General features: G+C 33.7%; 5 protein-coding genes and 49 non-coding genes across 54 annotated transcripts; 51 read left to right on the top strand and 3 right to left on the bottom strand.

Moving 5' to 3' along the window:
* Positions 1-38,855: 38,855 nt before the first annotated feature.
* On the bottom strand, positions 38,856-45,222 carry LOC137410473 (uncharacterized). The gene is made up of 8 exons (XM_068095890.1): positions 45,156-45,222; positions 44,008-44,045; positions 43,717-43,887; positions 42,699-42,810; positions 42,282-42,369; positions 40,648-40,742; positions 40,150-40,277; positions 38,856-39,286 (listed from the first exon to the last, which is right to left on the bottom strand). Exons 1-8 carry the CDS (start codon positions 45,184-45,186, stop codon positions 39,068-39,070), a joined length of 882 nt encoding a protein of 293 aa, XP_067951991.1. The 5' UTR covers positions 45,187-45,222; the 3' UTR covers positions 38,856-39,067.
* Positions 45,223-55,546: 10,324 nt separating this feature from the next.
* Positions 55,547-56,329, bottom strand: LOC137388577 (uncharacterized). Its single transcript, XM_068075059.1, has one exon. It carries the CDS (start codon positions 56,327-56,329, stop codon positions 55,547-55,549), a length of 783 nt encoding a protein of 260 aa, XP_067931160.1.
* An 11,507-nt stretch (positions 56,330-67,836) lies between these two features.
* On the top strand, positions 67,837-72,666 carry LOC137404373 (uncharacterized). Its single transcript, XM_068090572.1, has 8 exons — positions 67,837-67,899; positions 69,034-69,071; positions 69,179-69,349; positions 70,165-70,276; positions 70,600-70,693; positions 70,823-70,917; positions 71,286-71,413; positions 72,234-72,666. Exons 1-8 carry the CDS (start codon positions 67,869-67,871, stop codon positions 72,450-72,452), a joined length of 888 nt encoding a protein of 295 aa, XP_067946673.1. The 5' UTR covers positions 67,837-67,868; the 3' UTR covers positions 72,453-72,666.
* A 42,975-nt stretch (positions 72,667-115,641) lies between these two features.
* On the top strand, positions 115,642-121,967 carry LOC137404382 (uncharacterized). Its single transcript, XM_068090582.1, has 8 exons — positions 115,642-115,703; positions 116,656-116,693; positions 116,804-116,974; positions 117,904-118,015; positions 118,339-118,432; positions 118,562-118,656; positions 119,020-119,147; positions 121,498-121,967. Exons 1-8 carry the CDS (start codon positions 115,673-115,675, stop codon positions 121,687-121,689), a joined length of 861 nt encoding a protein of 286 aa, XP_067946683.1. The 5' UTR covers positions 115,642-115,672; the 3' UTR covers positions 121,690-121,967.
* Positions 121,968-157,317: 35,350 nt separating this feature from the next.
* On the top strand, positions 157,318-157,389 carry Trnap-agg (transfer RNA proline (anticodon AGG)). Its single transcript has one exon. It is a non-coding gene; the product is annotated as a tRNA-Pro (tRNA).
* A 2,533-nt stretch (positions 157,390-159,922) lies between these two features.
* Positions 159,923-159,994, top strand: Trnap-cgg (transfer RNA proline (anticodon CGG)). The gene has a single exon. It is a non-coding gene; the product is annotated as a tRNA-Pro (tRNA).
* Positions 159,995-160,323: 329 nt separating this feature from the next.
* Trnap-cgg (transfer RNA proline (anticodon CGG)) lies at positions 160,324-160,395 on the top strand. The gene has a single exon. It is a non-coding gene; the product is annotated as a tRNA-Pro (tRNA).
* Positions 160,396-161,878: 1,483 nt separating this feature from the next.
* LOC137388542 (piggyBac transposable element-derived protein 4-like) lies at positions 161,879-163,258 on the bottom strand. The gene has a single exon (XM_068075029.1). The coding sequence runs from the start codon at positions 163,256-163,258 to the stop codon at positions 161,879-161,881; it is 1,380 nt and encodes a 459-aa protein (XP_067931130.1).
* A 1,562-nt stretch (positions 163,259-164,820) lies between these two features.
* Positions 164,821-164,892, top strand: Trnap-agg (transfer RNA proline (anticodon AGG)). Its single transcript has one exon. It is a non-coding gene; the product is annotated as a tRNA-Pro (tRNA).
* A 1,282-nt stretch (positions 164,893-166,174) lies between these two features.
* Positions 166,175-166,246, top strand: Trnap-ugg (transfer RNA proline (anticodon UGG)). The gene has a single exon. It is a non-coding gene; the product is annotated as a tRNA-Pro (tRNA).
* A 507-nt stretch (positions 166,247-166,753) lies between these two features.
* Positions 166,754-166,825, top strand: Trnap-agg (transfer RNA proline (anticodon AGG)). The gene has a single exon. It is a non-coding gene; the product is annotated as a tRNA-Pro (tRNA).
* Positions 166,826-181,131: 14,306 nt separating this feature from the next.
* Trnap-ugg (transfer RNA proline (anticodon UGG)) lies at positions 181,132-181,203 on the top strand. Its single transcript has one exon. It is a non-coding gene; the product is annotated as a tRNA-Pro (tRNA).
* A 32,864-nt stretch (positions 181,204-214,067) lies between these two features.
* Trnap-ugg (transfer RNA proline (anticodon UGG)) lies at positions 214,068-214,139 on the top strand. The gene has a single exon. It is a non-coding gene; the product is annotated as a tRNA-Pro (tRNA).
* A 507-nt stretch (positions 214,140-214,646) lies between these two features.
* Positions 214,647-214,718, top strand: Trnap-agg (transfer RNA proline (anticodon AGG)). The gene has a single exon. It is a non-coding gene; the product is annotated as a tRNA-Pro (tRNA).
* Positions 214,719-215,046: 328 nt separating this feature from the next.
* Positions 215,047-215,118, top strand: Trnap-agg (transfer RNA proline (anticodon AGG)). Its single transcript has one exon. It is a non-coding gene; the product is annotated as a tRNA-Pro (tRNA).
* Positions 215,119-217,604: 2,486 nt separating this feature from the next.
* Positions 217,605-217,676, top strand: Trnap-ugg (transfer RNA proline (anticodon UGG)). Its single transcript has one exon. It is a non-coding gene; the product is annotated as a tRNA-Pro (tRNA).
* Positions 217,677-226,833: 9,157 nt separating this feature from the next.
* On the top strand, positions 226,834-226,905 carry Trnap-agg (transfer RNA proline (anticodon AGG)). Its single transcript has one exon. It is a non-coding gene; the product is annotated as a tRNA-Pro (tRNA).
* A 329-nt stretch (positions 226,906-227,234) lies between these two features.
* On the top strand, positions 227,235-227,306 carry Trnap-ugg (transfer RNA proline (anticodon UGG)). The gene has a single exon. It is a non-coding gene; the product is annotated as a tRNA-Pro (tRNA).
* A 329-nt stretch (positions 227,307-227,635) lies between these two features.
* Positions 227,636-227,707, top strand: Trnap-ugg (transfer RNA proline (anticodon UGG)). Its single transcript has one exon. It is a non-coding gene; the product is annotated as a tRNA-Pro (tRNA).
* Positions 227,708-228,035: 328 nt separating this feature from the next.
* Positions 228,036-228,107, top strand: Trnap-ugg (transfer RNA proline (anticodon UGG)). The gene has a single exon. It is a non-coding gene; the product is annotated as a tRNA-Pro (tRNA).
* Positions 228,108-228,436: 329 nt separating this feature from the next.
* Positions 228,437-228,508, top strand: Trnap-agg (transfer RNA proline (anticodon AGG)). Its single transcript has one exon. It is a non-coding gene; the product is annotated as a tRNA-Pro (tRNA).
* Positions 228,509-228,838: 330 nt separating this feature from the next.
* Positions 228,839-228,910, top strand: Trnap-ugg (transfer RNA proline (anticodon UGG)). The gene has a single exon. It is a non-coding gene; the product is annotated as a tRNA-Pro (tRNA).
* Positions 228,911-229,641: 731 nt separating this feature from the next.
* Trnap-ugg (transfer RNA proline (anticodon UGG)) lies at positions 229,642-229,713 on the top strand. The gene has a single exon. It is a non-coding gene; the product is annotated as a tRNA-Pro (tRNA).
* A 4,143-nt stretch (positions 229,714-233,856) lies between these two features.
* On the top strand, positions 233,857-233,928 carry Trnap-ugg (transfer RNA proline (anticodon UGG)). The gene has a single exon. It is a non-coding gene; the product is annotated as a tRNA-Pro (tRNA).
* A 1,133-nt stretch (positions 233,929-235,061) lies between these two features.
* Positions 235,062-235,133, top strand: Trnap-ugg (transfer RNA proline (anticodon UGG)). The gene has a single exon. It is a non-coding gene; the product is annotated as a tRNA-Pro (tRNA).
* A 327-nt stretch (positions 235,134-235,460) lies between these two features.
* Trnap-ugg (transfer RNA proline (anticodon UGG)) lies at positions 235,461-235,532 on the top strand. Its single transcript has one exon. It is a non-coding gene; the product is annotated as a tRNA-Pro (tRNA).
* Positions 235,533-240,766: 5,234 nt separating this feature from the next.
* Positions 240,767-240,838, top strand: Trnap-ugg (transfer RNA proline (anticodon UGG)). The gene has a single exon. It is a non-coding gene; the product is annotated as a tRNA-Pro (tRNA).
* A 1,936-nt stretch (positions 240,839-242,774) lies between these two features.
* Positions 242,775-242,846, top strand: Trnap-ugg (transfer RNA proline (anticodon UGG)). Its single transcript has one exon. It is a non-coding gene; the product is annotated as a tRNA-Pro (tRNA).
* Positions 242,847-245,582: 2,736 nt separating this feature from the next.
* On the top strand, positions 245,583-245,654 carry Trnap-ugg (transfer RNA proline (anticodon UGG)). Its single transcript has one exon. It is a non-coding gene; the product is annotated as a tRNA-Pro (tRNA).
* A 5,615-nt stretch (positions 245,655-251,269) lies between these two features.
* Trnap-ugg (transfer RNA proline (anticodon UGG)) lies at positions 251,270-251,341 on the top strand. Its single transcript has one exon. It is a non-coding gene; the product is annotated as a tRNA-Pro (tRNA).
* A 1,132-nt stretch (positions 251,342-252,473) lies between these two features.
* Trnap-ugg (transfer RNA proline (anticodon UGG)) lies at positions 252,474-252,545 on the top strand. The gene has a single exon. It is a non-coding gene; the product is annotated as a tRNA-Pro (tRNA).
* Positions 252,546-253,676: 1,131 nt separating this feature from the next.
* Trnap-ugg (transfer RNA proline (anticodon UGG)) lies at positions 253,677-253,748 on the top strand. Its single transcript has one exon. It is a non-coding gene; the product is annotated as a tRNA-Pro (tRNA).
* Positions 253,749-254,077: 329 nt separating this feature from the next.
* Trnap-agg (transfer RNA proline (anticodon AGG)) lies at positions 254,078-254,149 on the top strand. Its single transcript has one exon. It is a non-coding gene; the product is annotated as a tRNA-Pro (tRNA).
* Positions 254,150-255,280: 1,131 nt separating this feature from the next.
* Trnap-ugg (transfer RNA proline (anticodon UGG)) lies at positions 255,281-255,352 on the top strand. The gene has a single exon. It is a non-coding gene; the product is annotated as a tRNA-Pro (tRNA).
* Positions 255,353-255,680: 328 nt separating this feature from the next.
* On the top strand, positions 255,681-255,752 carry Trnap-ugg (transfer RNA proline (anticodon UGG)). The gene has a single exon. It is a non-coding gene; the product is annotated as a tRNA-Pro (tRNA).
* Positions 255,753-256,082: 330 nt separating this feature from the next.
* Trnap-ugg (transfer RNA proline (anticodon UGG)) lies at positions 256,083-256,155 on the top strand. The gene has a single exon. It is a non-coding gene; the product is annotated as a tRNA-Pro (tRNA).
* A 1,131-nt stretch (positions 256,156-257,286) lies between these two features.
* Trnap-ugg (transfer RNA proline (anticodon UGG)) lies at positions 257,287-257,358 on the top strand. The gene has a single exon. It is a non-coding gene; the product is annotated as a tRNA-Pro (tRNA).
* Positions 257,359-258,490: 1,132 nt separating this feature from the next.
* On the top strand, positions 258,491-258,562 carry Trnap-ugg (transfer RNA proline (anticodon UGG)). Its single transcript has one exon. It is a non-coding gene; the product is annotated as a tRNA-Pro (tRNA).
* Positions 258,563-260,096: 1,534 nt separating this feature from the next.
* Trnap-ugg (transfer RNA proline (anticodon UGG)) lies at positions 260,097-260,168 on the top strand. The gene has a single exon. It is a non-coding gene; the product is annotated as a tRNA-Pro (tRNA).
* A 1,935-nt stretch (positions 260,169-262,103) lies between these two features.
* Positions 262,104-262,175, top strand: Trnap-ugg (transfer RNA proline (anticodon UGG)). The gene has a single exon. It is a non-coding gene; the product is annotated as a tRNA-Pro (tRNA).
* A 330-nt stretch (positions 262,176-262,505) lies between these two features.
* Positions 262,506-262,577, top strand: Trnap-ugg (transfer RNA proline (anticodon UGG)). Its single transcript has one exon. It is a non-coding gene; the product is annotated as a tRNA-Pro (tRNA).
* A 731-nt stretch (positions 262,578-263,308) lies between these two features.
* Trnap-ugg (transfer RNA proline (anticodon UGG)) lies at positions 263,309-263,380 on the top strand. The gene has a single exon. It is a non-coding gene; the product is annotated as a tRNA-Pro (tRNA).
* A 729-nt stretch (positions 263,381-264,109) lies between these two features.
* Trnap-ugg (transfer RNA proline (anticodon UGG)) lies at positions 264,110-264,181 on the top strand. The gene has a single exon. It is a non-coding gene; the product is annotated as a tRNA-Pro (tRNA).
* Positions 264,182-264,509: 328 nt separating this feature from the next.
* Positions 264,510-264,581, top strand: Trnap-ugg (transfer RNA proline (anticodon UGG)). The gene has a single exon. It is a non-coding gene; the product is annotated as a tRNA-Pro (tRNA).
* Positions 264,582-264,911: 330 nt separating this feature from the next.
* On the top strand, positions 264,912-264,983 carry Trnap-ugg (transfer RNA proline (anticodon UGG)). Its single transcript has one exon. It is a non-coding gene; the product is annotated as a tRNA-Pro (tRNA).
* Positions 264,984-265,712: 729 nt separating this feature from the next.
* On the top strand, positions 265,713-265,784 carry Trnap-ugg (transfer RNA proline (anticodon UGG)). The gene has a single exon. It is a non-coding gene; the product is annotated as a tRNA-Pro (tRNA).
* Positions 265,785-266,917: 1,133 nt separating this feature from the next.
* On the top strand, positions 266,918-266,989 carry Trnap-ugg (transfer RNA proline (anticodon UGG)). The gene has a single exon. It is a non-coding gene; the product is annotated as a tRNA-Pro (tRNA).
* Positions 266,990-267,719: 730 nt separating this feature from the next.
* On the top strand, positions 267,720-267,791 carry Trnap-ugg (transfer RNA proline (anticodon UGG)). Its single transcript has one exon. It is a non-coding gene; the product is annotated as a tRNA-Pro (tRNA).
* A 329-nt stretch (positions 267,792-268,120) lies between these two features.
* On the top strand, positions 268,121-268,192 carry Trnap-ugg (transfer RNA proline (anticodon UGG)). The gene has a single exon. It is a non-coding gene; the product is annotated as a tRNA-Pro (tRNA).
* Positions 268,193-268,922: 730 nt separating this feature from the next.
* Positions 268,923-268,994, top strand: Trnap-ugg (transfer RNA proline (anticodon UGG)). The gene has a single exon. It is a non-coding gene; the product is annotated as a tRNA-Pro (tRNA).
* A 4,344-nt stretch (positions 268,995-273,338) lies between these two features.
* Positions 273,339-273,410, top strand: Trnap-ugg (transfer RNA proline (anticodon UGG)). The gene has a single exon. It is a non-coding gene; the product is annotated as a tRNA-Pro (tRNA).
* A 2,345-nt stretch (positions 273,411-275,755) lies between these two features.
* Positions 275,756-275,827, top strand: Trnap-agg (transfer RNA proline (anticodon AGG)). The gene has a single exon. It is a non-coding gene; the product is annotated as a tRNA-Pro (tRNA).
* Positions 275,828-276,157: 330 nt separating this feature from the next.
* On the top strand, positions 276,158-276,229 carry Trnap-ugg (transfer RNA proline (anticodon UGG)). The gene has a single exon. It is a non-coding gene; the product is annotated as a tRNA-Pro (tRNA).
* A 731-nt stretch (positions 276,230-276,960) lies between these two features.
* Positions 276,961-277,032, top strand: Trnap-agg (transfer RNA proline (anticodon AGG)). Its single transcript has one exon. It is a non-coding gene; the product is annotated as a tRNA-Pro (tRNA).
* Positions 277,033-288,358: the final 11,326 nt, after the last annotated feature.

The following is a 288,358-nucleotide window of genomic DNA, read 5'->3' as shown; positions in this document are numbered from 1 at the left end:
GTAGAGATCATGCCAAGTAAAGGCCTGCAAACCCCTTTACAATACTTATGTAAAGTTCAAACAAAGTTCAAACAAATAACTCGAAAGTTATTCGAGTTACGAACAACGGTACATACGTTCGTATGTATCGTTGTTCGTAACTCGAATGTTCGTAAGTAGGAAACCGTCTGTAGTAATAATTGCCAATATTAATATTTATATTGTGTAGTATTTTATTACACTGTTACCACTGAAACAATAGAGGGTTTTAGGTTTTAGCTAAAGAACCAAAGAATATCATTTCATTGTTCATTATCCATTGTTATCGAGAAGACTTGAAGTATCTATGCTGTTTTTAATACTGATCATTTCTGCATTGTCTCAAAACAGGTTAGTTAGAACTTCAGTTAAATAAGATATGTGTCTGTTAGATATAATTTAAGAAATTCTGATAACTGCTGGTATAATCCTTGCTCTAATCTGATCTAAAATCCTTGTTTTTCGTACTTCTCTATCTTCTCATCTTGTTTCTTTACCATCTTTGTGTCTCTTGAATTTTGATACAATTCCATATCAATATATATCATCAGTATTATTATATGCAATTAATTTAGGTTTGTAAACATGTTTTAATGTTTTGAAGATAAAAAATAGTTCAACGAAATAAATTATAGATGGTAACATTAGTCATAGTTCTGAGCATTGAGAGGATCAACAGGCTTTATTTTGCCAAAACAAGCTAAAATATGAATGGCTACATACATGTTTGTATGTACTGTCATGAATAATGAACAAAGTGTAGCACTACAAGCAAGAATTTTATTGAAGCACACTGTGCTTCAATCAAAATGTTTACGTATAAATAAAAGAATCTCATTGCTGCCAGATTACAAGATGCCTTCTCAAATTACATTGTAGTTACTAGAACTGGTATTTTACTAAAGCTTAAATTTGAAAATCAAATTGATGTAGTCAACAGAAGCATCAATTAATTTAAAGTCAACCACCAATGTGCAAATAAAACAGCCAAAATTTTTATTCATAAACATTATTTAATATTAACTTAGATCTTTGCTCATGAAACTGGAAAGAATGTTTAAGGGAGAGTATCACACATCCTACCTTCTATCTGAATAAAACCATGATAAAACTTGTTCTCGCAGTTGACTAACACTATCGGTTTTTATGAAAATAAGATGGATACTATTGTTAGTTACTGAAGACAGCGACGGTTTCCACATTGAGGCCTAGGTGTTATTTGTGGAGTAGAACGAGGGGTTGTTTGTCTTGTAGTGGTAGTTGGAGGTCGCCGAGTAGTCGTTGTTGGAGAAACAACTCCAGCATCACTGGCCTCTATTTGAGTGATCATTTCTGGTACAGCTGCTGATATGGAGGCCACCTACATTATAAGTAATAAAACTGAACAAAAGCTAAAAACTACTGCTAAATTGTAACAATGTTTTTGACATCACAAGTGGTAATTACATAAGACGAGTTACAGTAAAACCTCTGATTGAACACCACCCCTGTTAGAATTCTACTTCTATTTCACCACCACTACGATGGTGAAATAGAAAAAAGGGTTGAAGAAGGGTTGAAAAATAGAGCCCCACCCGTTAATTGAATGCCACCTTCAATTAAACCACGACCACGACTTTGAAATTGATGTTTATAAACCCAAAATAGCAAGTGATGAGTAGAAAGGTGCCCGCCAAATCATACTAAAAATGAATCAGTTACATCAATAACAATTAATTCTTTTGTTGTGCAACTCCAAAGCTCTTTGTTTTTTTTTGTTAAAATTATGAAAGCAACACCATAAAAATAATTAATAACTGTAACAAGCTAATAGTGGTTAATCAATGCTTAAAGCGGTCTTAATACTTTAATGAATGTGAAAAAATGGTTTACATCTACAATGGCATATGAATGACTAGTTTTACGCTAAAAGTTGTGAATAATGCGCCTGTGGCTAAAAGTTTATTTGTGCGAAACGTAGCGCGTAAAAGTTTTGATCTGTTGAAAGAATTGTTTAAATGCTCGACTATTTTTGCCATACAGAAGAAGAGTTAATATTAGATGACATTTTTTTCCATCGAAAGAAACAATCAGAACGCAACAGGTCAAGCAAACAATGCTAATATTTTTGTTTTAAAGAGTTAATATTTTTGTTTTAAAAAGGTTAATTTTTGTTTTTGAATATTTTAAGTTATGATTTGTTTATGTCACTTATTCATGAATATATATTATTTATATCATTTGATAGGTTATTGTTATATAACTTTTAAATTTGCAGATTTATAGGATATTATTTGATAGCATGATTGCGGTAATCTAAACTCAACTTACAATAGATCAACACTCTGTAACTCTTGTTGCATTGCCTATGAAAAGCCAGTTTTTGTTTCAAACTGTGAAAAACATATCAATAAGTGCAATGAGCTTTATGTGATTTTGGTAAATAGACTTATAAATGAAATATGCCTTCAAATTTTAAATGAAAAACACCTCAAAGTTTCAACAATTTGAAACACAGGCTATACAATTATTGCAGGGTGATTGAAAGCAATAGATATTGACTGGTAGACACATGTATCAGCTGTCATCTGCATATTTATGTAAAGATCTACGACAAATTGAAGGTAAGTTAGAAAATTTCTTGCATTCAAAGGGTTAAAATCACACCGCCCGAAGGAGAAGGCAAAATATAGGCAACATTCAAATCACCTGAAAAAGGGTTAAAGTTTCCTTCTCAACACTGACGAGGGATTTGAAAAATACAACACCAGCCTCTATTTGACCGCCGCTGTAGAGGAAAGGTTGAAAAACCTTTCCTCTATAGCGGCTCTATAGCGGAAAAAACACCGTGCCGTGCAAATAAAGGTTTTACAGCAGTCTTTCAAAAGCACAAATTATTTGATTGTCTACAAATTACTTAAAATTTTCCTATTCACCTTCCTGTTATGCCTTTGTAAGTCAAGATAAAGTGTGACAGTAAATGTAACAAGATATTCCCTATATTTACCTGTTCAGCATTTCGTCCACCACTTTGACTGCAGTCAAACATACAGGTTTCTTTGTAGGGCTGCTGGAGATGAGTACAAGCTGGTTCACAGACTGAAACAGCTCGCTTCTTTCTTCCCATTCCAGACACTAAAGATATTAGGTAAAATATTTATTCAAGGAATCACTAAAATATATAGGGCCATTGTAGAATAGGTCAATCATTATAATTGAAAAAGAATTACTGATGTGAAAATCTTTGGTCATTAGGAAAGCTGATATTTATGAAGTTTACAAACATATCCTTTAGCTGATTATCTTTTATCAGCACTGCCACTTATTGAGCTAATCTTCAAAGTTGGTATGTACTTGTACTACATAAAAGGAATATTCAATTAAACATTCTCAACACTTTCCCTTCTTAATATTTCATCTTCACTGTATATTTCCTAGATGTAATGAACAATTTTCACTCAGAGATCTAAATATTTAATTTAGCTATAAGAGTGAGTACACTTTATTATTCTTTAGTAGGTATTAAAGTATTATTGATATAACAACAAAATTGCTATTCCACATCATGCGATGTATTGGCGTTTAGAGAACTGTTAGATGTCTAAGCCATATTTGACGCATTTTACAAGGCAAAGTAAAACATTACAAATGAATCTACATGTTTTACGATACTAAAATATAGTTTTTGCCCACTTTTATTTGCTTCTGAAATAGGTAAAGCCAGCCTTACACATAATTTCTATTTTAGTACCCACTTCTACATACTTACTAGTCAGGTAGTCATTAGGACATCCTTCAACCATCAGTCCACACGAATCATCCAAAATACAGTTTCCTGTCCTCACCATAATAACATAAGTTGTCCTAAAATACAACAATGAGTTTCTACGTGTAGAATATTCCATGCATCACCTAACACAGCTTGGGTAATAATATTAACTATATCTTTATATAAACAATAATCATGGATACTCACCATATCTTTCTTATGTCAAACACAGTCAAGGAGTTGAAGTCTATTATTCTCACTGTGTTTGAATTTACTGTGTTTATCCATATCAAACCTACAAAATAAAATGATGCATACAGAAGCTGGAACATGATTTAAAATATTTGATTTAAAAAAAGTTTTAAATATGGTTAAATATTAGGTAGATTTAAAATTTTTAAACAATTAGAAACATAGAATGAATCAGTTTTCTTAAATCATTCTGCTATCCAATAGCATACACTGTTGTTGCTCATCATGACCAATCAAGTGACATTGTTGAGAGAGTGCTTTAGCAAAATTAACTTCCTTTGGTGTAATACCTTTTTAGCAACTCACATCTTATATTTCAGTTTTTAAAATTTGTTATATCATCATGAACCATTGCAGAAAAGCACATTTTAATTGTGATATAAACTAGCAGGAAGAAAAGAACTTACCGTGTGAAGATACAGATGTTGCTCCTGGTGCCAGAGTAAGTTGAGTGGAGAGAGAAGATGCATCAGTGATGTATCTCACTTTATTATTGTGACTCTTGAATGTTAGATGTATCTACAGATAAATTAACAGTACTCTAATAATAACAGAGTAAGAACCTCTAATGAAATGTTGATTGTAGCCAACAATTACTAGTTATTGTCAGTTGTTGACCATAACAAAAAGTCAATGTGAGTTAGTAGTCACGTGGTGCTTGACGGTAGCTCAGAAGAGTTCATGGGCATGCGCCACCGGACGAGCGGCATCGGCCATGTTGTCATTGTGGGTCAGAGCTCCGTTTGCGTAGCTAGTGACTCTTGTGCTCTTCGAGTGGCGTCACAGCTCGAGGATCTTTAACGTCTGTCTGAGTCTTGGTGACTCGTAAGTAAATTATCTTGGAGTAGTCTGGCACTACGGTGTTTTCTGGGAAAACGTGCAGGTGGAGTAGGAGTGACATAAGGGGAGGTTTGGAGTGTCACCGTTGGCAGTCTGGTACTGCGTAATGCTGGTACTGGTACTGGTACTGCTTAGAAGCTTACAGTCAATGCTTTAAGTTAACATTTTTTCTTCTCTCGGTTTTTTCCTATTTACTGGTTACCACCACAAATGGTATACCCTGGTATAAAATATATTGTGACCATTTTCTAAGAGATTTGGCACAGAAGCAATAGTGACTGGATGACCTTCTTGACACCACCAATGGTCGTTCTGTGATTCAAACCACTGAACTATTGACTGGTGTAGCGCACTAACCCCTACACCACAGGTGCTCTCCTGCATAAAGTTAACATTTACTGCTGAAAATTTGGATAAACTATTTTTAAATGATATCATGATTAAATATAATAAGAGCTTGAAACAGTTTCATTGTATATAGTAAATTGGTAGCTTTTAAGTCGGCACAAATCGGTAACCTGACAACATGAATGTTGAGACCATTAAAGGTGTCATAGAAAGCCTAATGATTTTAATACAAATACAAATCGAACAAAAATAAACAGAACATTTTAACTATGCGAAACAAAGGAAATGTAGAATTTTCTATCTGTTTCTGAAATTCTCCAAACTTTAAAAAGTGAATAAAAACAATTCAATAAGCTTGCTTGTTATAGTACGTATATTCATGAAACTACTTTCAGCCAATTAGAATATTCACATTTTTACTTACCTCGTCTACATAGAACCTAGAGGTGTGGGCAACAAGATCAAAGTATCTGTTATTAAGGTATGTTCTCCATCCATCAGCCGCACAGGTGGTGATACCAGGTGTGTTATATACTCTCATGTGAGGATCTCCATAGACCATAAGTGTTGATCTTGGCCAACAGAATGGAGCCGGCTAAAAGCAAACATTTACTGCCCAAAACAAACACCATGATTGGTTGAGTGTTGATTAAAAGTAGATTATCAGTTTGAATGTTTACTGATTACAAACTGCACCGCCCTTTTACTAAGTTAGACAAATTTTAGACCTAATTGCAAAAATATACGTAAATACCAAGTTTAAACTAAAAAAACACACTTTTCAAACTTGATGCATTTTCTAAAACAACACTAAAGTAGTCCAAAGCTTGAAAACAGTTGTAAACCATGAGTAATTAAAAAAACATTGTAACTATAAGACACTTAAATTAAGACTCCAACGGTTATTAAAGAAGTTCACAGTGACAGCATTTAAAGAACTGTCTGATTTAGCCATTTGTTTTAGAGTTCCTAAAAGGTCTTCCAAGTAAATAAGAAATAAATAAAATCATACATAGTCAAACTACCCTGTAGTACTTACCTGGCCTGTCACGGTGACTCCTCTAAAAGTTATAAGAACTACAAACATACAATCAACACAATATAATAAAAGTTTCACTTTTTTGTTTAAATATTCCTTATAGCGTTTTACATAGTCATAATCCTATCTAATCCGAAGCTACATATATATAACATAAAACTGGTGGCAGTTCTAGCAAGCTACAAGGTGATATATAATTTAGGGTGCAATTAAATAAATTAAAGAAAACACACAAAACATATAGTAAAGTCTACGAGTTTACTTGGATATTTTGAATTTAATGGAATGTAGAGGAGTAAAAGTTTTAGCTTTCTATGTTAGCATGTATGCTTTTACTACTTTAAATTAAATCTGGTATTGAGTGTTATTGAATTATAAAAATTTATTTTGAATATATGAAAAAGTGACAAATTAAATGGTACTTTTGTTGCAAATAGAGACGGGGAAACAATAAATAAATTCAGCTGCAACACTTAAGTTAAAACATTATAAAATAAATAACTATTAAATCAATCAGTGTAATTTTTAATAATAATTATTTGCTCTAAACTTTTTATTCGTTTCAAACATTTGAAGATAATAATTATTATTATCTTCAAATGTTTAAAATGAATCAAAAGTTTAGAGCAAAATATTCAATATAAAACATGCAACCAGCAAACTGTTATTAAGTACTCTGATATCCAAAATTAACTTTTTGTAACATATTTTCATTGAAATGCTACACGAGTAGAAATATTACAACAGGGCCTAAAATATTTTCTTATCCATCACTATTTTAAAATACTGCTGATTTCCTTGTACAATTATTATTATTGACGCTGAGTTTGCATAGCAGACTTAACTAATGCATAAAGTAAAGTAGAAACAGCAACACTCAAAACAATAAATGTATTAAAAGCAAAAACTGTTATATATCTTCCAGTACTTATACAAAAAAATCATACAGTAATCACTTTTATATTCATAAGTTTAAATAAATCTATCAATATAATCAAAAATAAACTTAAAAAATATTTGACAGCAACATCGATTTATGAGCAAAACCTATTTAATCCTTACCAGCAAGCAGAACTTGTATAGAAAACATTTTATTGAGTTTTTTTGTCCAAAATAGTCTGTTCTATCATTAAAGGTGAAGCGTGGGAGAGACAGAGTATCTTCTGTTTTATATAGTCTGTAGAGTTTAGTTTAAGGAAGTCATTTATCATGATTAATCTCTCCTAGCTTTATTACTGTAGCAGTTTGTAGCACTTGGTGAACATACCTTTTATGTATCAGTCATTATATATCATTTTACATTATATATAATATATATATAACGCATGTATACTACATTATATATGTATTGTAAAAATTGAAAACAGTTTGTATTGCCACAAAAACTCAGACCAAGTACTTGAAAAAATATGTTGTCTAGTTACTATTTTAGCAAATTATTGCTATTATACAATCTATATTCTATAGCAATTAATAAAAATAAAGCAGAGATAAAACAATTGTTTAGCATTATAAAAACTAAAGCAAACTTGTGCATCATAAAAAGGCCCTTCCTTTATATGATGACACAACACAATCAATTATTGAACGGTCACTGCAGCAGCATATATGGTGCTTTTTGAAAGGTATGTTGGTAAAATTGTTTTAATATGACATGCTGTCTAAGGCAATAGGTTTTACTCCTATATCTACCATGTGTTATCATTATGTCTATTATTCATCTAAAGATTTATAAGAATGAGATTTTGTACACTAAATGTGTTAATCATGATGATAACTGCAGAGCTGGATTCATGTAATAAAGTTGAACAAGCTGTTAAGCTAATTGAACACATGTGCCAAAGATAACAAATAATTGATCACTCAGGCTAGGGGAATACAAACAAACATGAACATATATTTGTAATGTAAAGAACAACTGCCTTTTTAAGATCATCAAAAGTTTTAATGGATTTTTTAAAACTTAAAATACACATTAAAACTTTATGTATTTTGGGGAGTGCACAAAACTGGATAAGTAATCACATTTTTCAGGTTTAATAAAATATTGGTCGGTGAGCTTTTTGTAAGTGATGGAATTTTAGTTATTTTAAATTACCTAAGATTTAACAGAACATGTAGTTTGCCATAGACTAAAGTTGGTTGTTACATTCTATTTCCTCAGGCATTAAAACTATTGAAAAATTTAAAAGAACAAAGACTAGCAACTACCACAATATATCAATATAATGCTTTAACTCATCTCGTTCAATGAACTACAGAATGTTGATGAACAGTTTTTTATATACTGACTGACTTATTATCTCACGCTAATAAACTACATCTTCAACTTAACATCAATCACCTTATAAAATCTTAGCGAATTTAGTATTAACATACAAACCAACCAAGTTTGCAGAGTCAGGCAAGACAGATAATTTTAGAATCAAATTTAAACTTGAATGTTAAGACAAACAATATAATTATACATTTAATTTATTGTAGAACAAATTTGAAGTTAAATGTGCTGGAGGTTAGAGTGCTAAGCAGCCATGTATAACCTTTTGTCTATCAAAGATTATGAAAACCTCTTTGAATTAGTGTGATTATTATTTCTTAGAGCTTTAAAAATGCCACCACAAACAATACGCTGTGGTTGGACAGAAAAAGTTTTAAGTTACTGTCAAAAAATCAACAGTCAACATGTTTATTTAACCTATGTTATTTTTGCTATCATTCATTTTTAAAACATAGACCACAACTTCACCAAAAATTCTTCTTTACCGAGTAATTAGTTGCTACTCTTGAAGCTCTGAGCAGGCAATCAGAATTTTCTGCTCAGCCTGCATCAGCACTACTTCAACATTGTAAACAATAATAATATGTTACAGATAATCATACCATGCCAGGTTAATGTGGAGAACCTTTCAAAGCTTTGACCAACCATATTTAGAATTTTAGTTGAGAGATTTTTAAATGCAGTCAAAAATTAATCAAAAATGAAGAGAACTAGCTGAGGGTAGGAGTATAGTGGCGGTTTAAGATGTTATAGAATACAATGAGTAGACGATAATAAAAGCATAATCAAATAATCCAGTCGTTTTTCATTTTTATAAACCTATCATTACTGCTATTTATTACTGCTACTACTGCTGCTAGTAGTAGTAGTAGTAGTAGTAATAGCACTACTACTATTACTACTGTTACTATTACTATCATTATTCCTATTGCTATTGCTACTACTACTACTACTACTACTACTACTACTACTACTACTACTACTACTACTACTACTACTACTACTACTACTACTACTACTACTGCTACTGTTACTATTACTATTATTATTACTAATTTTCATGACTTGATAACTGAAGTAAGGTCAAGTCTAAAAAACTATATTTTACAAACACTAGAATAAATTAACCTAAGTCTAAATAGCTTTCACTTTTTCTACAGTTATACCTGTTTATATATCTGTTATTTACAATGATTACAGTAAAAAGTGATTTGATACTGATACGATTAAGACAAATTGAAAAAAAACTATGAATATGTTGAATTAATAATAATAAGATTGACCACATAGAAGTGTGTGTATAATATTTTGTGTTTATACATACACAAAATATTTAGGCTATAAAAATTTATATGTCAACAGTTAGTGAAGAAACTGAGAGAACCTTGGTTTCTCACGTTATTTATTCCTTTTTGCTAAGATGTCTAGCATGAAAAAACATGCATAATCTTACTTATGACAAGGATATTGACACCACCAGACACGGCAAACTTGTAGTATAAGGAATTACTACCTTAATTCGCTTCATCTCTAGATCCTGGAGTAAATCCTTTTCCTTACACGACCATCAGATAAATTGAAAATATTTATTGATTATCATATTATTACGCCTGTTTAGATATAACATCCCTGTATAGCCATTCATATTGGTATACTTTTCTTGACATAAATTCTTGTTTGATAAGTTTGATTTTAATTGAGTTATTTACTGCTCCACCAGCAGGATATACATGACTATTCATAATCCTCTTATAGTGTCAGCATATTTATTGCTGTGACAGAATAAATGCTGATCGCTGATAAACTGTGTGTGTGGTTTCATTATTTGCTTGCAAACAAACTTTCAAACCAAAATATCAGATCGACAACGTGCAATTACTAAACAACCAAAAAAGTTGCCATGACCATTTGTAAATGTATCAATTATGTACAAAACTTAGATAACTTTGTGATTTTTGCAGCCCACTAAAATATTATGTTCAAAGATTACACTTTAATCCCAAGTGATGTCAGGCTCTCTTTCAGGCGTTTTACATAGCACTAGATTTGTATGAGTCTAATTGCATTAATTTCTTTCTCAAGATACAGTATACTATGGTACAAGGGATCAAATTTGGTTCAATTTAGTCAAAGGAAAATATATTGAAGAAAAGTTTGCTAATAAATAAAATAACAGGGTGCAAGTAGGATGAGTGTCTAGCCTCTGACCTCATCTACTCTGTCAAGTAGACACATGATATTTAGTTGATTAAACAAAATCGCCATTAGGCTAGAGGAAGACAATGTTGGGCAACCCACTATCCCAAACTCATAAGGTATGTTAAACTGATCTATAAATTTAGTTCAGCACTAAATTTATATTAATTATATATGTTATGTATTATAATTAACAACACTGCCATGTGTGAAACATAGTTTTAGAAAAGAGGCTTAAGAGGTGAAAGCAAAAACTGTAGAGACAAACTTTGCTGGCTTTTTAAAGTAGAAACAACTAAAAAAGATTGACCCAGAAGCAAAAACTTGTTTTTTGAAAAAGCATTCAAAAACTGTCATTGAAAGATTATGGAGATATTATAGTTCAGTTTTAATTGTTTAATAACAAAAATAATAAAAGTTTGAATATTTTGAAAGTTACCCGAAAAACCTATGGGTTATGTGTAATAGTTGGAGTAGTTCTATAGTGAAAGAGTATTAGCCATTGCTTATATCTATATTAAAAACGAAACTGCTTGACTTTTTCTATTTAGCTGTGCACTTGCACTTGCACATGTCTATTTGTTGCTTACATAAAACAAAATGGTCTCCAAACCATGGAGCAGGATTACATAAATCAGATTTAAATGTCTGAATGCCTTTAGTATTGAACTCGTTTTGGTCTTAACTTAGGACTTCCTTATATATGCCTAGCTGAATACCCAGCACTGCTCTGGTATTATAGAGTTTTTGCAGAGAAAATTAACTTTTAAAACACACATAGCCTACAATATTTACAATTTTGATATCTAAGTAAAAGTGTTTATATTTATATTTGATTGTTTGTGAACATATGTCATTGCCACACCATCCAAGAGGTAGAATAATGGTGCATTATCCAATTATAGGGAAGCCAATTTCCCAGTAGTGTCCTATATCCAATAGTAGTTTAAACATGGAAGGAGGCGTTCTTTCACCTACTTTCTAGCAATGTGGCGGCTATACCTGAAGATGTGACTGCCAGTGCGACTTGGCGGTTAGATTTGATTTTAGCAAGCAACATATTGAGCATAAAGTTTTATCTGGTTCACCAGGAGCGTCCAAGAAAACAATTTCTTCACGTTCACCTTCTAAACCTCTTAAAACTTTTTTCATAAACTGAAGTTTTATCAAACGTTAGGTTTGGTTCTGTGATGCTAACAAACCTCTCTAAATTTGGTATGTCATAATTAAGTAACTGTGTCTGTAGAACTAGGTCATGGCTCTGTATGCCGATGTGACTCCAAGTTCCTCTTGTCTCTTACTGGAAAATTTTTTGTGACTTTATCACCTAACAAAATCAAAGCTTTATTGAAAATTTTGTTTGTAAATTCTAAAGAGATCTGCAGTTGAAGTTGATTCAATTACCCTCGTACAACTTAACTCATGCTGTTTATATGATTTAGCCATAACTGTTTAGGATCCAATAGATTGCAGTTAATAAGAATAACAGCAAAGATGTTACACAACTGAGAAAGGGAATTAGAAACTGCAGTTTTTCTGAAAAGTGTTGTGCCACTGTCTGTCATCCTCTTATAGTCCTAGTTTGAGACATGCCTTCTTCAAGGTTGAGCAAATGATTCCGTCGACAATTTGAAGCTATTGAAACGACATAAAAATATATTAGCGGTTGTATTGGCTAATCGTCAAGGCCATGACTGATCTAATAAAAGTAGCCGACGTCAAGGCAACTGACGCTACACCTGAGCCAAGCTCCGCCTCGGCAGACGTCGACTTACTTGCTGCTTATATAGATCCTAATATAGTTTACAGTTTGACTGGTGCATGAAAGTTGATTGTTGACATTTTAACCATTTTTCATCTTGCAAAACTTCAAAATTTTATTCTATTTTCAAGTCACAATTTTTTTAATTCATTTGGTATATGTTATACTGGTACTAAGTATTAGTCTATTAGTTACTAGTAATTGTAGAGCTGGAAGTTTTAAAATAATTTTTACAAGACACAACTACAATACCAAAAACTCATATTTTGACCTAAGGCAGCTGAACACTTTGAACAGGTAAAAAACCTAAATAACTTAAAGCTCCCTATTTTTCAACTAAAATTACTTTAAAATTGCTGCGGTATTCAAAAAACTTTAAAGAGACAAGTAGTATCTACATTTATATGCTTCAACTAACCTTTTAACATTTCTAAATGTTCTTAGGGTTGTTAGTCAATTTTTTCAAACAATAAAGTCACTCTTTAAATGATTTTTAAACTTTCTTTGTTCTTATGCTTTGCAATTTGCCTTAACAAAATTTAGCTATAATCTAAATAGTCTTCTTTTAATTGAAAAATTGTACTTGCAACTTATTTTAATCATTGAAGTTTATGCAGAGTTATATTTTTGTTAGTATAATAAATCCATTTTGCTTGTAGATAAAAAATATAATTTATCTCTTTTAATAAACAATTACTTATTTAACCTGATCAGCTGTCACTTATTTATGAATGTCACTCTACAAAGTACGTACAAACTCTTTATAAGATTTTTTAGCAAACATCTTGAGTTGAACTGAAACAAAATGTAGCTAGTATGTCATATATTGTTCATAAGTGCCCAAACTTACTGTACATATTTACTTGTCTATAAGTCAAACTTGCTGTACATATTTACTAGTCTATAAGTAATATATATTATTTATATGTGTATACTTGCTGTACATATTTACTAGTCTATAAGTCATATAATGTTTATACATGTATACGTTCTGTACATATTTACTTGTCTATAAGTCATATACTGCTCATATGTGTTAAATTACTATGTGTATTTACTTGCAAATAAGTCACATGTTGTTCATATGAATTTGCTTGCTATATGTACATATTTTCTTATTTGTAAGTCGTTTATTTTTTTATATGTATTAACTTACTATATGCATTTACTTGCCTATAAGTCACCTGTAACAGTTGGTTATGTGTATTTACACGCTGAATGTATTTACTTACCTGTACGTTATGAATTATTTATATGTAGTTACTTGCTAAATATTTTTACTTACATGGAAGTCATATGTAGTTCGCGTGTATTTACTTGCTCGATGCACTTGTTTACCTATAAGCCATATGTTGTTCATAGTCAGTTAGAGTTGTCTATTCATTTCTTAGTTTTCTCAGCAAGGATTGACAACTTTTCACGGAAAACCTAAGACTAATGTGGTCTTCTATATTCAATGCAAGCTTACACAGACGGTCCTGCCAGAGCCCTCTAGCAATATATTAGCTTTACCAACTAAGCTTGCACTGAAGCTATTAAGCTGACCTAACCTTAAGATATACCACTTATCTAACAAACCATAACAAGCAATAACAAAATGAGTTCCAGTAAATAGACAAACAACTCAGAACAGTCACCAGGTGCCTACCATTGTACAGCTGTGTGAAATAAGTCACTCGTTTGTTTGGACAAGATTTTCACAAAATTTGTTTGCATTTTAGTCTGTCAAATAAAGTGGTTGCCAAAGAACATCGCCGTATGTTATATCTTTGCTGCCACTTATAACACATCAATATTCTGTACCATTTAAGAAACAACTACTTTTATAATATATAGGTCATTTATTCTCTTTGCTAGCTTGATCTTGCAGTATATAACTCTAAAGTTTTATCATAATGTTTCTATCGGCAGCTTTAGTTTTACATTTTTTCTAATCTTTAAACTATTTTCATAAATTATATTTACACCTTTGTCTTCCATGAAATACAGTAAATCTGAGTTTGGATCATGGCTATATATAATTTAAAAAAAACAGTAACTTCCAGAACTCAATTACTCATTCATTCATGCTGAGACAGACATTCTCAACAATTATGAAAGCAGTTAATATCTTATACAGATGGGGTGATAAATGTGCTATTTTTGTGGACAAGTATGGTGTGGTCTCAGCAGACTGCAGCCATCTATGTGTTGTACAAATCTTTTGGTCAGTATGTGATTAATTTAAAGCCATCAAACTCATAATCAATTTAATCAATAATTCAGCATGCGTGAAGCAAACAAGATATTTTATGTTCATATTTAAAGGTTTTGTAGATTTACATTGATGCAATTGGGCAGCGACTGTAGCTATAGAGTTCCTCCTTAGAAACAGTGGTTGGAGGTTGCCGAGTAGTCATTTTGGAAGCAACTCTAGCATCACTAGTCTCTATTTGAGCAATGATTTCTGGTACAGTTGCTGATATGGACGCCACCTGTATTATAAATGAAGAAAATAAAATACACACCAGTGGCTGCTGTTGATCTGCAATGTTGATCAATATTTCTTCATAAGCTGTTACGCAGTGCATAACTTTTGAGTCTTTTTGTATGTAAACAAAACCTTCATGCAGATTGTAAAGCAAACTAGCAACTGACTGTGTTTAGATTCCGAATAACCACTTTTGTAATTACTAAGCCTCCATACAGCGATGGTGTGACAACTCCTGAGTGCACCAGTGTTAACAAAAAGATCATGTTTCCATAGGGCGCTATAGTAAAGCAAAGGTTGTGCAATTAGATTAGAGCGTTTTAACAACAATAATTTTTGAAGCAACAAAAATAATACTTATGCACATGTACAGGTGCGACGCTTTTGGTCACTGAGGCCTTTTTAAGTCTCAAATTTTTTTCCAAACAGCAGCAGAATGAGAGCAACACGGCTGTTTCTATGATGTCGTTGCTGCGCAATAAAAAAGTTTGTAGCTATGCTATCATTGTAGAGGAACTTAGTAATAAACATGTGTTTTATTTAGAGTCATATGTGTGTTTAGGAGTAGTGGCTTGTGTAATACATTGCGTAATGAAACAAGCATAAACATAACAACTTGTCTTTGCACACACTTTATGTTTATATAGATCAATTTTTTGTTTGCAGAATCAATGTTATCATTTTTATAAGCACTCAAATTTACTAAGTCAATCTCGAGTAATTTTACAAACACATTTCATCTGCTCAAGTCTTTGAATTGTTTTGTCTGTAATTTTTGCTTATTTATCTACGATTGTCTACTGTATTTTACTTACACGTATTAATCATTGCTTTGTTTTTTAATGTTTATTGAAGAAAACATCACTATGTTCTCACACTTACCGGCTGAACACCTATAATGATGTGTATAGGCACAAATAACCAATGTTAAATTTTTTTTTAAAAATCATTTGAGCAACACTTTCAAAATTTAGTGTAAAAGGTTTGTAAACTGGAAAATTGCAATAGAACCTAGAACTGTATTTTTATGAACCAAACTATTTTTTTAAAGTTGTTCAGCTAAAAATTACTTTTCACCTGTTTATTGCACCCTGGCATCATCTATGTTTAAAATTATGTCTATTAGCTGATTATAAAATACATATTTTATGGCTACTAATATGCATGGAGAATGTAAAGATATTACACTCGACCAAAAATTTCTGTACTGCAGTAAACAATATGGGCCTATTTTATTAAATATGGTAACAAAAAAAAGTATTTGCTAAGTTCACCTGTTCAACATTTTGTCTACCAATTTGACCAGGTCTCACTCTGCTTTGTTTTAGGCTTAAAATATGTGGAAATGCGATTACAAGCTCTTAAAAGCTCAAAAACAAACAGCTAATTGCAACCATCACGAAAATGGCTGTAGGCTGGAATCCCTCTCTAAAATGGCTCAAATGCGATGTAGTTAAACACGATGCACTTCTGTTTACACTTTCATGCAACCTCAATCGTCAAAATATTTTTACAAATAAGCTTCACACATTCAATAAAACCATGTACAGTCAAACATGGATAACTCGAACTTCACAGGACCGAGCGAAAGTGTTCGAATTATCAGAGCGTTCAAGTTATCAGAGCACTGTCACAAGTCCATGTATTTACTTATTTATTAATAGATACATGTACATATACATGTACAAACTATAATATAAATCAAAAGCACAAATAGCTTGTTTCAAATTAAATGCTTCTAATGTAAAGTTTAAAACATTTTTATCAAAAAGTATAGAGATTTTTTTATCACTTGAGATTGGTTTGTTGTTTGAGGTGATGTTATTGCCAGGACGTTTTTTAGATTGACATTGGCAAAACTTGATCGTTGTTGAAATGCTCAAAAGAAAAGACATCTTTTTCTTTTGAGCATTTTACCCACGATCAATTTTGCCGATTTTTCTTGAAGTTTATGCAAAGATTACCTCACTTTACCTCGCTTCCGAAGGGCGCTCGCTAAGCGAATGTTTGGTATAAATAAAATTTCACCAAACCTTTAGAAAAGTCGTTGACAAAAATATTTTGCCGATGGTGGTAATAACGACGCTTATGAATTACGAAAAGTTGAGGTTTACCTCTATGGCTTGGAATAAAGTGATTTTCTAAAGCGATAACAACCGTTTCGGTAGCCGTTGGGAAAAAACAGTTCGAGTTAACAGTGTTGAGTTCGAGTTATCTATAGCAATTTATCATTACGTGGGAACGGACCAAAGAAACCGTTCGAATTAACCATGTGTTTGAGCTATCCGTGGGTGAGTTAACCATGTTTCACTGTACATATGTATATTGTTCTTATGCGTCTATTTCATCATCATTGTAATGATCTCACTTTGGGCACTGATATTTCAAAACCTAGCCTGAAAGCTAATTCAATTTTTTAACCTAACTCAAGGAGGTGCATATCATCTTCTGATAAACATCAGGAGAATTTTGGTCATGACTTTTGGTTAATTTTTAATTTTGCTAAAGTATACTAATTTTGCTTTTAGATTGATCAAATTGATTTTTAAGTTTTTTTTCTGTTATTTTAAGTATAATCAGCTCTAATTTTGAAACAATAAAATATTTAGAAAAAAGGTTTTTTTCTGTGGTAGTATAATTTTTGATGATGTACAAAAATAAAGTGAATAAGAATACGAGTAACCTTTAAAACATAAACCTTTGCTATGCCTAATATTGTTGCAAGTTATGTTCTGCTTTGTGGGTTTGATATATGAATGAACACAGTAAATTGAAACACAGGGAAAATAATAGACTTCAATTCTTTGACTGTGTTTGACATAAAAAAGATATGGTGAGTACCTCATGACTATAAAGATATAGTAAATATTATCACTCAAGCTGTGTTAGGTGACACATGGAATATTCTAGAAACTCATTTTTCTATTTTAAGACAACCTATGTTATTATGGTGAGGGCAGGAAACCATAATAACGTAGGTTATTAAGGGGTATTAGGTTGTATTTTGAATGATTCGTGAGGACTGATGGTTGAAGAATGTCCAAGTGACTACCTAACCAGTAAGTATGTAGAAAAGGTTGAGCAGACTATGAATCATAAAATGATTTTATCTAAGATGGTCAACCAGCCACTCACTAATATTACTTGTATTAGTAGTGACAGTCTCACAAGTTTAGCAGGTTAGTTGGTTTTAAATCGGTCGCTACACAAAGCCTTGATAGCAGGTAGCATTAGTACCTATACAAAAAAATTGATCATGGATTGCAGCGTTAGCAGATCCACCCAAATTTTTGGCACAATAAAATTAAGATATTGAGTTATCATTTTACTAAAACAATGAACCAGTTCATTTTCTTTTTACTCAAAATTTGCAGCATAATATCCCGGTTTTAAATTTTTTTTGGCTTAGAATGGATGAAAAAGATTTTATAAGCCACGATCCAAGATTTTTGCTAGTGATTTCGTCAACATCAGGACAGATTGGACTTTGATTTATGGTGGCCAATCATCCGCTCGCTGATATTATTTTCTTAGTGATGGCAATCTCGTAATTTAAATAGTTCCGTTGCTTTTAAATTTATGCCTAAGTTTTAATGCATACAGTAAAGTCAGGAACATCTGACAATGTAGTATTATATGAAGACATCACTTGTATATTATAATAAACAGATATTGATAACCAAATATTACAAATTATTAAACATTGTTCAGAAAAGTTTATTAAATTAACATGTTCGGTTTTAAACATTGATCAAATTTTTGCACTTTAGTTAGCTGCAACAATAATTCATCAAAAAGATTGAGAAACTGCTAAAATAAACTTTTTGTGATACATGTTGATACCAAATAACTGCAATGTAAACTTTGTTGCACGTCAAACTTTAAGTTGACACAACAACCAGAGGTGAAATAATAAGCAGAAAGATGAAGCACATTTTATATAGCCAGGAGATGTTGGTTTAAGGAAGCCATCAATCAAGATTAAGAGTTCCTGAATGTTATTTGATAGCAGAGAAATCCTGTAACATTTATCATGCACCACATGATGACAAAAATATTAGAATCACAATATTTGTTTGAAGTGTATTTTTACAGAGAGGTGTATTGGCAGACAACAGATTGATACAAAATTTAACAGAAAACAAAAAAGTGAAACCTGTTTACAAACGAAATATCAAAAGCATTCATTTTGCATTATATAGCCTATACCATGTGTTTTTAAGATTTTTAAATTTTTTTCAAAAGCACATCTTTTAACATAACATTAGCTGTCTACTTTTTACACTCCTTGTCTTACTTTTCAACTTATTTTCAACTAGCAGGAGACTGCTCAAAACATACAAATATTTTGCATGGAATTAGCGAGGATGCTTTATCATGCTTGCATTTTCACAATTTTCAGAATCTGGCTAGCTGGAAGCCCTCAGTTTTTCAGCCCGCGTAACAACAAACAGCTATGTCTTTATAAGCTTTGAATGCTAGGGTTTGCTGGTAAAATTGTTACTTTCTAGTCACATGTAGCCAATGAGCTAACTAAAGATTTCATTAGCAACAAGATGGAAAAAACCGAGCAAGCCTATTGCAGAATTCCTATTTTTATAGTTGTGGTTATATTATGAAGGTTACTAGTACACTTGCAAATCTTATGAACTGTGAGAGATTGTCATGAGTCATCAGTATGATAACCCCTTGAAGTGGTATGGTTAATGAGTGCTGTAGTGGTGGCATACTTACGTTTGAATCTGATGCCCTAGGTTTGTTTCCTGTGCGAAGCAATCTTTTTTCTTAACTACCTTAGCTTTGCTTTAGACAAACAGGACTCCTAGGATAGTTAAGATTATATACTGTATCATACTGTATCATATTACACAATATTATATTATGAAGCTAAAGTTAAAGCTTATGTTAAGCAGCTAAATTAATAAATCAATGAACGAGACTTCGAATTCAAAATGCTCTAACTTGAATGTGTTAATGCTTTCTTTCTGTAAAGTCAAGGGCGTAGCTTTTCAATAAGCCTGTTTATTAACACAAGTTTAACCAACATTGTAATTAATTTAACGAGAGCCTTACATACACACTGACAGGCTACTGTCAGATGGTGTAAATTCACCTTGAAATTTATATCTTTTTTATGTCAGTTCGATTTAAATTGGACCAACTCAATTGTCTCACTACCCGTTTATACGAATACAACTCGCTACTTGTCTGTGAGCCAAGTACAGTCAAACATGGATAACTCGAACTTCAAGGGACCGAGCAAAAGTGTTCGAATTATCAGAGCATTCAAGTTATCAGAGCACTGTCACAAGTCCATATATTTACTTATTTATTAGTAGATACATGTACATATACAAACTATAATATAAATCAAAAGCACAAATGGCTTGTTTCAAATTAAATGCTTCTAATGTAAAGTTTAAAACGTTTTCATCAAAAAGTATAGAGATTTTTCTATCACTTGAGATTGGTTTGTTGTTTGAGGTGATGTTATTGCCAGGACGTTTTTCAGATTGACATTGGCAAAACTTGATCGTTGTTGAAATGCTCAAAAGAAAAGACATTTTTTTCTTTTGGGGTTTTACCCACGATCAATTTTGCAGTTTTTTCTTGAAGTTTATGCAGATTACCTTACTTTACCTGGGATTCGTTAAGAGCAACACTCCGAGGCAGTTCAATTAGAAGTTTTACGAGGTTTTACGATACATTCTATATCACTCACGCTTTTTTAATAGATACTTATTGAATGTACACACGTATTCTGTGTTTAGGTCAAACGATGAATAGTTTTTTGTAGCTCAGACAACGTATACGTTTAATTACAAAATTTTTTAAGACGTTTTAAACATTCAACATTCTGACGTTGATTCAACACGGAATCAACGTCGGAAAACTATTCATCACGGGTTAGCCGAGTCACGCACGCAAGGATTTTCGCCACGCACATACAAAACAACATGCGATTTTTGTTTTGTATGTGCGTGGCGAAAATTCTTGCGCGCGTGACCCGGCTAGCCCGTGCTATTCATCGTATCGTAGTATAAATCAAATTTCACCAAACTTTTAGAAAAGTCGTTGACAAAAATATTTTGCCGATGGTGGTAATAACGACGCTTATGAATTACAAAAAGATGAAGTTTACCTCTATGGCTTTGAATAAAGTGATTTTCTAAAGCGAAAACAACCGTTTCGGTAGCCGTTGGGCAAAAAAACAGTTCGAATTAACAGTGTTGAGTTCGAGTTATCTATAGCAATTTATCATTACGTGGGAACGGACCAAAGGAAATGTTCGAATTAACCATGTGTTCGAGCTATCCGTGGACGAGTTATCCATGTTTGACTGTATATCGAATTTTATGTTTGTAAAACTGGAAGTTTCCCTGAAATATGAAAGTTTTTAGTGAATTTTATCAAATCAATTTTTTCCTTTAGATTATCTGCCTAAATTCCTGGAGTAGCTAATACTTTGAAAATTACTTTCACTTTTATCTCAAAATTCATATTTATCAGCTGGAAACAAGTTTACTACTACGACATTGCTAACTAATTGATATCTCCCTCCCTGAATTCTTATCCCAGAGTCTGTTTTTAGCTTTTGGTCAATTTTTATGACTGACAATTTTGCTAGTAAATGAGCACATTAATCAATCCATGCGGCTAATTGATTTTACTGATCTAAGCATGATTGCAGACATGATATGGTTAATTGTGAATGGTGGCTCATTTTGCAGGAGAAAATGGAAGAGCACTTAATCTGAGCTGATGGTTGTCACAACCAGTCAATTGTTTGTACTTTGTACAAATTCTAAGTGAAGTTTGATCAATATTTTTTAAAAATTTTTAATCAGCTGAAAACGATGTTTTTTTTAAAGATTTATCAGTTGAAGATTTTTTACAACCTCTGTTCAGTTTCTGGCTAGTGTATCTAGAGTTTTAGGAAAGTTGGATGCTTTTTGTCATGTTGCATAACAATTTTACTGTTAAATGAAGTTTCAAACTACATGTATGTAAGCTTATCTTTGTTTCGACTGTAATTGGCTGCCCAAAGTTCTCTCAGTAACACTCAAGATAGAACAACTTTCAACTTGCAGTCTGCTGTGCTGACAGTCAAGATTATAACAGCTCAAACCAGCATGCTTCAGGTTATTTAGATAATGAACCATATCTAATTCACTTGTGTGCTCTGCTAGAAAGCCCACCTTTTCCTCCATGTTTATAAATGTAATTATAAAAAGCATAATGAATCAAACAAAAGCTTGCAGAATTTATTGGGTGCACAACTACAAATGAGCAGTATTTCAATTTTTTTTAAATCGAAAAATGAAAAATATCTTGTTTCTATTGTTACGGCATAACAAAAACTTTATCAAAAATATATCAGCAAAAAAATATTTGCATAGAATATTTCACTTCTTGTAATTGTACGAAATCTTTTTGCAAAGTTTTCTGTGAACCACTATAGATAGCTAAAAAGGTTGTTTTTTACTATAAAATCTGCTCAACATTTCTGGTATTAAATAGTAATTTTTAAAATAGTTGGTAGATTTTTGGCTATTACAACAGCACAGACCAACTAAATCATGAAAGATTTAAACACACCTGTAAAGATTGTGTATTATCATGCTCATTTCCCAGATTTAATAATATAAGGAGTTTTCTTCCTCTTGTTCATCAATCGCTTCATCATTTCTAATACAATGTACCCTCAGGATACGATTACCCTGATACAGAATTTTTTCACCTACGAAGTTGAACATGGTGGGGGTTTCACCTCACCATACAAATTTTATTTCAATACGAATTCAAGAAGATATTTACCTGAGTTCACTTTTGGCAGTTGGTGTGCTTATTACGTATGTCAAAATAACAAAGACGCCAACGCTGTTCGCCGAAAACATTTTCACAACGTTTGGAAAAGACACAATGATCGATTTTCCTCAGGTCAGCATTTTACGTGGGAAATTTTGCAAAAAGCACATCAGCAAAAGCAAATATTAATTTTTTGCGTTATACTCATGTTTACTATAAACTTTTATTTAGCATACGTATATAATTACAAGTATTTATGCACGGGGACACTACATGAATACTACAGTAAGTATACACGGAATCAGCATTCAAGAGAAACAACAATTTGGTGGCGAGGGAATAGAAGAGACTGAAAAACCATAATTGGCAGAAATCAAAGAAGCCATAAGTTGGTATGAAAACCTTTACTACATTCATTGAAAATAAACATTCAGAAAAGGTTCTCACAGGCCGTGTTATGGACCTTGTTAATGAAAGGCGCATGACCTATTTTAGAGAAATTTTCAGGAGTCGTCAGAAACAAACTTTTATTGGATAGATTCTTTTCAAAACAAGTGTCGGAGAGCACAGATAATAACAGTGCATCTAACAAAAAAGCTAGAAATGAAAGCTCATCTGAAGAAGTGCTATTAGCTTAAGTTGAAAAGAAATTTACCTTCAAGTGTTTAATTTTCTGGTGCGGACTGGTACATAAAAACAATACTGTACAATGCATGTATAACATATATCATTATTTATCCTCTTTGCAGGTCATGTTTTTCATGTTTGATTCATTTCATTTTATGTTTTATTTTCTTTCTTGTTTAATCATGTTTTATTTATTTTACTGCCATTTTACGTTTTATTTTCTTTCATGTGTAATCATGTTTTTGCAGACTGGCCTGTTTTATACTACATAAATAAAAACCAAAGTATGTATGGAACTCATATATAACTAGCTACTCAAGATAGTTGAACCATCCACATTACTTTCCAAAACTTGCTAAAGCCCTGCTCTTTAGAGTATAAACACGTACAAACTTCTTTATGTATGGTTACATTGATTCTTGTGCACATTTCATACAAGACAAACTACAAACTCTCTGGATCTTTTTATAAGCGTTGGCTAGCTAGCAATTGTCTGCATTGCACCAGCAATTACAGTGCACCAGCGAGCATCACCCTCAATAAGTGATGAAGTAGACCATGTTCTATATTACACCAAGTTAGCTTGTTTTCTTTGAGCACTCTCTGCACCAACAGGAAAGCTGTGTTTCCCTGGCCTTTTCTGCCTTTCAAGATCCAAAAATGTAAACTTTTACTTAGGAAACCAGTAAAATAGTTGGAACTGCAATTCCTTCGACAGGGCTAAACAACTTCTTTCCGCTTGCTAAAAGAATTCTACTTCATTACGTATTAAATTTATTCTTAAGTGTACAGTAACATAATTAGCATTGATACGTTTTGCCTCCCCTCTGCTCTACTCGCTACATGCACCAGCTCGAGTCACGTTACTCCAAAGGTATGTACGTACTGTATAGTAAATAAAATTTCGTTTTTCTTTTCGATGGCCTTTAAATGGTCAAGCGAGTGAGAGGTCGCTTCTGAGAACTGCATCGCTTGACCTTTTTTGTTGAATTAGGTCAAAAAAGTTTTAACCAGACAAGCTACAAGTTATAGTGAAAGCGAAGACAGAAACTGATTAGGGATAAAACTTTGTTGATTAAAAGTTAAAATTCAGTAAAATAGTTAAAAATACATACTAAACTTAGCTTCAAGTGTGTATTTAATAAGCTAAACTTATTTGAAGTGAATTCAAAGTATGATATATGTATGTACGTCTTGAAGGTAAGAACTCCTTTCTGTACGTACTGCATTTGGTACACACACATTATAATGACGCATTTTATTGCAGATCATAACCACTAAATACAATAAATGCAATACAGGTACTGCAGTAAATAATTATAGTTACTAAAGATAACATACTATTTTGTTACTAATTTTCAACATATACAACGTTTTTATAAAAATTTGATGATTTTTATCAGAGGATGTTTGCATGGTATAATTACATTGGCTAATTTACTCCTACATATGATTTTTAGCTGTACGATGCTTGCTCTTGAACGATCAACATCGTATCCTGAGGGTGCACTGTACACAGCGATGTTGAGTTGTGTTGCGTGAAACGTGCACCACTTTACAGTTTGCTAGGCCTTCGGCGTTGTAATCGCGTGATTGGTGGTTGTGAATGGCTCATACTTGTTAGCCGGTATGTGATTTCAGAGCAGATCGTTGACCTGTGATCTCAGCTTTAGCAGGCTTGCTCAGTCAAAATGAACCAGTCTGATGTACTTGCAGCTGATCATGTATTTAGTTACTAAAATAATTCTTGATACACAAAGTTTCAAAGTCATTTCTAAGAGGCAAAAGCTACTATTTATGAACACTATATTATATCTTTCATCTGTATGTTCTTGTTCTTTCACTTGCCTGGTTGTACTGTGCAAACCTGGTGATGTCGCTCTTCATTCGACTAGTTTTTACCTTCTGTAGTGATTACTCCCATTTGTTTTTAGACTTCATGATGGTAATTGAAGGTTCAAAGACATTGAAGTTGATTACAATCACACATCAGTAAAGTCACAACCTCTCTAAAGTTCAAAGTCCTAGCAATGTTCCCACATTGCTAAAAATACCTTGGAAAATTTTGCAAACTAGAGGGCAAACTAATGTTTGTTTGAAGACTTAAATTAGCCCTTCAGTGCTTCATCAAATGCAATGTTCTGTTGTACAGGCTTCATGCCATAAAATGACATAGCAAAGCAACTTTTCAACTTTTTAAGTGTGATCAACTAGCATGACTTTGGAAGTTCAACTTTGTTTTGCGAGTTGCTTCATAGTTTTTTTTCTGGCACGTCTTTCTGACATACTTACACACATACTTACTCATGACCTATTATTATAAATGCATTGAAGTTGAGGGAAAAGGTGACTAAGCAGGAATGTTATAGATGATCTAGGTGAACTAGCAGAAGTTTTATACTACTGCAAAAATTACCCTCTCTCTGTTTCCAAGGGTGAACAACTTAACATTATTTGTCCTAGTTTGTGATGAGTTGAGAATGAATCCTTAAAAGTTGACTTGCAACACAATTCACATTCCAGTTATTTTGTATCAAAAGATTTATCATGTCTTACTCTGCTGTGTTGTAGGTGCAAAATATGTGGAAATGTGATTACAAGCTCCTAAAAGCTCCTAAAAGCTAAAAAACAAATAGTTAATCGCCGTCATTACGAAACCGCCATACATTGGAATCAGTTTATTTCTCTGACGCAATCAATTTATTTGGTTATTCTTTTGACACGTGATGTTCTCACGTGAATTAAAACGCCAATAAAAGGCTCAGTATAAAACTTCTCGTAGCGCTAGTTTATGATAGACACTGCGGGGTTTTACTGAAAAGCCCTTATCAAATATAGATGCTCGCTACTTTACAGTTTTGCTTCGGCTTGATCTAATCGTTTAGCTGTAATCTGATCATGTGACTCATACTTCCTGCAAAACAGCGCGAATAATTTCTCCAGCATTTTTTGACCATCACAGGTGACTAACAGACTCGTCATGTTTATCAAAAGATGATATGCACTCCTTCAAGCTAAGGTTAAAAAATTAAACTAATTTTTACAGTGGGTTTTGAGATATCCATGCTTAAAATGACAGCATTACAATCGTCATGAAACAGACGCTTAAGGACAATAGACATGGTTTTATTGAACACACAAAGTATATTTGTAAAAATATTTCGACGAATGAGGTTGCATAAAAGTGTAAACAGAAGCCATCTTGTTCAATTACATGCGTTTGAGTCGTTTTTGAAAGGGATTCTAATCTACGTGTTCTAATCTAGTTTTGTGATGGCTGCGATTAACTGTTCGTTTTTGAGCTTTTAAGAGCTTGTAATCACATTTTCACATATTTTGCACCTACAACACAGCAGAGTAATACATGGTGAATCTTTTGATACCAAATAACTGTAATGTGAATTTTGTTGCAAGTCAACCTTTAAAATCTATGAGCTTCATGAGCCTCATGAGCTTCCTGTCTGAGGCACACATCTTTAGAGAATTAAAGCCAAATAATAAAAATATGATATTTGACCTTAAAACTCTGATGGCAGTCAGACAATTGCTGCATCACCTATTGCTGTTCTCTGTTTCCAATAAAACTGAGATAAAGTAGAAATCTAAAGGAAATAGAAAGATAACTATGTTCAGTGTCTGTAGGTTGCTGCGGGTTTTTGTCAAATTCTTATTGGATATATCATGGTGAGGTAGGCGAAACTCTGAGTTCTTTCTAATATGATTGGTTGACCGCATAGGAAGTTTCCTCTTGAGTGATTTGCTGTAGCAAGTGAAATCTCTTCTCTTCTATTGGACTATTGTCACATCAAGTCACTGCGTGTGCTTCTCTAGGTGTCTTATTTCACAACTATGTGAAATTGGATATTCCTGCAGGATTTTTATTGCTGAATGATACTGAGCCCTAACTTTTCCTGGGTAGTTCATTACAGAATCCCACTCAGGAGTACATTTCCGTGAGTGGTTTGTTATTGCATTCGACAGTTGTGTGACCCTAAGTGGGTGGTTTATTGCCACATCTTGCATTGGTATATCTTTCGGCGGGCGATTTTCTGTGGCACTCAATTTTTGTGCTGTTCTCGCTCCCTCCTCTCTCTCAGGTTTGCTGCTCTAGACTGGTGTGTGCCTGTCATTTTAAAAACTGGTTTGGCGCAATTAATTAATTTGCGCATATTTGGCCATCAAATTTCATCTTAATTGACTGCAAGAGTCTGATCATCTTTTTGTCTCTCATAGCATGACCTTCGGCTGTCAAGGTTGTATCAATGCTTGAAATGAGTTTTGTCTCTCAAAACAATGTTGTGCGAATCATATCGTTCCACCTCTGCAATTTCGATCCTCCAAGTCTTTGAAAGATTTTTTGACTCTTGTTGTGCCTATAAACATTAATCAAGATATAATATTTAGTAATTTTATGTTTGAGAAGATTTTGATGCCTTCTGGCATAGAAGCCTTTTCATTGGTTCTGCTGCCTAATAATAAATTTGATTTTTTACTACTGTTCGTGACCGTCACTGATGCCAACAGAACTAGAAGTGATAGTATATTTTTCTTATTCAGCAACAACATTTTATTATTTCAACAACAACAGAATAGCAGCTTCCCCTGTTTGCAACTCTCAGTGCATAGATGAGCATTACTATTTGCTTATATGGATTAGGTTTACTATGTGTGTATAGATTAGCTTTTCTATGTCTATGGATAGATTAGCTTTTCAATGTCAAGCTTACTTTGTCTATGTCTATGTTAATTTTCCAGATAGCACGCCAAAGCTTAAAAAGGCTACGCACACATTTACATGTATATAAGCTAGACATTTTTGCTTCAATATTTTCATGGCTTCTTAACCACTGTTATAAACAGCTATATATGAATGCAAGGGAAATCTATATATTATTATGATTGTGTGTTTGTACATTGTGTGTCACGCTCTCCAGCCACAAAATTGAAATAAAAATATCTCCATAATTAAGGTTTGAGTTTTCAGCATTCAGTTTTATAAAACTGGCACCCCCTCACAGAGCTATTTGAATTCCTGGTAATGCATGGGAATATAACTGTGCATAGACTTTAAAATTTTTAAAAATGCTTGTAGATTTGCATAATTCTTAGCGAGTTCTTTGAATTCATAGCATATAAACATGCTATTGTTAGTAAGCATTCTCCATTCATTATTCTGAATACAGACAAATAAAGGGAAGCGATGACAAGAAGCAGCCAGAGAACTACAAAGAAGATGATGGGAACAGCTCAGAGCGAAAGAAAAACAAGCGCAACAGAAATAGAGAACAAATGCAAAGAATGAGCCATCAAACCAACCGTTTAATGATTCTAGTAAAGAATTTAGACAGGCAAGTAAAAATAAATCAAATGAATAATTCAGATATTGAATTTTAAAGCACTCAAAAAGAGTCCGAACTCGAGCTAGACTAAATGCTATGAAAAAGAGATTTCATAACCATAAGGAAAAAGAGCTGATGCAAACGTGGATTGATACAATAGATGAAGAAAACAAGCATACCTAAACATCAACAGCCATTAAATGAGAGTTTGGAAAATTGAAATTATTGATAAAGAACTATTGATGAACTTTGAAAATAGGAAAATCGAATTACAAAAAATACAGAAATACAGAGAAATAATGCAGGTGATGTTCAATATATTAATCATGGTAGATTTTATGTTAGGTCAATGAATCTTAATTGTGAAAACTGCCAGGCTCTCCAATTTCAAAGATACCCTCTGAATTGCTGTCATAATAGAAAAGTTTTACTTGAACCCTTACCAAGAATATCCTGTCATTCTAATTGATTCAACTTGATTTTTAACTGTATTTTAATGTCCTGTGTGGATTATGGAAGGAAAGCAAACACATAAAAATAAACATGATGAAAAGGCAAAGCAAACAGGGCAGTGAAGTAAACATGGCGGCGAAGTGAGACCGACGGTGAAGTAAACACGACGGTGAAGTAAACACAACGGTGAAGTAAACACGACGGTGAAGTAAACACGACGGTGAAATAAACACGACGGTGAAGTAAACACGACGGTGAAATAAACACGAAGGTGAAGTAAACACGACGGAGAAGTAAAAATGGCGATGAAGTGAAAATGACGACAAAGTAAACGTCAGAAAATTAAAAGTAGGCAAAGTGTGCATGAGTTTCTTTCAGCTTTTCTAATGACTGACCATAAGCTAACACAAACTGTCAACTGCATGTGTTGAAGAAAAAAGACAAGTTCAGCAAATCACCTGACATCAGATGGTAGTTAGAAGAAATCACATTACTGAAGCAGAACAAACAGAGAGGTCGATCTAATAACTCTTAATTCAAACATGCATGACTTACAGAGGAGATAGTCTGCAATGAAAATATCACGTGATACAATTTACATGTAGATAGTTATTATATGCAATGTGTGCCAAACTCGAGGTTCTTTCCTATATCCTCTTAGGGTCAAACAACTGTGTGCCGTAATAACTAACTACCCACAGAACTGTCCTTCTAAACGAGATTCTGTAGAGAAGCACCCAGAAAGAGGTTGGGTTCAGTATCAAGCAGCAATAAAAAAATACTAACAAGTACAGCTTTACATAATTCTGTAATAAAAGACCTAGAGAGAGCCACACAATGACATGATGGTCCAATAACCCGCCCACAGATGATCAACTTTCATCTTTATTGGCTGCAGGAATCTAATCATTTTGTTTCTCGATGCATGACCACCAACTTTCATCTTTATTGGCTGCAGAAATCTGATCATCTTGTTTCTCAATGCATGACTTCTGGCTGTTAATGTTGCATTAATGATGGGACTGGATTTCGCCTCTTAAGTCGAAGCTGCACGGATCAATTTCGTTAGGCAGCTGCACTGCGCATCCTCCAAGGCTTTGAAATGTCTTTCAGCTCTGCTTGTAGCTGTTAACATTAATCACGATGTAATATTCATTATATTCAGTAGAGTTTGAAATAAAATCTATGCTCCTGCCATAGAAGCCTTTTTATTGGTTCTTTTGTCTAATAATAAATTTGATCTGTTACTACTGTTCATGACCCTTACAAATGCCAACAGAGCTAGATGTTGTAAAGTATTATTTCTAGTCTTCCTTCAAATACAACAGAGTAGCAGCTTTCATGATTTGCAACTATCAATGCATATTAAGCAGCACTATTGATTTTTTAGATTAGCTTTACTTTGCCTATGTGTGATTAGATTTACTAAATTTATATATTTTTTACATTCACAGATCTACTGCTCTGTTACAATGTACATATCATATACGTACATATATATGATATATATATATATATATATGATATATATACACATATACACATATATATATATCATATATATATATATGTATATATATATACATACATTATATATAAGATATATATATATATATATATATACATATATATATATATATAAGATAACGAACTGAAAATCATCATCATTAAAAGTAGTACGAAAATACTATGTTAACCTTAGTAAACTATAGGTACATTTAACGACTTTAGTGCTAGCTGTACAACCCGGTGTTGCCCGGGTTAAAAACTAGTCTTTGAACTGAAAGTTGATTTTGATTTAACATATATAACAACATTTGCCATTCTAACTTTCAAACTACATTTTTTACGAAAATTTTTTTGTGTAGTCGAACTAATTTAAGAGAAAATAAAAACAACTAAAGGCTTTTAAACTTGTAGCTTTAAAACTTAATATCATGAGGAAAATATTTTGAGTAGGTCAAATAAAATAAGAAAATAATAATGCGACTATAAAAAGGTTTAGATGTAAATGTGAAATAATTAGCAAGTAAAAGCTAAATTAAGGTGGCTTTGTTACGATTACAATAAAAGATGATTTGGTAATGACATAAAAATACGAACTGAGAAAACAAAATAAAATATTGAATATGTTGAATTATTAATAACAATTCGTTGAATAGAAGTGTGTGTATAACAAAGCTTACTGTTCCTGCAGAACCTATCCATCAAAACCTTGAATATGATGATATTCGTACCACTCGATACTGATACAAATGTAAAAATGAGACATTGGACTTTCTTTGTCTGACCAAGCGAAAATATAATGTTGAAGCTATTCCCACTCGAGATATTTTAATTGTCCGTGTGAGAAGAATTGGCCTTAACCCCAGATATAGTACATGTAATTAAACCTTATGAAAAATATTTCTTAACAGGGGTGTCGTAACAAGTGGCTGCATTGGTAAAGTAATCAGCGTGCGCTATAACTATAGTCGAAGTGACAGATATACTTTGAGAAATATATATAGATACTAGCTGTGCTACCCGGCGTTGCCCGGGTAATAAAAAAGTCATTGGACAGACAGTTTGATATGTATTTAATATATACAACAACATTTGCCATTCTAACTTTCAAACTACATATCATAAGAAAAGTGTTCTGTGTAGTCTAAATAAATTAATAGATTAATTAATTAATTTCAAACTTTGTCAAACAACCGTAACTTTAAAACTTTATATCATGGGAAAATTATTTTGTGCAGAACAGGTTCTTTTCTTTGGATGCATTAGACAATGTGTAACTTCTGAGAATACATGTACTTAACAGATTAATAAAAATATGACAGAATATGGTAGTACTTTGTAGTTGAAGTTTATTAGAACAATGTTTGTCAAAAATGGTTGAATGAAAAATTAATACTAATAATAAAAATTGGAAACTAAGTAATAGGATAGGAAAACAGTAATAGGAAAATGAATAATGTTTAAACTTCAAACACGACATTATACTCCAATTATATTTAAAAAATGCAAGCTGATATAAAAAAGATATTGCAACAAATTTTAAAGCCTTATATTATAAACTTCAAAAATTATACAAAGTTTATAAATGTAATAAAAGTATGTAAATCTATCTATCTATCTCTATATACATTTCTCAAAGTATGTAAATTTGTGTAAATATAAGAGAGTGAGGAATAACTGATACTTGTAATCTTACACGATAAGTTTTACAGTAAATCTCACGGATAATCTAACAAATAATTTTACAGTAATCTTCCAAATGTTTGTTGTAAAATATGAAATTTATAACATATAGTTAGGTTTAAAATGAAAGATGTAAAACCTAATACAGAAAGTGAGCACTGATAAGAACATACAAGCAAATATGTTTTAATTTGAACTAAAAGAAATAATGTAAAAAGATTGTTTAAAAGAACAAAATATTTATTCCTATTTAATGAATGTGGAGTGAAAGGTAGTAAATCAGAATCCAAAAAACATACTGTAGCTGGAAAAAAGTATTCTGAGCAGCTGGAATAAATAAGTAGAGAACTAAATAAAGATGTGAAATAAATAGCAAGTATGTTAACTATAAAACATATTATTTGGTAATGATACAATTAATACAAAGTGCAAAAACAAACTTTGTTATGACCAAATAAAAAGCGCTACAACAGTCGCCAAATATTTATTTCAAGAGAGAAATGTTTGTTGATACGGTTTGGCGAAAATCATCGTGTTTTATGGTGGTGTAATGACCTGTGGGCTCATAGTATCAATAAATACTTCATTTACCTGACATTTTATCATTAAATGATTTTATGTTTGTAAAAAAGTTTTACCGTAACGAATAGCGCTGAACTCGCTATTGCGAGCAACTGAATCTCTTAATGACATATTTAATCAGTACACAAATCGCCAAATTTTAAGTTCGTAGATAAATTATTGTCAATATCGTAGGGCTGAACAAATTAGCCCTAACTAAATAATGATGAAGAAGCATCGGGCTGCATACACTTAAGTCCAAAAATATTTCTTCCTTGCAGCTTCGTAACGTGTGGTCGCTTTGCTAAAATAATTAGCGTGTGGTTACGATATATCAAATACGATAACGCCATAGATCGAAATTTTCTAACCGGGTGTTTTTAAGGTGTGGGCGCAATGCTAAAATAATTGCTATAGCTAAAAGAATGCTATAATTGCTATAAATACTTTGAGAAATGTATATATATAAGATTTATGTATATCATATATATGACACATATATATGTATATCATATATATGACACATATATATGTATATCATATACATATATAAGATAGCAAAGTTTAAAAACACCTTTTGCACAAAGTCTTTAACAAATACACACTTGAAATCTGCTACTTTTAGATGCCGAATATGAAGAGCATAATAAATGCCCAGACCAGTAAAAAGGCCCAAGAAAAACAACACAAACCAAACAGAAAATGCAATTGCAGACATTAAACAAATGCTCACTAGATAATCAATGCATCACCAAAAATAATTTACCCAGCTGAAGTAACAAATAAAAATTATATGCAAACAGAATCATAAATTTGATTATGTGCAACAGAATTAAAATCTAGATACAATAACCTCAAAGCTTCGTTTAATCAGAAAAGTAAACGAAATCTGGCAACTCAGCGAAGACTTATAGAATTTGAACGATGACAACAAAAAATTAGAGATAAATTGGAAAATCAAAAGACTTGCCCAATCTATAACAAAGCAAAATGCTGTGATTTATGCATATTAGAAACATATTAGATAATATTCAAACCAGAACTTGCAACACTAAACAAAAAGATGAATTGACATCAGCATGCAGACATGCGCAAAGGTATATTTTTAAAACTTTCATAAGCATCTCCCCTCCGCAGTGACATTTACCAAAGCCATCAGTCACAGTCTGACGAGCAAAAAGCTACTGTAGCTGCCTATCTACCACCAGAAAGTTTTAGTCAAAAATCCCCTAATTTTACATATATTTTGTAAAACCGCTAATTGAATGCCACCTTTATTTGAACGCCACCTCCAGTTGATCGCCACCCTGAGAAAAGATTTAAAAAATGAAGTATCACTATCTAAATGAATGCCACCTTTATTTGGCTGCCACCCTGACATTTTTTGGATTTTTGTGAGCCCATAATATCAATTGATCAGTCGAAGAGTGTCTACAAAATTGTATTGATAATGAATCATTTACATCGATAGCAATTAATTTTTTTGTTATCCAATTCCAAAGATTTTCTTCTTTGGTGTTAAAACTTTGAAAGCAACACCATAAAAGTAGTTGATAACTGCCTCAGGTTAATAGTAGTTCCTTGTCCAACGCAGTCTTGATACTTGGAGGTACAAGTACATATATAAAAAATGGTTTAAATTCACGATGGTAGATGAATGACTAGTTTTAAGGTGAAGGTTGCGTTTAGTGAGCAAAACTTTTATGCATTGCATTTGTGCTAAATGCATTGTGCAAAAGTATTGTTTTGTCAGAAAATTGTTTGGACGACAATATTAACTAGTTCAGCAGTGCAGAAGAAAAGTTGAGGTCAGAAGACATTGTGGAAGTTATTGAACAGCCAGAAGAAGCTCAGTCCATAGAAAGCAACAACCAGAACACAGCTATATGAGCAAATGATGCAAATATTTTTGTTTTGAAAACATAAATTTTTGTTTCTGCATGTATTATAAGTATGGTTCATTTATGTCACTTGTTCATGAATATAAGTTTGTAGCATTTGGTAGATAATCGTTTTGTAACTTATAAATTTGCAGATTTATAGCATATTATTTAATAGTGTCCTTGCGGTTATTTTAACATTTTAATATAATACTATCATATTAATATATACAGTACATGAATACACTTGACCTACAAGTCAAATTTAAAATAAATACCTGTTTCTTACAGTGGCCCAAAAGCCATAATAATGTCTAGCGACAATGTCTAACTTATGTATATCTGTGTCTAGCTTACAAATACATGAACATAGTAAAGTTATTTTATATCCAGAAAGTAAAGCTAGTCTATATTTCACTGTAAAGCTAATCTATAAATAAACATAAAATAGTTGATCTATACAAAGACAGTAAAAATAATATATACATAGTAAAGTTAATCTATACATAGACATAGTAAATCTTATCTATACATATACATAGTAAATCTTATCTATACATAGTCATAGTAAATCTAATCTATACATAGACATAGTAAAGCTAATCTATACATAGCCATAGTAAATATTATCTATACATAGACATAGTAAATCTTATCTATACATAGACATAGTAAATCTAATCTATACATAGACATAGTAAAGCTAATCTATACATAGACATAGTAAATCTTATCTATACATAGACATAGTAAATCTTATCTATACATAGACATAGTAAAGTTAATCTATACATAGACATAGTAAATCTTATCTATACATAGACATAGTAAATCTAATCTATACATAGACATAGTAAATCTGATCTACACATAGACATAGTAAATCTTATCTATACATAGACATAGTAAATCTTATCTATACATAGACATAGTAAATCTTATCTATACATAGACATAGTAAATCTTATCTATACATAGACATAGTAAATCTTATCTATACATAGACATAGTAAAGTTAATCTATACATAGACATAGTAAATCTAATCTATACATAGAAATAGTAAATCTGATCTATACATAGACATAGTAAATCTTATCTATACATAGACATAGTAAATCTTATCTATACATAGACATAGTAAATCTTATCTATACATAGCAAATCTTATCTATACATAGACATAGTAAATCTTATCTATACATAGACATAGTAAAGCTAATCTATAAACAGACATAGTAAAGCTAATCTATAAATACACACAATTAAATAAATTTATAGTACAATCATCTACGGTGCTTTACAATGATTACGAAATTTTAATTACTGCATACTTGAATTGATAAAAACTTATAAATGTTGAAGACTATTAAATGAACAAGATGGTTTTCAGCATAAAAAGATCGTGTCTTGCTAGTTGACAGCATCAGGGTTTCTGTTTAGCCTTAAGGGACCTAAAAATTAATAGTCAAGGATGTAAGATACCAAAAATTCTGGCATACGAGTCAATGCGGCGTATAAACTGAGGTCCCTAAGTTTGAGTTTGTAACCCTGATTTCGACATGTACCTGCCGTAAAAGTCAACCCTCTTCTCTGGCTCACATTGTTTGATTGTATTAGTTCAGACCTCATCAGAAGAGTACGATGCCTAGCTGAAGAAATGGCATTTAAAAACACTATCAGCAAAAATGGCCATGTCTTTTTGATGCCGTGGAGCATACAGCACTCAACCAAGGAACGAGAGAAGACAATTCGGTAAAGGCCTGTCTTCTCTCTTGTTCTGCGAATAACATTGCTACAACTTCAGATTGACTCACTAGCCAATAGAATTGAAACTGCCATTTCTGACAGTACGAACCTTAACACAAAAGCAATGCCGCAAGACAGATTTATGTCAGGAATCAAGATGTACAAGAAAAAGAAGGAATGGATGATAGTGGATGTCAAATGTGGATTGCCACATGAACAAATTTCTGCTAAAAAGGTAATAGAACTATAGTATAAGCCAACGGAGAACTTAATGAAATGTTTTCTAGCATTTCTGAAAAATAAAAATGTTACTATAAACGTAGTGTCATATAAAACAAAAATAGGTGCAAATAAGACTGGTTCTTGAGTCAATTATAAGTTAATATATTATCATAACTTTGTGTTATATTTATCAAACTTTAACAGACATGCCAAGCTATTATCCAATTGCTGAGAATGATTTTTGAGCAAAGAGGGAAACAGATAATTTAATCCATCATTTTAATGATTCTCCCTTAGCATAACTGAAAACTAATTGAGCATATCAGTTGACGACAAGGAAGAATTGCTTATAGCAACTCCTAAATGATGTTGTATTTGGGTTCAAATTCAAGGAAGTTGAAAATGGATGATCACTAATTATAAGATTATGTGTTGATGTGTTTGTCTTCACAGCCTTAGCAAAGAATGTCCTGGTGTACATACACATTTCACTTTTCCATGAATCTATTAGAAGGTTACACACATTACTAATAGTGTCGTAAGAAAAGAGTATTGTTCGTTAAAAAGCTAGAGTATTTTTGAATAACAAACTTAAAGTAATCAAAATTGTAACCAATAGAAAACTCTCACTATTCAGCTCTTTGCTTGTAATTATCTCCACTTTGCAAACAAATGTTGTCAGGATTTCTATAAAAAATCTACTCCGACACTATATGAGCCTGTTGTTTAGTAAAAATAAAATACCTGAGATAAAATAAGCTCATTAAACGTGCAGCTGAGGTTTGTAGACTTTGTAGCAGTTGATATAATATTAATAACATGAGTTTTCCTTTTGGGTTCAATTTTATGTTAAAGCTGCCATATGGTGGATCAAGTATTCTTAGCAAAAATATGTTCTTTTTTCCTTGAAAGGCAATGATAGACACTTCAAGTATTTACGGCAACCATTACAGCAAATGCATTGTCGAAAAAAAGTGTAAGAGACTAGATTTAAAAATTAATGATATATATCTCTATACATAAATATACATAATAATATATAACATAGCAAATAATCTTAAATATTATAAAATGTATGTTATCTAATATGATATATATTTATTATGATATTCTGTATTATATTATACATTATTATATATTTATATATATAAATATTTCCTAAAATATATTATATAATATATATTATATGATATAGTATAAGAAATTACTATATGCAAATTTTATATATTTTATAAATATGAAGTGGAACAACGTAAACGTTATATCTTTACTTGCATTGAGAAAAAAGAGGGTGGAAGTCAGTTAGACAATAGAGTGAGCCATAGAAATGCAATGTGAATCTAACTCCAATTTATACTAAATATAGTTTAAAGTTAGTTTAGTTATATATTTTTATTATTTTAATGTATGTCTTTAGCTTTCAATTTTCACTTGGAAAATGGCAAACTTTACAAAGGTTTTGGGAGTCATATGATGAAAATTTCCTTGTTTATCAGTACAAATATATACTCAAATCTTGTGTTGTCAGCATAAAAACCTGTAAGTTGAGGTGATTGTCTGTTGAGGCTTGACTATAAATTACAACTTTCAGATGACTACATATGACCAAATATTTTTCTGCTATACTTTGTACTACATAGATATATTTCACTATAAAACTCTATACTTTTTTTAACACCTCAACAAATTCAACAGCAATTCACATAATGTGGCAAGCGTAGGAGTGTTGCAGCGAACTAGAAAAACATTTTACTAAACCGCACCCTAACTATTAAAGTTTCTCATGCGATGTGATACAAAATGATGATCATCCATTCTAAACTTTGATGGCTGTGATTGTTGTAACTCAGACAGATCAGAATATTTTCTATTTTTCTGCTATTAAAAGCTCAGTAATGAGGTTTACTAAAAACTGTGTAAAAGATGATAGTTTGTCGAATATAAGGTACAAAAGTATATCTTTTGAAACATTCTAGGTTTCCTCATTACCTCTCACAGGAGGCCTTCTTTGTTTTTTTTTGAACTGGTATAATTGAAATTTAGCCTTCCTAAAATGAGTACACATATTCTGCAGTGGCTATTACTTTATTACATGCTGATGTACTTGATGATGCAAGATACAGTGTCATAAACATACATGTAGATGTTTTGCTAGACTTCAAGAATTTCAAGTACAGTAGACATTAGAAGGAATACTTATTCAATTTTCACAAAACGCAGACAAGTTATTCCTTTGAACACAATACTAGAGAACTTAGTATTATTTCTAATACAGTTAATCATAGCATTTAGGAGCTTTCAATCGCTCGAGATCTTCGAGCTGTACGAGGTGGTCGAGCTGTACGAGGTCGTCGAGTTGTACGTGGTTGTCGAGTACGCCGAGTACGCCTAGTTGGACGGGTAGGAGGATTTCGAGTTGGTCTACCAGTAGTAGTACTGACGACCTCGGAGTCAGTCGCCTCAATTCGTGTCATCAGTTCTGGTACGGCTCCTGATATTTCAGCAATCTAAAAGTATGCATCGGAAAAATGTATTTAGCCATAATGGTTGATTAACATACTCTAAATGACAGTTGAATTTTGACTGAGTTACTAGTATGACTTCTCTTGAGAAGTGTAGAGTGTACGCGTAAGCAAACTTTTCTTACAGATAACAGTGATTATGAATTACATAAACAGTGGTTGAAAAAACTCTATAAAAAAACTTTTAAATGTATCTTTACAAAAATTCTACACCAAAACAGGAAAACTAAAACTTAGTTTTACCATAAATAGTAAAGAAAACATGTTTTAAGTAAAGTTATATCTGTTTGTTTTTTTACCTTAACGCTGGTAATATAATTCTTAATTTTAAACTCAAAAGTTTTTCTGTCTTTGTAAATTTTATGCTGTTTTATTTTAAAAACTTCATTAATTTTCTTGGTTTCAGTTTTGTATAACAGACAAAGACTAAAAAGTTCAAATTAATTAGTATATACATGCATTTGCTCAAATGTGTCTACTGCATTTTTTAGAAAATTAAAGCATATCGAGTTGCAACTAGCCTCCAGTAAAAAGATGTTCAAGTTGAATCTAGACAAGCAATACTCTTATTAAAATAGTCAGTAGTGGATTGCCTATAATCAGGTAAAGAATTTAGTATATGGATCAAATCTAGCTTTATACATCTATAAAGTTTTAAGTTTGTATCAATTTATAGATTAACTTAATACTGCAATGTTGCATAACTGATTTTTATTATGAAAGTGAAGAAGTAGGTAAAAGAGTTTAACAATGAACTTTACAGTATCAACTTGGTAATATTCTGTCTTTTATGCTCACTCATCAGCCTAAACCTTTACAAAAAGTTTAAGTAGAGGCATTTTGCTTACCTGTTGGCTATTTTGTCCGCCATCTTCCTCACAGTCAAATAGGCAGGTGTCTCGATATGGTTGCGGCACTCCTTCACAGGCTGAGTCACAAGCTCCCACCTGTCGTTTCTTTCTACCGTTTCCTGGCACTGAAACAAATCAGTAAGTCGTATAATAAGTAATTTTTTTTATGGTGGAGTAGAATATAGCATTGAATGTCTTGTTAGCGTTTTCCATTGTTGAATACAAAAATTAATTCTGACTTTGGTAAAAGTTCACTATTGGAGAAGCTACAAAAAATCTAAAACTGTTTTATAGTAGAGTTTATTTTCAATCTAAAACAATAAAATACGAACTTCAGTTCGGTAACAGAAGCATGCAGTCAAAAGGCTAAAAAATTGTAATCTGTTGGACTTTATTTAATTTACGCTAAACAACTACCAAATAGCTTGCTGAGATATACTGTAGAGTCAAATTAAGCTTAGTTTATCAAGTAGTTGTTACACCTTAATAACTTACTTGACAAGTAGTCACTTGGGCACCCATCGATGAGTAGTCCACAAGAATCATCCAGAATGCAATGTCCAGTCCTTACCGCAATCAGGTAAGTTGTCCTGCAATAAGAATTTAATCACTCTATAGTGGGGGTCCTCCCATGTTTTGTGACGATTCTGACGACCCGACGACAGGGATATTTAAAAAGTGACAGACGAGACGACCATTTACCAATGTAGGTGACGAGGATTGCGTAAATAGGTTTACTAAAGGTACGGCTGCACGTAACGAATTTTTCGTTGGTTCGGAGTTCTGGCCGAAATCACGAAAAACGCAGAATTAATCGGTCAAAATTCGCAGAATTATTTGAGCTATGCATGCCCACCGAGTTCGTCGACGAAACGCTTTTAACAGATTAAACTATTAGCGAGCACGATTCTAGCAGCTTTAGCAATTAGTATAGTCCAAGACATGTACCGTGACACACAATAAAAATACGAGGCATTTCAACATAGAACACACGATGTAACTGTCTAAGTCGCGCTATTATTAGTTAGCAAACACGACTTTAGCAAATTTTAAGATATACGTAGTCCGAAAACATAATGCGACACACAAGAAAATTATTACAGAAAGTTATCATAGTAAATACGATGCAACTGACTTGTTTGTGCTAGAGATGTCGACATTCTCTACCACAAAACTTTTGCTGCTAAAAAGGAAATATAATTAAAAAATAAACAAATTGTAGCTATAGTGTCCAAACAATAAATACATTCAATAACGCAATTTAAGCAATTGCATCGTGTGTACTATGTTGATTTGCACTTATACTTTTACTATTGTGTGTCATTATACGTCTCTTTGACTATACTAATTGCAAAAGCTGCTGAGATCGTGCTCGTTAGCGCGATTCTAGCAGCGCAGAATAATTCTGCGTGTTTCAATCATTTCGTGATTTTGGTTAGAACCAACGGAAATTTTGTTACGTGTTGCCGTACCGTTACTAACTTGTTTGTTACTAACTAATTTGTTCATAAATCACCACGGTCAACCGAAACTTCACTAGTTTTGGTTTGAACCATCTGGCCCAGCATTTATAGACTGCCAAATAATTAAAGCAATGAAATGCCACGACATTGACAGCAAATCCGTTTCCAAGTCTGTGACTGACAGTGATTATTAAAGGCAATCTCGGTCTATTTTCCGTACAAGAAATATAGCTCTAAAAACCTAAGACGGCTGTCACTCTTCGCGGAGTAATCAGCAACGCTCCCAAACATCACTAATATGTTTGTGAAGGTCGCTGGTTGAGCCATGCTTTTGGTTAGCAGAAGTTCAAACCTAGCGAGTTTCAGATTTTTAACGCAACCCAGTGCCACCAGTATAGATATTTGTATAAAAATAACGAATGTGAAGAAAGAGGTTGTTTTGGTTACCAATTTGTAAAAGGTGACAGTGATTTTAAAAGTGACGACAGTGATTTTAAAAGTGACGACAGTGATTTTAAAAGTGACTATTCTGACGACAGCTTTGTGTGGTAGGACCCCCTATAGTAGGTAATAAGTTAATAAGAAGTTCCTATAAATCATTTTATTGTTGCTCCAAACTTTTAGCCTGATGACTTACTGATGAGTAAAAAGCGTACAAATACTTACCTTATTTTTCTAATATAGAAAACCGTGAGAGAGTTGAAATCGATTATTCGTACAGTATTTATCCACACTGGCAAAATATTTATCAGACCTACAAATGTAAGTGAAAAATAAACATATCAAGTGATGTAAACAAATTTGCAGTACAAGTATCACTAGCAAGACCTATATTAATCGTGTAATACTTTGAGCCTATATCTCTCTCTGAGTTTGTATCGAGTGTGTTGAAAGTCCTAGAACTCATTTCTTTACAACGGTTGATTTAGAACAAAGACCAATGAATAATCTTCCATCTCTTTAAAGAAATGCAAAAAAATTACGTAGGCTGATTTGTGGCACTTGTCTGACTTTGCTTTGGACCAAACCAACTTATTGTCTTTTCATAATTGGTTATGGGACCATTATTATGTTTAAACTTACCATGTGTGTTCACAGGAGCATTTGAAGGCTCCAAAGTAAGTTGGGTAGCAATAGACCCAGTTCCGGTAATATATCTCACCCTGTTGTTGTGGCTGAAAAATGTTAGCTCTATCTGCAAACATAAATACACACATACAGTAGATGTGGTAAAACTTAACAAGATGGAAGTATGTTTTTTTATGTTCATAGATAAGCCACTAATTTCCTTTTTATTGGTTACATACTTGCATAGTTGTAAAGAGTTATGCTCGAAAGTTTTTTAATTTAGAAAATAACCACTACATTTGCCTTTGGGAGTTTCAAATTTTTAACTGCAATATTTTAGAGGGTGTGTTGCGCAAATAAATATTTCCTAACTTTGTATTCAAATTAATAAACATCTATTGATATAAAGTATGATTATACTTTATACCAACTCAAAATATAAAATTGTTTCCCTGGCAGACAATGAAAATGCTCATGAAACAAAATAATAAACCTCATAAGAGTCGCTAGCAGTTCAATTAATACAGCGGTTTCTTGGTTGCAATACACTGAGTTGGTTTGGAGGGAAGAAAGACAGTTACCTTAATAAAAACTTACCAACATCCAGTTCATTGTTCACAATTTATTGTTACAAAAAGTAGATTTAATTTGTGCCCTTATCATTTTTGTAAAGCCATTAAAACTTCTTTATTAATAATTAATTTTCCAGACTTATCTTTATGCCCAAAAAGCCATGTATTTTTAGCAATTTTTTGCTAACAGATCAATGCTAATTAAACAGTATTGGAAAAGTTGATGCACTGATTTACCAAATTCCTATAATTAATTAGTTTGTTTTACTACAAAAAAATTGTGTTATTGCATGACCATAATTTATTTTTTATAAAGAAGATAAAAAATCAGCCAAACTGAATTTTGACAACAATTTTGCTGTAAATAGCAATCATGCTAATGATAAAATTTAATCTCACAAGTTCTCTAGGTATGGTCTCTGGTGAATGAATAAAAGATAATTGTGAGTACTTATACTTACCTCATCTACGTAAAACGACGAAGTATGGGCAACGAGATCAAAGTATCTGTTATGAAGGTATGTTCTCCATCCATCAGCTGCACATGTGGTGATACCGGATGTGCCATACACTCTCATATGAGGATCTCCATAAACAACTAGAGTGTGTCTTGGCCAGCACCATGGAGCAGGCTTAGATAAAACAAGGGAGAATATTTTTTAATGTTATAATTGATATTATTAACTAGGAATTTATATGAAGTGGAAGTTTTGGCCGACGTTAGACAATATTAAGTAATTTGTAAAACAAACCTGTGAGCTCACTGCTATTATTCCAAAGGAAAGGAACACTAAAAAATAATAATAACAGATCAATTTAGCCTGAGCATGAACAACAGCTTTGTCAATACGTGTAGATACAAATCGTCTTTATTCATCAGAAGACTTGTTTTAGTTTATGTTTTTTAAGTTTATAAGAAATTTTTATGGAAGTTCACTTCTGTGGTGCTTATACTGAAATGTTTTTGCATAGAAATCTATATACATATAAATCTCAACGTTTGTTGGTCTTTTGTTGGCCTGTCTGTCAGTTATGGTGATAAAGTTTGAGGAATGACAACCTCCTCCGTACTAGATTTGAGCTTTGAATCTCTGGTTCTGTATACAGGCATTAATCCAATACACCACACTGTTCAACTGACTATACTATTGAATATACTGTGCGCATACTTATTAAACCTGTCGATCTTCCATAGCTTCACTCTTAACACTTCAGCTAGTAATATGCGTAAAGCCATACTAGCAAAAAATTATGTGTTCAGATGTGAAAAACTTCTTAAGCTCATATTGCCACTAAGTTTATTGCAATCAGTATATTGCTGTAGTAGGCATTGCTGCCGGTAAAGTATAAATTACACAGAAATAAACACAATGCAAAAAAATAAACAAATACCTTCATTTAAAAGTTAGAGCGGTTCATGTTCTACATGTTGATTAAAATTAAGTTTTTGTGCAAAAAACTTTCCTATTACCCGTACAAAGCCGGGCAATAAAAACCGTATAGTTCATAGATAATCAAATAAACTGATTCATTTGATAATCAAATATACAATATTTACAATGTTTTCATCTTTATTAAAAATCTAAAATTATAACACTGCCCTTTAGTAAGCCTAATCGTATATAACTTTGTTTAGGATTTTCTATAGTGATACACTTGCAGTAATTGTTTTACAAAAACAAATAGAAGAATATCAACCTCCAACAACTATAGTAACATCAAACTCATAGATAGAACAAGTTAGCAAAAGTTATAATTTTCTGAAGGTAGCTTTATAACAAAGAGTAGCACCACCAAGCTGCGCTAGAGCTTCAATTTTAAAGCTGTATTGATAAAAGTATTCATAAACTGACTTAAGGTATCAGATTTAACTATGATTTATAAAATGTTCCATTCTTACCAGTGAGTAGAGCAACTCTAGAGAGTGACATCTTCAGTTATAAAGTCTGTTATAGAACTAGACTTCAAGTGTGAAGGTGTACAATTTTCTTCTTCTTTTATAGCAGAATAGAGACTATAAATAAAGATTAGGTTTACTCAGCCAATCACAAGCCAGGACTATGCAATATGTTTTAAAATTGGTCAACCGTAAAAATTATTATTAGGATTTCTAACAAACTGTAATTGTCAAACTCACAGCACCCGTTTTATATGCTCATTGTTTTTCGAAAGGATACAGTAGATTTAATAATGTGTAATAAAGTGTAATATTACAATGTGTGTTGATATTTAGCATAACTACAAGCATTGAAAAGAATTGTAGCAAACTTAACTAATTCAGCAAATGATCTGTAGTTGTCAACTTGGTCTACATTAGATTAAATAGGAACATGATAGACTGCTGAAAACAAGAGCTTGAATGAAAGTTATTAAAATGTAGTAATCCTGAAATATGTTTAAAATGGATTATAGCAAAGTATTGCATGTTTTCCAGTATTTAAAATGTGTCCTGCCAAATGAATGTATTAAAACGAATGACATGCAGAATATAGCAAGGTGTTATGTATAAAGAGACAGTATGTACATAATATAACAAGGTGACATGTATTGGGACAGATCGTGTACAGAATACTACAAAGTTTTGTATATAAAGCGAATTATGTAATATATAACATAACATATATTATTAAGACAGACTATGTGTAGAATATAATAAGGTGTTATGTATTAAGGTAGACTATGTACAGAATATAATAAGGTGTTATGTATGAAGGTAGATTATGTATAGAATATAACAAAGTGATGCGAATTTAATAATTTATCAACGCTTGTCTACAATTGTAGCACTATAGTTTTGTAGCATGTTTATTATATAATGAGAGGCAAGGAGTTACACTCTTACTGATCTGTGTAAAACAAGTCAATAGTCTTAAATAATAATAAGAATTTATTAACAAAATTGTAGCACTGAAGTATATATATTTCCTTTAAATAAAGGAAATCCACATTATTTGTATAAATTGTAGGTTTTCTAACTTTATCATTGCGGAGAACTAAAATTCTGACAATTTATTTTGCAGATGTTCAAAGGTATTGCAAAACATGTTATTGTATCCATCACACTCTGACTTGTTGTACTGGAGTATTTACTTTTAATAAAGCGTCAACTTCTTTAACCTTAACATACATATTTCTTCTGTCATGTTATACTGAGAGAAATGTTAGCTATTTGAGTGCACTGCAAGGTATGGCTTCTCTAAATCATAACTGTCGGGTTTAATTACAATAATAACAATAAACTGTTTTTTGATTTTTCTAACACTAGCGCTGTACAGGCACCATGGTTAGCTAGTCAAGCACTAATCACTCTTCAGTATTCGCTGGATTTGAGCAACATTTTAACAATTTTTTTAGACTTTGAATGCATTAGAGAAGTAACCATGAAAACAGCTCATTGATGTTTTAAAAAAGGATATTATCTCTTTTGATTGAGTTTTTCAGCGTGTAAATCATTAGTCATTCAAAAACTTGCAGTCTTCAAAAATTCTCAATAACTTTTGCATCAGTGAAAAGGCAAACAATCATTAATGTTTTTATTTCAAATAAAGCTACACAGAAATTTGTTGTCCTTTTTTCAACATCCATGTTTTATTTCTGTTTATGGGACAGTTTTTAGAAATCACAAGTGAAACTTTAAAAAATTAAAATAATCGGTTTTTGTGTGAAAAAAGAAGTAATAGTTTTGCGTTTTTAATAACGATTCAAATTCTTAAACATATCTCATGAATAAGCTTTAACAATGGTAACAAATATAGCTGGGATGGTTTTGTTACTTTACTGCACCAATGATTGTGTGAAGCCTTTTTCCAGCAACCCTATAGTTCAGTTTTCCAATAAGTTTCATTTGACCCAATCACCTAGATTTAATTATTAAGCTCTGTCGTTAATTTTTTAGTAAACATGCTAGTCATACAAGTCCTGTGAAATAAAGCATAAACAGCGCTACACCGAATAATAAAAATTTCATATATTCTCTTTTTGAACACATTTCTAAAGATTTGCAATCAGCAAATATGCACGTATGTTATGTTCGAATAAAGTGTTGCCTTTAAGTCTGGGCAGAGTTTTGCTGAAAGCTATGTAGCACTCGTAATTAAGAAATGAAGTGCTTGTGAAATATTGTGATAAAACATAATTTTCAACTAGCAGGCGTTTGATAGGCCAAGATGTCAGCCAACTACTGATCATTTTCTAGAATGGACAAGGAAATAAGTTTCACTTTATCAGTCGGTTGATAATCTTGAAATATGTAAAGTATGGCAAGATATCACATGTCTTAGCTATCCCCAGGTTGCTTAGAAACCTGTCAATAATGTCTTCACATATCATTAATATCATGTAAGATGGCAAGGTGACCAGCTCATAATCAGTGACTCTCAAGATAAATATGCATTCACTCATTTATTGGCCTAAATCCCTGCTCTTGTGTAGAGTAGAGTTCCTTTTGCTAAATCTGTTAAAGTTTGTAGCTAAAGAAGTTTTTTTGATTTTATGACCACAATTCTTACTAGAAAGACACAACAGCTAAAACTGACTTTTGTCATCTAGTTTTGTTGGAGCTCAGCCTAACTTTTATATCAGCTATAAAGGTTCTTGGTACAATTGCATGCCATCAGCCACAGCAAAAGATCACTTGGCTTATTGTTCCACAACACATTTTAAACCTTACGGTAACACTTTGCACTTACAAGGTTGAACACAAAATTAATATTCCACCAGGCTAAATTTTTAAACAACAACACATTTAAAATTTAGTGATCATAACACAAACAAAATAGTTTTTTATAGCTGTCCGAAGTTAGGAAAGACTTAACATTTTTTTAACTTTGCACAGTCTGTTTTGCCAAGGTCGCTATTTAAATATTTATAAACCTATTTCAAATTGTTATTACTTTACACTAGCTAATACTAATTTTATGCATTTGTATATAAGATTATACAGTAATTAGGCAGTAATATTGGATTTTTCAGAAATTAAAAAAATATATTAGCAATTTTTGCTGACTTCCTGTAATTAAATTACTTTTTTAACAGATATGTACAAAACTGAAGTGAGCAGATCAATTATTCAAATTATTTGGTATGTTATTAATATGTTTGTTTAACATGTTGTGTTTGCTCTTATTATTGTTATTATAGCTGTTCTTATCTAAATGTTATTATTGCAGTTGTTTGTATAGTAGTAATTCACCTTAGTACTACATACTAGCGATTATGACAGTAGAATGTATGCTATTATGAGCATGAAACTCTAGTTTACATGCCATCAGTCAATCAGCCAATCAGAGGTAAAAAATGTTAAAAGGCTTATTCATATTTTTGTTTCGTTTATTTTTTGTTGTTGTATTTGTTTGAAAATTACTAGAATAAGAGAATAAAAACTACATATTAAATTTGTGCTTTTTAACCAGACAGTGTCAAGTATGTTTGTTTCTAACTATAAAAACATTTACCAAATATGTCTGGCTTATCTGTCTGTTGACATATATAGAGGTATATCATAGCTTAGTGTTAGCTTTATTAAACTCTAACATACATTTCAATTAGGTGAGAACGGATAGGCTAAGCCATTGTCCAATGACTGAGCATCATTTCTGAACAAACAAGGAAGCAAATTTTACTTAATCTACCAATGCAGTAAATCTCTTTTAGCGTAAAAGCATATAAACTGATGATATTTGGTGGTAACGAGGAAGGGTTGCTTAGCAACCTCAAAAGAATGTTATAAGAGTGTTGGATATTTTAAGGCAGTTGGCAAATAGATGATCATAACTTACAAGATCATGTGACAGTGCATCTAAGTCAGTTACAAGGCTATCCACACAGTTTACTAATAGTATTAAACATAAGGATAAGCTGACTGTTCAAAGGTTTAGCAAATCTTTATGCAAGAAAAGAAAGTAGGGAATATTATAAACATACATTTCAGTTGGTCCGCAGTAACTTTTAACTCTTCATTAAAATTCGAATTTTTAACGAATATATCTATAATTATATATAAATCTCAGTGTCTATTTGTAATCTGTCAGTGGTTTGTTCAGTTAAAGTGGGTTAATCATAGCATGCAAAATGCACATCACACTAGAGTTGAACTTGCAACCTCTCATTCTACAGACAGGCTCACTAAACCACTACACTAAGCTGTCCTTATCCATCCTTATCCCGATGACAGGGAACAAACTAAGTATGTATTTTTATCATTTATTAATATTAACTTTTGCAGTTGCTATTTTTTAGAATTTTATTTTAGAGTTTGGTTCGGCTAGTATATATAACTTTTAAAACTTTTATTCAAAAATTATTAAACTGTTATTCAGGGAAAGTCAGTTAGAGCACTATCAAAGGTAATAAAGATAATGAAGAACACGATTGAGTAGTAATTTTGTAGATTTTAGTAGATTTAGTAATGTTTAGTTTGTAGACTGATTATTGATTCCATGAAGGTCAGCTCATTACAAATATGGAAGGTCCCTTGAAAAGGATAAAATGCCAAATTGTCAAAAAGTCAAAAGGGCAAATTGTATCTGTAAATTGAGCTGTTCGTGAAATTTGTTCATCTTGTTTGAAAATGCAACTAAACTTATATTCTGCCAACCAGGACTGTAGGCTAATTAGTACTTTTAAAACTAGCCCTTGTAACCACAACATAGCTACAGCATGCAGTTGAATTTACCTCCATATATCAATTTTACATGCTGAGAGATTTGGTTTATTTATGCAATTAGCATCCTGGTATTTCAATAATTGGATACTCTTGTTTTGACTTACTCAAGCAGGATAAATTAACTATGTGACGCAAAATGTAAAACCGAATTAGGATCTATGTCAATGAACAATATCATAATTTTCCGATAATAATTGTAAATTTGTTGTTGATTTACTGGATTCGCTACTACAGTCTTAGAGAGTTAACCAAAGATACAACATCGGCTATTACAGACAGAACGCAGAGAGTGTTGAATCTCACAAGAATTTCAGTCTTCTGATGAAGTCGTTGACCCTTCCTAATTAAAACTGCATTTTAGGATTTTATTGTCAAATTTTAGATGTATGCTTTATAAATAATAATACAGATAAAAAGATTTGATATTTTTATGAATAGTGACACCGTAATACTTCAAAAGCAAAGTTAAGAAAATAGCATGAAGCCCTTAAGAGGGAACAGTGCTAAACCTGTTCATGGTGTATTATCAAGCCAAATCATATCAGAAACTGAAAAAAACCTAAATGTAAGTATATCTTAGTCAATAGTAGTCTCGAATATTTAAAGTCACCCAAGTCGCCAATATTTAAAGGCACCAAAAAAGCAATAGCAGGAAGTTAACATTAAAATACTTCAAAAAATCAAAAATCAATCTTTAAATTCTGTTGTCTTTAAAGTTTTAGGTTATTGTAAATACATTCAACCACAGCTTTGGTTTGTACAAGTAGGAAGTGATGTCATCATACTCTCAGCTGTAAGCTATTCTATGAGTAAGCATGTTATAGTATTAGTACATATTTTCTAGTCAGCTATCGTGACAACATTTTTCCTAATTTCTAAATTATACTTTGGCGCCTATTCAACAAAGATTTAGATATTTTGGTAAAGATTTCACAAAGTGACTTTGGCTTAATTTAGACTTTATATAACTTTTAATTTACATTCTGAATGTGCACTGCTTAAACAGCTCCACAAGAACTCAGATAGAGTCATGCTGCTAACCTAACCTCTGTGTATTTACTCTAATAGCATGCTCTGGTATCTCTTCAAAGTATCTTAATAACTTACAGGATATCAGTAGTTGTCTATCCTTACTCTGACTACTTAAATGGTACCGACAGGTCACTCATGATAGCTTCAAGGTCTGTTTTAGTAAATTCCAGTCCCTTTAGATTTGAGTCTATGCTTCATGTTGTTTTGGATTAACTTGTTTCTTCCAAGATAAACGATTCAGTGTTGGAAGTTCAAAAAGATTATGATTTAACAGTATTTTATTGCGGCACAAAAATGAAAAAAATTTTGGATAGAACTGCACATAAAAATAAATTTCAAAAAATATGATATTTTTAAATGGTTATAAATAAAGCAATTAATAATTTTCTATAAAATAATGAAAACTGACTCTTTTTGCTTAAGCTATGCCAAATATATTTTTTAGTTTATATAATAATATAATCATAATATTATTATAGTATTTTCCATTTTTAATAATGTTGATATAAGCTTCATTTTTTGACAACTGGGATTGTTAACTAGGTTATGACACTGGTAAAGGATAAACCATCATCTCTTCACTAATCTCTGTAACATTTAATCACCGAATTTAAGAATTCCTTTCAAAAGATTAGCCAAGAATAAAGTACCTGAAATGAAGAGATATGAAATAAATAAACTTTTTTATCTTTTTAATAGCAATTAAGGCACTGATATTCTACAAATATGTACGCCTATACACAGCAAAAGTTTATTGGCTGTTGATTAGACCAATCAGGTTCACTTTTGTGAGCTACTAGCTTTTGAATACCAAATAAAATGTCTTTTCAAGTGACATGCCAGTGACACATATTGGCTATTTGTAACTTTTCATGTGGTGCATCCTTTTGATAACAGCTTTCTGGTTTAGTAGGTATTTTTTACAGTAAGAAAAATTACAAAGGTAATTTTAATGTATACATTTATACGTTAATTATCATTAGAAGTGCACAGGGAGCTTCTTGACTGTTTGCTGTGCTAGACTAGACTAATTTATTTCACTGAAAGATTTTGTCACAAACAAGTCAACAATGAATCAGACGACACACAATAAGATAAACAATATTATAGATTGCCACACTGAAAGCATAACAAGGAAACATTTCTGCACTAGCTTGTAAAAACTGTTGATTCACATAATGTGTTGCATCAGCTGACATACAGGTGTGATGATCATGAATAATCAGAGAATACAAACATTGGTACATTACATCCCTTACCAATTTTACAGGCATTAAGTCCTGTTGTGACATAAATCAGAGAGCTACATTTGTGTAAGCAGTTATTTGAAAAACATCCATTAAACAAAGCTAATTTGTAACACACAGTGTAAAATATATATATATAATCAGAATAAAATGAGACTAGCTATAAAGTATCCTAGGGCTGATAAGATTTCAGCTTCAAATTCCACAAGGTCCTACTGTAATCTGTTTAATGTACCCTAATATCCCCATATCTCTCTGGTGGGTGACGTGGTCGGGTAGAGTCATGATTAGGAGCCAGTGGAATAGAACAGTCAGCCCTGTTGGCCCCCTTTAAGGTACTTTGGTTACCAGGGCCCAGTTGAACTGCGTCAGGCAAAACTTTGACAAAAGTGGAGTTTCTACGTGTTTGTTTCCCACTCTCATCCCTAACAATTATTTCAGACCCTTCTTTAGCCACAACTGTTTTGGGGTTTGATTCAAAATTACCATCTAGCTTTCCCCCTTTCTCTTTTCTCATTAAAACCTGATCTCCGATCTCAATATCCTTACTGGATAAACGCTTATCTACATTTTCTTTGTTTACATGCTTAGCTCTTGCATCAAAATCAGCTGCTTTCTCAAACACAGTTGGATCAGTTTCACCGCACAAACCAGGAAGTTTAGTTCTCATTTCACGGCCACCAAACAGAAGGCTAAATGGTGCCACACCTGTGCTGCTGTGCGGTGTTGATCTGTATGCCATGAGAAAATCCCTCAAAGCCTTGCCTAAATTTTCCTTTTTACCATGTGCAATTTTCAAGGATTTGAGAATCGTACGATTTACCCTTTCTACCTCTCCATTTGCCTGAGGCCACAATGGGGTAGTTGATATCCACTTTATATTACAAGCCTGTAAATAACCCTGGAACTCTGCTGATATAAACTGAGGACCATTATCCGTTCTCAGAGTCTCACAGTACCCAAACCTAGCAAACACGGTGTCTAGAAACTCAATAATCTTTGCAGACTTGGTAGAGCCTAGAAATGCACATTCAAAATATCGAGAGTAATAGTCAACAAGCACCATAATTGACCTACCATCTGGTAAAGGACCTAAAATGTCAGCACTCAAGTATGACCATGGTTTATCCGGAAACTTTGTCATTGTCACCTGCTGAGGTGGATCTGGCTGAGATACTGTCATACACTCAATGCATTTCCTACAATAGCTCTCTGCCATTCTGTCAATACCTGGCCACCACACTTTGGTTCGTAGCCTCTGCTTGGTTTTTACAATACCCTGATGACCTTCATGAGCGAGTTCCACAGCCTTATCTCTCAAACTTCTGGGTATAACAATCCTCTTATCTCTCAGTACAACACCCTGAACCTCACTAAGCTCAATAGACACACTTTTGAACGAGGAAGGACAACTCCCAAAATCATTGCTATAAATGGCCTGTTTCAAGAGCTTGATTTCCTCACACTGATTAGACTGGTCAACTATTTCCTCCCATGTCATAGCTTTCGGAACAGAGTCACGAGCTGTGTATTCCATATAACTCTCACTTGTAACATTGCTAATAAATGGAGAATCACCAACCCAATTCACCATCCTAGACAATGGATCTGCTATGTTTGATTTGCCACTCTGATACACTACATTGAACCTGAATGACTGCAACCTCAATGCCCATCGCTCTATCCTAGGTACTGGCTTAGAACAAGGATTGTTGAGAATAAACTGCAAAGCCTTGTGATCAGTTATCAGCTCAAACTCTGTGCCCAACAAATATAGCCTGAAATGTTCACACGCCCACACCAATGAGAGTGCCTCACGCTCAGTTTGGCTGTAACGCTTCTCGATATCAGAAGGTGATCTATGACCATAAGCAATCACCTGGTTAACCCCATGCTGTGTCTGTACAAGCACTGCCCCTAAAGCAAATGGAGATGCATCAGCAATTAATTTCGTCTTAGCATTAGCATCATAATGCGCCAGTGTCTCTGCATTGCTCATCAAGTGTTTGATCTTATCAAACGCTTTCCTTTGCTCACTTGCCCATCGAAACACAACATTCTTATGCATCAATCTCCGGATAGGCTCTGATACAGTTGCAAGATCAGGGAGAAAGCGGCCCACAAAGTTCACCAGACCCATGAAACTTCTACACTCAGTCGCATTCTGTGGAGCTTTGAAATTAACTACTGCTTCTACTTTCTCAGGATCTGCCGATATACCTTTATCTGAGACAATAAAACCTAGAAACTTGACCTTGCTACAACGGAATTGGCATTTCTTCGCGTTCAAGGTTATACCAACGTCTCTGAGTCGCTCAAGCAAAGCCTTCAACCTTATATCATGTTCCTCTACCGAACTAGCTTGTAAGAAGATATCATCAGCCATGTTTTGTACACCCTCTAGACCTGACAAAACCTGCTGGATGATATACTGAAAACATTCCGGGCTAGCATTGACTCCCATTGTCAAACGCTTGTAACGATACAGGCCAAATGGAGTGGAGAAAGTGGTAATATCCCTTGATTCTTTCTCCAATTCTACCTGATTAAATCCCTGATTCATATCTAAACGAGAGAAAACCTTCCCTCCCTCTAAATTAGCAAGCCTTTCTTTGATTGTGGGAATGGGGTGGCGTTCACGAGTAATTGCCTTATTTGCCCTTCGGATGTCAACCGTTACCCTAATGTCACCATTGTCTTTAGGTACACACACCAGGGGACTGCTCCACCGGGACGGGACACCCACAACCTGCTCTATGACATCCTCACCCACCATAGCATCTAATTTCCTACGTAACCCCTCCCTGACTCCAAAAGGAGTTCTCCTAAGAGGTTGAGCTACTGGCTCTACTGTAGGGTCTATGTGGAATTTGACCTGATATCCTACCAGCTTACCCAAACCTTGGAAAACTGTCGGAAAACTTTTAATTATGCCATCAGAATTGCCAGGCAAAATGTTACACAAAACATTATCACTATATGACACTAAAGACAGACTAACAGCTGTTTCATGTGATAACAAGCATTTAGCCACACCATTGTAAACATAGAAAATAGCACGTGCCGTTTTATGACCACATTGAACAATAGCACTGAATGACCCACACAAATCTAATTTTCTCTTGCTGCCATAGCCAAAAAGATTGTCATCATCATTGACAGCTTGCAGTGAGATGCTATGCTTGGACTTCAGCTTATTATAAGTGTCAACACCAATAATATTGCTGCAGGCTCCAGTATCAAGAATGAATGGAATTCTCTCACCCATAATGTTGATGTAGCATCTAGGCATCTTACTTCTAATGTGCTGAATGGCATACATATCGCTATCGCTTGACTCGGGGTGGTTTACTGCAGACATGGTAGTAGACCTTTTGGGTTTTCCATTACAGAATTTAGATCCCGCAAAGTGTCCTTTTTGTGGCATGTGTTACAGTTACAGTGCAGGGCTGGACAATCTGTACTGCTGCTAAGATGTTTCTCGCTCATACACCGGAAACATGCTTTCTTCTTAACAGTAGAACTAGGAGTAGGCGATTTCTTACCATGCCTCCTTTGCTTCCTTACAGCTGAGACATCGACTGCAGGTAGGGTGGTGACACTCATCGAGTCTAATTTCTCCTCCATCTCCACTTGTCGAGCTATGGCTACCACTTCGGAAAGGTCTGCTTGTCTGTCAGCTGGCATTGCTGAAATTCTGTCCCGAACTGTCTTACTATTGACACCTATCCGGAACTGTTCTAGCAGATTTTCTTCCAAATTAGCCTGAAACTCACACGTTCGAGCTTGAGATCGTAGTTTCAGCACAAACTCTGAAACTGACTCTGATGGACTTCTTTTCACCTCTCTGAATTTCGCCCGCTCCATCATCTTGTTCGTTGTTGCTCCATAATGCCTTCGCAGCAGCTCAATTAAATCCTCTGCATCCACTTCTTTTGGCTTCCTTGGTGCAGTTAGGCAGGCCAGCGTTTCATATTGCTCTTCTGACAGTCCCATGATGAGCACATGTTTTTTCTTGTCCGGTTTGGTTCCATGAAACGCATAATAACTGTCCAATTTTTCCAAATACGTCTCCACCTTCCCACCAAACACCGGAACCGCTGACGCTGTGGTTGCACCTGTTGCTGCCATTTTTTTTTACCAGTCTAGCGTAGAAACTTTTTCCTTCGTCGCCAATTTAATGTATACATTTATACGTTAATTATCATTAGAAGTGCACAGGGAGCTTCTTGACTGTTTGCTGTGCTAGACTAGACTAATTTATTTCACTGAAAGATTTTGTCACAAACAAGTCAGCAATGAATCAGACGACACACAATAAGATAAACAATATTATAGATTGCCACACTGAAAGCATAACAAGGAAACATTTCTGCACTAGCTTGTAAAAACTGTTGATTCACATAATGTGTTGCATCAGCTGACATACAGGGGTGATGATCATGAATAATCAGAGAATACAAACATTGGTACATTACAGTAATGACTTTCAACAAATTATGATAGAAACTTGTTTTGGCTAGAAACTGAAGACTATAGAATTAAATTGATGGACAAGTAATCAAAAATTGGTTTCTTACACTAACAAAACTACAAATGTACTGTTTACATATAACTCGAGGTTACCCTTACTTATCACTGCTTTTCTGTCTTTACAAAGGTGTTCCTGTCCATAGTATGCAAGCGAAGGCTACATGTACATGTATGTAATAATAAACACTGTTGTCTATATACACAGGTATGAATAGCTTATTTTACAACTACAGTCTGATTATGATAGTCTTTGTTTTCTACTGGCAAAACTTTGGCACAGCTCTAGTGGTTAGATTGAGGCCTCCCTTGCCAGGCTTTGCTATATGAGAGGGTGCAGTGAATCTACTTTTACTGAAACACTACTACTAACTATTAGACTTTTAATTAGGTACTATCTGACACTAGAGCTACCAATTTTAACTTAAGATGTTTATGAACCTAGTTACTGTAAAACCTCTAATTGAACACCACCTCTATTTTAACTCTGATTTTAACGCTGCCTTCATTTGAACGCCACACTGACGATTTTTGATCTTCATGAACCCATAATATCGATTGATAAGTAGAAAAGTGTCCACAAAATTGTATTAATAGTGAATCGCTTACATCAATAACAATCAACTTTTTCGTTGTCCAACTCCGAAGCTTTTAGCTTTTTTTTGTTAAAACTTTGATAGCAACACCATAGAAATAATTAATAGCCATCTCAGGCCAATAGTAGTTCCTTGTTTAACGCGGTTTTGATACTTCGAAGTATATGTATGTTAGTTATTCGAGTGCACAGAGAAGTACGGCTTCTCTAAGTCATAACTGTCAGATTTAATTACAATAATTAAATAAACTGTGCTTTGATCTTTCTAACACTAGCGCTGTACAAGCACCATGATTAGCCAGTCAAGCACCAATCATTCTTCAGTATTTGCAGGATTTGGGAAACATTTTAACAATTTTTATAGACTTTGAATGCATTATAGAAGTAGCCGAGGAAATGGCTCATTGATGTCTTAAAAAATGATATTATTTTTTTGATGGAGTTCTTTCAGCATGTAAATTATTAGTCTTTCAAAAGCTTGCATAGCTTTCAAAAGTTCTGAATAACTTTTGCAACAGTGAGAAGGCGAACAATCCTTCTTTTTTTAAATTTCAGATAAATTAAGTTGTCTATATCCAAGTCTTCCTGAATTGTATGTATTATTTGCTGTTTGTACATACACGTCCTGTGAACTAAAGCATTATGATAGACAGCACTACACCAAATAATAGACATTGGTTAGAAATAATTTTAATCAGCAAATATCTATGAAGTTCTTTAAATAAAGTGCTGTCGTTAGATTTGTGCACAGTTTTGTTGAAAGCTATCCTGCATACTCGTAATTTGGAAATAAAGTGCAAATTCATTATGCCAAACATATTGTAATTTGCAATTAGCAAACAACCGATAGGCTAAAATTTCAGCCAATTACTGACTAATGTTTTGAGTGGATAAAGAAATATGTTTCACTTCATTCATAGATTGTTTATCTTTTGACGAATGTAAAGTATAGTAAACTATCACATACATATGTCTAAGCTATGACCACGTCGCCTAGCAACCTGTTAATAATGTCTTCACATATCATTAATATCATGCAAAATGGCAAGGTGACAAGCTCATAACCAGTGACTCTCAAGACAAATATGTATTCACTCATTTATACTAGCCTAAATCCGTGCTCATGTGCAAAGTTCCTTTTGCTAAATCTGCTAAGCAGACAAAGTTTGTAGCTAAAGCAGTTACAAATTTATGACCATAATCCTTGAGAAGAAAAACCAATAAATTAGAAACTGACTTTCGCTACCCATTTTTCTTGGAGCTCAATCTAACTTTTATATCGACTGCATATTGCAATCGCATGCCATCAGCCATAACAAAAATAACGTGGCTTATTATTACAAGACAATTACACTTCCCATTTTAGGCTAACACTTTCTACATACTCGGCTGACAGAACGCTGAACATTTCACCAAAACCAATTTTAAATGAACAAAACAGTTAGAATTTGGTGATGATAACACAAACAAGTTAACTCTATTTTTATAGCTGTCGCAATTTAAGAAACACTCTAAAATTTTTAAGTTTTCTAAATCTGTTTGGCCAAGATCACTATTTAAATATTTTTACCCCCATTTCCAGCTTTTATTACTTTACACTGGCTAATACTAAATTTATACGCATGTTTTTGCTGAAACTCTGTAGGCTTGAAAATTTCTCTATTTCTTGCACCTCAATGACTCCTTTAACTCTTTCTTTAATGTAGTTAGTATCTTTTTATGGTGTTTTATGGCCAGTTTAGTGTTTTAAACCACAGTTTGTATCTAGAAACTTCTGACTTCATGCCCGCCGATAGGTTCAGGATGTACCCAATGAAATATCTATATACTTGACATACATATGGTCACTCATAAGATACCTGTATTATTATTGTTGTTGATTATTAACAGTCCTGACGCAGAGAAGCTAAAAGGAAAAAGATACAAATCAGACAAATTAAATTCATGTGGTGTGACTGCTTTTTTACAACAATGGTGTTAACTATTTGTGTCATATTTTAAAATCAAGAAAATGTCAGCTTAGAGGTGGAACGAGACAGGTTTTTAAGTTTGAGACGAGACTCGAGACAGTGTCTTGTAAAAATTCGAGGCTCAAGACAGTAAAATAATGAGCATTTGGGGATGATTTCACTACACAAGGACTAGCGCACTTGATATATAAAATTGATAAACCTCTGAAAGTATATCAGCATTTTTTGATTACTTGCAGTAATTAAATTACATTTTAATAGACATGTACAAAACTTAAGTGAGCAGATCAATTATTCAAATATGTTGGTATGTTGTTAATATTTTTGTTTAATATGTTGTGTTTGTTCTTATTAATGTTATTATAGTTGTTCTTATCTATGTGGTTATTTTGTTGTTATTACAGTGGTCTCTAGTAGCATTCACCTTAGTACTATATATACCAGTGATTATGACAGTAAAATGCATGCTATTATGAGCATGAGACTCTAGTTTACGTGTCATCAGCCAATGAGCCAATCAGAGATATTGAATGCTTATTCATATTTTTGTTTTGTTAATTTTTTTGTTGTATTTGTTTGAAAATTAGTAAAATAAAGGAATAAAAACTAGATATTAAATTTGTGTTTATTATCTAGGCAGTGTCGAGTATGTTTGTTTCTAACTATTATACATTTACTAATAATGTCATACTTATCTGTCTGTTGACATATATAGAAGTTTATCGTAACTTGATGTTAGCATTATTAAACTCTAACATACATTTCAGTTAGGTGAAATCGGATAGGCTAAGCCATTGTCCAATAACTGAGCATCATTTTTGAACAAACAAGGAAGCTAATATTACTAATCTACATTACCAATGCAATAAATCTTTTTTATCGTAAAAGCATATAAACTGTTGATATCGGGTGGTAACGAGGAAGGGTTGCTTAGCAGCCGCAAAAAAATGTCATAACGGTGTTAGATATTTTAAGACAGTTGACAAATAGATGATCATAACTTACAGGATTGTGTAGGACTGCATCCAAGTCAGTTACAAGGCTATCCACACAGTTTACTAATAGCATTAAACATAAGGACGAGCTGACTGTTCAAACGTTTAGCAAATCTTTATGTAAGAAAAGAGGGTAGGGAATATTATAACAAACAGATACACTTCAACATATGACTCATTGTCTGCAGTAATTCATAATTCTGCATTAAAATGTGATTTTTAACAAATCTTTACGCATCAATGCATTTGTATAAATAGATCTCAGTGTCTCTCTGTGATCCCTCAGTTGCTTATTCAGTTATAGTTAAATCTAAAAATGAGAAATATACATCACACTAGAGTTGAACTCACCACCTCTAAGTTTACACACAGGCTCACTAAACCACTACACTAAGCTGTCCTTATTTATCCTTATCACGATTGCAGGAAACAAACTAAGTATGTATTTTTTATCATTTATTAATATTAATTTTGCAGCTGCTATTTTTTAGATTTTTATTTTAAAGTTTTGTTCGGCTAGTGTATATAACTTTTAAAACCTTGAAAACTTTTACTCAAAAATTATTAAACTGTTATTCAGGGAAAGTCAGTTAGAGCACTATCAAAGGTAATAAAGATAATGAAGGACATGTTTGAGATGTAAATTTGTAGATTTTAGTAAATTTAGTAGATTTTAGTTTATAGACTTATTGTTAATTCCATGAAAGTTAGCTCATTACAGAAATGGAAGGTCACTGGAAAAGGATAAAATAATGTCAAAAAGTCAAAAGGGCAAATTGTGTCTGTAAATTGAGCTGTTCGTGAAATTTGTTCATCTTGTTTGAAAATGCAACTAAACTTATATACTGCAAACAGGGAATGTAATTAGCACTTTTAAAACTAGTTTGTTTGAAAAGTAACCAATTACTCCAGCAGGATAAATTAACTATGTGAAGCAAAATGTAAAACCAAATCAGGAACTATGTCAATGAACGATATCATAATTTTCCTATAATAGTTGTAAACTTTCTGTTGATTTACTGGGCTTACTACTAAAGTTTTAGAAAATTAAACAAGGATACAACACCACCTATCATAAACAAAACACAGAGAATGTTGAATCTCACAAGAATTTCACAGTTTTTTGTGAGTTTTGCATTTTCTAATATTGTTGTTGAAAGCTTTGCTTTTTGACAACTGGGATTGTTTACTAGGTTATGGCACTGTAGGATAAACCATTACTTCGTCACTATTATCTGCAACATTTTTTGAATTCCTTTAAAAATATTAGCCAAGAATAAAGTACCTGGAATGAAGATATATGAAATAAATTGATTTTTTTATTTCCTTAATAGCAATTAAGAAACTGATATTCTACAAATATTTAAGTCCGATATGCAGTAGAAGTTTATTGGCTGTTGATTAGACCAATCAGGTTCGCTTTTGTGAGCAGCTTGCTTCTGAATGTGAAGTAAAATATTGTTGCAAGTATCATGCTAAGGACATATATTGGCTATATGTGTTTTTGCGAGGTGCATCATTTTGATAAACAGCTTTCTGGTTTAGTGGGTATTTCTTACGGTAAGAAAAGTTACAAAGGTCATGACTTTCAACAAATTATGCTAGAACCTTGTTTTAGCTAGAAACTGAAGACTATATAATTAAACTGTTGGACGAAGTAATCGAAAGTTGGTTACTTACACTTACAAAAATACATATGTACTGCTAGCATATAGCTCAAGGTTACCCTTACATAACTCTACTCTTCTGTCTTTACAAAGGTGTTTCTTTTCATAGTGTGCAAGTGAAGGCTATATGTACATGTATATAATAAGAAACACTGTTGTCAATGAACACAGGTATACATAGTTCAACTTACATCTACAGTCTTAGTATGATTGTCTTGTTCTTCTGCTGGCAAGACTCTGGCAGAGCTCTAGTGGTTAGAATGAGGCATCTCTTGCCCAGATTTGCTATTGGAGAGGGTGCATGGGAGATAGCTTCAGAAATATAAGAATTTGAATGCCATTGTTTTTTTATTTGAGCAAAAACAAACCATACTAATTACAGTGCTTGTTTGCAGTATATAAGTTTAGTTGAATTTTTTAAAAAGATGAAAAAATTACATGAACAGTTCATTTCAACGATACAATTTCTTCTTTCAACTTTTCGACAAATTTAAATGTTTTAACCTTTTCAAGTGACCTTTCATGTCTGTAATAAGTTGGCTTTTACAGAATTAACAATCAAACTGAAAACTAAATTCTACTAAATCTATTAAAATCTACAGAGTTAAAACTCAAACTACTACCAACAGACGGTTGATAATGTTCTTTATTATCTTCATTTATATTTAATAGTGTTATTTATGCTATCAGACATGAACTGAATATCACAGAATAATAGTTTCATAATTTTTGAGTAAAAGTTTTAATGGCTTTAAAAATAAATTTGTCAGAGTTCACACTTTAACGCAGAATTAAAAATAACTGCAGATAAAGAACTGAATGCTGCAAGGTATCTATAATTTTGTTACAATGTTCCCTACTCTCATTTTAACAAAAAGATTAGCTAGACCTTTGAACTAATAATTCATCTTTATTTTATGTTATTAGTAAAATGTGTGAATAGCCTTTTAACAAGCCCAGCAAAAAGTGGAATGCACATATTAATTAATACATGTACATCTAGAACATTCTTTGCTCAGACACAGATGCAGTGCCACATAATCCTGTAAGTTATGATTATCCATTCTACTGTCCATTATCCATTGGGACATTTAAGGTTGCTAAGCAACGCTTCCTTGTTGTCAACAGATATGTTCGGCTTATTTTCTTTTTTCGCTAAAAGACATCTATTACTTTTTGTAGATTAAGTAGCATTTGCTTCCTTGTTTGCTCAAAGAAAATGCTCAGTGATTGGCTGATGGCAAAGCCTATCCGATCGTAGATAATGGAAAGTTATGTCAGAGTTTAATACAGCTAACACTGGTGTAGGATATATCTCTGTATACCTAAAGGACACGTAGGCTAGACATATTTAGTAAATGTTTTGTATAGATGTGTAAATGTGTAGATGTGTAGATGTGTAGATGCGTATATGTGTAGATGTGTAGATGTTCATAATGCTCATAATATCATACATTTTACTGTCATAATCACTAGTATGTAGTACTAAGGTGAATACTACTACAAACAATTGTAATAACAACATATAGATAAGAGCAACTATAATTACAATAATAAGAACAAATATAGTAACAACAATATATCAACTAATTCAAATAGTTAATGAGCTCTTTTCAGTTCCGTACCTGTCTACTAGAAAGGGAATTGAATTATTGCAAGTCAGCAAAAACGCTGATATCTTTTTTAGTATTTCTAAAAGATCCAATACTACTGTCTCATAGCTAAATGCTGAATGTTAGGTGTTCTTGTAAAATAAAATCTATTTATAGATAAGCTTCAATTGACTGACACTGAAGTTTAATTTTTACACAGAATCATTTTTCACAGCAAATGATTTGTCATAACTGCATTAATGCAACTAATTTTTATTTCATTTTTTATTATATTTTTATATTTATATTATTATATTTTATTTTTATTTTATTATTTAATAATTCTTACACAGTCCATACCTTGGTGGCATTAGTTGCTAATAAAAATAATGCTTATTTTAGCAAAATGACGCTTGAGTGTTCAGACGTATGTATAAGTGAATGCTACTGTATATTAAAATTTATAGGTTCTTAGGCTCTACTCTTATGACATATTATATTTGTGTCTTTTTTATGGCTTTGATAATGTGTTTCAACGTTTCTGGTAATTTAGAACTTTGCAATGTGAGCCTAATTCATTTCAAAAGCAAGTTGTATTGTGATTTATTTGTATGATGAAGCAGTTTTTTCATTGAATGTAATATAAGGACGCATAAACCATTTACTAAATGCTTATTATCAAGTCCATATTCTAAACAAAAATTGTGCAGATAGAAAAAATAAGCAATACCGTACATACAATATGAGTAGTGAGAGTGTGTGCAAGAAATAATCATGTTTTATTATATCTACTAAATGCTTCAATAGAACTAAGCACAAATCTAATGACAGCACTTTATCTAAAAAACTTCATAGATATTTGCTAATTAAAATTCTTTCTAATTTAATTTCTATTATTTGGTGTAGTGCTGTCTATGCTTCAGTTCACAGGACTTGTATGTATAAACAGCAAATAATACATACAATTCAGTAAGACTTAGATATAGACAACTTCCTCAGTATATCATAAGAGCAAAACTTCAATTGCTCTTCAACAGAGCAAGAGCATTGCAACTGATAGACATAACTCTCATGAGATTTTGTTTTATGATTTTCATTAACATAAAATCTAAAAAATTATCTTTAAAGGCAGGGGTTTTTGTGCCCTGCAACAGAGTAGTATATGTGCTACCTCAGCACTCAATGAGCAGCGCATTTGAAAATCCTGACATCACATGACATTAAACAGAGCAAATGATTACTCTCTAAATGTTGCAAAATAATAGTTTAACTTTATTGCATCCAACATGATCTGGATTTATTACATAACAAATAAAATCGCTAATAAGGTGATGCCCTACATGAGACAAGCTGCCTTACACCTGGGCTCATAGTAGTACATGCTCCTTCTGTTTATTTGCCCAGTTTTACTCAGTGCAATGCATAGTGCAAAACGTATGAACATCTGGGAGCCAGTTGATGACAATGTATGATGCAGAGTGGTATATTTCTGCTATCGCCTTCGGCCTGTGAGCCATTTGCGGCCTATTAAAATTACCTATTAGCTCTCCGCAATGATAAAATTCAAAGCTTACAATTTATACAGATAATGTAGATTTCCTTTATTTGAAGGAGAAATACACTTCAGTGCTACAATTTTTTTTAGATCCTAAACATTTATTTAAAAATATTGACTTGTTTTACACAGATCAGTAAGAGTGTAAGTCCTTGTCTCTTACTGTATGATAAACATGCTACAAAATTAGTACTACAATTGGAGACAAGTGTTGACAAATTATTAAATTCGCATGACTTTGTCATATTCCGTACATTGTGTATCTTAATACACAGCACCTTATTGTATTCTGTACATAGTCTGTCTTAATATATAACACCTTCTTACATTCTAAATACATAATCTACCTTTATACACAACACTTTGCTCTATTCTGCATGTCATTTGTTTTAATACATTCATTTGGCAGCAAACTTCTCAAATCCTGGAAAACATGCAATACCTTCTTATAATCCATTTCAAACATTTTGCATGATTGCTGAAACTTACCATTTTCATTCAAGCTCTTGTTTTCAGCAGTCTATCGTCTTTCTATTTAATTCAATGTAGACTGAGTTGACAACTACAGATAACATGCTGAAATAGTTAAGTTTGCTACAATTTTGCTCAATATTTGTAGTTATGCTAAAGATCTACAGACATTAAAATATTTTAGCAATTTGGCACAAATTCTACGTGTAAAAGTTTGCTCGCTAAGCGTAACCTTTGTACCATCGTATATGTAAACCATTTTTATATACATGTGCTTCAAAATATCAAGACCGTGTTAAATAAGGAACGACTATTAGCCTGAGACGGTTATTCATTATTTAGAAAATTATATAAGAAATTTATTTATTATCATTTATAATAAAACTTGCGTTAGAAATTCAACAAGAATATGATTCACCAGTATTTTTATTGTAACACAAAAATGAAAAACATTTTGGATAGAACTGCACATAAGAAATAAATTTCAAAAAAATAAAAGAATGTTAAATGGTTATAAATAGAGCAATTGATAATTCTCTATTAAATAATGAAAACTGACTATTTTTGCTTAAGCTATGCCAAACAGATTTTTTAATTCATATAATAATATAATCATAATATTATTATAGTATTTTGCATTTTTAATAATGTTGATATAAGCTTCATTTGTTGACAACTGGGATTGTTAACTAGGTTATGACACTGGTGAAGGATAAACCATCATCTCTTCACTAATCTTTGTAATATTTAATCACCGAATTTAAGAATTCCATTAAAAGATTAGCCAAGAATAAAGTACCTGGAATGAAGAGATGTGAAGTAAATAAATTTTTTGATCTTCTTAATAGCAATTAAGAAACTGATATTCTACAAATACATACGCCTATACACAGTAAGAGTTTATTGGCTGTTGATTAGACCAATCAGGTTCGCTTTTGTGAGCTACTAGTTTTTGAATACCAAATAAAATGTCTTTGCAAGTCACATGCCAGTGACACATATTGGCTATTTGTAACTTTTTATGTGATGCATCCGTTGGATAAACAGATTTCTGATTTAGTGGGCTATTTCTTCTATTAAGAATAAGGGCGAAGATAATGACTTTCCACAAATTTTGCTAGAAGCTTGTTTTAGCTAGAAGCTGAAGGCTATATAATGAAATTGGTGAACAAACTAATCGAAAATTGGTTACTTACACTTACAAAAATACATATGTACTGCTAACACACAACTCGAGGTTATTCTTACATATCTCTACTCTTCTGTCTTTACAAAGGCATTCCTTTTCATAGTATGCCAGTGAAGGCTACATGTATATGTATGTAATAATAAACACTGTTGTCTATATACACAGGTTTGGATAGTTTAATTTACAACTACAGTCTGATTATGATAGTCTTGTTCTTGTACTGGCAAGACTCTGGCAGAGCTCTAGTGGTTAGAATGAGGCCTCCCTTGACAAGCTTTGCTATATGAGAGGGTGCAGTGAATCTATTTTTACTGAAAAACTACTACATGTAGTGTTACTAAGTACATACCACTTTGCTATATATTGCACATAGTGTCTCTTAATACATAACACCTTATTATATTCTGAGCATAGTCTGTCTTATTATATAACACGTCGTTATATTCTATACATAATCCACCTTTATAGATAACACTTTGCTATATTCTATACATAATCTACCTTTATACATAACACCTTGCTATATTCTGCATGTCGTTTATTTTAAGTCATTTATCTAGCAGCATACTTTCAATTCCTGGAAAACATGTAATACTATGGTATAGTTTGTTTCAAACGTTTTTCATGCCTACTACATTTTCAAAATTTTGCTTGATTACTGCACTTTAGCACTTTTCATTCGAGCTCCTGTGTTCAGCAGTCTATTGTGTTTCTATTTAATTCAATGTAGACCAAGTTGATAACTACAGATCATTTGTTAAATTACTTAAGTTTACTACAAGTCTGCTCAATGTTTGTAGTTACGCTAAAAATGTACAGACATTAAAATATTACACTATCTTTGAAACACAAAATCTACTGCATCTGTTTGGAAAACAATGAGAATATAAAACGGATGCTGTGAGTTTGACATTTATAGTTGATCACAAATCCTAATAATAATTTTTACGGTTGACCAATTTTAAAACGTATTGCATAGCCCTGGCATGTGATTGGCTAAGTAAACCTAATCTTTATTTATAGTCTCTTTACTGCTATAAAAGGAGAAGAAAACTGTACACCTTCACACTTGAAGTCTAGTTCTATAACAGACTTTATAACTGAAGATGTCACTCTCTAGAGTTGCCCTACTTACTGGTAAGAATTAAACTTTTTATAAATCATAGGTAATTCTAATACCTTAAACCAGCTTATGAATACTTTTATCAACACAGTTTTAAAATTGAAGCTCTAGTGCAGCATCATGGTGGTCTTACTCTTTGTCATAAAGTTACCTTCAGAAAATTATTATTTTTGCTAACCTGTTCTATCTATGAGTTTGATGTTACTATTGTTGTTGGAGGTTGATACTCTTCTATTTGTTTTTGTAAAATAATTACTGCAAGTGTATTACTATAGAAAAAGCTATTCAAAGTTATATATGATTAGGTTTATTTAAGTACACTGTTATAATTTTAGATTTTTAATAAAATTGAAAACATTGTCAACAATTTATATCTGACTATCAAATAAGTCAGTTTATTTGATTATCAATAAACTATACGATTTTATTGCCTGAATTAGTACGGGTAATGATAAAGGTTTTTGCACAAATACCTAATTTTAATCAAAATGTAGAACATTAATTGCTCCAACTTTTAAACGAAGGTATTTGTTTATTTCTGTGTATTGAGTATATTTCTGTGTAATACATACTGTACCCGCAGCAATGCCTACTACAGCACTATTATACTGATTGCAATAGTCTTACTGGCAATATGAGCTTATGCATTTTCTTTTGCGTATGAACACATAACTTTTGCTAGTATGGCTTTACGCATATTGGAAGCTGATGTGTTTGGAGTGAAGCTATAAAAGATTGACAGTTTTAATACACTAAGTATAAGCACATTTTATTTTATAGTATAGCCAATTGAACAGCTAGTGTATTGAATAAATGCCTGTATACATAACTGGAGGTTCAAAGCTCTAATCTAGTGCGCAGCAGGTTTTCAATCCTCAAACTTCATCACCATAACTGACAGACAGACAGACAGACTGACAGACAGGCCAATAAAATACCAACAAATGTTGAGATTTATATATATAGAATTTTATGCAAAAATGATTCAGTATAAGCACTACAGACGTAAACTTACATAAAAATAAAATGAACGTTAAGCATTAAATTAAAAAGCTCTTCTGATGAATAAAGACGGTTTGTATCTACGCATATTGCTGAAGCTGTTGTTGGTTCTCAGGCTAAACTGATCAGTTATTATTTCCTTTTAGTGCTCCTTTCCATTGGAATAGTGGCAGTGAGCTCACAGGTTTGTTTTACATATTTAATATCGGCTAAAACCTCCACTTCATATAAATTCTTAGTTAATAATATCAATTATAACATTAAAAAATATTCTACTTTGTTTTATGTAAGCCTGCTCCGTGGTGCTGGCCAAGACACACTCTAGTTGTTTATGGAGATCCTCATATGAGAGTGTATGGCACATCTGGTATAACCACCTGTGCAGCTGATGGATGGAGAACATACCTTCATAACAGATACTTTGATCTCGTTGCCCATACTTCATCGTTTTACGTAGATGAGGTAAGTATAAGTACTCACAATTATCTTTTATTTATTCATCACAGACCATACCTAGAGAACTTGCGAAATTAAATTTTATCATTAGCATGATTGCTATTTACAGCAAAGTTGTTGTCAAAGTTTGGCTTGTCTAATTTTTTATCTATTTTATAAAACAATAAATTATGGTCATGCAATAACACAATTCTTTTGTAGTAAAGCAAACTTAATTAATCGTAGGTATTTGGTTAATCAGTGTATCAAGTTTTCAAATCCTGTTGAATTAGCATTAATATTGATTAATATGAAAACTGAACTGGATGTTGGTAAATTTTTATTCAGGTAACTGTCTTTCTTCCCTCCAAACCAACTCAGTCTATTGAAACCAAGAAATCGCTGTATTAATTAAATTGCTAGTGACTCTGATGTGGTTTATTATTCTGTATTATGAGCATTTTTTCATTGTTTGTCAGGAAAATAATTTTATATTTTGAATTGGTATAAAGTATTGTCATACTTTATACCAATAGATGTGTATTAATTTGAATACAAAGTTAGGAAATATTTAATTGCGACTATCATCTGTTATATTTATCTAAAACACAACAAACCCTGTAAAATATGTGGGCTAAAGCTTTGACACTCTTGAAGGCATATGTAGTAATTTTTTTTCAAAATTAAAAAGATATCGAGCATATCTCTTTACAATTATGCAAGTATTTAACCAATAGAAATTAAATTAGTGGCTTATCTATGAACAATAAAAAACCATGCATGCATTATTTCAAGTTTCACGTGTACCTTGTATTCTTGTATGTGTGTATTTATGTTTGCAGATAGAGTTAACATTTTTCAGCAACAACAACAGGGTGAGATATATTACTGGAACTGGGTCTATTGCTACCCAACTTACTTTGGAGCCTTCAAATGCTTTTGTGAACACACATGGTAAGTTTAAACATATGGTCCCATAACTAGTTATACAAAAACAGGTTGGTTTCGTCTAAAACAAGGTCAGATGAGGGCCACAAACCAGCCTACGTAATTTTCTTGCATTTCTTTAAAGAGATAGAAGATTATTTCATTGGTATTTTTTCTAAATGGACCGTTGTAAAGAAGTGAACTTTACGGCTTTCAACATACTTAATACAAATTCAGAGTGAAAGGGAGACTTAGAGTATTATATGAATAGTAGATGTCCTGCTGGTAACACTAGCGCTTGAAATCTGTTTCAATCCTATGATGTGTTTATTTTTCACTTACATTTGTAGGGCTGATATTTATTTCTTCTGTGCCCTGGTGGCCAAACACTGTGCGAATAATCGATTTCAACTCTTTGACTGTTTTCTATATCAGAAAAATATGGTGAGTATTTGTACATTTTTGGTCATCATTAAATCAGCAAGCTAAAATTTTAGAGCAACAATAAAATGATTTATAAGAACTTCTTATTAACTTATTACCTACTATAAAGTGATTAGATACTCATTGTAGGACAACTTACCTGATTGCGGTAAGGACTGGACATTGCATTCTGGATGATTCTTGTGGACTACTCATTGATGGGTGCCCAAGTGACTACTTGTCAAGTAAGTTATTAAGGTGTAACGACTACTTGATAAACTAGGCTTACATGTAATTTGACTCTATATCTCAGCAATTTATTTGGTAGTTTTACAGTGTAAATTAAATAAAGGCAAAAGATTACAATTTTCAGCCTTTTGACTGCTTCTGTTACCAAATTGAAGTTTGTATTTTATTGTTTTAGATTGAAAATGAACTCTATTATAAAACAGTGTTAGATTTTTTGTAGCCCTTCTGGTAGTAAACTTTTATCAAAGTCAGAATTAATTTTTGTATTTAATAATGGAAAAAAACGCTAACAAGACATTCAATGCTATATTCTACTGTACCATAAAACAAATTGTTTATTATATGACTTACTGATTTGTTTCAGTGCCAGGAAACGGTAGAAAGAAACGACAGGTGGGGGCTTGTGACTCAGCCTGTGAACGAGTGCCACAAACATATCGAGACACCTGCCTATTTGACTGTGAGGAAGATGGCGGGCAGAATAGCCAACAGGTAAACGAAATGCCTCTACTTAAAAAACTTTTTTTGTAAAGGTTTAAGCTAATGAGTGAGCATAAAAGACAGAAATTGCTAAGTTGATACTGTAAAGTTCATTGTTAAACTCTTTTACCTACTTCTTCACTTTCATAATAAAAATCAGTTATGTAACATTACAATATTGAGTTGAGTTAATCTATAAATTGATACAAACTTAAAACTTTATAGATTTGTAAAGCCAGATTTGATCCACATACTGAGTTCTTTAACTAATTATAAGTAATCAAACTACTGACTATTTTACTAAGAATATTGCTTGTCTAGATTCAACTTGAACATCTGTCTATTAGAGGCTAGTTGCTACAAGATAAGCTTTAATTTTCTAAAAAATTAGTATGAACATTTGTTGCTGTTGTTTCTCATTCAAAACTGAAGCTAACAAATATGAATGAAGTTTTTAAATTAAAACAGCATAAGATTTACAGAAACAGAAGGGCTTTTGAATTCAAAATTATGACTTATATTTCTTACATTAAGGGCAAAAAACAAACAGTTATAACCTTACTGAGAACATGTTTTGTCCATTCCTTTTGGTCAAACTAAGTTTTAATTTTTCCATTTAGTGTGGCATTTGTGCAGGAGTACGTACATTTTAAAGTTTTTTTAATTACTGTCTATGTAATTTATAATCAGTGTTATCTGTAAAAATGTTTGCTTACTTGTACACTCTACACTTCTCTTATCATATTAGTAGCTCAGTCAAAATTCAACTGTCATCTAGAGCTTGTTAATCAATCATTATGGCTAAATACATCCTTCTGATGCATACTTTTAGATTGCTGACATATCAGGAGCCGTACCAGAACTGATGACACGAATTGAGGCGACTGACTCCGAGGTCGTTAGTACTACTACTGGTAGACCAACTCGAACTCCTCCTACTCGTCCAACCAGACGTACTCGGCGTACTCGACAACCACGTACAACTCGACGACCTCGTACAGTTCGACCACCTCGTACAGCTCGAAGATCTCGAGCAATTGAAAGCTCCTAAATACTACGATAAACTGTATTAGGAATAATACTAAGTTTTCTAGTATTGTGTTCAAAGTAATAACTTGTCTGTGTTTTTTGAAAACTGAATAAGTATTCCTCCTAATGCCTACTGTACCTGAAATTCTTGAAGCATTGTGAAACATCTATGTTTGTCACACTGTATCTTGTATCTAAGTACATCAGCATGTAATAAAATATTTGCCTCTGCAGAATATATGTATTCATTTTAGGAAAGCTAAATTTCAATTACACCAGTTCAAAGAAAAAACACATAAGAAATCTCGTGAGTGGTAACAAAAACACTTAGAATGTTTCTGTTATGTCTTATTCCCCAAGGTCAGCTAGCTAGCGGAAATGACCTACTTACGCAATTGTTGTTTTTTGCTTAGAGTGTCTCATTCTCCTAATATGGCATGGCTTGCCATCTTCTTGCATGCTGTCAGTTTATTAAATAGATTGTAAGAGACAAGCCAACCTCTCGTTTCTACGCAACCTAAGGATTTATCAGTGGTCTTAGAAGTGGGATATGTCTATCAAAAAAACTCTTAATTAAATAAATACTCAAGTGGACAATGGAAGATACGGTTAAGGCAATGATGGATGCTATGCAGTAGCAGCAGGTTCTGTTCCAGAAACAAATGCTAGAGCTGATAGAGAAATCGGAAACAAGAACATTGCAAGGTACGAATTCCACTCCAACTATTCCGAAGTTTGACATGTTTGACAAGGAGACTGAGAAATGGCAAATTTATTTGGAGCGTTTTAACCAACACCTTGCTGTTTGCAATGTTACTGATGCTAAACAAAAGCGAGCCTGTTTGCTGTCTTGGGTAGGCGCACCGATGATGAACCTAATGATGAACCTGTTCGGCTCAGAAGATATAACGACAAAGTCTTTTACTGAGCTAACACAGAAACTAACCAACCACTATAAGGATAGTGTTTATATACAAGCAGCACGGTATGAGTTCTATCAGTGTAAAATGAAAAAGTACTAAAAGTATGCTGATTGGGCTGCAGAGTTACAGAGCTTAGCACGCCACTGTAATTTTACTTGCAAAAATAATGGCTGTGGTCAGAGCTATGTAGATGATCTGATTAGAGACGTCATAATCCAAGAAACACCCTATGCTGATGTAAGACGCCAGTGCTTACTGGACAACAACCCTACTCTTGATGATGTGCTTGCTAAAGCCGTAACATCTATCAAAACTACGGAAACAGATGAGTGCTGAAAGATGAGTTCAATGAACCACCTCCAGATTCGGTTAACAGAATGTCTGACACATATGAACAGAGAACCAGACGAGCCCAAAGCGCTCAAAGTAGTAACCAAAGAAACTATAATTCTAACTCGCTGACCGAGTTGTTTTATCAAACACGATCGCAAAGATTGCCCTTGTAAAGAACTCGTTTGTAGAATCTGCAACAAAAAAGGGCATATCTCGCCTGTTTGCAAATCGAAGGGTGGGCAATTTACAAAGGCTGAGGTCCAAAACTCAAACCTAGCTAAAGAATCAGTGTGCACAGTTAGGCATAGCCGTGACACTGCAAGACATGCCCAGCAGAAAACAAAGGTAGACATAATTGAATAAGTTGGAAAACAAATCTGGGTAAATCTTTAGGTTAATGGAATCGACGCCAAGTTTCAATGGGACACTGGAGCTACATGTTCCATGATGGGCTTGGAAGGATATAAACAACTCAGCTCACCGTAACTGGCGGAAACAAAAACTTCTATCAGTGGGTATGGGGCCTGCAGACTTCAAGTCAAAGGAGAATGCTATGTAAATGTTGGAGTTGGATACCAAGTAAAACAAAACCTGCGTTTGTTAGTAGTCGATACACCTGTAGGATCTAACCTATTTGGCTTAGACTGGAGTGATCTTTTCGACTTGTCACAAATGGGCTTGTCAGCGGTGTTAGAAAATGTAAACACAATTCAAAGCGACCCAGTTGAGGGTTTGGCAGGTAAAGTCAGTGCACTGGCAACAAAATATCCAGAAGTGTTCAACAAAAGATTGGGATGCTGTAAAAAACTGAAAGCTTCAATACACCTCAAAGAAAAAACACAACCTGTTTTTTTCAAGCCAAAAGAAGTACCATTTTTCCAATGGGAGGCTGTGAAACTGGAAATTGAGCGTTTAGTCAAAGCAGGAGTGTTGGAACATATTGATTTCAGCGACTATGCGGCACCAATTGTGGCCGTATCAAAACCTAATGGAAAAGTGAGAATTTGTGGGGACTTTAAGATGCTAAACAAACAGATATCTGTTGACCAGCACCTTTTGCCAAAATTAGATGAGCTTATGGAAAATCGATCTTGCCGATGCCTATTTACAGATAGAGTTAGACGAACAAGCTAAGCAACTTTGCGTCATCAATACACCTTTAGGGCTTTTTCGTTATAATAGAATGTGCTTTGGGGTTGCATGCAGTCCCGCCCAGTTTTAAAGATGCATGGACACAGTGACTAGTGATTTACCGGGTGTTGCTGCATACCTGGATGACCTCATAGTAACTGGCAGCACCAGTGAAGAACACTAGAGCAATCTAGACAAACTGTTAAAAAGACTCCAAGAGTATGGCTTCTGTATCCAGCAGTCAAAATGTCAGTTCTTCAAAACCTCTGTGGACTATCTGGGCCACCACATTGACAAAAATGGTAAAACACCATCTAATGAAGCTATAGCTGCTCTCGAGCGTTTACCAAGACCTCAGAATGTCCATGAAGTTAAGGCGTTCCTGGGAAAAATCAACTACTATGGCAGGTTCATAGGAAGCCTCGCAGACAAAGCAGCTCCACTCAATAGACTGCTTTGCAAAAATGTTACTTTCCAGTGGACACCACAGTGTGAGAAATCATTTCAACAGCTAAAGCAAGATGTTATTCACACTACCCAGCTGACTCATTTTGACTCTAGCAAACTCGTAATTTTATCCACAGATGCATCACAGTATGGCATCGGCGCAGTACTGCTACAAGAAGAAAACTGCGTAGAAAGGCCAATAGCTCATGCTTCAAAAACGTTAAACGCACCACAACGCAATTACTCACAGATTGAAAAGGAAGGGATGAGCATTATCTATGGTGTGAGCAAATTCAGACAATACTTATTTGGTTGTAAATTCACCCTTGTCACAGACCTTGAGCCTTTAGTTGCCATATTTTCCCCTGACAAACACATCCCATTGCTCACCGTTCAAAGACTCCAGAGATGGGCACTGAGTCTCATGGTCTACCAATATGATATTCGATATAAACCAACTCAACAACACGGCAATGCCGACGGCCTTTCTCGCTTACCCCAAGGCCCAGACATTGTTTTTGATTCACAAGAAGCTCGTGATAATGAGGAAATATCGCATATGATTCAAGAGGATTTGGTGGCTTCACCACTTGATGCTACCTTAATCCTGCACGAAATGACAAAAGATGCTGACCTTGAATTAGTCAGAGGCTGGATCACGCAGGGTAACTGGCCAAAAAAACTGCCAGGAGACCTTTTGCATCTATTCCCCTATCTGAGAATGAAAGGTTCTTTATTTATGCATAAAGGAATACTGTTGGTACAACGAGACGCACACACCAGAGTTACTGTAGTTATTCCCAGAAATACCATTCCTCAGGTCCTTGATACACTGCACACATCCCATTGGGGAATCGTTAGAATGAAGCAGCTTGCTCGTCGCTATGTGTGGTGGCCTTCTATTGGCAAGGACATTGAGCACATGGTTAGAACCTGTGAACCATGCCGACTCTCAGCTAATGAACCACAACAAACATACTCTGCATGGCCAGTATCTCAGAAACCATGGGAAAGAATTCACCTTGATTTTGCTGGCCCCTTCAAAGACAAAAGTGGCTACTGTGTGTTGACTCATACTCTAAATATCCATATGTAGCTATTATGGATGTAGGAAGTACTACATCGTCCCACAATATTGCTATGCTGCGCCATATTTTTATAACAGAAGGACTTCCCGAATCTATAGTAACGAACAATGGCAGACAGTTCGTATCAGATGAGTTTGAGGAGTTTTGTAAAAAGCTCAGCATACACCATCTCACATCGGCACCGTTTCATCCAGCTTCCAACGGTGAAGCAGAAAAATTTGTGCAGTCACTAAAAAGAAGCATTGAAAAGACTTGTGCGGGAGGAAAATCGCCAAAGATTGCCCTTCAAAAGTTTCTAAGCACCTACAGATGTATGCCACACCCAGGGCTAAACTGGAAGTCACCGGCTGAAATACTTCATGGTAGGCAACCTCGCAATATGCTCTCATTGCTCGGACCATCCCTACTAAACAAATCACCCAACCAAGCTCTGACGACTAGCACCAAGTACGAAGTTGACTCATTGGTCTATGCCCGAAACTACAGAGGAGGACCAAAATGGCTACAAGGCAAAGTAACAGCAAAAATTGGTGGTGTAATGTATGAGGTCCAGACAGATAGAGGGATTTGGCGACGCCATATCAATCAACTGCAACCAAGAGTGTATGTTGTTGACAACAATATTCCGATACCTCAGAATCTACCAGCTGCTGTTCCTGAGCCACAACAACCCGTTTTGGCATCCAACTCACCTAGATACCCACGGCGTAACCATCGTAAACCTGATTACTATGACGCAACAAACTATTAACTTAACTCACCTTGTATTAATCTTGATAGCCGGTGGGGCTAACCAGTCACAACGTTCGAGCTCGTGCTCAAGACACTATGTTCGCTTGTTACTCAAAATACAACTTTCAATAATTACATGCTGGAGACATTGCTTAAATTTAGCATTTTGTATTTTGTGCGAGAGGAGTGTTATGTTTTATTCCCCAAGGTCAGCTAGCTAGCAGAAATGCCCTTGCGCAATAATTGTTTCTTGTTTAGAGCGACTCATTATCCTAATATGGCATGGCTTGCTATCTTCTTGCATGTTGTCAGTTTATTAAATAGATTGTAAGAGACAAGTCAACCTCTCGTTTCTACGTAACCTAAGGATTTATCAGTTTCAAAAAAAGTACTTTTGTACCTTATATTCAACAGACTATCATCTTTTACACAGTTTTTAGTAAACTTCAATACTGAGCTTTCAATAGCGAAAAAATAAAAAATATTATGATCTGTCAGAGTTACAACAATCACAGCCATCAAAGTTTAGATTGGCTGATCATCATATTGTATCACATCACATGAGAAACTTTAATAATTAGGGTGCGGGTTAGTAAAATGTTTTTCTAGTTCATTGCAACACTCATAATCTCTCTACAGTATGTAAACTGCTGTTGAATTTGTTGAGGTGGTTAAAAAAAGTATAAAGATTTATAGTGAAGTATATCTATGTGATACAAAGTATAGAAGAAAAAACCTTTGGTCTTATGTAGTCATCTGTAAGTTGTAGTTTACGGTCAAGTCCCAACTGACAATCACCTCAAATCACAGGTTTTTATGCTGACAACACAAAATTTTAGTATATAATGTATTTGTACTGATAAACAAGAAAGTTTTTATCATATGACTCCCAAAATTTTTTAAAGTTCGCTATTTTAAAAGTGAAAGTTAAAAGCTAAAGACATACATTAAAATAATAAAAATATATAGTTAAATAAACTTTTGATTGCATCTAGTATAAATTAGAGTTAGTTCCATTGTACATTTCTATGGCTCACTCTATTGCCTAACTGGCTTCTACCCTCTTGTCTCTCAAGGCAAGTAAAGATATAACATTCACCTTCTTCCACTTCATATTTATAAAATATACATAATTTGCATATAATAACTTTATACTATATCATATATTACATAATTATATAATATATTTTATGAAATATATATATAAATATATATGACAATGTATAATATAATAAAGAATATCATAATCAATATATATCATGTTAGATAACATAAATTATATAATATTTAAGATTACTTGCTATGTTATATATTATTATGCATATTTTTATATGGAGATATACATCATGAATTTTTAAATCTAGTTTTTTTTGTTTTTCTTCTACAATGCATTTGTTGTAGTGGTAACTGTAAATACTTGAAGCACTGTTATTGCCTTTTAAGGAAAACAGAACATATTTTTATAAGAATACTTGATCCACCATATGACAGCTTTAACATAAAAATTGAATCCAAAATGAAAACTCATATTATTAATATTATATCAACCGTTACAAAATCTACAAACCTCAGCTGCACTTTTAATGAGCTTATTTTATCTCAGGTATATTATTTTTACTAAACTGGCTCATAGAGTGTCGGAGTAGGATTTTTTATAGAAATGTTGATAACATTTGTTTACAGAGTTGAGATAATTACAAGCAAAGAGCTGAGAAGTGAATCTATTGATTGTAATTTGAGCGAATTTTGTATTGAAAATCATTTTAATCTGAAAATTGTAATCTATTGATTATTGTGATCTATTGATTACAATTATTTGATTCCAAGAATTTAAGATCTGTAGCCGGATTTCCGACAGGCTTTGAGAAATATATATATAGATAGTGTCATAAGAGAAGACCATTGTTTATTAAAAAGCTAGAGTATTTTCGAATTATAAACTTAGTGAAATGAAAATTGTAATCTATTGATTACAATTTTCAATTTGTAATTACAAATTACAATTACAATTGTAATTAAAATTACAATTGTAATTTGTAATTACAAATTGAAAATTGTAATCAATAGATTACAATTTTCATTTCACTAAGTTTATAATTCGAAAATACTCTAGCTTTTTAATAAACAATGGTCTTCTCTTATGGCACTATCTATATATATATTTCTCAAAGCCTGTCGGAAATCCGGCTACAGATCTTAAATTACAATTGTAATTTGTAATTACAATCTATTGATTACAATTACAATTTTCGTTTCACTAAGTTTATAATTCGAAAATACTCTAGCTTTTTAGTAAACAATGGTCTTCTCTTATGACACTATCTATATACATGTATATATTTCTCAAAGCCTGTCGGAAATTCGGCTACAGGTCTTAAATTCTTGGAATAAATATTCCGTACCGAAGAAGATTTGATCTCGTACCAAGCCGTTCACAAGTCTTACGCCTAACCCACTAGACTATCAAAAGTTGAATTGATTGCTGACCAATATCAGTCGTTATATCATAGCAATGCCTAACTGCTTTACGTGCAACGCGGGTCATAGCATAACGTCACGAGAAGCTGTTCGCTCACATTATTAAACTAGCTAATAGCAAAACTCTCACTACTTCTCATTATTTATAAGACAAAAATCTTTTCTCATGATATGTAGTTTGAAAGTTAGAATGACAAATGTTGTAATATGTTAAATACAAATCAATTTTCTGTCCAAATACTCTTCTATTACACGGACAATGCCAGGTAGCACAGCTAGCTTTTAATATGTGTAACCTTCTAATAGATTCATGGAAAAGTGAAATGCTATGTACACCAGGACATTCTTTGCTAAGGCTGTGAAGACAAACACATCAACACATCAACGCATAATCTTATAATTAATGATCATCCATTCTTAAATTTCTTGAAGTTTTAACCCAAATACAGCATCAATTAAGATTTTCTAAGCTATTCTTCCCTGTCGCCAACTGATATGCTCATATGGTTTTCAGTTATGCTAAGGGAGATTCATTAAATTGATGGATTGAAATATCTGTTTCCCTCTTGCTCAAAAATCCTTCTCAGCAATTGGATAATAGCTTGGCATGTCTGATGTCTGCTAATAGAAAATTCTGTTAAATTTGGTAAAGATAACACCAAGTTATGATAATATAATAAATTATAATTGACTCATCAACCAGTCTTATTTGCACCTACTTTGGTTTTAAATAACACTACGTTTATAGTAACATTTTATTTTTCAAAAGTGCTAGAAAACATTTCATGAAGTTTTTCGTTGACTTATACTAGGTCTATTACCCTTTTAGCAGAAATTGATTCGTGTGGCAACATATAGAGATATACCCAAAGACATAGTAAAGCTAATCTATGCGTATACATAGTAACTGCAGAGCTAACTAGGAAAGAAACTAGAAAGGAAAACAGAGAGGTAAGTAGAGAGTTGAATAGAGAGGTAAACGGACAGGCAAATGGAAGTGTGCAATGCGATCAATGAATTTCCCAATATACAGTGCAGCTATTGAACACATTAAATTTATTTATACTGTACAATGTTGAACAATAAAAATTATTGTATCAGTTTTTTAAACTTTATCTATGAGGTTAAGTTTAGAAGTTTTAATAAGTCTTCATCATATTACTTATTAAATGTAATATATAAATGCAAAACATTCTTTAATTTTTGTGCTTAAATTAAATGAAAAACGCCTCATTACAAATAACTTAAAAGTGGCTTAGAGTTCCATGATAAGCACTTATAGAAATATCCTGAAGTTTTGGTGTTTTACTGATAATTAACTTTGTCTTGAACACTGCTTCAAAGCTAATTTATGAACCCAACTAATTATTATATTATCAACAGTGAAAACAGAACCAATAAACATTTTCAAGCTTAATTCTGCTACAACGATTACAAAGCTTCTATTCTCTCTGGACAGTCAAGTGCGTTCATATATTTCTATGCATCCGCATCACAAGATTTTCAAACAGTAACATTCAGCGAAACGTGCACAAAACTTATTACTGGATGTCCTAAATATAAGCGCTACAATTTTTATGCCATGGTCAGTAGTAACCATCGACTCAAATGGAGGCTATTCTCTTTTGAAATTAGCAAATTTTGATACATTGATTTACAGGTTCACGCAACCATAAATGGGAGTTGTCAATTCTGTATATTTTTATGTACTACCGTAAACTCCAGCCTAGAAGTCAAAAATTTGACAACTTTCAAGCTTAAAAATTATTTCTTCACTTATACGGCTGTAACATGACACAAATTCAACCAAAGTTCAAATTAAAAAACCATTGCAAATCAAAGTTACATGATGACATATAGTGATTTATTTATAAATTAGTAAAATACTAGTAATCCTGTTCAACATGAGAAACATAAAACACAAATTCCAATCTTCGCCGTTAAAATTTTCATCTTAATTAATTTCTTTTGAAATAATTTTTTTCCGACTTCAACGCTTTTTTCCTAATACGTGCTTCCAGCCACACACTTCAAAAATTCACTTGCCATTCACTTTCATCCATTTTTTCTTTTACTTTTACATCTTGATTCCTGACATAACTCTGTCTTGCGGCATTGCTTTTGTGTTAAGGTTTGTATTGTCAGAAATGGCAGTTTCGTTTCTATTGGCTAGTGAGTCAATATGAAAATGTTGCATTGTTTTTCGTGGAACGAAAGAAGACTGGCTTTTACCAGAACTTTCTTCTCTTGTTCCTTAGTTGAGTGTTGTATGCCCCACAACATCAGATTAACTTTACTATGTTTATATGTACAAATTAGCTTTACCAGGTCTCATACTTGCCAAGTAGTTGAGAAAAAAAAGTGGGAGATTGACGGTAAATGTAGTAGTTGAATCTGAAGCCTAGATTTTTTTGTGAAGGTCTTTTTTTTCATTGGTACCTACATAAAAGACCCTTCTATGATTTTATTCAATGTTTAGTTCCTCTACTACAAATGTGAGGTCATGGTCATTTGCCAATGATATGTCACATCTCCATGTGTAATCTTTGTTTATTGATGAAAAACTAGTGCAAATCATTAGACATCAATGTTGCTAACTCTACATAGCCCACGTTTTATGGCAAAATTACGGTTTAATAGCGCTCTGTTTCATTGTATTTGTATTGTATGATGATGTAAGCTCACAACTAGTAAACAAAGGGGAAACGACAAGTAAAAAAATTAAACCACTACTTTTATTGGAAAAGCTGGAGGAAAACGGGAGATTTTGTGAAAAAGGGAAACTGACTTAAAAAAACTGGAGAGTCCTGGCCAAACCGGGAGACTTGGCATGTTTATTTATAGATAAGCTTTACTATGTCTATGTATAGATTAGCTTTACAGTAAAATATACACTAGCTTTACTATGTCTGGATATAGAATAACTTTACTCTGTCTATGCATCTATAAACTAGACACAGATATACATAAGCTAGACATTGTTGCTAGAAATCATCATGGATTTGAGCCACTGTAAGAAACAGGTATTTATTTTATATATGAGTTGTAGGTCAAGTGTACATATATGTATGAACTAATATGATAGTATGTTAGTATGTTGCATGTCATGCTATCCAGATACAAGTTTAAGTCAAAACATTTTCAATAAGCAAAATTTAAGTTTCAAGATTTTGCAAATGAGCACTCAACCACAGAGCTATTCAAATATTTTGTTATGGCTGGGAATAACTATGCATATGCTAAAGAATCCTTAAATACGCTTAAAATGATGCACAATTTTTAGCAAATTCTTGGCATTTTTATAACATAAACATTTTATGGTTAGCATGCATCCTCAATTTATTAGCCTGAACATAGACAAACAAAAAAGACGACAAATGGAGGCAGCCGGAGAACACCAAAGGAGACAGGAACAGCTCGGAGTGAATAAAAAACAAGCCAGAAGAAAAACGAACAGACAATTAGACGTAATAACTCTCAATTCAAACATGTATAAGTCGAAGACAAGATAGTTTACATTAAAAATATCGTATGAGACAATTTGCAAGTGTGAAACACATGATGAAAAGAAAACACAAAGAAAAGTAAACACGAGAAAAAATGAACATGAGAGAAAGTAGATACGAAGAAAAATTAACATGTAGAAAAGCATAGCAGAAATTAAAAATGGAGAAAAAAGACAACACAGGTTTCTCTTGGCTTTGTTAATGGTCAATCGAAGACTAACTTGAGCCGTCAATTGTCTATCTTTAACAGTGCTAAACACTCTCCAAGAACCATTCAAAAATTCCATAACCAAGGAATTTTTACAGATTCAAATAGTTATCACATAATGCAAATAAGGATCAAGAAAGTATTTTAGCCTGAAAACTTTCTCCTTGGAAATATGGATGTGAAGGGAGTGAAATTGAATTTTTTGTCATATACTTTGTTGACTGATTTGAAGCCTTTCCTTGAGTGATTTGCTGGAACAGGTTAATTTACTTGTCCTTGTGGGTGGACTATTGTAGAAATACGGCATTGTGTGCCTCTCTCTAGTTCGCTTATTGCTGAAGTTCGTGGAGGTGGACATCTCTACAGGGTTTGTATTGCTGCATGATACTGACAATTACCTTTTTCTGGATGGTTAATTACAGAATCACTTTCAGGAATATATTTTCATGGGTGGTTTGTTAGTACATTATGCAGTTTTGGGACTTTCTGGTTCTGCTTTATTATTATATCACACATCTGCATGCCTTTTTGCGACACCCCATTTTTTATACTTCTCTCTCTTAAGAGTGTGCTTCTCTATAGTGGTGTGTGGGAGTCATTTTAAACTCCGGTTTGGCTCTATTGACTTGCGTGCTGTTTGGTCATTGAATTTCATCTTTATTGGCTGCATAAGTCTGACCAATTTTTGGTTTTTCATAGCATGGCATCGGTAATCAAGGTTTAATTGGTTTTCAGAATACTTTTTTTTTTAAATAATTGCTGCACGGATCACATGTTCTACAGCAGTAATTTGTTTTTGTAACATGGCTATCGACTTTCATTTTTATTGACTGTAGAAGTCGGATCATCTTCTTGTTTCTTGAAGCAGAACATGTGGATGTCTACAATGCATCAATTGCTTCATTGCTGTCACAATATGTTACAGCTGCATTGTGCATCTTCTAAGTTTTTAAAATGTCTTTCACCTCTGCTAGTGGCTGTAAGCATTAATCCCAGTACAATATTCAGTAATCTTAAATTTAAGATGAAATTCATGCACCTGCCATAGAAGCCTTTTTATTGGTTCTCTTGCATAATAATAAATTTGATCTGTTACAACTGTTCTTGACTCTTACTATTGCCAACAAGACTAAAAACGATAAAATATTATTCCTAATCTGCCTTCAACAACAATAGAATAGCAGCTTTCATGGCTTGCAACAGTCAGTCTATGGATGAGTTTCACTACTTCAAAATTACAATTAACTCACAAGTTTTAAAACTGATGACGCCAGATTTGAGCATACATTCAGACAAAAAAACAACGAAACTTCCAACATATAACCCCACCATTTTTATAAATTTTACCATTTCCCAAGTAAATTTAAACGCTACAATTATACATTAAAATAATAAAAATTATATATAGTTGAAGTAAATGTGACTTTAAAGTGCATGTAGTATAAATTAGTGCTAGTCCATTGTACATTTCTATTGCTCACTCTTTTACCTAACCGGCTTCTACCCTCTTGTCTCTCAGGTCGAGTACAATTATAACCTCCACTTTATATACAGTATATACTAGTTGGATGCCTGGCATCGCCCTGGTATTAAATATCAGCTTATAAACAATAAGAATTAATGAGAGTTGCCGTCCACTTGCTATTAGCCTGGCACATTGCCAATAAATAATTTGAGTAAGCTTACTAATGAAAGCTATCGCTTTTGATATTATGCCATCACAAATACTACTGCTCTCTGTCGCGACAGAGAGCAGTAGTATTTGCTCTCATATAGCGACATATATCGCCTATTGGAATCCATCAAGCTCATGTAGCTGAATTAGTAAGGCATTGGAATGGTGAGGCGGTGAGTCTGAGATCAAATCTTCTGCAAAACGGTGTCTTCCTTCCAAGATATTACAGCTGAACAAACACAGACACATACACAAACTTTGAAAATATAGATATAAGATATAAATATATTATATTTATTTGGTATATTTATATAAGTTTTAATGTTTGTTTTTTGTTTATCTTTTGTTTTCTGTCATCACTGTGTCTAGCAGTAGTGATTAAAATCTAGCAATGCAAAATCTGCATCACTATAGAGTTGAACTTGTGATGGTTGCAAATGCAAGTATAAAAACACACACCTAACCAAAAAGCTACGCCATTCTTATCAATCCCATTGCTCCTACCATATACTTTACATCCTTTCTGCAATTTCACATACCAAATGTGCCCTTGTTATAATTAATTAATATTGCCTTTTGCGTTGTTATTTTTGAATTTTTTTCAAAGCTAACTTTTTGCTATTACTTTCTTTTTAATTGAAATTTTCCAATGTGCCGTTTCAGTTTCAAATACGCCATTACACAATGTGAAAGCTAAATGTTTTTCACACAGACAATTGTTTCATTTAGGGTAAGAATTGCCTCTACATTCTCTCTCAACTTGGTCAGACAAAATATCACACAATGAAAGTCTGATATCTCATTTTTAACTTTAGACCAACGTCGAAAGGTACCAACCAGAATCATCCATCAAAACTGAATAAAACAACTAGTCTGTGGGCAAATTATTAGACGAGTAAAATTTGGTGACATCTCAATTCCCGATTCTATGAAAACATCTAATGCTTTTTCATCTGAATGTTCACAAGAACAAACACCACAAGCTAAATCCTATTAGAAACTGAAAGAAAACCTAAATTTAGGTATATCTTAGTCAATAGCAATCACCAATATTTAAAGGCATTAAAGTCACCAATATTTAAAGGCACCAAAAAGAGCAAGAGCAACAAGTTAACATCATAATACTTCAAAAAATTAAAAATCAATCACTAAATTCTGTTGTCTTTAAAGCTACAGGTTATTATGAATAGTCAACCACAGCTTTGGTTTGCACTAGTAGGAAGTGATGTCATCATACTCTAAGCTCTCAGCTATTCTATGAGTGAACATGTTATAATATTTGTACAAACTTTCTAGTCAGCTATCATAATAAATTCTTTCTATTTGCTAAATTATACTTTGGTGCCTAATTCAGTTGCTATGATCAACAGAGGTTTAAATACATTGCTAAAGATTTCACAAGTTGCCATTGGCTTTGGCTTAAGTTAGACTTTATCTAACTTTCAATTGACATTCTGAATGTGTACTGCTTAAACAACTCCACAAAAACTCAGCTAGAGTCATGCTGACAATTTAAGCTCTGAATAATTACTACGCTGGCACGCTCTAGTATCTCTTCAAAGTATCTTAATAGCTTGCAGGATATCAGCAGTTGTCTATCCTTACTCTGGCTATTTAAATGGTACCAACAGCTCAGTTGTGATGGCTTCAAGGTTTGTGTTAGTAAATTCTCATCTTCTTAGATTCCAGTCTTTACTTTGTGTTATTTTGAATTAACTTATTTCCTGCAAAATAAATAATTCAGTGTTAGAAATTCAACCAGAATATTTTTTACCAATATTTTTATTGTAACACAAACGTTAAATACATTTCGGATAAAGCTACGCTTAAAATGAATTTATAGATTATAAATAGAGCTAAAACAATAAATAATATAATTCTTTATAAAATACTGAATACTGACTACTTGTGGTTAAGCAATGTCAAACAGTTTTTTAACTCATATATTAATATAATCATATTAGTATAATATTTTGCATTTTCAATGATGTTTGTGAAAGCTTTGCTTTTTGACAACCGGGAATGTTTGCTAGGTTAAGGCGCTGTAGAATAAACCATTATCTCTTCACCAGCCTATGTAACATTTTATCACCCACTTTAAGAATTCCTTTAAAAATATTAGACAAGAATATAATAGTACCTTTAACAAAAATATGCAAAATAAATTTTTTTTAATTGCAATTAATAAATTAATATTCTACAAATATGTAAGCCTATACACAGTAAATGTTTATCGGCTGTTGATTAGACCAATCACGTTCGCTTTTGTGAGCTACTTGTTTCTAAATGTTAAATACAATGCATTTGCAAGTGACATGCTGGTGACACATATTGGCTATATGTGTTTTTATGTGGTGCATCCTTTAGATAAACAGCTTTCTGATTTAGTGGGTTATTTCTTACAGTAAGAATAAGTGCAAAGGTAGTGACTTTCAACAAATTATGTTTAGCTAGAAGCCGAAAACTATAAAATTAAATTAATGGATGAACAAATCAAAAATTGGTTTCTTACACTTACAAAACTACATAATTACTGTTTACATTTAACTCTAGGTTATTCTTACATATCTCTACACTTCTGTCTTTACAAAGGTGTTCCTTTTCATAGCATGTAAGTGAAGGCTACATGTACATGTATGTAATAATAAACACTGTTGTCTATATACACAGATATGGATAGTTTAATTTACAACTACAGTCTGATTATGATAGTCTTGTTCTTCTACTGGCAAGACTCTGGCAGAGCTCTAGTGGTTAGATTGAGGCCTGCCTTGCCAAGCTTTGCTATATGAGAAGGTGCAGTGAGTCTCCGTTTACAGAAACACTACAATGGTTACGTTTAACAAGCAAAACTTTTATGCTGTATATTTGGGAAAAATTCCAAAAATATTTTAATGTGTGTAGATCTTTAGAATAACTACAAACACTGAGCAGACTTGTAGCAAACTTAACTAATTCAGCAAATGATCTGTAGTTGTAAACTTGGTCTACATTAAATTAAATAGAAACACAATAGACTGCTGAACAAAGGAGATTGAATGAAAATTACTAAACTGCAGTAATCATGAAAAATGTTTGAAACAAACTATAGCAAGATAATGCGCGTTTTCCAGGATTTGAAAAGTGTATTGCTAAATAGATTTAGTAAAACGAATGACATGCAGAATATAGCAAGGTGTTATGTATTAAGGTCGATTATGTATAGAATATAGCAAGGTGTTATGTATTAAGGTCGATTATGTATAGAATATAGCAAGGTGTTATGTATTAAGGTCGATTATGTATAGAATATAACCAGGGGCCATATGTTGGAACAGATTGTGTACATAATAAAACAAATTCTTATATATAAAGGTAGACTATGTACAGTCAAACATGGATAACTCGTCCACGGATAGCTCGAACACATGGTTAATTCGAACATTTCCTTTGGTCCGTTCCCACTTAATGATAAATTGCTATAGATAACTCGAACTCAACACTATTAATTCGAACTGTTTTTTTGCCCAACGGCTACCGAAACGGTTGTTATCGCTTTAGAAAATCACTTTATTCAAAGCCATAGAGGTAAACTTCATCTTTTCGTAATTCATAGGCGTCGTTATTACCACCATCGGCAAAATATTTTTGTCAACGACTTTTCTAAAAGTTTGGTGAAATTTGATTTATACTGCGATACAATGAATAGCACGGGCTAGCCGGGTCACGCGCGCAAGGATTTTCGCCACGCACATACAAAACAAAAATCGCATGTTGTTTTGTATGTGCGTGGCGAAAGTCCTTGAGTGCGTGACCCGGCTAGCCCGTGATGAATAGTTTTCCGACGTTGATTCCGTGTTGAATCAACGTCGGAATGTTGAATGTTTAAAACGTCTTAAAAAATGTTGTAATTAAACGTATACGTTGTCTGAGCTACAAAAAACTATTCATCGTTTGACCTAAACACAGAATACGTGTGTACATTCAATAAGTATCTATTAAAAAAGCGTGAGTGATATAAAATGTACCGTAAAACCTCGTAAAACTTCTAATTGAACTGCCTCGAAGTGTTGCTCTTAACGAATCCCAAGTAAAGTAAGGTAATCTGCATAAACTTCAAGAAAAAACGGCAAAATTGATCGTGGGTAAAACCCCAAAAGAAAAAAATGTCTTTTCTTTTGAGCATTTCAACAACGATCAAGTTTTGCCAATGTCAATCTGAAAAACGTCCTGGCAATAACATCACCTCAAACAACAAACCAATCTCAAGTGATAAAAAAATCTCTATACTTTTTCATGAAAACGTTTTAAACTTTACATTACAAGCATTTAATTTGAAACAAGCCATTTGTGCTTTTGATTTATATTATAGTTTGTATATGTACATGTATCTAATAATAAATAAGTAAATATATGGACTTGTGACAGTGCTCTGATAACTTGAACGCTCTGATAATTCGAACACTTTTGCTCGGTCCCTTGAAGTTCGAGTTATCCATGTTTGACTGTATATATAGAACTTAGAAAGTGTTCTATATTAAGACAGACTATCTACAGAATGTAATAAGGTGTTATGTGTTAAGACACAAGATGTATGGTATATAACAAAGTGATGCAAGTTTAATAATTTATCAGGGTTTGTCTACAATTGTAGCGCTATAGTTTTGTAGCATGTTTATTATATAATGAGAGGCAAGGAGTTACACTATTACTGATCTGTGTAAAACAAGTGAATAGTCTTGAATAAATGTTTAAGATCTATTCATGAAATTATATCATCGAAGTATATTTCTCCTTCAAATAAATGAAACTCACATTCTTTGTATAAATTTTAAGTTTTGTAATACCATCAATGCCGAGAACTAAAAATTCTGGCAATTCATTTCGCAAATTTTTAAAGGTATGTTAAAATATGTTATTGCATCCATTACACCCTTACTTGCTGTACGGGTGTTTTAATTTTTCTAACCATAAGCAAACATATTTCTCTTGTTTTATTGGTCATGTTATAATGAGAGAAATGTTATTTATTTGACTGTCCAGCATAACTGTCAGGTTTAATTACAATAATAACAATAAACTGTGCTTTGATCTTTCTAACACTAGCGCTGTACAGGCACCATGATTAGCCAGTCAAGCACCAATCATTCTTCAGTATTTGCAGGATTTGGAAAACATTTTAACATCTTTTATAAACTTTGAATGCATTATAGAAGTAACCATGGAAATGGCTCATTGATGTTTTAAAAAGGATATTATGTTTTTGATCGAGCTTTTTCAGCGTGTAAATCATTAGTCATTCGAAACTTGCAAAGTCTTCGAAAGTTGTGAACAGTTTTTGAAACAGTGAAAAGGTGAATCATTCATCTTTTTAATTTAGATAAAGCTGCACATAGATTCGTTGTTCTTTGCATGTTGTTCGCTACTTTCAAGTACTTTCAACATCAATGTTTTATGTCTGTTCATAAAACAGTTTTTAGAAATTACAAATGAAAACTAAGATTGTGTGAAAGAAAAATTAATAACTTTTCGTTTTTAAATAATGATTTAATTTCCAAAACATAACTCTGAGCTTTTACAGTTGTAACAAATATAGCTGGGCTGGTTTTGTTAGTTTACTGCACTAATGACTGTGTGTAGCCTTTTTCCAGCAAAACCTATAATTTAGTTTAATAATAATAAATAATAAATAAATAATAGTAAATCATAATAAATAACAATAATAAATAATAGATGGTTTTGTTACCTTACTGCACTAATGACTGTGTGTAGCCCTTTTCCAGCAAACCTATAATTCAGTTTTTCAATAAAGTTTCTTTTGACCAACGCAATAACTTAGTTTTAATCAAAATGGTTTTACAAAAAGAAAAAATGAGTTATCAGCTCAGTTGTTAATTTTTTAGTACACATACTAAGTAGACATCTATTTTGTAAATATAACATTATTTTATCAAAAAAGTGCGTTGTTCACAATATTTCCTGTGTTTTAGCTGCTATTACCCTTCATTACTAAAATGCTCCATGTTTTAGACTATTTATGAAGTAGAGTTTTATAAATCATTCAGCCAAAGTTTTGCTTCATGAGAATAATTAATTGTTAAAAGTAGTTGTTTGTTGAGTGAAAGAAAACTCTTAGTCTAGTTTTTTAAAAGAACAAATGAACTAAAATGGTGAACATAACTAAAATCTAGAAATTCCCCTGTCATACAGCCCACGACCAAAGTGATAATGAAAAAAAGAAAGGGTACTGCTGATTGTTGAAAAAGTAGTTGTCAGCAGGAATTGACAGAGTATATTGTAAATGAGTGTTGTTCGAGATGATACAAAATAGATTTGAGGGAGCACAACTCCAAAAAGGTGCAACTAACAATTTATTTTGGAGGTAAAGTTGGGTTGAAACCAGGTATATGAGTAATTGGTCAATTGTTGATATTACAGTTGTATTCGGTAGTGTAATATAAATAATAAATCTACTATATAAACGGCAATCGTTGTCTGTCTATCTGTCTATCTGTCTGTCCGCTTTATAGAGTACCGTACTTTTTAGACTATTAGCCGCTACTTTTTTCTAATGGTTTGTGAGCCATGTGGCTTATATAAGGGCGCGGCTATTCTGTGGTTTTTTTCTTTCACCGCTAGGGCGCATTAACAGGAATCTCCAATTAGTACACGCCTCCATACATAACCTACTATTCATCGTAAGGATGGATGATAAATGAGCCTGGGCATGGCTCTCATGGGGGATTGGGAGAAAGCCTGGGACACATAGCAACACGCGGGAAAGACAACTCTAAAAGTCGACTTCTGAAGTCGCTAATATCACAATCGTTATTTCCGAAGGAGTATCATGTGACGGTCTTATTTATGATCTACGCCAGTATTATGTATTATTTTTAATCTGAATTGGCAGCAAACAAACGCTGGTTAGTAAGTATGAAGTGTTGGTTGCATAATAAATCAACCACGAGAGTTATATTATTTCATATGCTCAATTCATTATGCTTTGATTTAATTATAATAAAAAATTAAATTGATTTAATAAAAAAAATTCACAATAACAATACAAACATAGCAAATGAATAGCAATAGAACAACAAAAATGAATCGCACGCTGCTAGTAAAGAAAAGTTTATCTAGTAAAAAGTTATCTCAGTTTTATTTTACTCGCGAGTATTATGATTACTCACAACAGTTATTATGAACAACTTGGACCTACCACTGCAAAACGGTGCCATGTGACAGCAAATACTCTTTTCGAAGCCAGTAGGAAGAACTATAAATTGGTCAAAACCTGCGTTAATATGTTGTAAAGCTTGAAACTGTTCTGGTCACAGTGTGACTATGCCTAGCTTTGATAGTAATTTTTGAATCGCTCCATTTTTTATCAGTATAGGAAATGAAACTGCTAACGTGAAAACACAAGAGAATAGTAACCTATGGTTCTTATCGTTTTATTATCAAACGGGGTGTTACGTAACCACCCAGCCTATCAAAAATATAAGGCTTTTTACTAGATCAAGTCACGTGACTGTGACAATAGGCTTTTAAACGCGCCACATCTAATACATCGTGAGATCTGAATCTAACGACACGCTTCCATTAGTATCAGTCTGAGCGTCATATGTAACATATGTCGTGTGTTTTGCAGAAGTTATCTTACCTTTTTTTCGCTATGTATCCCAGGCTCTCTCTCCCAATCCCCCACGAGAGCCATGCCCAGGCTAGACGATAAATACTGATATGCTAATAATATTGTATCTTTTGGAGTTGTCTTCTCGATATGTCAAGTTGTCGATAACTCCCGAATATGAGTAGTATACAGTGAAACTCGGATAACTCAAACTTTAAGGGACCGAGCAGAAGTGTTCGAGTTATTAGAGCGTTCAAGCTATCAGGACAGTCATAAGTGCACGTATTTATCAGTAGATATGTGTACATATACCAACTATATATAAATCAAAAGCATAGATTGCTTGTTGCAAGTTAAAGGGTCTCTCGTGTGAAGTTTTAAATATTTTTAATCAGAAAGTATAGATATTTTTCTATCACTCGAGATTTGTTTGCTGTTTTAGGTGATGTGACTGCCAGGAAGTTTTCAGACTAAAATTGGCAAAACTTGATCGCGGTTAAAACGCTCAGAAAAAATACATACGTATTTTTCTACCGAACGTTTTAACCAAGATCAATTTTGCAATAAGTCAGTTATTACAAAACTGCTTTACTATTAAAAACCCATTATCAATTTTGCCGATTTTACTTTAAATTAATCCGAATTTTACCTCGATTTTTGTGCTTTCAGAGGGTTATCACGGATGTTTGGTAAAATTTGATTTTTGCAAACCTTTAGAAAAGTCGTTAATGAAAATATTTTGCCGATGTTGGTAATAACGAAGCCTAAAAACTACTAAAAGTTGATGTTTATCTCTATGGCTTGGAATAAAGTGATATTCTAAAGCGATAGTAACAACCGTCTCGGTAGCCGTTTGGCAAAAAACTGTTCGAGTTAACGAAGTTTCGGTCGAGTTATCTAAAGCCATTTATCATTGCGTGGGAACAGACCAAACAAATACGTTGAGTTAACCTTGTTTTCGAGTTATCCGAGGGCGAGTTATCTGAGTTTCACTGTATATAGATTATAGAGCGGTCTTTTTTTTTCGATTTGGTCATACAAAGCAAACTTAATTAATATGAGTAAGTAGTAAAATTAAAATAGTAGTAAATATTAGTAGTGAATTAAATAAAATTTAATACTCATTAAACAAATTAATGAGTAGTAAATCTACTATATAAACGGCAATCGCTGTCTGTTTGCGTGCGTGTGTGATTGAGTGTCCGCCTTATAGAGTATCATACTTTTCGGGCTATTAGCCGCTACTAGGTATCGAGGGCGCATTAACGGGAATCTGCGGTTACTACACGCCTCTATACATACCCTACAGGATGAAAATAATCATTGGTTATAAAAATTCACGATTTCACGAGCAGTCAATTCCGCGAATTATTAAATTCCATAAATAATTAGTTCTATTTTTAATCACAAGGGAGAATAACTACTGCATCAAATTAAAAACTTGCTGCTAGGCTAGTTTTTAGTATAAATACTAAACGTAGTTGAGTTCCAAAACATTTTTAAAATCATTGCCTGGGCTTTGAGCTAACACCATTGCCAATGCATCACATTTCTTTACAAAATTATTCAAGGTTGTCACAAGATATGCAGAATGGCGTCATCGCAAAAATAGCCGCTAGGCAAAAGTACTAAACGTAGCCGAGTTCCAAAACTTCTTTAAAATCATCGCCGGGGTTCGAGTTTTATTGCCATTGCATCAAACTTTACAAAATTATTCAAGGTTTTCACAAGTTATTCGGCATGGCTTCGTCATCGCAAAAAAACTCTCCTAGTCTTTTTACATTGAAATCAACTCCATCAACCTCTAATACCGAAGTCAAGGACGATCATGATTTTGATCTGGACATTATGGTATGTATTTGATTTGCAGTGCAGGTACGTTTTTCCATAATTAACTGCATTAGTTAATTCTTTTGTTTAAAAACTGATTGCTTTCATTAAATACTTCAGCTATTGTTTTTTTACTTCCTTAACACTTATTAATATTTTTTCTTTTTTGTGTTTACTGCAGATTGAGAATAAAACAACATACTCCAATTACGAAAACAAGAGACAAGTAGTAATATTCATCAAGGCAGGAATATTGGCAGGAAAGCAACCAGTCAACCTAGACCCCTTCATTGACAACAACTCCTTGATATCGCTGCAGCAAACATGATTAAATTATATATTTTATTTTATGTATAGATGTATTACATTTTATTACAAACTTGAGTGTACAAATAAAATATTTCAAATACAAATAAAATTTTTACAAACGATGAATGGAGTAAATATAAACAGTTTAGTCTATATGGCGGTTGTCTAGAGCAATAAAATTAAACTGATACTCTTGATAAGTGAATACTAGCGTGTAATGGTGCTCTCTGACTAGTTATTTTGGTAATAGCAGCTCTATATCGCTGTCACTGTCTTGGGTAGATGTTAAAGGCGATTCTCTCGCTACTACATGGCTGGTAAAGAAGTTATCCTCAGAACTCTCTTCGTGGCTTACTATTGCAAAGTTCTGCCGGTTGACCAAAGATTTGTGCTCGTAAAGGCGTTTTTGTTCCTTTTTTTAAACAGATATATTCTCCTCGTAAGTAGCTGCGGTCACTTCTACCTCAATTTCCAGACCTCCCTGAATGATTGGTGATCTTCTAAGAATGACATATACCACCCTTGCAGTCATTGTGCTTGCGTGTATGATGAAAAATCTCTCTCTCACACTGCAACAAATAATGAAGCGGTAGGGAAGGAAAAAATAAATATTGTGTTTTACCGAAGAACCAAAGTAAAATTCAACTAATTTAGTAAATGGTTTTGAAAAAACTCATTACTTACCATAAATTTAATTGTTGGTTCATCAAAGGCCTCCAAATCTATGAATATTTGTAAAAACCTCTGAACGCAGCAAAAAATTTATAGCTTAGCACGATCCACCCGTAGCTGTAAGCTAAATAGAAAACGAAACACGCAATGCGCGCATGCGTAGGGTTAACTCTATTGGTAGACGTAATAGAGTTAACATTGTCACTACCATAAAATTCTTAAAGATCACTGGTTATGTTATCAACGAATAATAAAATTCAGTTACTAGCAATTGCTGGGAAAGTCACAAAAATTTGTCTACGGTAGTCGACCATAGAAAACGCATAAATGAGTCTACTTCGGTGAAAGGCTTGAAAAAGTTGGATTTGCCACTGTTTGTGATAGTAAACATGTTCATTTCCTTCTGAGTTACTTTTGCTTTTTTCCAGCTACGAGTGCTACAGAACTACAGCTACTACAGAACTTGCACGGGTACTGCTACTGCGTGTTACCTACTAAGTTTCTACATCGAAAAGGTTAGTACTTTTTATTCAATGTTGTATTGCCTATGAATTGCCACACCTCAACTACTTAATAACGTTGGATTTGCCACTGTTCATGATAGTTGGACAAGTTCATTTCCTTCAGCAGCTGAGTTACTAATTTTTTTTCCAGCTACGAGTAGGCCTACTGTAACTTACTACTACATAACTTGCACGAGTACTCTGAGGGTTGCGCTAAGCGATGGTGAAAAAAAAGAGAGCAGCCGGTATCGACTTACTGTCACCCTGCTTTAGCCATGACCAGCTATACATCGCCTGCTCAAAAGTAGGCACAAGCTGAAAACTGTTTGTTCATACACCCGACAGAAAAACAAAAAATGTTGTTTATCCGCAAGTGTTGCGTCGAACTAACATTGTGTTATTGTTATGTCATGCTATGTTCTTCATGTTCTGCTATACCACATGCAGCATTTTCTAAAATATCTTTCAGTGTATATATATTTTCATGCATTCGTTTTCCTTATTGTATTTCATAAAAAGGCTATCGTGTTGGCGTTATGTTTTATTATTGTAAGGTGTTAATGCTGTATCTGCCTTGACATCATACTGGCTGTGCTGTTATACATATAAATTTTATCGGCACAACCTCATTACTGTTTGTATATACCATGTCAAAACACAGACTATAGATGAAAAACTGGTGAGCTATAATTAGTGTGTTTTAAGCATGTAGTCTCCATTTAACAAATGCTGGCGATAGCAAAATATTTTGTATAATTTTTAGAAAATGCAAAACTTTTCAATACTGCCAGTTTGAAGCACTTCAGTTTGCCTAGCAATGTCAATTTCATTATCAGTTCTCTGTACACAAATAGGGCAACGCTGATTTGAGTGGTTTGAGACTGATGCATTGTAGACTAGCTGTAAAACATATTGCAGATTTCCATTGTTCTCCCCAACATTATTGACATATATGACTGCATATGTGTATGCATAGTGTGATCGGGGCAACAAATTTCAGTAGACTGCATATTTGGAGTTGTTTTACAGTACGAAAGACAACTCTCAATAAACCTCTTGCTGTACATGAATCTTTTCCCGTGGACGGGTAATGCAGCTAGCGGTTTGGGGCCGTTGCGTCACTCGGGGATGCGCGGGAGACCTTTTTCGCCCAAGTGCAGCGAGAGTATCTAGGCGCGGTTTTCCGGATGAATGAGTGGGCGAGTGCGAGACGATTGATTGCGAAGCGATTGAGTGCTAGGCGATTGATTGCGCGGCGATGGATTGCGAGGCGGGTGCGGGCCTATAGATTGCGAGGCGGTGCGGGCCGATTGATTGCGCGTGCGAAGCGATTGATTGCGAAGCGAGTGCAAGAGCGCGATTGTCAACTGCAAGGCGAGTAAAGACTGGTCAGCTAAGGCGGGGGCTCGGCGGCAGAAGTGCTCGATTGTCAACTGCAAATATAGACGAAAATGGACGGACACATGAATCTAGACGCATGAATCTAAAATATTTACTAGATTTTACACACATCTAGCTGTAAAACACATTGCAGTTTTCCATTATTCTCCCCAACATTATTGACATGTAATATGTGTATGCATATTCAGGGGAACAATTTCAGTAGACAATTTACATAATAATACATCAGGGCAACAATTTCAGACTGCATATTTAGAGTTGTATGAAAGACAACTCTCAATAAACCTTATGCTGTGCGTGAATCTGTTCCTGTAGGCGGGTAATGCAGCTAGTAGATATATAAAGGTGAAAAAGTTTTATTTTAGAGGTGAAGTGTAAGTATAGAAAGATGTTAGACATGTTGGGAATGGAAAGTATATGGAGAATGTAAAGTTGTATATAAAGTAATAGAAATGGAATAATGGTATACGATATAGAATAATGTTGTAAATAGATTTATATGTAGGCCCTATATAAGTATATGTAAAGTATTTTGTATACGAACTAATAACAAAGGAAATATATAATAATAGAAATATAGAAAAGGAGACATATAAAGTGTTTAGAAAAATTTCATATAGAAAATAATAGAAATAGTTTTGTTAGATAAGTGCAGTGTTCTGTTAAAGGTTGCGCAGTCTAGTCTCCTCTCTTTTACGTTGTAGGATTTGGTCATTGATAGCTAATCGAGTGATGCGCTCCCTAGCGAAGTTGTTAACAAGTAAGTCATTAATCTTTTGAACTCGAGAGAGGGAAGAGTATAGTTCATATTGAAAAAAGTTTGTTTCCTGTTACAACGGTAAAATATTGAGAGTTGGTTTGTGTGAGCCGATGAATAGTAACTTTAAGATCTTGAAATTGGATTTTACTGAAGGTATGCAAATTTTTCAGTTTCCCTAATAATAGGAAAAGGTATCATTCAGTAAAATCTAATCTCAAGATCTTAAAGTTACTATTCTCAATATTTTACCGCTGTAACAGGAAACAAACTTTTTCCAATATGAACTATACTCTTTCGAGAAGAGAGAGCAACAAACGATATTCCAGTGGTAATTTCAGCCACAGACTGGTGAAATGTGCACGCTTTTCTCATTAAATGCGCATGGCTTTATGGTTCTACTATCTGTCGCATGGCTTTATGGTTCTATATACTATCTGTCGATGGCTTTATGGTTCTACTATCTGTTGATGGCTTTATGGGCGCTTTATTGGCTGGTCTTAATTTTGATTAAAAAGGCTTGTCAGGTTTTAATGGCGGTTTTAGGCCAAATTAATCTTTTTAGTTATGTATAATCCGATCATATGGGTAAGTTTTAGGATATTGTCAGCACTTTTCAAAGATTTGGTAATATATTTAAATAGGTTTATATGGGTGTTGTATCATTATTATACTTGAACGACTCCATAGTAAAATGGTTAAATTTTTTGATTGGATTTCGGTACAAGGGTTTGGGTATGGCCGTCGGTGGATAATTTTTAGGAATTGTGTGCACATATGCATTTATCATAAAGCTCACAAACACTCGCCTCGCTCGTATTTTGTCGTGGTACAAGAAATCTATTCAAATTCAAAGAATATGTACACAATGACTCGATATCAAATTACAAATGATCTCCATTACACAAAATGTACAAACCATTTGGTTTCCTCTCTATAGTACACAAATGGCTCACAAGCAGAAAGCCATAGCAGAAATATACTGCTCTGCATCATAAATTGTCATTAACTGGCTGCTAGAGGTTCATACTCTGCACTAAGCATTGCGCTATGAGTAAAACTGGGCAAATAGGCCGAAGGAGTATGTACTACGATGAGCCTAAGTGTTAGGGGGCTTGTCTCATGTAGGGCATCACCTTATTAGAACATGTAGTTTTATTTATTACACAACAAACATGCTGCCATGTTAAATATAATAACTTTAATCTTTTATTTTGCAACATTTAGGGAATCATTAGCTCATTGAACTGTTGAATGTCATATAATGACAGGATTTTTAAATTCGCTGCCCAATAAGTGCTAAGGCAGCAGGTACACTGCTCTGTTGCAGGACACAAAAACCTCTGCCTTTAAAGATAACCCTTTGAAATTTATGTTAATGAAAACCATAAAAAATATCTCATTAGAGTTATGGCTATCAGTTTTAATGCTCTTGCTTTGTTGAAGAGCAATTGAAGTTTTGTTCTAGTGATATACTGAGGAAGTTGTCTATATCCAAGTCTTACTGAATTGTATGTATTATTTGCTGTTTATACATCTAATTTCTGTGAACTGAAGCATAGACAGCACTACACCAAATGATAAAAATTTAATTAAAAAGAATTTTAATCAACAAATATCTATGAAATTCTTTAAAGTGCTGTAGTTAGGCTTGTGCACAGTTTTGTTGAAGGATATTTAGCATACTCGTAATTAAGAAATGAAGTGCAAACTTATTATGCAAAAACATACTGTAATTTTCAATTGGCAGGCAACTGATAGGCTAAAGTTTCAACCAATTACTGACTAATGTTTTGAGTGGACAAGAAAATAGTTTTCGCTTCAGCCATAGATGTTGTTTCTTTTGAAGTATGTAAGATATAGTAAAATACCACATATGTCTAAGCTATGGCAATGCTGCCTAGCAACCTGTCAATAATGTTTTCACATATCATTAATATCATGCAAGATGGCAAGGTGACAAGCTCATAACCAGTGACTCTTAAGACAAATATGCATTCACTCATTTATTGGCCTGCTCATGTGTAAAGTTTCTTTCGCTAAATCTGTTTAGCAGTCAAAGTTTGTAGCTAAATCAGTTATGCAATTATGACCACAATTCTTGCAAAGAAAGACAAGGCAACTAGAAACTGACTTTTGTCATCTAATTTTCTTGGAGCTCCGTCTAACTTTTATATCTACTGCATATTGCAACTGCATTCCACCAGCCATAACAAATATAACGTGGCTTATTATTACAAGACACTTACATTTCACATCTTAAGCTAACACTTTCTACTTACATGGCTGACCAAAAAGCTGAATATCCCACCAGGTCATATTTTGAGTGAACAAAACAGTTACAATTTGGAGATGATAACACAAACGAGTTAACTCTATTTTTATAGCCGTCGTAGTTTAGAAAATACTCAAAAAATTTTGAGTTTACTAAGTCTGTTTGGCCAAGATCACTAATTAATTGTTTTTAAACCCATTTTCAACTTCTATTACTTTACACTAGCTAATACTAAGTCTATACGAATTTTTTTGTTGGAACTCTAGAGGTCTAAATATTGTTCCAATTCTTGCGTCTCATTGACTCATTAACTCTTTTTTGATTCTGTCTAAAACGTGTACGGCAACAGGTGCTTTCAAGTTTCTAATAACACTGTGGTGAACACTTTATGAAACTCCAAGTCATGCGATAGATAACTACAAGCATATAAAAACTGCTGCTATGGTTATAAAATCTAATCAATGATTTATATGAAAGTTAGTATACCCATCAAGATCACCTAAATGAGTTCATTAAAAGCACCTATCAGGATCCACAAGTGTTTTTTTATGGCCAGTTTAGCGTTTTAAACCACAGTCAGTATCTGGAAACTTATGACTTCATGCTCACTGATTGGTTAACAATGTAGCCAATGATATATTCATCTACTTGACATACATATGATACAAAATATAAGTACTTGTATTCTTTATTTTTTATTATTAGCAGTTTTGTCACAGGAAGGCTATAAGGAAAAAAAGTATTACTCAGAAAAATTAAATCTATGCTGTGTGACTGCTTTGTTCAATGACAAAGTAGTTGACTATTTATGTCATGTTTTGAAATCAAGAAAACGTCAGATTACTTTTGATTGGTTTTCAAGAAACATTCATCTAGTGCTCAAATGACAGAAGCAATACCAAAACTCTAAAGTACATGTAAGTGATGTATATGATTATAAGAATATTCAAACACCAAAAATTCCTCGCTTGTCTCATTTTAATGAACAGATTTTTTTGGCTGACAATATTCTATTTCAAGCTTCACCTTCTTCCATACTCTCGAATATTGTTTTTATGTAGCAGGTTAATAAAATATGATTATTTCTTGCACACACTTTTACTACTCTTATTGCATGTACAGTATTGCTTACTATTTCTATTTACATAATTTTTGTTTAGGATATGGACTTGATAATAAGCGTTTGGTAGATTTTTTATGTGTTCTTATATTAATTTCAATAAAAAAAAACTGTTTCATAATACAAATAAATCGCAATACAAATTTGCTCTACGATTGAATTAAGTTTACATTGCAAAGTTCTAAATTACCAGAAAGGTTGAAACATCCCTTCAAAGTCATAAATAGACAAGATTATAAAATGTCATAAGAGTAAAGCCTAAGAACTTATACATTTTGATATAGCACCAAGCTTTCACTTATTTATACATCTGAACACACAAGCATCATTTTACCAAAATTAGCTTCATTTTCATTAACAAATGCTGTCACTATGATAAAAAGGGTGTAAGAATTCTTTAAATCTAATAATTAAATACAGTTATGACAAAAAAATTGCTGTGAAATATAATACTTTGTAAAAGTTTAATTTTATGGCCAGTCAATTGAAGTTTATCTATCAAAAGATTTTTATTTTACAAGAGCAACTAATATTAAACTATAAGACAGTACTGCTGGCTCTCTCAGAAATGCTAAAAAGATATCATCATTTTCTGCTAACTTGCAATAATTCAATTCCCTTTCTAATAGACATGTACAAAACTGAAGTGAGCTCATCAACTATTCAAACTAGTTGATATGTTGTTGTTAATATGTTAGTTCTTATTGTTATTATAGTTGCTCTTATCTTTATGTTGTTATTATCTTGTTGTTATTACATTTGTTTGTAGTAATATTCACCTTAGTACTATATACTAGTGACTAAAAACAGTGGACTGTATGCTATTATGAGCATGGAACTCTAGTTTAAAAGTTTCAATCAGCCAATTGGAAACAAAGACTGCCTATTCATGCCTTTTTTTGTTTATTTCTTTGTTGTATCTGTCTGAAATAATTTTTTCTAAAATAAAAGGGTAAAAACTAGATATTAAATTTGTGCTTTTTATCCAGGCAGTGTTGAATATCTTTGCTTCTATCTATAAAAAAAATCATTTACCAATAATGTCTGGCATATGTGTCTGTTACATATATAGAGGTATATCACAGCTTGATATTAGCTTTATTAAACTCTAACATACATTTCAATTAGGTGAGATTGGATAGGCTAAGCCATTATCCAATAACTGAGCATCATTTTTGAACAAAAAAGGAAGCAAATGTTACTTAATTTTTCAATGCAGTAAATCTCTTTCAGCATAAAAGAAAATAAACTGATGATATCGAGTGGTAACGAGGAAGGGGTTGCTTAGCAACCTCAAAATAATGCCTAACTAATCTTTATGTAAAAAAGATAGTAGGAAACATTCTAACAAATAGATAAATTGCAGATGCAGCTCTTTATCCACAGTTAATTTTAATTCTACATTAAAATATAAACTCTGAGAAATCTTTTTTTAAAACCATTAAAACTTTCACTCAACAATTATGAAACTATTATTTTGTGATATTCAGTTTATGTTTAATAGCATAAATAACGCTATCAAAGATAATGAAGATAGTAAACAACATTATTAAGGGTTTGTTGGTAGTTGGTAGTTTGAGTTATAACTTTGTAAATTTTAGTGAATTTAGAATTTAGTGTTTAGTTTGATTTTTAATTCTGCGAAAGCCAGCTTATTACAGGCATAGAAGGTCACTTGAAAAGGTTGAAACATTAAAATTGTCAAAAAGTTGAAAGAAAAAATTGTATCAGTAAAATGAACTGTTTATGTAATTTTTTCATCTAGTTTGAAAATGCAACTAAACTTATATACAGCAAATAAGAACTGTAATTAGTATAGTTTGTTGTTGTTCAAAGCGACAAACAATTAATATTCAAATGTCTATACTTTTGAAACTAGCCCTTGTAACCACAACATGGCCACAGCACTCCGTTGAATTTACCTCTATATATCCATTTTGACATGCGGAGAAATTTAGTTTCTTTATGCAATTAGCATTCTGATATTTCAATAATTGATTACTCTTGTGTAAAATTACTCAAGCAGGATAAATTAACTATGTGAGGCAAAATGTAAAATCGAATCAGGAACTATGTCAATGAACAATATCATAATTTTCCGATAATAATTGTAAACTTCTTGTTGATTTACTGGACTCGCTACTACAGTCTTAGAAAGTTAAACATGGATAACACATCAGCAATCACAGAAAGAACACAGAGAGTGTTGAATCTCACAAGAATTTCATAGTTTTCTGGGGAATTTTGTATTTTCTAATAATGTTGGTGAAAGCTTTGCTCTTCTGAGATTGTTGACTGAGATTGTTTACTAGGTTATGACACTGTAGGATAAACCATTATCGCTTCACCTATCGTTGTAACATTTATTACCCAATATATATATATATATATATATATATATATATATATATATATATATATATATATATATATATATATATATATATAGTTTCTGATTCGATTTTACATTATATTTATATATATATATAGATACGTTTATTAGAATTTAAATATTAATGCAGAGTTAAAAATTACTGCAGACAATGAGTCAAATGTTGAAATGTATCTGTTTGTTGCAATATTCTCTACTCTTTTTTGTATATAAAAATTTGCTAAACTTTTGACAGTTACTTCATTTTATCTTAACGCTAATAATAAACTGTGTCAATAGTCTTGTAACTAAACTTGATGCAGTTCCACATAATCTTATAAGTTATGATCATCAATTTGTCAACTTTTTTATAATATCTAACACTATTATGACATTCTTTTGAGGTTGCTAAGCAACCCTTCCTCGTTACCACCAGATATCATCAGTTTATTTGCTTTTAGGCTGAAGAAAATTTACTGCATTGGTGGATTAAGTAACATCTGCTTCCTGGTTTGTTCAAAAATGATGCTCAGTTATTGGACAATGGCTTAGCCTATCCGATCTCACCTAATTTAAATGTGTGTTATAGTTTAATAAAGCTAACACTAAGCTATGATATACCTCTATATATGTAACAGACACATAAGCCAGACATTATTAGTAAATGTTTTTATAGATGCAAGCGAACATAATCGACAATGCCTAGATAAAAAACACAAATTTAATATCTATTTTTTATTCTTTTATTCTACTAATTTTCAAACAACTACAGCAAACAAATTAACAAAACAAAGATATATATATAAGCAGTTTTTGTCTCTGATTGGCTGATGGCGCTTAACCTAGGGTTTCATGCTCATAATAGTACTGAGGTAAATAAAACTTTAAACGCCTGTAATAAAAACAAGATAAGAACAACATTTAGATAATAAAAACTATAATAAGAATAGTAAGAACTAACATATAAACAACAACATATCAACTAGTTTAAATAATGGATGAGCTCACTTCAGTTCCATACATGTCTATTAGAAAAGAAATTGAGTTACTGTAAGTCAGCAGAAAACGCTAATACCTTGTTTAGTATTTTTGAGAGATCCTATATTACTGTCTTAACCCTTTTGCTACTGAGCGCTTGCGGCCAGGAAGCTAAATGCTAGCTGCTCTTGTAAAATAAAAATCTATTTATAGATTAATCTCAATTGACTGACCATGAAGTTTAATTTTTACAAAGAATTATATTCCACAGCAAGTTCTTTTGTCATAACTACATTACTGCAATTAACTGATTCGATTTAAAGAATTCTTACACCCTACCTTGGTGGCAACATTTTGTAATTAAAACAATGCTCATTTTACTGAAGTGATGCTTGCGTGTTCAGATGTATGAATAAGTGATAGCTTGGTGCTGTATTAAAATTTATAGGTTCTTAGGCTCTACTCTTATGACATATTATTTTTTTTTACTTTGAATTTGTACTTCAAGATTTTTGGTAATTTAGAACTTTGTAACTTGTCAACGTAATTAATTCCTAGATCAAGTTTGTATTGCGATTTATTTATATTATGAAGCAGTTTTTCATTGAAATTAATATAAGAACGCATAAAAAATCTACCAAAAGCTCATTCTTAAGTCCACATTCTAAGCAGAAATTGTGCAGATGGAAAGAGTAAGCAATACTGTACATGGAATATGAGTCGTAAAAATGTGTGCAAAAACTAATCACATTTTATGAAATTACTACATAAAACTAACAATATTCAAGTGTATGGAAGAAGGTGAAGCTTGGAATAGATTATTTTCTGTCAAAAGAATCTGTTCATTAAAATGAGGCAAGCGAGCAATTTTTTGGTGCTTGAATATTCTTATAATCATATACATCACTTACTTTACAGTTTTGGTATTGCTTCTGTCATTTGGGCACTAGATGAATGTTTCTTGAAAACCAATCAAAAGTAATCTGACGTGTTTTTGATTTTAAAATATGACATAAATAGTAAACTACTTTGTCATTGAACAAAGCAGTCACACAGCATAAAGTTAATTTGACTGAGTAATACCTTTTTCTTTTTAGCCTTCCTGTGACAAAACTGTTAATACTCAAACAAAATAATAATACAGGTCTTTTTTGTATCATATGTATGTCAAGTAGATGAATATATCATTGGGTAAATTTTTAACCAATCAGTGAGCATGAAGTCAGAAGTTTCTAGATACTGGCTGTGGTTTAAAACATGAAGATAACCATATAAACATCTGTAAATCCTGATACGAATGTTTGGTGTAAATGTTTCTACTGAACTCATTTAGGTGATCTTGATGGGTATATTAACTTTCATATAAATAATTGACTGGATTTTATAAATATAATCACAGTTTGTATATGCTTGTAGTTATCTATCACATGACTTGGGGTTTCATAAAGTGTTCACCTCAGTGTTATTAGAAACTTGAAAGCACCTGTTGCCGTACACGTTTTAGACAGGTGCTAACTACATCAAAAAAGAGTTAATGAGTCAATGAGACGCAAGAATTGGAACAATATGTAGGCCTTTAGAGTTTCTACAAAACATTCGTATAGTCTTAGTATTAGCCAGCGTAAAGTAATAGAAGTTGAAAATGGGTTTAAAAATATTTAATTAGTGATCTTGGCCAAACGGACTTAGTAAACTCAAAATTTTTTGAGTATTTTCTAAACTACGACGGCTATAAAAATAGAGTTAACTTGTTTGTGTTATCATCACCAAATTGTAACTGTTTTGTTCACTCAAAATATGACCTGATGGGATATTCAGCTTTTTGGTCAGCCATGTAAGTACAAAGTTTTAGCTTAAGATATGAAATGTAAGTGTCTTGTAATATTAGGCCACGTTATATTTGTTATGGCTGGTGGCATGCAGTTGCAGTTTGCAGTTGATATAAAAGTTAGACGGAGCTCCAAGAAAATTAAATGACGAAAGTCAGTTTCTAGTTGTCTTGTTTTTCTTTGCAAGAATTGTGGTCATAATTGCATAACTGATTTAGCTACAAACTTTGTCTGCTTAACAGGTTTAGCGAAAAGAACTCTACTCTACACATGAGCATGGATTTAAGCCAATAAATGAGTGAATGCATATTTATCTTGAAAGTCACTGATTATGAGCTTGTCACCTTGCCATCTTGCATGATATTAATGATATGTGAAAACATTATTGACAGGTTGCTAGGCAGCGTTGCCGTAGCTTAGACATATGTGATATTTTACTATATCTTACATACTTCAAAAGAAACAACATCTATGGCTGAAGCGAAAACTATTTTCTTGTCCACTCAAAACATTAGTCAGTAATTGGTTGAAATTTTAGCCTATCAGTTGCCTGCCAATTGAAAATTACAGTATGTTCTTGCATAATGAGTTTGCACTTCATTTCTTAATTACGAGTATGCAGGATAGCTTTCAACAAAACTAAGCACAAACCTAACTACAGCACTTTAAAGAACTTCATAGATACTTGCTGATTAAAATTCTTCCTAATCAATGTCTATTTTTTGGTGTAGTGCTGTCTATCATAATGCTTCAGTTCATAGGACTTGTATGTATAAACAGCAAATAATACATACAATTCAGTAAGACTTAGATATAGACAACTTCCTCAGCTTATCATTAGAGCAAAACTTCAATTGTTCTTCAACAAAGCAAGATCATTAAAACTGATAGCCATAACTCTAATGAGATAGTTTTTATGGTTTTCATTAACATAAATTACAAAAGGTCAACTTTTAAGGCAGAGGTTTTTGTGTTCTGCAACAAAGCAGTGTACCTGCTGCCTTAGGACTTATTGAGCAGCGAATTTGAAAATCCCATAGATATATAAACCTATATATAGGTATATATATATATCTATGGAAAATCCTGTCATTATTTGACATTCAAAAGTTCAATGAGCTAATGACTTCCCTATTGTTGCAAAAAATAGATTAAAGTTATTATATTTAACATGGCAGCGCATTTACTGCCTAATAAATAAAATCTCTAATAAGTTGATGCCTTACATGAGACAAGCTCCCTAACACCTGGGCTCATCATAGTACCTGCTCCTTCTGTTCATTTGTCTAGTTTTACTCCTATAGCGCAATACATAGTGCAAAGAGTATGAACCTCTAGTAGCCAGTTGATGACAATTTATAATGCAGAGTGGTATATTTCTGCTATGACTTTCTGCTTGTGAGCCACTTTTTTACAACGGAGAGGAAACCTAATGGTTTGTACATTTTGCGCAATCATCCTTATGTTTAACGCTATTAATAAACTGTGTAGATAGACTTGTAACTGACTTAGATGCACTGTCACATAATCCTGTAAGTTATGATCATCAATTTGTCAACTGTCTTAAAATATCTAACACCGTTATAACATTCTTTTACGGCTGCTAAGCAACCCTTCTTCGTTACCACCAGTTCTCATCAGTTTAAATGCTTTCAAGCTGAAAAAGATTTATTGCATTGGTAGATTAGGTAACATTTGCTTCTTCGTTTGTTCAGAATTGATGCTCAGTTATTGGACAATGGCTTAGCCTAACCGATCTCACCTGATTGAAATGTATGTTAGAGTTTAATAAAGCTAACATCAAGCTATGATATACCTCTATATATGTCAACAGACAGATAAGCCAGACACTATAGGTAAATGTTTTTATAGTTAGAAACAAACATACTTGACACTGCCTGGATAAAAAACACAAATTTAATATCTAGTTTTTATTCTTTTATTCTACTAATTTTCAAACAACTACAGCAAACAAATAAACAAAACAAAGATATATATAAGCAGTTTTTGTTTCTGATTAGCTGATGGCACTTTTAAACTAAAGTTCCATGCTCATGATAGCATACATTCTACTGTTATAGTCACTAGTATGTAGTACTAAGAATATTACTACAAACAACTATAATAACAACAATATAATAACAACATATAAATAAGAACACTATAATTACAATAATAAGAACTAACATACATGTATAAACAACAACATATCAACTAGTTTAAATAGTTGATGAGCTCACTTCAGTTTTGTACATGTCTACTAGAAAGGGAATTGAATTACTGCAAGTCAGCAGAAATTGCGAATATCTTTTTTAGTATTTCTGAGCGAACCAATACTACTGTCTTATAGCTAAATGTTAGCTTATCTTGTAAAATAAAAATCTATTTATAGATTAATCTCAATTGACTGACCATAAAGTTTAATTTTTACCAAGAATTATATTTTACAGCAAGTTCTTTTGTCATAATTGCATTACTGCATTTAACTGTTTTGATTTAAAAAATTCTTACATCTTACCATAGTGACAACATATTTTGCTAAATAAAATGATGTTAATTTATTAAAATGATACTTGCGTGTTCAGAGGTATTAAAAAGTGTACATGTAAGCTTGATGCTATATTAAAATTTACAAGTTATTAGACTCTACTCTTACAATATATTATATTTTTGTTCATTTATGACTTTGAAAGTGTGTCTCAACATTTCTGGTAATTAAGTTCTTTGCAATGCGAGCTTAATTCATTACTAGAGCATGTTTGTATTTTGATTTATTTGTAATATGAAACTGTTTTTTTCATTGAAAGTAACATAAGAACACATAAACCATCTACCAAATGCTCATTATCAAGTCCATATTCTAAACAAAAATTTTGCAAATAGAAAGAATAAGCAATACTGTACAACCAATATGAGTAGTGAAATTGTGTGCAAGAAATAATCATGTTTTATTAACCTGCTACATAAAACTAACAATTTTCAAGTGTATGGAAGAAGGTGAAGCTTGAAATAGATTATCATCTGCTAGAAGAATCTGTTCCTTAAAATGGGCAGAAGAAGAATTTTTGGGCGTTTCAAATATTCTTAAAATCATCAATATCATTTACTTTAGTGGTTTTGTTATCACTTCTGCCATTTGAGCACCAGCAGAATGTTTATTGAAAACTAATCAAGAGTAAGATGACGCAGAGGTGAAACGAGACACGAAACATAAGCTGACATGTTCTTGATTTCAAAATATGACATAAATAGTAAACTCCTTTGTCATTGAACAAAACAGTCACACAGCATAAATTAAATTTGTCTGAGTAATACCTTTTTCCTTTTAACCACCTTGTGTCAAAACTGTTAATAATCAGGCAAAATAATAATGCAGGTATATTTTGTAGCCATATGTATGTCAAGTAGATAAATATATGATTTGGTACATCTTTAACCAATCAGTTAGCAGGAAGTCAGATGTTTCTAGATACTGTGGTTAAAAGCATGAGGCTGGTCATAAAAATACCTGTGTATCCTTTACATAGATGATTTTAATGAACTCATTTAGGTGATCTCGATGGGTATACTAACTTTCATATAAATAATTGATTAGATTTTATAACCATAGCAGCAGTTTTTATATGTTTGTAGTTATCTATCACATGACTTAGAGTTTCATAAAGTGTTCACATCAGTGTTATTAGAGACTTGAAAGCACCTGTTGCTGTAAACATATTAAACATATGCTAACTTAACTTCATCAGAGAAAGAGCTAATGAGACGCAAGAGTTCAAACAATCTTTAGGCTTCTAGAGTTTCAATAGAAACTAAATATAAAATTACAATTGTATATACGTTTAATTTTATATATAAATGCATAAAACTAGTATTAGCTAGTGTAAAGTAATAAAAGTTGAAAATGAGTTTAAAAATATTTAATTAGTGACCATGGCAAAACAGATTTAGCAAACTCAAAAAAATAAAGTGTTTCTTAACTTGGGACAGCTATAAAAAAATTATTTTGGTTGTGTTATCATCCCCATATTGTTAATGTTTTGTTCTTTTAAAATTTAACTTGGTAGAATATTCAGTTTGTGTTCAATCTTATAAGTGAAAAGTGTTACCGTAAGATTGAAATTGTGTTTTGTAACAATAAGCTAAGTGATCTTTTGCTGTGGCTGATGGCATGCAATTGTACCAAAAATCTTTGTAGCCGATATAAAAGTTAGGCTGAGCTCCAATAAAACTAGATAGCAAAAGTCAGTTTCTAGTTGCTTTGTCTTTTTTGCAAGAACTTTGGTCATAAAATCATAACTGCTTTAGCTACAAACTTTAGCAGATTTAGCGAAAGGAACTCTACTCTACACATGAGCACGGATTTAGACCAGTAAATGAGTGAATGCATATTTGTCTTGAGAGTCACTGATTATGAGCTTGTCACCTTGCCATCTTACATGTTATTAATGATATGTGAAGACATTATTGACAGGTTGCTAGGCAGCGTGGCCATAGCTTAGACATGTGGTATTTTACCATATCTTACATATTTCAAGATAATCAGCTGACTGATGAAGTGAAACTTATTTCCTTGTTCATTCTAGACAATGATCAGTAGTGTGCTGACATCTTAGCCTATCAAACACCTGCTAATTGAAAATTATGCTTTGCCGCAATATCTCACAAGCACTTCATTTCTTAATTATGAGTATGCTACATAGCCTTCAGCAGAGTTGTGCATAAACTTAAAGGCAGTACTTTATTCGAACCTTACATAAATGTATATTTGCTGATTACAAATCTTTAGCATGGTGTTCGCAAAGTGCATATATGAAACTTCTATTACTTGGTGTAGCGCTGTCTATGCTTTAGTTTCCAATACTTGTATGTGCAAACAGCAAATAATGCATACAAATCAGCGAGACTTGAATATAGACCACTTCTTCAGATTATCACTAGAGCAAAACTTCAACTGCTCGTCAACAAAGCAAGAGCATAAAAACTGTTGGCTATAGCTCTAATGAGATATATTTTTTATGGGTTTCATTAACATAAATTTCAAAGGGTTATCTTTAAAGGTAGTGATTTTTGTGTCCTGCAGCGGAGCAGTGTACCTGTTGCGTTAGCACTTATTGGGCAGCGAATTTAAAAATCCTGTCATTATATGACATTCAAAAGTTCAATGAGCTAATGAATCACTAAATGTTGCAAAATAATAGATTAAAGTCATTATATTTAACATGGCAGCATGTTTGTTGCATAATAAATAAAATCAATAATAAGGTAATGCCCTACATGAGACCAGCTGCCTAGCATCTGAGCTCATTGTAGTACCTGCTCCTTCTGTTCATTTACCCAATTTTATTAATAGTGCAATGCATAGTGCAAAGAGTATGAACCTCTGGTAGCCAGTTTATGACAATGTATGATGCAGAGTGGTATATTTCTGCTATTGCCTTCGGCCTGTGAGCCATTTACGTCCTATTAAAAAGAAACCAGATGGTTTGTACATTTTGTGTAATGGATATCATCTGTAATTTGATATCGAATCGTTATGTACGTATTCTTCAAATTTGAATAGATTTGATGTTTTCAGTTATGTTCACCATCTTTGTTCATTTGCTCTTTAATAAAACAAAACTAGACTAAGAGTTGTCCTTCAGTCAACAAACAACTACTATTAACAATTAACTATTCTCAATGAAGCAAAACTCTGGCTAAATGGTTTACTAAACTCTACTTCATAAATAGTCTAAAACATGGAGTATTTTAGTAATTGAAGAGTAATAACAGCTAAAATACAGGACATATTGTGAACAACAAACGTCTTTGATAAAATAATGTTATATTTATGAAATAAATGTCTATTTAGTATGTGCACTAAGAAATTAACAACAGAGCCGATAAGTCGTTTTCTCTTTTTGTGAAACCGTTTGGATTAAAACTAAGTCATTGGGTTAGTCAAAAGAAACTTATTGAAAAACTATAGGGTTGCTGGAAAAGGGCTAAACACAGTCATTAGTGCAGTGAAGTAAAAAAAACTAACCTAGCTGTATTTGTTACCATTGTAAAAGGTTATTTATGAGTTATGTTAAAAAATTTGAATCATTATCAAAAACACAAAATTATTAATTTTTCTTTAAAAAAAATTCAAATAATTAGTTTTTTTTTACTTTGTTATTTCTAAGAGCTGTTTCATGAACACATAAAACATGGATGTTAAAGATACTGGAAAAAAGGACAACGAATCTCTGTGTAGCTTTAACTGAAATTAAAAAATCCAATGATCGTTCACCTTTCCACTGTTGTAAAAACATTTCACAATTACTGAAGGCTTTGCAAGTCTTTGAATGACTAAGGATCTGCATCCGGAAAAACTCAATTAAAAAAGATAATATCCTTTTTCAAAACACCAACGAGCCATTTCCATGGTTACCTCTAAAATGCTATCAAAGTCTACAGAAATAGTTAAAATGTTTTCCAAATCCTGAAAATACTGAAGAATGATTGGTGCTTGACTGGCTAATCATGGCGCTTGTACAGCGCTAGTGTTAGAAAGATCGAAACGCAGTTTATTGTTATTATTGTAATTAAATCTGACAGTTAAGATTTAGAGAAGCCATACCTTGCTGTGCACTCAAATAACCGACATTTCTCTCATTATAACATGACCAGTATAACAGAAGAAATATGTATTTTACGATTAGAGAAGTTGAAGCTTTATTGGAAGTAAATACTCCAGTACAGCAAGTCAGAGTTTAATAGATGCAATAACATGTTTTGAAATACTTTTGAACATTGGCGAAATGAATTGCCAGAATTTTTAGTTCTCCGCAATGATAAAACTAGAAATTCCCCTGTCATACAGCCCACGATCAAAGTGATATTGAGAAAAAAAAGGGCACTGATGGTTGAGAAATGCAATATTAGCAGTCAAATGGCACTGCAATGCAATAGGATAATTGCAATCGTAGCTGCAATGGTAGCTGTACTGTACTGGGTGTTATTATGTACAACAAACAGCAATAATGAAAGGAAAAGATTACCCGTTTTTATCTTTTCCCTGCAATAGGAGAAATGCAATATTAGAAGTAAAATGCACTGATATTATTAGAATAACCAATATTTTTAATATAGTAATACAGTAATAATAAAAAACCAATGCACAATTTTGTTTACATTTCAAAATGTCATAGCAACCAATATTAAGAAGTTGGGATATTTATCTAGATTTTTAGAAAATCTATTTAACAAAATTATTTAGAAAAAATAATAACAGTAACATATTGCCCAACATCGGTCACTATATACTTCGATCTTGTAAATTCGAATGATTATTCTTATAATTAAATCTTATAAAATCGAATAATTATTCTTATAATTAAACACTGTAATAGTCTTATAAAAATTGTTAAAAAAATATCAGCGTCATTTCCTTTACTTTCACTGCTTTGGACATCAGTTGGAATACCAAAGTACTCATTATAAATGCCCAAAATGTCAGTTACCTACTTTAAAATCAGCAAAGAAGAAACGATTATTGTTCAGTACTTTTACGTTAATTACAGAAACCTTCAGCAATTGGACAATGCCATAGACTGGTGTAATGTGCACTTTTTTCTCGTGAAATGCAAACAACATAATGGTTTATGTAACATAATGTTTATAATCGGCTTTATGTGCATTCGTTGACCGGTCTAAATTTGATTAAAAATAGCTTGTCAAAGTTTCAATCGCGATTTTAGGCCAAATTAATCTGTCTATTTATGTATAATCCGATCAGATGGGTAAGGTTTAGGAAATTTTCTACAAATCATAAAGACTTGGTAACATATTTAAGTAGGTTTATATGTGTTTTGTATTGTTATTATACTTAAAGGACTCCATTGAAAAATGGTTAAATTTTTTGATGAGATTTCGGTACAAGGGTTTGCGACAGCCGTTGATGAATAATTTTTGTGAGTTGTGTGCACATATGCGTTTATCATAAATCTCCCAAACAATCGCCTCACTCGTGTTTGCTCGTGGGATTAGAAAGCTTACAATTTATACAAAGAATGTGGATTTCCTTTATTTGAAGGAGAAATATACGTCAGTGCTACAATTTGTTAATAGATCCTAAACATTTATTCAAAACTATTGACTTGTTGGAATAAAGTCAATCAGTAGATCAGTAAGAGTGTAACTCCTTGCCTCTATATAATAAACATGCTACAAAGCTAGTGCTATAATTGTAGACAAGTGTCAACAAATTATTAAACTTGCACCATTTTATTATATTCCATACATCGTGTGCCTTAATACATAACACCTTTATTATATTCCTTTTGATACATAACACCTTCTTAAGTTCTATACATAGTCTGTCTTTATGCATAACACCTTGTTATATTATGTACACAATCTGTCCCAATACATGGCACCTTATCATATCCTGTACATAGTGTCTTTTAATACATAGTACACTTGGTCTATTCTGCATGTCATTTGTTTTAATAAATTCATCTAGCAGCATCCTTTTCAAATCCTGGTAAACACGCGATACCTTGCTTATAGTTTGTTTCAAATATTTTGCATGATTACTGCATATTAGCATTTTTTATTCAATTTCCAGTGTTCAGCAGCCTATCGTATTTCTATTTGATTCATTTTGGACCAAGTTGATAACTACAGATCATTTGCTGAAATAGTTAAGATTGCTACAAGTCTGCACAATGTTTGTAGTAATGCTAAAGATCTACAGACATTAAAAATATTACGCTGTTTAGGACACAATGTTTGTAGTAATGCTAAAGATCTACACACATTAAAATATTACACAATCTAGGACACAAAATCTAACGTATCTGTTTAAAAAACAAAAAGCATATCAAACGGGTGCTGTGAGTTTGACATTTATAGTTTGTTAGAAATCCTAATAACAATTTTTACGGTTGACCAATTTTAAAACTTATTGCATAGGCCTGGCATGTGATTGGCTGAGTAAACCTAATCTTTATTTATAGTCTCTTTTCTGCTATAAAAGAAGAAGAAAACTGTACACCTTCACACTTGAAGTCTAGTTCTATAATAGACCTTATAACTGAAGATGTCACTCTCCAGAGTTGCTCTACTCACTGGTAAGAATTAAACTTTTTATAAATCATAGTTAATTCTAATACTTTAAACCAGCTTATGAATACTTCTATCAACACAGTTTTTAAATTGAAGCTCTAGTGCAGCATCATGGCAGTTTTACTCCTTGTCATAGATTACCTTAAGAAAATTATTATTTTTGCTAACCTGTTGTCTCAATGAGTTTGATGTTACTATAGTTGTTGGAGGTTGATACTCTTCTATTTGTTTTTGTAAAATAATTACTGCAAGTGTATCACTATAGAAAATCCTAATCAAAGTTATATATGATTAGGATTATTTAAGTACACTGTTTTAATTTTAGATCTTTAATAAAGATGAAAACATTGTTAACATTGTATATTCGGTTATCAAAGTGTTTATTTCTGTGTAATTTATACAGCGGTCCAGCGGCAGTGCCTACTACAGCACTATACTGATTGCATTAGTCTTACTGGCAACGTAAGCTTAAGCGTTTTATTTTCGCGTCTGAACACATAATTTTTTTCTAGTATGGCTTTACGCATATTATTAGATGAAGTGTGAGGAGTGAAGCTATGAAACATTGACAGGTTTAATAAGTATGCGCACAATTTATTCTATAGTATAGCCAGTTGAACAGCGTGGTGTATTGGATTAATGCCTGTATACAGAACTGGAGGTTCAAAGCTCTAATCTAGTGCTCAGCAGGTTGTCATTCATCAAACTTTATTGCCATAACTACAGACAGGCCAACACAAGACTAGCAAGCGTTGAGATTTATACATATATAGAGTTTTATGCACAAACAACTCAGTATAAGCACCACAGAAGTAAACTTACATAAAAATTTCTTATAAATTTAAAACATTAAATAACAAAGGTCTTCTGATGAATAAAGATGGTTTGTATTTACGCATATTGCCGAAGCTGTTGTTGATTCTCAGGCTAAACTGATCTATTATTGTTTTCTTTTAGTGCTCCTTTCCTTTGGAATAGTGGCAGTGAGCTCACAGGTTTGTTTTACATATTATCTAATATTGTCTAAAACTAATATTTTATATAAATTCTTAGTTAATAATATCAATTATAACATTAAAGAATATTCTACCTTGTTTTATCTAAGCCTGCTCCATGGTGCTGGCCAAGACACACTCTAGTTGTTTATGGCGATCCTCATATGAGAGTGTATGGCACATCTGGTATAACTACCTGTGCAGCTGATGGATGGAGAACATACCTTCATAACAGATACTTTGATCTTGTTGCCCATACTTCGTCGTTTTACGTAGATGAGGTAAGTATAAGTACTCACAATTATCTTTTATTTAGAGAACTTGTGAGATTAAATGTTATCATTAGCATGATTGCTATTTACCGCAAAATTGTTGTCCAAATTTGGCTTGTCTGATTCTGTATCTACTTTATAAAAAGATAAATTAGGCCTATGGTCATGCAATAAAACAATTTGTTTGTAGTAAAATAAACTAATAAATCATAGGACTTTGGTTAATCAGTATACCAACTTTTCAAACACTGTTTAATTAGCATTGATCTGTTAGCAAAAAAACTATGCTAAAAATACATGGCTTTGTGGGCATAAAGGTAAGTCTGTTAAATTAGTTATTAATAAAGAAGTTTTAATGGCTTTACAAAAATGGTTAGGGCACAAATTAACTCCACTTTTTGTATTAATGAATTGGGAAAACTGAACTGGATGTTGGTAAATTTCTATTAAGGTAACTGTCTTTCTTCCCTCCAAACCAACTCAGTATATTGAAACCAAGAAAGTGCTGTATTAATTGAATTGCTAGTGACTATGATGTGGTTTATTATTTTGTTTCATGAGCATTTTTTCAGCGTCTGCCAGGGAAATAATTTTATATTTTGATTTGGTATAAAGTATTGGCATACTTTATACCAATAGATGTATATTAATTTGAATACAAAGTTAGGAAATATTTAATTGCAAGGAGCATCTGTTATATTTATCTACAACGCAACAAACTTTCTAAAATATTGCAGTTAAGAATTTGAAACTTTCAAAGGCATGCGTAGTTGTATTTTTTTAAATTAAAAAACGCTCGAGCATAATTCTTTACAGCTATGCAAGTGTGTAACCACCAGAAAGTAAATTAGTGGCTTATCTATAAACAATAGAAAACCATACTTCCATTTTGTTAAATTTTACCACATCAACTTGTACGTGTGTATTTATGTTTGCAGATAGAGTTAACATTTTTTAGCCACAACAACAGGGTGAGATATATTACCGGAACTGGGTCTATCACTACCCAACTAACTTTGGAGCCTTCAAATGCTCTTGTGAACACACATGGTAAGTTTAAACATATGGTCCCATAACTAGTTATACAAAAACAGGTTGGTTTTGTCCAAATCAAGGTCAGACGAGTGCCACAAATCATCCTACGAATTTTTTTGCATTTTCTTAAAGAGATAGAAGATTATTTCATTGGTATTTTTTTCTAAATGGACCACTGTAAAAAAATGAACTCTCTGACTTTCAACATACTCAATACAAACTCAGAGTGAAAGAGAGACTCAGAGTATTATATGAATAGTAGATGTCCTGCTAGTAACACTAGCACTTGAAGTCTGTTTCAATCACTTGATATGTTTATTTTTCACTTACTTTTGTAGGGCTGATATTTATTTCTCCTGTGCCCTGGTGGCCAAACACAGTGCGAATAATCGATTTCAACTCTCTGACTGTTTTCTATATTAGAAAAATATGGTGAGTATTTGTACCTCTTTGCTCATCATCAAGTCACCAGACTAAAATTCTAGAGCAACAATAAAATGATTTATGCGAATTTCTTATTAACTTATTACCTACTAAAGATTAGTTAAATACCCTTTGCAGGACAACTTACCTGATCGTTGTAAGGACTGGACATTGCATTCTCGACGATTCTTGTGGACTACTCATCGATGGGTGCCCAAATGACTACTTGTCGAGTAAGTTATTAAGGTGTAATAACTACTTTATAAACTACGCTTAATTTGACTCTAGATCTCAGCAAGTTATTTGATAGTTGTTTAGCGTAAATCAAACGAAGTACAAAGGATTACAATTTTTCAGCTTTTTGACTGCTTCTGTTACCAAACTGAAGTTTGTATTTTATTGTTTTAGATTGAAAATGAACTCTGTTATAAAACAGTTTTAGATTTTTTGTAGCCCCTCTGGTAGTAAACTTTTATCAAAGTCAGAATTAATTTTTGTATTTAATAATGGAAAAAACGCTAACAAGACATTCAATGCTATATTCTACTCCACCATAAAACAAATTGTTTATTATACGACTTACTGATTTGTTTCAGTGCCAGGAAACGGTAGAAAGAAACGACAGGTAGGGGCTTGTGACTCGGCCTGTGAACGAGTGCCGCAACCATATCGAGACACCTGCCTATTTGACTGTGAGGAAGATGGCGGACGAAACAACCAACAGGTAAACAAAACTGACTCTACTTAAACTTTTTGTAAAGGTTTAGGCTGATGAGTGAGCAGAAAAGACAGAATATTACTAAGTTGATACTGTAAAGTTCATTGTTAAACTCTTTTACCTACTTCTTTACTTTCACTAGAAATTCCACTGTCATACAGCCCATGACCAAAGAGATGGCCAGAGATATTGGCAAAAAAATAAAGGGTACTGATGGTTGAGAAATGCAATATTAGCAATCAAATGGCTCTGCAGTGCAATAAGATAACTGCAATGGTAGCTGTAATGTACTGGGTGTGGGTGTTATTATATACAACAATAAGCAATAATGAATGCAAAAGATGTTTATATTTTCCCCCTGCAATAGGAGAAATGCAATATTGGCCAATATTAGAAGTAAAATGCACTGATATTCTTAGAATAATCAATTTTATTAATATAGTAATAATAGAAAAACAATACACAATTTTGTTTACATTTCAAAACGTCATAGGTAGCAATATCGAGAAGTTGTGGTATTTATATAGGTTTTTAGAAAATTTATTTAAAAAGTGTTTGGTCATGACAAACAACAACAATGAAAGGAAAATATTACACGTTTATATCTCTCCCTTGCAATAGGAGAAATGCAATGTTGGCCAATATTATAAGTAAAATGCACTGATATTATTAAAATAACAAATATTGTTAATATAGTAATACAGCAATAATAGAAAACCTATGAGCGTTCATGCGTCTCGAAGATTTCTGCAAACTGCAGCAAAATAAAAGCTGTTATAAAAGTGTTATAAAGCTGTAGGCCTAATTTACTGTAATGTATGTAATTCAACAACAATAAAGAAATATGTTTATTATAACTCTGAAATGCAAAATTAGAAGTAAAATGGCAAGCTACTGTGTACTATACACAGTTTGAAAGTTGGTTGCGTTGAATGTAGAATGGTTTTGATAAGCGATCTTTAACAGAAAGCGAATAAGAGCATTCACGCGTATAAAACTGTAGCAAAATAAAAATTGTTCTCGTCATGAAGGGGCGTTGTAGTTCGGCCCTAGCTTGTACAAATAATGAAACCTTCGGTGATTGGACAAAAAACACAGGCTGATAAACTGTGTACCACAATTTCGTACCTGTAAATTGGTCTACGCCTCAAACGGTCTACGTTTATTACAGAAACCTTCAAATAAATTCGATTACAAGTAAAAAATGCCATAGACTGATGAAATGAGCACGGTTTTCTCGTGAAATGCGCACTGCTAAATAGTTCTACAATCGGTCGCACGGCTTTATTCGCGTTTCAATTTTCGGTCTTAACTTTTATTAAACCGAGCTTTTCAAGCTTTTTGTGGCAATTTTCGTTCAAATTAATCTGTCTATTTGTGTATAATCCGATCAGATGGGTAAGTTTTAAGATATTATCATAGGTTTACAAAGACTTGGTAACATATTTAAATAGGTTTAAATGTGTTTTGTATCGTTATTATACTTTAACGACTTTAAATTTCGATGCTTAAATTTTTTGATGAAATTTCTTGACGAGGGTTCGTCTCATTGTTGATGAATAATTTTGTATTTATCACATGCATTTATCATAAAAACTCCCACACTTCCGCTCCGCTCGTGTGGTCGTGGGATAATAAAAATCAGTTATGCAATATTACAATATTGAGGTAATCTATAAATTGATACAAACTTAGAACTTTATAGGTGTGTAAAGCTAGATTTGATCCACATACTGAATTCTTTAACTAATTATAGGTGATCCAGCTACTGACTATTTTACTAAGAATATTGCTTGTCTAGATTCAACTTGAACATCTGTCTATTAGAGGCTAGTTGCTACAAGATAAGCTTTAATTTTCAAAAAGATACAGTAGACACATTTGAGGCAAAGAATAACCAATTAGTATAAACATTTTTTGCTGTTGTTTGTCGTGAAAAAACAGAAATCAACAAAGATGAATAAAGTTTTTAAAATAAAACAGCATAAGATTTACAGAGATAGAAAAGCTTTGACATTTAAAATTATGACTTATATTTCTAGCATTAAGGTCAAAAAACAAACAGTTATAACCTTACTGAGAACATGTTTTCTTTATTATTTATAATAAAACTAAGTTTTAATTTTTCTGATCTGGTGTGGCATTTGTGCAAATGTACCTTTAAAAGTTTTCCACGAGCTTTTTCAATCACTGTCTATGTAATTTATAATCATTGTTATCTGAAAGCAAGGTTTGCTTACTTGTACACTACACTTCTCAAGAAATACCATACTAGTAACAGTCAAAATTCAACTGTCATCTAGAGTATGTTAATCAACCATTATGGCTAAATACATCATCTGATGCATACTTTTAGATTGCTGACATATCAGGAGCCGTACCGGAACTGATGAGACGAATTGAGGAGACTGACTCCGAGGTCGTTAGTACTACTACTGGTAGACCAACTCGAAATCCTCCTACCCGTCTAACCAGGCGTACTCGACGTACTCGACAACCACGTACAACTCGACGACCTCGTACAGTTCGACCACCTCGTAGAACTTGAAGATCTCGAGCAATTGAAAGCTCCTAAATACTACGATCAACTGTATTAGGAATAATACTAAGTTCTCTAGTATTGTGTTCAAAGCAATAACTTGTCTGTGTTTTGCGAAAACTGAGTAACTATTCCTCCTAGTGCCTACTGTACCTGAAATTCTTGAAGCTTTGCAAAACATCTATGTTTATAACACTGTATCTTGTATCATCAAGTACATCAGCATGTAATAAAGTATTTGCCGCTGCAGAATATGTGTACTCATTTTAAAAAGGCTAAATTTCAATTACACCAGTTCAAAGAAAAAACACATCAGACATCCTGCGAGTGGTAACAAAAAAACTTAGAATGTTTCAAAAGAAATACTTTTTTACCTTATATTCAACAGACTATCACTTTTTGCACAGTTTTAGTAAACCTCATTACTGAGCTTTCAACAGCAAAAAAATAGAAAATATTCTGATCTGTCAGAGTTACAACAATCACAGCCATCAAAGTTTAGAATGGATGATCATCACCTTGTATCACATCGCATGAGAAACTTTAATAGGTAGGGTGCGGTTTAGTAAAATGTTTTTCTAATTCACTGCAACACTCCTACACTTTCCACATTATGTGAATTGCTGTTGAATTTGTTGAGGTGTTAAAAAAAGTATAGAGTTTTATAGTGAAATATATCTATGTAATACAAAGTATAGCAGAACAACCTTTGGTCATATGTAGTCATCTGTAAGTTGTAATTTATAGTCAAGCCTCAACAGACAATCACCTCAACTCACAGGTTTTTATGCTGACAACACCAGATTTGAGTATACATGCATATTTGTAATGATAAACAAGAAAATTTTCGTCATATGACTCCCAAAATTTTTCAAAAGTTTGCCACTTTACAAGTGAAAGTTGAAAGCTAAAGACATACATTAAAATAATAAAAATATATAACTAAACTAACTTTAAACTATATTTAGTATAAATTGGAGTTAGTTTCACAGTACATTTCTATGGCTCACTCTATTGTCTAACTAACTTCCACCCTCTTTTCTCTCAAGGCAAGCAAAGATATAACATTTACATTATTTCACTTCATATTTTTAAAATATGTATAATTTGCATACTAGAAATTCCACTGTCATACAGCCCACGACCAAAGTGATAATGGAAAAAAGAAAGGGTACTGTTGGTTGTTGAAAAAGTAGTTCTCAGCAGGAATTGACAGATTATAGTGTAAATGAGACTTGTTTGAGATGATATAAAATAAATTTGAGGGATCACGACTCTAAAAAGGTGCAACTAACAATTTATTTTGGAGGTAAAGTTGGTTGAAACCAGGTATACGAGTAGTTGGTTAATTGTTGATATTACAATATCTGTTATAAGTATACAGTGTCTGTTAAGGGTCGCACAGCCTAGTCTCCTCTCTTTTGCGTTGTAAGATTTGGTCATTGATAGCTAATCGAGTGATGCGCTCCCTAGTGAAGTTGTTAACCAGTAAGTCATTGATGTTTCGAACTCGAGAGAGAGCAACAAACGATATTTCAGCAGTCATTTTGTGGTGGCCTATATTAATGACAGCTTTAGCCATGGTAAGACCTTGACTTTTGTGTATTGTCAAACCCCTTGCTGGATCGAGAGGAATGCCTCGTCATAAAGGGGCATTGTAGTTTGACCCTAGCTCGTACATAAGTTATAAAGAATTTCAGCTAACATTTTAAATAATTCAATGAAACCTTTGGTGATTGGACAAAAATAACATAGGCTGATAAACTGTGTACCACAATTTCGTACCTGTAAAATCAGTCTACGCCTCAAACGGTCTACGTTTATTACAGAAACCTTCAAATAAATTTGATTACAAGTAAACAAGGCCATAGACTGGTGAAATTAGCACAGTTTTCTCGTGAAATGCGCACTGCTAAATAGTTCTACTATCTGTCGCACGGCTTTATTGGCATATCGTAGGCCGGTCTTAACTTTTATTAAACCAAGCTTTTCAAGCGTTTTGTGGCGATTTTCGGCCAAATTAATCTGCCTATTTGTGTATAATCCGATCAGATGGGTAAGTTTTAAGAGACTGTCAACAATTTACAAAGACTTGGTAACATATTTAAATAGGCTTAAATGTGTTTTGTATCGTTATTATACTTTAACGACTTTACAAAACGATCGTTAAATTTGTTGATGAGATTTTGAGACAAGGGTTTGCTCCGTTGTTGATGAAAAATTTTTGTAAGTTGTGTGCACATGCATTTATCATAAAAACTCTCAAACTTCACTCCGCTCATTTGGTCGTGGGATAATAATTTCTCATACTATATCATATAACATATATTATATAATTATACGATATATTTTAGGAAATATATATATATAAATATATAACAATGTATAATATAATAAAGAATATCATAATAAATATATATCATATTATATAACATACATTATACAATATTTAAGATTATTTGCTATGTTATATATTATGATGCATTATAGAGATATATAGAGATATATATCATGAATTTTTAAATCTAGTCTCTTACACTTTTTTTCGACACTGCATTTGCTTTAATGGTAGCCGTAAATACTTGAAGTGTCTATCATTGCCTTTCAAGGAAAACAGAACATATTTTTATAAGAGTACTTGATCCACTATATGACAGCTTTAACGTAAAATTTGAATCTAAAAAGGAAACTTATATTATTTATATTGTATCTTTATATTTTAATTATATATTTATTATGTATATATATCATATATATGTACGTATATGATATGTACACTCTACAGAGCAGTAGATTTGCAAATGTGGACAAATACATAAACTTAGTAAATCTAATCACACATAGACGTACATTAGTAACGCTAATCTAAAAAAGCAATAGTACTGCTTATCTAATGCATTGATAGTTGCAAATCATGAAAGCTGCTATTCTGTTGTATTTGAAAGAAGATTAGGAATAATATTTTATCACATCTAGCTTTGTTGGCATTAGTAAGAGTAACAAACATTTGTAACAGATCAAATTTATTATTAGAGAAGAGAACCAATAAAAAGGCTTCCATAGCAGCATAAATTTTATCTCAAACTTTACTGAATATAATGAATATTATACCGGGATTAATGTTTGTAGCCACAAGAAGAGCTGAAATATGTTTCAAAGCTTTGGAGGATGCGCAGTGCAGGTGTAACAAAATTGATCCGTGCAGCGTTGATTTGAGAGGCAAAATCCATTCTCATAATCAACGCAACATTAACAACCAGAAGTCATGCATTGAGAAACAAGAGGATCAGACTTCGGCATTAAATAAACATGAAAGTTGGTGGCCATGCATTGAGAAACAAGATGATCAGATTTATATAGCCTATAAACATGAAAGTCGCTAGTCAAAAAAGGTCCAAGTTAATGGAGCCAATCCAGTGTTTTGAAGTACAGACACACACCAATATAGAGCGACAAACCCTTTAGAGAGAGCAGCACAAAAATTGGGTGCCACTGAAAATAACCAACAGAAAGGTATACCAATGCAAGATGTGGCAATAAACTACCCACTTAGGATCATACAACTGTGTGACGTACTAACTACCTATCCACAGAAATGTACTTCTGAATGAGATTTTGTAATGAAGCACCCAGAAATAGGTAGGGCTCAGTATCAAGTAGCAATAGAAAATACCAACAAGTACAGCTTCACATAATTCTGCAATAAGTTATCTTGAGAGAGCCACAAAATGACATGGCGCTTCATTAACCCGCCCACAGAGAGAAGTCAATTTGCCTGTTTCAGCAAATTACCCGAGAGAAGGCTTTTATGCAGTCAATCAAACCTACAGCATAGAGCCTAAAGTTTCAGCCACAACACATCAATATTTATCAGGAGAAAATTCTCAGGTTAAAATACTTTCTTGATCCTTAGTTGAATTATGTGAAAACTAGTAGAACATTGTGATACATGTGATAACTACCTAAATTGCATCACATGATATTTTCATTGCAGACAACCTCGTCTCTAAGTCATGGATGTTTGAATTATAAGTTATTAGATCGACCTGTCTGTTTGCTCTTTGTTATTAATGTGATTTCTTCTAACTACCATCTGATGTCTGATGATTTGCTAAACTTGTCTTTCTTCTTTAACACATGCAGTTGACAGTTTGTGTTAGCTTATGGTCAGTCATTAGAAAAGCTGAAAGAAACCTGTGCAGACTTTACCTTCTTTTAATTTTCCGACATGTTTACTTTGTCATCATTTTCACTTCGTCACCATGTTCACTTCATCGTCGCGTTCACTTCACCGTCGTGTTTGCTTTGCCCCTGCATCGTGTCTATTTTTTACGTGTTTGCTTTCCTTTATTTTTTTACACAGGCCGTTAAAATACAGTTAAAAATCAAGTTGAATCAATTAGAATGACCAAATATTATTGGAGAGGGTTCAAGTAAAACTGTTCTATTATGTCAGCAAGTCAGAGAGTTTCTCTGAAATTGGAGGGCCTGGCAGTGTTTTCAATTAAGATTCATTGACCCAATATTAAATCTACCATAATAAATATATTGAACATCACCTGCATTAGTTCTCTGTATTTCTGTATTTTTTGTAATTCGATTTTCCTATTTTCAAAGTTCATCAATAGTTCTTTATCAATAATTTCAATTTCCCAAACTCTCATTTAATGGCTGTTGATGTTAAGGTATGCTTGTTTTCTTCATCTATTGCATCAATCCTCGTTTGCATCCATTCTCTTTCCTTATAGTTATGAAATCTCTTCTTCATAGCATCTAATTTAGCTTGAGTTCGCTCTTTTTTGAATTTTTTAAAATTCAATATCTGAACTGTTCTTTTCATTTATCTTTACTTGCCAGTCTAAATTCTCTACTACAATCATTATACGGTTGGTTTGATGGCTCATTCTTTGCATTTGTTCCCTGTTTATGTTTAGCTTGTTTTTCTTTCGCTCTGAGCTGTTTCCATCATCTTCTTTGTAGTTCTCTGGCTGCCACTTGGCACCGCTTCCCTTTATGCGTCTGTATTCAGAATAATGAATGAAGAATGCTTACTAACAATAGTATGTTTATATGCTATGAATTCAAAGAATTCGCTAAGAATTATGCAAATTGATAAGCATTTTTAAGAATTTTCAAGTCAATACACAGTTATATTTTTATGCATTACCAAGAATTTAAATAGCTCTGTGAGGGAATGCCAGTTTTATAAAACTGAATGCTGAAAATTCAAATCTTAATTTTGGAAATATTTTTATTTAAATTTTGTGGCTGGAGAGTGTGACACACAATGTTCAAACACGCAATCATAATAATATATATATTTCCCTTGCATTCATATATAGCTGTTTATAACAGTAATTAAGAATCCATGAAAATATTAAAGCAAAAATGTCTAGCTTATATACATGTAAATGTGTGCGTAGTATTTTTAAGCTTTGGCATGCTATCTGTAAATTAACATAAACATATTCAAGTTAAGCTTGATATTTTAAAGCTAATCTATCCATAGACATGAAAAGGCTAATCCATACACACACATAGTAAACCTAATCCATATAAGCAAATAGTAATGCTCATCTATGCACTGAGAGTTGCAAACAGTGAAAGCTACTATTCTGTTGTTGTTGAAATAATAAAATGTTGTTGCTGAATAAGAAAAATATTCTATCAATTTTAGTTCTGTTGGCATTAGTGACAGTCATAAACAGTAGTAAATGATCAAATTTATTATTAGGCAAGAGAACCAATGAAAAGGCTTGTATGCCAGCAGGCATCAAACTCTTTTCAAACCTAAAATTACTAAATATTTCACCTTGATTAGTTTTTATAGGCACAAGAGTCAAAAAACTTTTCAGACTTGGAGGATCGACATTGCAGCAATGGAACAATATGATTCGCACAACATTGTTTTGAGAGACAAAATCTATTTCCAACATTGATGCAACCTTGACAGCCAAAGGTCATGCTAAGATAGACGGAGATAATCAGACTCTTGCAGTCAATATAGATGAAAATCGATGGCCAAATATGAGCAAATTAATTGCACCAAACCAGTGTTTAAATGACAAGTACACACCAGTCTAGAGCAGCAAAACCGAGAAAGAGAGAGAGAGAGAAAGAGAGAGAGAGAGAGAGAGAAAGATAGAGAGAGAAAGATAGAGTGAGAGAAAGATAGAGAGAGAAAAAGATAGAGAGAGAGGGAGCGAGAACAGCACAAAAATTGAGTGCCACAGAAAATCGCCTGCCGAAAGCTATACCAATGCAAGATGTGGCAATCAACCACTCACTGAGGGTCACACAACTGTCGAATGCAATAACAAACCACTCACAGAAATGTACTCCTGAGCGGGATTCTGTAATGGACCACCCAGGAAAAGGTAGGGCTCAGTACCATTCAGCAATAAACATCCTGCAGGAAAATCCAACTCCACATTGTTGTGAAATAAGACACCTAGAGATGCACACAATGGTGTGATGCAGCAATAGCCCAATAGAAGAAAAGTGATTTCACTTGTTACAGCAAATCACTTATGAGGAAAATGGATGCAATGCAGTGGACCAAATGCAGTACGTACGGTAAGGGGTTTTTACCTTCAAGACGTATGTATGTATGTACGTACGTATAACATAAACTTTGAATTCACTTCAAATTAATTTAGCTTACTAAGCACACGCTAAAAGCTAAGTTTTATTATGTATTTTAAACTATTTTACTGAAATTCAACATTCAAAACTAAAATTTTATCATTTATCATTTTCTGTCTTCGCTTTTACTATAACTTTTAGTATGTCCAGTTCAAAACTTTTTCAACTTAATTCGACAAAAAAGGCCAAGCAATGCAGTCTTTGAAAGTGACATCTTGCACGCTTGACCATTTAATAGCAATAAAAAAAATGAAATTATATTTACTATAAATTACATACATTTGGAGTATCATTACCTTTGAAGTAACTTGACTTAAGCTGGTACATGTAGCTAGTAGAGCAGAGAGGAGGCAAAAACATATCAATTTAAATTATGTTGCCACTTAAAAATAAATTTAATGAAAACAACCATAAATTTAAATAAAGTGGAATCTTTTAGCCGGCTAAAAATAGTTGTCTATTCCTGTCGAAGAGATTGCAACTCCAATTTTTCTACTGGTCTTAAAAGATGAAGTTTAGCTCTTTACGGTACTGAAAAGCAGAAATGGTCGGAAAGACACAGCTGTTCTGCTGGTGCAGAGAGTGTTCTAAGAAATCAAGCTAACTTAGTGCAATGTAGAAGATAGCCCACTTGATCACTTATTGAGGATGATGTTTACTGGTGCGTTGTAAATGTTGGTGCAATGCAGACAATTGCTAGCTAACTCTTGTGAAAGGATCCATAGAAGGTTGTAGTCTGTCTTGTATTAAATGTGCACAAGAATCAATGTAACCATACATAGAGAAGTTTGTACGTGTTTATACTCTAGAGGGCAGGGCTTTAGCAAGTTTTAGAAGATAATGTGGATGCTTCAGCTATCTTGAGTAGCTAATTATGTATGAGTTACATACATACAATGATTTGTATTTATGTAGCAGAAAACAGGCCTGCTCGCAAAAACATGATTAAACAAGAAATAAAACATAAAATTAAAATAAATTAAGCAAAACTCAATTAAACATGACATAAAATACAGCGTAAAATGAAATTAATAAAACATAAAAAACATGACACACAAAGAGGATAAATGATGATATACATTATATACGCATTGTGCAGTATTGTTTTATGTACCAATCCAAATCAGTAAATTAAACACTTGAAGTTAAACATTCTTTTTAAAAAACCTAATCTAATAGCACTTTTTCAGGTACGTTTTCATCTTTAGCTTTTTTGTTATATTCACTGTTATCATCTGTGCTCTTTGACACTTTTGTTATATTCACTGTTATCATCTGTGCTCTTCGACACTTTTGTTATATTCACTGTTATCATCTGTGCTTTTCGACACTTTTGTTATATTCACTGTTATCATCTGTGCTCTCGACACTTTGGTTATATTCACTGTTATCATCTGTGCTCTTCGACACTTTTGCTATATTCACTGTTATCATCTGTGCTTTTCGACACTTTTGTTATATTAACTGTTATCATCTGTGCTCTTCGGCACTTTGGTAGTATTCACTGTTATTATCTGTTCTCTTCGACACTTTTGTTATATTCACTGTTATCATCTGTGCTCTTCGACACTTTTGTTATATTCACTGTTATCATCTGTGCTCTCGACACTTTGGTTTTGAAAAAAATCTATTCACTAAAGTATGTTTCTGACTACTTCTGAAGTTCTCTCTAAAATAGCTCCTGTGCTTTTCATTAACAATGTACATAACACGGCCTGTGAGAACATTTGCTGAATATTTATTCTCAATGAATGTAGTAAGGTTTTCATACCAACTTATGGCTCCTTTGATTTCTGCTATGTAGGTTTTTCAGTCACTTCTATTCCCTTGCCACCACTAAATGGTTGATCCTCTTGAATGCTGATCCTGTGCATAGTCTCAAACTCCTTCAAGTCGTCATCCCATAAGCTCTTCTTTGTGCTTTAATGGATTTCTTGTTTTTAATAATAGTTGTGATTGTTGATTAGTTGCGGCCATATTCCTTGGCAGTATTAACAATACGGGTGCTTGCTTCTTATTTATTTATGATCTCCAACTTTATTGTCATGAAAATCATTTCTTATTGTTAATTCCATTACATTTGTATCAGTCTCAGATTTCATAGCTAACGAATTAAATATAGATACTTTTAGTTATTTGCGTATGCTGAATAAAACTTAATTTATAGTAAATATGAGTATAGCGCTAAAAATGAATATTTGCTCTCGCCTATGTACTTTTCACAAAATTTTCCACGTGAATTGCTGACCTGAGAGAAATCGGTCATTGCGTCTCTTACAAACGTTGTGAAAACATTTTCGGTGACCCGCATTTCAATGTCTTAGTTATTTCGACATATGTAATAAGCACACCAACTGCCAAATTTAAACTGGGGGGAAAGTTTTCTTAAACTTGTATGGTGAAATAAAAGTTGTATGGTGAGCTGAAAACCTTCGTAGAAGATTATATTGCACCCAGGGGTTACAATGCCCATTGTTACAATTGTTATAAAAAGTTTTTGCCCAACTCTATGAAAAGCAATGCCTTTTCGTCCTCGCCATACTAGGGCAAACTTTTTTCCATCATTCGATATCAACAAAAAGTTATCTCAAAATGAAAATTTGGCAGTCGATGTCGATATGTTGTTCACCGAATTTCTTTCCATAACATTTAAAACAGATGTACAATGCTTGATTTCTTAGTTTAGCATTATTCATTATAAGTTATAGTAAAAATGAGTTCAAAAACAAATTAGTTATAAAATTTTAGCCTATGAAAAATTTAAAGTTTAGTTTAATAAAATACATATTAAAGCTTAGCCCTGAGTATGTATTTAGTAAACTAATATCATTTTAGTTAAATTCAACACTTCTGTTATAAGTCTGTCTCAAAGGTAAGGACTCTCAATAGTACGTACCGCATGTAGTACATTATAATGTTACATTTTCTTGCAGATCATAACCGCTAAATAAACTAGAGTTACTGTCGGGAACTATAATTATTAAGGTTAACATTTTGTTTTGTTACTAATTTTTATATGCACAATACATATATAAAATTTTGATGATTTTACCATTTAAATAATTACTTTGAGTTTTATACCACACCATGCGATATTTTCACTAAAACACTGAAACGAATTAAAATCATATAATTGTTTACCAAATAATGTTTCATTGTAATCGTAGCAAAACAGAGCCATTACTTACTAATTATTTGACTTTTGCATTTAAACACCTTTAAAGTTGTTTTATTTTTTCTCCAAATTGATTAATATCCACAAAACACATTTTTCATAATATGAAATTTAAAAATTACAAATTTTTGAAAAAGTCTGAAAACCTTTGCAGTTGTTTTATGTTTTCTTATAATTTATTTGAACTGTAAAAAACAATCTTCTCGTGATATAAAATTTGAAAATTAAAATGGTAAATGTTGTTATACATCAAATAAAAATAAATTTTCTGTGCAAAGACTTTTTGTTACCCGGGCAACGCCCGGCATTCATCCAGTATATTTATATATGCACTCAAGTTGGTTTAAAACGTTAAAGACAATGCAAACAGTGTCCATGAAGTGAAGAAAAAAAGTCTCTTTTTGTAATAATTCAACTGATTCAAAAACATTAAATGAAAGATTAAACATGACTCTAACTAGTATCAAATAAATTGTCAATATTATTTGCAAAGTGTTTACAGTAAATATGGGCAAGACTTTTTTAATGAACCTATTGCATAAAATTTGGTGAATTTTTCAAAAAATTTTAAACAGTCTAAAATTTAATACAACATCTATATATATATTTCTCAGAGTATGTCTGTCATCTGTCGTCTGTCGTCTGTCTGTCATTCCGGCTGTAGCTATTATTAGAATAACTGTAGCTGACGCAACGTCATGGCCTACCACCATTAGAAGCCTAGCGCCTATTAACTAGCTTACTGGAATTACTAGCTTACTAGCTTACTTAGTTTATAAGCTGATTTTTAACACTCGAGCAACACAGGCAGGCACAGCTAGTCTTATCTATCTAAAGCTTTAAAAACTTTTAAAAACGGCTTATTGGTCCATGATATATTGATATTTTTGTGATGTCTCATCGGGATGCAAATGCATGTATCTAAAGGGCAACATGATGGTCATAAGACACTAATGAACTCGGCAGTAAACATAATGTGGCACCTTATGTTTACTGACTTGCAGAAATATAGTAGACTATTTTGGTGTTTTGAATACTTTATCTCTAAGTTTGTCTCTTCTCCTCAGTTCTATTGTCCTATTGTAATAATAATTACAACACCACTGACTGCTGTTTTTGGCTCATTCTTCATGTTTTTTAGGGAGTTTTTGGTAACCTTTGTGTTTTTTTAATTTAGATGGTATTTTTCTTAAAGGCCTATTCAAAATAGCATATATGTTAGTTGAACTGGTAGCATATCATACCAGGTATTCTGCATAGCTATTATAGTACTTTATTTCTAAATCAATATAAGTAAAACGTTGTTGTTTAGTTGATGTAAGAAATATAAAAATTATCACTCTATCCCTAATTAAATTGAAAGAGATTTAATTCAAATAAAATGGCATCAATAACCAGATGCTGCAGTCAAAAATCTATCTATATTTAATGAATAATATTAAAATTGTTTACTATTTTCACTAACTAATTATTAGTGACTCTTTTTGTGACTGGTTAAAATGTTGATAACTAACATTTGAAACAATAATAATGAATATTTTATAGAATATGGGCAATAAATAGTTACAAACAGTAGTTTTAATCTGAGCCTAGATGATATTTTAACGTAGTGTCAGAGTATTTATATTAATTATTAATAATATAAAATATATTAATTATATCAATAATGCAACTAATAGTATTAGTACTATTATTTCATATTTATAAATATTAGAATAATTATTATTTAGATAGTAAATATAAATGGTAAGTTAAAATCAAATAAACCATGAACATAATGTAATACATCATATATTAAAAACAGGAAATCCTAATAGATATTTAAAATAAAAACATTGTAATTTTAAAAGTGATATAATAATTACATTAATATAGACAAAAATGAAATTAATTGGTGTTGTTTTAATGTTTGCTTTATCGTTATTTACTTTTTTACTATTTTCTATCTATGGTTATTTAACAAGAGAATAACCATTAATAAGAATATTTCAAAAGTACATTTACGTAATTACTAGTGTAATACAAGTAATACTAGTCTACAGCACATTATACAAAAAGTTAATTTTAGGTTAAAATTTCCTACCAGTCTAGGATGTTAATTCCCATCGCAAGTCGCTAATGGAAATGTAATTAAACTAAAAAGTAACGATGGTGGCGATCGTCCCTGCTCATACTCTCATTAGTACTACTACATTTAAAAAAGCGTAAAGCCAGTCAATGGTATTAAAACCATTAGATCATATCATAAAGATCTCTTCTACAATTTTCTGCCAATTCTATTTTGCAAATAAAGCGTATAAGTTTGTTTTTCATGTTTGAAGTTGAAGACAGGGATAATCTTTAATTAGCGCTGATGGCATGATAATCATAGTTGAACTAGAGTGTCATATTCACTAACATAATAACAATAATATTAATATAGAATTATTAAAAATGGCTAGAAGTGTCAACTTTTTTGTTTTACCAAAGGTTTGTCTGGATGGAATTGTGAGGTAATTATAACAATCTTCACAAGCCAGCTTATCACAACTGTGACAAATTTTAATGACCAATGGGAGGCTGTTTTGCAGGAGTTAATGACGGTAAAACTAGTGCTGAAAAATTAAAATGTTTGAGAATTATATTTAAACAGCAACAAAGTTTGTTTCATTTTTATTTGAGAACATCTTGGAATGTATATTTCATCTTCATCCAAAAAGCAAAAATGATAAAGCTGAAAGATACTTCTGGATGCATTACCGTTGCGACTTCAACGCCTAACAACAAATTTATTTTAGTTTCATCTCAAGTTAATATTCTTTATATTGTAAAGTTTACAATAGAAATAGCTGTGCTGCCCGGTGTTGCCCGGGTAATAAAAAATTGTTTGAACCGAAAATTGTTTTGTATTTAACATATAACAACATTTTCCATTCTAACTTTCAAACTACATATCATGAGAAAAGTGTTTTGTATAATTGAAATAAATTAAGATAGAAAATAAAAACAATTGTAAAAAATTTTAAATACCGCCAAACAACTGTAACTTTCAAATTTCATATCATGAAAAAAAAATTTGTGCAGGACAACTAAATTAAAAATAAATAAAACAACTGTAAAGGTTTTCAAACGACTATAAATTTAAAATTTCATAACTTGAAAGAAGTGTTTCGTTGAAATAAATTAGAGAAAGAAAAATAAAAATGTAAAGGTGTTTAAATTTACATGTAAATGTGGAATTATTAGCAAGTAATGGTTAAATATAGTCTGTTTTGCCATGATTACAATCAAAAATTATTTGGTATACAATTATATGATTTCAGTTCGTTTCAGTGTTGGCATGCAAAAATTGGCATGTAGGCTAATATCGTAGGCTATAGACATACATAGATTGGTATAGAAACCCATAGTCATTAACAGTCATTAGTCTAATGCAATCAACTCCTGGTAAAAATCATCATCATTAAAAATAGTACCAAAATACTATGTTAACCTTAATAACCTTAGGTACCTACAATGACTTTAGAGCATTTTGTGGTCATGATTTGCGGTCAAAAATAAAATAACATTACAATGTACTACGTGGAGAGTTTTTACCTTTGAGACAGATGTGTAACATAAACGTTGAATCTAACCTAAATTAATTTAGTTTACTAAACACATACTTGAAAGAAGTTTTAGTACGTATTTCACTAAACCTTAAACTTTTAACATGAATTTTTTTACTGCGAAACGTTTTTATTTTAACGGATACCGAATATACCATATAGCGGATACGAATAACTCGCCATGGCAAGTTCAGGGACATGTATTTTTTAATAACGTATATAGTCAGTACACAAATCGCCAGTTTTTAAGTTCGAGACAAATTATTGTCAATATCGTGGGGCAGAATAAATTAGCCCTAACAAAAAAAACGAAGAAGCAGCGTGTCGCGTAAACTTAGGTCTCAAAATAATTCTTAACAGAGGCATTGTAACGCCTTGGAGCAAAGCTAAAATAATTAGCATGCCCATGGGATATACGGTATATCAAAACATTTTTGATCACTATGCCGTTTTAGCTTAGCTGTGGAGTGCCCGGATAAGAAACTTGTCGATGCATTTGTCGTGAGTTCAAATTCATTGAAACCCAGAATTTTAATATCAAGATTTCAATAGCTATAGCTGGACATTCGAAAACAGACTTTGAGAAATATGTATTATAATAGGCCTATAGATAAAATGCAAAGATTATGAAAATAAAGAGCTTTGTTATAAAATTGCATGGTAAAGTATATTTTCAGTCATATCTTAGTAAAAGGTTCTAAAATCTGGTTGTTTTCAAAATCTTATCCATGTACTGAAAACAAAAAATAGAGTGTCTCACATACACTTTGTTATAAGAATTGCATGCATGATAATATCTGACAGTAGTGCAACATGAGAACGCGACTCCTACACATTACTTGCTTATTGAACCTCCATGCCTAATGTTTTGCATGGACAAAAAGAGTTTGGTCAGTTTGCAAGTTTACAACCAGAATTAAAAACTGAAGCCATAGACTAGTGTATCTTTTTATCTTACTTTACTACAGAATATACTAAAGCTAGCTGATCGTTATTGTATATCAAATAATCCTTGAATATCTGATAGAACATGTTTCCATGTAAATGAACTGCTTAAAATCTAAAATTTCAAGAGGAGTCATGTAATAAAGATGTAGCCGACACTAAAAAAGATTACTTAGTCTATTTTTGCTCTCAAAGTACTTGGCAGAATCTGTACACAAAAAAGCTCTTTCCACTTTTATTCCACATTTTCCTAATTTCTTAAAAGATAAAACTGGTGAACTTTTTTTTAAAAAGTGGTGGTACAATTTCATCAACAAAATAGATTCAAGATAAAATAGTAAAAACTAAATAAAAAATATTTAATTTTGAATTTTATTATTATTATTTGTATTGTTAGGTTTGTTTTAAAACCTAACTACATGTATGTAATGGAACTTGTAGAGAAAATTAATAAAGACATTTTCAGTAATTACATTTGCCACCCATCCTCAAACTAAAATAAAAATCTTACAGTGAGCTCACCTCTTTACAGTAGTTAGGTGATCTTTGAAATTATCTTCTCCTACCATCTTGCTAAACCTATGTTAAACCTGTGTAATGCCATCTTATAGCCAACTTTTATTATTAGCCCTGTTCAGTTACTTTGATATTCTGTAAAGTTTTATTCTGGCAAAATTACATGTAGGGGAGTTAACAGTAACTATCTTGTAAAAGTTGTAGTAAGATAAGGGTTTGTGTTTAAAGGTCCGAATACCGAAGTGCAGAATAGGACAAACGTACTACACATTCACCTAGTGAGATCAACGCACTGAAATTTTTGTTCATCATCTGCAGCAAAAAGTAATTCATTTAGGTGAATTAAAAGCGCAGAGTTGAATGGTTTTTTTAATGCATGCACCAACCGTCTATAAATTGGGAAAATAGGCTTGTATTTTCATTGCATCTTATTGCACACATCAGATCACCAAAATGCAATGACATGTAGTTAAAATTTGGCCACTATCGCATACTTCACGCTTGTGTGTCTTGGCTGAGTTTATCATACATAGTTGTAACAGCTTCTATTTGGACCAGTAAGCAAAATTGTCTAACAAATTAATATTATTACTAGTTTTGGACTTTCGACCCTACCTCTAGATTTTAGAGGAAACTCTGTCTTGAAACTGAGCATTTCTTGAAACACAACCTACATAGGTTATGCTCTAATTTTGCATGCCTTGCCCTTGATTCATTGCTTACATCCACATCTTGATTCTGCTAGCTGTTAAGGCTTTTAAGGCTTTAAGAACTTTCATGAAGATACACGGCAGAAAGTCACAATGGATTTCTTATGTATATTAGTTGGCTAGAACTGAGCCTATTTTTATGTACATGTAGCCTAACAGCATGTTGGAGCAAAGGCTTGCTTATAGCTAGAAGAGATAAGGTCAAACAGTAAACTTGTATGAGTATTTTCTAATAGGCTTTGAAGCAGAAAGTTTCAAATACAGTTTGAAACATCAGTCTAAAACAATGACGTTAGGTTGGTTTCTGGTGAAAGAATGATTTTAACAAAACTGCTAAAAATGAAGTTGTGTTCCCTCTGAGAGCACACAACAATAAAGTTGTTTATAGTTTCCTTAAAAGCTCTCAAAACCAAGGTACAACTCACTGATGTTGTTTGTTTGGCTATCAGCATAATATGAAGGAATTCTAAGTAAAATTGCTCAGAAATCAAAGACACTTTTATAACAATTTTCTAATCAAGGCACTTCTATCTCTACATTTAATTGATAAGTTACTTGGGGAGCCCTATTTGTGAGTTCTGTGCGTGAACTATATTTTATGAGAGGCTGTCAATCAAATAACCTTCTAACAGATAGACCTTAGGCTATAAAGATATTTTAATACAAACACCAGCTCTTTTGCCAAAAATGAATTTTTTTATCATCCCAACAATCTTGCCATTTGGAAGAAATGTAGTAGTCAGTTTGGGATACACTGTATTGCAGTAAGTTGAAGTTTACTTGTAGATCATCTTAACGCGTTAATGGTTACATCACTGAGGCAACACAGATATGTCAGGTAACATTATAGCTATCAAACTTTCTTGATATTTTGCAGTGCATCCCTACCAATCTGTGCATTGTGCACGACTTTAGAAGTGATGATTGGCATCTGCAAATTGATTGACATAAATTTTCCTTCATAGTAGTAGCTGAGGACTAATATTTCGGGCACACAGTGCATAATGAGAATTATATGCTGCAAACTATTTGCTGATGTAAATACAGATAGGAATTAATATTTTGAACAATGTTATCACAGACCAACATCAATAGAGTGTGGTTCTAATGATATTATAATGTAATACAATGAGTAACAGTCTTAAAATGTTCCCAGTAATCGTTGAATGCTCTGCCAGCTAATTGGTAAGGAACTACCGGTATATTGTTGATCTTTTGGTTACTAACTACATGCAGATTTTTGATCAGTTGGTTACTAACTACATGTAGATTGCTGATCTGTTGGTTGCTAACTACTTGAATATTGTTGATCTGTTGATTACTAACTACTTGTATATTGTTGATCCGTTGGTTACTAACTACTTGTATATTGTTGATCTGTTGGTTGCTAACTACTTGTATATTGTTGATCTGTTTGTTGCTAACTACTGGCATATTGTTGATTTGCTAGTTGCTAATTTCTTATTTTCTAACTATGGTCTGCCCTCGCCATACGATTTTAATCTGTTGCAGGTTTGGCATTGTTTAGCAAAAATGTCGTAAATAGGAGTATAGAAACTCATAATACTAGTATAATGCAAACACCCACTAGTAGAAATCATCAAAATTCTATATAAGTGCTCTACATGTATGAACATATTTTTAAATATTTCACTGAATTTCAACTTTCCCATCACTGAAATTCCATCACTTATCGGTTTCCGGCTCCTTTTCACCATAACTTTTTGCCAACCTCATTAAACCTTCTTTCAGCCTAATTCAACCAGAAAGCCTGAACGATGCTGTTCTCGTAATAAAGCAGATTTTGGTTAGCAGATTAAGAGAAGTTGTTTACTCCCGACCCTTTGTTTGAAGGGATTGCAACTCCAACTTTGCTACTAGTTCTGAAGGAACATATTACATACCACATCGGTCATCATATCTCTTTCAGGCATTGTAGGAAGGTTTTCGACAAACAGAATATTGAGATCTTTGCTTTTTCAACGTAATAAACATACCGACAGCCAAATATGAATATCAAGCAATTTTTTAGTTAAATTCGTGTGACGAAATATTAGTATGGCAATGATAAAAAATAATCGCATTCTAATTTGTAAGGCGGAAGAAAAAAGCGTATAAAAAGGTCATCGTAACCCGACAGTGTACTGTACTTGTTTTCTCAAAATTTATTTTTAATAATTAGTTGATTGGATCTGCTTGTTGGTTGTCCTTTTCTATATTATAATATATCATCGCGGGGGTTTATGCAAGTTGTACGACCCAGTTATACAATGTATGTTTTACTGAAAGATAATTATAAAAGAGTCATCACATGTTATGCAGTATTTAGTTACTATTTATTACATTATCTTTCAATGTATCAAAATATTTTATAAGCATTGATATTAGGTTTAGCTCTCCATACCATCTTTTTAAGCAATATAAAACATGAAGTTACTCGAAATAGAAAGCAAAGTTAAAGTAGGTAAATTATAAAAATATGATAGACAAGCAAATATCATAGACATCTGCGTGTATAGCTCTATAGTCTTCAACTTGTTGTAAAGTGTCTCCTATCATCATGTTTATGACCTTCTCTGACCACGACTTCTTACTTGAACATCAGTAGCATCGATTTCATCAATCATACCAGGGACTGCTGCCGATATGGCTGCCACCTGATATAATTAGATAAAAAACCATTTGTAGTTATTGAAGGAGCAAATGTTACATCATGTACAAGTATTCAAGATGTAACTGTTTTATGGATGACGAACCGCGCATGTGGATACAATCAAACTAGTCCCAGGTGGTCACTTCCATTATGATTAGCAGTTATATTACATTTACACTCTGTGTTAAGATGCAATCATTGCTAGTGTATATACTATACAGTTCTATAAATAAACCTAACTAGTAGGAATGTCTTTGAAATAAATTCTATGATGAACATACAGCATAGCACAGCAATTATCTAAGAATTAAATAACAGCGATCATGTATTCGTAAGTTTGTATCCAATATTCATATTGTATAAAATAAAGTTTTATAATTTGTGTCAAAGCTAACAAGTCAGTGTTTTTTCTGAGCTTATAATAGATGCTTAAATAATTGTAATTGTCATGTAATTAATATCTATGGCGGAATGAATTTATTCCTACTTTTCTAAAGATGCACTCAACAATTGTATTGCTAATTCTTTTAATCTGTTGTTCAAAAAGATAAGATGTAGACTTAAGCTTAGTGGTTTCAAGTCTTCTTGGCATAACATTTTCTTTTTGTTTTTATGACACCAGGTGGCAGTACCTTATTATTTGGTTTATTTTTAGTGATAAATTATGCCTGAATTGACTAAATAGTTGAAAGTTTCTAGAAAGACTCACTTGGTCAGCATTTTCTCCGCCATTCTGCTCACAGTCAAATCGGCAAGTCCGTTGGTAGTCTTCCTCTAAATTATCACATGCTGTGTTGCAGGCATCAATGGAGCGCTTCTTTCTTCCACTTCCACCCACTGCGGAAATATAATGTAAACAAAATATTTACTCTCAAAAGTACTTTACAGCTTGAGAGAAAGATTAATCATAAATGATAGAACATTACTTGCATCACAAAACTAAAAGGTAAACAAAATCTATGATAACTTGATGACTGTATAATATGCATAGCTATTATGTTAAAATAACAGTTTTAGCTTTGAAATTGCAAAGGCTTTTTAGCAAACAGCTATAGAGTAATGATATTCAAAATTTTTGGTTCGTGCAACTGTGATATTAATTACAAAGCAAAATCATTTGTGGTCTTTTAAAACTGTCTTAAATATTTCAATACATGCACGAAAGCAGATCTTTGCATTTTTATTCATTATTTTAATGATTTATTAGCATATCATGCGGTTGTTTTACAAAGCTAATCTTTCAATTATAGGTTTTGATTGATTACATAATCTCTTCTTTTTAAGAAAACTTCCAAATTGGTCATTAAATTTGATAAACTCAATTGCTGCTCCAACGGGGTGGCTATGAACAAATAGAATGCTTAAAATTGGATATATTTGCATGAAGATGTCTACAGTAAAAATATCCCATGCTGATAGTGTGCAAGTTTTTACCTACAAAACCTTTAGAAAGCATGAAATGTGAAACAGCCAAACTTTCTATAAATATTAACTCCATGAAACTTGCAAGGAACTCAATGTTCCTCCGCGTGAATTCAACATTACATTATGTATCGTGAGCATAGCTAGCTTTGTGTTGGGATTACTCAATTTTGTGAAAATCATGCATTAGCCTGAAAATAGAATGCCTAACTTTTAAATACATGTAAATGTTAAACATGAGATAGCGAATGAGAGTTGAGTTCACAATATAATTACTACTTACTTGTTATGTAATCATTAGGACATCCATCAACGAGTAATCCACATGAATTATCCAAAACACAGTGACCTGTTCTTACTGCAATCAAGTATGTGGTCCTACAACAAAAACATAGAGTTATTACACAACTTTTATAATGTTTTTGTGTATCTGATGTATACAGAAATTGGTGGCATGAATATAATCTAGGATCATGATGTAGTATGTTTATATATTATTGGTGAGGACTTAGCTTACCAGATCTTTCTTATGTAGAAGATTGTCAGCGAGTTCCAATCAAATATGAATACAGAATTTGGGTTCGGAGAGTTTATTGAAATCAATCCTGTATAGGAATGAAAAGGTTTGAGTATGAATAGAGGGTGATAGACACAAGCTCTACTAGTCATGTGACTCTCTATACAGTATCATGGCGAAGGATATTTAGAGGTATATTTTAATAAGACACACTTTATAAAACTCAAACTTAATTTGTTATATGATCAAATCTGAAATTTCAAATTATAAGTAAATTAATAATTAAATAAAATAATCAAAATAATAAATTATTGTATTCAGGGTTGGCGAATACTACGGTAGATGTTATGGTTGTTCTTCAGCAAAGTTATGTAAACATAAACAAAAACTGAGCAAACTCTGATCTACGCTAGCCATTTTTTAATATTCAAAAGTAAATCCATATTTTGTATATTATTTTTTAATTTTCTTTACAGTGGCTGAATATAAAAATATATTGTAAGCTGATGTGTTTCATAACTTACCGTGAGAATTCACCAGGGCGTTGGAAGGTTCCAGGGTCAGTTTAGTGGCTATAGCCCCTGTTCCAGTAATGTACCTCACTTTGTTGTTGTGGCTTAAGAAAGTCAATTCTATCTACGTGTATAAGAAGCAAAACTTGATCTTTCAGATGTCAAAATAAAAACACATATTAAATTTGCAACAAACTAAATAGCATTTATATGTACATTATAAAATCGCTTGTTTGAAGGAGAAAACCTTACAAAGCATCACAAGCTTTCTGGATAAATGGTATTGCTTATGTTTAGCATCAACACAGAATAAAAATACTCATGCTCATTAAATATGCATGGAAGACTTATAACCTTGCATATAGCTTCATATAAAGCATAAAAACTACTTTGGCAAATCGTTTAAAGTACTTCTTTATACTCTCATCTTTTTTCCAACTTTTAGCTCAAATAGTAAAGGATGACTGTTTTTTACTTTATATCACACATGTTACAGTAGGTGTCAGTTGTTAGTTAGATTCTTATAATTTTGTCAAACTGAGCTGTGTAATATGTAAGGTAATGTTGAATATGCTTCAAATTTTTTTTCAATTTGAGTATTTTTACCTCATCTACGTAAAAGTTGGAGGTGTGGGCAACAAGATCAAAGTATCTGTTAAGAAGGTACGTTCTCCATCCATCAGCAGCACAGGTAGTGATACCAGATGTGCCGTACACTCTCATATGAGGATCTCCATAAACAACTAAAGTGTGCCTTGGCCAGCACCATGGATTGGTCTACAAGATGTTTTTGAATACCTTAGTATTTTTTTATCCAAATATTGCATGGTGCACAAGCTTGTTCTTCAAGCTATCAAATGAATCAAAAAATGCATCATAGAAATGCATAGAAATGCATCATGCATAGAAATGCATCAAAAAACATTACATAGCTCAAGTTGAAGAAATATATTACAAAATACAGAACACTGTATTGCTTGAACTACAAGCTTGAAATGATGTCAAATTAAATTATTTCAGAAATGACCTATATCAGCTTGTCAAAAATCTCGCCGTATGAAGAATGCACTCGTAGCAATTATTTGTCAGCACCCTCACATCGACATCTGTTAAAATACATTAAGGCACTGAATGAGGCTTTTGCTGAAATCATCTATGGATGGAACCATATTTGATTATGTACACATTTTTAGAATTGTCAAAGATAGATTAGAAAAGGTAGTAGATGACTAACCTGTGTGTTCACAGATACCAGAACAAGAGAGGCCAGCACTGCAAATCAATATATATATGGTTAGTACAGACTGAAAACACAATTGACTTTATTTTGGTATAAGTTCACAAGTGAGGCTAGCACAATTCAGGTGTGTATTTTACTATATTTTGCCACATTTTAAGCCATAATATAATATTTTGATTTCATGATGTATTTAACAAATATCATTTATTCTATTATACTACTTATTAAAATTTGTGGAAGTGCATAAAAGATGAAACATATCTAAATTAAATTTTTTATTTTTGTTAAAAAAATTCCTTTTACTTAGTTATTTAAACGTCTTTGGTAAATTGTTGATTTAAAATATCTCAGAGAAAATAGGAAAGCTTTTTTATGTACTTTGCATTAAATTATAATTATTTTATTTAGGTTTTGATTGAGTTGAAAGAAGTAATAAAAAACAGTAAGTATAAATAGCTGTTACTTACCAACAAGAATAGCTCCTATGTTAGCAGTCATCTTGGTGACTTTGCTTTCCAAATGATCTTTCTCAGAGTCAATGCTCATGTGTTTATCATAGAAATCTGCTCCCCTTTTATAGTAAAGAGACTGTCAGATTCAATGATGTGATGCAGGTATTTGGATTACGTATAGAAAAAACTCTATATTGCACAATCCAGTCAGTCAACTGCACATGATGGGTTTAATATGTCTCAAACTAGATGAGAGAGGCTCACCTATTCATATGACATATTGTTAACACCTTACAATAACATGAGGCCTTAGTAGGTCATCTTGGTGTATATATAAAGGTCAAAAAGCAGCTATTGAATGTGGGAATTATATAAGGCTTGAGGCTAATCAAAAATAGTCTGAAATAATTTAGTACATGATAAAGACTAAAACTGGAAACAGTTACAGGCTGTAACTAAATAATAACCACAATCAATTGCAGGATATTTATAAGATGCAGTGTTTTCTTTAGATTACTTGAAGACAGAAACTTGAAACTAAAATTTTGGTTTATAAAAATTCTCAAACAGTTATAGTCAGTTGTAATTTTAATTTTAAAAAATAATTTTTGACAACTGTTAGTAATAAAATCTATTTTGGCCTATTAAAAAGGTGTGTTAATTGTAAAAAGTGCTTCAAGCCTCAAATGATTTGAGCAAATGTTTTAGCCTGTGCCGAAAGACAAACTCATGCCTTAAAATACAAATCACTATTAAATATAGTATATATACAGAATGCAATGATGTCTGTAGCTTATTTAGAGAAAAAAACTTCAAAGTTGAAAGCTTCGATATAAAAATGTTTAAGCTACTATTTTCAACATTTTCATTGTCAAAATGATATTTAATACCAGCTGACAACTTAAGAAATTTAATAAAAAGTAGGATTTGTTAAAAGTTCACTCACCCTCAAGTGATTTAAGCAAAAGTCTCATCCGGGGCTTTAATACAATATTTTAAGTAGGTGTAGATGTGGGGGTGCTAACATAATGTTCTATACGAGTGCATTCTTCACATGACAACCTTTCGAACAAGTTTATATAAGCCATTGTGTTTTACTACCTGAGCAAAGTCCCGTTTAAATTCACAAATATTTTATGGAAAAATTTTAGACTATATATTTTTTTATGTTTAAACTTAAATTACTGGAACCAATAAATAGGTTTAGCTTAAGACAACAGAGTTTTATCTCCATAAAAATTACGAGTACTTGCTGATAAAATGTTCAAAAATTGAGATAAGTATTGAAAGATTCAGATCAGAATAGAGAGTAATGGGCACTAACATTATAGGAGTATGAATGAATTAAATAAATGTCTAAATTTAATTCATAAATATTTGGTATATTAAGGAGAAAACTTGTATAAATATTGTATAATATTATTGCATGACTCAACTCTTACAGGCAGCAATCTTGACATCACTCTCAGTCAGCACATCCACATACTGTGCCCATGTTGATTTCATCTAAAACTTGTACATATCATCTCCCCTAAATATGATATTTGTTTACTTGTCTCAACAGTTGATATATCGTTTATATCAGATAAATAATAATGGCTCTTATTTGTTTGACTTCACATATTCAAGGTGTGCTCAGCTATTTTTATAACTTTACCAGTGTGATGCTGTTTACAACTATAGGTGAGGAAATATAAATACTCACATAAAACTAATTAACAATTTTATCTTCTGGGATTGTTCATAAGGTTAACTGGGATTTCCCTTAAATAAAAAAGTTAATACACCAGGTTTTAAATAACTCCAGTTTTACAAAATAACTATATTATAATTTTGTGGTTGTTTAAAAAACAATGTGTTAAAAATTTGTATGGCAAAATATATTAAGCTTCATAGTTGCTTGTTTGCTAAATTGCAATTTCTGAGCAAGTATACTAACATTTACCTAAATTCTGAAGCATTGGGAAAAAAAATATTGTATGAATTGTTTGGTTGGTTTTCATAAACTTTGGCCTCATGTTAAGCCAAAATTTTAAAATTTAAAAATAAATATTGTTTAAATGCACATGCATTTTATTTGTTGTTATTCTGCTAATTAACAGAAATACTAGAGAACTTTTAAACATAATATTTACAATATATCATTTTAATAGAAAGCTGAACAGAGTCACAAACGGTGAAAGAGTTGAATCAGTGTGCGATTACATACAAATACTAATAGAAAGTTGGCCATAAAAGGTTTTGAATTATATTTACTATAATGAGAGACATTTCCGTCTGTCTGTCCAAAAGCAAACCAAAAGCGTTAGAAAACCCTACCTCACAGGAATTGAACTTGAGTATCTAGCTTTGCAGCCCAGCATCATACCAGCTGCACTTTAGGACCACCTTCCAACATCATGGAATAATTATACACATACTGATTACACATGATAATCGTTCACAATGCACAGCACTGCCAGCACACTAGTTTATTTTGTTGTGTTTTATAGGTTTATACTGTTGTAAAGTGTAATAACTGATTGACACAATTTATCTAAATAAGAGGTTCATAGCATACTTTAGACTAAGATCTACTGGAAGGAAGGATTATAGCATTCATGACTCTCTTTGCTCAGTCTATACAAATGTGTGACACAGTTCAATTGTTCACTTTAATCTACACAACTGATGCGTATAATGAGACTTGACTTAATGTAGTAGTAGGTGTTGAATACAAAAAATTGATTGGCTGTCTACAAACCAATCATTTACGAGCATTGTGCAGTATTATTTTCTTGTTCTTAACTAATGCAAAGGCGGTAATGGCAACTCAGCCCTTTGCATTTAAACACACTTCAATAATTATATAGACTTCCATAAAATTACTGGCTAATGCTTGATGCTTATCTATTTTGAAATTCTTTCTGACACTATTCATTAGCATTCCACCAGTTTGTATACCTGCCGACGTTTGGACATCACATGATAGCAATTGTTGGCAAATCTGTTAATGAGCCATTAACTACTATCAAGTAATGATGCATGGTACGCTGAATGTCAACATTTTAGCAAGGATAATCTCCTGATATACAAGTATTACAGGAAAGAATTGAATAACAACATCCTGTACATAATTCAAGCCAGGTGTTGTCTAAGTTGACTCACATCATACAGAATTCTAATAGTTTATTAAAATGAATGAGTCAACTTTATAAAATACAGTTCATCAAAACTTCATATCTCAAGGCATTGAATCTCTAAATTGGACCAATGCTGCCTATGCTGCCAATGCTGTCGATGCTGCCAATGCTGCCAAGCTGCCATAGTAAATAAAATCGACCAATCAAACACCTTGGAGTAATTTTCCTTTAATCTATCTAGTTCATACATGTTGTAAAGTCAACAAACTTATCGATATGATGTTTAGATAGAACACTTGTAGATATTATCTTCACAAAATATTATATTTATTTGCGTATTTCAGCAGTTGATATATTATTGATAGCAGATGAATAATAATGGCTCTTACTTGTTCAACTCCAAATATTCAAGGTGTGCCCAGCCATTTTCACAACTTTACCAGTGTGATGATGTTCACAACTACATGTATAGTTTAGGAAATAAAAAAATACTCACTTGAAACTAACTAACAATTTTACTCCTTGGGATTAATCGTGAACCTGACTGGGATTCTCCCTGAATAAAAAAATGATATACATGTACAAGAATGTAATTATTTCCATTTTTACAAAATTAACTATATTACATTCTTGTGGTTGTTTTAAAAATATTGCGTTACAATTTTTTTCCTAAACTTTTGTGTGTGAAACTGCCAGCTTGTGTGTAACATCATATAGTTACGTCTGAGAGTTTGTGTTTATAAAAATGTCTAAGTTGTGAAGGTATGCACTGGAAAGCTTTGCAACCAGTTTGGATTCTCTATTAGTTTGTACGCTTAACTGAGTAAATGCAGGCGTCTAAGTGACTTGAGGTTTTATTCATTCTGTCATAAGCAGACGTATAACTTAGGTTGAGCCACTTAAACTGTTACCACTCATAATCTTATAGTCACGTAAGAAACAAACTTTTATTAAACCTCCGCAATGTATAGAAATAGTAAAATTTCTGCACAGCAACTTCGGTAAGTAGCATAAATGTTTCAGTTTAGAGGTCTTTGTTTAAATACTCACAAACACCCACAAGATTCATGCTAACTTTCATGGATCAAAGATTAACATTGAACTGGCAGCTGACTAGGAACAGATTATAGACACTAACTGTTCTCATTCACACTGTCAAATGTTTGTATAGGAATACATAATACTAGCATGAGTCACACGCTGTAGACCTGTTAATTCCTGTCAATGTTTAGCCTGCTAGTACTCATGACATCACAGACACTCAGAGATTCTGGTCACCTGATAGTTTATAAATGATGGGTGTATGGGTGAATGAAGCATTAAAGATGGTTTCAATGAAATAATTGTCTTTTACATATGCTGTTTTTATTGCAAAGAAGATAAAATATTATTACACCACAGTACAGAGTAACAAAAATGGCGGGATTGAGCCATAATCTTTCTCGCGATATGGAATGGTTTTGGTTTATGGTTTAATACTATTTGTTGTGACTGGTTTGAAGGTTTGTTTATGTAATTTTTTGACAAAGGTAAATTTTGGAACACTGAAAACTTTTGCAATGCAAATTTAATATTTTGTGTTACTATAAAATTTATTTTTATTCAATTGATATATTGTACTACTTACCAATATTTATTAATTAAATATAGTTGAGGCCATAACTAGGACTATAGTTTTTATCAGCGAAATTATTTCTTACTTCTAAGACTAAGTTAAATGAATAGTAAAGCATCATTAGTAAATCAGGGTGCTTCAAATCACAGTATTAACTCCTGTGCTAAGTGATAAGTAAGTATTACCTGCTGTGCTAAGTGAAAAGCAAGTCAGGAATTATACAAACTGGTGAGCAAATAAAACTTTTGAAGCAGTTTTAAATGATTGTATGAACGTTCTTGATTTGTAATTTTGTTTTAGCCACAATTACATATAATAATAACTTGCTGCAAGCCTTTGGTAAGAAAATATTTTCACATTTACTATAATATATTTTTTGCTGAAAATCATTGCAATGCACATTTAAGAATTTGTTTGACTGTAAAATTCATTTCGGTTCAATTGATCTATTTTGCCACATACTGATATTTAATTTATTATTTCAATATATTCGAGGTCACCACTAAGACTAGTTTTTATTAGCAAAATTCTTTCTTATTTGCAAGACTTGGGTAAATGATTGGTAAAGCATCCGTAGTAAATCAGGGTGCTTCAAATCATAGCATTACCTGCTGTGCTACGTGATAAGCGAGTCAGGACTTATACACATTGATGACTAAATAAAACTGTTGAAACAGTTTTAAATGGTTCTATAAATGTACCTGATTTGTAACGTTGCTTTTTCGTCACAATATATAATAATAATTTGTTGCACACATTTCATAAAAAATAATTTCACAGGATAAACATTTTAAAATAATAGGGCAAAATTAACATTTTAAATTGGTATAGCAAAATTAAGGTTAGAAGGCACCCTCAAAATAGTATTTTTTTCAACAGAAATTACTTTTAAGAAAAAGCATGTTTCCTATATAATTCAAGTGTGCTCTTTCCATTGCTGCCACTAAAAAGTATGTCAAACTACTTTAAAACACTTATAACTTAGACTGAATGTTGGCCACTTCTAGAGACAATATGCCCGAGATATTGATCGCTGCCGGGGGTACGTAGAAACAAGGCAGCTGAACTTGTGGTAATTGCTGCTAGGAAGGCAAACAGAAGGTCAGCTGCACCAGATGATAATACATATTCAAGTGGAGGGTTTTAATAATACATATTCAAGTGGAGGGATTTAAAAGGGTATGAGACAATCCATCTGCCTATAACTGTAAAGAAATCATCCGTTTTCTTTTTCCAAACTTTAGGACAGGTTTTCTCATTATTGGCTTTTTGTCAGTGTTTTCAATCTTTAACGCGCTGTCATTTTGTCAATTTTAAAGATGTCGACTTGAAGTTTTGTATGGCTAATCCTTGAAACCTAACTGATGTTTTTATGGCCTCAGAGTTTTTCTTCTCTTTGTACGGGGTCCAACCTACGATCCAAACTCCAACCTGATTTTGCATATATGACTTTGTCTCTTTTTACCTGAATAAAAAGTGTAATTGAAAATTCTGCTCCCATATTGTCATGATATACACTGTTTGGCACTATAATAACCACTAATAAAGTGGGTACACTTAGACTTTCATCCAGATATTTTGCATGAGAAACGTGACATCGAAACTACATTCTAACTCATAAAATGAGAACCGTTTGTCTGGTGAACAAACCAAGTATACCATTAAATTTGTCTTAAAAGACTACACCAGAATATGACATTTGTAAGTTTGTAACACTATATATAGATGGGGGGGGGTCTCTCCGAGGGTGCCTTCTAACCTTAATGACTAACGATTTTCTATGAGTTTTCTGATGATATGATCATAAAGTGTTATCAGAGGCAGATGCGAATATTCCATCGAACATGAAAACTAAAAAGTGTTGAAAGAATGAAACCACTTCAGGGTAAAGTCGAATAGCCTAAATAATGGGATGTGCTCAGGATACATTACATACAATTGTTAAAAAATAAATGAGATAGTTGTTAAACCTGTTCTAGACGACACATAGACTGGTTTCAGATGTTAAACCAAAAACGGTCAAACAGGGCATGCTTAAAAGTAAGAATATCAGTATGGGCGGCAGACTAGCTTTTTGAAAAGCCAACATTGAAAGTAGAATTAGCAAACTGGAAACAACTTTCGATAATGGAAAGTTTTCGGGTGAAAAAGCCCGGCAGTAAAACATGTTTGCACCACCAAAATTTTTTTCTAGCGATCTGTAAAATATGAAAGAGCGAAACAAGGAGGCTCGTTGGTCCCGGGTTCAAATCCCGGACAAGCCCAATGGTTTTGTTTTATTAATGAATAACGGTTTTCTATGAGTTTTCTGATGATATAATCAAAAAATTTTAATGGAGGCAGATACGAATATTCCATCGAACATGAAAACTAAAAGGTGTTGAAAGAATAAAACTACTTCTATATCTCCAAAAAGCTATTCAATATCAAACGACTGTTTATTGGAATAACCTACCTGACAGATTGAAGAAAACTGTAAACAAATTTGACTTTAAAGAACAAGTAAAACGCTATCTCCTGTCTCTCTGACTAGGGTGGGCTGAGGCCTGCCTTTGTTCTGCTGCTGTTGACTGTTTTTGGGGCTTGCGCAAAATTAGCTGGGCTACAGCGTACCTATGGCTCCATCATCATTATCTCGTGCTCAGGTTGAGTGAAGTTTGCCATACTTTTATCATTTTCTCACTAATTTGTAATTAACCTGATAAATTTACTAATATGCAGTTTATTTTTCTGTATATTTTCTGTTGATGAAATTAAATACACACACGCACACACACACGCACTTCAGGATAAAGTCAGATAGCTTAAATAATGGGATGGCTTGTTGGTCTAGGGGTATAATTCTCGCTTTGGTTGTGAGAGGTCCCGGGTTCAAATCCCAGACAAGCCCAATGGCTGTGTTTTATTAATGACTAACAGTTTTCTATGAGTTTTCTGATGATACGATGAAAAAGTGTTATCAGAGGCAGATACGGATCTTCCATCGAACATGAAAACTAAAAGGTGTTGAAAGAAAAAAACCGCTTCAGGGTAAAGTCAGATAGCCTAAATAATGGTCTGTACTTAGGATGTATTACATACAATTGCTAGTAAATAAACGCTATGGCTGTTAAACCTATTTCAGAATACATAGGGACTGGTTTCAGACATTCATACTTCTATGCATGCCCTATCTGAGAGATTTTTAGTTCAACAAGGCAAAGTTAGAGGTAAGAAAGAGGCTTGTTGGTCTAGGGGTATGATTCTCATTGTGGGTGCGAGAGGTCCCGGGTTCAAATCCCGGACAAGCCCAAAAGTTATGTTTTGTTAATGGCTAACAGTTTTCTACGAGTTTCCTGAAAATATGATCAAAAATGTTAATGGGAACAGATACGAATATTCCATCAAACATGAATATTAAAAGGTGTTGAAAGAATAAAACCACTTCAGGATAAAGTCGGATAGCCTAAATAATAGGATGTGCTCAAGATATATTACATGCAATTGCTAGCAAATAAATGAGATAGCTATTAAACCTGTTATAGATGACACAGAGACTGGTTTCAGATGTTAAACCAAAAATTGTCAAACAGGGCATGCCTAAAAGTACGAATATCAGTATTGGTGGCAGACTAGCTTTTTGACAAGCTAACATTGAAAATAGAATTAGCAAATTGGAAACAACTTTCGATAATGGAAAGTTTTCGGGTAGAATAGATTGGCAGTAAAAAATCTTTGCATCACCAAAATTTTTTTCTAGCGACCCGAAAAGTATGAAAGAATGAAACGAGGAGGCTCGTTGGTCCCGGGTTCAAATCCCGGACAAGCCCAATGGTTTTGTTTTATTAATGAATAACGGTTTTTTATGAGTTTTCTGATGATATAATCAAAAAATGTTAACGGAGGCAGATACGAATAATCCATCGAACATGAAAACTAAAAGGTGTTGAAAGAATAAAACCACTTCTATATCTCCAAAAAACTATTCAATATCAAACAACCGTTTATTGGAATAGCCTACCTGACAGATTGAACAAAGCTGTAAACAAATTTGACTTTAAAAAACAAGTAAAACGCTATCTCCTGTCTCTCTGACTAGGGTGGGCTGAGGCCTGCCTTTGTTCTGCTGCTGTTGACTGTTTTTGGGGCTTGCGCAACATTAGCTGGGCTACAGCGCACCTATGGCTCCATCATCATTATCTCGTGCTCAGGTTGAGTGAATTTTGCTATACTCTTTTCATTTTCTCACTAATTTGTAATTAACCTGATATATTTACTAATATGCAGTTTATTTTTCTGTATTGTTTCTGTTGATGAAAATAAATACACATGCACACGCACACGCACACACACACTTCAGGGTAAAGTCGGATAGCCTAAATAATGGTCTGTGATCAGGATGTATTACATACAATTGCTAGTAAATAAATGCTATGGCTGTTAAACCTATTTCAGAATACATGGGGACTGGTTTAAGACATTCGTACTTCTATGCATGCCCTATCTGAGGGATTTTTAGTTAAACAAGGCAATGTTGGAAGGAGGAAAGAGGCTTGTTGGTCTAGGGGTATGATTCTCGCTTTGGGTGTGAGAGGTCCTGAGTTCAAATCCCGGACATGCCCAAAAGTTATGTTTTGTTAATGGCTAACAGTTTTCTATGAGTTTGCTGAAAATATGATCAAAAATGTTAACGGGAACAGATACGAATATTGTTATTCTTGTATATTTGAAAGCTAGACAGCAACTGACTTACTACATAAGTGAGACAAGAGAGTAAAAGGATTATTACATAAGAGTTACATAACAGATGAGTAAGCCGATATGAACAAAGAGTCTGACAACAGCTATATACAAATACAAGATAATGACTGGTCAATGTCAACAACTAGTACATATTCAACACTCCCACATAGTTTTGACATGTTGAGCCTGGCTTACATACTCATCAATTCCATAGCGAACCGGAGGTCTACGTTTGCGAGCAGATAAGCGTCGCTGTTGCCCTTCACCAATGCATTGCCCAGAGAAGTTTGGAGTTGTCTGTTCATTTACTGAATGTTCAACAACAATAGATTTCTGCTTTGTATATTGGTCAAATGATGGTTTAACGGTGTTTGTAAAGTTCGTTTCATCAAATACCACGTCTCGCCTAGTAGTGACTTTACCAGTTGATTCATCAAGCAGGCGGTATGCCTTTGACTGTTTGCTGTATCCTATAAACCTTAGCTTCTGGCACTTCTTGTCAAGTTTCTGTCGTAGTTGATCTGGAACATGAGCATAAGCAATACATCCAAACACCCTTAGATTGTCTATGTTGGGTTTGCGTTCATACCACTTCTCATACGGTGTGAGATCATTCTTGTGTGAAGAAGTGGGAAGCCGATTTCTAACGTAGGCAGCAGTAGAAATGGCCTCAGCCCAGTATTGCTTTGGCAATTTAGCATGGCACAACATTGAACGTGCTGCTTCACACAGAGTTCTATTCATTTGCTCAGCAACACCATTTTGTGCTGGTGAGTAGGCTGATGTGAGTTCATGATGAATACCTTTAGATTTCAAGTAGTCAGTAAATTCTTGAGACAAGTATTCACCACCTCTATCTGATCTCACTGTTTGAAGGGTTTCTCCAGATTGGTTGGCTGTATATGCTTCAAACTCTTTTAACTTCTCAGGTACCTCAGATTTGTTTCTAAGAAAATACACAGCACAGCATCTAGAAAAATCGTCTATAAAAGTAACAAAATATTTGCTACCTCCAATTGATTCTGTTTCCATTGTACAAACGTCGGAATGTACTAGTTCTAGCTTACGGGTAGCCTTGATATCTCCCACAGGTTTGAAGGGTTCACGAGTCATTTTCCCTTCAGCACAGCCTTCACAGAAGGAAATGTTCATTGCAGGTAAGCTTGTTGCACAGACTATATTTCCTTTGCTCAGTTTTTTTCAGATCAGAGTCATTCACATGTACTAGACGTTGATGCCAAATCTCTGCGCTAGCAGTGTTTGCGTATTGATTTTCAGTTTGCACACAGTCTAGACTAAACAGCTTATTAGCTAGTGATCCCATGGCCCTAACTCGACCAGTAGCATCTTTAATCCAACATCGAGTATGGCCGAACTGAACAATGTAGCCTTTCTTAGTGGCAGCTCGAACTGAAAATAAATTGCTAGCTAGCTGAGGGACATGAAGTACATTGTAAAATACAGCCGCACATTGAACTCTACGATTGAGTTTTAGCATCACTTTCACAGCACCAACTCCCACAGCTTCAACTGTTCGACCATCACCTAGGCTGACCATTTCTATATGTTCTAGCTTCTTGTAGCTATTAAAACTTTCCCTGTTAGGTGACATATGACACGATGCTACAGAGTCAATTAGCCAGAGTGAGCTACTGTGCAATGAAAATGTGTTGCCATGATGAGTGATAAATGTAAATTCATTGCCTACACAGTCATTGTCACTTTCACATACAGTTTTTCTACATTCACTTACTAACTGCGCGTTCGGTCGGCGCCTGTCCTCTGAGCATTCTGGTGACTTGTGCCCAGGCTTATTACAGCTGTAGCAAATAATAGGTTTTCTGGCTCTAGGCTGCTTTCTTGACACCAATGCAGAATCAGATGCATCGGCAGAACTAGATTCATCGGAGTTTCGCTCACTACGTTTCAACTCTTCATTTATCAATGACTGCTGGGCAAACTCAAGACTCAAGTTGTCTACTCTTGCTTCTAATGCTGTTGCAAGATGAGCATAGCTGTTTGGAAGGCTGCCTAAGAGCGTGACTACTTGATCTTCTTCAGAAATTGGTGCATCGATAGCGGCGAGTTTATCTGTAAGTCCTTTCATGTGTTTCAAGTGCTGTTCTACAGGTGTACCCTCCTTCATTACTGTTCTGAAATATTGTTTCTTAAAAAATAACTTGTTTGCTAGTGTATTGCGTTCAAAGGGGTTTTGAAGCCGCTTCCATGCTACATCAGGTGCTTCTGTATCTGTTATTAAGTAGAGAAGCTCAGTACTAACAGACAGAGCAATTACTGAGAACGCCTTACGATACCTGGATGTAAAAGCAGTTTTCAGCGCTTGATCAGCCGAACCTTCTGGTGCTTTCTCAGTGCCATCCACGATATCGTACAGATCCTTTACCAGCAAAATGTGTTTCATCTGAAACTTCCATGTCTGATAGTTCTGACTGTCCAACTTATCTATTGTCCATTTATCACTATCCATTGTAGAATGAAAGATACAATCTAAGTTCTGGTTCAGTAGTCCTTGTTTTACTGTTCCTGATATCAACTGTTAAATTCCTGGTTCACCAGTCGTTGGTCAGTCAGTATAATAGCCGATCGTCTTTGTTCTGGTATCAAACTCGTGTACAGCTTCTTTGGTTGCCTGTCTGGGCCCATAACCTGTTATTCTTGTATATTTGAAAGCTAGACAGCAACTGACTTACTACATAAGTGAGACAAGAGAGTAAAAGGATTATTACATAAGAATTACATAACAGATGAGTAAGCCGATATGAACAAAGAGTCTGACAACAGCTATATACAAATACAAGATAATGACTGGTCAATGTCAACAACTAGTACATATTCAACAAATATTCCATCAAACATGAAAACTAAAAAGTATTGAAAAAATAAAACCACTTCAGGGTAAAGTCGAATAGCCTAAATTATGGGCTGTGCTCAAGATATATTACATGCAACTGCTAGCAAATAAATGAGATAGCTGTTAAACCTGTTCTAGACGATACAGAGACTGGTTTCAGATGTTAAGCCAAAAATTGTCAAACAGGTCATGCCTAAAAGTACGAACATCAGTATGGGCGGCAGACTAGCAATTTGAAAAGCTAACATTGAAAATAGAATTTAAGCAAATTGGAAACAACTTTCGATAATGGAAAGTTTTCGGGTAGAATAGATTGGCAGTAAAAAATCTTTGCATCACCAAAATTTTTTTCTAGCGACCCGAAAAGTATGAAAGAATGAAACAAAGAGGCTCGTTGGTCCCGGGTTCAAATCCCGGACAAGCCCAATGGTTTTGTTTTATTAATGACTAACGGTTTTCTATGAGTTTTCTGATGATATGATGAAAAAGTGTTATCAGAGGCAGATATGAATATTCCATCGAACATGAAAATTAAAAGGTGTTGAAAGAATAAAACCACTTCAGAATAAAGTCGGATAGCCTAAATAAGGATAAAGTCAGATAGCCTAAATAATGGGATGTGCTCAAGATATATTACATGCAATTGCAAGCAAATAAATGAAATAACTGTTAAACCTGTTCTAGACGATACAGATGTTGGTTTCAGATGTTAAACCAAAAACTGTCAAACAGGGCATGCTTAAAAGTACGAATATCAGTATTGGTGGCAGACTAGCTTTTTGACAAGCTAACATTGAAAATAGAATTAGCAAATTGGAAACGACTTTCGACAATGGAAAGTTTTCGGGTGGAATAGCCCGGCAGTAATAAATGTTTGCATCATCAAAGATTTTTTCTACCCATCCGAAATGTATGAAAGAATGAAACAAGGAGGCTTGTTGGTCTAGGGGTATGATTCTCGCTTAGGGTGCGAGAGGTCCCGCGTTCAAATCCCGGACAAGCCCAGTGGTTTTGTTTTATTAATGGCTAACAGATTTCTATGAGTTTGCTGAAAATATGATCAAAAATGTTAATGGGAACAGATACGAATATTCCATCAAACATGAAAATTAAAAGGTGTTGAAAAAATAAAACCACTTCAGGATAAAGTCGGATAGCCTAAATAATAGGATGTGCTCAAGATATATTACATGCAATTGCTAGCAAACAAATGAGATAGCTATTAAACCTGTTATAGATGACACAGAGACTGGTTTCAGATGTTAAAGATGTAGTTGCGTCAAAATTTAAGTTGATTTTAAAAGAAAGCATTTTTTTTTCTCTATCAGTTGATATGTTGTTTGTTGTGTTACGCGATCGCATTGCCAAGATATTTGAAGATTAAAACCGAAAAAATCTGATCGCCGTAAAAACGCTCAGGCCACAAAAACGTGCCCAGCCTCGCCAAAAATGATGTCACGCGTTTGGCAACCTGTCTCTATCTCTCGTATTCACATCGGCTATTTGCGATAAAAGTCTAGTCTAACGCGGCTCTATTGGCATATATCTTATTTTGTATTTGCTCATGTTAGCTAGAATAAAATTTTAAATCCTGCTACAGATGCATTATTATGAATGTTTCAAAGGCCTCAAATAACGAAAATTGAAAATTTGTTCTACTCACTTTCTCCAAATGTTGTTTAAACATTTGGGTACCGACTACCAATTCTACCGGTCTACGGTAATTCTGTCAAGTCACTTTATGTTGAACGCGGTCTTTGTATCAGCAGTTTTGCAGCTACCCTATACAGCCTCCCATAAGCCCCGCCCACATTATGTCGCCTATTACATATTGCCTACGTACTAGTTTCTTACTAGTAGCAATGATATACAGCTGTATACATTGCTGTATATCATTGCTAGTAGTATTCTTACCGAATACTAAATTAATGAAATAAGCAAGCCACCTCTTTGAAAAGAATATAGACAGGGATAGAGTTTTAAGGATGAGAAGTCTGCTGCAAACTGGATTTGAACTCACATTCTCCAGTTCTGTGGACACCCATATACCATATCCGATTCACTACAATATTCTGCAAATCATGTTTTGCATTATCTTTAACAATATTATTTTATTATATAATTTTTACAAGCAAAAATATTTTCATCTCGGCATAAAGCTTTTATTAAAGATATTCATCAAGTCGTGGCCACTCACATAGTATTAGCTGATACAATAAGACAAATTCATCTACTGCAACAAACTCAAACAAAACATCATCCAGCACGCATTCAATTCTCGCTTTCTCCTTTATGGCAGTTTCCACACTGACAAAGCTTCTTCGGCTGGTGGGACGACATAAACATTCTGTAATCAGTAAAACAAGTAAATGTAAACAAAGTAGATGCAATAAATATGTCATTCATAGATATGTCATTCTAAAGCGTATCTATTGACAGCTTCCAAATTGGGAGTTGAATAGATTGCGAGTGTAATTTTAAAAACGAATAAACATTTAATAAAGGCGCAAGTACGCCAAGCCAACGATTCGAAGCTTTGGTTCTGGAAATTAAAGATTTGCAATGATCAATCGATTTTACCCACTTCCAACGAGTGAAAATAATTTGTAATCATGACTCTAATTTACCAAAGAAAATTCGAAAAAAATATTATAGCTAGGTAAAACGGCAGATAAGCTATGAAACGATGATTGGAGATAGCAAAGAATTATCATTTTATTAATTAGTACATGTATTTATGACTATAAAAAATATTACATTTACTAAAGTATAGAAGACTCTAAGTTAATTTACCTCTATTCTGTCTTCTTCTGCAGCAAAACGCTGCTGATGCCTGTCAGCTTTGGTCATAGGCTGTCTACTCTAATATTTTACTTAAAGTTGCTCAGAAAACTCTGAGTAGCGGTCGCTCGAACTTGAAGCCATTTTAAAACTATGTATAACTTAGTAATTGTTGAAACGCGTTGAATCAGAAACAATGAGAATGAATTCTCTATGATGAGAATCTTCGAGACCACAGACAACGCGTTTTACGAGTGATAACATTTATTACGGCCTATATAAAAATTTCGCACGCATGATTGGCTAACGAATCGACCTCATTTTTATCGCTCGTGGTTTCGTTTCAGATAGCAAGCTTGTTACGTCATGAAATTGGCACCCGCTGGAACGTGAGCTTTTTAACAGAGGGCCTCATTCAAACGCATATATCTCTGGACAGGGTTGGTCTACAAAGACAAAAATGGCATCAAATTGTAGCTGATGTTTTAGCCTTTTATGGGTCCTAATTTCATTTTTGACGCAACTACATCTTTAAACCAAAAGTTGTCAAACAGGGCATGCCTAAAAGTACGAACATCAGTACGGGCGGCAGACTAGCAATTTGAAAAGCTAACATTGAAAATAGAATTTAAGCAAATTGGAAACAACTTTCGATAATGGAAAGTTTTGGGGTAGAATAGATTGGCAGTAAAAAATCTTTGCATCACCAAAATTCTTTTCTACCGATCCGAAAAGTATGAGAGAATGAAACAAGGAGGCTTGTTGGTCTAGGGGTATGATTCTCGCTTCGGGTGCGAGAGGTCCCGGGTTCAAATCCCTGACAAGCCCAATGGTTGTGTTTTATTAATGACTAACAGTTTTCTATGAGTTTTCTGATGATACGATGAAAAAGTGTTATCAGAGGCAGATACGGATCTTCCATCGAACATGAAAACTAAAAGGTGTTGAAAGAATAAAACCGGTTCAGGGTAAAGTCAGATAGCCTAAATAATGGTCTGTACTCAGGATGTATTACATACAATTGCTAGTAAATAAACGCTATGGCTGTTAAACCTAATTCAGAATACATAGGGACTGATTTCAGACATTCGTACTTCTATGCAAGCCCTATCTGAGGGATTTTTAGTTCAACAGGGCAAAGTTAGAAGGAAGAAAGAGGCTTGTTGGTCTAGGGGTATGATTCTCGCTTCGGGTGCGAGAGGTCCCGGGTTCAAATCCCGGACAAGCCCAAAAGTTATGTTTTGTTAATGGCTAACAGTTTTCTATGAGTTTGCTGAAAATATGATCAAAAATGTTAACGGGAACAGATATGAATATTCCATCAAACATGAAAACTAAAAAGTATTGAAAAAATAAAACCACTTCAGGGTAAAGTCGAATAGCCTAAATAATGGGATGTGCTCAAGATATATTACATGCAATTGCTAGCAAATAAATGAGATAGCTGTTAAACCTGTTCTAGACGATACAGAGACTGGTTTCAGATGTTAAACCAAAAATTGTCAAACAGGGCATGCCTAAAAGTACGAATGTCAGTATGGGCGGCAGACTAGCAATTTGAAAAGCTAACATTGAAAATAGAATTTAAGCAAATTGGAAACAACTTTCGATAATGGAAAGTTTTCGGGTAGAATAGATTGGCAGTAAAAAATCTTTGCATCACCAAAAATTTTTTCTAGCGACCCGAAAAGTATGAAAGAATGAAACGAGGAGGCTCGTTGGTCCCGGGTTCAAATCCCGGACAAGCCCAATGGTTTTGTTTTATTAACCATTTCAGTCCCCAAGCCATTAAGCAATTATCTAATTATTCTCCATTCTCATTGTTAGAGTGAAGGTTTATGTCTCATTTTACAATATTGTCATTTAGACCATCTGGGAGTAACTTTTCTTACAAGAACACCTATATTCATTCAAATCAGAAATCTTTGGGCTTTCTAATGGTATAAGTAGCAAAATTGTAGCTCAATTACTGAAGAATGTATAGACTGTCAAACTTGGTGAATATAAAAATTTGACAAAAACACAATGGTACATGATTTCAAAGACATTATTTTTATTATTATGACATGACTGAAAACATAACAGAGGATTGACGAAGTTGCAAAAAAAGAGGAAATGTTCGAGATTTTCACTTCCAATACTGAACTCTGGTATGGTACGCTTTCCAGCAGTCTGAACGGCGTTTGATGCACAAGTACACGTTGCAGGTTTCACACCGAATTGAACTCTTGACTGATTTGTGTTGTAAGTCTTTGTAAGCCTTCTTTGGATTTTGCTGCGATTCTATCAGATACTTTTTCTGGCAGACTGCACAGCGGTGATCTTTTGACCCATTAGTAGGCCACTCGGGACAGTGTAGTTTGCTCATGTCTAGACGTATCTCCGGATTGTTGGGAGTGGCAGCTGGTGTGTTTGTCCTAGTTGACTGTTGAGAGAATGACTTTTCACCTATCCATGTCGTCAGTATCTGCAGGACAAAGTCTCTGAATTCCATCGGCTTTTCCTGGCCATGCTTATAGAGCACATAAGCGTTGTACAGGGACCAGTGAAAGCATTTGCGGTCGATTCGCGTGTACCACTTATATGACTTTCGAGAGCGATCGAGTCTTGCCATTTTATCATTGAGGTCCACACCACCCATCATCTGATTGTATACGATGACGGATGGTGTGGCCTTCACTGTCAGCTTCTCACCTTTCTTATTTCTACGGATTACAGCTCAGCTCTGACATAGTTTGACAGGAAGTAGATCGGTTTCTTGTCATTCCAGCGGGTTGCTACAATTCCTGTTTTCGCACACTGGAGCCACTTAGAATCCCCTTGCTCCAACCTCCGAGCTTCCGCTTTGGTGGCTATTAGCTGTTTCGGGTACTCCTTTCGGTTGGTCATACATGTACCAGTACCATACATCTGAAGCTCACGTAGCCAGTGGAGAAGATAAGGTGACGTGTAGTAGCGATCAGTAACTACATGGTAGCCTCGACCCCAGTAACTTTGAACTAGTTTCAGTACTACTGCGGCAGAGTTTTTCACTGTGGTCAAGTCCTCAAAGTCTCTGTCCTTCCCAGAATAGACATCTAGGTTTAGCGCATATCCGCTGGAAGCACAACACGCCATCCAGACTTTCACTCCCCATTTGATTGGCTTTGAGGAGTCGTAACATTTCCCACTCCAGCGACCCCGAAAAGGAATCATGCACTCGTCTACTGACAGATCCTGGGAGGGAGAGTACTCTGCTGTGAATCGCTCTTTCATGTGGTTGATGAGGAACCTGATTTTGTAAAGTCTGTCGTATTCAGGATGGCTACGATCCTGAATTGACGTCACTTCATTACAGTAATGCAGGTAACGTTTTATCTGGTCATACCGTCGTAATGACATGACAGTTGAAGCTTTAGGCATCTGGAGAAGCTCGTACTGCGGTCTCCAGATACTTCGCTGCCTATCCTTGCAGAACATTTCTATGAATGCTCGGAGCGCGTAGAACGCTCGGAGTTCGTCTGTCTCGAGTTTAGTCCACTTTCCATAACCGCTGTGGATGGTACTCTCGCTTATCTTTCGTCTGGCAGCATTCTCGTTCGTGAAATCACAAACTGATTGTAAAAGTTTCTCATCGTAGAACAGCATGAAGAAGTCAGCTGGCTTTGAATCAGCAGGCATTACTCTTGTTGGTCCATGTGGTGCAGCTGGGTCAAAGTTAGGGCTGCACATTACTTTCTCAGTAGGCTGCCAATCGAACGTGGGTGTTGGGGTATTATCCAAGTCAGACAGGATGAATCCCAGATAACCTGGTGCTGCCAGATTTCCTGAACTACCGTCATCACCAGAGGCTCCAGTAGGAATGTTGGTAGCAGTACTAGTACTAGCAGCTCCAGTATCAGTTGTACTAGTAGGTCTACTAGTAGTAGCAGTACTAGTAGAATTTGAGTCCAGCTGATCAAAATCTGAATCCGAGTCGAAATCAGCACCTAATTGTGAGTCATCATCACCAGTATCAGCATCAAAAACAATGCCCCTTGTTCTAGGATGAGCTCCAGTAGCATTGTCCACAAAATCATCTGAATCATACTCAAAATCATTAGAAAAATCCATAAATAACCCAGCACTTCAAAATGTTACAACTTTCAACAATCAAAAATGGCCGCGTAGTTGTGAGTTTCCTTCCGTATATTTTCATTGGCCTTTACTCAGAAAACTTTCATTGTAACATGGTTCAATATTAGCCAATAAGGGAAGCTTAGCATCTCTTCTTATTGGTTGGCTACTCTAAGACTTCATTTGGATTGGACAAAGGCTGAAATTAGTCTATGCCAAATAGAGTTACACTAAAGCCTCTACAGAGGCTAGGAGGACTGTGTGCAGACAACTCCAAGCCTCCACAGAGGCTTGTATGACTGAAATGGTTAATGAATAACGGTTTTTTATGAGTTTTCTGATGATATAATCAAAAAATGTTAACGGAGGCAGATACGAATAATCCATCGAACATGAAAACTAAAAGGTGTTGAAAGAATAAAACCACTTCTATATCTCCAAAAAACTATTCAATATCAAACAACTGTTTATTGGAATAACCTACCTGACAGATTGAAGAAAACTGTAAACAAATTTGACTTTAAAAAACAAGTAAAACGCTATCTCCTGTCTCTCTGACTAGGGTGGGCTGAGGCCTGCCTTTGTTCTGCTGCTGTTGACTGTTTTTGGGGCTTGCGCAACATTAGCTGGGCTACAGCGCACTTATGGCTCCATCATCATTATCTCGTGCTCAGGTTGAGTGAATTTTGCTATACTCTTTTCATTTTCTCACTAATTTGTAATTAACCTGATTTATTTACCAATATGCAGTTTATTTTTCTATATTGTTTCTGTTGATGAAAATAAATACACACACACGCACACACACACTTCAGGGTAAAGTCGGATAGCCTAAATAATGGTCTGTGATCAGGATGTATTACATACAATTGCTAGTAAATAAATGCTATGGCTGTTAAACCTATTTCAGAATACATAGGGACTGGATTCAGACATTCATACTTCTATGCATGCCCTGACTGAGGGATTTTTAGTTCAACAAGGCAAAGTTAGAAGTAAGAAAGAGGCTTGTTGGTCTAGGGGTATGATTCTCGCTTTGGGTGTGAGAGGTCTCGGGGTCATATCCCGGACAAGCCCAATGGTTTTGTTTTATTAATGACTAGCATTTTTCTATGAGTTTTCTAATGATATGATGAAAAAGTGTTATCAGAGGCAGATATGAATATTCCATCGAACATGAAAATTAAAAGGTGTTGAAAGAATAAAACCACTTCAGAATAAAGTCGGATAGCCTAAATAATGGGAAGTGCTCAAGATATATTACATGCAATTGCAAGTAAATAAATGAAATAACTGTTAAACCTGTTCTAGACGATACAGAGGTTGGTTTCAGATGTTAAACCAAAAACATTCAAACAGGGCATGCTTAAAAGTACGAATATCAGTATTGGTGGCAGACTAGCTTTTTGACAAGCTAACATTGAAAATAGAATTAGCAAATTGGAAACAACTTTCGACAATGGAAAGTTTTCGGGTGGAATAGCCCGGCAGTAATAAATGTTTGCATCACCAAAGATTTTTTCTACCGATCCGAAATGTATGAAAGAATGAAACAAGGAGGCTTGTTGGTCTAGGGGTATGATTCTCGCTTAGGGTGCGAGAGGTCCCGGGTTCAAATCCCGGACAAGCCCAGTGGTTTTGTTTTAATAATGGCTAACAGGTTTCTATGAGTTTGCTGAAAATATGATCAAAAATGTTAACGGGAACAGATACGAATATTCCATCAAACATGAAAATTAAAAGGTGTTGAAAGAATAAAACCACTTCAGGATAAAGTCGGATAGCCTAAATAATAGGATGTGCTCAAGATATATTACATGCAATTGCTAGCAAATAAATGAGATAGCTATTAAACCTGTTATAGATGACACAGAGACTGGTTTCAGATGTTAAACCAAAAATTGCCAAACAGGGCATGCCTAAAAGTACGAACATCAGTACGGGCGGCAGACTAGCAGTTTGAAAAGCTAACATTGAAAATAGAATTTAAGCAAATTGGAAACAACTTTCGATAATAGAAAGTTTTCGGGTAGAATAGATTGGCAGTAAAAAATCTTTGCATCACCAATATTTTTTTCTAGCGACCCGAAAAGTATGAAAGAATGAAACGAGGAGGCTCGTTGGTCCGGGGTTCAAATCTTGGACAAGCCCAATGGTTTTGCTTTATTAATAAATAACGGTTTTTTATGAGTTTTCTGATGATATAATCAAAAAATGTTAACGGAGGCAGATACGAATAATCCATCGAACATGAAAACTAAAAGGTGTTGAAAGAATAAAACCACTTCTATATCTCCAAAAAACTATTCAATATCAAACAACTGTTTATTGGAGTAACCTACCTGACAGATTGAAGAAAACTGTAAACAAATTTGACTTTAAAAAACAAGTAAAACGCTATCTCCTGTCTCTCTGATTAGGGTGGGCTGAGGCCTGCCTTTGTTCTGCTGCTGTTGACTGTTTTTGGGGCTTGCGCAACATTGGCTGGGCTACAGCGCAACTATGGCTCCATCATCATTATCTCGTGCTCAGGTTGAGTGAATTTTGCTATACTCTTTTCATTTTCTCACTAATTTGTAATTAACCTGATATATTTACTAATATGCAGTTTATTTTTCTATATTGTTTCTGTTGTTGAAAATAAATACACCCACACACGCACACGCACACGCACACACGCACACACACACACGCACACGCACATGCACACACACACACTTCAGGGTAAAGTCGGATAGCCTAAATAATGGTCTGTGATCAGGATGTATTACATACAATTGCTAGTAAGTAAACGCTTTGGCTGTTAAACCTATTTCAGAATACATAGGGACTGGTTTCAGACATTCATACTACTATGCATGCCCTATCTGAGAGAAAGTTAGCTCAACAAGGCAAAGTTAGAGGTAAGAAAAAGGCTTGTTGGTCTAGGGGTATGATTCTCGCTTTGGGTGCGAGAGGTCCTGGGTTCAAATCCGGGACAAGCCCAATGGTTTTGTTTTATTAATGACTAGCAGTTTTCTATGAGTTTTCTAATGATATGATGAAAAAGTGTTATCAGAGGCAGATATGAATATTCCATCGAACATGAAAATTAAAAGTTGTTGAAAGAATAAAACCACTTCAGAATAAAGTCGGATAGCCTAAATAAGGATAAAGTCAGATAGCCTAAATAATAGGATGTGCTCAAGATATATTACATGCAATTGCCAGCAAATAAATGAAATAACTGTTAAACCTGTTCTAGACGATACAGAGGTTGGTTTCAGATGTTAAACCAAAAACTGTCAAACAGGGCATGCTTAAAAGTACGAATATCAGTATTGGTGGCAGACTAGCTTTTTGACAAGCTAACATTGAAAATAGAATTAGCAAATTGGAAACAACTTTCGATAATGGAAAGTTTTCGGATGGAATAGCCTGGCAGTAATAAATGTTTGCATCACCAAAGATTTTTTCTACCGATCCGAAAAGTATGAAAGAATGAAACAAGGAGGCTTGTTGGTCTAGGAGTATGATTCTCGCTTAGGGTGCGAGAGGTCCCGGGTTCAAATCCCGGACAAGCCCAGTGGTTGTGTTTTATTAATGACTAATGATTTTCTATGAGTTTTCTGATGATATGATCTAAAATGTTAACGGAGGCAGATACGTATAATCCATCAAACATGAAAACTAACAAGTGTTGAAAGAATAAAACCACTTCTATATCTCCAAAAAACTGTTCAATATCAAACAACTGTTTATTGGAGTAACCTACCTGACAGATTGAAGAAAATTGTAAACAAATTTGACTTTAAAAAACAAGTAAAACGCTATCTCCTGTCTCTCTGACTAGGGTGGGCTGAGGCCTGCCTTTGTTCTGCTGCTGTTGATTGTTTTTGGGGCTTGCGCAACATTAGCTTGGCTACAGCGCACCTATGGCTCCATCACCATTATCTCGTGCTCAGGTTGAGTGAATCTTGCTATACTCTTTCATTTTCTCACTAATTTGTAATTAACCTGATATATTTACTAATATGCAGTTTATTTTTCTGTATTGTTTCTGTTGATGAAAATAAATACACACGCACACGCACGCGGTCTTGTAGACGCATGCAATTGGGGACGCGATATTTTTACCATCACTTTGAGGACAATTTTCATCTATCATTAAGAGCTTTAAAAAATAACATATTAAAACATTTTTTGTTGGGTTTACAAATGCACTGATTTTTGGAGCTGTCATCTTATCCGTTTTTCAGTTATAGCTCATGAGAATTTAACACTAACTTTGGGGACATCACCTCACACACATGTATGAATTTTGTATCTAATAAACGGGGACTTTTGCGTAGAGAAGATAACTCTGGCTTATTTTTGTTTTTTTCAACCATTTTGGAGTTGTCGGTATGTGATACTTTTACCACACTTTCGTAAATGTGCTTGTAAAAGTTATCCATCACTTAATTTTTCCCCAAATATCAACTTAGAAGTTTGATAGTTCTTTATTAAACCTATTTAAAGTACTAATTCTACACATGTATAGTGCGCAAAGGTTGAATCGACCTTAGACTTTTATGTTTAGTAATAAATTCAGTGTAATCACTTGCTTCACAGAATTTACGGTGATCTGTTCAAGTTAGGTTTTGAATTGCAAACAGCCAGGCCTGGGTTGCAGGCTGATGCCTATCTAGATTTAAGACTTTTCAACATTTAACGCGAGTATGTTCAAGGTAAACATTTTAACATAGTTTTCATAGAACTCTTAAGCCCTGAATAGGCAACAAATTTAATTACTATAATCGATAAAGTATTTTGCTACATCTCATTTATCACTACCAAGAGCAGCCATCAGAAAATTTACAATGCGCGATCATGAGTTAACTTTTTTAAACAAAAGTAAAAATAACCAGGCAAGCAAATGTGAGTAGTATTTTTTTTAAATCAGGAAGCCAAATAAATTTGGATATAGTTAATTTTAGTCGTACTTTTCTGTTTGGTTGCACACGATGATTACCACTTTTAATTTAAATTTTTGCGCAATTCCTTTGTTTGTAAGCCATGCATGAAAAGCCAAGCATAGGCGGAGACACATTAGAATCAAGCTTTGGAAATGAAGCATTGGTATCTCTAATATGCCTAATGTAAGCCCAATAACTTTTACCTTATAAAAATATCATTATGTTTAATAAAACGTGTTATCCGTACCAAAAATTTGCCTTCTATTACATTAAAAAAAATATATATTGAGTTGCCCATCTTTGCAAAAACCATACATTTAATTGTAATCTATTCAAGCGTTTAATAACAAGATTGACTCAATTTTTAGTGCAGATATGACCAAAAGTATGCAAAATAATTTAACCATTAGCTTGGGAGTGTTAAATAAATACTACCACTGCACACACTGATTTGAGCTATCTCGGTACTATTGAAATAAACTTTGTTCAATTTGAAGGCGTGTACGTCATCCAAATTATGTATGATACTACAGTCAATGTTTTTTAAAGTAACTGGCCAGTTATTGTAACTGCAAACCGTCAAAAATAGTCTCAAATATGTTGTCATACAATTTTTCTGATGTATGATGTAAACATAAAAGAAAAGTGTGTTTGTATTAGTATACAAGTATATTCGTTATTTAGGTACAATTGACAAACTATTACAAGTGCACACGATATCATAAATTCGCTCAATGCTAGTCTAATAGGGAGTCTGTACTTTTCCCCATCAACTATTTAGAGGGCAATATGAACACAAGGGAATGTTTGGTATTTTAATCAGCAAGTTTGTAACCATTAGTTTAACAAATTAGTAGAAATTTTATCGTGAAATGATATCCCCATATTGGTTGTAGAAAAATTATCGCAGGTGTGTATGATATTTTTACCATTGATTTGGGGACACTGACTGATTATTTTATTTGATATCACAGTCATCATCATTCCTAATACCTTTGCTGCACGATGTTTCAAATTTAATGCCAGAATATCAACCCCAATGAATATGCTTCTTAAGCAGCTTCCTGAGGACATTGACTAATTATAACAAAACAACACAGTCAGTCTTAGAATATGTCAACACCCTTGCAACGATATGTCCCCAATTTGATGGTAAAATTATTCTCACAGGTGTGTATGATATTTTAACCATTGATTTGGGGACATTGACTGATTATTTTATTTGAGATAAAAGTCATGATCATTCTAAATACCATTGCTGCAAGATGTTCCAAATTTAATGCCAAAATATCAACTCCAATGAATATGCTTTTTAAGAAGTTTTCTGAGCACATTGACCAATTAAAACAGAAGAACACAGTCAGTCATAGACAATGTCAACACCATTGCAACAATATGTCCCCAATTTGATGGTAAAATTATTCTCACAGGTGTGTATGATATTTTAACCATTAATTTGGGGACATTGACTGATTATTTTATTTGAAATCACAGTCATCATCATTCTTAATACCTTTGCTGCAAGATGTTCCAAATTTAATGCCAAAATATCAATCACAATAATTATGCTTCTTAAGCAGTTTCCTGAGCACATTGATCAATTATAACAAAATAACACAGTCAGTCATAGAATATGTAAACACCATTGCAACGATATGTCCCCAATTTGATGGTAAAATTATTCTCACAGGTGTGTATGACATTTTAACCATTAATTTGGGGACATTGACTGATTATTTTATTTGAAATCACAGTCATCATCATTCTTAATACCTTTGCTGCAAGATGTTCCAAATTTAATATCAAAATACCAACTCCAATGAATATGCTTTTTAACCAGTTTTCTGAGCACATTGATCAATTATAACAAAAGAACACAGTCAGTCATAGAATATGTAAACACCATTGCAACAATATGTCCCCAATTTGATGGTAAAATTATTCTCACAGGTGTGTATGACATTTTAACCATTGATTTGGGGACATTGACTGATTATTTTATTTGAAATCACAGTCATCATCATTCCTAATACCAATGCTGCTCGATGTTCCAAATTTAATGCCAAAATATCAATCTCAATAATTATGCTTATTAAGCAGTTTCCTGAGCACATTGATCAATTATAACAAAAGAACACAGTCAGTCATAGAATATGTCAACACCCTTGCAACAATATGTCCCCAATTTGATGGTAAAATTATTCTCACAGGTGTGTATGATATTTTAATCATTGATTTGGGGACATTGACTGATTATTTTATTTGAAATCACAGTCATCATCATTCTTAATACCTTTGCTGCAAGATGTTCCAAATTTAATGCCAAAATACCAACCCCAATAAATATGCTTCTTAAGCAGTTTCCTGAGCACATCGACCAATTATTACAAAAGAACACAGTCAGTCATAGAATATGTAAACACCATTGCAACAATATGTCCCCAATTTGATGGTAAAATTATTCTCACAGGTGTGCATGATATTTTAACCATTAATTTGGGGACATTGACTGATTATTTTATTTGAAATCACAGTCATCATCATTCCTAATACCAATGCTGCTCGATGTTCCAAATTTAATGCCAAAATATCAATCTCAATAATTATGCTTATTAAGCAGTTTCCTGACTGATTATCGACCAATTATTATTATTATTATTATTATTATTATTATTATTATTATTATTACAAAAGAACACAGTCAGTCATAGAATATGTAAACACCATTGCAACAATATGTCCCCAATTTGATGGTAAAATTATTCTCACAGGTGTGCATGATATTTTAACCATTAATTTGGGGACATTGACTGATTATTTTATTTGAAATCACAGTCATCATCATTCTTAATACCTTTGCTGCAAGATGTTCCAAATTTAATGCCAAAATACCAACTCCAGTGAATATGCTTTTTAGGCAGTTTTCTGAGCACATTGACCGATTAGAACAAAAGCACACAGTCAGTCATAGACAATGTCAACACCATTGCAACAATATGTCCCCAATTTGATGGTAAAATTATTCTCACAGGTGTGTATGATATTTTAACCATTAATTTGGTGACATCGAACAATTATTATGTGTGAACTCACAGTCATGAACAATCTAAAAACCGTTGCTGTAAGATGGCCATTATTTGACAGCCAAATATCTCAGATATGTTTACGCTATTTTAAACATTTGTATGGTCACATTAACCAATTATGATAAAATAATGTGCAGTTTTAAGCCATGTAAATTCATCATGCCAAGATGTCTCAATTTGATCACAGAACTATTATCACATGTGCATATGACTTTACAAATTTTTGTAAGTTCACTTACAGTCACTAATCATTTCAAAGCATCTAGGCTGTGGTAAAATCTCTCTAATTTAATGGCACAAATATCACAGCAAGTTTTAGTTATATATGAACCATTAGCTTGAAAAACTTGATCTATAATTGTAAGTGCACACTTATTCGTCAACCATCTTAAAGCGAATGTATGAGAAGATTTCACCAATTTTGTGGCAAAACTATTGTTGCAACTGTGAATGATATTGCTTCCTTTAGTTTGAAACATTGACCAATTATTACCAATCTACACGCAATGATCAAGCATATCATAGCTATTGTAAAAAGATGTCCCCAAATATATGCTAAAATACCATCACCAGTGTTTATAATTATGTAACTATTCTGGGAAGTTGGCCAATATGCAACTCCACTCACAGTCATACAACAGCTCAAAGTATCTGTAATAAAATGTCCCTAATGCTCGCTTCATTATCTCCACAAAGCTTGTATGATTTTTTAACCATTTGCTCGGGGATATTTAGCAATTATTACAAAAGCAGTTTGAGTGATATAGCATCTCAACGCCATTGTGATATGTTGTTGCTAATTTGAGTGTTCAAATATAACCACGAGTTTGCATGATCTTTCAACCATTGGTTTGAAATAATTGCCAAAATTTACTGGTGCATACATAGTATTAATTCATATCAAGGATGTTATAAAAAGTTTCCTTCAGTTTGTTGTTACATTTGATGACAAAGAATAAAATATCTCTAATTTGGAAAGATGAATACCCCAACAAATACTTATTATATTACAACCATTAGTTTGGAACATTACACAATGATTATAAGAGCACAATTAGTCGCCACCAATCTCAAAGCATTTGTAATAAGATGTTCCCAAATTGATGGTAAAAATATCAGTGCATGAACATTTGCTTGTATGGCCATTGGTTTGAAAACATAAAGCAAATATCATAACTGTACATACAGTCATAAAATTTCTCAATGCTATTTCAATAACTACGAATATTATCAAAACCGTTAATTAATATACAACCATTACTTTTAGAATATTAATGAATTAATTAAGTATACTTTCATCCATAAAAAAATTCATTGAACATTGAGAAATTGGAGGTGTGTTTGTTATTTCAACGATTAATTTTGCAAACATTAGTTTAACCAAATAATAGAAATAGCATTGTGATAATATATCCTCATTTTGGTTTTGGAATTATTATCATGGGTGTGTATGAAATTTAACCTATTAGTTTGGGATTTTTACCCATTCTTGTACGAAAATTATTAGGTGTATTGAAATATATTTATTTTCTTTCAAATATTTGCATGATAGAAACTATTGAGCCTATAATTGGCACACATACACAAGACAACAACACTAATGCAATACAAATATAATATAATTTGTGTACAGCTAAAAGAAAATATAGCAACTAAAGGTGATTTGCTGTCCGCTAAGTAGGTATTTGCCAGATTATCTTCATAATCTGTGAAACAGAATACAACCTTTCAAACACATTTCACTTGCTATGCCTGTTTGGCTTTTAATTCATATTGAAGTTTTTAAAAATAGACAGTAACTATCAAATTCTTTAAGTATTTAATAAAATTTTTAATTATAACATTTCAACGTGAAACCTTCGGCAATATTTTACTAAGTCAGTATTGTTTATGATAATAATCATCTATATGAGCAACATCCAATAATATGAAATATTTTGAAAAGGTGATTCGTCTTTACCGTTAACTGTTGTTCACTTTACTTTTTCGATTCAAAACGCATGGCATAACTCTTTGGCAACTGTGCAGTAAGTTGATGGATTGTGAAAGCTGTTTAGATTGGCAAATATGTACGCAGGTCTTTAAAAAATGGGCATAGTGGAAACCATGTGATATAAAATAAAAGTGAGCATGACTATCTGATGTTGCAAATAAAGTTTAAAATCTTGTGCTTAGGTAGATTTTCGACAAATTATTTGCAGTGTCTGTGAGATTTACAAGCTACCATTTCATTAACAACATGTCTCACTCCCTGAATCTGCTTGGTTTTTAGCTAACCATAAAGCCGCGCACAGAATAGAATATTATAGAACTGCGTAGACAGAAAATGATAAGTTCATTTAATATTTGTAAAGTGTATATGCTTTTGAGCACAAACTTTATAAGAGTTTAGGATCTTATTTGTCTTTGATTTAGTGTACAAGCAGAAAATGTTATAATCTTGTCATTGTGCATGAGCAGTGCTGAATTTTACTGATTGCAGTATTGAATAAGTCTCTTTGTTCCCTAAGTTTAACTGATCCTTCTTCAATATTACATAATCATAAGCGGAACAAGACATGTTCAATGTATGACAGGCAAAGTTTTAACAGTGATAAACATGTTGGCTCAGAAAACTCTCAAACAGCGCAGAAAGTTTATCCATGCTGTGAGACTTTTTCAAAGCAATTATTAATAAAAAGGGGTGGCTATATACATGTATGAGCTACGCAAAGTAAAGTGAGATGAGTTTTCCAATCTTTAAAACTATAAGTAAGCTTTCCAACAAAGGTAGTCAATGGCCAGCTATAGAATAATTCTAAAAAAAATGTTTAGTTTAAATTAGCAATCACAATAGAACAATAAGTAGGTTATTGCACTATTGCTATTGATATCTAAAATTATTTTGTTACAATGCAATTTCTAAAAAGACTTGTGTAGTATTTCAAACAAAATTACAAATTGACCAAACAGGAATTTTGGCTCGTGACCTTCCTTGAGTAAAAGACCAAAAGTAATAACTTTGTCAGCAGTAATAAAAAACAGTTGACAAGGATCTTCAGGCAATTTTGCAAGTGTGCTTTTGCGAATTTTCAACAAGGGATCTACCAGTTGGTAATTATTGGTGCTCAACACAAGTTTTTGTTTAACTTCGTGTCTAAATTATCAGAAAATTTTTTGCAAATTGGTATCATTCCTGCAGACCTTTTATTATTGTGAATTTTATAAGCAATTATCAGCCTCTCTTGCTTCATATAAAATTAGCAATGTAATTAAAATCGTTAAATATTTTTCAGTGTAGTATGTTATGGAGAGCATATCTTAAGAGAAAAAATTTCTTCTCTGGATGAGAGACTGTGTGAAAGTCGCAAACCATATAATCTTATTATTGCCTGCAAGTAACCGTATTGCATAATTTCCTTTGTTCTATTAATAGATCTTGTAGCTGTTTGATGTTGCATCATGATTAGCTGGACCCTTGCTGCTTAATGTTTAGCAGAAAATAAGTGGAAAGTAATAATATTTACTTGGTTCAGGAGATTCTCTACCAACACTGAAAGTATACCAAAACGACGGATATTAAACAAAAATTATTAGAAAAACAACGGCACTAGACAACAACTTTGCAATAATCACTCACTATTAGAGTTCTTGCTGTGCAAGCCGGTACATCAACCGAACTATCTAATGTGATGCAAAAGAAAAAAAACTTTGTGAGTGTGATATTCCAACAATCAACTTTGAGAATCATGCATTTTGGGTTTAAAAGATTTTTCCAATTGCAATTTAAATTAAAAACTAAAGCAAATCAGTACATACATGTCTTCAAACCTTCCATAGTTGGGGTGATATAATTCTATTGTCTATCATAATCTTCTTCTGGTATAAGTTGCTCATGGTTAAATTGCATATAAATTGTCAAAATACTAAATTTCTCTTGAGAAATTGAAAAAGGTTTCATAAGAAATACCCTTCATATTTGTTTTAAAATATAACTGTTCGCCTCTTTGTAAATTCGATAGTCCAATTAAAGAATTAATTTGTGTTCCATATTACGTTTTGTTTTCCATAATGTTATCAAATAAATCATTTGGCAATATTGCCCTATGTCAGTATAGCGTATGATAATAGTAGTCTATGGGAACAACATCAATTTAGATGAAATATTTTAAAAATATGATTTGTCTTGATTGTTAGCTTTTGTTCATTTTATTTTTTCTATTTAAGATGCATGTGATAACTCTTTGGAAACTATGCAGTGATTTGATGCACTGCAAAAGCTGTTTAGATAGGCAAATATGTACACATTTCCTTAAAAAAATGGGCATAGTGAAAATCATGTGATCTGAAATGAACGTGAGCATGACTATCATTAATCCAAAACAAATGTAATATTTCCTGTTTGAGGCTAGCTAGGTGATGTTGCAAATAAAGTTTAAAACCTGGCACCTGGGTAGATTCTTAAAAACTATTTGCAGTGTCTGGGGATTTTGAAGCCACCATAGCATTCACAACATGTCTCACTTGCTGAGTCTGCTTGCATTTTAGCTAACCATAAAGCTTTGCGCAGAATAGAATACTGTAAAGCAAAGTAGACAGAAAATACTAAATTCATCGAATATTTGTACATTGTATATGCTACCAAGAGCAAACTTTATGAGAGTAAACATTTGATTTGTCATTGAATGGTGTATAAAGCATCAAATGTTATAATCTTGTTATTGTATATGACCAGCAGTACTGAATAAGTTTCTTTGTTCTCCAGATTTAACTCCTGCTACTTCGATATTACATAATCATAAGCAAGACACTACGGGCTCAAGGTATGACAGGCAAAGATTGAGAAGTGATAACATGTTGGGTCAGACAAATCGCAAACAGCATCAAAATTTCACTAATGCCGTGAGACTTTTTCAAAGTAATTGTGGAAAAAAGAGCAACTATCAGTAACACAAAGTACAATTAGATGGGTTTTCCAAACATTGAAACTGTAGATAAAATTTACAACCGAAGTTGTCAATGACCAGTTATAAAATAATTCTCATAAAACTGATTAGTTCAAACTAGCAATCACAATAACAATAGAACAATAAGTAAATTATTGCACTATTGATATCTAAAATTAGTTTGCTACAATGCAATCTATAAAAAATTCTTGCGAATGTCAAATAGGATGTTTCCATGTGAAATATTTGACAACATTGATCTACATGTACGTCTGTATAGTTTATGATAACAGTGATCTTTGTGTGCAACGTCAATTCAGATGTAATATTTTGAAAATATGATCCGGCTTGATTATTACAGGTGATTCACTTTATTTTCTATTTAAAACATATGACATTACTCTTTGGCGCCTGAGCAGTAATTTGATGCATTTTGAAAGCTATTTATATTGGCAAATAAGTACGCATTTTCTTAAAAAGATTGGCATAGTAAAAACAATGTGATTTAAAATGAGCGTGAGCATGATTATCATTAATACAAAACAAATACAATTTGTTCTGTTAGAGGCTAACTGGATGATATTGCAAATGAAGTTCAAAATCTAGGTAAATTATTGACAAATTATTTGCAGTGTCTGTGAAATTTACAAGCTACTATTTTATTAAAAACATGTCTCACTCACTGCATCTGCTTGGTTTTTAATTAACAATAAAGCCTTGTGCCAATAGAACATTATAGAATGGAGTAAATGGAAAATAATAAACTCATTGAATATTTGTAAATTGTATATGCTATTGAGCACAAATTTTATGGAAGTAAACATCTTATTTGTCTTTGATTTGGTGTGTAAAGCATCCAATGTTATAATCTTGTTATTACAGATGACCAGCAGTACTGAATAAGTTTCTTTGTTCTATTTATTTAACTTGTGGTTCTGCGATGTTACATAATCATAAGCAAGACACTACAGGCTAAATGTATGACAGGCAAAGGTTGAGAAGCGATAACACGTTGGCTCAAACAAGTCTCAGATAGCACGAAAATTTTACCAATGCTGTGAGAGTTTTTAAAAGTAACTATTAAAAAAACAAGCAACTATGACCAACAAAAAGTAAAATGAGTCGGTTTTCCAAACATTAAAACTGTAGGTAAGCTTTCCAACAGAAGTAGTCAATGGCCAGCTATAGAATAATTCTTATAAAACTGTTTACTTCAAATTAGGAATCACAATAACAATAGCACTATAATTAAATTATTGCCCTATCGCTATTGATATCTAAAATTAGTTTGTTACAATGCAATCTATAAAAAAATAATTGCAAAGTTTTTTGAACAAAACTAAAAATAGCAAAAAAACAAACGTTTACCTGTGAACTTTTTTAATTAAAACAGCGCAAGTAATAACTTTGTCAAGAATAATTAAAAAAACAGTTAACAAGAAATTGCTAGCAGTTTTGCCAGTGTGATTTTGAAAATCTTTGACCAGGGATCTACTATTTGGTATTTTTTAGTGATCAACAGAAGTTTTGGTTTTATTTTGTGTTTTAATTATAAAAAATGTTTTTTTTATATTGGTCTAACTTCTTTAGATTTTTTATTGTTGTGAGTTTTTACAAATAGGTAGCAGCCTCTCTTGCTTTATATAAAACAAGCAGATTGCCCGATTTTGCACGGGTAATAAAAATGACGGTTTTAAATGAAGGTGTTTTTTTATTTCTGCGTACTGCATTTATTTCTGTGTACTGTTTATATATTTGTGTAATTCATACGGTGCCTGTTTCAGTCCTACTACAGCTCTCTACTGATTGCAATATTCTTGCTTATCATATCAATCAAGCTTATGCGAGAGTCATGTAAGTTATGCATTGTTATGTTAAAACAATGCATACTTGTTATAAATGAACATACAATAGAAGACAAAAAGACACTGATATTTATATATAGATTTTCAGTATGCATTGCTTATTTGCTGAGACGTTAGCTAAGCGCATTTGGCTTTGTATCGTATAACAAACCAAGTTTCATGCATTCATTGAACCGTATTAGGCTCTTACATATATACACTACTGAAATCCAGCTAAAATTATATATGATGAATACTACAATAAAATTAAAAAAATTTTAATCTATTGCATTCCCATGAACCAAGTAGTAATAAACATTAAAAAAATAATTCATGTTGACGATTATTTGCGTTCAGTATTTCATACCCATTTAACACCCCAAAAAATCTTTTTATTGTTTGCGAGTATGCAAAAACACTTTGCTTTTTTGTATACTTAATTTTTTGCCGATTTCATATGCTCGGTGGACAATTTCATGTGCAATCTCATGTGCAAACTTTCATAATTATGCTAGTAAAAGTTATGCATGACTTCATTTCTACTTCAAACTCAGTTCAAAAGTTCCATAGTTGTCTATGAAATATTTGTTGAGTAATAAATATACATATTATGACACTTTTTTAATTTACTTTTAGGAACTATTAATTCTACACATGTATGATGTACAAAGGATAACTCAGCGTTAGGCCATTCTATTTGGATATAAATTCAATAGAACCAATTGCTTCTCAGGATCAATGCTGATCTTTGCGAGTTTAGTTTGTAAGTAGTAAACAGCAGGAGTAGCAAACTGATGTCTTATCTACGTTTTTGATTTTACAATTATTAATGCTTTTATCAAGGCAAAAATTTCAACAGAGTTTTCTATTAACTCTCAAGTCCTTCCACTTTGCAGAACCGAGAAGACAGCAGAATGCAAGGATGTTTTACACTCATGCCAAGCGATTGGCATAAACAGACAACAAATTTAATTACGTTACTGAATTAATTTTGTTGCGGAATCTCGTTTTATACTGCTAGCAATGCCAGTCATCAACATATTTACATTGCGTCAGCATGAGTTAACTATTATATACAAAAGTAAAAAGAACGAGTGAGGTGATGACAAGCACTTTTTCAAAAATCCAAAAGCCAAAAAGAATTAAATATATTCATTAAATGTTGACACTGCTGCTTATTTTTACACATTGATAACCGCAATTGATTAAACTTGAAACTTGTATAATTCCATTGTTTTTAAGCCATACATGAAAAGCAAGCATAGGGACATAGGAGTTAAATTACAATCAAGCTTTAGATAAAAAGATTGGTATTGTCAACATACTCAATATAAACTTGATGAAATATATATATTTTCTAAAACAACTATAAGTATTTTCAATGAGGAGCGATAAATGTATGGCAGAATTTTCCATCTAGCTATTTCATTCTCTAAAGATATACTACCTTGTCAATCTTTGTAATTGACTCTGATCTTTTAGTAGTAACGAATGTTTTTTAGTGGAGCTGATAAAAGAATACTACATAGTAAAAAAGTTCAATGATGGACCATTGGTCTGAGAAAGAAAAAACAGAAGATTCGATTGAATTCTAACAATATACAGATCTCAGATTAGAAATTTGCAGAGACACTTGAAATTGGTTTAATAATGTTTGTTTTCCAGTAAATGTTTTGAACCAAAATTATCAGACATTTAAGTTAACTTTTAAAATATATTTTAAATCAGAATTTTGACCATTATTATTCATAGATATAAGAAAAATTTAAACGAGTTAGAGAAAGCATTGGAGGCTACATGTTTTATTTTAATATTTTATTCAGTCTAAAAATATCAAGGAAGGATGATGTAGTAAAGTTCTTGCAAAAACATACAATGGATCAATATTTGAAGTCAATAAAGTACATGTACAGAGATCTTATGCTTAAGACTATGTGAAATTAACCTGAGATTTTATGCAGCTATAACTTATGTAAGAAATGTACGTAATGAATTCAAACAAATCTTTTGAATAATAAAGCGCAAATTTTTTTAATTGCGTATAAACTACAACCATACTAAAAATAAAAGCTAGTAAGTAAAGAAGGAAGCATATGTGAGAATATTTGAAAAAGTACAAGAGCTCTCAAGGATTATTAAAGGCCTGAACTATTGAAGGAAGCAAACGAGACATACTTTCAAATTTTTGCTGAGCGTGTATAACTGCTGACCAAATACATTATATTGTAAAAAAAACTTTGCGAATGCTAAACTACAAAATACATTTGTAATGCAGAAGAGCAAATATAGCCTTTAGCTAAACATAAGTTTAAAAATAGTGTAAACTATCAATTTGCTTCCAAAGCTACATTTTAGATAAAAACTCACAAATATTGTGACTTTTCACTCACAAATATTGTGAGTTTTCATCTCTTGTAATTTCATTCCTGTAGAAACTCGCAAATATTGTGAGTTTTCACAAGATAGAAATTAGCTCCCCAATAAAATATATGTCCCCAATTGTTAGGTAAAAAGATTCTATGAGAAGAAAACTCCGAAAATATTTGCCTACTAACAAATGGAAACAGGTCAAATGTGTGTGAGAATTTAGCAAACTTTTTGGGGACTTACATATTTTTTCACACACCCACACTCACAGATGTTCTCGTACAAATGCAGGCAATTGGGGACAGTGCTCAGATTTTGTCGGGAGTTGGATTAAACTATATATTTTTTCGTTTTTTATAAGAAAAAAGGGTTTAAAAGATTGGGGACGTCCCCAATTTCCGAACGTCCCCAATTTGTCTGTTAAATTCTGGTGTGAGTCCCCAATTGCATGCATTTACAAGTTCACACGCACACGCACACGCACACGCACACGCACACGCACACGCACACACACACTTCAGGGTAAAGTCGGATAGCCTAAATAATGGTCTGTGATCAGGATGTATTACATACAATTGCTAGTAAATAAATGCTATGGCTGTTAAACCTATTTCAGAATACATAGGGACTGGTTTCAGACAGTCATACTTCTATGCATACTCTATCTGAGGGATTTTTAGTTCAACAAGGCAAAGTTAGAGGTAAGAAAAAGGCTTGTTGGTCTAGGGGTATGATTCTCGCTTTGGGTGCAAGAGGTCCCGGGTTCAAATCCCGGACAAGCCCAATGGTTTTGTTTTATTAATGACTAACGGTTTTCTATGAGTTTTCTGCTGATATGATCAAAAAGTATTATCAGAGGCAGATACGAATATTCCATCGAACATGAAAATTAAAAGGTGTTGAAAGAATAAAACCACTTCAGGGTACAGTCGGATAGCCTAAATAATGGTATGTGCTCAGGATGTATTACATACAATTGCTAGTAAATAAATGCTATGGCCGTTAAACCTATTTCAGAATACATGGGGACTGGTTTCAGACATTCGTACTTCTATGAGGGATTTTTAGTTTAAGAAAGCAAGTTAGAAGTCAGAAAGAGGTTTGTTGGTTTAGGAGTATGTTTCTCACTTTGGGTGCAAGAGGTCCCAAGTTCAAATCCCGGACAAGCCCAATGGTTTGGTTTTATTAATAAATAACGGTTTTCTGTGGAGTTTTTTCATGATATGATCAAAAATGTTAACGGGAACAGATACGAATATTCCATCAAACATGAAAACTAACAGCTGTTGAAACAATAAAACCACTTCAGGATAATTTCAGATAGCCTAAATAATGGGATGTGCTCAGGATGTATTACATAAATGTACAGCTTCTATAAATAAATGAGGTGGCTGTTAAACTGGTTCTAGACGACACAGAGACTGGTTTCAGATGTTAAACTAAAAGTTGTCAAACAGGGCATGCTTAAAGTACGAATATCAGTATGGGTGGCAGACTAGCTTTTGAAAAGCTAACATTGAAAATAGAATTTAAACTCTGTAGAGTTAGATGTAGAGGAGTAAGGTAGTCGAGGAAATCAGTTGATAGTCAAAGTCTGAGTTGACATTCAGATCTAAACATGCTTGATAACTTGATTAACTTGGTAAAAACTAATCATTAAAAAAATGATTAAAACCAAATACTACCACCTCGAGTTTAGTTTACATCATAATCAAAAGAAGGGATAGGCAAAAATCTAAGTTTTTGACTCATTTAAACGCTGATCTAGCCAAAATTTTGCTTCTTTGGTTTTTCACTTTAAAATTCACACAAAAACTCATTAATTTAATATAGTATAGTAAAAGTCATGACTCGGTATAAATAACGATTTTTGCTTACTACATAATATAAAGTCGAATAAATAATGTTTCACCACTTCATATAAACAGTTTTTTGTCTACAAAGGAACTATGATCTGTATTTTGTAGTTGATTCTAACTGCTGTATCTCTAATAGAACCTTCATTTTACAGATTACTGCAATTTATTGTTTGGAACGATGAAAGCTGATGGAATTAAACTTCCAGTAGTATATTAAAAACTAATGGAATTAAACTCACAATAGATGTTATTATTAGGAATAATAAACTCATTGGTTTAATACAAGCCAATCAGTCTTCAGTTTCACAACGTTTGTTACTGATCACTGGTTCCTACTCGCATCATTACCAATAATAATGATACCATTAGACATTATTAGGTGATTTACCTACTTGAATTCTGAGTTACTTACCAGTAATTAGAATATAGGTCAGTTATATAATAAAGCTGTTGCTATGGTAACTAGATTTGCTTCTTCTAGTAAAGAAGCTTTTTACTGCTCTTGGACTGCCCCCACCTATATATCAATAACCAGGTTCATGTGTTTATGTGTTTATGGTTCGATGCCTATGCTGAAGCACTTGTGCCATGAAACAAGAGTTATACTTATGATGTTTATGACAAGATGTTTATGTCATTTATTTTGTCAAACATTTATGTCTCAGAAAGGATATGGTGAATGATAATATCCTAGTTCTAATCTAATTCCACCAGATTTTAAGGTGTGACTAGCTCAAGGTTTTATTGTTGACTCACTCTATTTACAATTTTCTGATTAAGACTACATGTAGATTATATTTATATTTTATAAGAAGGTCAACACTTACATGTATTTGTCTACTAGTTAATGGAAGGGTTTGAAGCTGTACAACTGATTCAGACCATATCTAAATATGCTTTACTTTTTTGAAGCAATATTAAAAGATATTAACAGATCAAACCATATCTAAATATGGTTTGATCTGTCAACTCTACAATATTCTGATAACCAAAATATTGGCATTGTGTTTTGCTTATTTATTTGTATCTATTTATTTTTGTACTTATTTTAGCTGCCTGTTACGATTGCATTACAATGCTAGTGTTGTGAATATAGCATGAACGTAACTTTTGTTCAATTCCTTATGTGAGTCTGGTGTCATCAGATACAACAAGTGAATAAACATTCAAGGCCATATATTAGCTTTAGTTAAATATAAAGTATAGTATTCACTCTGGATCATTTTTATTATAGTCATTGTAGAAGTCACTTTTGCAAGTATTTAGCGATCACATATAATAACTCGCAACTGACAAGATATATGGCAGTTGTTCGAGATTTTTCCTCAGTTTATGAAGTTACCTAGGCAGTCTCTATATTATTCGTAACAATTGTTTAATGAAGGTAGTCATAATCTTCAAAAACTGCAGAAGTGTAATCTTAGCCTCTGTTGGCTTGTGACTATTAAGTTTTAAATAACAAAATATTTCTTTTCATTATTGAAAGCTGAATTCAATAATGAAACTCAATAAATCACACTTACATTTGAAAATCCTATAGCATTCGTCAAATGCTTGTAAGCAGATGATAAAGGAATGTAGGTAACCACAAAGACTGTCAAGAAATCGCTACATTTGACTACCTATTCGTATGCATGAAGTAAGTTATTTTATTTACTTTTTGCAGAAAGTGCTAATTCCATTTTTGGCATGTTTTACTCATTTGGGAGCTTAAATGAATATAGGTAAAATACAGGTGATTTAGGTAAAGTTTTGAAAAGTTTTTGTTAGCGAAAACCATATTAAATGTTAAATATAACATGGAACCCAACTTAATTTATTTTAAGTTGTATATATTGTTTCAATTATTAAAACTAATTGTCATCCCCATGTTGATTTTTAATTTTGCTAAAAGAATTGAGCACAAATATGAACTAATAATGCTAATCTCCATTTTACCCTTGTGTGTAATAATGCATATAATTGATATGAATAATGTGACGGTATCACATACGTGAGTGAGTCTTATTACATACATACTTTACACCTCATTCAATATAGCAACTTCAATTGATAGCTTTGCTGTTGCTTGTAAATTCAGTTGCTATCAGTGGTGGAACTTTCAGCCAGCCAGTGATTATTACATAAATTGAGAAACTTCTTTTAGTGTAGTTACATTGAAAAACATTCAGCAAGCCTTGACATATTACACGTTTACATACCAAAATGCACTTACTGACTCGTCTAATAGCAAAAAATGTGATATATTGATGCAACAAAGAAACTGATGGCTGGTACAGCGACTGAAGTGGAACAGCTAATCTGATCCTGTGAAAGATTATTGAGAAAATATTACTTAGCCTCATAACCTCTTGGCAAAGTGTAATGTAAACGTGTTTACGTCTTAGACAAATATTGTAAAAAACGTTTTATTATTGAGACATCAGGAATATAATTTAAATGATCTTCCAATTTTAGTAAAAATTTTGCCTTGCTATAAATAGAATGTTCCACTTTCTTGTACTTGCATAGGATTACATCAAGTCAACAAAATAATTTTATTGACTTGACTTTTATGTGAAATTGTTGTAAATCTTTTGAGAATTCGTACTGCTTTGCAAGTAACTTTGCAAGCTATTTTCTTTGTTTTAACTGTGAATTGGACATCCTACCTTTCTGCATTGAACTTCTAGTCAAGTAAAAACTGGCCTACTCATTTGTAGTTCAACAATATTCTGTTCAGGTAGTTGAGATGTCCATCAGCTATCTACACGTACATCTACAACAGACCTGAAAACAGAGAACAGAACGTCATCTAAAGTATATTTCATGCTGCGTAGCAATAAGGAAAGTGAAAACTGTCATAAGTTTTATAATGTCCTATATACGCATGATTCTAACAAAATAAACCCTAATTATTTCAGTTTTAGAGAGAATACAACCTTGAAGAAAATGTTTAACCTGATCAAATATGATTTGCTAAACTGCCGATGCTACTGTTTTCCTGAAACGTTTACAGTTAATTCGCTTATGCTATTAAAGGTGCATGAAATATTGATGTCTCAAAGCAAAAAATTACAAATCCCTATTAAATATGGAATATTCATAAAATGCAGTGGTGTCTGTAGCTTATTTAGAGACTGAAACTTCAAAGTTGAACATTTTAGCCATGAAAATATTTAAACTATTATTATTGTCTGTATCTTCATTGTCAAAATGAAATTTTAATACAAACTGAAATTTTGAAAATTTGAATAAAAAGTGTGAATTGTTAAAAGTTTACTCACCATCAAGTGATCTAAGCAAAAGCCTCATCTGGGGCCTTGATAAAATATTTTAGGTAAGTGTAGATGTGAAGGTGCTGACATAATGTTCTACACGAGTGCATTCATCATATGACAGCCTTTCCAACAAGTTTATGTAAGCCATTGTGTTTAGCTGCTTGAGCAAAGTTCCTTTTAAACTTACAAGTATTTTACAATTATAAAACTGTCATAAGTTTTATAATTTCATATATATGCTTGACTCAAACAAAATAAAAACCTGACATTTCCAGTTTTAGAGAGAATACAACCTTGAAGAAAATATTTAACCTGATCAAATATGATTTACTACACTGCCGATGCTATTGTTTCTTTGAGCAGTTTACAGTTAATTCACTTATGCTGTTAAAGGTGCATGAAATGTTGATGTCTCGAAGCAAAAAATTACAAATCAGTATTAAATATGGAATATTCATAGAATGCAGTGTTGTCTGTAGCTTATTTAGAGACTGAGACTTCAAGGTTGAACAATTTGGCCATGAAAATATTCAACTATTATTGTCGATGTTTTCATTGTCAAAATGAAATTTTAATACAAACTGAAATTTGGAAACTTTGAATAAAAAGTGTGAATTGTTAAAAGTTTACTCACCATCAAGTGCCTTTTATTTCTTGTTAGATCTACTAACAGAAATACTAAAGAATACTAAGATTTTATCTTTAATATAATATTTTTATTAACAAGCTGACCAGAGTCACTAGCAGTGAAAGAGTTTGATCAGTATGTGATTACATACAAGTACTAGTAGAAAGTTGACAAGTTTTGAATGATATTTACTATAGTGAAAGTCATGTCCATCCATCTGTTCAAAGCCAAACCAAAAGCGTTAGAAACAACTGCCTCACACAGGAACTGAACTTGAATATCCAGACTTGCAGCCCAGCATCATACCAACTACACTACAGTACCACCTTCCAACATCATGGAATAATTATACACATACTGATTACACATGATAATCGTTCACAATGCACAGAGCTGCCAGCACACTAGTTTATTTTGTTGTGTTTTCAGAGGTTTATACTGTTGTAAAGTGTAATAACTGGTGGATACAGTTTATCCAAATAAGAGGTTCATAGCATACTTTAGACTAAGATCTGCTGAGAAGAAGGATTATAGCATTCATGACTTGCTCAGTCTATATAAATGTGTGACGCAGTTCAGTTGTTCACTTTAATCTACACAACTCATGTGTGTAATGATACTTGACTCCATGTTGTAGTAGGTGTTGAATACAAAAACTTGATTGGCTGTCTACAAACCAATCATTTACGAGCATTGTGCAGTATTATTTTCTTGTTCTTAACTAATGCATAGGCGGTAATGGCAACCCAGCCCTTTGCATTCACACTACAATAATTATATAGACTTCCATAAAATTACTGGCTAATGCTTGATGCTTATCTATTTCGAAATTTCTTCTGATACTCATCAGTAACATTCCACCAATTTTTATATCCACTAAGGTTTGGACATCACATGATATTAATTGTTGGTAAATCTGTTAATGATCGAGCCATTAACTGCTATCAAGTAATGATGCATGGTATGCTGAATGTCAACATTTTAGCAAGGATAATCTCCTGATATACAAGTATTACAGGAAAGAATTGAATAACCACATTATGTACATAATTCAAGCCAGGTGTTGTCTAAGTTGGCTCACATCGTACAGAATTCTAATAGTTTATTAAAACAAAGGATTCAAATTTATAAAATACAGTTCATCCAAACTTTACATCTTAAGGATTGAATCTCTCAATGAGGCCAATGCTGCCGATGCTGCCAATGCTGCAGATACTGCAGATGCTGCCAATGATGATGATGCTGCCAATGCTGCCATAGTGAATAAAATACACAAAATAATCACTTTGAACAATTTTCTTTCAATTTAAGTTGTTTAATTTACCCATATTTTTAAATTTAATAAACGTATCTCCATAATGTGCCCATTTTGATCAAATCTAAAATTTGTAAATATTATATCTACCAAATATTCTATTTATTTGCATATCTCAACTGCTGACATATTATCGAGAGTAGATGAATAATAATGGCTCTTACTCATTCAACTTCACATATTCAAGGCGTACCAGCTATTTTCACAACTTTACCAGTGTGATGATGTTCACAACTACAGTGCAGGAAATAAAAATACTCACATAAAACAAACTAACAATCTTAATACTGGTGATTAATCGTATGCTTGACTCTGATTTCCCTCAATTAAAAAAGATGGTACACAAGAGTGTAAATACTTCTATTTTTACTAAATAAGCTATATTATATTTTAATTGTTATAAAAACATTGTGTTACAAACTTTTACATAAAATTTTGTGTGTGGAACTGTCAGCTAGTGTGCAACACTGTATAGCTACTTTTGACAATTTTGCATATAAACCGTCTAAGTTTTGAATCAACGGAAAGCTTTGCCGCCAATTTCGCATCTCGAGTAATTTATATGATTAACTGAGTAAATGCAGATATCCAAGTGACTTGTATTCTCATTCATTCTGTCATCAGCAGGCGTGTAGCTTTGGTTGGGCCACTAGAATTATCACCACTCATAATCTTATAGTCACATAAGAAACAAACGTTCAGTAACCTTCTGTACTGTATAGAAATAGTAAAATTACTGCACAAAAACTTCGGTAAGTAGCATAAATGTTTCAGTTTAGAGGTCTTTCTTCAAATACTCACAGAAACCCACAAAATTCATGCCAACTTTTCATGGATCAAAGATTAACATTGAACTGGAAGCTGATTAGGAACAGATTATAAACACTAACTGTTCTGACTCACACTGTCAGATGTTTGTATAGGAAGACATAATACCAACATGAGTCACACACTGTAGACCTGTTCATTCTTGTCACTGTTGGGCTTGCTAGTACTCATGACATCACAGGCACTCAGAGATTCTGATCACCTGACAGTCTTATTAACAAAGTTTATAAATGATGGGGCGAAGGGTGGATGAAGTATTAAAGAGGGCTTTAAGGAGATATTTGTCTTTCACAAATCCTGCTTTTTACAAAGAAGATAAAATTTTCTTGTTACACTACAATACAGAAAAAAAAAACAAAGATGGTGTGATTGTGTCACAACCTTCATTTTACAGATCACTGTAATCTGTTGTCTGGAATGATGAAAGCTGATGGAATTAAACTCCCAGTCGTATATTAAAAACTAATGGAATTAAACTTACAAAAAATGTTATGATTAAGAATAATAGACATATTGGATTAATACAAGCCAATCAGTCTTCAGTTTCACAATATTTGTTACTGATCATTGGTTGCTGCTCGCATCATTACCAATAATAATCACACCATTAGACATTATTAGGTAGCTCGCCTATTTGAATCATGTGTTACTTAACTAGAATATAGGTCAGTTATATAATAAAGCTGTTGCTATGGTAACTAGATTTGCTTCTTCTAGTAAAGCTCTTTGAACTTACCCACCTGTATATCAATAACCATGTTTCTGTGTTTATCTTTCCGTAAATATATTGAAGAGCTTGTGTCATGAAACAACAGTTACACTTTTGATTTTGATGTTAATGAGAGGAGGTTTATATCATTTATTTTGTGAAAGATTTGTGTCTTAGGAGGGATATGGCTAACGATAATATCTTAGTTCTAATAATATCTCACCGGGTTTAAAGATGTGACTAGCTCAATGTTTTATTGTTGACTCACTCTATTTAAAATTCTCTGATTAAGACTAGATTATATTTATATTTTATAAGAAGGTGAATACCTATTTTTCTACTAGTACACAGAAGGCTTTGAAGCTAAACAACTGATTCAGACCAATTCTGAATATGGTTTGTTCTGTTGAAGCAATATTAACTCTGTGAAATATTAACTCCATGATATCCTAACAACCTAAATATTTGCATTGTTTTTTTGTTTATTTATTGGCATTTATTTCATCTAGGCCTAATAATCAAAACTTTTTTTTGATGCAAAGCATTGGTTTTGACTATATTATATTGAACTTATAAGTTTTAGTGTAAATTTCAGAGTAAAAAAACTGAAGAAGTAAAACTTCAGCATTCTAATCAGCATTCTAATGGAGTCAAAATAGATTGATCTTTGCATATCCTTTTTATTGATTCTGATGTAAACTACATTCAAAGTGGTATTATTTGGTTTTGATCAACTTTTTCTTGAGTCGTTTTTACCAAGTTAATCTGTTTCTCAAGCATGTTTAGAACTGAATGTCAACTCAGACTTTGACAGATATCAACTGATTTCCCAGACTTCCTTACTCCTCCACATCTAAGTCTGCAGAGTTGCATTTTGCTATATCATTTTTAAATGTTTATCCTGTGAAATAAGTTTTTATGAAATGTTTGCAGAAAGTTATTATTATATATTGGGACTAAAAAGCAACGTTACAAATCAGGTACATTTACACAACCATTTACAGCTGTTTCAACAGTTTTATTTGCTCATCACTGTGTATAATTCCTTACTTACTTATCACTTAGTACAGCAGGTAATGCCATGATTTGAAGCAACCTGATTTAATAATGATGATTTACTATTCATTCAAGTAAATCTTGGAAGTAAGAAAGAATTTCGCTAATAAAAACTAATCCTAGTGATGACTTCAAATAGGTTTAATTAATAAATATGTATCAGTACGTGGCAAAATGGATCAATTGAATAAAAATAAATTTTATTGTTACACAGAATATTAAATGTGCATTGCAAAGATTTTCAGTGCGTTAAAGTTTACCTTTGTCCAAAGATTAGAAAAAGAAACCTTCAAACCAGTCACAACAAAAAGTATTCAAAAATCAGAAAGTATTAAACCATATGGCATTCTATATCACGATGAAAATTATGGCTCAATCACACCATTTTTGTTTTTCTGTACTGTATTGTAATAAGAAAGTTTTATCGTCTTTGCAAAAACAGGATGTGTAAAAGACAAATATTTCCTTAAAGTCATCTTTAATACTTCATCCACCCCTACGTTCATCATTTATAAACTTTGTTATTAAGACTATCAGGTAACCATAATCTCTGAGTGTCTGTGATGTCATGAGTACTAACAAACTCAACAGTGACAGGAATGATCCTGTCGAAAGTTTGTGACTCATGCTGGTATTATGTATTCCTATACAAATGTCTGACAGTGTGAGTCAGAAAATTTAGTTTTTATTATCTGTCCCTAATCAGCTGCCAGTTCAATGTTAATCTTTGATCCATGAAAAGTTGGCATGAATCTTGTGGGTTTCTGTGAGTATTTGAAGAAAGACCTCTAAACTGAAACATCAATGCTACTTACCGAAGTTTCTGTGCAGTAATTTTACTATTTCTATACAGTACAGAAGGTTACTGAACGTTTGTTTCTTACGTGACTATAAAATTATGAGTGGTAACAGTTCAAGTGGCCCAACGAAAGCTATACGTCTGCTTATGACAGAATGAATAAAAACTCAAGTCATTTATACCTGCATTTACTCAGTTAATCAAGAAAATTACCAGAAGTGCGAAACTGGTGATAAAGTTTTCCATTGCATACCTTTTGAGCATACACGTTTTATATGCAAACATTCTCAGAAGTAGCTATACACAGTTACTCAATAGCAGGCAGTTTTACACACAAAATTTTATGTAAAATTTTTAACGCAGTATTTTTTAAAACAACCAAAAACATATAAAATAGTTATTTCGAAAAATAGAAAATTTTAATACCTTGTGTATCATCATTTTTATTTAAGGGAAAATCTAGTCAACCTTACAATTAGTCCCAAAAAGTAAAATTGTTAATTAGTTTTAGGGATTTTTATTTCTCAAACTATAGTTGTGAACATCATTCGTTTCAGGCTTGTAAAGTTATGAAGATGGCTGGACACACCTTGAATATGTGGAATTGAACAAGTAAGAACCATCATTATTCATCTGATATCAATAATATATCAATATATATCATCTGGTATCAACTGTTGAGATATGCAAATAAATATAATACATTGTGGAGATAATATCTAGAAGTGTTCATCTTAATGTAATTGGGCACATCATAAGGATAACTTTGTTGACTTCAAAACATGTGTGAACCAAAGTAATTGAAATAAATTGCTCAAAGCTGTTATTTGGTGTATTTTATTTACTATGGCAACATTGACAGCATTGACAGCATTGACAGCATTGACGGCGTTGACAGCATTGACAGCATCAACAGCATTGGCAGAATTGAGAGATTCAATGCTTTAAAGGTTGACTTTCAACAAAACTCACATTACAGTTATTTGGTATCAAAAGATTCACCATGTTTTACTCTGCTGTGTTGTAGGTGCAAAACATGGGGAAATGTGATTACAAGCTCTTAAAAGCTCAAAAGCGAACAGTTACTTGCTGCCATCTTGAAACCGCTGTAGATTGAAGTCATGAATGCTATAACCCTTCCTTCCAGTAGATCTTAGTCTAAAGTATGCTATGAACCTCTTATTTAGATAAAATGTGTCAATCAGTTATTATTCATGTACTTTACAACACCATGAACCTCTGAAAACAAAATAACAAAATATACCAGTGTGCTGGCACCTCTGAGCACGGTGAGCAATTGTCATGTGTAATCAGTATGTGTATAATTATGATCATCAGCATCGGCAGCATCGGCAGCATTAGCAGCATTGGCAGTATTGGCAGTATTGGCAGCATTGGCCTCATTGAGAGTTTCAATGCCTTGAGATATAAACTTTTGATGAACGGTACTTTATAAATTTGACTCCTTCACCTTAATAAACTATTAGAATTTTGTGTGATGTGAGTCAACTTAGACAACACCTGGCTTGAATTATGTACAATATGTTATTATTCAATTCTTTCCTGTGATACTTGTATATTAAAATGTTAAATAGCTAAAATGTTGACACTCAGTATACCTTGCATCATTACTTGATAGCAATTAATGTCACATTAACAGACTTGCCAACAATTGTTATAATTTTATGTCCAAACCTTGGCAGGTATACAAGCTGGTGAAATGTTAATGACAAGTGTCAGAAATAATTTCAAATAGATAAGCATCAAGCATTAGCCAGTAACTTTATGAAAGTTTTTATAACTATTGTAGTGTGTTTAAAAGCAATGGACTGGGTTGTAAGTACAACCTTTGCATTAGTTAACAGCTAGAAGATAATACTGTGCAATGCTCGTAAATGATTAGTTGGTAAACTGCTAATCAAATCTACACCATAATCACATCTGTTTTGTATTCAACATCCACTACAACATGGAGTCAAGTATCAGTATGCGCATCAGTTGTGTAGGTTAAAGTGAACAATTGAACTGTGTCACACATTTGTATAGGCTGAGCAAAACAACTCATGAATGCTATAATCCTTCCTCTCAGTAAGTTTTAGTTTAAATTATGCTTTGAAATTCTTATTTAAATAAATTGTGTCAATCAGTTATTACACTTTACAGCACTATAAATTTTAGAAAACACAAAAACCACGTATACTAGTGTGCTGGCATCTCTATGCAGGGTGGCGATCATCATGTGCGATCAGTATATGCACAGCTATCCAATAATGTTGGAAGGTGATACTGCAGTGTAGTTGGTATGATGCTGGACTGCAAGTCTGGAGGTGTAAGTTCAATTCCTGTGGGAAGCAGTTGTTTCTAACGCTTTTGGTTTGACTTTGAACAGACAGACGGACACGGCTCTCACTATAGTAAATATCATTTAAAACCTTCCGTAGTCAACTTTCTACTAGTACTTGTATGTAATCACATACTGATCAAACTCTTTCACTGCTAGTGACTCTGGTCAGCTTGCTAATAAAAATATTATATTAAAGATAACATTTTAAAAGATTTCTCTAGTATTTCTGTTAGTACACTAACAACAAATAAAATACATGTGTATTTAAACCATTTTTGGTTGAAAGATTTTAAAATTTTGGCTTACAAGAAACAAAAATTTTATGAAAACCAACCAAATAATTCATACCATATTTTTCCTTCCCAAGGCAATAGCATTTAGGTCAATCTTAGTAAACTTGCTAAAATGGTTTTCTCCTTAATATACCAAATATTTAGGAATGAAATTTAATCAGATTCATATAATGCAGACTGCCCTGTATACATAGTCTATACATAGTCTTATATTGTAAGTGCCCAATACTCATAATACCACCCAATACAATAATAATGAGCTGATTCTCTTGGTACTTCTATCTACTGTTTAACAGTTTATCAGCAAGTACTTGTAAAACATTTCTTTGGAGATAAAGCACTCGTATAGAACATTATGTTAGCATTTTCACATCTACACTTACTTAAAATATTCTATCAAGGCCTTGAATGAAGCTTTTGCTTAAATCACTTGATGGTGAGTGAACTTTTAATAGTTCACACTTTTTATCAGAATTTTCAAAATTTATTTTTGTATAAAAATTTCATTTTGACAATGAAAATACTGACAATAATAGTTTAAACATTTTCATGGCCAAAATCTTCAACTTTGAAGTTTCAGTCTCTAAATAAGCTAAAGACAACACTATATTCTATGAATATTTCATATTTAATATGAATTGTATGGTTTTGCTTTGAGACATCAATATTTCATGCACTTTTAACAGAATAAGCAAATTAACTGTAAACGTCTCAGAAAAACAATAGCATCGGCAGTGCAGTAAATCATATTTGATCAGGTTAACTATATTCTTCAAAGTTTTATTCTCTCTAAAACTAGAAATGTTAAGTTTTTATTTTTATTGACTCAAGCATATATATGACATTGTAAAACGTATGACAGTTTTCACTTTCCTTATCGCTACGCAGCATGAAATATACTAAATGGGTTTCTGTTCTCTGTTTTCAGGTCTGTTGTAGATGTACATGTAGATAACTGATGGACATCTCAACTACCTGATCAGAACATTATTTAACAACAAACAGGGCAACCAGTTCTTACTAGATTAGAAGTTCAATGCAGAAGGATAAGATGTCCGATTCACAATTAAAACAAAGAAAATAGCAAAGCAGTACGAATTCTCAATAGATTTACAGTAATTTCAAACAAAAGTCAAGTAAAAAAAATTATTTTATTGACTTGATGTAATTCTGTGCAAGTACAACTAAGTATGACCTGATATTTATGGCAAATCATAGGTTTTACTAAAATTGGCAGATCATTAAAATTATATTTCTGATGTCTCAATAGTAATTTTTTTTACAATATTTGTCTAAGATGTAAGCACGTTTACATTACACTTTGCCAAAAGGTTGTGTGGCTAAGTAATATTTTTTCAATAATCTTTCGCAAGATCAGATTAGCTGTTCCACTTCAGTCGCTGTATCAGCCATCAGTTTCTTTGTTGCATCATTATATAATAGTTATTATACTAGTTATAGTATATATAGTTATATATACTATAACTATATATACTATATACTATATATATAGTTATAGTTATTATATTAGTTACATTGAATAGCATTCAGAGAGCCTTGGTGTTACATGTTTACATACCTACTGACTCATCTAATAGCAAAAAATATTATATATTAATGCAATTAAGAAACTGATGGCTGGTACAGCGACTGAAATGAAACAGCTAATCTGATCCTGAAAGGGGTTATTGAGAACATATTACTTGGCCACATAACCTCTTGGCAAGATGTAATACAAACGTGTTTACATCTTAGACAAATATTGTAAAAAATGTTTTATTATTGAGACATCAGGATTATAATTTAAATTATCTTCCAATCTTAGTAAAAATTATGATTTGCTATAAATAGAATGTCACACTTTCTTGTACTTGCATAGGATTAGCTCAAGTCAATAAAACAATTTTATTAACTTGAGTTTTATTTGCACTTACTGTAAATCTCTTGAGAATTCGTACTGCTTTGCTATTTTCTTTGTTTTAATTGTGAATTGGACATCTTATCCTTCTGCATTGAACTTCTAATCTAGTAAGAACTGACCGCCCTGTTTGTAGTACAATAATATTCTGTTCAGGTAGTTGAGATGTCCATCAGTTATCTACACGTACATCTACAACAGTGCTGAAAACAGAGAACAGAAAGTCATCTAGTATATTTCATGCTGCGTAGCGATAAGGATTTACCGTAGGTTTTACAATTTCATATATATGCTTGATTCTAACAAAATAAATACAAAAAATTTCCAGTTTTAGAGAAAATACAACCTCGAAGAAAGTAAACAAAAATTTTGTGCATGTTCATATTTACTCCTTAAATAGGTCGTTTGGTAGCTGATAATGCTAAGCTCAGTGCTGCGATGCAGTAGAACGCCAAGTTTCATACTAGCAACTGCACACGTATCGCTAATGACCAAAGGTCAGAAAAGTAATAAAAAAGTTAGAAAGTTTTGTAGACTTAGGCTTTGGCCTTATATACCTACTGACATCATACTATGCCTATGGTTGATGAAGCATTCTTATATTTGAAAAACTTCAACCGTATCAGCTATGAATAAGTAATACAACACAAGAAGATATCATCTACTACTGGAAATTTTACAAGCTCAGTTTTTGTTGGTAATTGCCCACAGATACCACAAAATTAGTCGCTTTGGTTTTGAAGTTTTTGTTAGTCATTATTTCTGTTATTAGGTGTTTTATCTGGGCTTAGCAAATTTTTCTAAAAGTATATCCTTCAAGTGAATACTGTAAGCTTCTTTTTGCCACAAGTGTCCTTGGTTAAAGAGACTACTTCACAAGTATTAGACCAGAACTATAATAAACATATATATTTGTTCATGTTTTTGTAGGAAATACCTACTGTTGTGACGATAAAGAGGAAACTGTTCACCGCATTCCTATAAATGTGAAATACATAGAGTTTGACTAATTAAGAGAGGATATTTATTATATGATGTTCTTTACTGACCTTCCTGTATTCAAGTGCTACAGGATGGACATGGAGCATCAGAACTCTTCAGCTTTTATCTCCTGCCAAATCTTTTTTATATCATTATGCTGAAATGGTTTAGAAATCAAAGCACATATTAGGGTTACAAACTGTTTCCTCACAACTCATGTATAAGTTATAATTTAAATGAACTATAAAAAGCTTGAAAGAGCATTGGCTCACAGCTCCAAAAGTTGGTTGGGTAATTTTACAATAATAATTGCAGAGAAATTTGGTAGGCAGATTGGTTTCAATTGATCTCTTCACAAAAGATTTTTTGTGAGTAGACATTGGTTGCTAACTACATGTATATTGTTGGTGTGTTGGTTGCTAACTACTTGTTTATTTTAAATATGTTGGTTGCCAACTACTGGTATATTGTTGATCTGTTGGTTACTAACTACTTGTATATTGTTGATCTGTTGCTTACTAACTATACTTGTATATTGTTGATCTGTTGGTTACTAACTACTTGTATATTGTTGATCTGTTGGTTACTAACTATACTTGTATATTGTTGATCTGTTGGTTGATAACTACTTGTATATTGTTGATCTGTTGGTTGCTAACTACTTGTATATTGTTGATCTGTTGATTACTAACTACTTGTATATTGCTGATCTGTTGATTAATAACTACTTGTATATTGTTGATCTGTTGGTTGATAACTACTTGTATATTGTTGATCTGTTGGTTGCTAACTACTTGTATATTGTTGATCTGTTGATTACTAACTACTTGTATATTGCTGATCTGTTGATTAATAACTACTTGTATATTGTTGATATGTTGGTTACTAACTACTTGTATGTTGTTGATCTATTGATTACTAACTACTTGTATATTGTTGATCTGTTTGTTACTAACTACTTGTATATTGTTGATCTGTTGGTTACTAACTACTTGTATATTGCTGATCTGTTGATTAATAACTACTTGTATATTGTTGATCAATTGGTTACTAACTACTTGTATATTGTTGATCTGTTGGTTACTAACTATACTTGTATATTGTTGATCTGTTGGTTGATAACTACTTGTATATTGTTGTTCTGTTGGTTGCTAACTACTTGTATATTGTTGATCTGTTGATTACTAACTACTTGTATATTGCTGATCTGTTGATTAATAACTACTTGTATATTGTTGATCTGTTGATTACTAACTACTTGTATATTGCTGATCTGTTGATTAATAACTACTTGTATATTGTTGATCTGTTGGTTACTAACTATACTTGTATATTGCTGATCTGTTGATTAATAACTACTTGTATATTGTTGATCAGTTGGTTACTAACTATACTTGTATATTGTTGATCTGTTGGTTACTAACTATACTTGTATATTGTTGATCTGTTGGTTGCTAACTACTTGTATATTGTAGATCCGTTGATTACTAACTACTTGTATATTGCTGATCTGTTGATTAATAACTACTTGTATATTGTTGATCAGTTGGTTGCCAACTACTGGTATATTGTTGATCTGTTGGTTACTAACTACTTGTATATTGTTGATCTGTTGCTTACTAACTATACTTGTATATTGTTGATCTGTTGGTTGATAACTACTTGTATATTGTTGATCTGTTGGTTGCTAACTACTTGTATATTGTTGATCTGTTGATTACTAACTACTTGTATATAGTTGATCTGTTGATTAATAACTACTTGTATATTGTTGATCAGTTGGTTGCCAACTACTGGTATATTGTTGATCTGTTGGTTACTAACTACTTGTATATTGTTGATCTGTTGCTTACTAACTATACTTGTATATTGTTGATCTGTTGGTTGATAACTACTTGTATATTGTTGATCTGTTGGTTGCTAACTACTTGTATATTGTTGATCTGTTGATTACTAACTACTTGTATATAGTTGATCTGTTGATTAATAACTACTTGTATATTGTTGATCTGTTGGTTGCTAACTACTTGTATATTGTAGATCCGTTGATTACTAACTACTTGTATATTGCTGATCTGTTGATTAATAACTACTTGTATATTGTTGATCAGTTGGTTGCCAACTACTGGTATATTGTTGATCTGTTGGTTACTAACTACTTGTATATTGTTGATCTGTTGCTTACTAACTATACTTGTATATTGTTGATCTGTTGGTTGATAACTACTTGTATATTGTTGATCTGTTGGTTGCTAACTACTTGTATATTGTTGATCTGTTGATTACTAACTACTTGTATATAGTTGATCTGTTGATTAATAACTACTTGTATATTGTTGATCAGTTGGTTGCCAACTACTGGTATATTGTTGATCTGTTGGTTACTAACTACTTGTATATTGTTGATCTGTTGATTAATAACTACTTGTATATTGTTGATCTGTTGGTTACTAACTACTTGTATATTGTTGATCTGTTCGTTACTAACTATACTTGTATATTGTTGATCTGTTGGTTGATAACTACTTGTATATTGTTGATCTGTTGGTTGCTAACTACTTGTATATTGTTGATCTGTTGATTACTAACTACTTGTATATTGCTGATCTGTTGATTAATAACTACTTGTATAATGTTGATCTGTTGATTACTAACTACTTGTATATTGCTGATCTGTTGATTAATAACTACTTGTATATTGTTGATCTGTTGGTTACTAACTACTTGTATATTGTTGATCTGTTGGTTGCTAACTACTTGTATATTGTTGATCTGTTGGTTGATAACTACTTGTATATTGTTGATCTGTTGGTTATTAACTACTTGTATATTGTTGATCTGTTGGTTACGAACTACTTGTATATTGTTGATCTGTTGGTTGCTAACTACTTGTATATTGTTGATCTGTTGGTTGATAACTACTTGTATATTGTTGATCTGTTGGTTGCTAACTACTTGTATATTGTTGATCTGTTGATTACTAACTACTTGTATATTGCTGATCTGTTGATTAATAACTACTTGTATATTGTTGATCTGTTGGTTGATAACTACTTGTATATTGTTGATCTGTTGGTTGCTAACTACTTGTATATTGTTGATCTGTTTGTTACTAACTACTTGTATATTGCTGATCTGTTGATTAATAACTACTTGTATATTGTTGATCTGTTGGTTACTAACTACTTGTATGTTGTTGATCTATTGATTACTAACTACTTGTATATTGTTGATCTGTTTGTTACTAACTACTTGTATGTTGTTGATCTATTGATTACTAACTACTTGTATATTGTTGATCTGTTGATTACAGACTACTTGTATATTGTTGATCTGTTGATAACTAACTACTTGTATATTATTGATCTGTTGATTACTAACTACTTGTATATTGTTGATCTGTTGGTTACGAACTACTTGTATATTGTTGATCTGTTGGTTATTAACTACTTGTATATTGTTGATCTGTCTATTACTAACTACTTGTATATTGTTGATCTGTTGGTTACTAACTACTTGTATATTGTTGATCGGTTTGTTACTAACTACTTGTATGTTGTTGATCTGTTGGTTACTAACTACTTGTCTATTGTTGATCTGTTGTTTACTAACTACTTGTATATTGTCGATCTGTTGATTAATAACTACTTGTATATTGTTGATCAGTTGGTTACTAACTACTTTTATATTGTTGATCTGTTGGTTACTAACTACTTGTATATTGTTAATCTGTTGGTTTCTAACTACTTGTATATTGTTGATCTGTCTATTACTAACTACTTGTATATTGTTGATCTGTTGGTTACTAACTACTTGTATATTGTTGATCGGTTTGTTACTAACTACTTGTATATTGTTGATCTGTTGGTTACTAACTACTTGTATATTGTTGATCTGTTGGTTACTAACTACTTGTATGTTGTTGATCTATTGATTACTAACTACTTGTATATTGTTGATCTGTTGATTACTAACTACTTGTATATTGTTGATCTGTTGATTACTAACTACTTGTATATTATTGATCTGTTGATTACTAACTACTTGTATATTGTTGATCTGTTGGTTACGAACTACTTGTATATTGTTGATCTGTTGGTTATTAACTACTTGTATATTGTTGATCTGTCTATTACTAACTACTTGTATATTGTTGGTCTGTTGGTTACTAACTACTTGTATGTTGTTGATCGGTTTGTTACTAACTACTTGTACATTGTTGATCTGTTGGTTACTAACTACTTGTCTATTGTTGATCTGTTGTTTACTAACTACTTGTATATTGTCGATCTGTTGATTAATAACTACTTGTATATTGTTGATCTGTTGGTTACTAACTACTTTTATATTGTTGATCTGTTGGTTACTAACTACTTGTATATTGTTGATCTGTTGATTAATAACTACTTGTATATTGTTGATCTGTTGGTTACTAACTACTTTTATATTGTTGATCTGTTGGTTACTAACTACTTGTATATTGTTGATCTGTTGGTTACTAACTACTTGTATATTGTTAATCTGTTGGTTTCTAACTACTTGTATATTGTTGATCTGTTGGTTACTAACTACTTGTATATTGTTGATCTGTTGATTGCTAACTACTTGTATATTGTTGATCTGTTGATTACTAACTACTTGTATATTGTTGATCTGTTGATTACTAACTACTTGTATATTGTTGATCTGTTTGTTGCTAACTACTGGCATATTGTTGATTGGTGAGTTGCTAATTTAATATTTGCTAACTATTGCTTGCCTTCGCCATACGATTTTAATCTGTTGCAGGTTTGGCATTGTATAGCAAAAATATCGTAAAACGAAATATAGAAAATCATAGTACTAGTATAATGCAAACACCCCCTAGTAGAAATCATTAAAGTTCTTTATAAGTGCTCTATATATTAAAATATTTTAATTTATTTGATTTTAACTTACTAAACACACACTTGAAGGTGATTTTTAGTACATGTATGAACATATTTTTAAATATTTCACTGAACTTCAATTTTTTCATTGCTAAAATGCCATCATCTATCGTTTTCCGACTCTTTTTCACTAGAACTTTTTGCCGACCTCATTAAACTTTTTCCCACCAAATTCAACAAGAAAGCCTGAACAACGCTGTTCTCGTAATGAAGTATATTTTTGTTAGCAGATTCGAGAAAGTTGTTTGCTCTAAATGCTTTGCTTGAAGGGATTGCAACACCAACTTTGCTACTAGTTCGATGGAATATATTACATACCACATCGATCATCATATCTTTTTCAGGCATTGTGGGAAGGTTTTCGACAAACAGGATATTGAGATCTTTGCCTTTTTCATGTAATAAGCATACCAACAGTTAAATATAAATATCAAGCCATTTTTTGGTTGAATTTGTGTTGCAAAATATGATTAGTCTGGTTATGACAAAAAATCATCGCATTCTAATTTGCAAGGCAGAAGAAAAGATCATATAAAAATGTCATCGTAACCCGACAGTGTACTGTACTTGTCTTCTCAATATTTATTGTTAATAATTAGTTGGTTGGATCTGCTTGTTGGTTGTCCTTTTCTATATTATAATATATCATTATGTACGTTTATGCAAGTTGTACGACCCAGTTATATGTTTTACTGAAAGATAATTATAAAAGAGTCATCAAATGTTATGCAGCATTCAGTTACTATTTATTACATTATCTTTCAATGTAACAAAATATTTTATAAGCAGTTATATTAGGTTTAGTTCTCCATACAACCTTTTTAAGCAATATAAAACATGAAGTTACTCGAAATAGAAAGCAAAGTTAAAGTAGGTAAATTATACAAATATGATAGACATGCAAATATAGACATCCGCGTGTATAGCTTTATAGTCTTCAACTTGTTGTAGAGTGTCTCCTATCATCATGTTCTAGACCTTCTCTGATCGCGATTTCTTACTTGAACATCGGTAGCATCGATTTCATCAATCATACCAGGAACTGCTGCAGATATGGCTGCCACCTGATATAATTAGATAAAAACCATTTGTAGTTATTGAAGGAGCAAATGTTACATCGTGTACAAGTATTCAAGATGTAACTGTTTTATGGATGACGAACCGTGCATGTGGATACAATCAAACTAGTTCCAGGTGGTCACTTTCATTATGATTAGCAATTATATTACATTTGCACTTTGTGTTAAGATGCAATCATTGCTAGTGTATATACTATACAGTTCTATAAACAAACCTAACCAGTAGGAATGTCTTTGAAATAAATTCTATGATGAACATACAGCATAGCACAGCAATATTCTAAGAATTAAGTAACAGCAATCATGTATTTGTAAGTTTGTATCCAATATTAATACTGTGTAAAATTTTATAAAGTTTTATAATTTGTGTCAAAGCTAACAACAAGTCAGTGTTTTTTTCTGAGATTATAATAGACGCTTAAATAATTGTAATTGTCATGTAATTAATATCTATGGCGGAATGATTTTATTCCTACTTTTCTAAAGATGCACTCAACAATTGTATTGCTAATTCTTTTAATCTGTTGTTCAAAAAGATAAGATGTAGACTTAAGCTTAGTGGTTTCAAGTCTTCTTGGCATAACATTTTCTTTTTGTTTTTATGACACCAGGTGGCAGTACCTTATTATTTGGTTTATTTTTAGTGATAATTTATGCCCGAATTGGTTAAATAGTTGAAAGTTTCTAGAAAGACTCACTTGGTCAGCATTTTCTCCGCCATTCTGCTCACAGTCAAATCGGCAAGTCCGTTGGTAGTCTTCCTCTAAATTATCACATGCTGTGTTGCAGGCATCAATGGAGCGCTTCTTTCTTCCGCTTCCACCCACTGCGGAAATATAATGTAAACAAAATATTTACTCTCAAAAGTACTTTACAGCTTGAGAGAAAGATTAATCATAAATGGTAGAACATTACTTGCATCACAAAACTAAAAGGTAAACAAAATCTATGATAACTTGATGACTGTACAATATGCATAGCTATTATGTTAAAATAGCAGTTTTAGCTTTGAAATTGCAAAGGCTTTTTAGCAAACAGCTATAATAGAGTAGTGATATTCAAAATTTTTGGTTCGTGCAACTGTGATATTAATTACAAAGCAAATTCATTTGTGGTCTTTTAAAACTGTCTTAAATATTTTAATACATGCACGAAAGCAGATCTTTGCATTTTTATTCATTATTTTAATGATTTATTAGCGTATCATGCGGTTGTTTTACAAAGCTAATCTTTCAATTATAGGTTTTGATTGATTACATAATCTCTTCTTTTTAAGAAAACTTCCAAATTGGTCATTAAACTTGATAAACTCAATTGCTGCTCCAACGGGGTGGCTATGAACAAATAGAATGCTTAAAATTGAATATATTTGCATGAAGATGTCTACAGTAAAATTATCCCATGCTGAGAGTGTGCAAGTTTTTACCTACAAAACCTTTAGAAAGCATGAAATGTGAAACAGCCAAACTTTCTCTAAATATTAACTCCATGAAACTTGCAGGGAACTCAATGTTCCTCCGCGTGAATTCAACATTACAATATGTATTGTGTGCATAGCTAGCTTTGTGTTGGGATTACTCGATTTGGTGAAAATTATGCATTTGCCTAAAATGGGATGCCTAACTTCTAAATACATGTAAATGTTAAACATGAGATAGCGAATGAGAGTTGAGTTCACAAAATAATTACTACTTACTTGTTATGTAATCATTAGGACATCCATCAACAAGTAATCCACATGAATTATCCAAAACACAGTGACCTGTTCTTACTGCAATCAAGTATGTGGTCCTACAACAGAATCATAGAGTTATGAAAAAACCTTTATAATGTTTGTGTGTATCTGATGTATACAGAAATTAGTGGCACGAATATAATCTAGGAGGATCATTATGTAGTATGTTTATATATTATTGGTGAGGACTTAGCTTACCAGATCTTTCTTATGTAGAAGATTGTCAGCGAGTTCCAATCAAATATCAATACAGAATTTGAGTTCGGAGAGTTTATTGAAATCAATCCTGTAGGAATGAAAAGGTTCGAGTATGAATAGAGAGTGATAGACACAAGCTCTACTAGTCATGTGACTCTCTATACAGTATCATGGCGAAGGATATTTAAAGGTATATTTTAATAAGACACACTTTATAAAACTCAAACTTAATTTGTTATATGATCAAATCTGATATTTCAAATTATAAATAAATTAATAATTAAATAAAATAATCAAAATAATAAATTATTGTATTCAGGGTTGGCGAATACTACGGTAGATGTTATGGTTGTTCTTCAGCAAAGTTATGTAAACATAAACAAAAACTGAGCAAACTCTGATCTACGCTAGCCATTTTTTAATATTCAAAAGTAAATCCATATTTTGTATATTATTTTTTAATTTTCTTTACAGTGGCTGAATATAAAAATATATTGTAAGCTGATGTGTTTCATAACTTACCGTGAGAATTCACCAGGGCGTTGGAAGGTTCCAGGGTCAGTTTAGTGGCTATAGCCCCTGTTCCAGTAATGTACCTCACTTTGTTGTTGTGGCTTAAGAAAGTCAATTCTATCTACGTGTATAAGAAGCAAAACTTGATCTTTCAGATGTCAAAATAAAAACACATATTAAATTTGCAACAAACTAAATAGCATTTATATGTACATTATAAAATCGCTTGTTTGAAGGAGAAAACCTTACAAAGCATCACAAGCTTTCTGGATAAATGGTATTGCTTATGTTTAGCATCAACACAGAATAAAAATACTCATGCTCATTAAATATGCATGGAAGACTTATAACCTTGCATATAGCTTCATATAAAGCATAAAAACTACTTTGGCAAATCGTTTAAAGTACTTCTTTATACTCTCATCTTTTTTCCAACTTTTAGCTCAAATAGTAAAGGATGACTGTTTTTTACTTTATATCACACATGTTACAGTAGGTGTCAGTTGTTAGTTAGATTCTTATAATTTTGTCAAACTGAGCTGTGTAATATGTAAGGTAATGTTGAATATGCTTCAAATTTTTTTCAATTTGAGTATTTTTACCTCATCTACGTAAAAGTTGGAGGTGTGGGCAACAAGATCAAAGTATCTGTTAAGAAGGTACGTTCTCCATCCATCAGCAGCACAGGTAGTGATACCAGATGTGCCGTACACTCTCATATGAGGATCTCCATAAACAACTAAAGTGTGCCTTGGCCAGCACCATGGATTGGTCTACAAGATGTTTTTGAATACCTTAGTATTTTTTTTATCCAAATATTGCATGGTGCACAAGCTTGTTCTTCAAGTTATCAAATGAATCAAAAAATGCATCATAGAAATGCATAGAAATGCATCATGCATAGAAATGCATCAAAAAACATTACATAGCTCAAGTTGATGAAATATATTACAAAATACAGGACACTGTATTGCTTGAACTACAAGCTTGAACTGATGTCAAATTAAATTATTTCAGAAATGACCTATATCAGCTTGTCAAAAATCTCGCCGTATGAAGAATGCACTCGTAGCAAACATTTGTCAGCACCCTAACATCGACATCTGTTAAAATACTTTAAGGCACTGGATGAGGCTTTTGCTGAAATCATCTATGGATGGAACCATATTTGATTATGTACACATTTTTAGAATTGTCAAAGATAGATTAGAAAAGATAGTAGATGACTAACCTGTGTGTTCACAGATACCAGAACAAAAGAGGCCAGCACTGCAAATCAATATATATATGGTTAGTACAGACTGAAAACACAATTGACTTTATTTTGGTATAAGTTCACAAGTGAGGCTAGCACAATTCAGGTGTGTATTTTACTATATTTTGCCACATTTTAAGCTATAATATAATATTTTGATTTCATGATGTATTTAACAAATATCATTTATTCTATTATACCACTTATCAAAATTTGTGAAAGTGCATAAAATTTGAAACATATCTAAATTAAATTTTTATTTTTGTTAAAAAAATTCCTTTTACTTAGTTATTTAAACGTCTTTGGTAAATTGTTGATTTAAAATATCTCAGAGAAAATAGGAAAGCTTTTTTTATGTACTTTGCATTAAATTATAATTATTTTATTTAGGTTTTGATTGAGTTGAAAGAACTAATAAAAAACAGTAAGTATAAATAGCTGTTACTTACCAACAAGAATAGCTCCTATGTTAGCAGTCATCTTGGTGACTTTGCTTTCCAAATGATCTTTCTCAGAGTCAGTGCTCATGTGTTTATCATAGAAATCTGCTCCCCTTTTATAGTAAAGAGACTGTCAGATTCAATGATGCGATGCAGGTATTTGGATTACGTATAGCAAAAACTCTATATTACACAATCCAGTCAGTCAACCGCACATGATGGGTTTGATATGTCTCAAACTAGATGAGAGAGGCTCACCTATTTATATGACATATCGTTAACACCTTACAATAACATGAGGCCTCAGTAGGTCATCTTGGTGTATATATAAAGGTGAAAAAGCAGCTATTGAATGTGGGAATTATATAAGGCTTGAGGCTAATCAAAAATAGTCTGAAATAATTTAGTACATGATAAAGACTAAAACTGGAAACAGTTACAGGCTGTAACTAAATAATAACCACAATCAATTACAGGATATTTATAAGATGCAGTGTTTTCTTTAGATTACTTGAAGACAGAAACTTGAAACTAAAATTCTGATTTATAAAAATTCTCAAACAGTTATAGTCAGTTGTACTTTTAAATTTAAAAAATAATTTTTGACAACTGTTAGTAATAAAATCTATTTTGGCCAATTAAAAAGGTGTGTTAATTGTAAAAAGTGCTTCAAGCCTCAAAGGATTTGAGCAAATGTTTTAGCCTGTGCCGGAAGACAAACTCATGCCTTAAAATACAAATCACTATTAAATATAGTATATATACAGAATGCAATGATGTCTGTAGCTTATTTAGAGAAAAAACTTCAAAGTTGAAAGCTTCGATATAAAAATGTTTAAGCTACTATTTTCAACATTTTCATTGTCAAAATGATATTTAATACCAGCTGACAACTTAAGAAATTTAATAAAGAGTGGGATTTGTTAAAAGTTCACTCACCCTCGAGTGATTTAAGCAAAAGTCTCATCCGGGCCTTTAATAAAATATTTTAAGTAAGTGTAGATGTGAAGGTGCTAACATAATGTTCTATACGAGTGCATTTTTCATATGACAGCCTTTCCAACAAGTTTATATAAGCCATTGTGTTTAACTGCTTGAGCAAAGTCCTATTTAAATTCACAAGTATTTTATGGAAAAATTTTAAACTATATACAGTCAAACATGGATAACTCGAACTTCAAGGGACCGAGCAAAAGTGTTCGAATTATCAGAGCGTTCAAGTTATCAGAGCACTGTCACAAGTCCATATATTTACTTATTTATTAGTAGATACATGTACATATGCAAACTATAATATAAATCAAAAGCACAAATGGCTTGTTTCAAATTAAATGCTTCTAATGTAAAGTTTAAAACGTTTTCATGAAAAAGTATAGAGATTTTTCTATCACTTGAGATTTGTTTGTTGTTTGAGGTGATGTTATTGCCAGGACGTTTTTTCAGATTGACAATGGCAAAACTTGATCGTTGTTGAAATGCTCAAAAGAAAAGACATTTTTTTCTTTTGGTGTTTTACCCACGATCAATTTTGCCATTTTTTCTTGAAGTTTATGCAGATTACCTTACTTTACCTGGGATTCGTTAAGAGCAACACTCCGAGGCAGTTCAATTAGAAGTTTTACGAGGTTTTACGGTACATTCTATATCACTCACGCTTTTTTAATAGATACTTATTGAATGTACACACGTATTCTGTGTTTAGGTCAAACGATGAATAGTTTTTTTGTAGCTCAGACAACGTATACGTTTAATTACAAGAATTTTTAAGACGGTTTAAACATTCAACATTCCGACGTTGATTCAACACGGAATCAACGTCGAAAAACTATTCATCACGGGCTAGCTGGGTTACGCCACGCACTCAAGGATTTTCGCCATGCACATACAAAACAAAAACAACATGCGATTTTTGTTTTGTATGCGCGTGGCGAAAATCCTTGCACGCGTGCCCCGGCTAGCCCGTGCTATTCATCGTACCGCAGTATAAATCAAATTTCACCAAACTTTTAGAAAAGTCGTTGACAAAAATATTTTGCCGATGGTGGTAATAACTACGCTTATGAATTACGAAAAGATAAAGTTTACCTCTATGGCTTTGAATAAAGTGATTTTCTAAAGCGATAACAACCGTTTCGGTAGCCGTTGGGCAAAAAAACAGTTCGAATTAACAGTGTTGAGTTCGAGTTATTTATAGCAATTTATCATTACGTGGGAACGGACCAAAGGAAATGTTCGAATTAACCATGTGTTCGAGCTATCCGTGGACGAGTTATCCATGTTTGACTGTATTTTGTTCATGTTTAAACTTAAATTGCTGGAACCAATAAATAGGTTTAGCTTAAGACAACAGAGTTTTATCTCCATAGAAATGTCTTACGAGTACTTGCTGATAAACTGTTCAAAAATTGAGATAAGTATTGAAAGATTCAGCTCAGAATAGTGAGTAATGGGCACTAACATTATAAGACTATGAATGAATTAAATAAATGTCTAAATTTAATTTATAAATATTTGGTATATTAAGGAGAAAACTTGTATAAATATTGTATAATATTATTGCATGACTCAACTCTTACAGGCAGCAATCTTGACATCACTCTCAGGCAGCACATCTACATCCTGTGTGCCCATGTTGATTTCATCTAAAACTTGTACATATCGTCTCCACAAAATATTATATTTGTTTACTTGTCTCAACAGTTGATATATCGTTTATATCAGATAAATAATAATGGCTCTTATTTGTTTGACTTCACATATTCAAGGTGTGCTCAGCTATTTTCATAACTTTACCAGTGTGATGATGTTTACAACTATAGGTGAGGAAATATAAATACTCATATAAAACTAATTAACAATTTTATCTTCTGTGATTGTTCATAAGGTTAGCTGGGATTTCCGTTAAATAAAAAAGTTAATACACCAGGTTTTAAATAACTCCAGTTTTACAAAATTACTATATTATAATTTTGTGGTTGTTTAAAAAACAATGTGTTACAAATTTGTATGGCAAAATATATTAAGCTTCATAGTTGCTTGTTTGCTAAATTGCAAATTCTGAGCAAGTATACTAACATTTACCTAAATTCTGAAACATTGGGAAAAAAAATATTGTATGAATTGTTTGGTTGGTTTTCATAAACTTTGGCCTCATGTTAAGCCAAAATTTTAAAATTTAAAAATAAATATTGTTTAAATGCACATGCATTTTATTTGTTGTTATTCTGCTAATTAACAGAAATACTAGAGAACTTTTAAACATAATATTTACAATATATCATTTTAATAGAAAGCTGAACAGAGTCACAAACGGTGAAAGAGTTGAATCAGTGTGCGATTACATACAAATACTAATAGAAAGTTGGCCATAAAAGGTTTTGAATTATATTTACTATAATGAGAAACATTTCCGTCTGTCTGTCCAAAAGCAAACCAAAAGCGTTAGAAAACCCTACCTCACAGGAATTGAACTTGAGTATCTAGCTTTGCAGCCCAGCATCATACCAGCTGCACTTTAGGACCACCTTCCAACATCATGGAATAATTATACACATACTGATTACACATGATAATCGTTCACAATGCACAGCACTGCCAGCACACTAGTTTATTTTGTTGTGTTTTATAGGTTTATACTGTTGTAAAGTGTAATAACTGATTGACACAATTTATCTAAATAAGAGGTTCATAGCATACTTTAGACTAAGATCTACTGGAAGGAAGGATTATAGCATTCATGACTCTCTTTGCTCAGTCTATACAAATGTGTGACACAGTTCAATTGTTCACTTTAATCTACACAACTGATGCGTATAATGATACTTGACTTCATGTAGTAGTAGGTGTTGAATACAAAAAATTGATTGGCTGTCTACAAACCAATCATTTACGAGCATTGTGCAGTATTATTTTCTTGTTCTTAACTAATGCAAAGGCGGTAATGGCAACTCAGCCCTTTGCATTTAAACACACTTCAATAATTATATAGACTTCCATAAAATTACTGGCTAATGCTTGATGCTTATCTATTTTGAAATTCTTTCTGACACTATTCATTAGCATTCCACCAGTTTGTATACCTGCCGACGTTTGGACATCACATGATAGCAATTGTTGGTAAATCTGTTAATGAGCCATTAACTACTATCAAGTAATGATGCATGGTACGCTGAATGTCAACATTTTAGCAAGGATAATCTCCTGATATACAAGTATTACAGGAAAGAATTGAATAACAACATCCTGTACATAATTCAAGCCAGGTGTTGTCTAAGTTGACTCACATCATACAGAATTCTAATAGTTTATTAAAATGAATGAGTCAACTTTATAAAATACAGTTCATCAAAACTTCATATCTCAAGGCATTGAATCTCTAAATTGGACCAATGCTGCCTATGCTGCCAATGCTGTCGATGCTGCCAATGCTGCCAAGCTGCCATAGTAAATAAAATCGACCAATCAAACACCTTGGAGTAATTTTCCTTTAATCTATCTAGTTCATACATGTTGTAAAGTCAACAAACTTATCGATATGATGTTTAGATAGAACACTTGTAGATATTATCTTCACAAAATATTATATTTATTTGCGTATTTCAGCAGTTGATATATTATTGATAGCAGATGAATAATAATGGCTCTTACTTGTTCAACTCCAAATATTCAAGGTGTGCCCAGCCATTTTCACAACTTTACCAGTGTGATGATGTTCACAACTACATGTATAGTTTAGGAAATAAAAAATACTCACTTGAAACTAACTAACAATTTTACTCCTTGGGATTAATCGTGAACCTGACTGGGATTCTCCCTGAATAAAAAAAATGATATACATGTACAAGAATGTAATTATTTCCATTTTTACAAAATTAACTATATTACATTCTTGTGGTTGTTTTAAAAATATTGCGTTACAATTTTTTTCCTAAACTTTTGTGTGTGAAACTGCCAGCTTGTGTGTAACATCATATAGTTACGTCTGAGAGTTTGTGTTTATAAAAACGTCTAAGTTGTGAAGGTATGCACTGGAAAGCTTTGCCACCAGTTTGGATTCTCTATTAGTTTGTACGCTTAACTGAGTAAATGCAGGTATAAGTGACTTGAGTTTTTATTCATTCTGTCATAAGCAGACGTATAGCTTAGGTTGGGCCACTTGAACTGTTACCACTCATAATCTTATAATCACATAAGAATGGAACTTTTAGTAAACATCCGCAATGTATAGAAATAGTAAAATTTCTGCGCAGCAACTTTTGTAAGCAGCATGTTTCAGTTTAAAGGTCTTTGTTCCAATAATCACAGACACCATCAAGATTTATCCAACTTTTCATGGATCAGAGATTAACAATGAACTGGCAGCTGACTAGGAACAGATTATAGACACTAACTGTTCTCATTCACACTGTCAAATGTTTGTATAGGAATACATAATACTAGCATGAGTCACACGCTGTAGACCTGTTCATTCCTGTCACTGTTGAGCCTGCTATTGCTAATGACATCACAGACACTCAGAGATTCTGGTCACCTGATAGTTTTATTAACAAAGTTTATAAATGATGGGCGTAGGGATGGATGAAGCATTAAAGAGGGCTTCAAGGAAATACTTGTCTTTTACATATGTTGTTTTTATTGCAAAGAAGATAAAATCTTATTACACCACAGTACAGAATAACAAAAATGGCGGGATTGAGCCATAATCTTTCTCGCGATATGGAATGGTTTTGATTTATGGTTTAATACCTTTTGTTGTGACTGGTTTGAAGGTTTGTTTATGTAATTTTTTGTCAAAAGTAAATTTTAAGGCACTGAAAATCATTGCAATGCACATTTAAGGTTTTGTTTAACTGTAAAATTCATTTCGGTTCAATTGATCTATTTTGCCACAAACTGATATTTAATATATTATTTCAATATATTCAAGGTCACCACTAAGACTAGTTTTTATTAGCAAAATTCTTTCTTACTTGCAAGACTTGGGTAAATGATTAGTAAAGCATCCGTAGTAAATCAGGGTGCTTCAAATCATAGCATTACCTGCTGTGCTACGTGATAAGCAAGTCAGGACTTATACACATTGATGACTAAATAAAACTGTTGAAACAGTTTTAAATGGTTCTATAAATGTACCTGATTTGTAACGTTGCTTTTTCGTCACAATATATAATAATAATTTGTTGCACACATTTCATAAAAAATAATTTCACAGGATAAACATTTTAAAATAATAGGGCAAAATTAACATTTTAAAATGGTATAGCAAAATTAAGGTTAGAAGGCACCCTCAAAATAATATTTTTTTCAAAAGAAATTATTTTTAAGAAAAAACATGTTTCCTATATAATTCAAGTGTGCTCTTTCCATTGCTGCCACTAAAAAGTATGTCAAACTACTTTAAAACACTTATAACTTAGACTGAATGTTGGCCACTTCTAGAGACAATATGCCCGAGATATTGATCGCTGCCGGGGGTACGTAGAAACAAGGCAGCTGAACTTGTGGTAATTGCTGCTAGGAAGGCAAACAGAAGGTCAGCTGCACCAGATGATAAAACATACTCAAGTGGAGGGTTTTAATAATACATATTCAAGTGGAGGGATTTAAAAGGGTATGAGACAATCCATCTGCCTATAACTGTAAAGAAATCATCCGTTTTCTTTTCCCAAACTTTAGGACAGGTTTTCTCATTATTGGTTTTTTTTTCATTGTTTTCAACCTTTAACACACTGTCATTTTGTCAATTTTAAAGATGTTGACTTGAAATTTTTTATGGCTAATTTTTGAAACCTAACTGATGTTTTTATGGCCTCAGAATTTTTCTTCTCTGTGTACGGGGTTTGAGAAGCCCACGATCCATACTCCAACCTGATTTCGCATATATAAATTTTTGTCTCTTTTTACCTGGATAAAAGCTGTAATTGAAAATTCTGCTCTGATATTGTCATGATAAACACTGTTTGGCACTATAATACCCACTAATAAAGTGGGTACACTTAGACTTTCATCCAGATATTTTGCATGAGAAATGTGACATCGAAACTACATTCTAACTCATAAAATGAGAACCGTTTGTCTGGTGAACAAAAAAAGTCTACCATTAGATTTGTCTCAAAAAGCTACATCAGAATATGACATTTGTAAGTTTGTAACACTATATATAAATGGGGGGTCTCTCCGAGGGTGCCTTCTAACCTTAATGACTAACGGTTTTCTATGAGTTTTCTGATAATATGATCAAAAAGTGTTATCAGAGGCAGATACGAATATTCCATCAAACATGAAAATTAAAAGTTGTTGAAAGAATAAAACCACTTCAGGATAAAGTCAGACAGCCTAAATAATGGGGTGAGCTCAAAGTATAATACATACAATTGCTAGTAAATAAATGCTATGGCTGTTAAACCTATTTCAGAATACATAGGGTCTGGTTTCAGACATTCGTACATCTATGCATGCCCTATCTGAGAAATTTTTAGTTCAACAAGGCAAAGTTAGAAGTAAGAAAGAGGCTTGTTGGTTTAGGGGTATGATTCTCGCTTTGGGTGTGAGAGGTCCCGGGTTCAAATCCCGGACAAGCCCAATGGTTTTGTTTTATTAATGACTAACAGTTTTCTATGAGTTTTCTAATGATATGATGAAAAAGTGTTATCAGAGGCAGATATGAATATTCCATCGAACATGAAAATTAAAAGGTGTTGAAAGAATAAAACCACTTCAGGATAAAGTCGGATAGCCTAAATAAGGATAAAGTCAGATAGCCTAAATAATGGGAAGTGCTCAAGATATATTACATGCAATTGCAAGCAAATAAATGAAATAACTGTTAAACCTGTTCTAGACGATACAGAGGTTGGTTTCAGATGTTAAACCAAAAACTGTCAAACAGGGCATGCTTAAAAGTACGAATATCAGTATTGGTGGCAGACTAGCTTTTTGACAAGCTAACATTGAAAATAGAATTAGCAAATTGGAAACAACTTTCGACAATGGAAAGTTTTCGGGTGGAATAGCCTGGCAGTAATAAATGTTTGCATCACCAAAGATTTTTTCTACCGATCCGAAATGTATGAAAGAATGAAACAAGGAGGCTTGTTGGTCTAGGGGTATGATTCTCGCTTAGGGTGCGAGAGGTCCCGGGTTCAAATCCCGGACAAGCCCAGTGGTTTTGCTTTATTAATGACTAACAGTTTTCTATGAGTTTGCTGAAAATATGATCAAAAATGTTAACGGGAACAGATACGAACATTCCATCAAACATGAAAACTAAAAGGTGTTGAAAGAATAAAACCCTTTCAGGATAAAGTCAGACAACCTAAATAATGGGATTTGCTCAAAGTAAAATACATACAATTTCTAGTAAATAAATGCTATGGCTGGTAAACCTATTTCAGAATACATAGGGTCTGGTTTCAGACATTCGTACATCTATGCATGCCCTATCTGAGAGATTTTTAGTTCAACAAGGCAAAGTTAGAAGTAAGAAAGAGACTTGTTGGTCTAGGGGTATGATTCTCGCTTAGGGTGTGAGAGGTCCCGGGTTCAAATCCCGGACAAGTCCAATGGTTTTGTTTTATTAATGACTAACGGTTTTCTATGAGTTTTCTAATGATATGATCAAAAAGTATTATCAGAGGCAGATACGAATATTCCATCGAACCAGAAAACTAAAAAGTGTTGAAAGAATAAAACCACTTCAGGGTAAAGTCAGATAGCTTAAATAATGGTATGTACTCAGGATGTATTACATACAATTGCTAGTAAATAAATGAGATGGCTGTTAAACCTATTTCAGAATACATAGGGACTGGTTTCAGACATTCGTACATCTATGCATGCCCTATCTGAGAGATTTTTAGTTCAACAAGGCAAAGTTAGAAGTAAGAAAGAGGCTTGTTGGTCTAGGGGTATGATTCTCGCTTTGGGTGTGAGAGATCCCGGGTTCAAATCCCAGACAAGCCCAGTGGTTTTGCTTTATTAATGGCTAACAGTTTTCTATGAGTTTGCTAAAAATATGATCAAAAATGTTAACGGGAACAGATACGAATATTCCATCAAACATGAAAATTAAAAGGTGTTGAAAGAATGAAACCACTTCAGGATAAAGTCAGATAGCCTAAATAAGGATAAAGTCAGATAGCCTAAATAATGGGATGTGCTCAGGATGTATTACATAAATGTACAGCTTATAGTAAATAAATGAGATGGCTATTAAACCTGTTCTAGATGACACGGAGACTGGTTTCAGATGTTAAACCAAAAACTGTCAAACTGAGCATGCCTAAAAGTACGAATATCAGTATCGGCGGCAGACTAGCACTTTGAAAAGCTAACATTGAAAATAGAATTTAAGCAAATTGGAAACAACTTTCGATAATGGAAAGTTTTCGGGTAGAATAGACTGGCAGTAAAAACTCTTTGCATCACCAAAGTTTTGTTCTAGCGACCCGAAAAGTATGAAAGAATGAAACAAGGATGCTCGTTGGTCTAGGAGTATGATTTTCGCTTAAAGTGCGAGAGGTCCTGGGTTCAAATCCCGGACAAGCCCAATGGTTGTGTTTTATTAATGACTAACGGTTTTCTATGAGTTTTCTGATGATATGATCAAAAAATGTTAACGGAGGCAGATACGAATATTCCATTGAACATGAAAACTAAAAAGTGTGGAAAGAATCGAACCACTTCAAGGTAAAGTCAGACAGCCTAAATAATGGTCTGTGCTCAGGATGTATTACATACAATTACTAGTAAATAAATGCTATGGCTGTTAAACCTATTTCAGAATACATAGGGACTGGTTTTAGACATTCGTACTTCTATGCATGCCCTATCTGAGGCACTTTTAGTTCAACAAGGCAAAGTTAGAAAAAAAAGAGGCTTGTTGGTCTAGGGGTATGATTCTCGCTTTGGGTGCGAGAGGTCCCAGGTTCAAATCCCAGATAAACCTAATGGTTTTCTTTTATTAATGCCTAACAGTTTTCTTTGGAGTTTTCTGATGATATGATCAAAAATGTTAACGGAAGCAGATACGAATATTCCATCAAACATGTAAACTAAAAGGCTTTGAAACAATAAAACCACTTCAGGATAAAGTCAGATAGCCTAAATAAGAATAAAGTCAGATAGCTTAAATAATGGGATCTGCTCAGGATGTATTACATAAATGTACAGCTTCTAGTTAATAAATGAGATGACTGTTAAACCTGTTCTAGACGACACAGAAACTGGCTTCAGATGTTAAACTAAAAACTGTCAAACGTGGCATGCTTAAAAGTACGAATATCAGTATGGGCAGAAAACTAGCATTTTTAAAAGCTAACATTGAAAATAGAAATTAAGCAAATTGGCAACAACTTTCGACAATGGAAAGTTTTCAGGTGGAATAGCCCGGCAGTAAAAAATCTTTGCATCACCAAAATTTTTTCTAGCGATCCGAAAAGTATGAAAGAATGAAACAAAGAGGCTCGTTGGTCTAGGGGTATGATTCTCGCTTAGGGTGTGGGAGGTCCCGGGTTCAAATCCCGGACAAGCCCAACGGTTATGTTTTGGTAATGACTAACAGTTTTCTGTGAGTTTGCTGAAAATATGATCAAAAATGTTAACGGAGGCAGATACAAATAATCTATCAAACATGAAAACTAACAAGTGTTGAAAGAATAAAACCACTTCAGGATAACGTCACATAGCCTAAATAAGGATAAAGTCAGATAGCCTAAATAATGGGATGTGCTCAAGATATCTTACATAAATGTACAGCTTCTAGTTAATAAATGAGATGACTGTTAAACCTGTTTTAGACGACACAGAGACTGGTTTCAGGTGTTAAACCAAAAATTGTCAAACCGGGCATGCCTAAAACTACGAATATCAGTCTCGACGGCAGACTAGCTTTTTGAAAAGCTAACATTGAAAATAGAATTTAAGCAAATTGGAAACAACTTTCGGTAATGGAAAGTTTTCGGGTGGAATAGCCCAGCAGTAAAAAATGTTTGCATCACCAAAATTTTTTTCTAGCGATCCGAAAAGTATGAGAGAATGAAAAAAGGAGGCTTGTTGGTCTAGGGGTATGATTCTCGTTGTGGGTGCGAGAGGTCCTGGGTTCAAATCCCAGACAAGCCCAATGGTTATATTTTATTAATGACTAACAGTTTTCTATGAGTTTTCTGATGATACGATGAAAAAGTGTTATCAGAGGCAGATACGGATCTTCCATCGAACATGAAAACTAAAAGGTGTTGAAAGAATAAAACCGCTTCAGGGTAAAGTCAGATAGCCTAAATAATGGTCTGTGCTCAGGATGTATTACATACAATTGCTAGTAAATAAATGCTATGGCTGTTAAACCTATTTCAAAATACATAAGGACTGGTTTCAGGCATTCGTACTTCTATGCATGCCCTATCTGAGAGATTTTTAGTTCAACAAGGCAAAGTTAGAGGTAAGAAAGAGGCTTGTTGGTCTAGGGGTATGATTCTCGCTTTGGGTGTGAGAGGTCCCAGTTTTAAATCCCGGACAAGCCCAATGGTTTTGTTTTATTAATGACTAACGGTTTTCTATGAGTTTTCTGCTGATATGATCAAAAAGTATTATCAGAGGCAGATACGAATATTCCATCGAACATGAAAACTAAAAGGTGTTGAAAGAATAAAACCACTTCAGGGTACAGTCGGATAGCCAAAATAATGGTATGTGCTCAGGATGTATTACATACAATTGCTAGTAAATAAATGCTATGGCTGTTAAACCTATTTCAGAATACATGGGGACTGGTTTCAGACATTCGTACTTCTATGCATGCCCTCTCTGAGGGATTTTTAGTTTAAGAAAGCAAGTTAGAAGTCAGAAAGAGGTTTGTTGGTCTAGGGGTATGTTTCTCACTTTGGGTGCAAGAGGTCCCAAGTTCAAATCCCGGACAAGCCCAATGGTTTTGTTTTATTAATAAATAACGGTTTTCTGTGGAGTTTTCTGATGATATGATCAAAAATGTTAACGGGAACAGATATGAATATTCCATCAAACATGAAAACTAAAAGCTGTTGAAAGAATAAAACCACTTCAGGGTAAAGTCAGATAGCCTAAATAATCGGATGTGTTCAGGATGTATTACATAAATGTACAGCTTCTATAAATAAATGAGGTGGATGTTAAACTTGTTCTAGATGACACAGAGACGGGTTTCAGATGTTAAACTAAAAGTTGTCAAACAGGGCATGCTTAAAGTACGAATACCAGTATGGGTGGCAGACTAGCTTTTGAAAAGCTAACATTGAAAATAGAATTTTAACTCTGTAGAGTTAGATGTAGAAGAGTAAGGTAGTCGAGGAAATCAGTTGATAGTCAAAGTCTGCGTTGACATTCAGATCTAAACATGCTTGATAACTTGATTAACTTGGTAAAAACTAATCATTAAAAAATGATTAAAACCAAATACTACCACCTTGAGTTTAGTTTACATCCTAATCAAAAGAAGGGATAGGCAAAAATCTAATTTTTTGACTCATTTAAACGCTGATCTAGCCAAAATCTTGCTTCTTTGGTTTTTCACTTTAAAGTTCACACAAAAACTCATTAATTTAATATAGTATAGTAAAAGTCATGTCTCGGTATAAATAACGAATTTTGCTTACTACATAATATAAAGTCGAATAAATAATGTTTCACCACTTCATATAAACAACTTTTTGTCTACAAAGGAACTATGATCTGTATTCTGTAGTTAAATCTAACTGCTGTATCTCTAATAGAACCTTCATTTTACAGATTACTGCAATTTATTGTCTGGAACGATGAAAGCTGATCGAATTAAACTCCCAGTAGTATATTAAAAACTAATGGAATTAAACTCACAATAGATGTTATTATTAGGAATAATAAACTCATTGGTTTAATACAAGTCAATCAGTCTTCAGTTTCACAACGTTTGTTACTGGTCATTGGTTCCTACTCGCATCATTACCAATAATAATGATACCATTAAACATTATTAGGTAATTTACCTACTTGAATCTTGAGTTACTTACCAGTAATTAGAATATAGGTCAGTTATATAATAAAGCTGTTGCTATGGTAACTAGATTTGCTTCTTCTAGTAAAGAAGCTTTTTACTGCTCTTGGACTGCCCCCACCTATATATCAATAACCAGGTTCATGTGTTTATGTGTTTATGGTTCGATGCCTATACTGAAGCACTTGTGCCATGAAACAAGAGTTATACTTATGATGTTTATGACAAGATGTTTATGTCATTTATTTTGTCAAACATTTATGTCTCAGAAAGGATATAGTGAATGATAATATCCTAGTTCTAATCTAATTCCACCAGATTTTAAGGTGTGACTAGTTCAAGGTTTTATTGTTGACTCACTTTATTTACAATCTTCTGATTAATACTACATGTAGATTATATTTATATTTTATAAGAAGGTCAACACTTACATGTATTTGTCTACTAGTTAATGGAAGGGTTTGAAGCTGTACAACTGATTCAGACCATATCTAAATATGCTTTACTTTGTTGAAGCAATATTAAAAGATATTAACAGATCAAACCATATCTAAATATGGTTTGATCTGTCAACTCTACAATATTCTGATAACCAAAATATTGGCATTATGTTTTGCTTATTTATTGGTATCTATTTATTTTTGTACTTATTTTAGCTGCCTGTTACGATTGCATTACAATGCTAGTGTTGTGAATATAGCATGAACATAACTTTTGTTCAATTCCTTATGCGAGTCTGGTGTCATCAGATACAAGTGAATAAACATTCAAGGCCATATATTAGCTTTAGTTAAATATAAAGTATAGTATTCACTCTTGATCATTTTTATTATAGTCATCGTAGAAGTCACTTTTGCAAGTATTTAACGATCACATATAATAACTCGCAACTGACAAAATATATGGCAGTTGTTCGGGATTTTTCCTCAGTTTATCAAGTTACCTAGGCAGTCTCTATATTATTCGTAACAATTGCTTAATGAAGGTAGTCATAATCTTCAAAAACTGCAGAAGTGTAATCTTAGCCTCTGTTGGCTTGTGACTATTAAGTTTTAAATAACAAAATATTTCTTTTCATTATTGAAAGCTGAATTCAATAATGAAACTCAATAACTCACACTTACATTTGAAAATCCTATAACATTTGTCAAATGCTTGTAAGCAGATGATAACGGAATGTAGGTAACCACAAAGACTGTCAAGAAGGCACTACATTTGACTACCTATTCGTATGCATGAAGAAAACTATTGTATTTACTTTTTGCAGAAAGTGCTAACTCTGTTTTTGGCAGGTTTTACTCATCTGGCAGCTTAAATAAATACAGGCAAAAAAAGGTGAAATAGGTAAATTTTCGAAAACATTTTATTAGCGAAAACCATTTTAAATTTTAAATATAACATAGGACCTAACTTAATTCATTTTGAATTGTATATATTGTTTCAATTATTAAAACTAATTGTCATCCCTATGTTGATTTTTAATTTTGCTAAAAAGTTTGAGCACAAATATGAACTAATAATGCTAATCTCCATTTTACCCTTGTGTGTAATAATGCATACAATTGATATGAATAATGTGACGGTATCACATACGTGAGCGAGTCTTATTACATACATACTTTACACCTCATTCAATATAGCAACTTCAATTGATAGCTTTGCTGTTGCTTGTAAATTCAGTTGCTATCAGTGGTGGAACTTCCAGTCAACCAGTGATTATTGCATAAAACTGAGAAACTCCCCTTAGTGTATTTACATTGAATAGCATTCAAAGAGCTTTGGCATAATACATGTTTACATACCTACTGACTCCCCTAATAGCAAAAATATTATAAATTGGTTCAATAAAGAAACTGATGGCTGGTACAGCGACTGAAGTGGAACAGCTAATCTGATCCTGTGAAAGATTATTGAGAAAATATTACTTGGCCTCATAACCTCTTGGCAAAGTGTAATGTAAACGTGTTTACATCTTAGACAAATATTGTAAAAAATGTTTTATTATTGAGACATCAGGAATATAATTTAAATGATCTTCCAATTTTAGTAAAAATTACAATTTTTTATAAATAGAATGTCACACTTTCTTGTACTTGCATAGGATTAGCTCAAGTCAATAAAACAATTTCATTAACTTGAGTTTTATTTGCACTTACTGTAAGTCTCTTGAGAATTCGTACTGCTTTGCTATTTTCTTTGTTTTAATTGTGAATTGGACATCTTATCCTTTTGCATTGAACTTCTAATCTAGTAAGAACTGACCGCCCTGTTTGTAGTACAATAATGTTCTGATCAGGTAGTTGAGATGCCCATCAGTTATCTACACGTACGTCCACAACAGACCTGAAAACAGAGAACAGAAACCCATCTATTCTATTTCATGCTGGGTAGCTATAAGGAAAGTAAAAACTGTCATAAGTTTTATAATGTCATATATATGCTTAAGTCGAACTAAATAGAAACCTAAGATTTACAGTTTTAGAAAGAATACAGCCGTGAAGAAAATATTTAACCTGATCAATTATGATTTGCTAAACTGTCGATGCTATTGCTTCCCTGAGCAGTTTACAGTTAATTCACTTATGCTGTTAAAGGTGCATGAAATATTGATGTCTCAATGCAAAAAATACAATTCACTATTAAATATGGAATATTCATAAAATTCAGTATTGTATTTAGCTTATTTAGAGACTGAAACTTCAAAGTTGAACATTTTGGCCATGAAATTATTTAAACTATTATTATTGTTTGTATTTTCATTATCAAAATGAAAATTTAATACAAACTGGAATTTTGAAAATTCTGATAATAAGTGTGAATTGTTAAAAGTTCACTCACTATCAAGTGATTTTAGCAAAAGCCTCATTCAGGGTCTTGATAGAATATTTTAAGTAGGTGTAGATGTGAAAGAGCTGATATAATGTTCTATACAAGTGCATTCTTCATTTGACAGCCTTTCCAACAAGTTTATATGAGCCATTGTGTTTAACTGTTTGAGCAAAGTTCTATTTAACTTCACAAATATTTTATGGAAGAAGTTTAGACTATATGTTTTGTTTATGTTTAAGCTTAAATTGCTGGAACCAATAAATAGGTTTAGCTTGCAACAACAGAGTTTTATCTCCATAAAAATGTTTCACGAGTACTTGCTGGTAAACTGTTCAAAAATTGAGATAAGTATTGAAGGATTCAGCTCAGAATAGTGAGTAATGGGCACTAACATTATAAGACTATGAATGAATTAAATGAATGTCTAAATTTAATTTATAAATATTTGGTATATTAAGGAGAAAACTTGTATAAATATTGTACAATTATTGCATGACTCAACTCTTACAGGCGGCAATCTTGACATCACTCTCAGGCAGCACATCCACATACTGCGTGCCCATGTTGATTAAATCTAAAACCTGTACATATCATCTCCACAAAATATTATATTTATTTGCATATCTCAACAGTTAATATATTATTCATATCAGATAAATAATAATGGTTCTTATTTGTTCGATTTCACATATTCAAGGTTTGCCTCAGCTATTTTTATAACTTTACTATTGTGATGATGTTTACAACTATAGGTTAGGAAATATAAATACTCACATAAAACCAACTAACAATTTTATCTTCTGGGATTGTTCATAAGGTTAACTGGGGTTTCCCTTAAACAAAAAAAAAGTTAATACACAAGGTTTTAAATAACTCCAGTTTTAAAAAATAACTATATAATAATTTTGTGGTTGTTTCAAAAACAATGTGTTATAGAATTTTATGGCAAAATAAATTATGTTTCATAGTTGCTCATTCGCTAAATTGCAATTTTTGAGCAAGTTTACTAGCATTTACCTAAATTCTGAAGCCTTGGGAAGAAAAGATATTGTATGAATTATTTGGTTGGTTTTCATAAAATTTTGTCTCATGTTAAGCAGAAATGTTAAAATTCAAAAACCAAATATTGTTTAAATGCACATGCATTTTAATTGTTGTTACTCTACTAATTAACAGAAATACTAGAGAACTTTTAAACATAATATCTATATTTTAATATTTTTGTCAGCAAGCTGAATAGAGTCACTAGCAGTAGAAGAGTTGGATCAGTATGTGATTACCTAAATGTACTAGTAGAAAGTTGACCATAGAAAGTTTTAAATGATATTTACTATAGTGAAAACCGTGTGCGTCTGTCTGTACAAAGCTAAACCAAAGGCGTTAGAAAAAGACTGTCTCTCACAGGAATTGAACTCGAGTATTCAGCTTTGCAGCCTAGCATCATACCAGCTGCACTTTAGGACCACCTTCTAAAATCTTGGAATAACTATACACATACTGATTACACATGATAATCGTTCACCGTGCACAGCACTGCCAGCACACTAGTATATTTCGTTTCTGTGTTTTATAGGTTTATACTGTTGTAAAGTGTAATAGCTGATTGACAACATTTATCTAAATAAGAGGTTCATAGCATACTTTAGACTAAGATCTACTGAGAGGAAGAATTATAACATTCATGGCTTGTTTTGCTCAGTCTAAACAAATGTGTGACGCAGTTCAATTGTTCACTTTAATCTACACAACTGATACGTATAATGATACTTGACTCCATGTTGTAGTAGGTGTTGAATACAAAAAGTTGATTGGCTGTCTACAAACCAATCAGTTACGTGCATTGCACAGTATTATTTTCTTGTTCTTAACTAATGCAAAGGTTGTAATGGCAACTCAGCCCTTTGCATTTAAACAAACTTCAATAGTTATATAAACTTCCATCAACTTACCGGCTAATGCTTGATGCTTATCTATTTCGAAATTTCTTCTGATACTCATCATTAACATTCCACCAGTTTTTATATCCACTAAGGTTTTGGACATCACATGATATTAATTGTTGGTAAATCTGTTAATGATCGAGCCATTAACTGCTATCAAGTAATGATGCATGGTATGCTGTATGTCAACATTTTAGCAAGGATAATCTCCTGATATACAAGTATTACAGAAAATAGTTGAATAGCTATATCATGTACATAATTCAAGTCAGGTGTTGTCCATGTTGACTCACAGCATACAGAAATCTAACAGTTTATTAAAATGAATGAGTCAATTTTATAAAATAAAGTTCATCAAAACTTCATACCGCAAGGCATTGAATCTCTCAATTGGGCCAATGCTGCCAATGCTGCCTATGTTGCCAAAGTTGTCAACACTGCTAATGCTGCCAAGCTGCCATAGTAAATAAAATCGACCAATCAAACACCTTGGAGTAACTTTCCTTTAATCTATCTAGTTCATACATGTTGTAAAGTCAACAAACATATCGATATGATGTTTAGATAGAACACTTGTAGATATTATCTTCACAAAATATTATATTTATTTGCGTATTTTAACAGTTGATATATTATTGATAGCAGATGAATAATAATGGCTCTTAATTGTTCAACTCTAAATATTCAAGGTGTGCCCAGCCATTTTCACAACTTTACCGGTGTGATGATGTTCACAACTACATGTATAGTTTAGGAAATAAAAAATACTCACTTGAAACTAACTAACAATTTCACTCCTTGGGATTAATCGTGAACCTGACTGGGATTCTCCCTGAATAAAAAAATGATATACATGTACAAGAATGTAATTATTTCCATTTTTACAAAATTAACTATATTACATTCTTGTGGTTGTTTTAAAAATATTGCGTTACAATTATTTTCCTAAACTTTTGTGTGTGAAACTGCCAGCTTGTGTGTAACATCATATAGTTACGTCTGAGAGTTTGTGTTTATAAAAACGTCAAAGTTGTGAAGGTATGCACTGGAAAGCTTTGCCACCAGTTTTGATTCTCTGTTAGTTTGTACGCTTAACTGAGTAAATGCAGGCGTCTAAGTGACTTGAGTTTTTATTCATTCTGTCATAAGCAGACGTATAGCTTTGGTTGGGCCACTTGAACTGTTACCACTCATAATCTTATAGTCACATAAGAAACAAACTTTTAGTAAACCTCCGCAATGTATAGAAATAGTAAAGTTACTGCACAGAAACATTGGTAAGCAGCATGTTTCAGTTTAAAGGTCTTAGTTCCAATAATCACAGACACCAACGAGATTTATGCAACTGTTCATGAATCAAAGTTTAACATTGAAGTGGCAGCTGACTAGAAACAGATTATAGACACTAACTGTTCTCATTCACACTGTCAAATGTTTGTATAGGAATACATAATACTAGCATGAGTCACACGCTGTAGACCTGTTCATTCCTGTCACTGTTTAGCCTGCTAGTACTCATGACATCACAGACACTCAGAGATTCCGGTCACCTGATAGTTTATAAATGATGGGTGTATGGGTGAATGAAGCATTAAAGATGGTTTCAATGAGATAATTGTCTTTTACATATGCTGTTTTTATTGCAAAGAAGATAAAATATTATTACACCACAGCACAGAGTAACAAAAATGGCAGGATTGAGCCATAATCTTTCTCGCGATATGGAATGGTTTTGGTTTATGGTTTAATACTTTTTGCTGTGACTGGTTTGAAGGTTTTTGTATGCAATTTTTTGTCAAAAGTAAATTTTAGGGCGCTGAAAATCATTGCAATGCACATTTAGGAATTTGTTTGACTGTAAAATTCATTTCGGTTCAATTGATCTAATTTGCCACAGACTGATATTTGATTTATTATTTCAATATATTCGAAGTCACCACTAAGACTAGTTTTTATTAGCAAAATTCTTTTGTACTTGCAAGACTTGGGTAAATGATTAGTAAAGCACTGTTGAAAACTGTTGAAACAGTTTTAAATGGTTCTATAAATGTACCTGATTTGTAATGTTGCTTTTTCATCACAATATATAATAATAACTTGTTGCACACATTTCATAAAAAATAATTTCACAGGATAAACATTTTAAAATAATCGGGCAAAGTGAACATTTTAAAATGGTATATCAAAATTAATGAATAACGGTTTTCTATGGGATTTTCTGATAATATGATCAAAAATGTTAACAGAAGCAGATACGAATATTCCATCACACATGAAAACTAAAAGGGGTTGAGAGGATAGAACTACTTCAGGGTAAAGTTGGATAGCCTAAATAATGGGATGTGCCCAAGGGTATATTCCATACAATTACTAGTAAGTAAACGCTATGGCTGTTAAACCTATTTCAGAACACATAGGGACTGGTTTCAGATATTCATACTTCTATGCATCCCCTATCTGAGGGAAATTTAGTTCAACAAGGCAAAGTTAGAAGTAAGAAAGAGGCTTGTTGGTCTAGAGGTATGATTCTCGCTTAGGGTGCGAGAGGTCCCGGGTTCAATTCCCTGACAAGCCCAATGGTTGTGTTTTATTGATGACTAATGGTTTTCTATGAGTTTTCTGATGATATGATGAAAAAGTGTTATCAGAGGCAGATACGAATATTCCATCAATTATGAAAACGAAAAGGTGTTAAAAGAATAAGACCACATCAAGGTGAAGTCGGATAGCGTAAATAATGAGATGTGCTCAGGATGTATTACATACAATTGCTGGTAAATAAATGCTATGGCTGTTAAACCTATTTCAGGATACATAGGGACTGGTTTCAGACATTCATACTTCTATGCATGCCCTATCTGAGGGATATTCAGTTCAACAAAGCAAAGTTAGAAGTAAAAAACAGGCTTGTTGGTCTAGGGGTATGATTCTTGCTTTGGGTGTGAGAGGTCCCGGGTTCAAATCCCGGACAAGCCCAATGGTTTTGTTTTAATAATGAATAACGGTTTTCTATGAGTTTTCTGATGATATGATGAAAAAGTGTTATCAGAGGCAGATACGAATATTCCATCAATTATGAAAACGAAAAGGTGTTGAAAGAATAAGACCACGTCAAGGTGAAGTCGGATAGCTTAAATAATGAGATGTGCTCAGGATGTATTACATACAAATTATAGTAAGTAAACTCTATGGCTGTTAAACCTATTTCAGAATACATAGAGACTGGTTTCAGACATTCATACTTCTATGCATGCCCTCTCTGAGGGAAACTTAGTTCAACAAGGCAAAGTTAGAAGTAAGAAAGAGGCTTGATGGTCTAGGGGTATGATTCTCGCTTTGGGTGCGAGAGGTCCCGGGTTCAAATCCCGGACAAGCCCAATGGTTGCGTTTTATTAATGACTAACGGTTTTCTATGAGTTTTCTGATGATATGATGAAAAAGTGTTATCAGAAGCGGATACGAATATTCCATCGAACATGAAAACTAAAAGGTGTTGAAAGAATAAAACATCTTGAGGCTAAAGTCGGATATCCTAAATAGTGGTATGTGCTCAGGATGTATTACATACAATCGCTAGTAACTACATGCTATGGCTGTTAAACCTATTTCAGAATACATAGGGACTGGTTTCAGACATTCATACTTCTATGCATGCCCTGACTGAGGGATCTTCAGTTCAATAGGCAAACTTAGAAATAAAAAAGAGGCTTGTTGGTCTAGGGGTATGATTCTCGCTTTGGGTGCGAGAGGTCCCGAGTTTAAATCCCGGACAAGCCCAATGGTTTTGTTTTAACAATGAATAACGGTTTTCAATGGGGTTTTCTGATGATATGATCAAAAATGTTAACGGAAGCAGATACGAATATTCCATCACACATGAAAACTAAAAAAGGTTGAGAGAATAGAACGACTTCAGGGTAAAGTTGGACAGCCTAAATAATGGGATGTGCCCAGGGTATATTCCATACAATTACTAGTAAGTAAACGCTATGGCTGTTAAACCTATTTCAGAATGCATAGGGACTGGATTCAGACATTCGTACTTCTATGCATGCCTTATCTGAGGGAATTTTAGTTCAACAAAGCAAAGTTAAAAGCCAGATAAAGGCTTGTTGGTCTAGGGGTATGATTCTCGCTTAGGGTGCGAGAGATCCCGGGTTCAAATCCCTGATAAGCCCAATGGTTATATTTTATTAATTAGTAACGGTTTTCTATGATATTTCTGATGGTATGATGAAAAAGTGTTCTCAGAGGCAGATACGAATATTCCATCGAACATGAAAACTAAAAGGTGTTGAAAGAATAAAACCACTTGAGGGTAAAGTCGGATAGCCTAAATAATGGGATGTACTCAGGATATATTACATACAATTGCTAGTAAATAAATGCTATGGCTGTTAAACCTATTTCAGAATACATAGGGACTGGTTTCAGACATTCATACTTCTATGCATGCCCTCTCTGAGGGATTTCCATTTCAACAAGGCAAAGTTAGAAGTAAAACAAGAGGCTTGTTGGTCTAAGGGTATGATTCTCGCTTTGGGTGCGAGAGATCCCGGGTTCAAATCCCGGACAAGCCCAATGGTTATGTTTTATTAATTAACAACGGTTTTCTATGATATTTCTGATGATATGATGAAAAAGTGTTATCAGAGGCAGATTTGAATATTCCATCGAACATGAAAACTAAAAGGTGTTGAAAGAATAAAACCACTTGAGGGTAAAGTCGGATAGCCTAAATAATGGGATGTACTCAGGATATATTACATACAATTGCTAGTAAATAAATGCTATGGCTGCTAAACCTATTTCAGAATACAAGGGGACATATTTCAGACATTTGTACTTCTATGCATGCCCTCTCTGAGGGATTTTTAGTTCAACAAAGCCAAGTTAGAAATCAGATAGAGGCTTGTTGGTCTAGAGGTATGATTCTCGCTTGGGGTGCGAGAGGTCCCGAGTTCAAATCACCGGCACGCCCAATGGTTTTGTTTTAATAATAAATAGCGGTTTCCTATGGGGTTTTCTGATAATATGATCAAAAATGTTAACGGAAGCAAATACGAATATTCCATCGAACAAGAAAACTAAAAGGTGTTGAAAGAATAAAACCACTTGAGGGTAAAGTCGGATAACCTATATAATGAGATGTACTCAGGATATATTACATACAATTGCTGGTAAATAAATGCTATGGCTGTTAAACCTATTTCAGAATACATAGGGACTGGTTTCAGACATTCATACTTCTATGCATGCCCTATCTGAGGGATTTTTAGTTCAACAAGGCAAAGTTAGAAGTGAAAAAAGAGGCTTGTTGGTCTATGGGTATGATTCTCGCTTTGGGTGCGAGAGGTCCCGGGTTCAAATCCCGGACTAGCCCAATGGTTATGTTTTATTAATTAGTAACGGTTTTCTATGATGTTTCTGATGATATGATGAAAAAGTATTATCAGAGGCAGATACGAATATTCCATCGAACATGAAAACTAAAAGGTGTTGAAAGAATAAAACCACTTCAGGGTAAAGTCGGATAGCGTAAATAAGGATAAAGTCAGATAGCCTAAATAATAGGATGTGCTCAAGATATATTTCATGCAATTGCCAGCAAATAAATGAAATTACTGTTAAACCTGTTCTAGACGATACAGAGGCTGGTTTCAGATGTTAAACCAAAAACCGTCAAGCAGGGCATGCCTAAAAGTACGAATATCAGCATGGGCGGCAGACTAGCTTTTTGAAAAGCTAACATTTAAAATAGAATTAGCAAATTGGAAACAACTTTCGATAATGGAAAGTTTTCGGGTAGAATAGCCCGGCAGTAAAAAATGATTGCATCACCAAGATTTTTTCTAGCGATCCGAAAAGTATGAAAGAATAAAACAAGGAGGCTTGTTGGTTTAGGCGTATGATTCTCGCTTTGGGTGCGAAAGGTCCTGGGTTCAAATCCTGGACAAGCCCAACGGTTATGTTTTGTTAATGACTAACAGTTTTCTATGAGTTTTCTGATGATCTGATGAAGAAGTGTTATCAGAGGCAAATACGGATCTTCCATCGAACATGAAAACTAAAAGGTGTTGAAAGAATAAAACCATTTCAGGGTACAGTCGGATTGCCTAAATGATAGTGTGTGCTCAGTATGTATTACATAGAATTGCTAGTAAATAAATGCTATGGCTGCTAAACCCATAGAGTTATCTTCCCCTAGAGTGATAACTGCGCATTCAACAACACGAGCGTTTCCGGTGCCAGCAAGGAGCGTTTAGGCCACGCCCTTTTTTTGTGCTAGTCAATTGTAGTGATTGACAGAACGATAACATCAGCCATGTGAATGATCATGAATTTCGACAGTTAAGATAGCAATTATTGCTCATGTTAAAGAAATGATGATTATAGTTTATTACACTAATATATGCTTATTATTTAAAGCAATTCAATACCTACATGCCTTGCAAAGGCACTGAATAGGTAGTGTTAAGTAAGCGAGTTAATGCAATCAGTTACTCCAATGATATACAGCCCCCACACATGGGAGACAGTATATCTTTGGTTACTCATACATAAGATAGATAGTCATACTGGGAATGTATTACATTGGTGTGATGGGAAGCTAATCGACTGCCATCAACTGAAAGTATTGACATTGTATAGTGATAGAGTGATTCATTGACACCACAGTTCACAAACAGCCCTTGCATGTAATATTAGATTTCAATACATATCAATCAAATACATAGACTAGCTTGAACCAAAGATGTCCGCTAGTTAGAGGACATCTTTGCTTGATGTAAGCAAGCAAAAAGTTTGAAAGTTAGAGTGGCAAATGTTGTTATATGTTAGATAAAAATAAATTATACCTAATTATACTAAATTATAAGTATTTAAAAATAAAATAGACTTTTTTATTGCTTTATTTATTAAATAATTTTTATTGTAATCATAGCTAAACAGATTATATATTTAGCCATCACTTGCTAATTATTTCACATTTACATTTAAACACATTTGCAGTTTCATTTTTCTTCCTAATTTTTTTCAACAAAAAACTTCTTTCATGATATGAAATTTAAAAATTGTAGTTGTTTGAAAAAGCTTGAAAACATTTACAGTTGTTTTTATATTCTCTCCTCTCTTCATTTATTTCAATTACACAAAACACTTCTCATAATATGTGGTTTAAAAGTTAAAGTGGCAAATGTTGTTATATGTTAAATAAAAATAAATTATAATGTACTTAATTATACTAAATTATAATTATATAAATATAAAATAAACTCTTATATTACCTTATTTATTAAATAATTTTTCATTGTGATCATAGCTAAACAGATTATATTTAGCCATTACTTGCTAATTATTTTACAGTTAAACACATTTACAGTTTTTTTCCTAATTTATTTCAACAAAACACTTCTTTTATGATATGAAATGTAAAAGTTGTAGTTTTTTGAAAAATCTTGCAAACCTTTACAGTTGTTTTTTTTCCTCTTAATTCATTTGAACTGCTTAAAAATATTTTCTCATGATATGAAGTTTAAAAGTTAGAATGGTAAATGCTATATAAAAATAAACTTTCTGTCCAAAGACTTTTTCAATACTCGGGCAACTCGGTTAGTACAGCTCATAGTTGATGGCAGTCAATTAGCTTCCCGTCACACTAATGTAATACAACCCCAGTATGACTATCTTTCTTATCTATGAGTAACTGACTGCATTAACTCACTTACTTAACACTATCTATTCAGTGCCTTTGCAAGTCAAGTAGGTATCAGGGATTACGTGTATGTCACAATTTCCATTTCCATAATTCGGTTCCATATAATTTCCATTTCTATAAAATTTCCATAATTTATTTCCATATTAATTCCATTTCCATAACAATTCCCTACATCATTTCTATATTATTTCCATTTCCATAACATTTTCATAATTCATTTCTATATTATTTCCATTTCCATAACATTTTCATAATTCATTTCTATATTATTTCCATATTAATTCCATTTCCATAACATTTCCATATTATTTCCATTTCAATAACATTTCCATATTAATTCCATTTCCATAACATATCCATATTATTTCCATTTCAATAACATTTCCATATTATTTCCATTTCAATAACATTTCCATACTATTTCCATTTCAATAACATTTCCATATTTCTAAAATAAAACTTCCATATCCATTTCCCTAAAACTATGGAAATATTTATGTTTATGGAAACAATGATATACAGGGGGCTGTATATCATTGGCTGTATATCATTGCTGTATGGGGCTGTGGGGGGCTGTATATCATTGATGGAAATGGATATGAAAAAGTAAACATTTCCATAATATGTTTAGCGATCCCTGGGAGGTATTGAATTGTTTTAAATAATAAGCATATACTAAAGTAATAAAGTATAATCATCATTTCGTTAATATGAGCATTAATTACTATCTTAACTGGAAATTCATGATCCTTGTTTAACCCTTCCCATGGCTGATGTTATTGATCTAGTCAATCACTACGACTGGCTAGCACAAAAAAGGGGCGTGGCCTAAACGCTCCTTGTTGGCACCGGAAACGCTCGTGTAGTTATCACTCTAGGGGGAAAAAACTCTATGGCTAAACCTATTTCAGAATACAAGGGGACTGGTTTCAGACATTCATACTTCTATGCATGCCCTATCTGAGGGATTTTTAGTTCAACAAAGCAAAGTTAGAAGTCAGATGGGGGCTTGTTGGTCTAGGGGTATGATTCTCGCTTTGATTGCGAGAGATCCCGAGTTCAAATCCCGGACAAGCCCAATGGTTTTGTTTTAACAATGAATAACGGTTTTCAATGGGGTTTTCTGATGAGATGATCAAAAATGTTAACGGAAGCAGATACGAATATTCCATCAAACATGAAAACGAAAAGGTGTTGAAAGAATAAAACCACTTCAAGGTGAAATCGGATAGCCTAAATAATGAGATGTGCTCAAGATGTATTACATACAAATGCTGGTAAATAAATGCTATGGCATTTAAACCTATTTCAGAATACATTGGGACTGGTTTCAGACATTCGTACTTCTATGCATGCCCTCTCTGAGGGATTTTCAGTTCAACAAGGCAAAGTTAGAAGTAAGAAAAAATCTTGTTGGTCTAGGGGTATGATTCTCGCTTTGGGTGCGAGAGGTCCCGTGTTCAAATCTCGGACAAGCCCAGTGGTTTTGTTTTATTAATGAATAACGGTTTTCTATGGAGTTTTCTGATGATATGCTCAAAAATGTTAACGGAAGCAGATACGAATATTCCATCACACATGAAAACTAAAAAAAGTTGAGAGAATAGAACGACTTCAGGGTAAAGTTGAATGGCATAAATAATGGGATTTGCCTAGGGTATATTCCACACGATTACTAGTAAGTAAACGCTATGGCTGTTAAACCTATTTCAGAATACATGGGGACTGGTTTCAGACATTCATACTCCTATGCATGCTCTATCTGAGGGATTTTTAGTTCAACAAGGCAAAGTTAGAAGTAAAAAAAAAGGCTTGTTGGTCTAGGGGTATGATTCTCGCTTTGGGTGCGAGAGGTCCCGGGTTCAAGTCCCTGACAAGCCCAATGGTTATGTTTTATTAATTAGTAACGGTTTTCTATGATATTTCTGATGGTATGATAAAAAAGTGTTATAAAAGGCAGATACGAATATTCCATCGAACATGAAAACTAAAATGTGTTGAAAGAATAAAACCACTTGAGGGTAAAGTCGTATAGCCTAAATAATGGGATGTGCTCCAGATATATTACATACAATTGCTAGTAAATAAATGCTATGGCTGTTAAACCTGTTTCAGAATACATAGGGACTGGTTTCAGACATTCATACTTCTATGCATGCCCTATCTGAGGGATTTTCAGTTCAACAAGGCAAAGTTAGAAGTAAAAAAAGAGGCTTGTTGGTCTAGGGGTGTGATTCTCGCTTTGGGTGCGAGAGGTCCCGGGTTTAAATCCTGGACAAGCCCAATGGTTATGTTTTATTAATTAGTAACGGTTTTCTATGAGTTTTCTGATGATATGATGAAAAAGTGTTATCAGAGGCAGATATGAATATTCCATCGAACATGAAAACTAAAAGGTGTTGAAAGAATAAAACCACTTGAGGGTAAAGTCGGATAGCCTAAATAATGGGATGTACTCAGGATATATTACATACAATTGCTAGTAAATAAATTCTATGGCTGTTAAACCTATTTCAGAATACATAGGGACTGGTTTCAGACATTCATACTTCTATGCATGCCCTAATTGAGGGATTTTCAGTTCAACAAGGCAAAGTTAGAAGTAAAAAAGAGGCTTGTTGATCTAGGGGTATGATTCTCGCTTTGGGTGCGAGAGGTCTCGGGTTCAGATCCCGGAAAAGCCGAATGGTTATGTTTTATTAATTAGTAACGATTTTCTATGATATTTCTGATGATATGATGAAAAAGTGTTATCAGAGGCAGATACGAATATTCCATCACACATGAAAACTAAAAGGTGTTGAAAGAATAAAACCACTTGAGGGTAAAGTCGGATAGCCTAAATAATGAGACGTGCTCAAAGTATAATACATACAACTGCTAGTGAATAAACGCTATGGCTGTTAAACCTATTTCAGAATACATAGGGACTGGTTTCAGACATTCATACTACTATGCATGCTCTATCTGAGAGATTTTTAGTTCAACAAGGCAAAGTTAGAAGTAAAAAAAGAGGCTTGTTGGTCTAGGGGTATGATTCTCGCTTTGGGTGTGAGAGGTCCCGGGTTCAAATCCCGGACAAGCCCAATGGTTGTGTTTTATTAATGACTATTGGTTTTCTATGAGTTTTCTGATGATTTGATGAAAAAGTGTTATCAGAGACAGATACGGATATTCCATCGAACATGAAAGCTGAAAGGTGTTAAAAGAACAAAACCACTTGAGGGTAAAGTCGGATAGCCTAAATAATGGGATGTGCCCAGGGTATATTCCATACAATTTATAGTAAGTAGCGCTATATCTGTTAAACCTATTTCAGAATACATAGAGACTGGTTTCAGACATTCGTACTTCTATGCATGCCCTCTCTGTGGGGTTTTGGTTCAACAAAACAAAGTTAAAAGTCAGATAAAGGCTTGTTGGTCTAGGGGTATGATTCTCGCTTTGGGTGCGAGAGGTCCCGGGTTCAAATCCCGGACAAGCCCAATGGTTGTGTTTTATTAATGACTAACGGTTTTCTATGAGTTTTCTGATGATATGATGAAAAAGTGTTATCAGAGGCAGATACAAATATTCCATCAAACATGAGAACGAAAAGGTGTTGAAAGAGTAAAACCACCTCAAGGTGAAGTCGGATAGCTTAAATTATGAGATATGCTCAGGATGTATTACATACTATTGCTACTAAGTAAATGCTATGGCTAGTAAACCGATTTCAGAATATGTCATGCAAGTGCCAAGTATTATTGGTACTTTGCCAACAAACATTATGCCTATTAGCTAAAGCTTTATACAAGCTAATATTATATAGTACTGTAGCTATTAATAATGCTTGTAGCTTTTTACAAAGCTTTTCTATGACCAAACATATAAATACTTGGGTTTTCTGTTATCAAATCAGTTGTCTCTGGAGTGTGCAATAAACCACATTTCTCTAATTTAATACTCTATTTGATTGCTTCTGTGCAGAAACATAACAGAAGCTAATTGGCGACAAGGATTTCTCTTTTGAACAGTTACAAAGAGTTTTGTTCAGATTTTATCATTGATAAAATCGATACAAAGAGTTCTAGTTTATTACAAGAGTAACTGTTCAAAATTGCACCACTACAATGGCAGAAGTAGCAGACCTGATCAAGCTAATGCAGAAGCAGCAGGAGGACCAGAGACAGCAGCAAGAGGAATACAGACGTCAGCAAGAAGAGCATAGACAACAGCAGCATGAGGAGTTCAAGCAGCAACAAGAGGAATACAGACGTCAGCAAGATGAAAGAATGGAGGAGAATAAGAAACTGATGGAGCTACTACTACAAAACCTACAACGGAAACAAGAAACAGCTGCAACCGCTGTTCCAGCCTTCCCAGGTTTTGACCCAACAGCAGAGCTACTAACAGATTACATAGACAGATTCAACACCTTCATTGCAGCAAATTCTATTCATCAAGACAAGATTGCTGGCACTTTTCTCACCAACCAACAGCCTACACTCTACAAGCAGCTTAGTAATATGGCAGCTCAGCTTTCAACACCCAAGCAGATCAACGACCTCAACATGGATGAAATACTGGAATTTCTAAAAGACCAGTATGACCCTAAGCGCTTCATTGTTAGAGAGCGTTACAAGTATTGGAGTGACATGCAGAGGAAACCTGGAGAAACTATTCAAGAGTTAGCTGCCAGAATTCGTCAAGATGCAACTACATGTGCCTTCATAGACATTACAGATCCATTAGATGAGGCTCTCAGAACAAGATTTATCTGCTCTGTAAACAATGAAGCAGTTCTCAAATCTCTCTTCAAGGTCAAGGACAATGAACTCAACTTCAACAAAGCTATACAGGTAGCACAGGAAACAGAAGAAGCAGCTAAAGTTGCCAAAGAGACAGTTTATGGAAACTCGTCTAAAGTCAACAAGGTTGCTCAACAGAAATCAAGATACAAACCACTCCAGAAAAACAACTCTACACCTGACAAGCAGAAGGAAGGAAAGCTATGCTACCATGTGACCGAACTAACCATACAGCGGATGACTGCAGATTCAAAGCAGCCACCTGCAACTTTTGTTCTAAACAAGGTCACATAGAATGAGCATGCAAGAAAAAGAAATCATCTGCAGCAGGAAAACCAGTAAAGATGATAGAATGCACATCAACCAAGATGGTGAAACTTGCTGAAAACATCAAACTGGAGGGAGACAACTTCACACTTGAACTGGACACTGGAGCTTGTGACAACTTCATCTGTAAATCAATATGGGAGAAGCTAGGAAAGCCAAACCTAAAACCTACTACAGTTAACTACAAATCAGCCTTAGAACATCTCATAGAGACGCTTGGCAGATGTGAGCTAACTGCCCAATTGGATGCACAGAAAGAAGTCAGACTACCATTTGTGATTAGTGCTGTACAAGATCTCAACCTACTAGGAAGAACTGCTATACAGCAACTAGGCATCTCTATTGATGACAAGCTACAACAGAACCTTGTATCAACAATCACAGAGAACCAGCCAGATGGGAGGTTACAAATCAAGTGTAAGGAGATGTGCAAAGAATTTCCAGAAATATTCAAAGACGAGCTAGGATGTCTCAAGAACTTTGAACTAGAGATAAACTTCAAACCTTCAACAAAGCCAGTCTTCTGCCGACCCAGACCAGTTCCTATTGCCTTGACAGAAGAGCTCAACCAAGCATACGAAGCAGGTGTAGCTAAAGGCATATGGGAACCAACTCAATTCAACCAGTATGGAACACCAGTTGTACCTGTACGCAAATCTACAACAGGTCAAGCTGCAGGGAAGATCAGAGTATGTGGAGACTACTCCAAGACTATCAATAATCAGCTAGAAACACATAGGAAACCTATCCCACTACCAAAAGATCTAATCAGAAAACTAGGTGGAGGCTATTGCTACACAAAGATTGATTTAGCAGATGCCTACAATCAAATATTGTTGGCACCAGAAAGTCAACGACGACTAGCACTATCAACACACCGAGGAGTACTGCTACAGAAGAGGTTGCCCTTTGGCATAAGCTCAGCACCAGGGTATTTTCAAGAAATCATGGAGCAACTGACACAAGACCTCCCAGGAGTAGCAGTATACCTAGATGATATACTAGTGAGTAGAGCCAATGCAGAGAGCCATCTACAAAACTTACGTCGACTTCTTCAAAGATTAGAAGAAAGAGGGCTCAGATGTAGAAAAGACAAGTGCTGTTTTGCTCAACCGACAGTAGAGTATCTGGGACACAAACTCACTTCAAAGGGAATCACTAAAGGAAAGAAGGCAGATGCAGTACAACAGATGCCAGTCCCAACAGACTTAACTCAGCTAAGATCTTTCTTAGGAGCTACACAATTCTACAGCAAGTTCATACCCAATCTGTCACAACTCACAGGACCATTGCACAAACTGACACGCAAAGGAGAGACCTGGAAGTGGGGCACTGAACAAGAAAAGAACTTCAACAAACTGAAAGAGATGCTATCAACTGATAGTGTCTTAGCACGCTTCAACCCAGATCTTGACATTGGAATCTCATGTGATGCTTCAGAAACTGGACTGGGAGCTGTACTATTTCATCGTTATCCTGATGGAAGTGAGAGACCAATAGCCAATGTTTCAAAAACACTGACCAGCACACAGAGGAAATATGGACAAATACAAAAAGAAGCTCTCTCAATCATATTTGCTCTAAAGAAGTATCACCAGTACCTGTATGGTCGACGGTTTATCTTGGTAACTGACAACAGACCTCTTCTCACACTTCTAGGACCTACCAAAGGAGTTCCAGCTCTAGCAGCCAACAGACTAGCAAGATGGGCACTGGTACTAAATCAGTATGACTACACCATAGAATACAGATCTACCCAGCATCATCAAAATGCAGATGTCCTCTCAAGACTGCCAGTTGGACCTGATAAAGAGTTTGATGCAAGAGAAGATGAGGATGATGTTGATACAGTATGCACTATTCACACTATTGGACAACAGCTCAACTCTACAGACTACAATGTTCTAGCAAAGGAGACAAAGAAAGACCCAACACTAGCCACAGTAATGCGCTACACAGCAGAAGGATGGCCTGGTAACAAAGAGATGAAGGAGACTCAGCTGTCACTCTTCCACAAGATCTCAGATTCACTTTCTATCACTGAAGGTTGTCTTCTATATGGCAACAGAGTAGTCATTCCTGTCAAGTTACAACAGGAAGTATTAAAGATCCTTCACCTTGGACACTTTGGAATGGAAAGAATGAAGAAGCTAGCTCGAACTGCTGTCTATTGGCCTCGCATTGACTCTGATATAGAGGAGACAAGCCGACAGTGCACTGCCTGTGCGGAACACCAGAAGCTTCCACAGAAGTATCCTATACATCCCTGGATGCTACCTGAGAAGCCATGGAGTCGTCTTCACTTAGATCATGCAGTGAACTTCATGGGCAGCCAATGGCTAGTGATGATAGATGCCTACTCAAAGTATCCATGCATACACAGGACTTCATCTACTTCTACCAGAGCTACCACAGACATCTTAGAGGAGATATTCGCACACTTTGGATACCCTCACGCCATAGTCACTGACAATGCTACCAGCTTCACCTCAGGAGAGTTTCAGCAGTGGTGTCAAGAGAGAAGCATTGTTCACCTCACTGGAGCACCCTACCATCCAGCTACAAATGGCGCAGCTGAAAGACTAGTACAATCCTTCAAACAAGCCATGAAGAAATCGTCACTCCCACCTAAATCTGCACTACAACAGTTCCTGATGCACTATAGAAGGACACCACTTCCTACAGGATACTCTCCCAGTCAGCTGCTGAATGGAAGACAGATGAGATGCAAGATTGACACCCTATTGCCATCACCCGCACACATAGCACAGTTTCATCAATCCAGAGAAGTCAACCGATCTGCAGAAAAGACAGTTAGCAAGATACACAGCTACAATCTTGGAGCACCATGCTATGCCTTGTATCATGGACCTAGACGCAACAGACAACCTAGATGGGTTCCAGCCATTGTTACTAAGATATATGGAACTCGTAGTCTCAATGTCAATGTGGTACCAAAGGGACCTACTTGGAGAAGACATGTTGAACAACTCAGACCAAGATACTCAACAGAAGAAGATCAAGACCCTGGAGATAAACCTGATATAACAGAGGAGACAAAACTGGAACTACCAGCCCCTACAACTGTAACAGAGCAACCTCCGTCTAGAAGAAGACCACGCAACCCTCGTCTACCTGATGGAGATGAGTATAGCAGAGACAAACCCCGAAGGTCTAAGAGAACAAGAAAGAACCTTTAGCTTAGTGAGGAGGTGTCATGCAAGTGCCAAGTATTATTGGTACTTTGCCAACAAACATTATGCTTATTAGCTAAAGCTTTATACAAGCTAATATTATATAGTACTGTCTCTTTATAGCTATTAATAATGCTTGTAGCCTTTTACGAAGCTTTTCTATGACCAAACATATAAATACTTGGGTTTTCTGTTATCAAATCAGTTGTCTCTGGAGAGTGCAATAAACCACATTTCTCTAATTTAATACTCTATTTGATTGCTTCTGTGCAGAAACATAACAATTTGATTGCTTCTGTGCAGAAACATAACAGAATACATAGGGACTGGTTTCAGACATTCGTACTTCTATGCATGCCCTTTCTGTGGGGTTTTGGTTCAACAAAGCAAAGTTAAAAGCCAGATAAAGGCTTGTTGGTCTAGGGGTATGATTCTCGCTTTGGGTGCGAGAGGTCCCGGGTTCAAGTCCCTGACAAGCCCAATGGTTATGTTTTATTAATTAGTAACGGTTTTCTATGATAATTCTGATGGTATGATGAAAAAGTGTTATCGGAGGCAGACACGAGTATTCGATCGAACATGAAAACTAAAAGGTGTTGAAAGAATAAAACCACTTGAGAGTAAAGTCGGATAGCCTAAATAATGGGATGTACTCAGGATATATTACATACAATTGCTAGTAAATAAATGCTCTGGCTGTTTAACCTGTTTCAGAATACATAGGGACTGGTTTCAGACATTCATACTTCTATGCATGCCCTATCTGAGGGAGTTTCAGTTCAACAAGGCAAAGTTAGAAGTAAAAAAAGAGGCTTGTTGGTCTAGGGGTGTGATTCTCGCTTTGGGTGCGAGAGGTCCCGGGTTTAAATCCTGGACAAGCCCAATGGTTATGTTTTATTAATTAGTAACGGTTTTCTATGATATTTCTGATGATATGATGAAAAAGTGTTATCAGAGGCAGATACGAATATTCCATCGAACATGAAAACTAAAAGGTGTTGAAAGAATAAAACCACTTGAGGGTAAAGTCGGATAGCCTAAATAATGGGATGTACTCAGGATATATTACATAGAATTGCTAGTAAATAAATTCTATGGCTGTTAAACCTATTTCAGAATACATAGGGACTGGTTTCAGACATTCATACTACTATGCATGCTCTATCTGAGGGATTTTTAGTTCAACAAGGCAAAGTTAGAAGTAAAAAAAGAGGCTTGTTGGTCTAGGGGTGTGATTCTCGCTTTGGGTGCGAGAGGTCCCGGGTTTGAATCCTGGACAAGCCCAATGGTTATGTTTTATTAATTAGTAACGGTTTTCTATGATATTACTGATGATATGATGAAAAAGTGTTATCAGAGGCAGATACGAATATTCCATCGAACATGAAAACTAAAAGGTGTTGAAAGAATAGAACCACTTGAGGGTAAAGTCGGATAGCCTAAATAATGAGATGTGCTCAAAGTATAATACATACAACTGCTAGTGAATAAACGCTATGGCTGTTAAACCTATTTCAGAATACATAGGGACTGGTTTCAGACATTCATACTACTATGCATGCTCTATCTGAGGGATTTTTAGTTCAACAAGGCAAAGTTAGAAGTAAAAAAAGAGGCTTGTTGGTCTAAGGGTATGATTCTCGCTTTGGGTGCGAGAGGTCTCGGGTTCAAATCCCGGAAAAGCTCAATGGTTATGTTTTATTAATTAGTAACGAATTTCTATGATATTTCTGATGATTTGATGAAAAAGTGTTATCAGAGGCAGATACGGATATTCCATCGAACATGAAAGCTGAAAGGTGTTGAAAGAATAAAACCATTTCAAAGTGAAATCGGACAGCCTAAATAATGAGATGTGCTCAGGATGTATTACATACAAATGCTGGTAAATAAATACTATGGCATTTAAACCTATTTCAGAATACATTGGGACTGGTTTCAGACATTCGTACTTCTATGCATGCCCTCTCTGAGGGATTTCCAGTTCAACAAGGCAAAGTTAGAAGTAAGAAAAAGTCTTGTTTGTCTAGGGGTATGATTCTCGCTTTGGGTGCGAGAGGTCCCGGGTTCAAATCCCGGACAAGCCCAGTGGTTTTGTTTTATTAATGAATAACGGTTTTCTATGGAGTTTTCTGATGATATGATCAAAAATGTTAACGGAACCAGATACGAATATTCCATCACACATGAAAACTAAACAGAGTTGAGAGAATAGAACGACTTCAGGGTAAAGTTGAATGGCATAAATAATGGGATTGCCTAGGGTATATTCCACACAATTACTAGTAAGTAAACGCTATGGCTGTTAAACCTATTTCAGAATACATAGGGACTGGTTTCAGACATTCATACTCCTATGCATGCTCTATCTGAGGAATTTTTAGTTCAACAAGGCAAAGTTAGAAGTAAAAAAAGAGGCTTGGTGGTCTAGGGGTATGATTCTCGCTTTGGGTGCGAGAGGTCCCGGGTTCAAATCCCGGACAAGCCCAATGGTTATGTTTTATTAATGACTAACGGTTTTCTATGAGTTTTCTGATGATATGATGAAAAAGTGTTATCAGAGGCAGATACGAATATTCCATCAAACATAAGAACGAAAAGGTGTTGAAAGAATAAGACCACTTCAAGGTGAAGTCGGATAGGTTAAATTATGAGATGTGCTCAGGATGTATTACATACAATTGCTACTAAGTAAATGCTATGGCTAGTAAACTGATTTCAGAATACATAGGGACTGGTTTCAGACATTCGTACTTCTATGCATGCCCTCTTTGTGGGGTTTTGGTTCAACAAAACAAAGTTAAAAGTCAGTTAATGGCTCGTTGGTCTAGGGGTATGATTCTCGCTTTGAGTGCGAGAGATCCCGAGTTCAAATCCCGAACAAGCCCAATGGTTTTGTTTTAACAATGAATAACGGTTTTCAATGGGGTTTTCTGATGAGATGATCAAGACTGTTAATGGAAACAAATACGAATATTCCATCGAACATGAAAACTAAAAGGTGTTGAAAGAATAAAACCACTTGAGGGTAAAGTCGGATAGCCTAAATAATGGGATGTACTCAGGATATATTACATACAATTGCTAGTAAATAAATGCTATGGCTGTTAAACCTATTTCAGAAAACATAGGGACTGGTTTCAGACATTCATACGTCTATGCATGCCCTATCTGAGGGATTTTCAGTTAAACAAGGCAAAGTTAGAAATAAAAAAAGAGGCTTGCTGGTCTAGGGGTATGATTCTCGCTTTGGCTGCGAGAGGTCCCGGGTTCAAATCCTGGACAAGCCCAATGGTTATGTTTTATTAATTAGTAACGGTTTTCTATGACATTTCTGATGGTATGATGAAAATGTGTTATCAGAGGCAGACACGAGTATTCCATCGAACATGAAAACTAGAAGGTGTTGAAAGAATAACACCACTTCAAAGTGAAATCGGACAGCCTAAATAATGAGATGTGCTCAGGATGTATTACATACAAATGCTGTTAAATAAATACTATGGCATTTAAACCTATTTCAGAATACATTGGGACTGGTTTCAGACATTCGTACTTCTATGCATGCCCTCTCTGAGGGGTTTCCAGTTCAACAAGGCAAAGTTAGAAGTAAAAAAAGAGGCTTGTTGGTCTAAGGGTATGATTCTCGCTTTGGGTGCGAGAGGTCTCGGGTTCAAATCCCGGAAAAGCCCAATGGTTATGTTTTATTAATTAGTAACGAATTTCTATGATATTTCTGATGATTTGATGAAAAAGTGTTATCAGAGGCAGATACGGATATTCCATCGAACATGAAAGCTGAAAGGTGTTGAAAGAATAAAACCACTTCAAAGTGAAATCGGACAGCCTAAATAATGAGATGTGCTCAGGATGTATTACATACAAATGCTGGTAAATAAATACTATGGCATTTAAACCTATTTCAGAATACATTGGGACTGGTTTCAGACATTCGTACTTCTATGCATGCCCTCTCTGAGGGATTTCCAGTTCAACAAGGCAAAGTTAGAAGTAAGAAAAAGTCTTGTTTGTCTAGGGGTATGATTCTCGCTTTGGGTGCGAGAGGTACCGTGTTCAAATCTCGGACAAGCCCAATGGTTTTGTTTTATTAATGAATAACGGTTTTCTATGGAGTTTTCTGATGATATGATCAAAAATGTTAACAGAACCAGATACGAATATTCCATCAAACATAAGAACAAAAAGGTGTTGAAAGAATAAGACCACTTCAAGGTGAAGTCGTATAGGTTAAATTATGAGATGTGCTCAGGATGTATTACATACAATTGCTACTAAGTAAATGCTATGGCTAGTAAACCGATTTCAGAATACATAGGGACTGGTTTCAGACATTCGTACTTCTATGCATGCCCTCTTTGTGGGGTTTTGGTTCAACAAAACAAAGTTAAAAGTCGGTTAATGGCTTGTTGGTCTAGGGGTATGATTCTCGCTTTGGCTGTGAGAGGTCTCGGGTTCAAGTCCCTGATAAGCCCAATGGTTATGTTTTATTAATTAGTAACGGTTTTCTATGATAATTCTGATGGTATGATGAAAAAGTGTTATTAGAGGCAGACACGAGTATTCCATCGAACATGAAAACTAAAAGGTGTTGAAAGAATAAAACCACTTCAAGGTGAAATCGGATAGCCTAAATAATGAGATGTGCTCAGAATGTATTACATACAAATGCTGGTAAATAAATGCTATGGCATTTAAACCTATTTCAGAATACATAGGGACTGGTTTCAGACATTCATACTTCTATGCATGCCCTCTCTGAGGGATTTCCATTTCAACAAGGCAAAGTTAGAAGTAAGAAAGAGTCTTGTTGGTCTAGGGGTATGATTCTCGCTTTGGGTGCGAGAGGTCCCGTGTTCAAATTTCGGACAAGCCCAGTGGTTTTGTTTTATTAATGAATAACGGTTTTCTATGAAGTTTTCTGATGATATGTTCAAAAATGTTAACGGAAGCAGATACGAATATTCCATCACACATGAAAACTAAAAATAGTTGAGAGAATAGAACGACTTCAGGGTAAAGTTGAATGGCATAAATAATGGGACTTGCCCAGGGTATATTCCACACAATTACTAGTAAGTAAACGCTATGGCTGTTAAACCTATTTCAGAATACATAGTGACTGGTTTCAGACATTCGTACTTCTATGCATGCCCTATCTGAGGGATTTTTAGTTCAACGAGGCAAAGTTAGAAGTAAATAAAGAGGCTTGTTGGTCTAGGGGTATGATTCTCGCTTTGGGTGCGAGAGGTCCCGGGTTCAAATCCCGGACAAGCCCAATGGTTATGTTTTATTAATGACTAACGATTTTCTATGAGTTTTCTGATGATATGATGAAAAAGTGTTATCAGAGGCAGATACGAATATTCCATCAAACATAAGAACGAAAAGGTGTTGAAAGAATAAGACCACTTCAAGGTGAAGTCGGATAGGTTAAATTATGAGATGTGCTCAGGATGTATTACATACAATTGCTACTAAGTAAATGCTATGGCTAGTAAACCGATTTCAGAATACATAGAGACTGGTTTCAGACATTCGTACTTCTATGCATGCCCTCTTTGTGGGGTTTTGGTTCAACAAAACTGTTATGTTTCTGCACAGAAGCAATTAAATAGAGTATTAAATTAGAGAAATGGTTTATTGCACACTCCAGAGACAACTGATTTGATAACAGAAAACCCAAGTATTTATATGTTTGGTCATAGAAAAGCTTTGTAAAAGGCTACAAGCATTATTAATAGCTATAATGAGACAGTACTATATAATATATTAGCTTGTATAAAGCTTTAGCTAATAAGCATAATGTTTGTTGGCAAAGTACCAATAATACTTGGCACTTGCATGACACCTCCTCACTAAGCTAAAGGTTCTTTCTGGTTCTCTTAGACCTTCGGGGTTTGTCTCTGCTATACTCATCTCCATCAGGTAGACGAGGGTTGCGTGGTCTTCTTCTAGACGGAGGTTGCTCAGTTACAGTTGTAGGGGCTGGTAGTTGCAGTTTTGTCTCCTCTGTTGTATCAGGTTTATCTCCAGGGTCTTGATCTTCTTCTGTTGAGTATCTTGGTCTGAGTTGTTCAACATGTCTTCTCCAAGTAGGTCCCTTTGGTACCACTTTGACATTGAGACTACGAGTTCCATATATCTTAGTAACAATGGCTGGAACCCATCTAGGTTGTCTGTTGCGTCTAGGTCCATGATACAAGGCATAGCATGGTGCTCCAAGATTGTAGCTGTGTATCTTGCTAACTGTCTTTTCTGCAGATCGGTTGACTTCTCTGGATTGATGAAACTGTGCTATGTGTGCGGGTGATGGCAATAGGGTGTCAATCTTGCATCTCATCTGTCTTCCATTCAGCAGCTGACTGGGAGAGTATCCTGTAGGAAGTGGTGTCCTTCTATAGTGCATCAGGAACTGTTGTAGTGCAGATTTAGGTGGGAGTGACGATTTCTTCATGGCTTGTTTGAAGGATTGTACTAGTCTTTCAGCTGCGCCATTTGTAGCTGGATGGTAGGGTGCTCCAGTGAGGTGAACAATGCTTCTCTCTTGACACCACTGCTGAAACTCTCCTGAGGTGAAGCTGGTAGCATTGTCAGTGACTATGGCGTGAGGGTATCCAAAGTGTGCGAATATCTCCTCTAAGATGTCTGTGGTAGCTCTGGTAGAAGTAGATGAAGTCCTGTGTATGCATGGATACTTTGAGTAGGCATCTATCATCACTAGCCATTGGCTGCCCATGAAGTTCACTGCATGATCTAAGTGAAGACGACTCCATGGCTTCTCAGGTAGCATCCAGGGATGTATAGGATACTTCTGTGGAAGCTTCTGGTGTTCCGCACAGGCAGTGCACTGTCGGCTTGTCTCCTCTATATCAGAGTCAATGCGAGGCCAATAGACAGCAGTTCGAGCTAGCTTCTTCATTCTTTCCATTTCAAAGTGTCCAAGGTGAAGGATCTTTAATACTTCCTGTTGTAACTTGACAGGAATGACTACTCTGTTGCCATATAGAAGACAACCTTCAGTGATAGAAAGTGAATCTGAGATCTTGTGGAAGAGTGACAGCTGAGTCTCCTTCATCTCTTTGTTACCAGGCCATCCTTCTGCTGTGTAGCGCATTACTGTGGCTAGTGTTGGGTCTTTCTTTGTCTCCTTTGCTAGAACATTGTAGTCTGTAGAGTTGAGCTGTTGTCCAATAGTGTGAATAGTGCATACTGTATCAACATCATCCTCATCTTCTCTTGCATCAAACTCTTTATCAGGTCCAACTGGCAGTCTTGAGAGGACATCTGCATTTTGATGATGCTGGGTAGATCTGTATTCTATGGTGTAGTCATACTGATTTAGTACCAGTGCCCATCTTGCTAGTCTGTTGGCTGCTAGAGCTGGAACTCCTTTGGTAGGTCCTAGAAGTGTGAGAAGAGGTCTGTGGTCAGTTACCAAGATAAACCGTCGACCATACAGGTACTGGTGATACTTCTTTAGAGCAAATATGATTGAAAGAGCTTCTTTTTGTATTTGTCCATATTTCCTCTGTGTGCTGGTCAGTGTTTTTGAAACATTGGCTATTGGTCTCTCACTTCCATCAGGATAACGATGAAATAGTACAGCTCCCAGTCCAGTTTCTGAAGCATCACATGATATTCCGATGTCAAGATCTGCGTTGAAGCGTGCTAAGACACTATCAGTTGACAGCATATCTTTCAGTTTGTTGAAGCTCTTTTCTTGTTCAGTGCCCCACTTCCAGGTCTCTCCTTTGCGTGTCAGTTTATGCAATGGTCCTGTGAGTTGTGACAGATTGGGTATGAACTTGCTGTAGAATTGTGTAGCTCCTAAGAAAGATCTTAGCTGAGTTAAGTCTGTTGGGACTGGCATCTGTTGTACTGCATCTGCCTTCTTTCCTTTAGTGATTCCCTTTGAAGTGAGTTTGTGTCCCAGATACTCTACTGTCGGTTGAGCAAAACAGCACTTGTCTTTTCTACATCTGAGCCCTCTTTCTTCTAATCTTTGAAGAAGTCGACGTAAGTTTTGTAGATGGCTCTCTGCATTGGCTCCACTTACTAGTATATCATCTAGGTATACTGCTACTCCTGGGAGGTCTTGTGTCAGTTGCTCCATGATTTCTTGAAAATACCCTGGTGCTGAGCTTATGCCAAAGGGCAACCTCTTCTGTAGTAGTACTCCTCGGTGTGTTGATAGTGCTAGTCGTCGTTGACTTTCTGGTGCCAACAATATTTGATTGTAGGCATCTGCTAAATCAATCTTTGTGTAGCAACAGCCTCCACCTAGTTTTCTGATTAGATCTTCTGGTAGTGGGATAGGTTTCCTATGTGTTTCTAGCTGATTATTGATAGTCTTGGAGTAGTCTCCACATACTCTGATCTTCCCTGCAGCTTGACCTGTTGTAGATTTGCGTACAGGTACAACTGGTGTTCCATACTGGTTGAATTGAGTTGGTTCCCATATGCCTTTAGCTACACCTGCTTCGTATGCTTGGTTGAGCTCTTCTGTCAAGGCAATAGGAACTGGTCTGGGTCGGCAGAAGACTGGCTTTGTTGAAGGTTTGAAGTTTATCTCTAGTTCAAAGTTCTTGAGACATCCTAGCTCGTCTTTGAATATTTCTGGAAATTCTTTGCACATCTCCTTACACTTGATTTGTAACCTCCCATCTGGCTGGTTCTCTGTGATTGTTGATACAAGGTTCTGTTGTAGCTTGTCATCAATAGAGATGCCTAGTTGCTGTATAGCAGTTCTTCCTAGTAGGTTGAGATCTTGTACAGCACTAATCACAAATGGTAGTCTGACTTCTTTCTGTGCATCCAATTGGGCAGTTAGCTCACATCTGCCAAGCGTCTCTATGAGATGTCCTGAGGCTGATTTGTAGTTAACTGTAGTAGGTTTTAGGTTTGGCTTTCCTAGCTTCTCCCATATTGATTTACAGATGAAGTTGTCACATGCTCCAGTGTCCAGTTCAAGTGTGAAGTTGTCTCCCTCCAGTTTGATGTTTTCAGCAAGTTTCACCATCTTGGTTGATGTGCATTCTATCATCTTTACTGGTTTTTCTGCTGCAGATGATTTCTTTTTCTTGCATGCTCTTTCTATGTGACCTTGTTTAGAACAAAAGTTGCAGGTGGCTGCTTTGAATCTGCAGTCATCCGCTGTATGGTTAGTTCGGTCACATCTGTAGCATAGCTTTCCTTCCTTCTGCTTGTCAGGTGTAGAGTTGTTTTTCTGGATTGGTTTGTATCTTGATTTCTGTTGAGCAACCTTGTTGACTTTAGACGAGTTTCCATAAACTGTCTCTTTGGCAACTTTAGCTGCTTCTTCTGTTTCCTGTGCTACCGGTATAGCTTTGTTGAAGTTGAGTTCATTATCCTTGACCTTGAGGAGAGATTTGAGAACTGCTTCATTGTTTACAGAGCAGATAAATCTTGTTCTGAGAGCCTCATCTAATGGATCTGTAATGTCTATGAAGGCACATGTAGTTGCATCTTGATGAATTCTGGCAGCTAACTCTTGAATAGTTTCTCCAGGTTTCCTCTGCATGTCACTCCAATACTTGTAACGCTCTCTAACAATGAAGCGCTTAGGATCATACTGGTCTTTGAGAAATTCCAGTATTTCATCCATGTTGAGGTCGTTGATCTGCTTGGGTGTTGAAAGCTGAGCTGCCATATTACTAAGCTGCTTGTAGAGTGTAGGCTGTTGGTTGGTGAGAAAAGTGCCAGCAATCTTGTCTTGATGAATAGAATTTGCTGCAATGAATGTGTTGAATCTGTCTATGTAATCTGTTAGTAGCTCTGCTGTTGGGTCAAAACCTGGGAAGGCTGGAACAGCGGTTGCAGCTGTTTCTTGTTTCCGTTGTAGGTTTTGTAGTAGTAGCTCCATCAGTTTCTTATTTTCCTCCATTCTTTCAACTTGCTGACGTCTGTATTCCTCTTGTTGCTGCTTGAACTCCTCATGCTGCTGTTGTCTATGCTCTTCTTGCTGCTTTCTCTGCTCCTCTTGCTGCTGTCTCTGGTCCTCCTGCTGCTTCTGCATTAGCTTGATCAGGTCTGCTACTTCTGCCATTGTAGTGGTGCAATTTTGAACAGTTACTCTTGTAATAAACTAGAACTCTTTGTATCGATTTTATCAATGATAAAATCTGAACAAAACTCTTTGTAACTGTTCAAAAGAGAAATCCTTGTCGCCAATTAGCTTCTGTTATGTTTCTGCACAGAAGCAATTAAATAGAGTATTAAATTAGAGAAATGGTTTATTGCACTCTCCAGAGACAACTGATTTGATAACAGAAAACCCAAGTATTTATATGTTTGGTCATAGAAAAGCTTTGTAAACAGCTACAAGCATTATTAATAGCTATAATGAGACAGTACTATATAATATATTAGCTTGTATAAAGCTTTAGCTAATAAGCATAATGTTTGTTGGCAAAGTACCAATAATACTTATCACTTGCATGACAAAAACAAAGTTAAAAGTCAGTTAATGGCTTGTTGGTCTAGGGGTATGATTCTCGCTTTGAGTGCGAGAGATCCCGAGTTCAAATCCCGAACAAGCCCAATGGTTTTGTTTTAACAATGAATAACGGTTTTCAATGGGGTTTTCTGATGACATGATCAAGACTGTTAATGGAAACAAATACGAATATTCCATCGAACATGAAAACTAAAAGGTGTTGAAAGAATAAAACCACTTGAGGGTAAAGTCGGATAGCCTAAATAATGGGAGGTACTCAGGATATATTATATACAATTGCTAGTAAATAAATGCTATGGCTGTTAAACCTATTTCAGAAAACATAGGGACTGGTTTCAGACATTCATACGTCTATGCATGCCCTATCTGAGGGATTTTCAGTTCAACAAGGCAAAGTTAGAAATAAAAAAAGAGGCTTGTTGGTCTAGGGGTATGATTCTCGCTTTGGGTGCGAGAGGTCCCGGGTTCAAATCCCGGACAAGCCCAATGGTTATGTTTTATTAATTAGTAACGGTTTTCTATGACATTTCTGATGTTATGATGAAAATGTGTTATCAGAGGCAGACACGAGTATTCCATCAAACATGAAAACTAAAAGGTGTTGAAAGAATAACACCACGTGAGGGTAAAGTCGGATAGCCTAAATAATGGGATGTACTCAGGATATATTACATACAATTGCTAGTGAATAAACGCTATGGCTGTTAAACCTATTTCAGAATACATTGGGACTGGGTTCAGACATTCATACTCCTATGCATGCTCTATCTGAGAGAATTTTAGTTCAACAAGGCAAAGTTAGAAGTAAAAAAAGAGGCTTGTTGGTCTAAGGGTATGATTCTCGCTTTGGGTGCGAGAGGTCTCGGGTTCAAATCCCGGAAAAGCCCAATGGTTATGTTTTATTAATTAGTAACGAAATTCTATGATATTTCTGATGATTTGATGAAAAAGTGTTATCAGAGGCAGATACGGATATTCCATCGAACATGAAAGCTGAAAGGTGTTGAAAGAATAAAACCACTTCAAAGTGAAATCGGACAGCCTAAATAATGAGATATGCTCAGGATGTATTACATACAAATGCTGGTAAATAAATACTATGGCATTTAAACCTATTTCAGAATACATTGGGACTGGTTTCAGACATTCGTACTTCTATGCATGCCCTCTCTGAGGGATTTCCAGTTCAACAAGGCAAAGTTAGAAGTAAGAAAAAGTCTTGTTTGTCTAGGGATATGATTCTCGCTTTGGGTGCGAGAGGTCCCGTGTTCAAATCTCGGACAAGCCCAATGGTTTTGTTTTATTAATGAATAACGGTTTTCTATGGAGTTTTCTGATGATATGATCGAAAATGTTAACGGAACCAGACACGAATATTCCATGACAGATGAAAACTAAAAAGAATTGAGAGAATAGAACGACTTCAGGGTAAAGTTGAATGGCATAAATAATGGGATTGCCTCGGGTATATTCCACACAATTACTAGTAAGTAAACGCTATGGCTGTTAAACCTATTTCAGAATACATAGGGACTGGTTTCAGACATTCATACTACTATGCATGCTCTATCTGCGGGATTTTTAGTTCAACAAGGCAAAGTTATAAGTAAAAAAAGAGGCTTGTTGGTCTAGGGGTATGATTCTCGCTTTGGGTGCGAGAGGTCCCGGGTTCAAATCCCGGACAAGCCCAATGGTTATGTTTTATTAATGACTAACGGTTTTCTATGGGTTTTCTGGTGATATGATGAAAAAGTGTTATCAGAGGCAGATACGAATATTCCATCAACCATAAGAACGAAAATGTGTTGAAAGAATAAGACCACTTCAAGGTGAAGTCGGATAGGTTAAATTATGAGATGTGCTCAGGATGTATTACATACAATTGCTACTAAGTAAATGCTATGGCTAGTAAACCGATTTCAGAATACATAGGGACTGGTTTCAGACATTCGTACTTCTATGCATGCCCTCTTTGTGGGGTTTTGGTTCAACAAAACAAAGTTAAAAGTCAGTTAATGGCTTGTTGGTCTAGGGGTATGATTCTCGCTTTGGCTGCGAGAGGTCTCGGGTTCAAGTCCCTGATAAGCCCAATGGTTATGTTTTATTAATTAGTAACGGTTTTCTATGATAATTCTGATGGTATGATGAAAAAGTGTTATTAGAGGCAGACACGAGTATTCCATCGAACATGAAAACTAAAAGGTGTTGAAAGAATAAAACCACTTCAAGGTGAAATCGGATAGCCTAAATAATGAGATGTGCTCAGGATGTATTACATACAAATGCTGGTAAATAAATGCTATGGCATTTAAACCTATTTCAGAATACATAGGGACTGGTTTCAGACATTCATACTTCTATGCATGCCCTCTCTGAGGGATTTCCATTTCAACAAGGCAAAGTTAGAAGTAAGAAAGAGTCTTGTTGGTCTAGGGGTATGATTCTCGCTTTGGGTGCGAGAGGTCCCGTATTCAAATTTCGGACAAGCCCAGTGGTTTTGTTTTATTAATGAATAACGGTTTTCTATGAAGTTTTCTGATGATATGTTCAAAAATGTTAACGGAAGCAGATACGAATATTCCATCACACATGAAAACTAAAAATAGTTGAGAGAATAGAACGACTTCAGGGTAAAGTTGAATGGCATAAATAATGGGATTTGCCCAGGGTATATTCCACACAATTACTAGTAAGTAAACGCTATGGCTGTTAAACCTATTTCAGAATACATAGGGACTGGTTTCAGACATTCGTACTTCTATGCATGCCCTATCTGAAGGATTTTTAGTTCAACAAGGCAAAGTTAGAAGTAAAAAAAGAGGCTTGATGGTCTAGGGGTATGATTCTCGCTTTGGGTGCGAGAGGTCCTGGGTTCAAATCCCGGACAAGCCCAATGGTTGTGTTTTATTAATGACTAACGGTTTTCTATGAGTTTTCTGATGAATTGATGAAAAAGTGTTATCAGATGCAGCTACGGATATTCCATCGAACATGAAAGCTGAAAGGTGTTAACAAAATAAAACCACTTGAAAGTAAAGTCGGATAGCTTAAATAATGGGATGTGCCCAGGGTATTTTCCATACAATTTATAATAAGTAAACGCTATGGCTGTTAAACCTATTTCAGAATACATAGGGACTGGTTTCAGACATTCATACTTTTATGCATGCTCTATCTGAGGGAAATTTAGTTCAACAAGGCAAAGTTAGAAGTAAGAAAGAGGCTTGTTGGTCTAGGGGTATGATTCTCGCTTAGGGTGCGAGAGGTCCCGGGTTCAAATCCCGGACAAGCCCAATGGTTGTCTTTTATTAATGACTAATGGTTTTTTATGAGTTTTCTGATGATATGATGAAAAAGTGTTATCAGAGGCAGACACGAATATTCCATCAAACATGAAAACGAAAAGGTGTTGGAAGAATAAGACCACTTCAAGGTGAAGTCGGATAGCCTAAATAATGAGATGTGCTCAGGATGTATTACATACAATTGCTACTAAGTAAATGTTATGGCTAGTAAACCGATTTCAGAATACATAGGGACTGGTTTCAGACATTCGTACTTCTATGCATGCCCTCTTTGTGGGGTTTTGGTTCAACAAAACAAAGTTAAAAGTCAGTTAATGGCTTGTTGGTCTAGGGGTATGATTCTCGCTTTGGGTGGGAGAGGTCTCGGGTTCAAGTCCCTGATAAGCCCAATGGTTATGTTTTATTAATTAGTAACGGTTTTCTATGATAATTCTGATGGTCTGATGAAAACGTGTTATTAGAGGCAGATACGGATATTCCATCGAACATGAAAGCTGAAAGGTGTTGAAAGAATAAAACCACTTCAAAGTGAAATCGGACAGCCTAAATAATGAGATGTGCTCAGGATGTATTACATACAAATGCTGGTAAATAAATACTATGGCATTTAAACCTATTTCAGAATACATTGGGACAGGTTTCAGACATTCGTACTCCTATGCATGCTCTATCTGAGAGAATTTTAGTTCAACAAGGCAAAGTTAGAAGAAAAAAAAGAGGCTTGTTGGTCTAAGGGTATGATTCTCGCTTTGGGTGCGAGAGGTCCCGTGTTCAAATTTCGGACAAGCCCAGTGGTTTTGTTTTATTAATGAGTAACAGTTTTCTATGAAGTTTTCTGATGATATGTTCAAAAATGTTAACAGAAGCAGATACGAGTATTCCATCACACATGAAAACTAAAAATAGTTGAGAGAATAGAACGACTTCAGGGTAAAGTTGAATGGCATAAATAATGGGATTTGCCCAGGGTATATTACACACAATTACTAGTAAGTAAACGCTATCGCTGTTAAACCTATTTCAGAATACATAGGGACAGGTTTCAGACATTCGTACTTCTATGCATGCCCTATCTGAAGGATTTTTAGTTCAACAAGGCAAAGTTAGAAGTAAAAAAGAGGCTTGTTGGTCTAGGGGTATGATTCTCGCTTTGGGTGCGAGAGGTCCCGGGTTCAAATCCTGGACAAGCCCAATGGTTATGTTTTATTAATGACTAACGGTTTTCTATGAGTTTTCTGATAATATGATGAAAAAGTGTTATCAGAGGCAGATACGAATATTCCATCAAACATGAGAACGAAAAGGTGTTGAAAGAATAAGACCACTTCAAGGTGAAGTCGGATAGCTTAAATTATGAGATGTGCTCAGGATGTATTACATACAATCGCTACTAAGTAAATGCTATGGCTAGTAAACCGATTTTAGAATACATAGGGACTGGTTTCAGACATTCGTACTTCTATGCATGCCCTCTCTGTGGGGTTTTGGTTCAACAAAGCAAAGTTATAAGTCAGATAAAGGCTTGTTGGTCTAGGGGTATGATTCTCGCTTTGGGTGCGAGAGGTCCCGGGTTCAAATCCCGGACAAGCCCAATGGTTATGTTTTATTAATTAGTAACGGTTTTCTATGACATTTCTGATGGTATGATGAAAATGTGTTATCAGAGGCAGACACGAGTATTCCATCAAACATGAAAACTAAAAGGTGTTGAAAGAATAACACCACTTGAGGGTAAAGTCGGATAGCCTAAATAATGGGATGTACTCAGGATATATTACATACAATTGCTAGTAAATAAATGCTATGGCAGTTAAACCTATTTCAGAATGCATAGGGACTGGTGTCAGACATTCATACGTCTATGCATGCCCTATCTGAGGGATTTTCAGTTCAACAAGGCAAAGTTAGAAATAGAAAAAGAGGCTTGTTGGTCTAGGGGTATGATTCTCGCTTTGGGTGCGAGAGGTCCCGGGTTCAAATCCCGGACAAGACCAATGGTTATATTTTATTAATTAGTAACGGTTTTCTATGACATTTCTGATGGTATGATGAAAATGTGTTATCAGAGGCAGACACGAGTATTCCATCGAACATGAAAACTAAAAGGTGTTGAAAGAATAAAACCACTTCAAAGTGAAATCGGACAGCCTAAATAATGAGATGTGCTCAGGATGTATTACATACAATTGCTAGTGAATAAACGCTATGGCTGTTAAACCTATTTCAGAATACATTGGGACTGGGTTCAGACATTCATACTCCTATGCATGCTCTATCTGAGAGAATTTTAGTTCAACAAGGCAAAGTTAGAAGTAAAAAAAGAGGCTTGTTGGTCTAAGGGTATGATTCTCGCTTTGGGTGCGAGAGGTCTCGGGTTCAAATCCCGGAAAAGCCCAATGGTTATGTTTTATTAATTAGTAACGAATTTCAATGATATTTCTGATGATTTGATGAAAAAGTGTTATCAGAGGCAGATACGGATATTCCATCGAACATGAAAGCTGAAAGGTGTTGAAAGAATAAAACCACTTCAAAGTGAAATCGGACAGCCTAAATAATGAGATGTGCTCAGGATGTATTACATACAAATGCTGTTAAATAAATACTATGGCATTTAAACCTATTTCAGAATACATTGGGACTGGTTTCAGACATTCGTACTTCTATGCATGCCCTCTCTGAGGGGTTTCCAGTTCAACAAGGCAAAGTTAGAAGTAAGAAAAAGTCTTGTTTGTCTAGGGGTATGATTCTCGCTTTGGGTGCGAGAGGTCCCGTGTTCAGATCTCGGACAAGCCCAGTGGTTTTGTTTTATTAATGAATAACGGTTTTCTATGGAGTTTTCTGATGATATGATCAAAAATGTTGACGGAACCAGATACGAATATTCCATCACACATGAAAACTAAAAAGAGTTGAGAGAATAGAACGACTTCAGGGTAAAGTTGAATGGCATAAATAATGGGATTGCCTAGGGTATATTCCACACAATTACTAGTAAGTAAACGCTATGGCTGTTAAACCTATTTCAGAATACATAGGGACTGGTTTCAGACATTCATACACCTATGCATGCTCTATCTGAGGGATTTTTAGTTGAACAAAGCAAAGTTAGAAGTAAAAAAAGAGGCTTGTTGGTCTAGGGGTATGATTCTCGCTTTGGGTGCGAGAGGTCCCGGGTTCAAATCCCGGACAAGCCCAATGGTTATGTTTTATTAATGACTAACGGTTTTCTATGAGTTTTCTGATAATATGATGAAAAAGTGTTATCAGAGGCAGATACGAATATTCCATCAAACATAAGAACGAAAAGGTGTTGAAAGAATAAGACCACTTCAAGGTGAAGTCGGATAGGTTAAATTATGAGATGTGCTCAGGATGTATTACATACAATTGCTACTAAGTAAATGCTATGGCTAGTAAACCGATTTCAGAATACATAGGGACTGGTTTCAGACATTCGTACTTCTATGCATGCCCTCTTTGTGGGGTTTTGGTTCAACAAAACAAAATTAAAAGTCAGTTAATGGTTTGTTGGTCTAGTGGTATGATTCTCGCTTTGGCTGCGAGAGGTCTCGGGTTCAAGTCCCTGATAAGCCCAATGGTTATGTTTTATTAATTAGTAACGGTTTTCTATGATAATTCTGATGGTATGATGAAAAAGTGTTATCGGAGGCAGACACGAGTATTCCATCGAACATGAAAACTAAAAGGTGTTGAAAGAATAAAACCACTTGAGGGAAAATTCGGATAGCCTAAATAATGGGATGTACTCAGGATATATTACATACAATTGCTAGTAAATAAATGCTATGGCATTTAAACCTATTTCAGAATACATAGGGACTGGTTTCAGGCATTCATACTTCTATGCATGCCCTATCTGAGGGATTTTCAGTTTAACAAGGCAAAGTTAGAAGTAAAAAAAGAGGCTTGTTGGTCTAGGGGTGTGATTCTCGCTTTGGGTGCGAGAGGTCCCGTGTTCAAATTTCGGACAAGTCCAGTGGTTTTGTTTTATTAATGAATAACGGTTTTCTATGAAGTTTTCTGATGATATGTTCAAAAATGTTAACGGAAGCAGATACGAATATTCCATCACACATGAAAACTAAAAAGAGTTGAGAGAATAGAACGACTTCAGGGTAAAGTTGAATGGCATAAATAATGGGATTTGCCCAGGGTATATTCCACACTATTACTAGTAAGTAAACGCTATGGCTGTTAAACCTATTTCAGAATACATAGGGACTGGTTTCAGACATTCATACTTCTATGCATGCCCTATCTGAGGGATTTTTAGTTCAACAAGGCAAAGTTAGAAGTAAAAAAAGAGGCTTGTTGGTCTAGGGGTGTGATTCTCGCTTTGGGTGCGAGAGGTCCCGGGTTCAAATCCCGGACAAGCCCAATGGTTATGTTTTATTAATGACTAACGGTTTTCTATGAGTTTTCTGATGATATGATGAAAAAGTGTTATCAGAGTCAGATACGAATATTCCATCAAACATGAGAACGAAAAGGTGTTGAAAGAGTAAAACCACCTCAAGGTGAAGTCGGATAGCTTAAATTATGAGATGTGCTCAGGATGTATTACATACAATTGCTACTAAGTAAATGCTATGGCTAATAAACCGATTTCAGAATACATAGGGACTGGTTTCAGACATTCGTACTTCTATGCATGCCCTCTTTGTGGGGTTTTGGTTCAACAAAACAAAGTTAAAAGTCAGTTAATGGTTTGTTGGTCTAGGGGTATGATTCTCGCTTTGGGTGCGAGAGGTCTCGGGTTCAAGTCCCTGATAAGCCCAATGGTTATGTTTTATTAATTAGTAACGGTTTTCTATGATAATTCTGATGGTATGATGAAAAAGTGTTATTAGAGGCAGACACGAGTATTCCATCGAACATGAAAACAAAAACGTGTTGAAAGAATAAAACCACTTGAGGGAAAATTCGGATAGCCTAAATAATGGGATGTACTCAGGATATATTACATACAATTGCTAGTAAATAAATGCTATGGCTGTTAAACCTATTTCAGAATACATAGGGACTGGTTTCAGACAGTCATACTTCTATGCATGCCCTATCTGAGGGCTTTTCCGTTCAACAAGGCAAAGTTAGAAGTAAAAAAGAGGCTTGTTGGTCTAGGGGTATGATTCTCGCTTTGGGTGCGAGAGGTCCCGTGTTCAAATCCCGAACAAGCCCAATGGTTATGTTTTATTAATTAGTAACGGTTTTCTATGATATTTCTGATGGTATGATGAAAAAGTGTTATCAGAGGCAGACACGAGTATTCCATCGAACATGAAAGCTGAAAGGTGTTAAAAGAATAAAACCACTTGAGGGTAAAGTCGGATAGCCTAAATAATGGGATGGGCTCCAGATTTATTACATACAATTGCTAGAAAATAAATGTTCTGGCTGTTAAACCTATTTCAGAATACATAGGGACTGGTTTCAGACATTCATATCTCTATGCATGCTCTATCTGAGGGATATTCAGTTCAACAAAGCAAAGTTAGAAGTAAAAAAACAAGCTTGTTGGTCTAGGGGTATGATTCTCGTTTTGGGTGCCAGAGGTCCCAAGTTCAAACCCCGAACAAGCCCAATGGTTTTGTTTTAATAATGAATAACGGTTTTCAATGGGGTTTTCTGATGATATGACGAAAAAATTTTATCAGAGGCAGATACGAATATTCCATCAAACATGAAAACGAAAAGGTGTTGAAAGAATAAAACCACTTTAAGGTGAAGTCGGATAGCCTAAATAATGAGATGTGCTCAGGAGGTATTACATACAATTGCTAGTAAATAAATGCTATGGCTGTTAAACCTATTCCAGAATACATAGGGACTGGTTTCAGACATTCATACTTCTATGCATACCCTATCTGAGGGATTTTCAGTTCAACAAAGCAAAGTTAGAAGTAAAAAAAGAAGCTTGTTGGTCTAGGGGTATGATTCTCGCTTTGGGTGCGAGAGGTCCCGGGTTCAAATCCCGGACAAGCCCAATGGTTATGTTTTATTAATGACTAACGGTTTTCTATGAGTTTTCTGATGATATGATGAAAAAGTGTTATCAGAGGCAGATACGAATATTCCATCAAACATAAGAACGAAAAGGTGTTGAAAGAATAAGACCACTTCAAGGTGAAGTCGGATAGGTTAAATTATGAGATGTGCTCAGGATGTATTACATACAATTGCTACTAAGTTAATGCTATGGCTGTTAAACCTATTTCAGAATACATAGGGACTGGTTTCAGACAGTCATACTTCTATGCATGCCCTATCTGAGGGCTTTTCCGTTCAACAAGGCAAAGTTAGAAGTAAAAAAGAGGCTTGTTGGTCTAGGGGTATGATTCTCGCTTTGGGTGCGAGAGGTCCCGTGTTCAAATCCCGAACAAGCCCAATGGTTATGTTTTATCATTTAGTAACGGTTTTCTATGATATTTCTGATGATATGATGAAAAAGTGTTATCAGAGGCAGGTACGAATATTCCATCGAAGATGAAAACTAAAAAGTGTTGAAAGAATAAAACCACTTGAGGGTAAAGTCGGATAGCCTAAATAATGGGATGTGCTCCAGATATATTACATACAATTGCTAGTAAATGAATGCTATGGCTGTTAAACCTATTTCAGAATACATAGGGACTGGTTTCAGACATTCAGACTTCTATGCATCCCCTATCTGAGAGACTTTCAGTTCAACAAGGCAAAGTTCGAAGTAAAAAAAGAGGCTTGTTGGTCTATGGGTGTGATTCTCGCTTTGGGTGCGAGAGGTTTCGGGTTCAAATCCCGGACAAGCCCAATGGTTATGTTTTATTAATTTGTAACGGTTTTCTATGATATTTCTGATGGTATGATTAAAAAGTGTTATCAGAGGCAGATACGAATATTCCATCAAACATAAGAACGAAGAGGTGTTGAAAGAATAAGACCACTTCAAGGTGAAGTCGGATAGGTTAAATTATGAGATGTGCTCAGGATGTATTACATACAATTGCTACTAAGTTAATGCTATGGCTAGTAAACCGATTTCAGAATACATAGGGACTGGTTTCAGACATTCGTATTTCTATGCATGCCCTCTTTGTGGGGTTTTGGTTCAACAAAACAAAGTTAAAAGTCAGTTAATGGCTTGTTGGTCTAGGGGTATGATTCTCGCTTTGGCTGCGAGAGGTCTCGGGTTCAAGTCCCTGATAAGCCCAATGGTTATGTTTTATTAATTAGTAACGGTTTTCTATGATAATTCTGATGGTATGATGAAAAAGTGTTATTAGAGGCAGACACGAGTATTCCATCGAACATAAAAACTAAAAGGTGTTGAAAGAATAAAACCACTTGAGGGAAAATTCGGATAGCCTAAATAATGGGATGTACTCAGGATATATTACATACAGTTGCTAGTAAATAAATGCTATGGCATTTAAACCTATTTCAGAATACATAGGGACTGGTTTCAGGCATTCATACTTCTATGCATGCCCTATCTGCGGGATTTTCAGTTTAACAAGGCAAAGTTAGAAGTAAAAAAAGAGGCTTGTTGGTCTAGGGGTGTGATTCTCGCTTTGGGTGCGAGAGGTCCCGTGTTCAAATTTCGGACAAGTCCAGTGGTTTTGTTTTATTAATGAATAACGGTTTTCTATGAAGTTTTCTGATGATATGTTCAAAAATGTTAACGGAAGCAGATACGAATATTCCATCACACATGAAAACTAAAAAGAGTTGAGAGAATAGAACGACTTCAGGGTAAAGTTGAATGGCATAAATAATGGGATTTGCCCAGGGTATATTCCACACTATTACTAGTAAGTAAACGCTATGGCTGTTAAACCTATTTCAGAATACATAGGGACTGGTTTCAGACATTCATACTTCTATGCATGCCCTATCTGAGGGATTTTTAGTTCAACAAGGCAAAGTTAGAAGTAAAAAAAGAGGCTTGTTGGTCTAGGGGTATGATTCTCGCTTTGGGTGCGAGAGGTTCCGGGTTCAAATTCCGGACAAGCCCAATGGTTATGTTTTATTAATGACTAACGGTTTTCTATGAGTTTTCTGATGATATGATGAAAAAGTGTTATCAGAGTCAGATACGAATATTCCATCAAACATGAGAACGAAAAGGTGTTGAAAGAGTAAAACCACCTCAAGGTGAAGTCGGATAGCTTAAATTATGAGATGTGCTCAGGATGTATTACATACAATTGCTACTAAGTAAATGCTATGGCTAATAAACCGATTTCAGAATACATAGGGACTGGTTTCAGACATTCATACTTCTATGCATGCCCTATCTGAGGGATTTTTAGTTCAATAAGGCAAAGTTAGAAGTAAAAAAAGAGGCTTGTTGGTCTAGGGGTATGATTCTCGCTTTGGGTGCGAGAGGTTCCGGGTTCAAATTCCGGACAAGCCCAATGGTTATGTTTTATTAATGACTAACGGTTTTCTATGAGTTTTCTGATGATATGATGAAAAAGTGTTATCAGAGGCAGGTACGAATATTCCATCGAAGATGAAAACTAAAAAGTGTTGAAAGAATAAAACCACTTGAGGGAAAATTCGGACAGCCTAAATAATGGGATGTACTCAGGATATATTACATACAATTGCTACTAAGTTAATGCTATGGCTGTTAAACCTATTTCAGAATACATAGGGACTGGTTTCAGACATTCAGACTTCTATGCATCCCCTATCTGAGAGACTTTCAGTTCAACAAGGCAAAGTTCGAAGTAAAAAAAGAGGCTTGTTAGTCTATGGGTGTGATTCTCGCTTTGGGTGCGAGAGGTTTCGGGTTCAAATCCCGGACAAGCCCAATGGTTATGTTTTATTAATTAGTAACGGTTTTCTATGATATTTCTGATGGTATGATGAAAAAGTGTTATTAGAGACAGACACGAGTATTACATCGAACATGAAAACAAAAAGGTGTTGAAAGAATAAAACCACTTGAGGGAAAATTCGGATAGCCTAAATAATGGGATGTACTCAGGATATATTACATACAATTGCTACTAAGTTAATGCTATGGCTGTTAAACCTATTTCAGAATACATAGGGACTGGTTTCAGACAGTCATACTTCTATGCATGCCCTATCTGAGGGCTTTTCCGTTCAACAAGGCAAAGTTAGAAGTAAAAAAGAGGCTTGTTGGTCTAGGGGTATGATTCTCGCTTTGGGTGCGAGAGGTCCCGTGTTCAAATCCCGGACAAGCCCAATGGTTATGTTTTATTATTTAGTAACGGTTTTCTATGATATTTCTGATGATATGATGAAAAAGTGTTATCAGAGGCAGGTACGAATATTCCATCGAAGATGAAAACTAAAAAGTGTTGAAAGAATAAAACCACTTGAGGGAAAATTCGGATAGCCTAAATAATGGGATGTACTCAGGATATATTACATACAATTGCTACTAAGTTAATGCTATGGCTGTTAAACCTATTTCAGAATACATAGGGACTGGTTTCAGACATTCATACTCCTATGCATGATCTATCTGAGGATTTTTAGTTCAACAAGGCAAAGTTAGAAGTAAAAAAACAGGCTTGTTGGTCTAGGGGTACGATTCTCGCTTTGGGTGCGAGAGGTCCCGGGTTCAAATCCCGGACAAACCCAATGGCTATGTTTTATTAATGACTAACGGTTTTCTATGAGTTTTCTGATGATATGATGAAAAAGTGTTATCAGAGGCAGATACGAATATTCCATCAAACATGAAAACGAAAAGGTCTTGAAAGAATAAGACCACTTCAAGGTGAAGTCGGATAGCTTAAATTATAAGATGTGCTCAGGATGTATTACATACAATTGCTACTAAGTAAATGCTATGGCTAGTAAACCGATTTCAGAATACATAGGGACTGGTTTCAGACATTCGTACTTCTATGCATGCCCTCTCTGTGGGGTTTTGGTTCAACAAAGCAAAGTTAAAAGTCAGATAAAGGCTTGTTGGTCTAGGGGTATGATTCTCGCTTTGGGTGCAAGAGGTCCCGGGTTCAAATCCCGGACAAACCCAATGGTTATGTTTTATTAATGACTAACGGTTTTCTATGAGTTTTCTGATGATATGATGAAAAACTGTTATCAGAGGCAGATACGAATATTCCATCAAACATGAGAACGAAAAGGTGTTGAAAGAATAAGACCACTTCAAGGTGAAGTCGGATAGCTTAAATTAGGAGATGTGCACGGGATGTATTACATACAATTGCTACTAAGTAAATGCTATGGCTAGTAAACCGATTTCAGAATGCATAGGGACTGGTTTCAGACATTCGTACTTCTATGCATGCCCTCTCTGTGGGGTTTTGGTTCAACAAAGCAAAGTTAAAAGTCAGATAAAGGCTTGTTGGTCTAGGGGTATGATTCTCGCTTTGGGTGCGAGAGGTCCCGGGTTCAAGTCCCTGACAAGCCCAATGGTTTTGTTTTATTAATTAGTAACGGTTTTCTATGATAATTCTGATGGTATGATGAAAAAGTGTTATCAGAGGCAGACACGAGTATCCCATCGAACATGAAAACTAAAAGGTGTTGAAAGAATAAAACCACTTGAGAGTAAAGTCGGATAGCCTAAATAATGGGATGTACTCAGGATATATTACATACAATTGCTAGTAAATAAATGCTATGGCTGTTAAACCTATTTCAGAATACATAGGGACTGGTTTCAGACATTCATACTTCTACGCATGCCCTATCTGAGGGATTTTCAGTTCAACAAGGCAAAGTTAGAAGTAAAAAAAGAGGCTTGTTTGTCTAGGGGTATGATTCTCGCTTTGGGTGCGAGAGGTCCCGGGTTCAAATCCCGGACAAGCCCAATGGTTGTGTTTTATTAATGACTAATGGTTTTCTATGAGTTTTCTGATGATTTGATGAAAAAGTGTTATCAGAGGCAGATACGGATATTCCATCGAACATGAAAGCTGAAAGGTGTCAAAAAAATAAAACCACTTGAAGGTAAAGTCGGATAGCCAAAATAATGGGATGTGCCCAGGGAATATTTTATACAATTTATAGTAAGTAAACGCTATGGCTGTTAAACCTATTTCAGAATACATAGAGACTTGTTTCAGACATTCATACTACTATGCATGCTCTATCCGAGGGAAATTTAGTTCAACAAGGCAAAGTTAGAAGTAAGAAAGAGGCTTGTTGGTCTAGGGGTATGATTCTCGCTTTGGGTGTGAGAGGTCCCGGGTTCAAATCTTGGAGGAGCCCAATGGTTGTGTTTTATTAATGACTAACGGTTTTCTATGAGTTTTCTGATGATATGATGAAAAAGTGTTATCAGAGGCAGATACGAATATTCCATCAAACATGAAAACAAAGAGGTGTTGAAAGAGTAAAACCACCTCAAGGTGAAGTCGGATAGCTTAAATTATGAGATATGCTCAGGATGTATTTCAGACTATTGCTACTAAGTAAATGCTATGGCTAGTAAACCGATTTCAGAATACATAGGGACTGGTTTCAGACATTCGTACTTCTATGCATGCCCTTTCTGTGGGGTTTTGGTTCAACAAAGCAAAGTTAAAAGCCAGATAAAGGCTTGTTGGTCTAGGGGTATGATTCTCGCTTTGGGTGCGAGAGGTCCCGGGTTCAAGTCCCTGACAAGCCCAATGGTTATGTTTTATTAAATAGTAACGGTTTTCTATGATAATTCTGAAGGTATGATGAAAAAGTGTTATCAGAGGCAGACACGAGTATTCCATCGAACATGAAAACTAAAAGGTGTTGAAAGAATAAAACCACTTGAGAGTAAAGTCGGATAGCCTAAATAATGGGATGTACTCAGGATATATTACATACAATTGCTAGTAAATAAATGCTATGGCTGTTAAACCTGTTTCAGAATACATAGGGACTGGTTTCAGACATTCATACTTCTATGCATGCCCTATCTGAGGGATTTTCAGTTCAACAAGGCAAAGTTAGAAGTAAAAAAAGAGGCTTGTTGGTCTAGGGGTATGATTTTCGCTTTGGGTGCGAGAGGTCTCGGGTTCAGATCACGGAAAAGCCGAATGGTTATGTTTTATTAATTAGTAACGATTTTCTATGAGTTTTCTGATGATATGATGAAAAACTGTTATCAGAGGCAGATACGAATATTCCATCGAACATGAAAACTAAAAGGTGTTGAAAGAATAAAACCACTTGAGGGTAAAGTCGGATAGCCTAAATAATGGGATGTGCTCCAGATATATTACATACAATTGCTGGTAAATGAATGCTATGGCTGTTAAACCTATTTCAGAATACATAGGGACTGGTTTCAGGCATTCATACTACTATGCATGCTCTATCTGAGGGATTTTTAGTTCAACAAGGCAAAGTTAGAAATAAAAAAAGAGGCTTGTTGGTCTAGGGGTGTGATTCTCGCTTTGGGTGCGATAGGTCCCGGGTTTGAGTCCTGGACAAGCCCAATGGTTATGTTTTATTAGTTAGTAACGGTTTTCTATGATATTTCTGATGATATGATGAAAAAGTGTTATCAGAGGCAGATACGAATATTCCATCGAACAGGAAAACTAAAAGGTGTTGAAAGAATAAAACCACTTGAGGGTAAAGTCGGATAGCCTAAATAATGAGATGTGCTCAAAGTATAATACATACAACTGCTAGTGAATAAACGCTATGGCTGTTAAACCTATTTCAGAATACATAGGGACCGGTTTCAGACATTCATACTACTATGCATGCTCTATCTGAGGAATTTTTAGTTCAACAAGGCAAAGTTAGAAGTAAAAAAGAGGCTTGTTGGTCTAGGGGTATGATTCTCGCTTTGGGTGCAAGAGGTCCCGGGTTCAAATCCCGGACAAGCCCAATGGTTGTGTTTTATTAATGACTATTGGTTTTCTATGAGTTTTCTGATGATATGATGAAAAAGTGTAATCAGAGGCAGATACGCATATTCCATCGAACATGAAAACTGAAAGGTGTTAAAAGAATAAAACCACTTGAGGGTAAAGTCGGATAGCCTAAATAATGGGATGTGCCTAGGGTATATTCCATACAATTTATAGTGAGGAGCGCTATATCTGTTAAACCTATTTCAGAATACATAGGGACTGGTTTCAGACATTCGTACTTCTATGCATGCCCTATCTGATGGATTTTTAGTTCAACAAAGCAAAGTTAGAAATCAGATAAAGGCTTGTTGGTCTAGGGGTATGATTCTCGCTTTGAGTGTGAGAGATCCCGAGTTCAAATCCCGGACAAGCCCAATGGTTTTGTTTTAACAATGAATAACGGTTTTCAATGGGGTTTTCTGATGAGATGATCAAGACTGTTAATGGAAACAGATACGAATATTCCATCACACATGAAAACTAAAAAGGGTTGAGAGAATAGAACGACTTCAGGGTAATGTTGGATAGCCTAAATAATGGGATGTGCCCAGGGTACATTCCATACAATTACTAGTAAGTAAACTCTACGGTTGTTAAAACTATTTCAGATTGCATAGGGACTGATTTCAGACACTCATACTTCTATGCATGCTCTATCCGAGGGAAATTTGGTTCAACAAGGCAAAGTTAGAAGTAAAAAAAGAGGCTTGTTTGTCTAGGGGTATGATTCTCGCTTTGGGTGCGAGAGATCCCGGGTTCAAATCCCGGACAAGCCCAATGGTTGTGTTTTATTAATGATTAATGGTTTTCTTTGAGTTTTCTGATGATTTGATGAAAAAGTGGTATCAGAGGCAGATACGGATATTCCATCGAACATGAAAACTAAAAGGTGTTGAAAGAATAAAATCACTTGAGAATAAAGTCGGATAGCCTAAATAATGGGATGTACTCAGGGTATATTTTATACAATTTATAGTAAGTAAACGCTATGGCTGTTAAACCTATTTCAGGATACATAGAGACTGGTTTCAGACATTCATACTACTATGCATGCTCTATCCGAGGGAAATTTAGTTCAACAAGGCAAAGTTAGAAGTAAGAAAGAGGCTTGTTTGTCTAGGGGTATGATTCTCGCTTTGGGTGCGAGAGGTCCCGGGTTCAAATCCTGGACAAGCCCAATGGTTGTGTTTTATTAATGACTATTGGTTTTCTATGAGTTTTCTGATGATATGATGAAAAAGTGTAATCAGAGGCAGATACGCATATTCCATCGAACATGAAAGCTGAAAGGTGTTAAAAGAATAAAACCACTTGAGGGTAAAGTCGGATAGCCTAAATAATGGGATGTGCCTAGGGTATATTCCATACAATTTATAGTGAGGAGCGCTATATCTGTTAAACCTATTTCAGAATACATAGGGACTGGTTTCAGACATTCGTACTTCTATGCATGCCCTATCTGATGGATTTTTAGTTCAACAAAGCAAAGTTAGAAATCAGATAAAGGCTTGTTGGTCTAGGGGTATGATTCTCGCTTTGAGTGTGAGAGATCCCGAGTTCAAATCCCGGACAAGCCCAATGGTTTTGTTTTAACAATGAATAACGGTTTTCAATGGGGTTTTCTGATGAGATGATCAAGACTGTTAATGGAAACAGATACGAATATTCCATCACACATGAAAACTAAAAAGGGTTGAGAGAATAGAACGACTTCAGGGTAATGTTGGATAGCCTAAATAATGGGATGTGCCCAGGGTACATTCCATACAATTACTAGTAAGTAAACTCTACGGTTGTTAAAACTATTTCAGATTGCATAGGGACTGATTTCAGACACTCATACTTCTATGCATGCTCTCTCCGAGGGAAATTTGGTTCAACAAGGCAAAGTTAGAAGTAAAAAAAGAGGCTTGTTTGTCTAGGGGTATGATTCTCGCTTTGGGTGCGAGAGGTCCCGGGTTCAAATCCCGGACAAGCCCAATGGTTGTGTTTTATTAATGATTAATGGTTTTCTTTGAGTTTTCTGATGATTTGATGAGAAAGTGTTATCAGAGGCAGATACGGATATTCCATCGAACATGAAAACTAAAAGGTGTTGAAAGAATAAAATCACTTGAGAATAAAGTCGGATAGCCTAAATAATGGGATGTACTCAGGGTATATTTTATACAATTTATAGTAAGTAAACGCTATGGCTGTTAAACCTATTTCAGGATACATAGAGACTGGTTTCAGACATTCATACTACTATGCATGCTCTATCCGAGGGAAATTTAGTTCAACAAGGCAAAGTTAGAAGTAAGAAAGAGGCTTGTTTGTCTAGGGGTATGATTCTCGCTTTGGGTGCGAGAGGTACCGGGTTCAAATCCTGGACAAGCCCAATGGTTGTGTTTTATTAATGACTAATGGTTTTCTTTGAGTTTTCTGATGATTTGATGAAAAAGTGTTATCAGAGGCAGATACGGATATTCCATCGAACATGAAAGCTGAAAGGTGTCAAAAAAATAAAACCACTTGAAGGTAAAGTCGGATAGCCTAAATAATGGGATGTGCCCAGGGTATATTTTATACAATTTATAGTAAGTAAACGCTATGGCTGTTAAACCTATTTCAGAATACATAGGGACTGGTTTCAGACATTCATACTACTATGCATGCTCTATCCGAGGAAAATTTAGTTCAACAAGGCAAAGTTAGAAGTAAGAAAGAGGCTTGTTGGTCTAGGGGTATGATTCTCGCTTAGGGTGCGAGAGGTCCCGCGTTCAAATCCTGGACAAGCCCAATGGTTGTGTTTTATTAATGACTAATGGTTTTCTATGAATTTTCTGATGATATGAGGAAAAAGTGTTATCAGAGGCAGATACGAATTTTCCATCAAACATGAAAACGAAAAGGTGTTGAAAGAATAAGTCCACTTCAAGGTGAAGTCGGATAGTTTAAATTATGAGATGTGCTCAGGATGTATTACATACAAATGCTGGTAAATAAATGCTATGGCATTTAAACTTATTTCAGAATACATTGGGACTGGTTTCAGACAATCGTACTTTTATGCATGCCCTTTTTGTGGGGTTTTGGTTCAACAAAGCGAAATTAAAAGTCAGATAAAGGCTTGTTGGTCTAGGGTATGATTCTCGCTTAAGGTGCGAGAGGTGTCGGGTTCAAGTCCCTGACAAGCCCAATGGTTATGTTTTATTAATTAGTAACGGTTTTCTATGATAATTCTGATGGTATGATGAAAAAGTGTTATCAGAGGCAGATACGAGTATTCCACCGAACATGAAAACTAAAAGGTGTTGAAAGAATAAAACCACTTCAAAGTGAAATCGGATAGCCTAAATAATGAGATGTGCTCAGGATGTATTACATACAAATGCTGGTAAATAAATGCTATGGCATTTAAACTTATTTCAGAATACATTTGGACTGGTTTCAGACATTCGTACTTCTATGCATGCCCTCTCTGAGGGATTTCCAGTTCAACAAGGCAAAGTTAGAAGTAAGAAAGAGTCTTGTTGGTCTAGGGGTATGATTCTCGCTTTGGGTGCGAGAGGTCCCGTGTTCAAATCCCGGACAAGCCCAGTGGTTTACTTTTTTTAATGAATAACGGTTTTCTATGGAGTTTTCTGATGATATGATCAAAATTGTTTACGGAAGCAGATACGAATATTTCATCAGACATGAAAACTAAAAAGAGTTGAGAGAATAGAACAACTTCATTGTAAAGTTGAATAGCATAAATAATGGGATTTGCCTAGGGTATATTCCACACAATTACTAGTAAGTAAACGCTATGGCTGTTAAACCTATTTCAGAATACATAGGGACTGGTTTCAGACATTTATATTTCTATGCATCCCCTATCTGAGGGAGTTTCAGTTTAACAAGGCAAAGTTAGAAGTAAAAAAAGAGGCTTGTTGGTCTAGGGGTGTGATTCTCGTTTTGGGTGCGACAGGTTTCGGGTTCAAATCCTGGACAAGCCCAATGGTTATGTTTTATTAAATAGTAACCGTTTTCTAGGATATTTCTGATGGTATCATGAAAAAGTGTTATCAGAGGCAGACACGAGTTTTCCATCGAACATGAAAACTAAAAGGTGTTGAAAGAATAAAACCACTTGAGGGTAAAGTCGGATAGCCTAAATAATGGGATGTACTCGGGATATATTACATACAATTGCTAGTAAATAAATGCTATGGCAGTTAAACCTATTTCAGAATACATAGGGACTGGTTTCAGACATTCATACTTCTATGCGTGCCCTATCTGAGGGATTTTTAGTTCAACAAGGCAAAGTTAGAAATAAAAAAAGAGGCTTGTTGGTCTAGGGGTATGATTCTCGCTTTGGGTCTGAGAGGTCCTGGGTTCAACTCCCGGAGAAGCCCAATGGTTAAGTTTTATTAATTAGTAACGGTTTTCTATGATATTTCTGATGGTATGATAAAAAAGTGTTATAAAAGGCAGATACGAATATTCCATCGAACATGAAAACTAAAAGGTGTTGAAAGAATAAAATCACTTGAGAATAAAGTCAGATAGCCTAAATAATGGGATGTACTCAGGGTATATTTTATACAATTTATAGTAAGTAAACGCTATGGCTGTTAAACCTATTTCAGAATACATAGAGACTGGTTTCAGACATTCATACTTCTATGCATGCTCTATCTGAGGGATATTCAGTTCAACAAAGCAAAGTTAGAAGTAAAAAAACAGGCTTGTTGGTCTAGGGGTATGATTCTCGTTTTGGGTGCCAGAGGTCCCAAGTTCAAACCCCAAACAAGCCCAATGGTTTTGTTTTAATAATGAATAACGGTTTTCAATGGGGTTTTCTGAAGATATGACGAAAAAATTTTATCAGAGGCAGATACGAATATTCCATCAAACATGAAAACGAAAAGGTGTTGAAAGAATAAAACCACTTCAAGGTGAAGTTGGATAGCCTTAATAATGAGATGTGCTCAGGATGTATTACATACAATTGCTAGTAAATAAATGCTATGGCTGTTAAACCTATTCCAGAATACATAGGGACTGGTTTCAGACATTCATACTTCTATGCGTGCCCTATCTGAGGGATTTTTAGTTCAACAAGGCAAAGTTAGAAATAAAAAAAGAGGCTTGTTGGTCTAGGGGTATGATTCTCGCTTTGGGTCTGAGAGGTCCCGGGTTCAACTCCCGGAGAAGCCCAATGGTTAAGTTTTATTAATTAGTAACGGTTTTCTATGATATTTCTGATGGTATGATAAAAAAGTGTTATAAAAGGCAGATACGAATATTCCATCGAACATGAAAACTTAAAGGTGTTGAAAGAATAAAATCACTTGAGAATAAAGTCAGATAGCCTAAATAATGGGATGTACTCAGGGTATATTTTATACAATTTATAGTAAGTAAACGCTATGGCTGTTAAACCTATTTCAGAATACATAGAGACTGGTTTCAGACATTCATACTACTATGCATGCTCTATCCGAGGGAAATTTAGTTCAACAAGGCAAAGTTAGAAGTAAGAAAGAGGCTTGTTGGTCTAGGGGTATGATTCTCGCTTTGGGTGCGAGAGGTCTCGGGCTCAAATCCCGGAAAAGCCCAATGGTTATGTTTTATTAATTAGTAACGGTTTTCTATGATAATTCTGATGGTATGATGAAAAAGTGTTATCAGAGGCAGACACGAGTATTCCATCGAACATGAAAATTAAAAGGTGTTGAGGAATAAAACCACTTGAGGGTAAAATCGGATAGCTTAAATAATGGGATGTGCTCAGGATATATTACATACAATTGCTAGTAAATAAATGTCATGGCTGTTAAACCTATTTCAGAATACATAGAGACTGGTTTCAGACATTCATACTTCTATGCATGCTCTATCTGAGGGATATTCAGTTCAACAAAGCAAAGTTAGAAGTAAAAAAACAGGCTTGTTGGTCTAGGGGTATGATTCTCGTTTTGGGTGCCAGAGGTCCCAAGTTCAAACCCCGAACAAGCCCAATGGTTTTGTTTTAATAATGAATAACGGTTTTCAATGGGGTTTTCTGAAGATATGACGAAAAAATTTTATCAGAGGCAGATACGAATATTCCATCAAACATGAAAACGAAAAGGTGTTGAAAGAATAAAACCACTTCAAGGTGAAGTTGGATAGCCTTAATAATGAGATGTGCTCAGGATGTATTACATACAATTGCTAGTAAATAAATGCTATGGCTGTTAAACCTATTCCAGAATACATAGGGACTGGTTTCAGACATTCATACTTCTATGCATGCCCTATCTGGGAGAATTTCAGTTCAACAAGCCAAAGTTAGAAATAAAATAAGAGGCTTGTTGGTCTAGGGGTGTGATTCTCGCTTTGGGTGCGAGAGGTCCCGGGTTCAAATCCCGGACAAGCCCAATGGTTGTGTTTTATTAATGATTAACTGTTTTCTATGAGTTTTCTGATGATTTGATGAAAAAGTGTTATCAGAGGCAGCTACGGATATTACATCGAACATGAAAACTAAAAGGTGTTGAAAGAATAAAACCACTTGAAAGTAATGTCGGATAGCCTAAATAATGGGATGTGCCCAGGGTATTTTCCATACAACTTATAATAAGTAAATGCTATGGCTGTTAAACCTATTTCAGAATACATAGGGACTGGTTTCAGACATTCATACTTCTATGCATGCTCTATCTGAGGGAAATTTAGTTCAACAAGGCAAAGTTAGAAGTAAGAAAGAGGCTTGTTGGTCTAGGGGTATGATTCTCGCTTTGGGTGCGAGAGGTCTCGGGCTCAAATCCCGGACAAGCCCAATGGTTGTCTTTTATTAATGACCAATGGTTTTTTATGAGTTTTCTGATGATATGATGAAAAAGTGTTAGCAGAGGCAGACACGAATATTCCATCAAACATGAAAACGAAAAGGTGTTGAAAGAATAAGACCACTTCAAGGTGAAGTCGGATAGCTTAAATAATGAGATGTGCTCAGGATGTATTACATACAATTGCTACTAAGTAAATGCTATGGCTAGTAAACCGATTTCAGAATACATAGGGACTGGTTTCAGACATTCGTACTTCTATGCATGCCCTCTCTGAGGGATTTTTAGTTCAACAAAGCAAAGTTTAAAGTCAGATAAAGGCTTGTTTGTCTAGACTCTAGAGGTATGATTCTCGCTTTGGGTGTGAGAGGTCCCAGGTTCAAATCCCTAACAAGCCCAATGGTTATGTTTTATTATTTAGTAGCGGTTTTCTATGATATTTCTGATGGTAGGACGAAAAAGTGTTATCAGAGGCAGATACGAATATCCCATCGAACATGAAAACTAAAAGGTGTTGAAAGAATAAAACCACTTGAGGGTAAAGTCCGATAGCCTAAATAATGGGATGTGCTCCAGATATATTACATACATTTGCTAGTAAATAAATGCTATGGCTGTTAAACCTATTTCAGAATACATAGGGACTGGTTTTAGACATTTATATTTCTATGCATCCCCTATCTGAGGGATTTTCAGTTTAACAAGGCAAAGTTAGAAGTAAAAAAAGAGGCTTGTTGGTCTAGGGGTATGATTCTCGCTTTGGGTGCGAGAGGTTTCAGGTTCAAATCCCGGACAAGCCCAACGGTTATGTTTTATTAATTAGTAACGGTTTTCTATGATATTTCTGATGGTATGATGAAAAAGTGTTATCAGAGGCAGACACGAGTTTTCCTTCGAACATGAAAACTAAAAGGTGTTGAAAGAATAAAACCACTTGAGGGTAAAGTCGGATAGCCTAAATAATGGGATGTACTCAGGATATATTACATACAATTGCTAGTAAATAAATGCTATGGCAGTTAAACCTATTTCAGAATACATAGGGTCTGGGTTCAGACATTCATACTTCTATGCATGCCCTATCTGAGGGATTTTCAGTTCAACAAAGCAAAGTTAGAAGTAAAAAAAGAAGCTTGTTGGTCTAGGGGTATGATTCTCGCTTTGGGTGCGAGAGGTCCTGGGTTCAAATCTCGGACAAGCCCAATGGTTATGTTTTAGTAATTAGTAACGGTTTTCTATGATATTTCTGATGGTATGATACAAAAGTGTTATAAAAGGCAGATACGAATATTCCATCGAACATGAAAACTAAAAGGTGTTGAAAAAATAAAACCATTTGAGGGTAAAGTCGGATAGCCTAAATAATGGGATGTGCTCAGGATATATTACATACATTTGCTACTAATTAAATGTTATGGCTGTTAAACCTATTTCAGAATACATAGGGACTGGTTTCAGACATTCATACTTCTATGCATGCTCTATTTGAGGGATTTTCAGTTCAACAAGGCAAAGTTAGAAGTAAAAAAAGAGGCTTGTTGGTCTAGGGGTATGATTCTCGCTATGGGTGTGAGAGGTCCCAGGTTCAAGTCCCTGACAAGCCCAATGGTTATGTTTTATTAATTAGTATTGGTTTTCTATGATATTTCTAATGATTTGATGAAAAAGTGTTATCAGAGGCAGATATGGATATTCCATCGAACATGAAAGCTGAAAGGTGATGAAAGAATAAACCCACTTGAGGGTAATGTCGGATAACCTAAATAATGGGATGTGCCCGGGGTATATTCCATACAATTTATAGTAAGTAAACGCTATGGCTGTTAAACCTATTTCAGAATACATAGAGACTGGTTTCAGACATTCGTACTTCTATGCATGCTCTTTCTGAGGGATTTTCAGTTCAACAAGGCAAAGTTAGAAGTAAAAAAACAGGCTTGTGGGTCTAGGGGTATGATTCTCGCTTAGGGTGCGAGAGGTCCCGGGTTCAAATCCCGGACAAGCCCAATGGTTGTGTTTTATTAATGACTAATGGTTTTCTAGGAGTTTTCTGATGATATGATGAAAAAGTGTTATCAGAGGCAGATACGAATATTCTATCAATTATGAAAACGAAAAGGTGTTGAAAGAATAAGACCACTTCAAGGTGAAGTCGGATAGCTTAAATAATGAGATGTGCTCAGGATGTATAACATACAATTGCTGGTAAATAAATGCTATGGCTGTTAAACCTATTTCAGAATACATTGGGACTGGTTTCAGACATTCATACTTCTATGCATGCCCTATCTGAGGGATATTCAGTTCAACAAAGCAAAGTTAGAAGTAAGAAAAGAGGTTTGTTGGTCTAGGGGTATGATTCTCGCTTTGGGTGCGAGAGGTCTCGGGTTCAAATCCCGGACAAGCCCAATGGTTATGTTTTATTAATTAGTAACTGTTTTCTATGATATTTCTGATGATATGATGAAAAAGTGTTATCAGAGGCAGATACGAATATTCTATCGAACATGAAAACTAAAAGGTGTTGAAAGAATAAAACCATTTGAGGGTAAAGTCGGATAGCCTAAATAATGAGATGCGCTCAAAGTATAATACACAGAATTGCTAGTAAGTAAACTCTATGGCTGTTAAACCTATTTCAGAATACATAAGGACTGGTTTCATACATTCGTACTTCTATGCATGCCCTTTCTGAGGGATTTTTAGTTCAACAAAGCAAAGTTAGAAGTCAGATAAAGGCTTGTTGGTCTAGGGGTATGATTCTCGTTTTGGGTGCCAGAGGTCCAAAGTTCAAATCCCGAACAAGCCCAATGGTTTCGTTTTAATAATGAATAACGGTTTTCAATGGGGTTTTCTGATGATATGACAAAAAAATTTTATCAGAGGCAGATACGAATATTTCATCAAACATGAAAGCTGAAAGGCGTTAAAAAAATAAAACCACTTGAAGGTAAAGTCGGATAGCCTAAATAATGGGATGTGCCGAGGGTGTTTTCCCTACAATTGCTAGTAAATAAATGCTATGGCTGTTAAACCTATTTCAGAATACATAGAGACTGGTTTCAGACATTCGTACTTCTATGCATGCTCTATCTGAGGGAAATTTAGTTCAACAAGGCAAAGTTAGAAGTAAGAAAGAGGCTTATTGGTCTAGGGGTATGATTCTCGCTTAGGGTGTGAGAGGTCCCGGGTTCAAATCCCGGACAAGCCCAATGGTTTTGTTTTAATAATGAATAACGGTTTTCAATGGAGTTTTCTGATGATATGATGAAAAAGTGTTATCAGAGGCAGATACGAATATTCCATCAATTATGAAAAGGTGTTGAAAGAATAAGACCACTTCAAGGTGAATGAAGCGATGAAAGCTGATGGAATTAAACTCCCAGTAGTAAATTAAAAACTAATGGAATTACACTCACAGTAGATGTTATTATTAAGAATAATAAACATATTGGTTTAATACAAGCCAATCGGTCTTCAGTTTCACAACGTTTGTCACTGATCATTGGTTCCTACTCGCATCATTACCAATAATAATGATACCATTAAACATTATTAGGTAATTTACCTACTTGAATCCTGAGTTACTTACCAGTAACTAGAATATAGGTCAGTTATATAATAATGCTGTTGCTATAGTAACTAAATTTGCTTCTTCTAGTAAAGAAGCTCTTTACTGCTCTTGGACTGCCCCCACCTATATATCAATAACTAGGTTCATGTGTTTATTTGTTTATGGTTCGGTGCCTATATTGAAGCACTTGTGTCATGAAACAAGAGTTATACTTATGATGCTCATGAGCGGATGTTTATCTTATTTATTGTTCAGACATTTTTGTCTTGGGAAGAATATGGTGAATGATAATATCCTAGTTCTAATCTAATTCGACCAGGTTTAAAGGTGTGACTAGCTCAAGGTTTTATTGTTGACTCACTCTATTTACAATCTTCTGATTAAAACTAGATTATATTTAGATTTTATTAAAAGGTTAACACTTATTTGTCTACTAGTTAATGGAATGGTTTGAAGCTGTACAACTGATTCAGACCATATCTAAATATGCTTTACCTTGTTGAAGCATTATTAAAAGATATTAACGGATCAAACCATATCTAAATATGGTTTGATCTGTCAACTCTACAATATTCTGATTACCAAAATATTGGCATTGTGTTTTGCTTATTTATTGGTATCTATTTATTTTTGTACTTATTTTAGCTGCCTGTTGCGATTGCATTACAATGCTCGTGTTGTGAATATAGGTAGCATGAACGTAACTTTTGTTCAATCCTTTATGTGAGTCTGGTGTCATCAGATACAACAAGTGAAGAAACATTCAAGGCCATATATTAGCTTTAGTTAAATATAAAGTATAGTATTCACTCTGGATCATTTTTTATTATAGTCATCGTAGAAGTCACTTTTGCAAGTATTTAGCGATCACATATAATAACTCGCAACTGACAAAATATATGGCAGTTGTTCGGGATTTTTCCTCAGTTTATCAAGTTACCTAGGCAGTCTCTATATTATTCGTAACAATTGTTTAATGAAGGTAGTCATAATCTTCAAAAACTGCAGAAGTGTAATCTTAGCCTCTGTTGGCTTGTGACTATTAAGTTTTAAATAACGAAATATTTCTTTTCATTATTGAAAGCTGAATTCAATAATGAAACTCAATAACTCACATTTACATTTGAAAATCCTATAACATTTGTCAAATGCTTGTAAGCAGATGATAACGGAATGTAGGTAACCACAAAGACTGTCAAGAAATCACTACATTTGACTACCTATTTGTATGCATGAAGAAAACTATTTTATTTACTTTGTGCAGAAACTGCTAATTCTATTTTTGGCAGGTTTTACTCATCTGGCAGCTTAAATAAATACAGGCAAATATAGGTGAAATAGGTAAATTTTCGAAAACATTTTATTAGCGAAAACCATTTTAAATTTTAAATATAACATAGGACCTAACTTAATTCATTTTGAATTGTATATATTGTTTCAATTATTAAAACTAATTGTCATCCCTATGTTGATTTTTATTTTTGCTAAAAGAATTGAGCACAAATATGAACTAATAATGCTAATCTCCACTTGACCCTTTGTGTGTAATGATGCATACAATTGGTATGAATAATGTGATGGCATCACATGCGTGAGCTGAGCGAGTGTTATTACAGACATACTTCACGCCTCATTCAATATAGCAACTTCAATTGATAGCTTTGCTGTTGCTTGTAAATTCAGTTGATATCATTGGTGGAACTTCCAGCCAACCAGTGATTATTACATAAATTGAGAAACTCCTCTTAGTGTAGTTACATTGAAAAACATTCAGAAAGCCTTGGCATATTACAGGTTTACATACCAAAATGCACTTACTGACTCATCTAATAGCAAAAAATATTATATATTGATGCAACAAAGAAACTGATGGCTGGTACAGCGATTGAAGTGGAACAGCTAATCTGATCCTGTAAAAGATTATTGAAAAAATATTACTTAGCCTCATAACCTCTTAGCAAGGTGTAATATAAACGCGTTTACGTCTTAGACAAATATTGTAAAAAATTTATATTATTAAGACATCCGGAATATAATTTAAATTATTTTCCAATTTCAGTAAAGTTCTGCCTTGCTATAAATAGAATGTCACACTTTCCTGTACTTGCACAGGATTACACCAAGTCAATAAAATAATTTCATTGACTTGACTTTTATTTGAAATTGTTGTAAATCTCTTAAGAATTCATACTGCTTTGCAAGTATTTTTGCAAGCTATTTTCTTTGTTTTATCTGTGAATTGGACATCCTACCTTTCTGCATTGAAGTTCTAGTCAAGTAAGAACTGGCCTACTCATTTGTAGTTCAACAATATTCTGATCAGGTAGTTGAGATGTCCATCAGTTATCTACACGTACATCTACAACAGACCTGAAAACAGAGAACAGAACGTCATCTAAAGTATATTTCATGCTGCGTAGCTATAAGGAAAGTGAAAACTGTCATAAGTTTTACAATGTCCTATATACGCATGATTCTAACAAAATAAACCCTAATTATTTCAGTTTTAGAGAGAATACAACCTTGAAGAAAATGTTTAACCTGATCAAATATGATTTGCTAAACTGCCGATGCTACTGTTTTCCTGAAACGTTTACAGTTAATTCGCTTATGCTATTAAAGGTGCATGAAATATTGATGTCTCAAAGCAAAAAATTACAAATCCCTATTAAATATGGAATATTCATAAAATGCAGTGGTGTCTGTAGCTTATTTAGAGACTGAAACTTCAAAGTTGAACATTTTAGCCATGAAAATATTTAAACTATTATTATTGTCTGTATCTTCATTGTCAAAATGAAATTTTAATACAAACTGAAATTTTGAAAATTTGAATAAAAAGTGTGAATTGTTAAAAGTTTACTCACCATCAAGTGATCTAAGCAAAAGCCTCATCTGGGGCCTTGATAAAATATTTTAGGTAAGTGTAGATGTGAAGGTGCTGACATAATGTTCTACACGAGTGCATTCATCATATGACAGCCTTTCCAACAAGTTTATGTAAGCCATTGTGTTTAGCTGCTTGAGCAAAGTTCCTTTTAAACTTACAAGTATTTTATCTCTATTCAAGTGATTTACAAGAACTTGCTGATAAACTGTTCAACAGTAGAGAGAAGTATTGAGAGATTCAGCTCACAATGGTGAGTAGAGGGCACTAACATTATAGGACTATCTATAGACTATGTATTCAAGTCAGTCAGCATTATATGAATCTGTCTAAATTTCATTCCTAAATATTTGGTATATTAAGGAGAAAACCATTTTTAGCAAGTTTACTAACATTGACCTAAATTCTAGTACCTTGGGAAAGAAAAATATGGTATGAATTTTTTTGTTGGTTTTCATAAAACTTTTGTTTCATGTAAACCAAAATTTTAAAATCCTACAACCAAAAATGGTTTAAATACGCATGCATTTTATTTCTTGTTAGTGTACTAACAGAAATACTAGATAATTTTTTTAAGATTTTATCTTTAATATAATATTTTGATCAGCAAACTGAATAGAGTCACTAGCAGTGGAAGAGTTGGATCAGTATGTGATTACCTAAATGTACTAGTAGAAAGTTGACCATAGAAGGTTTTAAATGATTTACTATAGTGAAAGCCGTGTGCGTCTGTCTGTACAAAGCTAAACCAAAAGCGTTAGAAAAAGACTGTCTCTCACAGGAATTGAACTCGAGTATTCAGCTTTGCAGCCCAGCATCATACCAACTACACTACAGTACCACCTTCCAACTTCCTGAAATAACTATACACATACTGATTACACATGATAATCGTTCACCATGCACAGGATTGCCAGCACACTAGTTTATTTTGTTGTGTTTTCAGAGGTTTATACTGTTGTAAAGTGTAATAACTTGTTGATACAATTTATCTAAATAAGAAGTTCATAGCATACTTTAGACTAAAATCTACTGAGAGGAAGGATTATAGCATTCATGACTTGTTTTGCTCAGTCTATACAAATGTGTGACACAGTTCAATTGTTCACTTTAATCTACACAACTGATACGTATAATGATACTTGACTCCATGTTGTAGTAGGTGTTGAGTAAAAAACAGATGTGATTGTGGTATAGATTTGATTGTTAGTTTACCAACTAATCAGTTACGAGCATTGCGCAGTATTATTTTCTTCCTGTTAATTAATGCAAAAGTTTTAACTACAACCCAGTCCATTGCATTTAAACACACTACAATAGTTATAAAAACTTTCATCAAATTACTGGCTAATGATTGATGCTTATCTATTTCGAAATTTCTTCTGACACTCATCATTAACATTCCACCAGTTTGTATACCTGCCAAAGTTTGAACATAAAATGATAGCAATTGTTGGCAAGTCTGTTAATGAGCCATTAACTACTATCAAGTAATGATGCAAGGTATACTGAATATCCACATTTTAGCAAGGATAATCTCCTGATATACACGTATTACAGGAAAGAATTGAATAACAACATCCTGTACATAATTCAAGCCAGGTGTTGTCTAAGTTGGCTCACAGAATACATAATTCAAAACGTAGGTTCATTAAAATGAAGGAGTCAATTTTATAAAATACAGCTCATCAAAACTTTATATTTTAATGGTTGACTTGCAACAAAATTCACATTACTGTTATTTGGTATCAAAAGATTCACCATGTCTTACTCTGCTGTGTTGTAGGTGCAAAATATGTGGAATTGTGATTACAAACTCTTACAAGCTCAAAAACAAACAGTCAATCACCGCCATCACGAAACTGCCGTAGATTAGAATCTCTTTATAAAAACGGCTCAAATGGGACGTAATTGAACAAGATGGCTTCTGTTTACACTTTCATGCAACCTCATTCATCGGAATATTTTCACAAATATACTTCACACATTCAATAAAACCATGTCTATTGTCCTTACGCATCTATTTCATTATCATTGTAATTATGTCACTTTGAGCGCTGATATCTTAAAACCTACTTTGAAAGTTCGTTTAATTTGTTAACCTTAGCTCAAAGGAGTGCATATCTTTCTCTGATAAACATGGGGAGCCTGTTGGCCACTTATGATAGTCGAAAAATGCTGCAGAAATTATTCGCGTTGTTTGGAAAGAAGTATGATTCACATGATCAGATTACGACTAGACGATTAGACCAAGCCAAAACAAAACTGTAAAGTATAGCGAGCATCTATATTTGATATGGGCTCTTTGGTAAAGCCCGAAATGTTTGTCATAAACTAGCGCTGCGAGAGGTGTCAAATTGAGCTTTTTATTGGCCTTTCAATTCACGTGATAACATCACGTGTCAAAACAATAACTAAATGAATTGACTACGGTCAGAGAAACAAACTGATTCCAATCTACAGCGGTTTCGTGATGGCGGCGATTAACTGTTCGTTTTTGAGCTTTTAAGAGCTTGTAATCACATTTCTACATATTTTGCACCTACAACGCAGCAGAGTAAAACATGGTGAATCTTTTGATACCAAATAACTGTAATGTGAAGTTTGTTGCAAGTCAACCTTTAAGGCATTGAATCTTTCAATTCTGCCAATGCTGTCGATGCTGTCAATGCTGTCAATGTTGCCATAGTAAATAAAATACACCAAATAACAGCTTTGAGCAATTTTCTTTCAATTACTTTGGTTCACACATGCTTTAAAGTCAACAAAGTTATCCATATGATGTGCCCAAATACATTAAGTCTAACACTTATAGATATTATCCCCACAAAATATTATATTTATTTGCATATCTCAACAGTCGATATACTATTGATAGCAAATGAATAATAATGGCTCTTACTTGTTCAACTTCACATATTCAAGGTGTGCCCAGCCATTTTCACAATTTTACAAGCCTGAAGCGAATGATGTTCGCAACTATAGTTTAGGAAATAAAAATACTCACCTAAAACTAATTAACAATTTTATTTCTTGCGATTAATTGTGAGGCTGACTAAATTTTCCTTTAAATAAAAAAGATGATACACAAGGTTGTAAATACTTCTATTTTTTTGAAATAACTAGTTTATATGTTTTTTGTTGTTTTAAAAATACTGCGTCGCAAATTTTCACATAAACCTTTGTGTGTGAAACTGCCTGCTAGTGTGTAACTGTGTATAGCTACTTCTGAGAATGTTTGCATATAAAACGTGTATGTTCAAAAGGTATGCACCGGAAAGCTTTGCCACCAGTTTCGCACCTTTAATAATTTTCTTGATTAACTGAGTAAATGCAGGTATAAGTGACTTGAGTTTTCATTCATTCTGTCATATACAGACATATAACTTAGGTTGGGCCAAAGAACTTAGGGGTTAGGTTTACTGAAACAAACTTTCAGTAAACCTCTGCACTGTATAGAAATAGTAAAATTACTGCACCGAAACAAAGTAAAGTATCATTAATGTTTCAGTTTAGAGGTCTTTGTTCAAATAATCACAGACACCAATGAGATTTATGCCAATTTTCATGGATCAAAGTTTAACATTGAAGTGGCAGCTGATTAGGAACAGATTATAAAAACTAACTGTTCTGACTCACACTGTCAGATGTTTGTATAGGAGTACACAATACCAGCATGAGTCACAAACTGTAGACTGGTTCATTCCTGTCACTGTTGAGCCTGCTATTACTCATGACATCACAGACACTCAGAGATTCTGGTCACCTGATTAATAAAGTTTATAAATGATGGGCGTAAGGGTGGATGAAGTATTAAAGATGGCTTTAAGGAAATACTTGTCTTTTACACATCCTGTTTTTGCAAAGAAGATAAAATCTTCTTATTGCACTACAATACAGAATAACAAAAGTGGTGTGATTGAGCCATAATCTTTTTCGTGATAATAAATACCAAATGGTTTAATAATTTTGTTTTCTCGTTTTGTTCATTTTCTGACAAAAGTAAATTTTGGAACACTGAAATTTTTTGCAATGCACATTTGATATTTTGTGAAAAAATAAAATTCATTTCGGTTCAATTGATCTATTTTACCACAAAAATGATATTTATTCGTTATCTAAATATATTTGAGGTCATCACTAGGACTAGTTTTTATTAGCAAATTATTTCTTACTTCTAAGACTAAGTTAAATGAATAGTAAATCATCATTAGTAAATCAGGGTGCTTCAAATCATGGCATTACCTGCTGTGCTAAGTGAGAAGTAAGTCAGGAATTATGCGCATTGATGAGCAAATAAAACTGTTGAAACAGTTTTTAATGGTGGTATAAATGTACTTGGTTTGTTATATTGTTCTTTAGTCGCAATATATCACAATAATTTGCTGCAAACCTTTCGTAAGAAAATAATTTCACAGGGTAAACATTTTAAAATGATATAGTAAAATGCCACTCTGTAGACTTAGATGTGGAGGAGTAAGGTAGTCTGGGAAATCAGTTGATAGCTGTCAAACTCTGAGTTGACATTTAGTTCTAAACATGCTTGAGAAGCTGATTAACTTGGTAAAAACTAATCAACAAAAAGTTGATCAAAACCAAATAATACCACTTTGAATGTAGTTTACATCATAATCAAGGGAAAGTATAGGCAAAAGTCAACATGTTTTGACTTGTTTAAATGCTGATCTAGGCAGAATTTTGCCTCTTCAATTATTTTTACTTTGAATTTCACACAAAAACTCATTAGTTCAATATAATACAGTAAAAGCCTTGACTTAGTATAAATAACTAATTTTGCTTACTACATGAAATAAATTTAAATGAATAATTCTTCTCCGCATTCACTTCCCATAAACAACTTTCTGTTTACAAACAGACTATTATCTGCACTTTGTAGCTAAATCTAACTGCTGCATCCCATAAACCTTCATTATACAGATTACTACAATTTATTGTCTGGAATGATAAAGAGTAATGAATTTAAACTCCCAGTAGATGTTAAGATTAAGAATAATAAACTGATTGGTTTAATACAAGCCAATCAGGTTTCAACTTCACAACATTTATTACAGATCATTGGTTGCTGCTCGCATCATTACCAATAATTATAATACCATCAAAGATAATTAGGTAACTTACCTACTTGAGTCATATTTTGCTTAGTTAGAATACAGGTCAGTTATATAATGAAGCTGTTTCTATGGTAACTATATTTGCTTCTTTTAGAAAAGAAGCTCTTGGACTGCTCCCACCTATTTATCAATAACCATGTTTATGTTTATATGTTTCGGTACCTATATTGAAGCACTTGTGTCATGAAACAAGAGTTATACTTATGATGTTTATGAAAGGATGTTTATATCATTTATATTTCAGACATTTATGTCTTAGGAGGATATGGCCAATGATAATATTTTTAGTTCTAATGTTGTCTCACCGAATTTTAAGGAGTGACTAGTTCTAGTTTTTATTGTTGACTCACTCTATTTACAATCCTCCGATTAAAACTAGATTATATTTATATTTTATAAGAAGGTTAACGATTGTTCGTCTACTAGTACACAAAAGAGTTTGAAGCTGTACAACTGATTTAGACCAATTCTAAATATGGTTTGATCTGTTGAAGCAATGATTGCATTACAATGCTAGTCTTGTGAATATAACATAAACGTAACTCTTGTTCAATCCTTCATGTGAGTCTGGTGTCATCAGATACAAAGAATGAATAAATATTCAAGGCCATATATTAGCTTTAGTTAAATATAAAGTATAGTATTCACTCTTGATCATTTTTATCCCACGAACAAACGAGCGGAGCGAATGTTTGAAAGTTTCTATGATAATTGCATGTGCACACAACTTACGAAGATTATTCATCAACAATGTCGAAACCCTTGCATCGAAATCTCATCAACAAATTTAAGCATTTTTTTGTAGATTCATTAAAGTATAATAATGATACAAAACACATACAAACCTATTTGAACATGTTACCAAGTCTTTGAAAGGTTACCGCAAAATCTTAAAACTAACCTGATCTGATCGGATTATACATAAATAGACAGATTAATTTGACCGAAAATCGTTTTAAAACTAGCCAAGCCTTACTTTTATCAAAATTAACATCGGCAAACGAAACGCCGAGCGACAGAAAAGAGAACAATTAAGTTGTGCGCAATTCACGAAAAAATAACTTGCACATTTCACCAGTCTATAGCATTGTCGAATTGGCGACGGTTTCTGTAATTAAGATAGAAGCACAGAAATCGTTTCTTTTTTGCTGATTTCAAAGTAACTGACATTTTGGAAACTTTTGAGTAGTCTGGTATTTTAACTGATGTCCAAAGCAGTGAAAGTAAAGGAAATGACGATGATATTTTTTTCTAACGATTCTAATGAGATTATTACGATATTTAATTATAAGTTTGGGTATTCTTCTTGATACCTCTTGATACTGTTAGCTATGACGTTTTGAAATATAAACAAAATTGTGGATTGGTTTTATATTATCACTATATTAATAATATTGGTTATTCTAATAATATCAGTGCATTTTACTTCTAATATTGGCCAATATTGCATTTCTCCTATTGCAGGGGAGAGATATAAACATATAATCTTTTCCTTTCATTATTGCTGTTTGTTGTATATAATAACACCCACACCCAGTACATTACAGCTACCATTGCAGTTATCCTATTGCACTGCAGTGCCATTTGACTGCTAATATTGCATTTCTCAACCATCAGTACTCTTTCTTTTTTGCCAATATCACTTTGGTCGTGGGCTGTATGACAGTGGAATTTCTAGTTATAGTTATTGTAGAAGTGACTTTTGAGGGTATACAGTGATCACAAATAATAACTTTCAACTGGCAAGATATATGACAACTTATCAGGATTTTCCCTCGGTTTATGAAGTTACCTAGGCAGTCGTTATATGATTTGAAACAATGGCTTAATGAAAGTAGTCATAATTTTCCAAAAACTGCAGAAGCGTAATGCTAGTCACAGTTGGCTTGACTATTAAGTTTTAAATAACAAAATATTTCTTTTCATTATTGAAAGCTGAATTCAATAATGAAACTCAATAACTCACATTTACATTTGACAATCCTATAACAATCGTCAAATGCTTGTAAGCAGATGATAACGGAATGTAGGTAACCACAAAGACTGTCAAGAAATCACTACATTTGACTACCTATATTCGTATGCATGAAGTAAGCTATTTTATTTACTTTTTGCAGAAAGTGCTGGTTCTGATTTCGGCAGGTTTTACTCATCTGGTAGTTTAAATAAATATAAGTAAATATAGATGAAATAGGTGAGTTTTTGAAAAAAAGGTTTCATCAGCGAAAATCATTTTAAATGTTAAATATAGTAAAGGACTCAACTTCATTTATTTTAAATTGTATATATTGTTTCAATTATTAAAACCAATGGTCAGCCCAATATTAATTTTCATTAAAAAATTTGAGCAGAAATATAAACTGAATAATGCTAATCTCCACTTTACCCTTGTATGTAATGATGTATACAATTGGTATGAAATACACGATGGTGTCACACAGTGTGAGCAAGTGTTATTACATACATACTTAACACTTCATTAAATATAGCAACTTCAATTGATAGCTTTGCTGTTGCTTGTAAGCTCAGTTGCTATCTTTCGTGGAACTTCCAACCAACCAGTCATTATTACATGAAACTGAGAAACACCCCTTAGTGTACTTACATCGAATAGCATTCAGAGAGCTTTGGCATATTACATGTTTACATACCTACTGACTCATCTAATAAAAAATAGTATATATTGATACAATAAAGAAACTGATGGCTGGTATAGCAACTGAAGTGGAACAGCTAATCTGATCCTGTGAAAGATTATTGAAAAAATATTACTTAGCCACATAACCTCTTGGCAAAGTGTAATGTAAACGTGTTCACATCTTAGACAAATATTGTAAAAAAAATTTATTATTGAGACATCAGGAATATAATTTAAATGATCTGCCAATTTTAGTAAAATCTACAATTTGCCATTAATAGAATGTCACACTTAGTTGTACTTGCA

Source organism: Watersipora subatra, chromosome 1 (assembly GCF_963576615.1).
Source record: "Watersipora subatra chromosome 1, tzWatSuba1.1, whole genome shotgun sequence".
NCBI classification, from domain to species: domain Eukaryota; kingdom Metazoa; phylum Bryozoa; class Gymnolaemata; order Cheilostomatida; family Watersiporidae; genus Watersipora; species Watersipora subatra.
The sequence above is the reverse complement of the archived record's forward strand: the minus strand, read 5'-3'. Positions and strand labels throughout refer to the sequence as shown.

Bases quoted from the DNA above. Each gene is read 5' to 3' on its own strand.
- LOC137410473 (XM_068095890.1), bottom strand. From the start codon at position 45,186: ATGTCACTCTCTAGAGTTGCTCTACTCACTG. The intron at 42,370-42,698 runs GTAAGTTTAAAC...TTACATTTGTAG, and splicing joins TGCTCCTGTGAACACACATG to GTCTGATAAATATTTTGCCA. The intron at 40,743-42,281 runs GTAAGTATTTGT...TTCTTATTGCAG, and splicing joins TTCTATATTAGAAAAATAAG to GACAACTTACCTGATTGCGG.
- LOC137388577 (XM_068075059.1), bottom strand. From the start codon at position 56,329: ATGGCAGCAACAGGTGCAACCACAGCGTCAGCGGTTCCGGTGTTTGGT.
- LOC137404373 (XM_068090572.1), top strand. From the start codon at position 67,869: ATGTCACTCTCTAGAGTTGCCCTACTTACTG. The intron at 67,900-69,033 runs GTAAGAATTAAA...ATTTCCTTTTAG, and splicing joins TAGAGTTGCCCTACTTACTG to TGCTCCTTTCCATTGGAATA. The intron at 69,350-70,164 runs GTAAGTATAAGT...TTATGTTTGCAG, and splicing joins CATCGTTTTACGTAGATGAG to ATAGAGTTAACATTTTTCAG.
- LOC137404382 (XM_068090582.1), top strand. From the start codon at position 115,673: ATGTCACTCTCCAGAGTTGCTCTACTCACTG. The intron at 116,975-117,903 runs GTAAGTATAAGT...TTATGTTTGCAG, and splicing joins CGTCGTTTTACGTAGATGAG to ATAGAGTTAACATTTTTTAG. The intron at 119,148-121,497 runs GTAAACAAAACT...GCATACTTTTAG, and splicing joins GCGGACGAAACAACCAACAG to ATTGCTGACATATCAGGAGC.
- LOC137388542 (XM_068075029.1), bottom strand. From the start codon at position 163,258: ATGGATTTTTCTAATGATTTTGAGTATGATTCAGATGATTTTGTGGAC.